At 43.9% G+C, this 208,902-nt stretch overlaps 10 protein-coding genes across 18 annotated transcripts; 4 read left to right on the top strand and 6 right to left on the bottom strand.

Moving 5' to 3' along the window:
• Positions 1-354: 354 nt before the first annotated feature.
• Positions 355-12,218, bottom strand: LOC121062307 (transcription factor jun-D-like). The gene has a single exon (XM_040542149.1). It carries the CDS (start codon positions 12,115-12,117, stop codon positions 11,281-11,283), a length of 837 nt encoding a protein of 278 aa, XP_040398083.1. The 5' UTR covers positions 12,118-12,218; the 3' UTR covers positions 355-11,280.
• Positions 12,219-16,127: 3,909 nt separating this feature from the next.
• Positions 16,128-21,850, top strand: THAP1 (THAP domain containing 1). The gene is made up of 3 exons (XM_040542150.1): positions 16,128-16,293; positions 16,478-16,673; positions 19,768-21,850. Exons 1-3 carry the CDS (start codon positions 16,223-16,225, stop codon positions 20,233-20,235), a joined length of 735 nt encoding a protein of 244 aa, XP_040398084.1. The 5' UTR covers positions 16,128-16,222; the 3' UTR covers positions 20,236-21,850.
• Positions 21,851-27,280: 5,430 nt separating this feature from the next.
• CHRNB3 (cholinergic receptor nicotinic beta 3 subunit) lies at positions 27,281-45,026 on the top strand. 2 transcript variants are annotated; one of them, XM_040542152.1, is made up of 9 exons: positions 27,344-27,435; positions 30,019-30,777; positions 32,661-32,737; positions 34,379-34,496; positions 36,516-36,667; positions 37,220-37,264; positions 41,183-41,292; positions 41,497-42,379; positions 43,448-45,026. In XM_040542152.1, exons 4-9 carry the CDS (start codon positions 34,454-34,456, stop codon positions 43,580-43,582), a joined length of 1,368 nt encoding a protein of 455 aa, XP_040398086.1. In that variant the 5' UTR covers positions 27,344-27,435; positions 30,019-30,777; positions 32,661-32,737; positions 34,379-34,453; the 3' UTR covers positions 43,583-45,026. The 2 variants fall into 2 exon arrangements, with proteins under 2 accessions (XP_040398085.1, XP_040398086.1); XM_040542151.1 differs by lacking the exons at positions 32,661-32,737; positions 34,379-34,496; positions 36,516-36,667; ... (2 more) ...; positions 41,497-42,379; positions 43,448-45,026 and having other exon boundaries at positions 27,281-27,435; positions 30,016-31,693.
• Positions 45,027-47,039: 2,013 nt separating this feature from the next.
• On the bottom strand, positions 47,040-58,604 carry CHRNA6 (cholinergic receptor nicotinic alpha 6 subunit). Its single transcript, XM_040542153.1, has 6 exons — positions 58,321-58,604; positions 56,592-56,731; positions 54,846-54,890; positions 53,040-53,149; positions 51,931-52,918; positions 47,040-48,893 (listed from the first exon to the last, which is right to left on the bottom strand). Exons 1-6 carry the CDS (start codon positions 58,397-58,399, stop codon positions 48,771-48,773), a joined length of 1,485 nt encoding a protein of 494 aa, XP_040398087.1. The 5' UTR covers positions 58,400-58,604; the 3' UTR covers positions 47,040-48,770.
• Positions 58,605-79,594: 20,990 nt separating this feature from the next.
• On the top strand, positions 79,595-129,211 carry IDUA (alpha-L-iduronidase). Of its 6 annotated transcripts, XM_040542157.1 has the most exons (15): positions 79,816-80,090; positions 81,435-81,554; positions 83,405-83,545; positions 117,490-117,572; positions 118,226-118,333; positions 118,984-119,079; positions 119,655-119,857; positions 120,277-120,456; positions 122,035-122,251; positions 122,848-123,063; positions 123,679-123,800; positions 125,026-125,151; positions 125,768-125,844; positions 126,604-126,704; positions 128,829-129,211. In XM_040542157.1, exons 1-15 carry the CDS (start codon positions 79,969-79,971, stop codon positions 128,927-128,929), a joined length of 2,013 nt encoding a protein of 670 aa, XP_040398091.1. In that variant the 5' UTR covers positions 79,816-79,968; the 3' UTR covers positions 128,930-129,211. The 6 variants fall into 6 exon arrangements, with proteins under 6 accessions (XP_040398094.1, XP_040398093.1, XP_040398092.1 ...); XM_040542160.1 differs by lacking the exon at positions 81,435-81,554 and having other exon boundaries at positions 79,595-80,090; XM_040542159.1 differs by lacking the exon at positions 118,226-118,333 and having other exon boundaries at positions 79,806-80,090.
• SLC26A1 (solute carrier family 26 member 1) lies at positions 88,178-128,955 on the bottom strand. 3 transcript variants are annotated; one of them, XM_040542155.1, is made up of 5 exons: positions 128,815-128,955; positions 128,358-128,453; positions 107,034-107,116; positions 93,459-94,106; positions 88,178-92,128 (listed from the first exon to the last, which is right to left on the bottom strand). In XM_040542155.1, the coding sequence occupies exons 4-5, from the start codon at positions 94,074-94,076 to the stop codon at positions 90,608-90,610; spliced, it is 2,139 nt and encodes a 712-aa protein (XP_040398089.1). In that variant the 5' UTR covers positions 94,077-94,106; positions 107,034-107,116; positions 128,358-128,453; positions 128,815-128,955; the 3' UTR covers positions 88,178-90,607. The 3 variants fall into 3 exon arrangements, with proteins under 3 accessions (XP_040398089.1, XP_040398090.1, XP_040398088.1); XM_040542156.1 differs by lacking the exon at positions 107,034-107,116; XM_040542154.1 differs by lacking the exons at positions 128,358-128,453; positions 128,815-128,955 and adding an exon at positions 112,762-114,704.
• Positions 129,212-134,882: 5,671 nt separating the features above from the next.
• On the bottom strand, positions 134,883-139,783 carry LOC121061845 (purpurin). The gene is made up of 5 exons (XM_040541261.1): positions 139,625-139,783; positions 138,020-138,156; positions 136,443-136,555; positions 135,800-136,054; positions 134,883-134,893 (listed from the first exon to the last, which is right to left on the bottom strand). Exons 1-5 carry the CDS (start codon positions 139,739-139,741, stop codon positions 134,883-134,885), a joined length of 633 nt encoding a protein of 210 aa, XP_040397195.1. The 5' UTR covers positions 139,742-139,783.
• A 16,016-nt stretch (positions 139,784-155,799) lies between these two features.
• On the top strand, positions 155,800-179,141 carry PDE6B (phosphodiesterase 6B). The gene is made up of 22 exons (XM_040542163.1): positions 155,800-156,407; positions 158,897-159,049; positions 159,391-159,480; positions 161,818-161,958; positions 162,857-162,931; positions 163,022-163,086; positions 164,546-164,612; positions 164,782-164,829; positions 165,011-165,160; positions 166,129-166,272; positions 166,938-167,003; positions 167,609-167,755; positions 169,092-169,199; positions 170,192-170,301; positions 171,312-171,399; positions 172,004-172,104; positions 173,478-173,585; positions 174,542-174,605; positions 175,365-175,439; positions 176,445-176,528; positions 176,648-176,804; positions 177,516-179,141. The coding sequence occupies exons 1-22, from the start codon at positions 155,997-155,999 to the stop codon at positions 177,572-177,574; spliced, it is 2,511 nt and encodes an 836-aa protein (XP_040398097.1). The 5' UTR covers positions 155,800-155,996; the 3' UTR covers positions 177,575-179,141.
• A 4,000-nt stretch (positions 179,142-183,141) lies between these two features.
• ATP5ME (ATP synthase membrane subunit e) lies at positions 183,142-185,458 on the bottom strand. Its single transcript, XM_040542164.1, has 4 exons — positions 185,301-185,458; positions 185,106-185,160; positions 184,736-184,834; positions 183,142-183,274 (listed from the first exon to the last, which is right to left on the bottom strand). The coding sequence occupies exons 1-4, from the start codon at positions 185,334-185,336 to the stop codon at positions 183,249-183,251; spliced, it is 216 nt and encodes a 71-aa protein (XP_040398098.1). The 5' UTR covers positions 185,337-185,458; the 3' UTR covers positions 183,142-183,248.
• A 2,448-nt stretch (positions 185,459-187,906) lies between these two features.
• TMEM175 (transmembrane protein 175) lies at positions 187,907-202,130 on the bottom strand. The gene is made up of 10 exons (XM_040542166.1): positions 201,838-202,130; positions 201,322-201,360; positions 200,096-200,193; positions 198,136-198,187; positions 196,392-196,427; positions 195,049-195,132; positions 194,231-194,395; positions 192,393-192,471; positions 190,436-190,577; positions 187,907-189,878 (listed from the first exon to the last, which is right to left on the bottom strand). The coding sequence occupies exons 1-10, from the start codon at positions 202,024-202,026 to the stop codon at positions 189,215-189,217; spliced, it is 1,548 nt and encodes a 515-aa protein (XP_040398100.1). The 5' UTR covers positions 202,027-202,130; the 3' UTR covers positions 187,907-189,214.
• Between the last annotated feature and the right edge of the window lie 6,772 nt (positions 202,131-208,902).

Genomic DNA, 208,902 nt, shown 5'->3' on the forward strand with positions numbered 1-208,902 from the left:
GACAGTGCTCTGTTCTCTGGAGGATGGCCTGGGATCTGATGTCACAGCAGTGGGGCCTTCTCTTCTCTGCCTCTCCTCTTTTTAAAAGCTCACTTTTTGAGCTGCGTCTGCACTAGCGTATAGGGAAGTTGTCCTAAAGTGCAGCGTTTTTACCAAAAGAAATCCTTCCTTCCTTGTACTCCAAAATGCTAATACAGTTGAAAGGAGCAGCACATTAAGCATGATAAGAAGATACTACAGGAAAAGCCTAGATGGACCAGCTCTTTGATTTTCCGACAAAGTGAGAATTATGCCTTAAGATGGCTTTTAAATTTCTTGCTGAAATAATGAAAAAAAAATAAACAGCCAAAAATATGAATATAAAGCAACTTTAATTTTCCTCTAGATATTTATATCAAAGAAATAATACTCATGTCCAAGTATTGTACATACAATATCTTCCTTATAAACTCTTTAGTTTAAAACACGTGTACAAAATTGCACATTGCAGTTTGCAAAAAATCATAAATACCTTTTTGCATGTAAACAATTCCAGCACAAGGATAAACGTTATACATTCCAAAATGTCTAAGTCTCTGATCAGAAACAAACAAAAACAAACAAACAAAAATCCCATTGTGATCCCCATAAAGGTTCTAGTGTTACAAATCAACCATTAACAGATTTATAACTGATGTACTACACACAGGAATACATAAATGAGCACAAGGCAAGTCGCCTTTTAGTCATAAGCACTTAAGACAGAGACTTGGAATACAATTCTGCTGCCGTTTATATCCATGGTATCCACCCCACAGTATTTAGTGGTAGCAGGATTGCATTAATTTTTCCAAGATTACCAGTTGCAGTATGCCTTACTTTTAATTCTTAAACAAGTTGGCCACTGCTGAACAGTAGGAATTGGAAAGTTATTGTAAACACAGTTATCACCGTTGTATATTCAGTAAGTTACAGTATTCTCCTAAACACATCACTAAATTAAGAAAATGTTTTACATTTAATCAAGTGCAAGTTGCCAACCAAATATTGTCCACTTTGTCTCAGAAATAAGCATTTTGACTATAGTATTACATAGTTTGTTAAAGTAACATAAAAAAATACAATGGACATAATCCTCAGTTGTAGTATATTATTAAGCCCTGTAGCTTCCGTTTATGTAAAAAAAGTAATCACCACATCAAGAAAAAAAGCTGTCAGAGGTGTCCTTGATAAACCTCTCCTGACCAAATCCAGCCAGTCAGTAGCTACTGAATTTTGTTTCACTACTATTGCCTCGGTCTGCATGCAATATGCTTGCCAGCACACCCATTTGAAGAGTTCCCCAAAATAATCAGTTAAAAAAAAAAAAAAAAAAAAGAGAAAAAAGCAGAAGTATTTCTGAATCCATACAAAGCAGGTTTTTGCATTTATTTTTCATCTATTCAAATACTGTCAATTTTCAGAAGTTCTTCCTGAAGCAGAGATTTTGGAAGGGTTTCTCGGAGGGTTCCTCTGTGCCAGTTAGTTTAATAAGGCAGAATACGAAGGTGCACATAAACCCAACTTGTAAAAACCCAGCAAAGCATGTGGCCAGACAACCACCCACCAACTATCTGCACGTAAGCTGCTGCAAGAGCGGAGGCAAATCTGAACTGCTCTGTCTCCACCTTTCGTTTTGAATAGCTATCCTGGACAAGTGAGTTGCAGTGCCCTGCCCGAGGGCCTCGGAAGAACCAGTTTGGATTTCAGCACTGTAGGAAGTGACAGTTTGCTCACACTTCTCCTTTCGGACAGAAACAGAGCTTGGGGATGCTGGTGGCTAACCAGCAGGGAGGGGCTGCTTCTCCTTTTCAAGAGATCCCCAGCGTCTGTTGATCATGCAAGGGATGACCACGGGGGTTGACTGACCCCAGCAGCTACCCCAGCAGACAATATTGCAAGGCTCAGAGCACTGTGCAGCATTATTTTCTACGTCATGGGCGTTCAGCAAGGACCAGACACCAGAAAACACCGAGAGCTCTCAAACCTGGGTTCCACTGCCCAAGAGACCTCTCATTTTTGGCTGATGGAAGGTCTCTATACAACTGATGAAGCCAAGTGGTCTTAAAAGCATATTTCTCTAAGAATGAGGTATTTCTACTTTCCTAGCCTGCACCTGTCCAGAGCTGCTCCTTTCTTACAGGGATCTGTTTTGAGTGATCCAGGACAAGCCACTACGAGCACCACACTGCGAGGGCACATTCGTGGTCCCCTACACCTCAGACAGATTTTCAGTCTAGGCAGAAATTGCAGAAAGAAGAAACAAGCCTCAGATGAGCGGCTCGAAAAAAAGAGAAACTGCCCTGGAAGAATGACCTACAAGTCCCCATACTGAAAAACAAGGAAGCTGAAGAGCTACCCCACCAGCAAGACTTGTTCAGAAAGAGAGATCCAGCTGGTAAGAACCTGCACGGGCATCTTAAGGGTTACCTTCAGACAGCATAAACTACAGGTAATTTAACAGATGAGCTTGTTTCAAGGACCAGCAGGTCTGCCCCTTGCTTTCGTAGCAGAAAACCTCTGCTACTGCCTTCTCTTAATGTCTCTACCCATCTCTCCTTTTGACCTTAAAAAGCCTGTGGACCCATTCCTAATTAAGATGAGTGGGTGTGGTAAGAAGCAGCGGCCAGATTTCGGTGGGCGAGAGGCCTATGCAGGCTTGCTCATCATTTTCAGTTTGAAAGCCAGGAATTGCACAATACTACATTGCAACACTTATTCCCTTCTCTTTGTCCCCTACTGCAACCAAAGCAAAATTGCACGTGTAAATAAGTGTTTACACTGAGCGCAGTGCCAGCACTGCGCAAGGTGTCTCTGCCATCAATAAACTGTGCATCATCACAAAGCAAAACAATTCTCTAAGGCTTGCTTGTGTTGGGTCTTTTCTTCTGCTTTTTTTTCGGGGGGGACAGAGGACAGAAATTAATGAAGTGTGAATATCTAATTTGTTACATAGAGAGGAATGCTCAAGGGACTCGCAAGAACTTGTTTTGCTACATATTGAGCAACACCACATGGGAAAGCCTTGAAATTAGAGCAAATGCTTGAAGCCAGGGCGTAGCTGCCTCTTGGAACTTGTCCTTCATGAGCCTCATTTTATTAGAGAGCAGACCTTTGCATCATCAGCCAGCATTCAGACCTGGACTTTACTTGATGACATTTCAGTATGGTGGTTACCATGGCTTTAAATAAATAAGGGTAAGTGTGAAATTACCACTCATTGGGCAAAACAGGGAGGGGCACGGTTTCCAGAGAAGACGAGTTTAGAAGACACTTAAGCAGTAATAATAAAACAAAACAAGATAAAAAGCATCCTGAAGAGCAATATTAATTCTCCCCCACTTCAACACACAATAAATATCAACATGAAATAATCTCTCGTAGTTAACTTTTATTCCTTCCTTGGATTCCTTGCTTTTTCCTACTGTTGCAGGTTTCTCCAACTAACATCTCTAAGTATTACCATGGGGAAAGGAATAAAAAATGTACTTGGTATTACATACTATCGGCCTGCCGGGAGCGTGACATCACACTGCATACCACAAACATACCACAGATATACCAGCCTGTGCTGTGATTTCAGTCACAGTGTGCACAGGGCTTTAAAACACCACAGGGAGTTACAATACCATTTCAGTAACCGGCACAAAATGGTCTGAACTGGTAACGTTCTGACATTTGGGCAGCATGTTAGAAAGCCCTGCTCTGCTGAAGGTGTCATCTTGCAGACTCTAAGTAGAGTAGGTGTCTGTGGTGGTTTTACCCACTACAGTGTCCTGGGTACTTAAGGCCTATGTGACATACTATATATAACAAGATGAGTTTAACTCTCTAGAAGTCACTATCTTCCCACTGGTTCCCTACAATGCACCTTTCCATGATGGTTATTGAAAGACAGAATGGTAAAAGCTGCAAAAGAACACGAGTTCAACTGTTGACTCTGTTCACTCAGAGAGGCAAGTTTTCTATCAGTCTCATTTCAAGTTTCCAAGGAAGAAAGAGAGGATATCCTAAACACGCTCTCCTGAGCAGTCCATTAACTTTACTCTATGCCACCATGCTGCTTGTGTCCAGCGCTGCAAGAAAACCTGGTGGTTTATGAAACAGAGGAGAGGAAAAGGGCTGTGAAGCGCAACATGCTATCCTTTGAAAGGCTCAGCATGAGCCACAAGACTATCTGTATAAGCTTTTTTTTTTTTTTTTAAAGGCTGTTCATCCTTAAAAGCCAACCTTCTGTGTCAGGCTGAAGGGCCATGCACCCCTTGAGGTGGCAGGAAGCTTTCTGAAAGGACAGGAAAATGTTACCAAACAGTTCCACAACGCTCAAGCTCCTGGTTATGATTTTTAGAATGATCAGTGCACAGTCTAAGAACAGGGCTGCAAGGAGAAGCCTGACTTTTAACAGTTTTAGTCTTCTCCATTTACGACAGAAGCAATACCACAATCTCACTGAGGGCAAAGGGTGAGTAACTGAACAGTTACAAGGGATGCTTGAAGGTACCTAGCAGAAATGTTTTAAAATTGCTAAATTGTTGTGTTTTTTTTTTTTTTAAAGGAAAAAACTTCAGTCAAAGTTTTTTTTTTTTTTCTGGGAGGGGATGGAGTGTTTGTTATGGATACATCAAGACTCTATGGAGCTTATTTATGTGGCTTACAATTCCACTCTGAACTTGTTTTTAAACCAATAAGTAGCAGTAGAAGTAAGTCTTCTCAGTAGTTCACTAAATATCAGAATCTAGCAGTGCACTGGAGCACAGAGAACTGGTCATATCCGTTGTCTCTGTGTGCTAGCAGGGCTTCGTATTCAACCATCACTCCAAAGCGTTCCTCCAGAAATCATAATTTCTCGAGAAAAGGTATTTAGCCAGCACATAGGCTTCTTGACAGTATTTTGGACCATCTTTCTTACAAGTAGAGAATCCAGAGAAAAGTTCAGTGTACAGCTAGCCACGCTACAGAAGCAGACATTTTGACAGGCACAAAAGCAAATGGCAGGCAGGTAATTATTTAGGGCCAAACCCCTGCAATCATTATTTATAATAACCTTCCCTTCACTTTGCAACAAATCACTACGCATGAACTGCAGTGCTTTAGATCTCAGTATGGCTAAATGTGACTTTAAAGTAGGTGATCTTTGTGCATTAATTTAACCTTGCAGGATTCGACAGTCCCTCCAATTTGACTGGCAATCTGAAAAGTCACCTTGCAATCACACGCATTGCTGTGCCTTAGTTTTCTTCTGGGAGAACTTGGCCCCTGCAATGAAAATGATGGTGCCCCATGGCATACCACAATGAGAACTGGTATTGGAGCTGAGAGGACACCACAGAGAGCGGGACCCCAGCGTAAGAGCTCATGTCTTCCGGAGACACAAGATGCTTTCATGCAGCGCTCTCACATTGGTGACATGCTTTTACAAGACTACTCAAAAGAAATCTGCATTTGGAAACAGCTAGAAGATGGCATTCGGGTAGCCCTAAGTGCAGTGGACCGTGTGAACTTCCAATCAGAGATCCAGTCTGCAATTGCACTGATGAGGAAAGCAAGCCTTCTGGCATGCCATAGCTGAGGAACGGTGCTTCCTGCCTGAAGCAAGCAGTGGGGATCAATGCACGCTGCAAGTCAACAGGGTGGTGTCTTGGAAAGATGCCCTCGCTGTAAATTTTAGATGTAGAGGTGTTTATACTGTTAGCAGCACGCAGACCGCAGCAGGTTCTCCACTGTGCACCCAATTTTTCTGAAACCCACATTTAGGTTGTCACACGTGGCCACTCCATGCAGAAGTCACCTCTGTCCCACCTCTGAGTTACTAACAGCCACCATGAAGAGAGAGGTGTCACAGCATAACCAGCTGCAAGCCATTTCATCAGCAGCCCCAACAGAGAGAGAGACCTTTGAAACAAGCGGGCAGGAGTAACTGAGAATTAACAAGACCTCTCATCTACCAGAATGCACCATAATGGCCTAAATCTTCCTAAATTCAGACTTAACTAATCAACACCTTCTCAATAGAGTTTTGCCATGTGTGGGAAGATTTTGTAAGGTTTATACGAAATGTAAGATTCTGGATTTTTTCACAGGAACATTTCTCCTACTGAACCAGGTAGAGTAAGTCCTGATGCAGCATCGCAGCAAGTAATTATGGCTTTCAAAAGATCAGTAGCCATGTGCAGGATTGTTATGCACAGTGAAACCTTTCTGTTCAAGGCTTTTTCTGCTGATGCAGAAAAGTGTTTAAAAAAGTGGGTCCGTGACAGATGTTACCATCCACCTGTGCTGGAATGCACACAGTCACTGCACAAAACGCTGACCAGATGAAGCGAACAGAGAGGGGCAAAACAGCCAAGGAATTCTCCCAGCGCTCTCCCGGTTACAGTAAAATAGCAAATAAATTACTTGGAAAATGGAAGTGGTTTTGTACAAGTCAAGTATGTACACAGAGATGTCATATTCCACTTTCTGTCCTTGCTAAACATAGAAAGTTAGAGAATCAAGCAAGGAAGGAACAAAAGTTGTTCGGCAGCAGTTACAGCTGCCCAAGAATAAACAAAAAATGTAACTCATTGCTTTTTCTGCTTACAAACCAGGACACCAAAAACACATTGAAGATTGACTTATGTTACAAGCAGATGAATTTCTTCTTGTATATTAATTTTGGATACAGAGAAAGACTCCCTAAGAAGTTGCTGGACTCGGGTTGTTCAGACTCACATTACAGCAACCAGGCCACTATTTTCAGCGCTACGAGCAATTCGGATTGCTATGCCTCCACACTTCAAACGCCACAGAACAACGCTATGCAATAACAGGTATTTATAATTCCACTTCAAACTCCTGCAGATCGCCTGGAGGCTTAACTTTGGGCGACTGATCCTTTCTCAGAAGTCAGATGGACACACTGAGCTGGACAACTACAAGAGAAAAAAACAGGGCATCTCATGACTTGTTTCAGTAATGACACGAACACAAACCAAGATGACAGAGGACCGTTGTATGGCCACTCTTTGTTCTTCAAGAGTGCATGAAATTCAATAGCGATTTATGATGTGCGGTGAAGAGCCCAAATCCCTTGAGATATTTGAGACTACCAGAAGCTCATGAGAAAACTGCCACCACCACGAGACTCAGCCCAGTCAGTAACGGGGATGCGGCACTACCACAGACCCACACTTCTCAGGGCACATGAAGCACTCATCCTCAGGGATTTTGCTTCCCAGGCCTGCCGGGTGGATTCCCCTGAACCGTGGTGGGAGCTGTAACAACCACTCACCAACCACACAGACCTGCCTGGGCAGCTCGAGACACTGATAGACGCCAGGGAGGGAGCAAATCCATCAACTCCTAGTGATGGCTTTGCTTGATGTGGTGGCAGCAGGGCACGTTCCCCACATGGACATAAAGCTGGGGCAGCGCTGGTGGTAGCTCCTCCAAGCCTCTACCCCAGGAAGGGTGAACAACACTTCCCTAACCACAAATACTGCTATTCCCCAAGACAGAAGAGATGCACTAACGATTCAAGGAAACACAAGTCACTTATGAATCAAGCCATTTTGCTGTGGCACCTCGACAGGAAGGCAACTCACATCCAGACCAAGACATCAAGCATCTTCAAAGTCTGCTGACGAGCAGCAAGCCAGATGTGCACAGCAGCAACCTCCCAGCAACCAGAACAGATAAAGGAAGGGACCGCACAGTCCCCAGAGCAGAGGCTCACCTGGGGCAAGGACACAAAGAGGAATGCTCACTTGTCACGGGTTCGTACCTGGAACGCAAAACCAGATCAGAAGGGCGCGAGAGTAGCCTGCACTATGAGAGTCTTCACAGGGACACACACAAGCGTAGCAAAACACGGTATGGTTTTGAAGGATGGAGAAGAATACTAAAAGGAAAAGCACTGAGGCTCCAAATTAACTTGAACTGTTTCTTTTTTTTTTTTTTTTTTTTTTTTTTTTTTACAGTGACTCTCACGCACCCTACGTACCTGCGCTTACTGAAAGTGAGCTACATTGATCCAAACCATATAAAGAGACTGGAAAAATTTTACCCAGTATCACACTTTTAGCATTTCACAGTGATGAAAATTTCAGTCAGAATATCAAAACAAAAGATAAAGGATACAGAGAAGAAAAACGCTGCAATGAACTGAATTAAATAATAATAAAAAAAAAGGTACAAACTAAAGAAGACATAATTAAAGACCTAGGGACACTACGAGGTGACAGTCAGAGTACTGATACATTTTAGAAGACAATAATTGAAGAAGTGAAAACCTGAAGCAACGAAGCCTGACAGCTGCAGAACGCAAGCACTCCTGAGCCTTGCTATATTGGTTTGAACCACTAGGTATTCAGGCTGTCCATTCGCCTGCCTGCTGGGGATCAGTAACCTCTTGCAAAATCAGTAGGAAAAAAAAAAAAAAATTAAGAAAACCCTACTCTCAGATTTTGGTCACATCCCCAGCCTGGCAGAGGGCTGGAGCAGGCAGCCCCAGCAGCAGCCTCCTGTCAGCCACCGGTTTAACAGGGCCGGACTGTCAGCACTTCCATCGCCCAACACGTGCCAGCCAGGGCGTAAAGCAGGCTATTAAAAAAGTTTGCAGGCCGGATCTTTGAGAGGCCGTATGCAGGGCTGCTCATGCTGAAAGCTGAGAGGCAACGCGTGGCACTCGCTGGCTTTGACAGCGACACGCTGGAAAGGGCCAGCTCGTTACTACCTGGGGTCAGGAAGGGGGACGGCAGGGGCTGCTGTGTCTTAGGGCTCACCCACTTCTCCCTGGGCATCGCTAACCTGCTCTGACCAGAAGTGGTACCAAAGAGCGAAGAACAAGCACGGAGTACTGCACAGCCTGCCCCGTGTCCTGCCACAGGGTCTTTACCTAGCCCCGCACTCATCCTCAAACACAAGAACTGAAACTGTGCTGCCCATACATGTCATTTTCATGTATTTTCCAAGATGCTTTAAAAAAAATTATACTCTCTACACGTGCAGTAAAGATAAGCACCTCGCAACAGCGGATTTCCCCAGGTGGCATTGCCTCTCCCACCAGGGAAAGCACATCAAGGGTGGCCAAAAAAAAAAAAAGTCTTTATCAGTTTCTCCAACCTCGCAGCAACTTTGCAGATAGGTCATGTCTGCCACATAGTAAAAACTGCTTTGTACCCGGTCGTTATGCAGCAGGCACTGCCACAGGCTGCATGCTATCCGGCTCAGAATGCCTTTAAGAACTCTTCAAACCCACGCTAAGATCAGAATTATTTTGTCTCTGTTCACCAGCATTTCTAAAGCAGCTCTACCAGCCAGCAGAAGGTACCGTGACACTCGACCATTTAAAACCCCGAAAACAGGCTCTGGTGACGTGATTAAAAGTTACAGAATGATTAATATGGCTTCTACCTGATTTGCATATGCATTAAGAAAAGAAACCTCCTCAGAGCATCTCGGCGCCAACGCCCCGACCTCCACGCACCGCCACGCCGCGTTACAGGTGTGCCCGGGGTGGCAGCGTGCTGGAAGAGCAGGACCACCACGGCTGAACCTTTCGAACAGACAGCGCTCGCGTGTCACTAACGAGAGCAAAAAATAAAAATAGAAAAAAAAAAAAAAAAAAAGACGAGTCCATCCCAGGCTCTCTTCTCGGATTTCCAAGCACGGCGCGCAGCCTTCAGGAGAAGTGACGCGGATGTCCAGCAGCTGCAGAAAGGTGCAACAGAGTCGAGCGATGGCCGGGACACCTGAGGATGCCCGAGCCCCTGTGCTTCCCCACGCGGCCCCCTGCTTTCACCAGCTGGCACAGGCGCGCCTCCCGGCCTCACGTCTTGTCCGAGCTGCAGCAGAGCCTTCTGCACGGCTTGGGAGCGGGAGCGGGCCCTGCTCTGCAGCCGGATCTGCTCAGGAGGAGCTGTGCTCTCACCGGGTGACCTTCACGCTCCGACAGACCGTTCCCACTGCACCATCCACAGGGCTCAGCAGCGCTGCACGGGCGGGGGGATGCTCAAAACACGCGGGAGGGAGCCACAAAAGCAAGGCAGGCAGCAGGACCGAGCGAGGGATCAGCTTTGAAAGAACTTATTGAGGATTATGTCTAATCGACCAGAGTAAAAAAAAAAAAAAAAAAAAAGTTCCTGTGCTGCTCTCTTCGGCTAGTAAAATCTTGACAAAGAAATAAAGCGTGTCAGTTCTTCCCAGCCAGAAATTCACTTCACATTCTAGCACTGGCTCTTTCAGCCTCCAGCGTATTGCAGAAAAAGTTTCTTTAGAACAAAGCAGACCGAGAAGAAATGCATACAGATTTCTACCGAAAAATAAATCTCCTTCTCCGTAGTATTTCTGTGATTTATTCAAACAGAATACAATGGAATTACCGTTCTCATAGCGAATCCACCCCAAATCTGAGCCCTTTTCTGTATAGCACGGGATCGTTACTATACTACGCAAAGAGCAAACACTACTGGAATGTACACAGTGAAAGAAAAAGAGTAAGTAAAGCTCTTCTTGCCAAGGTAACTGTTTTCACTACTAACGTGTTATCTATAAAAATAAGGTCTAGGCAACGTCCAAAAGTGTTCAAGTTTCAATAAATAACTATCAATGCCCCAGATTTGCACTGGCACAAGAAATATGGAGCTAACAGTTTAGAAAAGTATTTTCATACGACTGAGTCGGCAATACATTTCGTCCCGCCTAAGGTTTACAACCAAACCATTCTCCTCCCTCCAGGGTTCGACTTTAGACCTGCAGCCATTCAAGTGCGAGAGCACCCACCCGGTTGTCTTAGCTCTCAATGGCAAATTAAAGCTCTAGAGAAAGACGGTATTAAAAAAAAGAATTATTCATCTATACCGAGAAAATATACATAGCCATGTTGTGTTTTAAATATATATATATCCACGCACATCTTTTCGAAAGGGTACGATTCTGGCTTCTTCTTATTCTTTTTTTTTTCCTTTTTTTTTTTTTTTCGGTTGTTTTGTTTTCTCCAAACTGTGAAAAGCTTATCCATCGCTATACACTTCCTAAGGTAAGGTGTATTAGGAAACATATATATATATATATATATATATATTTTATCCCCACGTGAAAATAAAAGCTCAGTCTTTCTGTAAACAGGAATTACCTTAATTTCCGAAATCTCCACAGACCTCAAGCACTTCACTCAAGCAACACCTGCCCCTGCTCCCCTCGGGGGGCTCCGAAAGGACGCCGGGGAGGGGGGGGGGGCCGGAGCACCCCGGACACCGGGTGTAAGGGGGGGAAGGGGGGCGCTCAGCAGGCGCCGCTGCTCTCCGGGGCGGCGGGCGGCTCGGCGGGCGGCTCCCGGGGCGGCGCGGCGGCGGCCCCGGCGTTGATGTGGCAGCCGGAGGAGAGGTGGCTGCGGACCCGTCCCTGCAGCTGGGTGACCTGTGCGCGCAGCAGGTTGGCGGTGGCGGCCAGCTCGGCGTTCTGCCCCTTGAGCGCCTTCACCTTCTCCTCCAGCCGGGCGATGCGCTCCAGCTTGCGGCGGCGGCACTTGGAGGCGGCGATGCGGTTCCGCAGCCGCTTGCGCTCCGCCTTCAGCCGCTCCTGGCTCTCGGCGTCCAGCGGCGACAGCGACGGCGGCGTCGGGGCGCTGCCGCCGCCCTCGCCGCCCGCCGCCGCCGGCGGCACGTCGGGGACAGTCTGCGGCTCCTCCAGCGACCGCGACGGCGGCAGCCGCCCGCCGCCCAGCCCCGCCGCCCCGAAGGGCAGCCCCGGCGGCGGAGGAGGGGGAGGCGGCGGCGGAGGGGGCGGCGGGGCCGCCGAGGCGGCGGGGTAGGCGCTGCCCGAGGGGCTGAGCGGCCCGGCGGGGTTGAAGCTGCTCAGGTTGGTGTAGACGGCCGGCGGGTCGGCGGCGGCGGCGGGCCCCGGGCGGGCCGGGCAGCACGGCCCCGGCGGGGAGAGCGGCGGCGCGGCCAGGAGCTGGTTCTGCTTGTGCAGGTCGGCCAGGGCCTTGACGAAGCCGTCGGCGAAGCCCTCCTGCTCCTGCGTCACCGGCTGCCGGTACAGGAACGTCCCCGCCGCCGCCGAGCCTCCGCCGGCCCCCGCCGCCGCCGCCGCCGCCGTCCCCGGGCTGCCGGGCCCCATCCCCGCGCCGCCCTGTATGAGCAGCTGCTCCAGGTCGGCGGCCGGCGGCAGCTTCAGCAGCGGCAGCTCCGCCGCAGAGCCCAGCGCGGCCTCCGGGCCGCCGCGGCTCCCCGCAGCCCCGGAGCCGGCCGCCGAGCCCGGAGGCGGCGGCGGGGCGGCGGCGGCGGCGGCGGCGGGAGCGGGCGGCAGCAGGCGCAGGGCCGCGGCGCTGCCTCGGGCGCTACCGGGCGGGCGCAGGGCGAAGGGCCCCGGCAGCGGCGAGGGGGCGGCGGGCGGCAGGTCCCGCTTCTTGCCGGCGCCCAGCAGCAGCTTCGGGCCCCCGGCCGCCGCCGCCGCCGCCGCCGCCGCTGCTGCGGCTTCGGCTCCGGGTCCGGCGGCGGCGGCGAAGCCCGGCAGCGGCACGAAGTCGGGCAGCAGCTCCAGCCCCTCCTCGGGGTAAAACGGCGCCTCCATCTTCACGGCGGCTCGCCCGCTCCGACCGCCGCTCATGCTGCCGGCCGGCCGGGGCGGCGGTCAGCGGGCGCCGCCGTGCCCTGGGCGGCCGGGCCGGGCCGTGCCGGGCCGTGCCGTGCCGGGCCGGGCTCTGCTCGGTGGTGGCGGTGGCGGCGTCCCCCGGTGCCCGCCCTGCGGCGGCGGCGCTGGGGCGCGGCGCGGCTCCGGTGCGGCGCGGGCGGGCCGGGCTGGGCGCTGCGCGGCGCCGCCTGCTCCGCAGGGCCCGGCGGCCTCGGCTCGCAGCGGGGACTGAGCCGCCTCCCGGCGCCGCCGGCCCCACGCCCCGCCCCGGCACCGCCGTCTGCCCGCCCCGCCGCCGGCCAGGGGGTCCCGCCTCCGCTCGGCCCCCCCCGGTGGTGCCGCAGCCGTGCCCCGGGGGGTCCCGCACCGAGGGGGGCGGCGCCCACCGGGAGCGGGCTCGGGGAGCGCTCGGCTGCGGGGAGAGGAGAGGGTTGTCAGAGCGAGAGCTGCTCGTGTGCAGGACGCGGGCGTAATGTCGGTTTTGTTATGGGTAAAGAGGAAAGGAAAAGAAATAAAAAAGAGGAGAGGAGAGGAGAGGAGAGGAGAGGAGAGGAGAGGAGAGGAGAGGAGAGGAGAGGAGAGGAGAGGAGGAAAAGATAAAAGAAGGAAAAAAGAGAAGAGAAGAGAAGAGAAGAGAAGAGAAGAGAAGAGAAGAGAAGAGAAGAGAAGAGAAGAGAAGAAGAGAGAAGAAGGAAGGAAGGAAGGAAAGGAAAGAAAAAGAAAAGGGAAGAAAAGAGAAAAGGAAAGGAAAGGAAAGGAAAGGAAAGGAAAGGAAAGGAAAGGAAAGGAAAGGAAAGGAAAGGAAAGGAAAGGAAAAAGAAAAGAAAAAAGAAAAGAAAAAAAGGAAAGGAAAGAAAAGAAAAGAAGGGAAGAGAAGAGAAAAGAGAAAAGAAAATAAAAAGGAAAAGAGAAAAAAAGGAAAAAAGAAAGAAAAAAGGAAAAGAGAAAAGAAAGAAGAGTAAAAAGGAAAAGAGGAAAGAAAGAGAAAAAACTTTAGAGATGGGTTTTGAAAGATGTTAAACATCTTGTCAACATCACTGAAATGTGCAGGTTCTGCTTTTCGTTTTGGGGGCTGTTTGCTGTCTCCATCTGAGCCAGTTCTCCGCTGCCCCTCCCCAAGCCTCCGAAATTCTTACAGGATGAGGAAAGTGTTTCCCACCCAGTCCATTAGAAATCCCTTCTGCTCGGGATGCTAACGTGATCCTGGCAGAGCTCTTGCTCGTCGTGCTGACGCAGATGTGGGGCTTGCCTACACGCTTGCCAGTTCTCCCCATCCGTGACTTCACCCACTGCTGTGTGACCCCCACAGCCACCTGCCCGCTGCTGTCCCCAGGCCATTGCCCCTGCAGGAGGACACCAGGCGCCTCTCCTCCCTCTCCTCCTGGGCCTCCCAGTGCTGCCACACTTTGCTGTGGCTTCACCACCTGCATGGCCACGTCGTGCCTCTGCTGTGTCAGGGTTTGCTGCAGGACCTGGGGCAGGCAGAGACGCTGATACCAGGCGAGGAAGGACTTTGCCCCAGACACGCCGCTTCGGGGCCGTAAGAGGCAGGAGTCCAAGTGCACCAACGCCTTTGTGGCCTTGGCTCGCCTACCTTGGGGCACCGAGTCTGCAGCCGAGGCCGTCGGTCCCTGCCCAGCTGCACTGCAGCTGCTCCCCTCTGCAGCCCCACCTCCAGGGAAGGCCTTGGACCTACGCTGGGGCTCTGTTTCCCTTCCAGTTTCTGGAACCATCTCCTGCAGGACTTGCAGGGCGGACCTTGCACCCATCCCGTCACCTCGCCCGCCAAGGGCGTGCCGGCTGGCTCCCGCTATCAGCACCCACCTGGCGCAGATGCCACAGGACCATGACGGTGATGCTGGGAACCCTGTGCACCTCGTTGGCCTTCACCTTCCCGGGGAGCGGCCCTGCCATTGCTGCTCCCCCAGGCTGTGCTTGGGTCTCCAGAAAAGGGAGATGGGAGGACCATGGTGAGGAGGAAAGCCACCAGGTAAAAGCCTCTCACCTGGAGAGGAGAAGGATGGTGCATGTGTTTGTGTGCTCCCCTGCCTCATGGTACAGGGGGCCTCATCCTCCTGCCCTGGCTCATGCAGCCTTCCTGCCTCCCCTCGTGGGGACAGTGCTGAGGGGAGGCCAATGGGGGAAAAAACGACCTCCTGGAGGCTGGAGGGCAGAGAAGAAGCTGGAGAGGTCCACCTGGGCTTGAGGCCACCACAAGAGGAATCACAGAATCATTAAGGTTGGAAGAGACCTGCAAGATCATCTGGTCCAACCACCCCCCCTACCACCACCGTCACCCACTAAACCACGTCCCTAAGCACCACGTCCAGCCTTTCCTTGAACACCCCCAGGGACGGTGACTCCACCACCTCCCTGGGCAACCCGTCCCAGCGCCTGACTGCTCTTTCTGAGAAGAAATGTCTCCTCATTCCCAACCTGAACCTCCCCTGGCGCAACTTGAGGCCATTTCCTCCAGTCCTATCACTGGTTATCTGTGAGAAGAGGCTGACCCCCCGCTCCCCACGCCTTCCTTTCAGGGTGCTGTAGAGAGCAATGAGGTCTCTCCTGAGCCTCCTCTTCTCCAGACCAAACGCCCCCAGGTCCCTCAGCCGCTCCGCACAGGATTTGTGCTCCAGGCCCTTCACCAGCTCCGTAGCCCTTCTCAGGCACACAGGTGAGGTGAGACAGGCAGCACCCACTGCGACAGCAATGGGGTGACGGGCTCGTCGGGGTCAGAAGGGAGCCCACACAGCGACGCGAGGCGCAGCGGCTGCTTCAGAAAAACTTAAAATCACTTTTTTTTTAACACAGTGACTTATTTAGATTGGTGTCTGACACTCGGTGGTGTGAGAGACCTGCGGGACAAGCTTCAGTGAATGCAACAGAGCTGCTATGGATGTAATAATATTTATTTTTTTAATTTGTGTATATTTTGTATTTGTGTATACTTTCTACATGTTTTGTACGTTATATATATACATATATTTCTGTATGTTTATACACATATATATCTATATTTTTGCAGCGAGGCAGGCCGCCTGGTGGTGCTTTGCGTGACTTCGAGCAGCCGGGAAGCCCCTGGAGGCCAACCGGACCCCGGACCCGCAGGGGGAGCCTCACGGCCTCGTCCCTATCCCGTCCCGGTGCCTATCCCGGCCCCGGTCCCGGTCCCTATCCCCGTCCCTATCCCGGTCCCTACCCCGCCCCGCCCGGCGCTGCCCAGATGCGGCGGCCGGGCGCCGTGTGAGGGGAAAGCGGGGGGTGGTGCTGAGGGTGGGGAGGGGGGCGGGGCCTCGCCTGGCGCTCGCACGGGCGCAGCCCCCCGATTGGAGGTCCCGCCGGCCAGGCCCCGCCCCGCCGCGGTGCGCCGCCAATGGGCGAGGGCGGCGCGCGGAGCCACCGCGAGAGTTGCGCTGAAGCTGGCGCCGCCATCTTGGAGTCGGGAGAGGCCGAGTCCCGTCGCTGTCCCTCTCGGAGGGTCACCGGCGGGGGGGGGGGGGGGGGCGGGGGCAGGGCGAGGATGGCGGCGCGGCGGTGAATTGTCGGCGGCCGCGAGCCCCTCCTCGCCCCGCGGCGGGGCGGCGGCGGCAGGATGGTGCAGTCCTGTTCCGCCTACCGCTGCCGGAACCGATACGACAAAGAGAAGCCCATCTCCTTCCACAAGTGAGGAGCGCGGGCGGGGCGGGGCGGGGCGGGGCGGGGCGGGGCCTCCTGACGCGCCTGAGGGGAGGGGCGCGGCGCAACGGTCGCCGGCGGCCGTTGGTGGTGGGGGGTGGGGGGGAGCTGTGACAGAAAATGGAGGGGGGAGCCCTGAGAGAGGCTGAGCGCGCCCCTCGCCCGCCCGCAGGTTCCCCCTGACGAGGCCCGACCTGTGCAAGAAGTGGGAGGCGGCCGTGAAGAGGAAGAACTTCAAGCCCACCAAGTACAGCAGCATCTGCTCCGAGCACTTCACGCCCGACTGCTTCAAGAGGGAGTGCAACAACAAGCTGCTGAAGGAGAACGCGGTGCCCACGATATTCTGCTACACCGAGCCCAATGAAAAGGTAAAGCCGAGGCGCTCCGGAACTTTCGCAAAGTGAAGTTGTTCGGCTGTGTTTGTGGTGTGCTGGGAGTCTTACAGAGCCCTCAGTGACACCTGTAAGCTGCGCTTTGCTCTCCGATGCTGGCTGCCGATAACCTTAAAGACTTGATGGACTGTCATTCAGAAATCTAGCTTCCCTCTAAAGGGATCTCCTCTCTGGTTTAAAAGAGTTAAAGCAGTAAGTTATCAGAACAGCAAAACAGCATCTGCACCTGGGATCTGTCTATCCTGACACCAGCTCTGCCTTACATTAACCATTACCTTATTCTTGTAAGGCAGGCTGGACCCTCAACTTCTGTCCCCAAACTTCCAGTGATACTCTCCTGTGAGATGTACTGCTACTGAAGCAGTTGGCTGTAACTGCAAATCAGTTATTAGTTCTTCCTTGCAGACGTACTAACCGCAAGGTGAGAGCTACAAGATTGATTTCTGATTCCTGTAAAGGATACCAAATGGCAGATTTCTTCCCACTGTGCGGTAGAGGAAGGAAAGAATGGACATGATAGGTCTAGGGCTGAAAGACTGTGAAGGGATGAACTGCACAAATAAAAACTGGGACTGTGCTTATTTGATTTTTTGTTGTTGTTGTTGTTGTTGTTGTTGTATGTAACATTGGATTTATTGCAGAAATGAAAAGGGAGCGTATCTGGAAAATGACAAGTGGAAAATAGGCAAGAGAACATAAGCGCAAGGTATATAGACAGACAGACAAGTTCCAGGTACATACAATTGCACTAAAGTTTTGTTGGATTTCTCTTCCCCATAATCTGAATGACATGTTGTCTCTGTCACTTGAAGTTGTTTGCAAAGCTTCTTGCAGTCTGAAAGCTGAAGAATGGGTATACAGGGTAATCTACGAAAATGCCGTCAGTGCACCAGGGTTAATGGTGAGCCGCATTCTCCATTTCGTTATGGTGTCTGGCTCTACAAAAACATGAAAGGATGCCTTTTGATTGCGGAGAACGATTTAGTGCGATTTCTATTTGTTTCACAGCAACTTTCAATGACCTGTCACTTCCCTTCAAGACATTACGTAATATCAGAGAAGGATACTACTAGTGTTAGCTGTTCTTTGGTTGTTGAGTTCACACTGATTTTGAAATACAACTTTTTATCTTTTTCATTATGAAGTTTGAAATACTTCCTATACTTTTTTTTTTTTCTTTGAAGAACCATTTATTGGCTATGAGAATTGATTGTAATTCACTTGTGACATGTCAAGTGATACGAGTGATCAGTTCTTTGCTGTATGTTGTGACCATAATGACATATTTATAAAGATACCATGTACTGTATGAACTGCAGATAAATGCCTTGGTGAATTCAGCTGTCTAGCAACAATGTGATTTTTTTGTTTGTGCTTCCAACAGGGGTGAATTTCTCTCTGCATATTATGTGTTTGGCCTGTAGTTTTCTTAGCAGAGAAGTTTGAGAGTCATTGTCGACAGGGTCAAGCTTCTTAGAATATGCATATGTGAATTAGATAGGCACACTGCTAGCAGCGATTTCTTTTAGTTGAGAAATGAAACTGGTAGTTGGCTGGTTTTGTACTTTAAAGTGATCAGTAATACCTGAGCACTAATGAAACTTCCCTTCAATACCAAATGCAAAACTGCCTTCTCAGTTCCTTTCTGCCATGTACTGTATGTAGTTTGTACCAGAATTATATTTGCTCTGCCTAGCCCCCCTATCAAGTGCTGTTTTTTATATTAAGTCAAGGAACTTAATGATGTGGATCTCACAGTGTGATGAGAGGATGGACAGTCGCTCTAATAATCAACTAATCAACACTGTAAATGCCTTTGGTCTTTGTGCTTTTATTTGTAGTAATATTGTTGGAGATAGGTAGTTACAAAATTGGTTTCGGTGCCTCTTTCACTGAGAACTTCTTAGTGTTTTTTTTTTTTTGACCAGTAATATTCAGGCTGTTCTGTTTGAGCAGTTCTTTTTTAATCATTGTGTGCACAGAAGCATTTCTGAATTAAAATATATTCCTTTGGCGCAGAAAGAATCTGATTTCTCTGCTCTGTCCTCCGTTCAAGCGGTGAGAGGTCTGTTTTGTCATGAACCATGCGAGTGTGCCAAGCCTATCAAGAGCAGCATGATAAAGACTGCAGTTTCCTGTGGGGTTGAGCTCATCTGCTGTTCTGCTGCTGCCAGGAGGGAGAGCTGGGCTTCTCCCTTCTCTGTCCAGTCTGCCAGCCATGCTCCTACTCTCCCTCCTCCTGTATTCCAGCTCGGGTGTAGCCCATACCTCTCATTGCATGGCTCTGACTTTAGTAAAGGACAGAGCTTTCCTGTAGTGATGGTGGGAGAGTGAGTAGCTTTCTGTCATCTTAGCAAATGCCTGTTTTAGCAAAGGGTAAATAGCAGAGCTGTGAGAGCTGCTTTGGTTGAAGAGCTGTTTGTTTTGGCTCATTATGTCTCTTGAAACCAAGCCCACGTGCTGCAGTACCAGAACAGCGATACAGCCTTCTCCAGGTGTTAAGAGGCAGGTCTTGCTGTGTCAACCTTCTCTGCTCTGCCAGCTTATTGACCTCCCTCAGTGAGATAATTCTTATTTTACTTCAACAGAAGGTTATCCGCTTCTGCTCTGTTCCTGTCTAAATTAGCAGGCGAGTTCAAAGTATATTATGGTAAGATGCAGTAGAAAGAAGGAGGGACGAAGGGGAGTGGGATGGCCGTGATGAGTTACCAGGTCAGCTGAGCTCTGTTTCATGGAACTGCATCCTGCATTCTCAGCTAATCCTGGATATGTATTTGAGCTAAGTCTTCAAAAGTGATGGTGATTTGTAGGTTCTCCAGTTTCTGATTTGTTTGAGACATCAAGGACTTGAGTTTCAAAGAGCGTTGGAAACTGTGCTGCTTAAAACGCCTCCAGTTCAGAAGCCATACAAAAACAGGCCTGGAACTGTTGGCCAGTTTTGAAAATGTAGGCCTTGTAGGTTTTTTTATCATTAACTTTAGTCATGGTTGTTGATATTATACTGGAGCAGTAGTAATGGAATTGTGTTGTAAACAATGTTAAGCATGCAAATGTACTTTTTTTTTTTTAGGCTGAAGAATTTCCAGAACAGCCAGAAGATCCACTACCGCCTCCACCACCACCGCCACCTCCGCCGCCACCACCACCGCCACCACCACCAGCAGCTCCTGTGCTACTGCCCTCTCCATCAACTCCTTCTTTCCATTTAGCTCAAATAGATGCCAGATTTGTAGATCCAAGTATTGGATTATTGATGCCTCCTCTCCAGACCCCTAGCAATCTTGCAGTTTTTTGTGATCACAACTATACCGTAGAGGATACAGTTCATCAGCGAAAAAGAATTCAGCAGCTGGAGGAACAAGTTGAAAAACTGCGAAAGAAGCTCAAGACTGCGCAACAGCGATGCCGGCGTCAGGAAAGACAAATTGAAAAACTGAGGGAGATTGTTCAGTTTCAGAAGGAAAAAGACATACTGTCAGGAAAAGGCTATGTGATTCTGCCCAATGACTATTTTGAAGTTGTAGAAGTACCTGCCTAACAGTCATGAACGTCAGCTTTCACTTTGCTAGGCCAAGACATTTAGTTTAAAAACTAAATGCTCTCTAATTCTGTGTGAGACTGTCCAGAATTCTAAACCAGTAAATAAGCTGTCATACAAAGGACACCACATATTTTTCTTCGTTTTCACTTCAGTTCAATATGTTTTTAATATACGGAAAATGCAAGCATCTCAGAATTAGAATGTGCATTTAGTTTATGAAATCTGAATTGCTTTACAAGAGGAAAGGATGCAGGGTTAAAATGCACTTAAAATCTGTACAATTTTTATTTGTTTCTAACAGCGGCTGTCTTATGCTTACACGGGATAGGAACTGAATCTGGCTGAGAGTGAAGTTGAGGTTGTCGTACACTTGGTGCAAAACTTTGTCAAGGCATTTAATATTGGCTTAGGTGATCCCAAGGAAGTAGTTTTCTTTGGTTTCAGAAGGAGTGGAATTAGGCCAGCTAAGAATACCTGCAAGCACTGCCTTGCGTAGAAAAAGATAATTTACATATTTCAGCCTGGGAAACTTCCAACCTCAGCTTGTTATGCCTTCAAAGCACTGCAAAAAGTCTAATTCCTGGATCCCTTTTGGTGAGGTTTGTAAATGAGCCTTTTCTTTTGGAGTAACATATACCAACGTGTGTGTGAGAGAGAAGGGGATATTTCCTTAGTGTAGCTAACTGGAGCTGTAGAGGATTTTGTTCTGAGGGTACTTAAAAGCCCTGCTGAAACACAGTACTGCACTGAACGTGCATATTACCAGATTGCTGGCAGGATCAAGAAGGCAGTATACTGTTTAGGGTGACTGCTTTTCAAAAGTGCCCTAACAATACACAGTCGTCCCCAGCATGCTGGAGTATGCCATCCCATAAGCACTGTCACGGGTGGAATGTTGTCCTCGTCTTTGAAATTTTTGGTCTTAGCTTGCATCTCAAATACGTTTGTAGCTTCATGAAATGAAGAAATTTGTTTTTCCTTGTCTGGGGTGCTGGACTCTTTCTGCTTTAATTACAGCATACTCTAGTTTTCTTTTTCTCCTTCTTTTTCTTTCTTACTTTTTTTTTTCCTTCCCCAAAAGGCATCTGGGCAGATATGGAATTAGACTTCGGGAGTTGCTTGGTGCTAGACTGGTTTTTAATATCTCAAATGCTGCTGCCTCTCCTTCAGCCTTATTAAGAGCCTTTCTAAAAATGAATTTAACATTCGGTGCAGCAGTTTGCACTTACTGTCCAATAATTTGTTTAGTCAACAGACTCATTCAAAATCGGAGAATGACATCATGCTAACGTTATTGTAGCCTTCACAGCTGAAATTCCCTGACATAATAGACATGAGGAGAATGACTTTTCTCCATCCATGTCAAACCTGTGTGTAGTGTGAAATCTAGCTCTGGTGTTAATCAAGCCCTGTTCATGATGGCTTTAAAAACTTCCCTTAATATTCTGTTAGCATGACATTCTGAAATGTTTAGAACCAGTCTTGATACTTCTGACCTCACTCATGCTGTGTATCTACTTTCCCTGGCATTTCATATACTTAAAATGAACAAAAATTGCTGATGCATCCTTTTCTGTACATTTATTATTCCTGATTAAAAATAAAAAGCAAATGGTGTGTTAGATTTTTAACTGCTCTCTCTCCTCTTTTCCCAGGACTTTGCCAAATCTATCTTTACATTTTGTATCTTTTTATAGAGCAGTTTCCTTGTTTAGATGCTGATTGTTTATTTTTATTTTTTTTGGTAGTGTTTCTGAGTCTTTGCTGTTACTTTTTATATTTAAAACCAAAAAAGCACAAATTCAAAAATTGACAAGGAAAAGAAGTTTAAAGAAGTGTTGCTATACAGTTGGCACCTGTGGCCATTTAGTGAATTATTTCCATTTTCTCTGCAAAATGCTGCTTCTGACACAAGGGCAGGGCCAGAAGCAGGGGATGGGGAGAAGTCCTCTCCTCTGGCTGCAATGAGCCATTACCTTGTGGCAACTAATTTTGCAAATGTAAAAGTGACATCTTGCTCTTAACTTTCAGCTTTGCTTCCTTCCACCCCAGCCAAGGATTCCCATCTCCACCAACTTTACACTCTGGCAGCCGTGTCGTGCCCTTTCTGCAAGTGTTTTCTTTTATAACCCTTCAGAAAAGCGACACAGCAAAAGAAGTAGCTAGTAAGGTAAGACTGAGAGACTTTTGTTTTCTCTACAAGGTGCAGTGCTGCTAGGGCTAGGTGTGATGCGGGCTGTCACACAGAGCTATGAAGTGTAAAAACAGCTGGCACTAAAACAACCAATTGACTTTCAGCAGCTGATCTTTCTCTGCCTGTCATTCTGCTGCAATCTCTAATTCAAAGTTCCTTCTTTTTTCTTTTTTTTTCTTAAGTGGGATTTACTATGTTCACACAATCAGCTGTGCGAAGGTACTGTGTCACTTCCTGTTTCTGTTGGCCACAGCTGGTATCTGCATACAGCAGCAGTTTCGTTAGCATCTCAGAGAAGTGCAATTGAGAGTTAAAAAGAAGTGAGAATATAGGATGTCAAAGGCTTTTGTGAGTGGTGTCTGTCCAACTGCAGGTGAAATAGCTAATAATTGTTTAAATGCCTGTGGCTGCATTCTGCTGAAGGCTGTTTTATAAAGGAAACAACCTGAGGAGGTTTGCTGGCAGTTGGCAGAAGTGTCCCATCCTTAAAATCTGGACAGAGAGATCTCTTGAAATGGGCTGCTGTTACGGCAGGCAGAACATCAGTGCTGCTTCTGAAAAGAGAAGTGTCTGCTTCCACGCTGCCCTCCATTTGCCCCAATTTATTTTAGTAGAGTCTATCTGAGCTGTATGTAGCATTTAATTTTTTCCCCCTCTTTAAAGTATGAGATTTCCCTGTCTAATTGGGTTGTTCAGCGGCCTAGAGTAGAACACTGTGGACCCTGTGTTTTAAGGGAGGGGAAAGTAACAGCATGGTTGGGTTACTGCTTGTCATGCTGAGGGAATCCTTCGTTGCTGCCCTTCTTTCTCCTCTACTTCCCATCACTTTTTTGTCTCTGTTGTCACTAGAATGGTCTTAAAAACTTCTGTCTTGCTGAGATTTGATTTGCTTTCAGCCCTATGTAGGGTAAACCTAGGCAGAGTGCCTGATATGAATTTTGAAGTTGTACAGCTGAACAATATACAAACCAAATCCCAGTCTGAATGTAGGAAGGAGGAAAGCCAAGTAGCTCCTTGGGTAAAACTAAAGCTGCAACTCCAGTTTCTAAATCCATTTCAAAGGACTGCTCCTACCTCATGCTTCTTTGGAACAAGGCAGTTACTTGTAGTCGACCTTTTTGGTTCCTTTCCTGAGATCTGTTGTAGGATTTTAGTCTATAGGCTATTCTGCCTCCTGGCAGTTCACACCTTTGGCTGCCTCTGGAAAGATGGAAAGGGGTCTTTTGAGCTACCGTCTGATTTTAACAACTAAAATACAATCTGCCCAAGAATGTTGATGCTTGTGCTGTGTCACAACCGCAAGTTTGGGAATGTTACCCCTGCTGCGTTAAACAGCAGTTTATTTGCCATACCTTAGCCACGATAACAACTGATTGGTAAATGAGAGGCAGCAAAACAGAATAGATACATGATTCAAGAGATACTGTGATAGTAATCACTATTACAGATTTCCTTTTGTGCCTGTTTGATGTTTTCAACAGAAATTGTGTCTTCTTACAGGGATCTCCTTTTGATCTAACTGCAGCATTTTATTGCTCAAATTGGACAGAAAGCCTTGCAGTATTACACACTCCAAAGGAGTTTAAAAGTGTGCAGGGAAAAAACATGTAACAAAATTGGTGTTTGATACACCATGAAACTCTAGAAGCAGCTTACAAAAGAAAGTCATCTTCAATTTTCTGAAGAAGTCAAAGAAAACATTTAAAGTGGATATTCAGAAGGAAATTTTCAAGGACTTCTCCTGTGAATAGACATATTATATTGTCATAATTAAATCTCTCCACACTTCTGCCCCTGTTGATTCATTCAACATTGTGTATCAAGGCTTTTATTGCCTGTAGCCCAAAATTATCTATTATTTCTCTTGTAGCTGCCTCCTCACACTGTACAGGGAGGAAAGACTTGTAAAGCCTGGGCTCATGTTTGGACCTCTGAAAAAGTGATCATCATCTGCATCTTAAATTTTGTCTAGTGGACCAATGGTAAGCCTATTTAAAGGTCTTGCAGTTAGGGTGGAGCTTGAAGAATACCGTGAGGCTAGTCTCTACGGTTTTAATTCAAGATGGGGCTTGAATGGAGTAGGCAAGCTTCTAAATTCCTTTCAGGCTTCACTGTGGCTATTAAAGTTTCAAGGTCTATGACTGTACTGGTAACCTATTGATGAATCAACTCTTCAGTGTTTGAGTCTGAAAGATATGTGCTTTCCTGTTGGGAAAGCTTCAGTCCAGTGGCCTGTGACGAGTAATCCAGAAACAGGAGGTCTTGCCTCCAGCAATGGTTTCTTCTTTCACCTTGGACTCATTTATGGCCCTCCTGTCAGAGACCAATACTCTCTGACCAGGTTCTTCCAGATGTTCCAGACAAGAAGGGTATGAAGTTTAATATCAAGCTTATTTATTTGAAGATATTTGGCATTACACAGGACTTAGACTTAGTCTTAGGACTTAGAATGTTACGGCAATATATTGACATCAAGACACAAGCACAGTATAGCAGTTGTATACAGTGGAATCACAATATAAATGTGATTCCCATTACTGGTTTCTATATGCTCACTATCACAATGCTGGGTGTCCCTAATTTCCGGGAAGAAATATATGTGTGAAAGGTAGCTAAGACCACTTGCCCTCTTCGAAGTGCATATCATAAGTTCTTTAGTTCTTATATGAAGGCTGCTTATGCGATTTGACGACCCAGTGGTACAGTTGTATATCTAAAACAAAGGTTACCATCCAGTTCCCTTTGTGTTGAGATATTTTCATCTTTTCTTATGAAAGTTGGCAGTTATTCTTTACATTCTTCCCTGAGTTCATTGTTCCTATTCATCTGCTCTGAACCTTCTCCCACTGCAGCAGTTTGCTATTCAGTCACCCCTCACCTGCCTCCTCCATCTCTTTTCAGGACTGTCCTCACACGTCTTCTGCAGAAAGAATTTGCTGGCTTTAGGTGCTTTACAGTCTGGACCTGCTCGGAAAGGAAAGAATTTTCAGAGGTGACACTTTTTTTTTTTTGTTAAAGAGGAAGTGACCTTTTTCTGGGCTTGAGAAATCCCAAGATTTCTGCCTGCTTTTCAGGTTTCTGCTAATAACCATAATAACACCTGTCAATGCACAGAAGGAAGCTTCAGGATACCCAATTTGACAGGTCAGTCCAGCTTTTTCTCTCCCTTCCTCCAGGAGTCACTTCCAAATAAAGATGTTTATCTGTGGCGTCATGTCAGAGGTCTGAAAATCAATTTATTTATCAAGAACCTAAAATTCTGCTATCTATACATTTAGTTATCTTCATTTCTTGCTTTTTGAGTCTAGAGGGGAAAATCTATTAGTTTTCTTTGACTGACAAGGGACTGAAATTGCTCAGAATTTGTTTATGTGTTCAGCATGTTGGGAAAATGGGCAGATCCTGCTCTACAGGTACTACGCCAGGGAAATCTCCTGGTCGTGGATAATAGGACACGCTTATCCCACAAAGTGAATGCACGTGTGCACATTTCACCTTGAGGAACTTCAGATATTTGTAAGTAACCTCTTAAAAACACACACACAAACCACAAGTGTAGTATCATTGGAATTATCTTCCTTTGATACTGCCATCAGTTGACAAAATTAGATTTCCTGGTGACACCAAATCAAAACCAGCCTCTGTCAACACCTTTTGCTCTGAGTCACAGGAGAAATCACTGGCTTACACAGGCGGTAGGTGGCAGTGGCCTTGCTTCTTTCTCACAGCACAGTCACCACAAAGCCTTGTGATCATGCTGTCTGCAGAAACCATCATCTGTGTGATATGATTGTAGAAGTAAGAAATCTCTCCCCACTAAAAGATCTCTCTACTAACAGGTCAGAAACATTTTCTCGTTGTGAATGTTACTTTCACCATCTTTTTCTTGTCTGCCTTAGCTTGCGCCCCTGTGGTATTGCTCTCCTGTCCTCCCAAAATAAGATTCATTTGGGTTGTTCAATTAATACTGTTGGAAGTTAAGCAGCCCTCAGCAGCTCAGCACTAGGATATTCTGGATGTGAGACAGTAACCTCTTAGTATGTGCTGGTGACTGTTACTATTGCATACTATAAAATGTACCAGGAAGATGAAAATGCAAAGCACTGCTGCGAACAGCATTGGAAGGAAAAGCATGTCTCAGCTGAAGAATACTTTGGGTTTAGGGATGAGTTTGACCTGAGGAATGAGGAGGCTTAATTGTTGTTGTGATAGATTTTATTCTCCTTCCTTTCAAGCTGAACTAACATACCTGTTTACTTTTACTCTACTTCGGCTTTTGATTCATGTATGTGACTGTTAGATTTGCAAAAAGAAATGCTCATTGAGGACAGGTGGTGCAGTGAGCTCAGGCACACCCCCTGATTCTCAGAGGAGCTGAGACCTTTCTGGGCAACGTGTTCACCACTGGCATAGCTTTCCTCACGCAGAAACCTACAGAGAAAGTCCTGCCTATGCAGCAGTGCTGAAAGCCTGACCAAAGAGTTTGGGGAAAACCTTGCTGAATCCCATGGGGCTGGGATTTCTTCTTTGTTTCATTGAAAATTGTGTCATTGGAAAGCCCAGCATGGTTTTTCGTATCAGTATCACTGGAAAGTCCACCATGGTTTTTCCCGTCAGTATCACTGGAAAGTCCACCATGGCTTTTCTCATCAGCGTCACTGGAAAACCCACCACAGCTCTTCTCATTAGCCCCATGTAGAAGAGGGAGTACCGGGGCAGCACCTTTGTCTGAAATGAGATGCAGCAGCACCTTTCTTCACCACCAAAGTCACGAAGCCATGCATGGCTTCAGCTGTCACCTAGCAGGCATTTGCTCATGATGTCACAAGGAGACAGCGCTGTGGTGAGATCACGGTAAGGTAACACCCGCCTGCACTGTTAGAAGACGGTCACCCTCAGCAAATAAGGTGTCTGACAACATTCACAGCCAGATGGTCATCCCTGCTACCCACAGAGGAATGAAACCCTGAAGTGCCACCCGTAGCAGGCTCCTGCAACCTTAGGTTTGCTCCTTTCCATTCTGTTGGTGGTCTGAAGCCTCTGGAGCTAGTGTGTTGTGGTCTGTGGGTTTGCTGAGGGTCTCAAAGTGTTGGAGACCTCCTGAAGCCTCTCTGCTGGCTGACTGAAAAGTCATCTCAGGCACACTGCACTGAAAGCAAGTGTGAGGAGTCGCCCCAGTGAGGACAAATGTGGGTGATAACGTGCTGTTGGACCGTGGTGACAGCAGACTGGTTTGTGTGGTTAGGCCCTGAGGTGGTTAAAAGGCGTTCTGGGGCCTTTGCAGAGTTCAGGTCGGTGGCTTGTGCTCTGCAAGCCCTCCAAGAGTCACGGTAAGTTGTCTGCTGGCACCTGTTCCTGTCACCCAGGGTCCTAGCCCCACACTTACCGGCCTTCCTTCGGAGAGCTGGCCCTCCTCCTGCATGGCAGGAGCAGCCTACGGAGCACTTTGGCCGTGCCCCCTGCTGAAAATGCACACAAGCATCAGATATGTTATCCAGTAGTGAAAGCTTTTTGGGTCTCGGAACCTCTAATTTTGCTCTTTTAATTCTTTAAACTATTCAATTAACTGATGCAGTTTTCAGATATATCCGTTGGTAATATGTGGCACTAAATAATTACAGAACATCATTCTACTAGCTAGCATTACCTTCACATCTCTTCTGTCAGGATTATACATTACCTAAAATTTGAATTCTGCAAATTACCTGAAAAATGTACTCTGACTTCATCCAGGAATTGTGAAGGTGTCTGACACACCATGCTTTGCTTACAATCACGTTTCACATAAAACATTAACATACTCTCAGGTCAATTGTGTGACTTGGAACAGGTCTGCCTTATATAACAGTCTGTTATGCATATGCGTCCAAGGCCTTTATTTCTTCTATACTCAATACTATTAGGCTTCTGTTATGAAAATTAAAGAAAAGTAAAAATATAAAAGTCAATGAAAATTCGGCTTTTCATCAGTGCCCCTCAGAGGTCTAAGTGGCTTTTGTTTGTACATATTCATGAGCACGACTGGGAAAAATTCTAATATAATGAACAAATGCCTTGCTGTAGACAGTGCTGAGTTTTAAGCACATGGGGACGTCTCCTTTGAACTGGGATTAATGGCTTCGTGTGGTGAATTAGTACAGGTAGGAAACTCTAGATATTACTCTGTAAGAAAACTGGCCTCAGGATCTGCATTTAACATTCTCAGTTAGAAACCTGATAGTGTCTGTGCCTGAACCAGATAAAATGGAGGCCAAAAATATGATGCAGCTGTTCAAAATGGTGGTCATACATATCTTATCTCTTTGGTTCTTACCTGTGAACGTTTCTATCTAATCTTAAGAAATTGTTGGAAAGGATAAATATTATTCTTTATAAATTGACATTAACCCAGATCATATGGAATCAGCATGGCAAGGAAAAAGTCTCACAGCCCAGCTCAAACCATCAGGTAGACTTCAGAACAGCAGTGGGCTGAAGTGAGCCCTGCTATGACGTGATCTGGGGAGGACAGAAGGAAGTCAGAGGGAGGTATTAAAAGCAGAACTTCTCACAAACTCCCCCAACACTGTTTCCCAGGGACAAGCTGACTCTGTGGTCCTGGTTGGGGTAACCACTGTGACAGAGATGAAGCCTTGTCTGCTGTTTGGATGCTACCGGAATAGATTCTCCTCTTTAACCAAGGGTGATTCAAACAGAAATGCATGTGCTTTATAGGAGCCGTCCCCTTTCATCTGGGTGTCCTGACTGCTATGAGGAAATTCCCACTTTCTAAAATTTTTGACTGTAAAGTAACTGGACTTCAAGAAGTAGGAGAACTTTGCTCTTGGTGTGCCATGGCCTACAAAATGTGAGTCCAGGCTGGGTCAACCTAGAGTCCAGACCTTTTCTTCCTGGATGAGAGCTGAAACCATCAGATACCATGCAGAAGATGGGTATCTCAAACATCAGGTGTCTTGCTCACAGGTGGACTAAATGGCCTGGATCCTAACTTAAGTGGACCTGGCCACCATTTGGAGATGGAGTGTTTCTAGGTAGGGCAGGCTTACTTTCCCTTTGCAGCTCTTCAGAAGAGCTTCTTTGAAGCTCTTCTCATGTCAGGGGTCATGAGAAATAGGTTTGCTGCTGATGAGTGGTTGGCATGTGAAGGCTTCTAAAGAGCCCTCAAGGTGAAGGAAATGGTCAGAGCGATCTGAATCAGCCAGAGAATGGTCACCTTTGCACCTAAGCAAGGATGTGACACTTGTTTGCCCTCCCCTCCCCTCCAATCCCTTTTTTGTTGCATTTTCTGTGAAAATAGTAGCTTTAAATATATATATGTATATATATATATATATACATATATAAAGAGAAAATTAAATACTTAATTGAAACTCTGGATGGTAGAACAACCCATTATGTACAAAAATTTGAGTCTGAGGACTATGTTCATGAAAGACAATTTGATAAGGTTATTGTGTGCTTGCAAATGAGATAGAATATATATCTTTTTTTTTGGACATAAATGCAAGTCCTAAAATGTGCTGAAAATGCATGTGATGGAGAACTTGTGAACCGTGGAAATAAGGATCTTTTTGTAATACAAGCAGGTAGCAAGAGGCATGGAGCAAGAGAGGAAAATGCACAACAGCAATCGTATGTCTTTTTATTGAAACATCAAGAAAAAAGCCACAAGCACCAGAACAACATCCAGTAGTGTTATAAAGCAAGAGACCAAAGAATACACACCTCCTAGCAATTCCAGCATTTCTAGACGATACGTTGCAGTTTCATCTTTTAGACAACCAGAGAATTATCGTCTGACTGTATCAAAATACATCTCTAAAGCTAAAGAGAGGAATCTTCATGTGAATCTTGTGTGCATATGTGGATCTACAAAGCAACCATCTCTGTTAACCTAGGAGAAGATCATGACAAGCAAGTGCCCTCAGATGCAGGAAGAAACAGAGCTTGTGGACCTAGCCACCTTCATCGCAGGCAGAACTTTGTAATTTCTGACAAAGTATCTTATTTCAGTGTGGTATCTTCAGGAGAACCTCCCAGTCTGCCAGACCAGACACAGCAAAGCAAAGCATGGCAGCAGCTCCAAAAACAAGCTCAGCAGGCTACCATCATTCAGGCTGCATGGAGAGGCTATCGAGTCCGAAGAGAGCTGGATGAAATGAACAAAGCTGCTGTCAAGATTCAGGCAGCTTACCGAGGCTACCGGACGCGGCAGGAGTTGCCCCTTGGCTTTTATGATTGCTTTGGGGATAAAAAGCCTGTATTAGATCAGACGAAGAAAGAAGAAGAGAGGATGGTGTCTCTCCCTGGAGTGTCTGGAGCCTTGGAGTGCTACACATTCCTTGGTGAGGGCTCCCAGGCATCGGGTATTTCCACGGGACACGAGCGGCCAACAACTCCTTGCAGGGACAGACATGACCCAGGCACTGTTGTTATTCCCAGAGCAGCTGTCCGCAAACCAACGTTTTCTCTCATGCCAAGCAATGTTCTGCTCCTTGGTAATAGTTTACCTACCTGTGAAGTCTTCCCAGCCTTGACATCTGAACAGCAAATCCACGATGCTGCGGATAACATTTGGGCTGCAAGGAGAGGGCCTCAAAGCTCAGAAGAGCTTGATAAAATGGAGAGAGAAGCCGAGAAAATAGCAGAGCGGGGCCAGATCTTAGTTTATAGTTATCAGCTCAGAACAAACCGCTGTGAAAAGTATCAAATTTCAGAGATCCGCAGCATCACCGAAACGCAGAAATTGTCCCCGAAGCCCCAAGATACGGTGCCCTGCCCTGAACGAGGCCTCACTGTACGCTTAGAAGTGAGAAAGGAAAACAAAGCGACTAACGCAGGAGGCGAAGCACCATCTCTTAGAAATGTTGATGTGTATGCAGTGGTGAGGAGCCCGCCAGCCTCCTGGAGGTCCTCGATGTCCCTCCGCGTATCCAGCCCCACCGGGGTGGTGGAAGGCTCTCACCGGGACGCGGGCAGAGGCCGGCTGTGCGGGCTGTACGCCGTCCGCAGGCACGGGGCCTCGCAGCCTTCGCACGTCCACATTCACGTAAACGTGGTGGGACCGGGAAGGGAGGCAGGAGGCAGCTGGCCACGGCAGGAAAGCGCTGAGGAAACCCGGGACTGAAACATCTCTCCTTCCATAAAACCTCATCCTGCACCTGCAGAGCCTGGTGGAGCTGGAGAAGGGGGGTGCAGTGCTGGCAGCCCCCGGCACGGGCTCACATCACACGGGAATTTTCACTGCGAATCCCACTGCCACCCCCGTTTGCCCGAGGAAGCCCACCCCCGGCGGGTGTCCCCTGCCCCGCAGCACGCAGTGGGGCCGGGCGGCAGAGCCCACGACCCCCCCCTAGACCCCCCCGGGACCCCCCGGGACCTGCGCCCGGCTGCTGCGCTGCCGCCTCCTGCCGGGGAGCGGAGCTGCGGCCGCACGGGAAGGAGGCAGGAAAACGCCTGAACGGGAGGGGAACGGGCAGGGAGAGGGGAAAGAAAATATTTTCCCGGGGGGGGAAATAAGGAGGAAAGCGGCGGCGGTGAGGGGGCGCCGCGGGGGAGAAGCGGGGATGCTGCGGTGCGGTGCCCTTGGGGGAAAGGGAGCAGGGAGGAGGAGGAGGAGGAGGAGGGCGAGCAGCAGGGGAGGGCGTCATGAACCCTCGGGTGGTAACCTGCTGTCACAGAGGGATCCCCTGACGCCTGTGGGAGAGCAAAGGCAGGCCCTCAAGGCAGACGGTTCGAGTTTCACCCAGAAATTCGTGCATCGCCTGCGGGGGGCTGCTCCCCACGCTTCGCTGCCCCCTTGGTGAGATGGAGGGTTCACGCACACCTCCCTTCATACGGCGTTGGAGAGGACAGCTTGTGAACAAACAGAAAGCACCCTCACCAAGCAAACATAACAAATTGTTTCCCAACTCTGGTTCCTGGATAATTCTGAGGTCAGGCGGAGAGATCCTCACCTCTTGCCACGATCCGGGTGGAGGCAATAGTAATGCAAGCATACACACCATTTCCCTCCAGGCAGCCTCCACGCAGTGGATAAAAACTTACTCCCATGGTAGCTGGTTGGTTACCTTCATTACCTCCAAGCAGTGGGCTTCTTGGGCACGTTTTTCTCCAGTCTTCAGGACAGCACTAACAGAGCACTGCCCGGGTGCAATCTCTTGCTGTGATTATGATCAGAGGAAGCAAAGGCTGAGGCTTGCAGTTGTGAAACTGTTGTTCAGCACAGATGATGGATGGTGACTGAGGGTGCTGAGCCCCATGCTGGACCAAAAACATGCTGGAAAGCACCGGGCAGCCTGCACAGTAAGTTTCTGAGGGGTAGCTTTGTCATAGAAAAATTTGCACTGGGAAGGATAAAATGTTTTGCACGTTCTCAACTTTATGATGGGTTTTGGTGTGGTCTTCCTGCCCCATTCCAGCCGAATGCCCTCTGTTCCTTTGAAGTCAGCATGAGAAAATGCATCCTTGCGGTGCCTGGTGACTAGATGAACGCACCTCTGCCGTGTGCCTACACCTGGTCTGGATCTCACTACTAGGCTGAGCAGTCTGGTGGCAGTAATAGCAGGGAAAACAAGACATGCTGCTCAAGACAGAGTGTCTCAATAGTGCCTGAGCAGTGCGAAGATGGGAAAGGCAAAGCCACCAAGCTGCCACAGGGTCAGAGGCAAGCCCCTGACATCCCGAGTCAGGTGGTGAGGCACGAGAAGTTACTGGTGGCAGCAACGTGACTTTGAACCACACTGGCGTGACATCTTTTTCACCAGAAAAAGCTGAATAATCTGATAAGGCTACAGCTGCCCATTACCAGTCCTCTGTGAGGACCTCAGTTGAGGCAAATCTGAATCAAATAACTTATGACAGTACCAAAATCTGTGCATGGGTGCTGCTGAAACAGCAGGCTTCCCATAGAAAAAGCAGCAAGCAAAAGTTCATCTAGGTTGCAAATATGCATTAGAGCACGAGGATAATCTCTAAGGATATGAAAACAGCCTCAGTTTTGTTTGTGGCAAACATGTAGGGAAACTGTGCCAGCACAGAGACGGGAAGAATCAAAACAGAAATTTATGTCTGGGCTCAGACTGAAAGAAGTTTGCAACACTCTCCCTTGAACTTGAAAGTGTCAGGGAAAAGGCTCCTCTGTAGACAGAGACGGTGCGGTGACTTTAATTTGGGAAGAAAACCAGAGCTTTTGTGCAGCTGAAGATCCTGATACCCTTGGCAGAGAAGTGATCGGAGGCAGGAGGAGATTTGTGGTGGCTCCTGGAGGAAGCTCAGCCCAAGGTGTCACTGCCTTTGCCACACACATCACATGTGGACACACACTCACATGCCCTTCAGCTGTGCTGGTCAGTGGTCCTGTGAAAGTGTTTCTGTGCTGTCCCCTGTGGTTTTCTCTGCGTGTGTCTGATGAAATGCAATGTTACAAGTAAGCGCTGTTTTCCCACCTATGTCTTACTGCCCCCTCCCCCTAATATCCACTTTTTAAGCTGTAAAACGGCAATTATAATTTGAAAAATTAATAATCTAAGTTAGGTCTTTAGGGAGTTTGTCTCTTTTATCAGACCAACAGATACAGCTGGAGCAAACCGACAATCTTGTGGGCATGTGATCTGTCTTTGGGGCTGATCCATAGCCTGGTTTTTGTTATATTTTTCCCCCAGCTGTAGCTGGCAGCGTAACAAAATGCCTTTCTCTTCCTTAAAAACCTTACCTAGCTTCTACTCCTGGACATCAGGGGCTCTAGCCACCCAAATACTGCTCCGAACACATCAGTCAGAGCTTAGGACCCAGAGACCTTTCAGGCTTACGGGATGTGACAGCTGACTGAAAATCAATGAAGTGTGCTTTATGGAGCGTCATAATGATGCAAGATGAAGCTCAAAAGGTGCCCGCTTGCCTTGCAGGCTCAATTGTCCGCCTTGGGTTTTAACCAGATTGTTTTAGTCCCCGACTAGGATGAGACTGATTTGCCTATGAAAACAAAGGACCATACTTAAAGGAAAAGCCACGGTGGTGCCCATGCTTTGCCTGATGCTCTGTGTGCTGTGTTTGACTCACTCAAGTAAGTGTGATCTTTTTTATTCTTCCAAGATGAAATGCAGATTTTCAAGATTTTTTCTTCCAGCCAGTTAGCTGCTGCTTGCTGCGATGAGGCAGATGCCAGTTTCTCCTGATCCTCCTCTCAGTGCTGCCAGACTAGCAAGAGAGGGTTGTACCAGCTGCTGACTTTGCACTGCAGCCTCGTCTAGTTTGGCAATGGGGTTTTAAGATTTATGGTGTGACAGGGTGGTCACTGGGTAGAAGTTAACCGAAGAACCAAAGCTCAGCTCTCACTGCTGGAGCAGGAATAAGGGGCAGATCTCCATCATCAGGAGTAACACTGAAATGCCCCAGGTGAGCTGATGGAGTCCTAAGTGTCCTGACAGTATTTCTCAGGGGGCTTGCATGTTATTTTGGCAGAGTCCCTATCCAGACCTCCCTGCTCACGCATTTGAGGGGAGTCGCTCCTGGCATGCATGGTGGTGAGAAAGGGGACTTGTGCCACTGGGGAGAGGCATGGTGGCAAATGGTGTTTTTTTTTTTTTTTTTAGTGCTTGTAGCAACCTGCCAGGGAGCTCCAAAACTTTTACCCTCTCTATACTCCGTGTGATAAATTCAGGGATGCATCTGGCCTACAGTCTGTGTCTGTTTTTCCAAAGGCAACACTGCTTGGTTCAGTGTTTGCTCTGTGGCTTTATTTAACTTAATCATCAGACGAAGTATGATCAAAGGAGCTGTTAGGCTATTTTTTACCCTGATAAATCTTCCTTCTCATTAAAAACTTCTGCTTTTAATCCATCACCCTGCAAGTACTGAGGCTGTCTTATAAGAGCACTGATCTTGTTCCTTCTGTCTTCCTTCTCCTTGGTGCTTCTCAGGAGCACTTGCCTCCAGCTGTCCCTCTGGAGGGGCCACAGGACTTGTTCACCTTAGGGCTGCCCCAACTCTGGTGCTTGCTGCTCGCTGTGTTTTGGCCCTTTGGCTGCACCCCTTGCAGGGCTCTCCTGTGCTCCCCCTCAACTGGAAAGGAGCCGAACCCTCTGTGCCTGCAGGATGGCAATGGGAGCACAGGGTCCTTGCTCACAGTGGGACTGGCAGGGCACTGGTGGTGGGAAGTGAGGTGGGAGCAGGGCAGGGACGTGCAAGGTCCCCTGTGGCTAGTGTGGCACAGCAGTGCTGGCACAGGGCTCCAGCACCAGCTCCTTTTTCCCCCGTGGGGACTGTGAAGTGAGGTGAGATCCTGCTCACCTTCGGTGCAGTGTGTGTGCCGGGGAAGAGGTGGAGGTCGTGCTGGGAGAGAAGCATCACATGGAGCAGGGCTGGCATTGGGGAGAGGTGGGGGGGCATCAGCTCTTCACCTTCCACGACACAGGGCAAACTTGAAGGGTCCCAGGCCTTGCTGGTGCAGACCACAGCAGTTTGTGTTTGGTGGTGGGTAGGCCGGGCCCTACGTGTGTCACCCAGCTCCTCCTGCAGCCAGGCCAGCTCCTTTCACTGCTTGCTCCCCTGGTGCTGCTGCCTTCCACCCCCCAGCGGGGCAAACTCGTCTCTTTCAGTAATTTGCTGCTATCCCTTGGCTAACCCCAGAAGGGGTTTGCGCTCATTGCCTCTTATCCTGGCACTGGGCTTGGCTGAAAAGAGCCTGGCTCCAGAGCAAGTGCAAACGAAGCCCCACGGCTCTGAAATGCCCACACTTTATTGCTGCTGTTTCTAGCTGCTAGCCAGGAATATCCCCACAGTGACCAGCTTTCCCCTGTGGCTCCCTGTCTCTGCTATACTGCAGGTATCAGAAAAAAAAACAGGGGTAGCATTAATCAGCCCTTTTACTACTCAAGAGTGAATGAGAGCACCTGATGCTCTTAGCCTGAGGATCTCCTAAGGAATAATAAACAGGACTGGGAAGGTATGCCAACTCATGGGAAAATACCACAGAAAACATCATAAACCTGGTGCAAACTCATCACAGGTCTGTTTGCCCATTGCCCCCTGTCTCTGCTAAGGGCCTGTGTCCTGGCTCCCAGATGTCCCCACTTTCTTCCAGGTGTGTCTGCCTTCAGTTCAGTGGCTGAGAATGAGGACGCGCTCCTCAGGCACCTATTTCAAGGCTATCAGAAATGGGTCCGCCCCGTGCAAAACTCCAACGACACCATCAAAGTCCTCTTTGGGTTAAAGATATCACAGCTCGTGGATGTGGTAAGTGTTGTGGTGGGCTCCCAGTGACTAAGGCCTCCTCGCATCGGATGTTCCTCAAAGGCTGCCCCCAGTGCCTACATTCCCAAGTTAATGAGGTGTAGGATGGGGGTGAGGAAGTGTGGGGTTGGCTGGGCACTGCTCACTCCAGGCAAGGCCTATGCAGGCCAAATCCTATCAGACAGGACCCTGTGGGTGAACCAGACAGCCCCAGGCTGCTGTCCACATCCCCTGCCCTCTCCCCCCTTGGCACAAGGCAGGAAGGCCGGGAGGTGCCAGAAGGGAGCGACGCCCCTCCTGCTGTGGAAGGCTTTCTCTCCTTTTAGGCTTTATTTGGCCGTGCAGGATCACATTTTGGCTCGTGCCTGCCCAAATGCTATTGGGCAGCATGGGGATAGGAGCTGGGACGCCTGCCTGGCTCCTCTCGCTGTCCAAGCCCTGCTGCCTCCCAGCTCTTCAGCACCCTGCTCCATAGGGGGCTGAGACATCATGGGTATAGGACGTTTCCCCTGGCTGCCTTGGTATTGCTGTCCTCTCTACCTTGTGTCATCCTAGGATGAGAAGAATCAGCTGATGACAACCAACGTGTGGCTGAAGCAGGTAAATCAGACCACGTCAGGCCTCCCCACCCTGGCTGCGGGGCTGCACAAGGATGAGGGCCACCCCGGCCTACCACACCATCCACTGCTGTCCATGACAAGTACAGAGCCATATAACCCTGCCTGAAGTTCTCCTCTCCCTTCAGCAAGTGCTTAAAGGGGCACGGAGGCAGGCAGTGAGCCTTGAGGAAATGGGGTACCCTCTTTTAGTAGCCTGCACCCCAGCTGCAGGCTCTAGCCAGCTGTATTTCAGGGAAGAAACATCTCCTGGTACAGCAGTGACTGTCCCCAGGACGCTGCCTGTGCCCTAAGGGACTATCTTGTCTCAGACTTGGATGTCATCTGAGCACTGTGTCTCTTGCCTGAGCTGAGGAAGGTTTAGCATAAGAGAAATAAAAGGCCAGCATGTTAATCACCCTTCTTCCCATACTAAAATCTGTGGGATTTCTGCAAATTAATCACATCTGTCTTGCTTGATTTTGGAAGTAATTTACACAAATGGAGGAAAGGTGCGTGTTAACAGTTAGGTCTCCTTCATTCCTGAAGAACACTGAGTTTGGTTTGGATTACAGGGCACCAGTTTATTGACCTTGTGACAATTATTTTAAGTCTCTCAGACATGTAAGCTCTATAAATGTGTCAGCTGATCCTAGGGAGAGGACATAAAACCCAAGCCTTGCTCAAAGTGATGCTGTGGGAAGCAGTTCCCAGACTGCCAGGCTGATGGAGGAGAAGTGCAACTGAGTTCGTGTCCTCAGTCTGGTACTTGTAGCCCTGCAGAGAGTGAAAGCTTTGTGGCAGTGCAGGACCCCAGATGCTGTACGGACACTACTCACAAAGATGGCATCTCCCTCGACGATGGAGAAGCACAGACTCCTCTTGCTGAGGACAGGAATCCCCCCTCTGCCAGGGAAATTTGCTGCTGATCCAAGTCTAAGTGTTATGTTAGACCACCCACACTGGACACCCTCTTTGTTTGCAACATTGACCCCCTGAGCTAGTCACAGTTTGGAGCCTGTGTCACCACGCATGCCAAGGGAAATCATGTTCTGCTGCAGGTTCCTCCAAACTAGCTGCAGGAGGTAGAAGCATGCCACCATCCACTGCATATCTCTCTGAAGTAGGGAGGTGGGGGAAGAAACCACTTTCTCTGAAACCTCTGCCTTGAACTGTGGATAAAAGAAAAACCTACCTGGGATGCTGCACTGTAGACATGCCAATTGTGTTAACTCTGTGCTGAGATTTTCATAGGGGTTGCTGAGCTGGGCTTTCACTGGGTGCTACCATTTCTAGTACCCCATCAAGGCCCAAATGAAATGCAAAGGGAGCAGGAAATAAGTGAGGCATGGAGACTGGCTTTCACACATGCAGGTGCCCCGCGGATGACAGGCTGAGCACTACATACCTATGGCCTGACCCAGGTGCCCTCTTCTGGGAGTCGTACATTCCTGTAGACTTAGTGTGAAACTGGTTCCACATGCAATCCGGTGCTCGGGACTATTAGAAAGTGCAAAAATAGCAGCTGGGAAGAGATGCCTAAAACTAAGTAGAATTAAAATATTTTTCTCTTTTGGGTTGGGAAAAGTGAAAGAGCACTCAAACAAACTGGAACTTTCTAATGACTCAGAGCTTCTGGTCCTGCAGGAGTAGGGAGGTCAGGGAAGTCTGGTCCTCACCTTAGGTGTGTGAGGTGGAGCGGTCAGTCATCTTCCAGTCGTCTTTCTCTGCATGTTTTTTTTTTTTTTTTTCTAAGCGAGCAAATCTCAGATCCAAGGATTTTCTGCTTTTGTTTTTTCTTTTTTCCTCCTCAAAATCCATCTTCTAAAGATGGTGGAACCTGATGCTCTGCGTCAAGGCAGACACAAAGGTTGCAAAGGAGCTTTTAGTGGTTGCTGGGATGTATCTGAGGTTGGGCAAGCTGTAGAATGTAATAGCAAGAGTCAAGAGTCTGGGTCCAGTGTTTCTGGATCTGTTTGCTGTGGCTAAGTGCCTGAGTGACAGCCCAGGAGCTGGAGTTAGGCAAAACTGGTGGAAGCAGAAGTGGAGGATCTGGAGCAGTTTGGAAGGCAGGGAGAGGAGAGGAAAAAGCCCTTTGCATCTGGTGCTACAGTTCATGTCAGCATAGCCCATGGGGAGATACCCATTTTAAACTGTTCAGCTTCAAAGTCTGCACGCAGTCTGTTTTCTGCTCTAGTAAGGAGACACGCAACCATCTGCCTTGCAGACATGAAAGAGCACTTTAGCTTGGAGACAAATCAATGCAGGGCAGGGGGGGAGGGAGGAGGACTGCAGATGCACAGATAACCCAGGCCAAGGGGCAGCTCCAGTTTGACTCCAGAGGGATGATTGTTTCCAGGTGGCTCACAGGGTGTTTGCTTCTGCCGTGTTAGCACAGGCTGTGAGATAGCTGCCTTGGCTACTGTTGGCTATCCCCTTACACAGCAGGCACATTTCCAGCCTAAGCCCCCTTGCACGTATTGCAGGAGGTGTCCAGTGCACACGTGGCCCAGGCTGCTGGTAACATCTGCTAGATCCTCATCCAAAGGGGAAAATTAATGCTAAAAGTGGTCCCTGCTGCTGAGGGTAAGAGCACTGAAGGTCCTCTCCTCTATTTCCACACCTGAACAGCTCCCACCCCTCCTTCAGCAGCAGGAGGAACTGGGATGGAGGTTGAGCCTGACAGCTGACACCAGCCATTTGGGCAGCTCAGAGGGTGGGTTCATCTCTTCTGGTGCAGGTAGCAGGGCCATTAATCCTGCCATGGTACCACCCTGGGCAACAGCCTCCTTGGCTTGTGCTTTGTGCCAAATTTTAGAAGGGCTCTACCAACCATATACCCATGACCTTGGCCCCATCCCCTCCCTGCTCCTGGAGGAGATAAACACTCACTCTCGCTACACCTAGGTCTCCACTGAGGCTTTGGGTTGCTGCAAAGGGCTGCAATAACATGTGTGCCTGGGTATGGCTGCAAAAGGCACGTGGAGCTGAAGAAGTGGGAGGAGAAAAGTATGGAAGAAGGAGAAGCAGAGAATACTGCTTTTTATTTTGTCCTTAACTCACAGAGAATATTGCCCTGAGAAGGCTGAGGCCCCCACGTCCCTGGGAAGCTCTTAGTGCTGGAGCTTAATGGAAAGTGTTTCATCCTCTGCTGCATGGTATTGACCACAACCTACAGCTCTCACTCCCCCTTGCTGCTGTTCTAGTGAGCAACTGAAAAACCCCATCATGAACAGGCATCAGAGAGCTGATTTTCAGTGGGAATCTCCAGGTTGCTGGAGCCACTTTGCTGGGCTCTTTCCAGCTGAGAAACAAAACAAAACAAAACACGAGTTCAGCATGATGAAAACGATCAGGACTCTCCTTGCTTTTACTTTTTACAGCAAAATAAAACGAATCTCTTCAAGGTTGTAACCAAATGTTTTAAAAGATTGTTGTATTTTTTTCCTGCAACAGCCTGCAGGTTTTTTTTGATGAATGAACAATTATATGGTTGGAAGGGACAATGTAATCTAGTGTAATCTAGCTTATACAGATAGATGTCTTAACATAGACACAGGTATAAAAATCTTACATGTTGACCATATCAACAGCTGCTTTTCTCTCCTTGCAGTACAGAATCACAGTTGTTTTGTTCCCCTGGCCAATACCATGCAATATGCATGGGAAAATCATCAGTGCTCTCCAGGAGTGCCCACCTTGAGGCTGTGTAGAGAGGCAGGTGTTGATAGGGCCCACCTGTGGCTCATGGGGATTAATGTCTCCCAGCCATGCCTATATGGCATCCGTCCTGCAGCTGATCAGCGTTATGCCAAGCTCTGCACATAGTGCTGTACAATACAGCCCCCCTGAGAGAGGTGGTGGGAGGAGGAATGAGGCAGTTGGGTCTGGGTGGGCAGAGGAGTCTTCTGGCTCGTTGCAGGAATGGATTGACCACAAGCTCTCCTGGAATCCAGAGGAATACGGTGGGATCACCGCCATCCGTGTCCCCTCTGAGTCTCTGTGGCTTCCCGACATTGTTTTGTTTGAAAAGTGAGTAGTGTGCTCCTTGCTCCAGGCTTAGGCTAGAGCGTGGACAAGGCTTGTCAGCTACCATGGAGCTTGCATGTGCTGTTATAAAGATGGTTGTCTAGACAGCATGCACATTGGCTTTCCTTGCGTGGAGCCGGGAGAAGGTAGGACTGGGGCAAACGTAGTCCTGAACTTGGTGCTGTTTCTTCCTGTCCACCTCCCCAGTGCTGATGGGCGTTTTGAAGGCTCCCTGATGACCAAAGCCATAGTGAAGTACAATGGAGTGGTGACCTGGACACCACCAGCCAGTTACAAGAGCTCCTGCACAATGGACGTGACCTTCTTCCCCTTCGACAGGCAGAACTGCTCCATGAAGTTTGGGTCCTGGACGTATGACGGCAGCATGGTGGACTTGATTCTAGTGGACGAAAATGTAGACAGGAAAGACTTCTTTGATAATGGGGAATGGGAAATCTTAAATGCCAAAGGTATGAAAGGCAACAGGAAGGATGGGCTGTACTCTTACCCGTTTGTCACTTACTCCTTTGTGCTGAGACGCCTTCCACTCTTTTACACTCTTTTCTTAATAATCCCCTGCCTGGGACTGTCTTTTCTAACTGTCCTGGTGTTTTACCTGCCTTCAGATGAAGGAGAAAAGCTTTCATTGTCTACTTCAGTTCTGGTCTCCCTCACTGTTTTCCTTTTAGTGATTGAGGAAATAATCCCTTCTTCTTCCAAAGTCATCCCTCTGATTGGTGAGTATCTGCTGTTCATCATGATTTTTGTCACCCTCTCCATCATTGTCACCGTCTTTGTTATCAATGTCCACCACCGCTCCTCAGCGACTTACCATCCCATGGCTCCCTGGGTTAAAAGACTCTTCCTCCAGAAGTTGCCTCGACTGCTCTGCATGAAGGGCCATGTAGATCGTTATTCCTTCTCAGACACTGAGGAAAAGGAAACCACCTTGAAATCAAAGCTCCCGGGGAAGCAGAAACACAGGCAAGCAAAAGATGGAGAGAAAATCGTTATTGCCTTTCTGGAGAAGGCAGCCGATTCCATTCGATACATTTCCAGGCATGTTAAAAAGGAGCACTTCATCAGGCAGGTAGGTGAAGGGAGGGCAACGAGGGATCACAGCTCCCTTGACAGCAGTGACTTCCAAGCCCTTTTCTTTTCTGCATGCCTTTCTGTTTGCCTCTTTCTCCTGCATTCATCTGAGATGTGTCCTGGGAGCTTTCCCTGCTGGATAAAAAATGTAGTTTCTGGGAAAATGCATTACTTTGAGGAGAACTGTATGTTGCTATGGGAATCCTTGCTTTTCCCAGACACAAGGCCACAGCAGCCTGTCCTGGAGGGATTCCTGTCTTGGGGGGGGGGAGTGGGTTCTGAAAAATTTGTGCGTAAACATTGCACCTCGTGCAAGCGTAGGACATCCAGGCAATGCACCCAGCAGCATATGAAAAGAGATCAACTTCTGTTAGCACCCTCCTAGCAAAAGCCAGGGCTTTGTTCAAACAGTATTGATGACTTTAGCAGAGAGATTAACAATAAATCAAACATGCAGTATGTGAGCATATCTTGTCCATGACTGAAGTCTTCTCTTTGAGGCTTAAATCGTTAAAAAACCAAACCAAAACAACCCTCCCCTGAGTTGCTTTTATAAATAGCTCTTCCATTATGTGGGGTTGTGCCAGTACTCACAATGCAGAATCTCCCTCCTGAACGCACGCAGCCTGAGCCAGCAGAGCACTTAAGCAAAAAAGCCAATGGGACCACTTGTCCTGGAAGCAACATCTGAACCAAAGTGCTTTGCTAAAGCCAAGTCCTTGCTCTCCAAGGGAAATGCAGTTCTGTTAAAAGAAACCTAATTCATTATAAAGCCATCTTCAAGCTTGAGCCTCTAAGCTTTTATCTATGCACTTAGCTAAAAGCTTCTGCACAGCCTGAAAGAAGTCTGATTATCGTGTGCTTAATACTACAGAAATGCTTTGGTGTTTTGTGTGGCTAGCAGGTATTGGTAATGAAAAGGAGATCCATGTTGGCTTCAGGCTACGGGACACTACAAAGTTCTGGTTTTTAAAGCCAGATTTTTGGAACTGAAATATATGTAGCAGTAACAACAAAGTACCAGGCTCATTGCTGTTTCTGTTTCTTTTCCCTCTCACCTTCACAGGTTGTCCAGGACTGGAAATTCGTAGCTCAAGTCCTAGATCGGATCTTCCTGTGGTTATTTCTGGTGGCGTCAGTGACAGGTTCAGTTCTCATCTTTACCCCTGCGTTACAGATGTGGCTGAACAACACTCTGTAGAAAATGCTCCCACACTAGCATACCAGTACAATGCCATGGGATGGTGGTGCCTTTGGGCTTGGTCTCTGTTTTACAGGATGGGAAGCAACAGCAAGAGAGAGAGAAGGTGATGGTAACAGGCACTGACTGATGCTTTCTATCTTCATGCAGCTGTAATGGTTACAGTCTTGGCTGAGATCGGAGAAGGGCTTGGCGAACAGCTGAATACTAAAGTGAATTGATGTTGCAGAGCTGGGTTCTAAGTATTTTACTAGTAGCTTGGTTATGTTATAATATGAGCCAAGATTATTAGTTAGAATTGAAAATAATGCTTCTGGCACAACTATGCTTTGCAGGCAGATGTTCCAGTTAAAATATGGCTTTATAAAATAAGTTAGAGTATCGTAGGAACACTAGTCAGTACTCAGTTTATCTACATTTCCAAGTTAAAACTGCGAAGTCCCTACGGATTGCCTCCTGTACATGTCGGAAATGGCAATCACAAAGCATGTGTATTAGAAAAATTATAAATACCTTTTAGATGGGATGTTCAAGACCTTAACACTGTGGCCCTACCTTGCTTCAGGATCAGCTCAACCCTGGGAGACTTACAGCTCTTTCCACTTGCTACCAGCCTTTATATCATGCACACTTTGTCTCCCCTCTTGGCCATCAGGAATTTGCAAGGCATTAGCCATGTTTCAGTATCTGCATTTTTTTTCTGGTGCTCTCTAATATTCCAAAAGGCTGAACAAGTAGTGATTTTCCGCATGCTCTGCATTTGGAAGCTATGATTCCTGCACCTTCATATTCACAGGACTGGAAGTGGAAGATCATCAGAAGCATATCTCATAGAGAAAAGTGACCATGCTACTCCATGTGGCAACAGTGATCTTCCTAAATAATTTTGTTGGTGAGGATCTTGTTAATGCATGATCACTCTCGGCAAATGAAGCTTGTGGCTGGTGCAGAAGTGGAGTTTCTCCTGAGAGCTGTGGGGTGGGCTGGGTACCAGAAAGGTGTGTCTTTGGGTGTTGGCTTTTTCATGTTTCTCAGCCAATTCAGAATTTCATTCCTCTCAAGCATTTAGAAGGGATCCTTCTGCATTATTAGAAACGGCTCTCTAAAGTGTAAATAAGACATGACAGAAAATTCACGTGTGAGGCTCTCACCGCTTTCCCTGAGGCAGAGCTGTGCCATCATGGAGTCCTTTAGAAAATCCCTCTCAGAACTTGCAGATGTTTTCAAGGCTAACAAGGGATTTGGAGATCTGTTTCTCAACAATATGAATGTGAGTCTGTGCTAAAGCTTTAGCTAGCCTTGAGACTTTCTCTCTAAGGGTGGAGGTTAGAAGGTGCTAAAAATATGCAAGGATATTCTTGTGCTTGGATTACGTGTGCTCACCAGACCTCTGTGAGCTAAGATCATCCCAATTTGTTTTGTCACTGCAGAAAGCTTTGTTTACCTGTGCAAACATCATTAATAAAGCTGTGTTCAGTAAATGATTCCAGGGGTGAGAATGCTTATATATTGATGCTGAACTTTCTTATTCCTTGTTGTTGTTTTTGTTGCTAGTCTAGTTTTCAGCCCATGTCAGAAAAGCCTTGTCTCAAATCTATTCAAATACAGGATTTTGCACGTTCTTGGAAAGTACTTGTGACTTTCATTTGTGTGTGTGAGTTGAGGAGGAAGCATTCAGAGCTGATTATTACATTGCAGGAACCTGGAACAAACCCATTTAGTTTAGCATATACAGTTAGATGTCTTAATGTAGACACTGGCATAAAAATCTTAAACATTGGCTTTATTACCAGCTGCTCTTCTCTCCTCGCATTGTTCAAGTCACTTTGTTCCCCTGGCCAGTACTGCGAAATACCCGTAGGAAAACTGCCAGGAAACTCTTCTTTCCAGTATTTATAGATGCCTGCCATCAGTTAGTGACAGGTTTTCCCTCTGATTATTGCTGCCAAGGGGCCACCTGTTAGCCATGGCATCCTCTCCTGGGCAAGAGCTTCAGGTGCTCTGTTGGCAGACAGTCCTGTCCTCACCGTGCTACAATTCACTTTCCTACCCGCGGGCAGCACGTGTCTGTACCACACGGCTGTGTCTGATTGCAAGCTGCTTTTTCTGGTAAAGGTCACCAGGGCTCCGGCGCTCGGAGTGGGAGATGTACGAACACTGCACAAGCATGACTTTTGTCCTCAGGTCCTCCTAGCATATCCCTGGGAGTGCTACATTTGTAGTTTCACTGCTCATTATTCCTCATGCTGATTGTTTCTGAGCTTCCCTGAATCTTTTTCGCTCTGGCCCACAGATGCATTCAGCATGTCCCACTAAAAAATACAACCAGGAAGGGCATTTGGGCAGGCATTCCTCTGATGGGTTCCCTCCTTCTGCTCCCTGTGCTCCTGCCTGTGCATGACAACATTTCAAATTTAAAATCTTAAAAGCAAACCCCAACCCTCTGCCTCATCACTGCCTCAAAGTGTGACATCTTGATACGCAGGCACTGGTTTGCAGGGACTCAGCACTGCTTGGCAGGACCAGGTGTGTCATCTGTTCCCCAGGCGACGAATATGTCAAACTCCTCTGGACCTTTTATTGAGGGAGAAGTGGAAGGATTGTCTCCCTTGGGAAAGAACCTGGTGGGCTGACTGAGTTGTCTAACTGCTTCTGGAAACAGTGCTTTCAAAAATAAATTCCCAGAGGTGAGCACTGTCAGGTGTGAGAAATAAAGTGTTCTTGCAGTGGAAAATTCCACTAACCTTGCATATTCAAAAGTGATTGTGAAGGGATAACAGTGGCATACCAGTGGGGAGTATGTTAAGCAGATAAGGAGAAGGTCCCACTGCCCCAAAATAAGGAAGACAGCTAAGAAAAAAACAGGACAAGCAGTGCAAAATCAGTAAAAACAAAAAATCACAGGCCCTCTAGTCATGAGAGAAGAAGAAAAAAAAAAAGGAAAAGAAGAAATTAAAGGTTGGTCAAATAAAATTGTACATATATGGTGTAGTAATAAGCATTGAGTAGTTTGTGAACATGTAGTACTCAGCCGATGAGGAAACGGGAGGAATCAAGTGTGTTAGGTGGACTCCTAACAGGGGATGGGGAGCTGAGCAATTATGTCTTGACCAAAAGGCAGGGATTTCACTAAGATCAGCTTGCTGGCTATGGGGTGTGAGCTGCCATGCCTAAGACATCAATGCAGTTCACCTTCAGCCATCTTATTTTAATTGCCTGTATGGTCATAGGTTGCAACAGGGAATGCTGGAAGGCAGATGTCTTTCCTGTAGGAAAGAAGCTTTCACTCTCAGAATGCAGCTTTCCTCTTCAAATTCCCTTTCTTTCCCCAAAGGTCATTTGGTAGCGTATCTAAACACACTGTACAGAAGTGGGCTTCAAAAAAAAAAATACAAATTCTTCACTAGAGCGTGTTCCAGGAGTGATATTTAATTGACTGGCCAACAAAATGAAGTGTGGTTGTTCATACATCTGTCTGTCAGACACTACATAATTATGCAACATGCAGAGCGTTCACAGAAAAAAAAAATGTTTTTCTTCTAGAAAAGAGTGATTTTACCTATTTCAAATATTGGACCGAGACAGTTATATTCTTGTTATTGCACCGTTACCTCTGCTGTATATTTCACTCCCACTGACTTGGATGGGAATGATGCCTCTTAGAGAAGAATCCTTCTGTGCACAACCAGCAGGAATCAGGGAAGGGACCCGAGGGTAAAGTGTCCACATAATTTAGAAACCACATCAGGTGCACAGCTACACAGTGTTTCAGGATGAAGTGCACTGGGACTGGTACCTGGTTACACAGGAGAAACACCAGCCCCAAAGAAGTGTCCCTGGAGCTGCAGAACAGGTTCACCCACACAAGGCTGACCCTTGAGGAGCTGGCAAAGGGAAATCTGCTGCAGAGCCATTTGGACAAAAGTGCCTACCTTTGCACAGTATTCATGACAACTGGCCTTCTGATACGGTGTGTGTAATCCAAGTTGGTCCTGGGTTTAAAAAACCCAGATCAAACCAATGTTGTTAAGCCATTTCTGTCTGTGATGAGTAGCTACCAGGGGACAAATGCTTCCCTAGAGGGCTTATGTCTGAACCTGAGCAAGCACGAGTTTTCAGAGCAGACCCTGTGGGCTGAGACCACTGTTGGGCTGATGTAGGAAATGTGGCTTGTAAATCCTGCTGGTGCTCACCATGGGCTTTGATATTCAGTACCAGGAAATAAAGATGACTTTGGTCACCTACAAAGGTAAGCAGCAGGCGAACTAGTTTTCAACGGTCTTAGAGTCGTAGATTTCAAATGAGGATGCATTACTTTGTAAACCACAAATACCTCACGTCTTTTCTGTTATTGCATCCAGGTTATTCCTCTGTGTTGGCTCTAGGATGATCTAGGCTGCACACAGTGCAAAATATCAAGCAGGTTTTTCTTCAACTACAAATAGGTGCTTAGGATCTCTCTGACTTCAAGCATAAACCTAAACACGTGTGTTGTAGATCTCAGACCCTCATTTTGCACTTGCATTGCAGAAGATGGGCAGCCCTTATTTTAGATTGTATTCAAAATCCTGGACAGGGATTGATGTGATTGTACTTTTATTTAGATTTTTGTCTGCTCTGTCACAGGAACACAGTGAAGAGCATCTGTGCAGTCAGTATGGCTGTGGTATCTCGTCTAAGTGCCATGCTGGAGATTAGGCATTGTACAAGGGAAGAAATACAGAGGAAACATAAAATAAGTCAGTGCTGAGGAAGAGTTGTGGTCAGGAGAGAACAGCAAAGCCAGGTAGAGTCCTCTTTGGGTAATGCACTCAGAAGTGCCTGAACTGTCCTGATGGCCCCAAGCACTGAGGCCAAGGGAGAAACTCAGTAACTTCAGCCTGCTTCTGTGGTCCTCAGTGCAATTGCTATTGCTGATCTCAATGAGAAAAAGATAGGCAGGCACTCCAAAAATCCCACCCTTTCTGCCTTAGCAAGACCACGTGGTCATCTCCCATGTCCAGCCCTTTTCTCATTCTGCTCTGGGTTGTTGCTTGCACAAAGGACTCTTTGCTTCTCTCCTCCCCATTGGGGCTGGGTGCTGAGAAGGGGCTGAGCAAAAGAGTGATGTAAGTGGAGGGAAATTTTGGGACAGTTCCAAACTGAAAATGAAATAAGATCAAAAGTGGATCACAAGCACTGGATAAAGTTATGTATCTGCTATTAGTGGCTGGATAAAGAGCCCGGCAGTCCCAAACACACAGAGGATTATAAATACCCACAGAAATACTCTGTCTATCACCATTGCTACGTATTTCCAATCATCTTCCACCTGCAATAGGAAAAAAAAAAGGGAAAAAGATAAACATGTAATATAACACACAATTTTGAATTGACATTATTTGGTCGAAATGCCCCTTGTGCTTTTGTACATGGGGAAGGACATACATACAGGCAAGAACATTGTGGTGTTTATAGTTGTTGCAATGTCTTTAGAGGGGTTGATTTGCTATCTGTATTTATCAGTTTTGGCTGAGAACATCAAACACCATCCTAGCCTACTGATTATTTCTAAGTCTTCAGGTCTGTTGGCAAGCTGTGGCTGTGACTGACAATAACAAATATGACCCGGTCACTTGGTGGGTGCAGTGAGGTGATTTCACAGCAGGCTGAATCACCACAGCTGCACATTGCTGGATCCTGCCAAAGGATCCTTTGTGGCCTGATGGCCCACACAAGAGGCAATTTACTGTTCTGGCCTGATTTGCCCCACTCTCACTCCAGTTAGGCTCAACTAAATTGTCAAACTGGACAACTGGACATGTGGACTTCAGCAAAGCAAGCGCCCTGACTGAGCACAGCGGAGTGTCATCTGCTATGCAAGCCAGAGTGAATTTTGTATCTCTCTGAGAGACATACCCTAGAGACACACTTGGTGAAGTTGCTGCCCTTTGAAATGTACCTGTGTGTGAGGACCTCTTCATAAGAAGAACTTTCACTCATACAAAACTAGTGAGTGGTTAAGAGTTCTCTGTTGAGAGGTCTTCCATTCGTTTTCCAAATTTCTTGGTGTTTTCCTCCCAAAGGCTGCTGCTTTACTTTTTGTGAAAGAAAACACAGCAGAAACTCTTGGTGCTGTAAAGGTTGTCACAATTTGAAAAGGGTTTTTGTTTATACAGGACACGTGCACAATAGCACCCATATGGCTTTGTGTTTCTGGGTGAAGCAGAAGCAGCCTGCAGAATCACTTCCTCAGTGCTTACCTGACAACAACCATCCCCCACCCCTCTTTTTTTAACAAAAAGAGGATTTGTCCCATATGAATAATCCTGCTTCTGATCCTTAGTATGCTTTGAAAGGTAAGCTACAGAGCTGCTGACGCACACACCAGACTAAGAATACAATTGCATGTGGCAGAAGAGGTTTGCAAAATGCAAATCAGCATAACTGGCAATGAAAGAATTATCGTGAACTGTACAATCAAAGTGGCATGTTATTTGGACTTCTTCACACAAAGTCTCCTATTATTTGGAATGCATCAAAGAAAACAGCTGAATACAGTGCATGGATATATTTTATGCTGCTGTGGCAGTGAAAACAGGTCTGAAATTTTGGGGTCTCACAAAATATTTGGGGGCGTAGGTAATAAGGAAAGCTCAGTTCGGTCACTGTCTTCCTCTGTGCTGACAGACTCCCGTCTTTTGCTTTGGGCTTATCCCATGAATTCAGTTACCAGGCCTTAACTGTAGCACATTATTCAAAGTTATGTACTTTGTTCTCAGATGAAACCTCTTCTGGACATTTTTCAAGGGGGAAAAAGTTATTTTTTTGGGTTGTATTGAAATTGCATGAATTTGTGCTGATTTCAAACAAGTACTTTGATAGAAAGAATACATCTCAATAATTTTCTCACAAAATGTCAGTGTTGTTTTATAGGACAGAAATAACAGCAGTATTTCATTTTGAAATGGATTATTCCTTCACGTTGCATCTAAAAGCTTCAAAACCACGTGTAAAAATTTAATGACAGATCAAAGGTAAATGTTTCATTAGGTTCAAAACTCTTCTAAAAAACATCTTGAAGTGTCGGGGAATTTTTATTCCTTGTGAGACCTTGGTGTATGTGTGTATGACAGTCTATCTTGGAGCTGCTTTTAGTTGTGTGTTTACACCTGAGGAATAGGCCCTGGATTCTTAAGATCCCAATGTGCATCATTTTCTATGACAGTAATCCCAAACAGGATGAAAGATTTATAACCTCACACAAGCTAATGCATTAGTTCAAATGCCAAATCTATTTTTTTTTAAATCCCCTCTCCATCTCTCTCTTTTTTTTTTTTTTTGGGGGGGTCTGGCTTTATTCATCTGATGCCTGTTTTTATTCAGCTGTCTTCCCCCCAAACCCAACTTTTATTTCAAAATATGATTGCCATGCCATGGCTGGAAATACCATATTACTGAAGCCACAATTAGTCAAATCACAGAAAGAAAGAAAGAGAGAAAGAAAGAGAGAAAGAAAGAAAGAGAGAAAGAAAGAGAGAAAGAAAGAGAGAAAGAAAGAAAGAAAGAAAGAAAGAAAGAAAGAAAGAAAGAAAGAAAGAAAGAAAGAAAGAAAGAAAGAGAGAAAGAAGGAGAGAAAGAACACCAGACTGAAACTAAGTTTTGGCAACAGCATTCTGAAAGCCATATCTCTACCAAATTTACCACTAGCTGTGAACAGGTATTTTCCAGAAAAACAAAACAAAACAAAACTCTGTGCAGCTAGACAAGCCTTGCTCTTCAAAAAGCAGTTCCCAAATGTATTTGTTCCCTTGCTAACACGGAAAAGCACCCTGCTTGTCCAACAGCACCCTTGGTGTTGAGGTGTCACTGCTTACCAGGGCTGCGCAGTTCACGAGCACCGGCAGAAGAGTTGCTTCTGAGGAATTACAGAAGTAGGGCTAGAAGACACTTTGAAGAACCTCATCTGGTCTGTCTCCTGCCCCATGGCAGGATCAACTCTGCCTGAACCATTGGGGATCAAAACTCATTCCTCATGACCCCTACAGCAGTGGCTCTTCTTACCCAGAAAGTTGTCCTCACGTCTAAACTAAAACTGTCTTGCTGCTTGAATTATCCACTAGGGACAGAGGAGGAACAGTTGAAATCATTTTTTTTTTGTTCCATCCCCAGTGGATTATTTGGCTCCTCCCCTTTCTGTAGAAAACTTTGCCCAAGTCACGGGCCCCAGAATTTTCTTCTCTAGACATAACAACTCTGGGACCCTCAATCTGCCCTCCTACATCACAATTTTCTGCCCTTGCTTGCTGTTTTCTTGTGGGATGCTGCAAGTGTGGCCTCGTGCCTGGCTTGGTGACTACCTCCCTTACCTCTTTGGTTTCATTTTGAGACCTCATGTTCTCTGCGATGAACTGAACGCTGCTAATGACGTCCTTCACTTCTGGGGAGTACTCGGTGTGCTCTGCCATCCACTTCAATGACTGATGGCTCAGTCGTCTTCTTTTGGTGGTAGTGAGTTCATCCACTTTATCACAGTGACAGCACTGCTGCTCCTTGCGTAGTTTGGTATCTTTGTGTTTGCTGTGCTTTGATTTGCCCGAGGTATTGGCTGATCCTTTCTTGGTCTTTCTGGAGATGCTTTTTTTCTGCTGTTCCAGAGGCCGCTGCATCAACAAAACTTTGGGGAGCAGGCTAAGAAAGACGGTTTTTACCCATTTGGGCATTGTGTGTGTGGTCGGAGTTCTGTAATGTATATTCAGGACAAACACAGTGATGACAATTGACAGAGTCACAAATATCATAGTGAAGAGCAAATATTCACCTACGAGGGGTATTACTAAAGAGGTGGATGGGATTGTTTCTGTGATCACCAGTAAAAATACAGTCAAAGAAAGCAGCACAGAGATGCAAAGAGTCACCTTCTCACCACAGTCAGATGGCAGGTAAAAAACTAGAACAGTAAGGAAAGAGATGAAGAGACAGGGAATGATCAGGTTTATGGTGTAAAACATTGGCAGCCTTCGAATATAAAAAGAATATGTTATGTCCGTGTAGATCTCTTCACAGCAGTTGTATTTGATGTCATGTTTGTAGCCAGAAGCATCAACTATTTCCCACTCACTATTTTCCCAGAAGTCATTCATATCTACTTTGGAGCCGATGATCAGAAGATCAATTTTGGCTTTGTCATAGGTCCACGAGCCAAATTTCAATGAACAGTTCTGATGATCAAATGGGAAAAAGGTAATATCCATAGGACAGGAGCTTTTAAAAATAGCTGGTGGGGTCCAGGTGATCATTCCATCATAGCGAAGGAGGGCCTTGGTCTTGCCTTCAACTTGAAAATCCCCCACAGCACTAGAAAGACAAATGAAGAAAAGAAAAGAAAATAACCATGAAAGAAAAACAATGTCCTTCACGGATGCTGCAAGATACTACTTTTCAGTGAAAGGGTAAAATGGAAAATTGTTCATCATACTTATTGTACAAGACAATGTCTGGTTTCCAAATTTTATCTGCCGGTACCCGAACAAATTCAATTCCATCGTATTCTTTGGGATCCCATCGCAATTTGTAGTCATTCCAAATCTAAAAGAAGAAAGGAAAAGGATTTTAAAACCTTCTGTTATCAGCAAGTATCTGCCACACAGATCTTCCTCATAAATGACAGGGTATGATAAGGACTGAAAGAGAAGCATGTGTAGAAGAGGACAATGATCTGAAGAGACAGCAAGACCATGAACTGGAGAAACACTGGACATAAGTGAGTGTTGTCTGCTATCTCCTTCTCTGTGAGGAGTTGGGAAATCAATAGCTACCAGCTGCTGGCAATCTGAGATCTCTCCTCTCTCTTGCCACATCCACATGTAGCAATGTTGTTACCTCCCCAGAGCGAACAGGAAACTCAGGCCTTGCCGATGCTCTTACTGGAGTGGACCCTGAAGGCTAAAGGAGACTAGCATCAAAGGGGACCAGCATCTGGGTGAGAAGGGATGTGCATATGCACACTGACAGGTAGTTGTGGACAGTGGACGTTACTGGCTCTAGAGGGTCAGTGAATTACCATAGGGATGCCCAACAGCTCGCCTTCATTGCTGTCTGGCTCCATATCACTGGGCCATGTTCCATGTTCTTGCAGTCTGCACTGAAGGTCTTGATTGTAATTACAGGATCTTTTCCAGAAAGCTTCGTGTGGACCACAACCAGGGGTTGACGGAAGCTGCTTTTGGTGGAAGATGGCTTGTTTCTCTCAGCAATTTAGTTTCTTTAAGGATCTTTGTTTATATCACAGAATCACAGAATCGTCTAGGTTGGAAGAGACCTCCAAGATCGTCTAGTCCAACCTCTGTCCTAACACTAACAAGACCTCCACTAAACCATATCACTAAGGACTACATCTAAACGTCTTTTAAAGACCTCCAGGGATGGCGACTCAACCACTTCCCTGGGCAGCCCATTCCAATGCCTAACAACCCTTTCAGTAAAGACGTTCTTCCTAATATCCAACCTAAACCTCCCCTGGCGCAACTTTAGCCCATTCCCCCTCGTCCTGTCACCAGGCACGTGGGAGAATAGACCAACCCCCACCTGTCTACAGCCTCCTTTAAAGTACCTATAGAGAGCAATGAGGTCTCCCCTGAGCCTCCTCTTCTCCAGGCTGAACAACCCCAGCTCCCTCAGCCGCTCCTCGTAAGACTTGTTCTCCAGACCCCTCACCAGCTTCGTTGCCCTTCTCTGGACTCTCTCGAGCACCTCCATGTCCTTCTTGTAGCGAGGGGCCCAAAGCTGAACACAGTACTCGAGGTACGGCCTCACCAGAGCAGAGTACAGGGGGACAATAGCTGAGTACAGGGCGACAATAATATATAATATATATGAGTACTGAAACCAATGGGAGAAATGGAGGCATGTAACTTTTGCTAAAAAAATGTTTTGGTTGGAGTCTTGAATATGGAGATGACCTAGGATGGCAGAGATTCATGTTTAATAACTCCTTAAAGTTATTAAATCCAGCTAAAATCCAGCTAAATTTCCCAGATGAACCAATAATAATGAAGTTGGAGGAACACAGCAGACATGAAATCTGGGAGATGCAACTTCTTGGGAATACGAATAAAGAAATAACTTTTTCAAATGTGACATTAATTAATGTAACTTCTCCCTATTTTTGCCTCTAAATACTTATTACAAAACAAGTGCTCATTCTGTAGATCTAACTGACAAGATAACACACATTTCATCACATTAATGCAAAGTGCATAAGAAATAAAATGCAATCACTTACGTGTCTAAGCCACAAATTGGTTTCCATAATCTGATTGACTTCATCCTAGAAAGAAATACAGGCATGCACATCTTCACTCATTAATCATTTACAGTATGCCAAGATGGCCACAACTAATTCTGACAAAAATGGAAACAAGAATTCCATATTAACTGATACCAGCTTTTTTCTGTCTGTGGCCTGTGGCTATCGGGAGGATCTTAGGCTACTTCTAGGGGATTTGTGGAAGATAACTAGGCAGAGCTAGGCTGTTTTCAGGGAGATTACATATTGTACACAGACATCTGCAGCTCGACTGAAAATTTTTTAAGGCTTTACTGAAAAATTTTGCCACATGTATGTGTGGCAAACAAAGAGTGTGCCAGGGGCCTGAATACATGGAAGAAAAAAACCTTTAAATTAATCCTGTCAGTGTCAGGGGAGAAAGGGTCTATGTGTTTTGTTGGATTCAGTTTTCAAAATGCTGTGTTTACATGGCACAGTACTGGTCAAAATTCAAGGAAAATGACATTTACAGTGCAGTTTGCATGGAAATGAGCAGATGAACCAAACCTGCACTAAATTAAGCCATTTTTGCACTGAAAACTTGTGCTTACAGTCACCTACTGCTATCGCCAATCAGCAATGAATCGTGAAAGAGCTGCAAGAGGCATAAAAAAAGAAAAAAAAAGAAAAAAAAAAGGATCCAGTTCAAAGAAGTCCTCAGCCTAAAGGTAGTTTGAAAAACTCAGATTACATAAATATATGAATGCAGGGTGGCATTTGCAATGAAAGTATTTGAGTAGTTCTTAATATTTAAACATGCAGGATTAAAACTTGTAAGACATTTACAAACCAAAGGGTGAAGAAAATGCTGAGCATTTTCAGCCCTGAATACAGAAGATTAAGGACCAAAAAAATGATGACACTTGAAAAAAAAAATGGTTTACTTATGATCTTCCATTTATTTATTTTTCTGAAACCTGTCAAGTGACCTGTAGCACTGAAACAAAATAATTGCACCAAGGAATTTCCACAGGTGAGAGCTGCCTCCAGTGCAAGGACTTTCAATGCCTTCATTTATACTCTCAGACACCTTAGCTCTGTTACCCTGGCTGCTTCTCACTGCTTGTCTTGTCACGTCATTATGGACTCAAGAACCCTCAGAATTCAAACTCAGCCTCTGCTCTTGGATGATTTACCCCACAGAGGGGAGCATGGCTGAAACAAGGCCAGGACTTGCTTGCTGTACGGTGCACCCCAGAACACACAACGCTTACACCCAGCTCCATGCTCCAAACCAGTAGGTTGTACATCCCTTATGTTGTTTTGAACCAACCAAACTGAAAAAAAGAAGCATGCAAAAAATAAGATTTTAACTCTCAGGACAGTTCTCACAGGAGAACTGGGCTGCGTGTTACACAGCACGGACACAACCAGGTGTCTCTGGAGTGGGCTGGCTCTGTGCAGAGTGGTCCTGAACATTGGTACTGCTGCTCTAGATGCCAGGGGGTGCTGCCGCGAGCAGAGGGATTTGATGTGGCAAAGAGAACGAGTCTATCTGTACAGTTTGAACAGCTTATCTGAGGAACTGAAGTGACTCGTCTGACAGAACGGCAAATGTCTCATCATGTACACATATGCACAGACGATAACATCAGCTAACAGAGCTGGAGGTGCAACTACTACGATGATGTCTGCTGTTTAGCACTTTGTGTGTTTGGCATCCATGCCCAAATCTCAGCAGCCTGCTGTAGTCAGACTTACCACGTTTGTAAGCTGGGTAATGGCCACTTCGAAATGCACTGTGACAGGATCAGACACATTTTCCACTGGCCTGATGAACTGGTTGTAGTGGGTGAAGAGTTTATGAAATAGGCGTTCCTCTGATTCGCAGGCTGCGGTATCTGGGTTCACAATGATAAAGAATAGGTATTTTAGAGGTAAGGATGAGGAAAAGATATTAAATAACATGCTACTCCATGCTTTATTTCTGGATCTCGTGCCTGCCACTGTGTATCAAGACACAGAAGCTTCCTTCTGCTCTGAAGGAAGTCCAGCTGTTTAGTTCTGTGAGAAGAAAAAGCAGAGATTTTGTAATACGGAACTGTTCTTTGGGAACAAGCAGATTAAAACTGTAATCTCAATCAGTACAGGACAGGCTGGATGGCTTAGCAGGAAGGAGGTGTATGAATTCTTTTACATACACCCCAAATCTGATATAGCTATTTTCGTAATGCTCAAGACAAAAGACTTTAATTGTAAATGGAAAGATTAAATCGTGTGGGTTCTTGTGACACCAGCTCAGAAAACTACTTCTCTTCAGTGATTTTGCTGTTTCAATACACAACTGTAACTTAGCACCTTAAATCCAAAATAGGACACAAGGGCCTGTAACTGCACTGATGTCCTACAGGAAGATGCTTAGACTAAACATGGAGCACTGTTTTCATGCTCAGGCCACTCTTTCCCTCGTTTTGGAAGAGGGCATTTCTGCCTCTAAGGTAATACAAAGCATGCTCAGGTTCAGGGAATTATCGCATTTAAAAGCTGAAATGCTGGTTGTTGATGACTTTCGTTTATAAAAGAAAATTCTAGTAAAACTTCCACAACTTGATGTTTTGCTCCATCCTTTTTGCAACTTCTAGAGAAGGTATATGAACGTCTGCAGAATTTGGTTGTTTGTATATTGTGTATTGTGTCTTTCAAAAAGGAAATTTTACTTTTCTTTTCAGACCTCATCACTATGCAGTGCAATGTGATGAGAAGTACCCTACTGTGGGAAAATGAGTTTTCTAACATAGTATCACAACTAAAGCCACTGAGTCTAAAATCATGTTTCCTTTGAAATTTTCCTACTGGCTTCTTAGCAGATACGAGCTTTAAAATAAAGCACCAGAAACAAACAAGTATTTAGGCCTTTCATTTTTATAATTTGGTAACAGATCCTCGTCCTGTTGATGTTGCTTTAAGACACCTTGTGCCCTGCTGGTGCAAACACTGTAATTCACAAAGGTCTTGGTCATCAGCAGAGGTGAGACTTTCAAAAAAGGTGTAGTGACTTAAAAGCAGAAATCCTGCTAAAACCCAGTGAGACCTGTGCATAGAAATCACCCCAGTACACTCAGCAACAGATCACAATCAACAGTGAATGAAATATATTGAGTTCTTGCTTTTGAGTGTGTGCGTACAGAATATGCAAACATTTAACTTACCTTATTTAAGCAATGACAAAATTTAAGCATCAAGCAAAAATATGAGAACTCATTTTTATTCTTTGCTAGAAACAGTTTCTCCATCAGTTATTAGACTAAAATGAAGAGTTTTACACATGAAAACTAAGATTGCTTTAGTTCTGTTAAAATACTGTTAAAATGTTACAGGTTTCAAGACAGGAATAGCTGGCAGAAGCTTTAAATTGAATTAATTCCAGGGAAACAGAAACAGAGACAGAGACTAGAAAATATTTTAGAGACTAGTATCAAAGACAGCCTACCTTTAATCAAGGATGTGAGCATGAATGCCCACACACCAAAAGCAGGGTAACACCAAGACAGCCACCTCTCAGGATGCATTGCTGGAAGCAGAGCAGACCTTCCTTTTGAGAAAACAAGTCTGGGGAAACCCAGAAACAGACGGCAAGAAGACACAGGAGCCCCTTGGACAGTAAGCACCTGGTGCAAAGATGGATTTCAGTTTTGCATTTGCAGCAGACTCTGCAGTCTGGTAAGCAGAGCAAAGCCTTGCAGAGTTGCTTCCACTATCAGCAGGCGAGGAGAGCTTTTGCTGTGTAGAGAAGGGAGTCAGAGCATCCTATCAGGTGACTTTCACATCTCCAGTCACCCGCACCCTTGCCTCTGGGGGAATGTGTAAGAGTGCAGGAGAGGGAGGGAAGGGAAGACACAGGGCAGCCGTGTCTGTGGAGTGTGTGTGTGTGGGATCCATCTGTCCCTCCATGTGCTGGTTAAAAAACCCTCATCCAAAAGCAGCTGCTTGGACTGTTGTTTGGTGCTCACCTGAATGAGTCCGCTGGAATACACAGAGATGAAACAATTTCACTTTATTGGCTGAGGACCAATTCTGCAGCAGGAGAAGCGGATGAACACCTCTATCAGAAAACATCTGAGCCTTGAAATCAGAAGAGCATCATGTGAGAGAATGACTTGAAAGTATTCTGGGTGAATAAATCTAAGAAAACCAGATTTATTATTGCCTTCTGATAGGAACAACTAAGTGGGCTAAGTTCTTTCCTGACAGACAGGCCAGCTCACAACACCTATTTTCCTATGGTTTTGGGATGTGTGTGTGTGCAGTGATTCCTGTGCCAGCATCTTGAGAGTGTGGAGGCAAAACAGTCGAATCAAGGAAAAACACCAGGTGCTGCCACAGGTATATCAGACAGGCCAGGGTCACTGGGGCAAAGTTAATAAGTTACTCTTATTAATAGAAGTTTAAAAAAAAAAAAAAAAAAAAAAAGTGCAGATCCTGATCCTGTAAAGATTAATGCTTTTTCACTCCTCAGACTCTCAGTATGTATGTTGCAGCAGCAGGAATGCCTGGCGAGTATCTGTAGGCAAAAAGCCTGAGAAACTGAGTGTCCTGCTTATCTGCAGAGGGGTGATGGGCACCACAGTTTTCCTGGTGCCATCCAGCCTCACAGAAAGCAGCTGGTACAGGGATTCTTCTTTATGTAAGCTCAATACAGCATGAACACGTCCGAGTGGCTGGATGAATGCTTTGATCAAAGCAGAAATGCTGCTGATTTCCAGGCAGTTACATTGTTGAAGTGTGGAGGGGAGAGGAAAGGAAAGCCATAAAAGCAAAAAGGATGCCCATCACACTGCAGAACACAGAGGCAGTGCTGAAGCTCAGGATGATAAATGTCCTTACTTGTTATTCAAGTTGTTAAAACATGGTTAGAAAAGAAGAGGTCTGCATGGATGAAATGGACTTAGGAATGAGCTGTCTGAAAAGAGATGATATTTGAAGTGGACAAAGTTGCCCCTGGCAAATTCTGAGAGATGAAAAGGCAGCCGTGGAGGGCTGCTATCATCCCATACCCCAGAGTTTACTGGAGTCGGTGTGGATCCTGCTGCTGACCGAGGGAACCCTGAGCTGAGCCACTCCTCGGCAGGGAGCCAAGGGAACAAAAAAATCACACCATAGCAGTGTTTTGGTGGCTGTGAGCCATCCTGCCCTCTCAAAACCAGCAGCGAACTAAACGTGGTTTTAAGTAAAGGAGAGGCAACAAGGCACAGCTATGAAGCATTTTCAAGCTGAAGGTAGATGTGAATTATTCTTAAAAATGGTTTAAAGATGCAAGTATGTGTTTCAGCATAAAGATTTTTTCCTGAAAATTTCCATCTTTCCAACACTCTCTGAGAAAATAAAATGTGAAAACCATGAAAAGTAATTTGTGTCTGGTTCTCCCAAGTTGCAAAGTTTGTTAGAATGATATCAACAGTGTAGGTCCATAACCTTGCCATTCCCATTATCCAAGGAATCTCACACTTCCTCCTGAATTTATGCTGCCCATCAACACCTGCTAGTGGCTGTACTGCGTCATGGCACATGCACTCCAGCCAAGCCCAGTGCTTGTAGAAGGCTGATGTACAGTAACATAGTTTCACATTCACTGTGAAAACAAACTGACCCCAAATTCAAATATTTTGGCGTTTCCAAAACTTGCTGTTGTTCCAAGAAACTGGCAAGCCAGGGAATTGGGTGTCAGAAGTAAGCACACGTGCAAACATGTGTCTAGGTTAAACTGAAAGCCCTTCAGAGGTGAGGACAATGAGTGTGTTGTCCCTCCAGAGACGAGGCCAGCAGTGGCAGACCAGCTGGCAAGGCGATGCTTGCTGCCATGCTTGAGGAAGAGAGCTGTGCTGGTATGGGGGGACAGGGCTGGGGAAGCAGGCTGCATTAGGAGGCAACACCAATCATCCAGAAAGCAGATGGGAGCACCATGCCTGCCCTGCTGGCTGTGCACTGCTGGAGAGGATCCTGCCTTTTGGGAAGGCTGAAGAGGAAGAAGGAATTCAGACTGCGCTGTGACAGGCCATTGATGAGGCATCCAGATGGAGAGGCCAAAGGGACCTGCTGAGGTATGGCCTCAGGGGCAGAGAAGCCAGCTGGGTGCAGAGAGAAAAGTCAGTGAATCATTGCTGCGAGGGAAGGTACCCCACTGAATCCAACAGGAACTGGCCAAGGAGGCTGTCAACATGCCAGGCTCAAACAGCAAGCACAAATTGATGGGTTTCACTCGTCCTTTGCCCTCCTTGTGTGGAAGAAGAGGTTGAATTAGTCCCTTTGCATGTGCATTTACTCTCCAAGAACACACTGACTGAGAGCAAAATCTCTGTCCTCTTTTCTTCAGGTGAGATGGCTCAGGTGAAGGAGGGAGTGCAGCTTGAAAGGATGCACAAAACCTGACCACTACACAGGTTTCTAGTACGTGGATGCACTTAGCCCTTGGAGACTGATGTTGTAACAATTGCATGACGTTGGCTGCAAAAAAAAACATCAAGACCCACTTGGAGGTTTGCCTCTGTGCCCTGTAATTTTGGCTGAAGGCTCAACCCCTGGTGCTATCGGCAACTTCAGTGACAGACATTGGCTTTTTGAGTCAGTCCAGGGTTTGAATGACGGATTTTTTCCCTCTGGTACCAAGTAATTCACTGCTGGACGTCCATATCTGAATTCTTTGTAGACTTTGAAAATGCAATGGGCTCATCTGCACTTTGGCTGTGACAAACACATTTTTCCAGGGTGGGTCAGCCATGCACTGACCGTCTGCTGAGTTTGGGAATTCACCTCCCAGCCCTGCTGACTGCTTGCCAAATGCCATGATGCAAGTGAGTTTGCACCTAGGGACACGTATTTCCCTCTCCAGCGCTGGTCTAGGATGCACTGCTGGGGGATGAGCCACCTCTCAGTGTTTTCTTGTTCTGGGCAACTCATATGTTTGCTTGTAATTGCTGCTCTGAAATAGCTGTGATGAAGACAGCAGGCATCTCAGCAGCACTGCACCTTATCCCTACTCTGCTACTTACTGCTTTTACAAGATGATATTTGTTAAGGAAGCAATATTGATCCTGGTAAAAATCAGCTCACAGTTCACTCCCATCCAGGTACTTACACACAGCACTGCACTGGACCTGGGACACATACTGCTAATGAAAGTGATGCTAGGGGAAGGAAGCTGTAATGAGATGCTGAAAGTACCGGTCAAATCATACCCTCTTACAGGCAGCTCTGTAGTCAAGCATGGGCAGCTTGTGCATTAGCTGAAGTTAAGGTAGAGAGGGAACTTTGTAAATCTCCCAGACAGGAGATTTCTGGTGGACACTATAACTAAGCACGTGTATGAAGGACAATCTCTACAGACTAGAGTCTGAAGCAGCATTGAAGGCTCTGAGTGTTTCCAGTTAGATAGTTTCCAGTGGTTGTTGGGACTAGTGATCTTTCCTGGTTTCTGCTGCATGGATATCCCAGCTGCTATCACTAAGGCAGAGTTTCATCAACAAATCATTGCTCTCCACCTACTCTCTTCTCCTGACATCATCCAAGAGGTATTTTGTACAGCTTAATTACTCCTGTTCTTTGTTTCTGAACTGCATCTCCCCACCCATGCCTCCTCTCCCCCAATTCAGTAGGCAAATGCTCTCAATTTCCACACCCCTTAGTCCTTTCAGTATTCCCCTCATCCTGCTATCCTTTCTTCTGTCACTCCCTCATGTCAGTCCCCTGTCCTCTAGACCCTTCCTGCCTCCTTGCACCCAATTTATTTTCCTCACTCTGCCCTTCACCTAGCACCTGCCCATGATGGAAACACTCCAATTTACATCAAGCCTACCACTCTTAACTTGCTCCTATTCTCCCAACATTTTTTTTTCTTTTTTTTTTCTTTTACTTTTTTTTTTTTCCTACTCTTTCTTTTAGGCCTTTTCTTTTCTCCATTCAATTTCTTCTCCTCCCTTCTCTACCTACCCATCTTCATGCCCTTTTTCATCATGGAGAAATCACCAGGGGAGCAAGAGGTGATGTGAGAAATAGGGGAGAGAGAGGAGCATGGTAAGTTTCCCCCCTCTTCTCCTGCTCTTTTTGTTCCTGTTACTTGTTCTTACTCTCTTTTTCCTCCTTCTATGTCTGCTACAACCTCTGTCTTTCTAGTCATCCCGTCTTTTCCTCTGTATCCCTGATAGCTGTCATCGCTCTGTCTTTCTCTCTGTACTCCTTCTCTCTTCCTACATTAATGCCTTGTCCTCTGAAGCCTGCTTCACCTGCCATAGCTTAGTGTCTCACCAGTGAGACGCACAGCACAGAGCACAAACATACACCTTCTCCCACAGATGCCTAAGCAGTACCTCTCATGTTGGCACTGAGACATGCATGTACAGACATCCTCACTCTCAGACAGCTCTGAATGTACTACATCGTCCTCTCTCCTGCATATGCATGTACAGAGCCAGCCACTTCCACCCCTGTGAAATCTGGCACGTCTTCTCCATGAACGCTTAACATGGAAATCCAGCTGGGGACGCTAGCCTGCCAAACTCCAAATTCCTTAGAGACTCGGTATAATTTCCTGCAGCTGCACAGAGGCATGACTAGCAGCAGCACTTCTCCATCCCTTTTAAAATTCTTCTGTGGAAGGACAGCCACGGGGAAGTTGAGAAACACAGCTCTTCCCAGGGTGCTGAAGAGCAAAGCATTGTATTGGTGTTTGATCTGACATTTCCCATGCTGTACCTGCCCTCTCTGTATAGAGTACAGCCTCATCAGGGCAGAAGATTGCTATTAATCTGTGTTCATACAGTGCTGAGTGCAGTCAGGATTCCCTGTTTTGTCTGGCTCCTGCATATCACTACAATAAACCAGGCTTATAACGCGTTTTTCAGGAGAATATTATGAATCCAGATTTCATTGCCTCACTGCCGGACATTTAGCTGTGAGAGAAGCACTTCCAGGACACTACCCTTTGTCTAAGCGTTAGTACAGCCCAGCTTGCCAAGTATCACTCTCTGAGCAGTGCATTCACACAGCTGGATCCTTCCCCTCCTGCACTCCGTGCGGCAAAGCCATGTGTAAGCCCAGGGCTGTGGCCTCTGTCCTCCCCTGGGACCTTGTGAGCCAGCAGCGTCTGTTCTCTGATCCATTGGGCACTGTGCAGAGGTGTGGGACATGAACGAGGGTGGAACTCGGGGGCTACTGTGTGCACATGAGGTGCCCCATGCTTTAAGATCATTCATTTTAAGTGATTTAAATGATGGGTGGGAAGAGGCCATGCAGCTCGCATTGGCCAGGTCTTCTACAAACATTGAGCGTGGAATTTCTTCACTGCAGCAGTTTGCTCTGTGATATAGTCCTTTCTTCCTTCTTCTTTTGGGTTAAAGAGATTGAACTGTAATATCTGTCAGCATCTTTCCCACCTGTAAAATCCGATAGCCAGGCAGTTATTACACACTGAACAGAAGAGGGCATTAATGGAGATGCCCACTCCCATGACACTGCCTGTAGAAGTGATGCAGTAACAGAATGTAACACAAAGATACATCTTTTTAAAGCATCACTGATGGCAACATCCTCAAAGGGCCCTCCCCTGTACATAGGGAGTCAAACAGAGTTACTCCTTTTAGCTTCAGTGACCTTTAACTTGGACCAACCCTTCTTGTAATTTGACGGAGATTTATCATAGGCCGATAAAACCTGATCCATTTCAAGGAAACTCAAACCCATACTAATCCTCTCTGTTTGGCTTTTCTAGCATTCCTACAATAAGAAAACATCCTGGGAACGTGTTTCAACATGCAAAATACGTAATTCTACACTTCACTAATATAAATACCTTTATTTTGTGCAAGCATACATTTACGTTAGAAGGACTGGTGGCTTGGATGTTTCTGTACCTTCTTTTGACCTCTTTGTCATAGCTTCTTAACTCCAAAATAGAAATCAAGACATATTTTGAAGCAACTCTGAAGGGATATAATGGAGATAAACCAGTAGACAATAATTTATTTATGGACTTTGTTGTGATAACATCAATAATGTAAAGAGTACACAAGCTTGAGTAGGATCTCTTAGAAGCCACATAATTCTATATTGACATTTGCAGTGTCTCCAGGGATGCTAGTACAGCCAACATCTAACTTCCAAGACATTAACATCTCGTAAGTAAGGGGAAAAAACAAGCGGAAGTGTAAATGGAATCACTGAAAGGGATGCTGTGGAATCACATCCTGAAATGATGGATTGCTGGATTCAGTGAATGTAGGGGGATCCCCCATTCACTCCATACGGGGACAAGTCACGAATACACTCGTATGCTGGCTGAATAATTTCACAGAATCACAGAATGTTAGGGATTGGAAGGGACCTTGAAAGATCATCTAGTCCACTCCCCCTGCCGGAGCAGGAAAAATTTCTCTTTGGCCATGTTCTTAATTCTCTCTGGTCGTGTTCTGGTGGGCTAAGATTTCAAATTTGGCAGGTGTTTTTGCAAGTTCATGGGTGTGTTCCAAAGGAAAAGTTAAAATCTATGGGGAACTTCAGGGGGAAGAACCATTAAACTGGTTAGGATGAAAAAATACTAATAATTGAAAAATGATCACAGGTATCACAAGAGAAGTGGTCTGGCCAGTGAACTGGAGGACTAATGATATATATATATATATATTTTTTTTTTTTGACTTGTGTTTTTTGTCTCTAAACCTCCCACATCCCAACAGCTTTAACCATTCCTCCTGCACTCTTTGAGAATTCCAACAGGTACAAAGCAGCATGTGTAGAAGGAAGACAGGCAGGAGCTATGAGTATTCTGATTAGGCTAATGTATATGTGCTGGCTGGCCATCTGGCTATTTCTAAATGAGTTACGTAAAGATGACATGTCTGCTCCTACTTAGGATTGGGGAAAGTGGAAATCTCATTTGGATTATCTGATTCACGCTAAATTTACAGAAACTTAATAATCTTTAAAATTCATTGCAAATTGGGCTTTGGAGGGGTCAATGAGTAGACAGAAAAGAATGCATGACAAAGTAAATATTCTTTGAATAGGCAGCTGGGATGAAATAAAGTTTTTCCATTCTTGCTTTAAACCATTAGAAAAGGAAAGGAAATACTTTCCTTTACTTTCATCAGAAAGCAAGTAAGTAAAATAAAGTATCTCTCCTCCCCGCCCCCCCCCCCCCCTTTATTTTTCCCCAGCATCTGCAGCAGGAAGAAAACCAAACACTTGGACAAGCTCAAGAGAGAAATGCAGGATAAATCTTTTCAACACACATGTATCTCTTGAATGCCTGCTGCCTACCACATATAGCAGCAAGAACAAATGCTTGACTACATGACAATAAGATCCATATCCACTCATGTCTCATCGACAGATTTCACGTGTGATAGAAACCTAAGAAAGGTATCACATCTAGACCAGGCATCTTGACATTCCTCAGCAACTACTTTTTTTGTCAGAGAACAGAACCTGAAGAGAAGCTAAGTGAGGGAAATGTTTTTGCCAGATCTGACACTTGAATAACACCTTGTATCTTCCTGATGTTGGAGGAAAGCCTTAACGATGCACTGGGTACACTGAAAGTCTAATTAACAGTGTGCTCCTCAGTCAACATCAAAAAAAAAAAAAAGACCTGTAAATTCCTCACGAGGGGAGCGGAGGGGCAGGCGCTGAGCTCTGCTCTCTGGGGACAGCAACAAGACCTGAGGGAACGGCATGGAGCTGGGACAGGGTAGGGTCAGGCTGGGTGTTAGGGAAAGGTTCTGCACCCAGAGGTGGTCGGGCACTGGGACAGGCTGCCCAGGGCAGTGGTCATGGCACCGAGCCTGACAGAGTTCAAGAATCATTCAGACAACGTTCTCAGACATATGGAGTGATTTTTGAGTGGTCCTGTGTGGAGCCAGGTGTTGGACTTGGTGATCCTTGAGGGTCCCTTCCAACTTGGGGTATTCTGTGATTTTATGATTCTATTAAAATCTATGTTAGCAGGAATTCTGCCATTCACCTATCTGATTTCACTGGTAACAACACCTAGCCAACCCCCCTTTAAAAATACCTCTGGCACCTCCGCCTGATATCTGAAACACTCTCACAGGTGCTGAAAATGTTGAAGTACATGGTTTTTCCACTGATCATGAAGAAGCCATAAATTTTGTTTGGAAGCTGTCAGGACTTCAGTCCTTACTCCTTATTCTGGGACACTGAAATAATTTCCAAATATTTCTCCTAAAAGTCTGTCATGTCTAGTCCCCACCATCCCCCAGGGTGTTACGTTGTTTTTATGGACATTGCAGAGGTGTTTGCACTTGTGAAATGGGACTCCTGAAGACAGAGAAGGATATCCTTCTGGAAGCAGGATAGGTGTTGCAGTATTTTGTAAGGGCTTAATGTATTTAAGACGTGCCTTCAAAAATTTTGGTGGGAATTTGCCATATTCAGTGCAAAGGAATTGAAAGCAGCCAAAGAAAAATATAAAAAACTGTTAAACTCCAGTCTTTCATCTTTGTTAAAAGAAGCCAAGTAAACCTGTTCATTTCAGTGTCTGCCACTTTTCAGCATCTGAGCTCTGTGGCTCTTCCAGAAAATATCTTGTTTAGGATTATCCGTGCTGCTTTTTTGGAGTAGATTTGATTCTTTCTGCTTAGGTTTTTTTTTTTTTTTTTTTTTTTTTTTTTTTTCTCTTTCTGCTCCTAAAGACCATAACCTCACTCTGGAATAACAAATGTGGTAATAAAAATGTTTTGTTCTGAAGGAATCTGATATTTCTCTTTCTACCCATTTTCCCAACCTGTCACCAAAAGTTTCTAGAGTTTCTTAAAGCGAGTGGGCAGTAAAGATGCAGTCCTTTAATTGCAAAGGCAGCCAAAGATTTCAGTGTCAAAATGACCAACTTTGCATGAGGTTTGCACAAACGCCCTTAGAGACAGCCCATCTTCAAAGGAGGCAATATGAAAACTGGCATAGGAGAGGTAAGGCATGGGAGGAAAAAATCTCCATGGTGACAGTAACACCTGGAACAGTCAAAGCACTGAACAATCAAGGAAGTTAATAAATATCAAATGGTTAACCATAAAGGGATACTTTCTTCATGATAAGGCATATTCACGACCATAATTTCACTGAAAACGAGTCTGCTCCGAGCGCCATGGAGCTGGTAGTCAGATCGTGTCAACATGATCTAGCAGTGTTGTTTCGAATAGCCCAGAGCTATTTTTCTGAGTCATTTCTACAGTTTGTCAGAAAAATCATGCATATTTTTATGAGATATAATTATTTCCTTTTTGGTTTAGAAAAACAAAACAAACAAACAAACAACAAACAAAAAAAGCAACCAACCACTCAAAATAAGGAAAAGAAATATTCAGCCAAACCTAGACTGTCTGACGAGCCTCTGGGTAAGGTGCAGCATTCTATGGCTGTGGTGACACACCTCAGAAGAGCAAGTAGCCCGGTGACATCTCCCATGAAATCTCATCATGATGCATCTACTTGGTGAAATATTTCAATTTTAGGTTGATTTATATGAAGGGCAGGGAGAGGACTTTGTTTACTCTTAGGAAATGGTACCACCCTTCTGCAAATAGAACCACTTGGCCAAAAACCCAGACTTCAGCTGAAATTATTTTTAATCCACTTCAGTCATTACTTAATTGCTGGCTCTCAAACAAAGTGTACTGAGAAAGACAGCTGTGGGACTGACAGAATTTAAATCAATCACCATCTGCAGCAGGGCAAAGAACAAAGACACTGCAATGTAAGTGATCAGAGCTTCAGTGATCCTGAAACACATTGTGACTTTGGGATGTCTGAGTTGTGTTTTTTTAACCTTTCAAGGCTGTCTTAAGTTTGCATCTGGAGAGAAAGCACTTCAGATCTGCCAAAGAAGATGAGCTGCCCATTCCCATTTTAGTGGATGACAAACTGAGATCTGAATATTCTGGTACTGCAGAAAAAAAATAAAATAAAAAAATCTATCTTCTGTTACGTGAAAAGCAATCCTAACTAATAAAACGGTAACTCTGTAACCAAAAGCACAAATTGGTGAAAAAAAGCCATGTGCCAGGATCTTGCTTTTGGTAGGTTGGTGGACTTGTCCATCTCCCTTATGGGTACCTTTGTGTTTGTAATAGAAGAATGAAGGCCATTGGTAAAGTTGACTTACTTTCTTCTTTATGTAGTAATGCTTTATATTTGTTAAATGACTGTCTGACAGATGCAGAGATTTGTACACTTCATTTATTGCATGGCTTTGTGAACCTTATGAGTTCAGACATTTCTAGGACAGGCAGAGCCATCAATACCTCTGGTGCCTCTGGCCAAAAAGTGTAAGGAGAAAGCCTGATGTCATTATGGTGAAAACAAAACAAAACAAAACAAAACAAAACAAAACATCTTCTCTGTTGTGTTTTGAAGGAGCATTTGGAAGGGAAAAAGGAGAATAACAGCCACCTTTTAATGAACATTGTGATTGAAAGAAGAAGTAAAAAAAATAATTACAAAACTTCTGTTTTAGTAACATGAATGTTGCCATTGACTATTAACCGAGCAAGGCAGTACCTGAAGGGGACAGGCTTTGAATTTTGCGTGTAAACTTGGGATTTGACAGGAGTGTTTGGTGGTCAGTTGCCATGCCACAGCCTTTGCAACATGGTCTTAGGTTTAAGGAGAACTAGGAGATTACTACATTTGTTTCATACAAAAGTAGGTAAATTTCTTAGTGGGAGATTAATTCCATCCAACTCTAGCTATCCAGAAATGAGATATCTAGTTCAAAGCTTTCTCTGTCATCAGTGGAGGAGGATGGGATGCACTAACAAGTACGATGCTCAGACTGATTATGACTAAGGCAGAATTACAGAAATGATGGGATCAATTTTATTCTCTTCAAGGAGAAAACAGTAGGTGACAGAAATGAGGAAAAACATCACAATTACCCGGCAGATCTCTAGAGGATGTGCAGAAGGTCATATGTTAGCTTTCTGTGCCACATGCCTTAAGGCACTGTAATTATAATATCGTTCATATATTGTGTTTGAGCTCATGGATCATCTGTATGAATAACTAATAAAGCAAACATTGTTAGCTGTTAAATACAGGTGGGTTCTGAAGTGCTGCAAATTCTGTATTTGCTTTCTGGCAGAGGATCCGGTAGCACATTACTAAGAGCACCTTAAATCATCCCACATTAACTGCACAGGAAAGAATATAAATACGCAGTCACACTCGAGGCTGACGCATGTGTTGAGCCAGAATATGCAGAGCAGGGCAGGCAGAGTTCAGCTGTCATTCACACGTGATACCAAGGTTGCAGCAGTTTTGAAACAAAAGCGGTGGAGAAGGTAAATATAAATCATCAGGACACCACCCCCTGGGCTTCAGGGGTGAAAATTCAGCAGTGAATTTCTAGGGCCACAAATGCAAAGGTTAAGAGAAAGCATAATGAACAGCCAGAAGTGATCCGATGGGTATCACAGCAGGTTGGTGCCGTGTCAAAAGTCTGCAGCAGCAAGACAAGTGTCAGTGCCTGCCCAACACATTTACATCGTCACTGAGCTGCAGTGTGACAGGGAAGAGCAAAGGGTGAAATTCCCTGAGCAGGCCTATGGGACGCCAGCAGCAATGACAGCTAGCATCTGCTGGAACTAAAATGCTACTAGCTCAGCCAACAGGACCCCCGAGTTTGCAGCTGGCTAGAAGCCTTGAAAGGTCAAAGTTTGAAGGAGGGTAGCAATGGAAAGACAAGACACATATTTTGCGAAGACACCTCATTTTCCTCGGCCACCTGTATGGCAAGAAGAAATTTTTCAAGTATCCAGATTTGTGGTTTTCAAAGTAGTTTCTCTTAAAAGCAGAATTGTTAATTTGGGGAGGGCACTGCATCTTTTCAGGAAAGGACCTTGCAGTCCTGATGGACATCAAGTTGAACATGAGCCAGCAATGTGCCCTTGCCACAGAGAAGGCTAATGGCACCCAGGGATGCATTAGGCAGAGTATTGCCTGCAGGTCAAGGGACATGATCCTTCCTCCCTCCTCAGCACGGGTGAGGCCACACCTGGAGTGGTGTGTCCAGTTCAAGAGAGACATGGAGCTGCTGAGGGAGTCCAGTGAAGGGCCAGGATGATGGAGGGACTGCAGCATCTCTCCTGGGAGGAGCCCGGAGAGAGCTGGGACTGCTCAGCCTGGAGAAGAGGATGCTCAGGGGGACCTTATAAACATATACAAATACCTGAAGAGAGGGTGCAAAGAGGACAGAGCCAGGCTCTTTTCAGTGGTGCTCAGTGCCAGGACAAGAGGCAGTGGGCACACATTGGAGCACGGAGCACAGGAGGTTCCCTCTGAACACAGGCAGCACTTCTGTGCTGTGCGGGTGCTGAGCATGGTCACAGGCTGCCCAGAGAGGCTGTGGAGTCTCCTCCTTGGAGATCTTCAAAATCCACCTGGACATGGTCCTGCTCTGGGTGTCTCTGCTTGAGCAGGAGGCTTGGATGAGACAATATCCAGAGATGCCTTCCAACCTAAATTATACTGTGATCCTGTGAATAATAATAATAACAATAATAAAAGCCAATGTGATGCACATCTTTTGATTTTACTGCCTTGGTAGCACGTACTCACAAAATATTGTGTTGTCACATAAAGGGCTATCAAAGATTACCCAGCTGTACTTTATTTCTATAGTCTGTTTAATCCTTCACGCTTTAATCCAAAAATTTCAACGAGAGTGAAGAAATACTTATTAGTATGGATGAAATTTTTGAAATAGGAGGCAGAGAAGAGGATACAGATTAGAAAGTAGTGCTGCTCCTCTGCATCCTCTTCAGCGAAGATTATCCTTTGTCACCCATTTGATCAGATAGAAGCTGTGAGGAGTAACATGGAAATCTAGGATCAGCAAAAATGTCACACTTGAAGACACCATGTCAAAAAATGGTAATACAGGACGTCACCACTCCAAGGAGACCTCTTTGCAGACAGCAACCTCTGAATGACAAGAAATTGAGAATTGACTTGCCTTGATGCATCTGTGTGTTTGTGTGCGTGCATATCCAGTTTTATTAATCAGGGTGATACACCTGCAAATCCCTGAAGCTGGATGACCTTGCATTCTGTTTTAATACATTGTCTGAACTTCAATTTTTGCCTGTTTTAACATGTATTGCTTTGAGAGTTCTGTTTCTTGAAAATAAGCACTTGGTTAACTTGAGCACATCCATTCCAAGACTGTAAATGGGAAAACTTTGCCTGAGAAGTTTTCCCATGAATTACCTAATCACAAGTGGAACCTACACCTTCACCACTGGACTGATAACCCATGGGCAAGGGTAGCAACAATATTTCAAGCAACAGAACTGGTCCACAAGTCCATCTTGCTTTAGTCTGGATACCACTATGCACGTATACTTTTCAGAACTTGTTTCTCTCATCCAGGAACAGGCTAAGGGTGAATGCAAGTCTGAGGTGCAAATCACAAGCTTTTCTTTCCACACAAGTTCACCCTGTGACTTGGCAGGTTCCTCCTGCCAATACAAAAAGACTCTAGGGAGCCCTGTATAAAGTGGTGGGGCAGCTGGCAAGGGGCTGGTGCCCTGGAACTGGTCATTGTTCTTTAGAAGAAGGATGGGCTTCCTTGGAAAGCTGTATGAAATGCTGGCCAGGGCGTGAGTATCCCATACAAACATTTGGAATGGCGGTGAGATGGAAAAGTTACTGCAAATTGTCACCATTAACTTACTGCCTGATTTGGAGATGGCTGGTGTACAACTGTGACCACAGGTAAATTTGTCAAGATACAAGGTCTGTTATGAACCTCAGCCAGGACATGCTTGAGACTTATTTGCAAGCACTAGAGAGACCTTTGGAGAAAACAGAGAAGAAGCACAGCAGTTTCACAAATAGCTAGTGGTTGTTCTGCACACCAGCTGTGGAAGGGTGAGAGCATTGACTTGTTTCTGTTTTGAAGGCAGTGTGTCTGCAGGGCTACATAATTGTTAAGACTGGTGACATCTTCCATCCTCTCCAGCTCTTGCCCCACCAGATGATGCCCAGACACTCAGAGACTGCAAAAAGGCAGTCTCTCTAAAAGCCTTGTGGGGTATACAGGGCAGTAGAGGTGCTTGTCACCCCCTACTCCATTTCAGAGGAGAAGTGATGGTCAGTGCTAGTACTTGCGGAGGAGAACTAGGAGCTCAGGACATGAAAATACTGATGAGCTGTCTCTAAAGCACAGGTCTTCCTCTAACACACTAGCATTAAGCCTTGCAAAACAAAGCAAAACAAATTAATAAATCATTAAGTAAAGTATTTCCAGTGTCTCTTCTGAACTTTATTCCTTTAGCTTTTAAGTATGACTTAAGGGCCTGTTACTCTGCTTTGTTCTGCAGTTCGCGATTAAAATAGAAGGGCTGTGAAGCTGCAGGGAAGATACTGATGGACGGCTCTGCAAATTGTTCCAGCTGAACCATAAAACTGTCAAAAAAATGATACATGTTAGTTGTGACGGCCCTATGCCTCCCAGAAATAAAGTGGATCCCTAATGGAAGACTTTGGTAAGGAATTAAATATTAATTAGGGCTTATACAAGATGGATATAAAAAAGATTAGAGGTAAACTATTAGGTTTGCTGTGGCAAAAGCTGGATGAAAGCCAGAGCATTCATTTCTTAACTTTGGTTTCTTGGCTGATTACAAGCAATACATACGTACAGCTGAGAAGGTCATACACTGGATGAAAGCTTCTTTACTCCTTGTTTTGAGAGGGGTAGTGGCACAATGCCTTTACTTTAGAAGCACAGTGCTGGGGGAGTACGTACATTCTCAGTTATTGAAATGGTTCCTAACTGGAAGAGATCCTGAAGGGTTGTTTCATGAGCTCATGTGATAGCCACACAACATCTAGTATGGAAATTAAGGCTATACTCAGTGTCAAAGTGGCAGATGGCTTTGTAATGGAGGTGTGGTTTTAATCGAGTACAGTTGGGTTGACTTGTTCTGAGAAAATGAGCCAATGATAGTATTTCAAAGGACGCAGAGAGCAGCCGTTGTGATTTTTTTCTGGAGGACTTCATAATTTTTTATTCTTGTTGCCTTTGCCTCTCTGCAACCTAGGCAAAATGTCAGTTACAATACACGTCCCATGGAGTGAACAAGTGGGAATGTGGAAATCCTGTGTCTTTCAATTTTTGAGGTTGGCCTCCAATTTTAGTCAACACTCTGACTGGCATCTAACTCCAACTTGAAGTTCAAGCCATGAACCGTCATTAGTATTAATGCAACCAGCATCACAGATTTCCAAAAGTTCCTGTCAGACCAAACACAGACAGTACTCGTTATAACTTGCAAAAAAAAAAAAAAATCTGTTGGATTCTGTTTTACAATCATTGTGACCCACTAAGAACAGATATATGAAGAATAATAAATATTCACTCCTGGGCCAGCTGCAAAGCAGAAGCTGACACAAATCTTGTGCAACTGGGAGCAACTGGAAGCCCACCAGAGCTGAAGAAACATGGTCCTCTATCTGCTTTGGATAGCCAAATTTTTGCACATCCAATAGTGTGGGGAATGGAGAAAAATACTCCTTAATGGCCCTGAGCAGCCTCCTCAGAAGCCCCACCTACAAATCCTGCCTATGTGTCCTGGTTTTGGCTGGGACAGAGTTAATTCCTTTCACAGTAGCTGGTACGGTGCTGTGTTCTGGGTTTGTAATGAAAGCAGTGTTGATAACACTCTGGTGTTTTAGCTGTTGCAGAGCAGTGCTTGCACAGAGCCAGGGACTTTTCAGCTTCTTATGCTGCCCTGCCAGGTGAGGAGGTTGGGGGTGCACCAAGAGCTGTAAAGGGACACAGCCAGGACAGCTGGCCCAAACTGACCAAAGGCATCACGGACCTACAGAATGGTTTGGGTTGGAAGGGACCTAAAAGATCACCCAGTTCCAACCCCCTGCCATGAGCAGGGACACCTCCCACCAGACCAGGTTCCCAAAGCCCCATCCAGCCTGGCCTTGAACACCTCCAGGGATGGGGCATCCACAGCTTCTCTGGGCAGCCTGTGCCAGTGCCTCACCACCCATGTGGATGTCCCATACCATATGATGTCATGCTCAGCTGTAAAAGGTGTGGGGAAAGAAGGAAGGGAGAGACATTCAGAGTTACAGTGTTTGTCTTTCCAAGTTACTGGTATGTGTGATGGAGCCCTGTTTTCCTGGAAATGGCAGAAATGGCCTGCTGATGGGAAGCAGTGAGTGGATTCCTTGTTTTACTTTGCTTGCATGCACAGCTTTTGCTCAGCCTGTTAAACTGTCCTTACCTCAGCCCACAAGTTCTTGCAGGTTTACCTTTCCAATTCTCTCCCCCATCCTCTTGGGGTGGATTGAGAGACCGGCTGTGCGGTGCTAGCTGCCTGCGGTGTTAAACCACAACACCAGGGGCCAGGAGCACCACTGCAGGGCCAGGAGACTGGGTCCTTCAATCCCCATACCAGTGATCTTGTAGAAGCGCTGGTCTCAACCACATCTATACCAACATCTAGACACGGACCTTGCTGATCTGGGCCCTGATCTGTGGACTGATTTCCCACCTTGCCCTCAGACCTGCCCTGTCACTGTGAATTTGCCTGATGATAGGGACTCTGGGCTGACCACATCTACTACTTCAGGGTCTGCCCTGCTCCTCGATTCTGGGGTGGTGGACAGGACTGCTCAGGCCCGTGCCAGCCTTGTTTGTCCCGTGAGCTCCCCCTTCCTCAGGGAGCAGCTGGCCCTTTCTGCACACTGACACATTTTACCCTAAATGGTATTCAGAGAGCTAAGCTGAAAAAAATGAGGCAATATTCACCTGAGCACCAAACAATAATTACCATAGCTGAAACAAGCTCAGGCTAAGACTGTCATGTTAATGTAGAACCTTTGGTGTTATACAGGATTACACGCACCAGGTTACACCTGAAGACGAAAATAAATGTACAGTGCTAAACTGCAGCAAGGCAATACCCCCTTGGGTCTTGTTGAACCAAGGTGGGTTAGGGGGCAACATCTGGATGATAAGGTTCATTTTCCTGGACAAAAGACAAAGCGTTTATTGAGCAACCCTGGGTTACACACAGGTCAGTAAAAGCCTAGGTAGAATGCAGGGACACATCAAATCCTGCACTTCAATGTATCCAGCTCTGGGATTCTAGAGCTATGCGCATGGATGCCTCTAGAATTGCAAGCAACCACATAAAACTTGTTACATTTGTTGAATCATGCAGAGCAAGATTCCCAATCACATCTTAGGTGAACTAAGTAATGAGAAGGAAAGCACTTGTGCAGAGCTAGGAAGTATTTTCTTCAGAGTCTGGCAGTTTGCATCTTCTCAAGACTGTGCTGCGTAACTACATACCAGCTATTGAATTCCTCACATTGCAATGGATCTGTAGCTTACTTATAAAGTTCAGAAAGTCAACTGCAAAAGTCATAAAACACTTCCCAAACTTGTCAGAATTGTATTATTAGACCAAAAGTGGAAGTAGGGAAAAAAAAATAATGATGGTTTGGCACCAGGAAAGAAGTAGACACTGAAAAATTGAGAACCTCGGGGAGGTAATGGCACATCCCAGCTTACCCAGAGGGGTAAAACAGCATGTTCTCTCCTCTGTGACTGATCAACCCGTGCAAATCCTTGAGTCAGCTGAGTTCATCTGCCCAAAGACCAGCTGCCACCGTTTAGGAATGAGAAGTGATCTAAAAAGCAAAGGCTGTCTTAAGGTGAATGCCTCACCCTTACTAGTGCTTTATTGTTATGGAAAATATCCACAGATATCTGACCATCATTTTCTCTGGGGGCCAAGAGCAGAACTAACGCTCTGGATGTTTTTTTAGGCTTTAGGTTTCATATTTTGTAGCAAAACATTCTTGTTCCTGCCTTGTGCCATGATTAGATGGCTGTGTCAGAAAGCAATATGGGCTTTTCTAGGGATTTTCTTTTAGGCCAAGTTTAGAATTTTAACAAGTACTGAAGGTACAGGAGACATCTGAACTGAAAAGCCTCACGAACAAATTTTCTGTGCACTGACAGCTTTCCCCTGTGGTGCCCAGATGCCTGCTGACAGAGAAAGCTAATGCAGCAGGAAGAGTCAACTGCTCCCTGTGAAGGAGTCTGATGTGCCTCTGTTCCCAAAACATCTGCAGGGATGCTGCAGGGAGAGCAGCTGGGACCAAATGGTTTTCACAGTAAGGAGTGACTCAGCTCTGGAGTAACAGGCTCTCACATCTCTCATCTGCCCTGTTTGAGACACTGGATGGATGAATTTCTGCTCGCCAGGCAGCTGGCACTCAGGGAATGGTCGGCTTCCACTTACTGGCTGTTCTCTTGCTACTTCCTTCCATTTTCCCACTATTTCCTATACTTGTGTGCCTCCTCAGGCATTGCCTCAGGACAGGAAGTTCCTAGTCTGTGCATGGAGACAGGAGGAGGCTACTGCAAAGCATCCCCACCACCCTTTTGCTGGGAGTGTCAGAAACAGGATATCTCCCAAGTAAAACTCCCCACAGAAAACCTCCTGCTGGGGCCCTCCCACTCTCCTGGCACTTGGATGAGCAAAAAGCCAAAGGCAATAGAGGAGATTCTCTTTGACTAAGGTCTCTATCAGGGCTCTGCCTGATCATCTCCAGAATCATGCCCACTGCAAGCTGGGCATAGGTGTTCGGCCCTGAATCAAACTTATGCTTGGGGAATTGTTTGCTGGAGGTTACCTCTTGTAACCCTGGCATTTGCTCTGCCCCTGGCAGAAGATACCTGGGAGTGTTGTAGACAAGGCCACTGGGAGTGACCAGTGTAGCCTGACATTTGGCCTGCAAATGCCTCCATGGACATGTTGGCTACCCAGGTTTTGAGAAAGCAAACCAATTGGCCCCAGCTGTTCTCTCTGCAGGATCTCTGCAGATGTTTTGAGAACAGAGGCATAGCAAGTTCCATCACAGGGAACAGGTGAATCTTTTTGCTGCAGTTTCTTCCTGCAAAGAATAAGTACAATGAGTTACAAGGGCAGCTGTGGTGAGCAGGAAAGATTTTCTGCTGGGAATTGCAGCTCTGCAGAAAATGAACCTTGGAAAATCTTGTTGATTGCTTTCTCAGGCACAGGAAAAGAAACACAGGGCTAATGCTGAGAAACCCCCAACTCTCTGACTGTCTCTCCTTTGGCAAGAATTTTGTCTTAACTTCTGTGCCCCAGCTATTGCTCTGATGTGGGTTGAGCAGGGAGCATCCCTTGGGGAAGTTGTCCAGAACAAGGGAGACAGACTCCCGGTGAAGTCTTTCCCTTCCCTGAGCTCTGACAGATACTTTCTTCAAATGTCAACACAGCCCTCCAGACTGTTTTCCCTTGCAAGTTCTCTGACAATATCCTCAGCTATCCATTCCATGATAGCCTCATGCTGCTGTCTGCATCCATGGCTCTGTGGTGTTTTGGTACATTTTACACCATGCCCGTTATTGTGTCTGAAGAGGACCAAGATTTCCTGGACAAATGGACATAATTTAGGTTTGACACCTTGTCTTCCAGAGTGGACTTTGACTTTTCAGCCAAACTGAAATGAAACAGCTCTGCTTTGGAAGTCTCTGAGGAAAAGTCAGGATGGCCACCAGGGCTCAAACCTTCCTCATGCCAACAGGGTCAGTCTGTAGAAGGAAACCATGGTGCCCACAGGGATTCTCCCTTGTAAATTTTCAATAAAATTTGCTGGCAGGTCTCTGATTGAGAGCTAAGCTGACAAGCTTTTGGCTCCTCTGCAAGGGGTAGCTTCCATGCCCATTGCAGCTTCAGCAGCTAAGCGCTGGTGGTGCTGGTATGCGTGCCTGCACTGCAATGTGTTCTCCATGCTTAGAGGCACCAAGGTGCAGGGTCACCATTAAATCACCCACAAACCCCAGGATGACATTTGGTAGTCAGCTGTTCATCTCCTCCAGCCTGTCCCACTGGAAGGGAAGCCAGGACAGACAGCCCTTTCCAGGCGGCAAACTGCTTGCAGTCCTCACTCAAGCCCAGGCAGCAGCATTCATCCCAAGGACAGCTGCTGCTCCAGCTCTGGGTGCAGCTGGCAACACAGTGCTGGCTTCCATTGGCCCCCAGCTTGTCTGTTCCCCCTACCACTGCTTGTTTAACACCTTCCTTGGGTCTCCTTAGAAGGCAGAGAGTTTGGAAGAGACAAGTATTCCCCTGCAGATCCCTCAGGGATGTAGTGCTGTTGCCAGAAGTGTTGGCTGCCCTTGTGCACTCTTGCAAGCTCACAGCGAGTCCCAAGATGACTGAAGGTCCCAGGAAACAAATGAAGCTGCAAACACAGGAATCCCAAATCCAACACCCCTGTTGCAATCTGACAAAATCCAACACCTCTACTGGTGATCTGACTGGAATACCCCATCCATCCAATTCAACAGAAGTATCAAACACAGCATGGGAAGATCCCTCAGTATTTTGGGACATGAAAAGGAGGCTCAACTTCTCTCATTTTTCTTCCAGCTCACAAAATCTGATGAAATTCCTGAACAATTTGTGACAGAGATCCTTAGGGAAAAGAGACCCACCTCCATGGCAGACCCTGTCCTGAGGTATGTCACGAGAAATAAGCATTTATAACTTTAATCTAGGCTGCCTATTTAGTGCTTTAAAAGCTCCTCACTGCACCGAGCTCATTGAATACGCTTAGACTGGAAATAAAAATGGATATGGTTTCAATTATGCTAGTTTGTTCGTTTTTCTGAAGTCTAACACACACACGAGGATGTGGTGATAGTGTGAGGGTACGTTTCCCTCCTGTGGCACACAGGCTTAAGCGCAGCCGTAACAACCGCGGGACGCGCAACAACTTGAGGGAAGCGCCTGACAGCCGGCAGAACAACAACAACAACAACAACAAAAAGACAAGTTACGAGGCCTCAAACCCAGCCGTTTCGACCCAAAAGACCCCGGCTCCGCCCGCCGAAGCGGTGACACCACAGCCGGCGCCTCACACGGCCGCCGGGGGCGGGCGCCCAGCGTCGCGTCCGTGCTGCGTTTGTAAAGGGCGCCGGTGCCGGTGCCGGTGTGGGTGGTGGTGGTGTGCCCTCAGCTCGTCACGGCTCGGCTCTGCTCGGCTCGTCCCGGCCCCCCGTGCCGCCATGCGGCTTCTGCCCTGGCTCATCGTGCATCTCGGCGCGGGCTCCGCCGCCTACGTGGTGTCGGTGGATGTCCGGCGAGCCGGGCGGCCCCTGGAGCACTTCTGGCGGAGCACGGGTTTTTGGTAAGCCTGCCCTGGTCCTCTCAGGGCAGGGGGCTGCGCACGACGGCGGGCGACCAAGCAGCGAGGGTGGGAGCCGCTGGCCGGCAGCCCGCCTGAAGGAGAGGGTCCCCGGGATGCGATGGAGGGGCCCGGGCTTCTCCGGGCCTGCTGCTGCGGGGTGAAGGGCTCGGCACCATGCTGGTGGTTGTGGTTTACCCAGAGCGTGGTACACGAGTGGAGCTGGACATGGGGCCAGTTGAAGTAAGTGGGATGTCATCAAATGGGGCTGGTCCACAGCCCCTCTGTCCTGCTCCTTTGTTTGTTTCAGGGCCCCTCCAACACACAAAGTTCTTCCTCCTGCCCCAGAACGGCACACGCAGCGATGTCCTGAGCTTATGCCCCTTCCTTTTCAGTGCTTACACTGTCACAGCTCCTAAATAGGCCCAGACAAAGCTTCATTGCCTGACAGCTGTAAGAGTTTGTTCTCCCTGCAGGGCATTTTCAATGTGGACCATCATCCCGATGTGGTCAGCGAGGCCAGTTCATCAAGGTCAGGGGAATGGGCATGAGTTGTGGACAAATCCCAGCTCCACCACTTCTCCCGATAGTGCTTTACCTCTCAGAGAAAGGCCTGTCTTGCTGAACCAAGTGAGCCTGAGCAGCTCTCAAGAAACGTGAAGGTTTCTAGCAGGCTGAAAAACAAGAGACAGCATATTCCTCAGCTGTGTTGTTGTCTTGGTTTAAGCTAACTATGACCCCCTTCCCTCAGCCATGCAGTGGATTAAATAATAGTTGAAGGATAAAAAGTCACAACAGGGGTGGAATCAGCAACATGTGCTTAGGACAGAAAGGAATTTGTGCGCTTTTTAATGTAGCACATAAAGGAACTCTGAGAAAACTTGAAAAAAATTCCATCGTTTTTTTCATGTTAGTGGAGAAACAGAGCAGGCCTAAAAGCACCTAGAGTGTATTAATTGAAATACATTCTGGTGAAGAGAAACATTTGGGCTTTCTGGGTTTTCTTTTGCTGTTTCACTTTTGTTTTTAATTTCTCCTTGCAAGGTTAGGAAACATTCATGAAAACCTGCCTTAAATAGTATGTTTTTCTCATTTAAACTTCAGTCCAAGAAACACCCATGCTTTTAATTGTATTAAAGAAATTTTGTCAGACTACAAGAGAGAGAAGATGTCACAGAGGATGCTGAGGAGCAGAAGCAGATGCCTTCTGGTCAGCAGCTATTCAATTATAGTGTAGCACATGGTCCAAACATCGTAGTTCTCAGGCTGTAGGATCCCAGCTCCCTTGAAAGGTCCCACTGTGACAGAACTGGGGTCCAGTTGTTAAAGCTTCTTTCTACATCACAGTTTCAGAGAGCTGGTCACATGTGCAGCTGGGGAGCAGCAGACTAAAACCTGGGAGACTGCAAGGCTTGAGATTCTCTTGGATGGGCACTTTGAACTCAGAAGAGGAAAGGACAGATACTGGTACCAGCAGTAACAAAACCCCACTTTTTCCAGCATTCTGTTCTATCTTGTCGTGGTCCTGGGGCTTCTCTCCAGCAGGGTGTGAATTTCAGCACGCTTATTCAGCATGGACACAGTATGTGAGTGCTTTATGTCTTGATTTCTGTCTAGTTTGCCACTGAAACAGTGCATTGGTCCAAGTTTGAATCTTAGCGGAGTCATAAGGCACTGCTTCAAAATCCAGTAGTTAACATTGTCCTTATCCACTGGAACAATCAAAACCACCCAAATGGCTGGTGCACTTTTAGTAAGAGTGAAATCAGTAACTTCTCAGTCTTGTGTGACTTGCAGCAATCCCAAGGAAATATTTTTAAGTGCCTTGTATGCTAGGGAAGTTGCCCAGTGGGGCTCACACATGCTGGCTGATTTGTATGAAGCACTACAAGGGTGCAGTGTATGTCAAGACTTATACTTTCAAATGAGGATGCAGGAATGGGTTGATTAGCAATGTCTTAGCTAGGAGAAAAGATGTGAGAAGTCCTTTTCCAGGTGGGGTCCAGCTTTTCTCCCTTTTGAGCACAGATGGTTGTACAGTAGCAAACTCTTTCACTGGCGTCCTTGCTGGAGTTGGGATGAACATGTAGAGAGGGATGGAGGAGGAGATGGCAGTGTAACTTCCTAGCATGGTTAAAGTCATCATAGAGCTCCAAAGATCTACCAGTATCTACTGCCGGTAACAGCAGCTGAGTGATTACATTTCAGAATCCCTTGCAGACTATATGTTTTGTTCCAGCAGAAAAGAGTAAAGCTTATTGCTGAAGAGCAGAAACTTGAACTTAGAAGACCTGTGTGTTAGCGTGGAAGCAGTAGTAAGTTTGGACCTCTTGTGTGACCCGCCCATCAGAGGAGATATCACAGTATGCAAAGCATAAACTATATTAGTGCATAACTGTATAAGTGAGTAACTATCTGTGAACAATATATTAGAGCACAAGCCATCTCTCCTTGCTATGTGAAGATGTATACAAGTATTTTACCAGACTTTGGGAACAATTATTTTTTTTATCTGTCTTGTAATACAAGCACTTTAACACTCAGAATTTCCATATTCCCAGGAGACTTAACGAGAGTCTGAAAGGATGCCCAAACCAAATGACTTGGGCAGCGTTATAAGTTTCTGAATTGTGGAAGGTGGGGGTAAGATCACTTTCCATCCTGCAGCTATTTCTCTGTGGAGATAAAAGCAGCAGGGATTTGCCCCACTGTTTCTTAATTTTGGTGGAACAGGTAGACAGTGAAGTCTTGTTAACATGGTCATTGCTGACCAGCCCTGAGCAGGTTAAACAGCTTGCAGCATTAAATGTAGAAACAAGCCACGTGTTCCAGAGCTGCCTTGTGCTTAGAGGTGAACTGAGCATTGCTGAAGAATGTAGGGGCTTGGAAAGTATAATTCTGCTTCTAACCAGGTTAGCTTTCATAGAAGAGCAAGGGTTGATGTCAGTGCATGGACTTCATCAGGAAGATCAAGCCCATGTTTGTTTTGCTACAGTCCTGGGCAAACCTAGTCCCCACTCCAGAGCCTAGAAGCCACTGTGCTTTCCTTATCATTGGCTGCTCAGCATCAAGGTGATTTCTGTTCCATTGTACATTAGGCCACCACTGACTGAACTCACTGCCTGAGGAGCAAGGACTGCTTGCAATACTTTGCTTTGAGCATGGCAATGAGATGCACCTGAGTTGTGTTCCACTTTGCCACACCTCAGGTGTAGACCCTTTGCCTCAGATAACCTGAATTTTGCTCTGGATATGTAGTGGAACTGCTAGCTAATGTTGTAATATGTTTCCTCTTCTCTGTCCTTCTTTTCCCAAAGCCCTCCTTTACCTCACAGCCGTGCTGATCTCTTTGACCTGAGCAAAGATCAAGAGCTGAACCTTGCATACATTTCTTCTGTTCCTCATGGCGGCATTGAACAAGTTCGAATTCACTGGTTACTGGAATTGGTTGCTGTCAGGTAAGGAAACAATTAATGTCAAAATTCAATAAAAACAGTTGTGTCTCATTAAGTGCCCAATGAGTGCTCGCACTGGTAGATCTCATAGTGTAACTGCAAGATGGGTATGTTTTTGCTTTCCTGGAAGTCAGATAACGGCCAGTTAAGGGGAATCAATTTGAGGGTATATGAGAAGAAGATAGTAAGAGCTTGTATTGAGAAAGACTTGGTTAACTTTCATCCATTACATCCTAACAACAGTTTAAGGAGCAGATCAAGGCTTCTTTTCATCTGAAGAGTCCTGTGGGTGCACTCTTCAGGCTTTACCAAGACCACCTCAGGTGACATCCTGCAATCATTCCACATCTCCACTGCAGCCGTTCCAAGCCCACAGTGGCTTGATTCTCAGCTGTGCCCTGACCTCCAGGGAGGCCTCAGGCCAGCAGAAGTGTGTCTCATTGACCATTACACACGTTAAGGTTATAGGGCAGCACTTTTTTACTGCATTCATCCTTTCTAAAATCCTGCTTGGCACAGACTTGAAAATAGGACTCTAGAGGAGTCCCCAGTGCTACTTTAAGCAAGGAAGTTTTCTGCTTTGCAGCCAGGACATTTATGCCTAGTATTATAGAGGTAACTCAGCCAGATTTCAGTCAACGGTTACTCCTGCTGTTTTCAGGACACACTAGGTTTATCACTGCCATTCCTTCAGAGTCTGGTGTTAGCACAGTAACACCTTCAGCTACTCAGTACTGAGAGGAAGAACTGGGAGAAGCCAGACTTTGAGAGGTCAGTTTCAGTCTACAGCCTGGCTCTGCATATGTACCTAGAGCTCCCTCTGGCTGTAACTCTGGTTTTAATATTCAGCTCACAGTGTTAACACTCCCTTTACAGGTAGCTGTATCTTTCGGGGAAAGCTGGGAACAGAGCAGAATATGATGATAGACGTAAATTCAGTGCATTCCTTACCAAAGTGCTTCAGGTAGCAATGCTGTTCCAAACAAGACTTTTGTTGAGAAGTGTGTTATTGGCTAACAATTAGCCATTCTATGTACAGTAGGAAGGTGGCTTACATTTCTGTCCTTTTGTCTGGGAGACATGATGCAGCAAAAAAAGTCCCACAAAGATTAAAACAAGCTTGATTTATTGAGATTTCCAAATGAAAGCTGACACTATGTTATTACTACTCCTAGCCTCCTTCCCCTTGGGAATTTCTTTTTATGTCCTCAACCTACCTATGCACTGCATCTAGTGGCAGGTAATAACAACTAAAATATTGTGGCTTTTCATACCAGTTCACTACCCACTTTCTAAAGGATTCGTATACAAAATAGAATTTCTAATTCAAGAGCAGACAAATATGTGGCGGCATTAAGAGGACAATATTGGAATTCCTTGTTTTTCAAGTCCCGTTTAACTTATATCAATACAAAAAAAATGGACGGCTAGATGGATAAGGAATTGATGGATGACTGTGTCCAAAGAGTTATAGTCAATGGCTCAATGACCGGGTGGAAACCTGTAGTAAGTGGTGTCTGTCAAGGGTCCAGGCAAGGACTGATACTGTTTAATACCTTTCTTAATGGCACAGATAGTGGGATTGAGTGCACCTTCATCAAGTGTGCAGATGACATAAAGCTGAGTTGTGCAGTTGATACACTAGAGGGAAAGGATGCCATCCAGATGGATCTTTACAGGCCTGAGAAGTGGGCCTGCGTGGGAACCTCATGAGGTTCAGCAAGGCCTAGTGCAAGGTGCTGCACCTGGGCTGGGGCAATCACCAGTAACCAGACTGGGTGATGAACGGATTGAGAGCAGCCCTGAGGGGGACTTGGGGGCACTGGTGTACAATGAGCTCGACATGAACTATCAGGGTGCACTTGCAGTCCAGAAGTCCAACTGTATACTGGGCTGCATCAAAAGAAGCATGGCCAGCAGTTCAAGGGAGGTGATTGTCCCTCTCTGTTCTGCTCTTGTAAGACCCCACCTGGAGCACTGCAGCTGGGCTCTGGGGCCCCCAGCACAAGAAGGATGTAGCTCTGTTAGAGTGTGTCCAGAGGAGCTCCACAAGGCTGACCTGAGGACTGGAGCACCTCTCCTGTGAAGAAAGGCTGAGAGAGCTGGGGTCATTCAGCCTGGAGAAGAGAAGGCTCCGGGGAGACTTTATAGCAGCTTTCCAGTACCTAACAGGGGCTAACAGAAGGGACTCCTTGTTGGGGATTGTAGTGACAGGACAAGAAGTAATGGTTTTAAACTGAAAGATGGGAGGTTTAGATTAGATACAAAGAAGAGATTCTTCACTCTGAAGGTGGTGAGGCACTGGCACAGGTAGCCCAGAGAAGCTGTGGATGCCCCATCCCTGGAGGTATTCAAGGCCAGGCTGAATGGGGCTTTGGGCAGCCTGATCTAGTGGGAGGTGTCCCTGCCCATGGCAGGGGGGTGAGAATTAGATGATCTTTATGGCTGCTTTCCAACCCGAACTATTCTGTGATAAGGAAGACATTTTTTACAATGAGGGTGGTGAGGCACTGGAACAGGTTGCCCAGAGAACTGTAGTTCACTTGCATTGGAAGTGTTCAAAGTCAAGTTGGAGTACATGGCTCTGAGCAACTTGGTGTAGTGAAAGATGTCCCGGACCGTGGCTGCGTTGTGTTAAATGTTCTTTTAAGGTTCCTTCCAACCCAAACCGCTGTATTTTTCTATGATTCCATGTCCCCAGGGGAGTGGGGGGGGGAGGCGGCGGGGGAAGGTGCCTAGAACAGGATTGATTGGTCTAGGAGGAAATACAGACTGTGGGGAAAAGCAAAACAAAATTAAAAAACAAACAAAACCAACCAACCAAACAAACAAAACCATTCAAAGCAGTAATAGCTCTTAAATTTCAGCCTCAGGCTGTTGTTAAGCTGGCCATATTTATCATGACAATCCATGTCACTATTACATCTCCTGTACCTGGCACAGGAAAATGAGAATTTACCTGTCATAAGTTTGGTGAAACAACAACATGAAGGAAAGCTCAGACTTTGAAAAAAGGGATGTGAGCAGAGCAGTAGTGGGTTTCAGAGTGTGCATTAGGAACAGGAGAGGTTTTCTTCCTAGGTATTAGCTTGTACATAGATTTGGTGGGGAGGAATTCTGTGTTGATGCTTAATTTTGTGCATGTGCAATTCTTTTTCTGAATCATTGACTTCCAGAAGGATGTAGAGAGGTTTTGAGTAAGAAGCCCATAACAGCAAAGCTGTATTACGTTTAGAGGTTGGTGAATAGAGAGGACTTCTTGAAAGATGATGGTAGAGACTTGACCGAAGTACCTTTCTTATAGAAGACAGTGGGCTGGGAGGTACCACCACTGTGGAAGACTACCAGTAATGTGCGTGGCTTTTCTTCCCAGTGGTACTGTAAAAAGGTGCCTTAAATGTTCCTCCCAAAAAGTAGATGTGTCCACTTAGAAGACTTCTACTTTTTCCTTTTTCACTTCTGTAATGATCTTCCTCATTATGCCTTCTAATAATAAATGACTCAATACTGAATGCATCCTTGTATTTTAACCCTTTTCTAGGACACCAGGCCTGCCTCTTATCTTCCACTTTATTGCACATTATCCTGTTATTTTACCACCCATGAAAGGATACCATGAGGCAAGCTGTTTTCAAAGAACTGCTAGTTTTATTTTCCAACCAAAAGCACACATTTGTCTCCAGGTCATGCCACACAGGATTCAGGGTAATGGGGAACCCAAGATTTCTTTCATGGACTGGACAATTCCAAGGTTGTTATTTACCAGTGCCAATAAAAGTAGCTATTTTGATGGCCACATAGTCTGGCCATCCTGCACTAACTAGTCAACAGGAGAGCGTAAGGTAAACACTCCCAACTCTATGCCCAGCTCCATGGGACCCGGACTGTCCCCAAGTTAAGGTCCCTTTTTTATTGTTGTGTAGCAGTACTAAAATTTGTTGGATACATTATGTATGCAAGGCACCACAGTGGACAAAAAATATAGTCAATGTACACAATGGATATAATGTTTTCTAATAGGCATATAACAATTTTATTTCAAAATTAACATTAACCTATTTGGAATTACAAGACTATCCCCAGCTCCTCTCCAAGTCACAGTACATAATTCCTGGTACAATAGGAGAGAAGAGAATCAGCAGTTTTTAACATTTTCAGTCATCATACGCATAATCTTGGTGTAACCTAGTATAGCAAACAGTAACCTACCAGAAAAAGGTAAACTTTTTTAGTCACCTTTTGCATACTCAGAAATAGTTCACAACCTCCCAGTGTCCCTACATCAGAAGGCTGAAAGCTGTTTCCCTGCTGTGTTTGGTGTTGTCCAACACAACTTGATTGTCAGCCAGATCTGCCAATGAAACTGAAACAGACAATGGTTCTTATGGTTTCTCATGGTTGATAGATTCCTTCTAGCAAAAGACTAAAAGCTCATCCCCTCTGTTATGCATAGAATAGTTTCTCTGCAGTCCTTTGGTGTTTTTTTCCTACAATAAGTAGGATGAAAAAGAGACTCTTGACTAAATTTCTCAGTCTGATGGGTAAGAAAGACTGCAAGGGCAGCTTCTATTCGTTTTTCTCCAAAGACTGTTGCAAGGATACACCTTCCTTAGGACTTGCTCTTTTTTTTTTTCCTCTCTTTTAAAATAAGATTAATTTAGAGTTAAAAGTATTTTTTCATTTTTTTCCTTTATGTTCCTAGTTGGTAGCTTGACCGATAAGGATAAAAGGTTTTTGGACTGAAACAATTTAAGCTGACTTCCAGCAGTGGATGCTTTGTCACAACAGCCTAAGAGTGTCTGTATTGATACTAATTGTTTAGCAGTAATTCCTGTGAACCCACTTCTTCATGTGAGGTTCTGGCAAGACATTAGAAGAGATACTCCCTGATCAAAGAATTGTTACAAAGAAAACCAGACACAAAGCAGCGCTTTGTCCTTGGGCTCTGTTCATTTGCTTTTATGACAGAAATAAGCTCATCATACCAAATCAGCACTTTAAAGAATTATGTAATTAGATTGTTTTATGGCAGGAAAACACTGCCAGTGGTCAATCCTGTAATCTCTCGGTAGGCATTTCTGTCAGGTTTTACTGCTGTGGCAGTGCTAACTGTGCAGCTGATATGTTGTTTTGTAATGAGCACATAAGAATGTCAGCATTGAGTCACTTACCTAGTTCTGTGCTATTCTCAATCCCTGTGAAGACATTTTTTATTTTGTCTTTTGGGAATGCATTGCTTTTCCTGTAATGAAATATTTGTTCTCGAGAGCCAGAAAGGCTCTGGGGCACCTGGAAAACCTCAGTTTGAGTGTTCTTTCATTCAGTGACCTGAAAAGTTGAAATAAGCAAGTCACATGATGTGTTGGCTCAGCAATTTTTTTTTTTAAATGACACAGCAGAGAAATGGCTTCAGCATATATAGAACTCATTTCTAGAGTCTGCTAAGTGTACAAGGCACAGCTGTGACAGTTTCCTTCCATGCGTTATTCCATGTGTGAACCAGCCATGACTAAGAAGAGAAAGGTAGGGCACCTGACCTACCTTTTATACAGGTAATTATGATCTTAGATGTAAGAGAGGGTATTCTGCCAATGCCATATGCTAGAATACTAAGTACCAACAGTGATGCAGTCAAAATCTAGGTGTGTGCGTATTTGTAAAGAGAGAGCATGCATATAAAACAAGAAAACTGACTCCGAGGGTGTCATTTGACACAATGCAGAATGAACAGCTGTTAATGCAAATTATTATAAAAAGTAACCCATCTCGGTAAAACACGGGTTATTGGACCTCTAATCAAAGACTAACATGGTAGGGAGAAAAAAAAAAGTCTGTATTATGTACAAACAGTGGTGACATTTTTCTAGCGTATGGGGATACACAGCTTACAAAGCATTGTTCACTTCACTTGTCCCAGGTATGCTACTATAAAACTTCATTAGCATTGCATCAGAGAAGACAAGCTCGACATTTTTGTCTGAGGAATCGCTCCCCTACTTGGCAGATCAGACTTACCTTCCCACCTTACCCTCTTCTGTTTTCTTCTCCTGCCCTTGCACCCATGCAGGCAGTTGTAGTGGGAACATGTCATGTTGTGGCATGGTTGCAGGGTTTATATTCAGTGATCCTTACACGTCCCTGTATTAGAGTTGAATCTACCCAACAGAGGCAACGCATTTTGACAGGATGGTACTACTACTACTACAGTAGCTGTATGATTGTCAGTCAAATCCATTCAGTTTTCTTAATCACATTTATCCTGTTTTACTAGTAACAACAAAATTGTTCATCAGGGTCATGTTTTTTTTTCTGCATTATTAAAGGTATGAAAACTTTTAGTAACTAATTACCACACATCGAAGTTAATAATACAGATGACTCCAGGAGTTTGTTTTGGAGGAGATGGTTTTGAGAGGAATTTGTGGTGAATCGTGGTTTCTTCTCGTGTGGCAGGTTGTGTCATTAAGTCCATGCAATCAAAGCGACGAGGAGAGACATAACACATCCCACAATATTTTATAGATGTTATTTGTATGCAAACAGTAGGAGTTGCATCAGAGCATGTCTGGAATGAGTGAAGAGGCAGGATCTTGCAAGCCACATAAACTGTTATGTGTCCAAGATGATAGATTCATTGCATTTTATTGAAGATGGCTCATCCCTCTTAATAAAACCAGCCATTAACCACTGGGAGAGGCAGCTGGCACTGGGCAGACTTCCCAGCACAACAGTCTCATGGTCCATATGTTTGGTCACACATGATGAGGACACAGGGAGGAAATCAGTCCCAAGGTGCCCTTAAGATTGACTTCACAGCACCTTCACATCACCTGCATTTTGAAGTGAAGGTGCAGATAGTAATCCAATCTGTTCCAGCCTGGTCCTGGACTATATCCCCAATGACTGTTCTATGTAGCATCTAGCAAACCACAGAACTCTTCAGGAAAAAATGATTTGTAGGCCTGTTGCTGTATGCAGACCACAGGATGTTTGATAATTTAATTATTGCAAACTGCCCCTCCCCATCTGTCACTTTTGAAGTGTATCATCAGGGGAAACACAGAATTAAACAGAACAATCTTCCGGAAGCTTTTGGTCTTGTGCAAACTGCACAGCATTGTGTATGCTGTAGAAGAGCATTTCCTGCATACTTCCAAAATCTTTCCCAAAGTAGCCTCCTCTTTTCAGAGAGTCTATCACTGCGGGATTGCAGCAAGCCAGAAGAACAGAAATGTTTAACTCCTTGTAGTCTTTCAGAATTTCCTTTAGAGTATTAACTCCAGTGGTGTCCAAAAATGAGATGGAAGAGCAATCTACAATAAGAGTTTGGAAATCGATTTGCTTAGGAACTAGTTGCAGAGTGGTGTCTCCGCTGCCCAGTCCATTAGCAGTTGTGTGATCTTCCTTTTTCACATGCTGCTTTTCCTTCTTCTCATATTTCTTCCTTCTAGCAGCTTCTAGGTTAGGATCTAAACCAGTCAATCTGTACAGAGACTTTAGGAAATAGTTTCTGTTTGCGTAGTAAAGTGGTGCCTCAAATCTGAATATTTTGACCTTTGGAATGGAGGAGAGATTTTCATATTCTAAGTCATCCTCGTAAAAGCTGGTGTCTTGGATTTGACCAAGCAGGGCTGTCCGTGGCCGCTGTGTGCGAACAATGATGCATATCATGGAGAAAACAATACCAACCAACAGCCCTACTTCTGTGCTGATCAAGGCAGAGGCAGCCATAGTAACAACCCAAACCACTGTGTCCACCTTGTTCGCGTGGTACCGTGCCGGCACATCTCGGAATTTCCTCAGGGCTCCTCGGAGGCTGACAATGATGATACAAGCCAGGACACACTTCTGTAAGGAGTAGAAGAGAGGTGCCAAGAAGAGCAGCACCAGTAAAACCACCATTGCACTGATCACTCCAGAGACTTGAGTCTGGCAGCCTGTAGATGTCTTGACGAGTGTTTTCGCCAGAGCTGCGCTAGTTGCGAAAGAGTGGAAGAAAGAAGGAATGATGTTGCAGAACCCCACAGCGAACATCTCCTGATTGGCTCGGATGGTGTAAGCGTATTTCTTTGCACACATTTCAGAAAGGGATACGGTGAAGACAAAGCTGACTACAGCAAGAGGTAAAGCATCTACAGCAACACGGAGCATTAAGTTGAAACGTGGTACCTTGGGGGCGATAAATCCTGTTGGAATAGCTCCAGAAACACTGGATCCATAAACTTCGTTTAAGTTTCCATAATGTGACACCAGCGTTGCCACAACAATAACTACAAGCTCTGTGGGTAGAGGGAACTTCAGCTTATGCTTATACCGATCTCCCAGTTCTTTAGCAGCGACCAGCACTACAATGCAAATGGCACTTGTGATGACATCACAAATGTTAGCCTGAGAAATGTTCCGGAAAATATTAATCCAAGTAATTACAAGCATTCCGTGCCCTTGGCTACGTGGGATTTTTATTCCAATCAGATACTTCACTTGAGCTGTTAAAATGGTTAGGGAGGCACCAGTTGCAAAGCCGTCTAGTACAGACTCAGACAGGTACATAGATACAAAACCCAGACGAAAGACTCCCATTAGAACCTGGAGAAACACGGGGGGAAAAAAAAGATAAGCTGTAAATGGTACTGCAAACAATTACATACAGATGGGAGAGAAGTAGCTGGAGGGAGATAGCATTTGGCTGTTTGAATCTTAAAACAGGAATTACCCTTCGATGTTTCCAGTCTACTTATAAAATATGATTCCTTTTACTGTTGTGTGTGCAAACCCAGGAGATGAATGAGGAGTTCCCTAACTTCATCATTGGTCTGAAGTAACTCCACTGAAGTGGCTTGTCTGAATTTTATTTCCCATGCAAAAGAGCAGTGGATCCAAAAGTGCTTCTGTTAATATGAATTTTCTTTTTCTCCTAGCTAGCAGAGATTAAAATTACAATTTATAGCTGTTGCTTTATGAACAGGACTAAGACCTCTATTCTAGTGGCATTGTTACATTAAACGGCTTTTGATTTTAACATTGTGAACAGAAAGGAGGGTGAAACACATCTTTGTGTTTCACATGCCTTTGTGACATGCCTGAGATCAGATTTGGCAGAAGAGACCACAGTCTTTCCTAGATCCTGGGATATTGTCCTAACTAGTTGCTTCTCCTTCTCTTGATGGCTTTGGAAAGTATGCCTTGACATGGGCATTTGGTTGCTTTTGTATGTGACCTGAAAGTTACTAGTAAAAAGAAGACAGCTAGCTCTTTCTTAATTCTTATGTATGCAATTAACAGGAAAGTATGTTCTTTGGGCTTCCTTCTGTGTTCTCTTGATATCCTTATGATGGGCAACAGATTGGTGAGTCTCAAAACCATCCAACACAGTCACTGTCTGAAAAGTGGGTTAGTTAGTCTACTTCCTTGCCTACTTTCTGCTTCTGAATTATCTCTGAATAGCACTTTGGTAGAGCACAGCAGCCAGTATTAAAACACTGAGCAGCACATTCTCTACTGGTGTAGAAGTAGCCAAATGGGCCTGCACTTTAATTAAAGTAACCAGGGAAACAGAATTATTTAGAATCAGATAATCATTTCTTCATTGCTGAAGTACACAGGTACCTCAGAACTTCCCTCATGATGAGATCTGTTTTGGATTCCTGGCCAAGAGCCAGTAGAGTGTTAAAACAATGTTATCAGACTTGCAGAAGACTGTTGTTTCACTTGTACTTGCTTTTAGCTACTACAACTGCCTACGTCATGTTTTCTGTGAGTTGGTTACTCATTAGGCTTCCTGGAGAAAACAGTCCAAGATCATTTGAGGGAAATGATGCTGTATCCCTTATTGAAGGAGAGTCAAACCAAAGCCTAGGTCATGCAAAAGAGCTTTAGGACTTTCGTACCTTGCCTCTGGATGTCAGCACCCACTTACCTGATAGACTCCAGCCACAAATGTCAAGGCTGTGGCAATGCCGATAGCATAGCATTCCTTCCCACACTCGGCATTCATCCCCCCCGCGGTAAGGTTGAAGACAGTTGTGTTGGATTGGCTGTCACTCTGCAGGGAGCCGTCACCCAAGACTGGTGGGGCATCATCATTCAAGTCGAACCCAGCCAAGATAAGTTCTCGGTCCACAACTTGTCCTACCATTAAGCTTATCAAGCTGAAAATGCCGACTGAGACATGACGGGATGTGCCCATCAAGAAATAGATGATGTTGGCAAAGAATGATGTGTAAAGACTGTAAATGGGCTTCAGACCTGCCAGTAGTGAGTACGCAATTGCTTGGGGCACTAGAATGATCCCAATCACTAACCCAGACATAACGTCCCCCCAAATGTATTCTTTGCACTGGTACTTGGGAAGCCATCGTAAAACAGGAAGGAAGTCCATGACGAAGTTCTTCAGTTTCCTTGGAGAGCAGGAGCAGCTCTTCCTCAGCTTGGCTAGCACAATCTCTTTCCTACTAGTCTTCACACGAGTCTTTCTTTCCATTAGAAAGCAGGAAGTGCTCTTTTCCATCCTGGTAGCCTCAAGTGGTCTTTCCATTGTCCCAGTGTTTACTTCACGTATCTGTTCCTGCAGTGTGAAAACAATACCCGTTAGGTTGCAACTTGTGAAGTTTTTTGTTTTGTTTTGTTTTTTGCATAATGCATTGTGATGCATAATGATGAAAGTTTGTCACCTTTTAAGGAAGCTTTTAAGGAGGCCTCATCCTGACACAGGGCTACGGTGACCAGGCACATAACACTAAGAAATATGCAAATTGAGTCCTTTCCTGTAAACCCTTAAGTGTGCCTTTGATTGAATCCAATTTGTTTTACTAAGGAAAGGAGGAGTTAAAATAGTTATCTTGTTGTACAACAGCTCTTCCAGATGCTGCATTATAGAGGTTTCTGTCATCAGAGGCAGCACTTGATGGTGTGAAATAAGCATATAGTAAAACGTATAGTAGAGAGGTAGGCTATGGTCTTTCTAATAGCGTATCTGTAGTCATTGATGTGGAATTCATATGTGATATAGTGGTATGCCACTGCAGATGTCCTCAGTGCACAGGAGATGGATTTTGGTAGTAGAACTCATAAAGCAGAGTTTCCTAGGCAGCATTAATCCTTAGTCTTAGGCAAAACATTGTGCACAAACCACTGATGGTTAGAAGTTGTGCCTTACGTTATTAATTGCTATGTAACATAAACGTGTTGAATTGTAGACTGCTTTGATATGCAGCCTCGTTAATTAACAAACATCTCCTTAGAAAGACTGCTTTGGCAACCTATGGACCATGCTGCATAATGAAGTCTGTCACCATCTCAGAAGAGTGCTACGTGTTACTATTTTGAGGTTTTAAAATCATAGTTTTCCTAGCTTTTCTCTCCTGGGAATAACGTATACCAAGTACTTCATTCTGTGGGCTGCAGAACTAATGAAGCATTTTTTCTATGGGTCTCCTGCATTTCATTTTTCTGATAACGTAAAGGATGGGAAAATTTGTCTTACCCAGATGGAGGTGCTTTTGGTATATGTTGCCCTTCTGAACACAACTGTTTTCAGCTAACTCAGACCTCTGCATTTTTGCTTGATTGTCAAATTAAGTTGAAATTACCTTAGTGCTTTCATATGTCATTTGGTGGTAGGATGTGGCTGAGAGGCCAAACAGTGTCACATAGAAATGCCCCACCTAAAGCAGTTTAAAAATACAAAAAGGAGCAGAAAGGTGGAAAATGTCAAAAATGTTATGCCAAGTGGCAAGTCTTGTCTTCTGGTTCACAGTGGAAAGAGAGAAGATTGTCAAAAGTGGATGCCTATATATTAGTACAGGCAGATAAGGAATGGAGAGTATGTGATGCTATGAACAGTATATCTAGGAAGGAAGAACTTCCCAGGCCCAGCTTCTCACATTATAATAAACAGTCAGGATCTCTGCAATACCATGCTAACACCATTGCTAAAGCCCTTGGCCTGTCTGCTATCCCAAAATATTTTCAGTATTTTGACTTACTAATAAAAGACGCAAAGAATCGACTGCAGTTACTTAGTTAAATGAATAGCTTTTCTTATCTTCATGAGCCTGATTGTCAGAGTTAACTAAGCAAATCAGAATGTGAATTAGTGCTGTTTAGGTTTTTCAAAAGCACCTTATTCCAGTACCTAAATTGTGCAAGAATTAGGTATTTTGTCTCATTTTAGCAAAGAAGAGTTCCTGCCCAAAAGCACTTTTGCTTTTTGCAAAATATTTCATCCCCCTAAAAATTTTGCTTTTCTTGTGTCTTTAGAATTCTAGATACAACATCGCTGCTATTGAAAGCTGTCAATTAACATGTCCAGGTACAGAATGGAATTCACCTGTACATCATAATGAAGTGGAATTCCCCTAAGTTCTGCAGAAGTAAAAATGGAAATGCTTTTATTTTTGATAATATAAATCTTATCTTTTTGAGGACTGTAATTAACATATTTTCAGACTTGACCCTTGTTCAGAATCTTTGCTGGCATGGTTATGAAGAGAGTGTGAAAAAAAAAACCATGAAAAAAAACCACCAATATAGACAATAACCTGTAAAGCTGCTACCAGCAAAAGTATAACTGAGGTTTGACAAGTTCTTCTGTGGTGCAAGTTGTATCTCAGTTAAGAGAGCTGGTGGAAAAATTTACTGAATAGCTATGATGACAAAGCTTTTTGATGCCAGGTATGACATTACAATAAAATGTCAAACTTGTATTAACCCAAAAGCTGAAGCTGTTTTTTAACTCCTTCAACATCTAGAGACAGAAGCCATACTCTTCAGTTTCCTGAAACTTGAAGTCACTCACTGGCACATCATTCTTTTGATATATTTTAATGATGTTAACAATTAATATTAAGTTTAGACTGCAGTGACATGAGTCATCTTTCACTGCGTAAACTCCATACTTTTTTTTTGTTGTTCTTAGGAAGAGTATTTAAATATATTCGTGATTGGTAACATTCAACTAAAGTGTAGTGAGAAGCTCAGTGAGCTTATGAGGCCAACTAGGAGTATGATTGATAAACAGGAATACATTGCCAACAGCCTGTAAGCGTGTAATGTATGGGCATGCCTAATAGGAAGTAGCTCATTATAAAGTATTTTCTGTCTCCTTAGGTTATCTATCCTGCTTAAGAACTTTTTTCTAGATTCTAACAGATACCTTCTGTCAGCAAATTGAAACTAATTATTAACTATGTATATGTGGCTACTGCAGAAATCTTCAAAAATGTCCCAAGTTTTATTTCAAATGACATAATGTAATTTCTAAGGCCATCCAGAGTTTAACTTCAGCTTGAAACAGAGTGCTTAGATGTTTCAGGTATATAAATCATAATACAGTAACAGGCAGAAAAGAGATTCTTGTTGGAGATGTGTGGACTGATTGTCCAAACTTTTAATGACCTGCCTAGTAGTGTAAATATATTTTAAAATATTAGTAGATTTCTATCCATCCCAATTACATTAAATGTTTTTTAACTCCCACTGTATACATTTCTTTGTTACAGTTTCTTTCCCTCATAAAGGAAAACTAATTATAATTTTAACGTAAATATTTAGAAAGATTGATGGCTATTTTTACTTGTATTGTCAAACTTACTTTGGACTCTAATGTATTGAGAGTTATGCTAGGCAAGACGTGCCTTGACAGCAAATAGGTTGGATCTAGCCTTTGTTAGAATGCAAAGGTGAGAGAAAAGGGAGAAGTTACAGAACCAAAAAAACCCTTAAGAGCATATGATTAAAGTTTACCAAATACTATATGCTAGAAACTGTAATAAAGACATTCATTTTTTTAAGATGCAAAAAACAAACACTTCCTGTCTTACCTAAATTAGTTCAGAGCACGAGAGGCTTGTACTTGAGGACAGCAAGTCCTATTCAAATGCCACCTACTTCTTTACAGCCAAATGAATTCAGACAGCCAAGAAATAAATGTAGTGGCCTTGTTTTACACAAGCTAGTGGGCAGTTCAATATCCAATGGTTGCTTTTGATAGGCTACATAAAAAAAGATTTCATTGGCTCCTGTACTCTAGGCTTAGATATTTAATTGTACAGATGCTGCCTGCCTTTCTCTAAACTCAAGTAATTTACTTACAAGTAAATTTGTATTAAAAATAATAATAATAATAATAATACATATACACAATCTGTGCAGCTTGATCCTGAGGGTTGATAGTAGTTTTTAATACATAAGATTATTAGAATATGATTTCTCTAGAAAATCTGTTAGGAGATCTTGTGTATGAATGATAATTTTGTAATATGTCTGGGATGTACTGGATAATGTGTATGATATCTGGGCTGCTAGATAATCAGAATGGTAGTTGTCATAAAAGCTAAGAAAAAAGCTATTTTGATAACATATGTATCTTTTCAGCAGTTTTGATGCATTTTAGCCAAAGGTCAAAAACCCTTTCTGATGGAAGAATATGCTTAAGGTAAAACACAGACAAATGTTGACAGGAGGTCCCTTTCTTCATTTTTTTTTTCCTCCTGAAAATAAGGGATTCCTTGTGAATAACCATTTTTTCTTCTAGATACATTTTCCGAATTCTACGACAAATGAACATGCTAGCTGTAAAATACTCAGCTCTACAATGAGATATTATTGGTTTCCATTTTTGGCAGGTACTGTCAATGTTTACAGCTTAATTGATGTTTTAGAACAACATAGTAAATCCACAGCAAATAATGGAGGGGACGTTGTTACCAGCAAAACATTTTTCATCTGTGTAAACCAAGAATTTTTAGACTGTGTTACCTGTAGCTCAGTAATAATTTAGTTGTTTCACCAGAAGGAAATGGCGTTCTACTGTGGCTCCGTGCTATCACCAATACCTTTGTGCAGCCTAGCAAAGACCTGGGAGCTTCCAATGCTCTTGCCACCTCCAAAGACAGGAGAGTGAAGAGCAAATCTGCCTACTCTTGTACACGAGTAGACTCTGTCCTGCTGATTCTGATGCTGATGTGCCATACTGTCCTGCCACAGTGGTAACACACAGGCAATATTCAGGAACCCTGAGGCTGCCATTGAACAGATTTCTCTACTGTTTTGCCAAGCTGACCCATTTTCACCTCTGCCCATGCTCATCGGTATGTAGAAACAGGGATAACACACATTTCCAGCTTCTCCTCATACCTCAGAACTTTACAGAACACAGTATTTGCCTTTTATTCAAGTGAAGGTTTCCCATCACTTACTAAAAGAGCTATTCTTAGTAGGAACACACAGATGAAGCAACATATAGCCCAGAACATGTCTACAATTATATTTGACTTTGATACTGGAACATCCTCAACTGTTTAATACAGGTGAAAGCTACATGCACACACAAATGTGCCATCCGTATCATTACAATGAGAAGTAGTCTGGGTTATTTTTAATTGCATTTTGATGTTTGGAATCTTAAAGGATAAGTTTTTTCAAATTATCCATGAGCATATGAGCAAAAAGCATACTTTTCTTTTTTTTTTTTTTTTCAGTTTGAGCCCTGAACCACTTATTTGATCAGGTTAAATGCAATGACTTGGTTCATCTTGAGAAATAGTGACATAAAGCAAGGAACCGTTCAAGCCAAACAAACTACCAATTTTCCAGCTGGCCGTAGTCCCACCTTTCTTCCTGTGTTTTCACCATACCACAGAACTGACAAAAGCTCTCTCCATGAGAGAAAACATTCATCACAACATGTTCAATGGGAATTCTCTTGGCAGATACCCCAACAGGCAGTCCCTACTGGGACACATGTAACTATTCTTCCTGGCTGAGTTGTTTTCTGCAAAACAGCGCAAGCCAAAGAAAATGTGTCCTGATGCATCCTTTTGTCTCCATCAAAAAATCTGAAGCATTGTATCTGAAAAGCGTAGGAGGGAAAAGTAGGATAAACCTGCCTCTCTATGCTAAGGAGATCTCAGAAATGCTATTTTTGGGACAGAAATCAGACTGTTTATCACAGCTCTGTGCTAGCATCACTCCTTTCTTGCTGTAATAGTGATTGCAAGTGTGAGGTGGCATGGAACCCTTTATACAGTTTGAGCCAAGTGCTTGAAGTTTTTTCAATGTTCAAATTATGAAAAGTCAGCTAAAAAGTAACGTGGGTGGAACAAGGTTTGTATTTATGATCTGAAATTTCATTACATTTTTGTTGCATAAATCACAAAAAAAAATGAGACACCTCAGTTAAACTAAGCATTTGATTTAAAACATCTTGAGGTGTTGAGTTAAACTGTTCATGTTACTTACTTGCCTTTCATATCAGCAACCTTTTCTGCCTGTAAGAAGCCTCTCTTGGTCTCTAATGGCTATGACTACGTTACTGTTCTGCTTTTGGGCATTAACACATTTTTGAAAAAAAAATCCTAATAGCCTCATTTACTGTGCATAGATTCAATATACAGAGGAGTGCTATGCATGCAAACCAGACTTTTTTCAAAGGAAAATACCCAGAAGCTCTTCCCCAGCGCATTCTGACCCTTTACGGTGACACAAAAGCCTAAGCCAGAAATTGGTTCTTTGGACAGATTTGATTAGATGTGGTGAAGACGATTAGTCTTCAGGACTTGAGTAGTCTGAAAAAAAATCCCTTGAACTGCTTATAGTATAATACTACTTTGGTACCTACTGCTTTGATTTATTAATCTTACTGTGCAGAATTACTTGGAAATGTCGATGTGGTGAGTTTTAGAAAGGATCAAGCAACAAAACAGAAAAAGTGAAATGAATGTTTCTCTGTCTTGCATAAGCAATTACGTTTTCAGCTTTAGATCACCAGGAGCCAAATGTACTTGGAAGCAAACTTAAGCAAGGTGCCAGCAACCAAAACCATTTATTTAAGCATTGACCTAGCAAACTTTCAGCCTTTAGACAGAATGTTGGAGTGCTTTTGAGGAAAATCAAGTGAAACTTGATGAGCTCAATTTATTTTGATTGTCTGGGCAAAATAATGTAGCTTCAAAGCGTTTTCCTATTTTTTTTTCAACATTATGATCATCTGAAATCGAAAGAGGAAAAAATATTACAGTTTATTGATCTGTATAAGTCAGGGAAGTCAGAGTATTTGTCTAACAGTGTTAGTCTAACAGTCTAACAGACTAATGCTGCTCATGCTAAGGGGTTATTCTGAGAGTCAATCAGTCTTTTAGAGTTAAGTATTTCTAACTGAAATCTCAACCACAACTTTTACTTCTAGCTGTAAAACTAATCTAATATTTCCAAGGCAAGTTAAGCTCCTTTTCAAATGCATTCATAATTGTCTTTGATTCAATTCATATTTCCCCAAAGGATTCCAGTGTCCCAGTGAGTAAGAAGACTGCCATGGACAGGTAACAGTCCCAGAGGTGATATAGGCAGGCCGAAAGAGAAATCATACATTCAGTCAGCAGCTGTTGTTAAGGCAGACCCATCAGATCGCTGTGGGAATGATCAGACCATGGAAATAAATGATCAGGTAGCTCTCTGGGGACTATTTTTGCTCATATGGTTCCAGAACATGCTGGTCAAAATACAGGCAGGCACTTGAAGGCAAGACTGTTATTTTTTCTGGAGAGTCTTAGGGCATGACCGCCAAAGAAACATTTTCTGTGGGACCAAAGAACATTCCTAAAAATCAGACTTCTTGCTTTGGAAAGGTTGCTGGCCCAAGGTAAAAGTCTGCTTTTTAAAAATGTCTTTCAAGACAGCTCTCCAAGACCTTAGTCATCAGTCGCAATGCTAAACAGGAAACTCTGTTTGCTGCCCTGTGCTTTTGCTGGATGCCTGTTCCATGGCTGTTTAGCGACTTTAAGCTGTTGTAGAAAAAAAATAAATAGGTATATCATTCTCGCGGGTTTTTTTCCCCTGATACTTTCCCTGATATCTTAGGTTTAGTACAAGCAATAAGGACAATACTTATCATCTCTCTCTCTCATATTTAATCACTTTGAAAATGTTCAGTTTTAATAATAACACTGAGAAACAGATAAGCTTCATGTAGTGCTTTATAAGTACAAATAAAAACAAGCCAAATGCCTTATCTTAAACTCTTAGACCACGCTAGTAGGAAAGATTACTTTTGCTCCAGTTGCACACTACATGTTTTAAAAACCTCGGCCCAGTAGCAACCTTATAAGCAAAATTTTTGAAGCACAAAATAATGGCGAAACTTACAAAACAACACCAGTGTGCAAAATAACTGGAAAGAGGCAGTTTGGCACCTTTCAAAGGTGCCACAGGCAAACAGGCAAAGAACAAACAAATCCTGAGTTCAGAGGTGTGGGAGGGGAGGCAAATCTCTTACCTGGATAGCTTTGTGACAGGAATGTTCACCTCTGTTTTTGCATGTTCGAATGAATGAAAGTCGTCAGTCTGGCTTTGCTCTATTTGCATAAATGATAATAATTAACTAGGTATTCTTCAAGGGAGGAATTGGTAGTTAGGGAATCTTAAGCTCGCTGCTTGGTAGTGTATTGTCACTTGTACTTCTCTGAAAACTTGTATATATATGCAGCACTCACTGACTATTTGAGTTTAAATAATACATAAGATTATTAATTAACTAACACTGATCCAAAAATTATGCTGAGTTCAGGCCAGCACATCTCTGACCTTTGAAGCTGTTTCTTGTATGAGATTTGCTCTGCTTTATATATCCTCATATAGCATTAGCTTTAATTTTACATATTCGTGGTGCAAGAATTGAACTGCAGTCTTGCCTAAGATTTGTGCATTTCTTGGGCTGGAATAAGTGCTGCTCTTCTGTTCTTTGCAGGGGACAGGACAGCTGGAGGTCAGAGTTCCATTCCTACATGTCAGCGCTTTCAGATCACAAGATCTCTGCTATTTCTGTGTAAACTAAAGACTGTAAAATGTAGTCAGGTCAATGGGACATAGACTGTCTTTCTGCTCATTCCTTGTAAGGTATATAAATGACCAAGTCCCCCCTCCTACCTTAGCTCTTTGTTGGTAGAGACCATCCAAATGACCAATAATTATGCATCTCCCAACAAAGATGATAATTAATGTTTAATGGTTACTAGGCAGTGTAGCTTAACAGGCTGGGCAAAAGGCCATGACTCACAGGAACTGCATTCAGTTTCTGATCTTGTTCTGGGCCACTGAATTTCCAGAATTCTTATCAGGCAAATTGTCTTGGGCTACAAACTAAAGAACGAGGAGATGTGTATGTTTCACAGCCAAGACAGAACAGGAACATTTGCATGCAGTAAGAATCTGAGATGGGAGGTGCAAGACCTGGAAAAGGTTGTGTTGCCATACAGGCAAAAATGCTTCTTCCTCCCCTGCCAGCAGAGGTACAGGGCACAAACATGTCTACAGAAGGCCCGATTCCAAAAAAAGTATTTTATCCTAGCACAAGAAGTTGTTTCCTGTTCTTTAAGAGTAAAAAGGAAATATTAAAATGAAGGAAATGGGAAGTCACAACTCCAACACGAGAATGGAACAAAAAGAGAAGCATATCTCACCTCTGTGATGTTAAATGTCATGGATTCTGAAAACTACTGGCTGTAACCAAAAAACTCAAACTTCTTTACTGTAGTTGAGACATTCTAAGCCCAACAGCTAAAGAGGTTCGTTTAAGTCTTAATAAAATCCTCTCTTATCCCTTTCCTGCATAAAGTCTCGTCAAGCATTCCTTGGACAAGCAACAATCAATACCTGTCCATTTGCCACTGCCAAGGTATTTTCTAGAGTATAGTGTACATATAAGAGGGAAGCAGTAGTGCACTTAATCTGCGTAATGATTTTTGCACACAGTGAAGGTGGTAAGGCTGCGTGTCTCTTTGACATTGTGCACCATGGACCAGAAAATGGCTTCATTGCTTCTGTTTGTTTCTTTCTAGGTCTGTGGTATTTATTCTTGAAAATAAAGTAAGTTAAAACAAACTCAGTCTTTCAAATCTGTCCTTTCATCCATTTTGCTACCTACTTCTTAGAACCAGGCATCATCTTCAGTAATGAGTTCTTAAGTTGTGCATGCCATAAACTTCAGGACCAACATAAACTTGCCTACTCTGTTTTCCTTTACAACATATCCAATATGATCATTTTTGCAGTCCTGGAAGCTGCTAGATATGTGGGTTGTGTCCCACTTAACATTTTTTTTTTCTTGGAAGAGGGCTCTCTGCAGTTCTATCCAGCAGCACCTTTCCCAGCATCAGGTGCTTACAAGTAATACAGAACGTTCAAGTTATCACTTCATCCCTACTGGAGTCAGTTGTAAGTGTCTAACTTTTCATAGAATCATAGAATGATTTGGGTTGGAAGGGACCTTAAAGATCACCCAGTTCCAATCCTCTGCCATGGGCAGGACACCTCCCACCAGACCAGGTTGCCCAAAGCCCCATCCAGCCTGGCCTTGAACACCTCCAGGGATGGGGCATCCACAGCTTCTCTGGGCAACCTGTGCCACTGCCTCACCACCCTCTGAGGGAAGAATTTCCTCCTAAAATGTAATCTAAATCTACCCACTTTTAGGTTAAGGTCATTTATCCCTTTCCTATCACTGCACACCATGATGAAGAGTCCCTCCCCGACTTTCCTGTAGGACTGACTTACTTTTTTTGCTTATGTACAGATGCCTAATATTAACTGGATTAAGAGCAGTGAAAGGCTAAAAGCAAAATCTACCTGATGGCACACAGAAAAAAAAAAGATGTTATAAAGAGATAAAATATATTTGGCTTTTTTGGCACATTTACTCGAGGAGAGGAGAATGTTTCAGAAAATTCACAGCATTGTTACATGCAATTCATATCTGGTTACCTAATTGTATACTTAAAAGCATAATGAAGTGCTAAATTACTCGTACAGGGAATCTTACAAGTGCTTGTTTATTGGGCTAAAATCAATAACATCAAATTCTCAGAAGTACATAGTGCAAATGAAATAACCTTGTTCTTCTTTTTGCGTGTTTGAAGTTCATAAATTCAGTGAGTTAAAAAATAAAACAAAAACAAAAAACACTTAAGCCTAATTAATATCTGTATGAATTAAAATGCCCTTAGGACTCTAATTAGTATACAATTTACCTTTATACCATGTGGTCGCCTGCTCAGGTGATGTGCCTAAACAGTAATTTCAATCATGTTTTGGAAAGAACAATTTATGGAAATATATTACTAAGTATTCCAATTTGTGATTCTGATTTTAATATGATAGAGTATTATTTATTTTCCCTCATTAGGGTTGGTGCAATCCACAAAGCAAGTCAGTGCTGCTTCAACTTACTGTGGCTTAGTTTTTCTAAAAGCTGAAATATGAGACCAAATGCACCTGGTGGGGCTAAATTGTGCTCTTGGTGGTCTTTGAAGTTGTCTAGTTTGCCATTTAGTCTACTGATTGTTATCAGGACGGTGTTAGGACTGCAGAACTCATTCAGTTCCCTTATATTGGAACTGTTTTCCTCATTTGGATGTCTTGTGCTGCTTAGCCAAACACTTTTTAGTTTTCACAGATTCACAGAATGGCTGAAGTTGGAAGGGACCTCTGGAGGTCACCTGCTCCAACCTCCCTGTGCAAGCAGGGCCACCTAGAGCCTTCTGCCCAGGACCACGTGCAGGCAGCTTTTGAAGATCTCCAGGAAGGAGACTCCACAGCCTCTCTGGGCAACCTGTGCCAGTGCTCAGCCACCCGCACAGCACAGAAGTGTTTCCTGGTGTTCAGAGGGAACCTGCTGTCCTCCAGTGTGTGCCCACTGCCTCTTGTCCTGGCATTGGGCACCACTGAAAAGAGCCTGGCTAAAGTTGTGTCTGTTGACCTTCAGAATGGTTATATATTCCGGACATAGCCCTTTGTTCACCAAATATAATTTAAAACAGCATTTAAACTCACTGAATACTGCAAGGACAGCTGCTAAGAAAAAGAGACTCAGTGTACTCCATGGTCAGTCACGTCACTCCAGAATGCATGAGGAAACTAAACAGTTATGTTCAGAAACTGTACATTAACAGTACTATCACAGGAATGACTCAGCTGAGTTAAGGAAACTGCTTAAATCAGAAAAGCAGAAAGGAATACTTCCCACTGTACTGTGATGGATTAACGTCTGTCGTGGTTTTTGTCTTTTTCCTGTATTTTTTCCAAAACACTGTTTTGAATTTAAAATTGTCATTTTGATAGCAAATCAGGCGTTCAGACTGGTGTTAGGTTGAAATGCTATTTCACTACTTTGAAATAGGAGGCATTTCTCTAAAGAACTTTGATTTGAACACATCCTTGAGCTTTTTAAGTCACAACATAAAATAACTATTTTAGTTTTTCAGAAAATTATACCACATTCAAATGATAATCTAGTAGTGACTGCATTTTGAATACACATACAAATGCAGTTAGCTAAAAAACGAAGTAATTTGTCTGTAAGTCCATAGATGTAATATGAAGTATCGTGAATTATGTTGGTTTTAATGTCTATAGAGAAACAACAGTAGCAGGAGTCAGGATTTACTGGTGGAACTACAAACATTTGTGAAGTGCCTGGATCCACAGATACTGTCTGTGAGCTCACCTGTTGGCCCAACAGCAATCAAAGCAAAGAACATTTAAATGTAGCACTGAAACATCTCGGTGAAGGATAGACTACAGGTCCCCTGAGCGTTCAAGAATAACAGTATTAAGTTTTGTCTTCAGACTATGATCAATGGTAAATACAATAAAATGCCAAGAATGTTCTCCTTGCAGTTCAGGGTTAAAAAATGTAGTATAACATTCAAAATTAGGCCTAGAAATCAGTCAGAGTAGCTGTAGGCATTTGGTAGCAATTTTATATGAAAGATGAGAGCAGTAAAAATAAGCATTTACTGCAAAGTCCTCGTCAGTGCCCTCCAACACTTTCAAAGTTATAATTTTGTTATTCCAGTGCTCTAAAAAAGCAGAATTAGGGAGAAACAGGTGAATGGAACACTAATGTCAAAAACAGGTGGACTCTTTGATGAACATATAATAGGAGTTTAGATCAGAACAACGTGTAGAAAATCCTTCTACACCTCTCTATTAGCTTCCACTCTCCTACTCATATGCAACGTCCATAACCACCAGCATACCAGGATGAGTTTCAGATCTTGCACCAGTGTTAGGAAAACCACCAAGTCTACAGTGTGTCCACCAGAGAGAAAATACAAGGACCAGTGCCTAAACCACATAGAGTTTGTTAAAGAAAAATCACTAACCCTTTCCTCATCTTCCTGCCAGCATCACCTAGGAAAAGCACAAGCATGTTTTTCAGCACTTTTAAAAGCCCTTACATGCTATGCTTAACACTCCTTCTCTAGCTGTGGCAAGTCTTCAGTGCCACTAAAAATTCTGTGTATGTGGGAGTGGAAAGATGTTATTAGTTAGTTTTCTTGATTTTGTTTTTTAATTTTCTGTAGTCCCTGCTGGTGGGAGAAATTCTGAGATCAGGAAAAAATCACTGCAAACTTGTATCTATATAAAAATGAGTAAGACCACCCTTTAGTATGCATTCTTCCTACTACAAACATAGAACCAATTGCATAGCACTTACCGAAGGCACGAAGTAGCTGTGGTAGTTCCACAACAGATTTCTTATCAGCACACAGTAGCACAGTTCCTCAGGAGCACAGCTTTCTACAGGAGTAGATTAGAAATTCTGTCATGATATAGATTGAGTCTGTCCAATTATATTACTCCAGCGGTGTTTACAGTGAGATAACATAAATAAATAGTAGCACTGGAGAAAATCTTTGTCCCGTAGAGTGTAATTACAGGTAGAAGAAGATAAGCTTAAAATCATTAAAGTACAGGGGCCGTTAATCTCTGCCTTCTTACTCATCTCTGCTATTCTGTTTTAATAGAGCCAGTTGCACTGCGTGGAGACTAAATAGAAGTACAGTCATGACTTTAACATTTGCAGGGGTTCAGTATACTTACTTGATGTAAAAAAAAAAATGCACTGATGTGTTAAAGGGAATTAAGGTAACATAGTGTCCCTTATACGTACACAGCGTTGAGCTGTCCATGGTAATTAACGTAGATATGTCCACTGAAAAAGGATTTTCATTAATATACATCATGGAGGGGGCTTGACTAATAAATCTTATGTCCAGGAGGAATTTACATACCTTCAGGTACCCTTAAGCATAAAATGCCTGAGCTTGTCTGTCTAGTAAACAAAACTGTGTTGTTGTTTTTTTTCAGCAGGTTCGCAGAATTGCTATCCTTAGTAATGATTGTCAAGAATCTGCCTTAATGTCTGAAAATTACTTGCGAAGATTTTGTTAGTTCCATTGAAAACAACAAAAAAATTACAGCCTCTCCCAGGATTCAGCTCCTGTAAAGCAATGAAATCTCTCCTATGAAAAAGATGTATTCCAGACTGGAGGCTGTCATTACTGAATTTTAGTGATCAGAGGGCTCACAGTAGTCAGTTAGTACCTTTGTCCCATGGTGTCCTGTTCTTTTGACATTTTTATCCCTAAGCAGGCAGAACTGTGGAACTAAAGCTTGCTTATTCATCAGTTTAAGATGAACTTTACTAGTGATACTTGCAAACCCTTGGGGGAAATTTACTATAGCAAAGATAGTCTCTAAGGAACACTAAAGCTTCTTCAACTGTTCCTTGCATTCATGTGTAATCTTACCTGGATATTCAAAACCTTTTCTGTGTGCAAAGGAAATAGAGCATTTCTTACTGCAACGCGAGCTAAATTTTAATGTTTCATAAGTGCACGAGATAATTTACTTTTATATTGAAAAGGGAGAGATTTTCCATATTAGTGGAAGTTGTTTGGGGTGGGGAAAGAAAGAAGAAAGAAGGGTTGTACATGAACTAAAGAAGACCATGGAGTGGAAGAACTGTTGCTGCCGTGTTTAATCATATGTCACTAGCCTAAATTGTAGTGCCAAAGCCAGGTTCATAATAGAATTATCAGCTCAAGTTTGCAGAGAGTTGTTGGTTTGTATTTCACTGAAAACTGCCTATCCATTCAATTGATTAGTTTTATCTGCTTAATTTTAAAATGTTTTGCTATATTTTGCATTCAAGAGCCAGGAGGTGACACACCTGCCATTTAAAGAGCTACTCTTTCCGTATTGGGTTATAATGCTTATTTGACAGTTCTGAAGTAGTCAGAAACCTCTCATCACAAAAACTCTGAAAAATTAAGAGCAAGACAGTGGATGACATACTCACTGTGCCTTTTCGCCATCATCATTTAATAAGGAAATTAACTCTATCATTTATCGAAGATTCTTTCTAATTTTTGTTTTGCATATAAGTGATATATTCAAATCAGACATACAGACAAGAGCAGAAAAGGATTAACATAGAAAGACACACCTGAAAGCACATCTGTCCTGCGAATAGATCCAGCTGGGCTTAGTCAGACACCACTTTCCATCTGTATTTCAGCTGGACACTAGAAAAGTACATCAGCTGAGAAGGCTAGCTGAGTATCTTCACACCTTCAGTGTGACATCCATGTTTTTGCTTTTCTTTGGCTGTTTGCTAGTTGTCCCATTACAGGTTCCTCCCTACAGATCTCACCAAGTGAAAACAAGTTTTGAGAACCATAGGATGGCAAAAGCTGAAGACCTGGTAAATGCAGCACACTGCATTAGTCCAAAACTTCAGATCCAGTTGCAGCATATGAGTCCAGCCTACGAGCAACCTGAGTGCTTCTCAGATTTACAGAGCAGACTATGCAGAGCATTGTTGAGTTTAGTTCTCATTGCATATTTGGCAGCAGGGAGTGCAACCATTCTAACACCTTGTTGTGCTACCACACAACAGTAAATAAGCCAGGTCCTGTGCAGCAGTTGGATTCACACATCTTTGGACTATGTTTGCACATAAAGCTAACAGGCAAAACAATAGAAGGAGCTCAAACAGAAAATAAAGATGTGAAAATGAGGAAGTAACAGTAACAGTACTGTGTAATTAAACCAGTAAGTCAGATATGTGCCACGGAGACTCCTTACAGTGAAGATGCATTATCACACTGGGTGCTTGAGTTAGAATGCTGGATATGTACAGAGAACAGTCAGCTGCCACTTGGAATGAAAAGTTCAGTGACAGCTTTCCCAGGCAATGCCAAAAGGAGTTACATGCTTGACTCAAACTAGTTTTAGCACTTGGTCATCATTCCTCTTTTTTTTTTGTGCATTTGCGAAGTCGTCCTTTAACATTCACTATGGATTTAATCTCCCTACCCAACTCTCCAAAATTTTGCTTATAGGTGACGTTATTTATAGTGGCATCAGCAATGACAGCACAAAACTACAGTAAACATTTCACTTGTAGTCATGTGTTCTGCAGGAGCAAATCACTTCCACACATCAAAACCGGTCAGAAAGGAGGGTCTGCTCTCACAGCCCGGTTTACAAAGTGGCTGAGCGTACCAATCAAATTGCCTTTAAATTTGTAGTCAAGAATCAGCCAAAAATCAATTCCTGCTACTGGATTCTGCTTACCGTTATTTGATTAATTCCCTTCACAAATGAATGTATGCTCAATGAATCTCAACAAGATCACAATAAGATCTCACGACATACCAAATTATCCATGCCTAGATAATCCGATAGGGTATGTTCACATGTCTGGAGAGGCCAGATACCAAAACACCTTTACCTGTTACCTCCATTTCTACACTTCCGTAGCCTGTTTTTCTTTTTACATCTTAAATTTGTTTTAAAAGGAGGGAGGTGGGGGGTACAGACACAACAGACTAATAATATTTTCCTAGCAAGCTAACTCACCTTGGCACAGGAAGCTGCTGATGCTTTGTCTGCCTCTCTCTCTTCCCCCCTAACCAACACGCACATTGCTGAAGGAAGGACTGAGACTGTGCTCACAAAAGCAGGCTGAGTAAGAAATGGAAAATCATAGGCCACAATTAACAGCGGCTTGAGAGCACTCGTTGTTTGCTTGCACTTCTGTGCATGTGAGATTTAGCCAGATCAGAACAAAAATTTTATGAGTTGCTTTGCAAGGTAAACATCGAATAATGCTGATTTCAAAGAGGAAAGAAATTAATTAAGACGTTCTATAAATGAAATTCAATTTGAATGAATTCAATCAAAAATGAATTTCAATTTTGATTTTATTTAAAAATAAAAAGATGCCGCTGAATGCACAGCTCCTGGCTGGATTGTAGAAGAGATAGTGATTTCCAGTAAATTAGCAAATGTTGTGTTTTGCATGTATGAAGCCAGTTTGTTCCTAAAATACAAAGATTCATACCCGTCCTTCATTTTGTGCATGTATCGTGCTGGTTGGTTGTGTGGATGGATTAACTGTGACAGGCTGTGACATCAGCAAGGGCTGGATGCTGCCTGGCTGTGTAGTTTGGCAATGCATCCTCCCTCCCCTTACTGCTGGGCTGACTCATTCACTCTACCGGGTGAGTGAATTATGCTTAGCACAGGCCCAGTTCTGCCCTCAGAGAGAGGCACAGCATGTGCTGAAGTCTTTGGCATTCTGCCTCTGTGCAGAAGCTGTGCCATAACCAAAGCAGGCAGATTTTCAGTCCCTGTTTACACAAATGATATCACTGAGAAGCAAACGAAAAGAGGTATTAATGCTAACAAATGAAGCTGGAAGTGATAAAATATGCCAGTTCTTTAGCTAGTAATATTATTATTATCTAGTAATATTTGATCTTGCAGCTCTGAAAAATTGTCTAAATGAAGTTTTTTGTTCTGTAAAGCCTGTGAAAAGCGCAGGCTGTGTTTTGCATAGGGACTGCTAGGGACAAAGAAACAGTGTTTGTGAATCTGCAAAAGGTTGAGTGATCATGGTCATTTGGGGATACAAAGACTTCACAGAAGAGTGCCGACTACCATACCTGTAGTGACTGTAAAAAGCTAGAGCAAGTGGAGCAAGAACATGGTAGAAGCAGCTCTGATGTGAATGAGTACCATACTGTCAGCTTCTAGCTGCGTTCAGAAGGGAAGTGTTGTTTATTAATAACCCAGGAGCCTGCTGATTTCGTAGTTATTCATTAATGATCTTGTGCTTAAACCTGAGGTATCAATTTAGTAGTTTTTTTGGTTGATGTTGACGAAACCTGGAGCAATAACTGCTGAGAAAGCAGCCTGTGGAAAGGTGAATGCTAATGAAATACCCTGCCCTTCATATACTCCGAGGTATCATTTCCATACTACTCACAGTCCTGTAGGACCTGGTTCTAAGGTCAGAAGGTTTTAAAGTACTCAGCAGAACAAGAATCTCATGTAGACTGTTGGTGGTTTTGGAGCAAACAAGGTCTTTGTAACAGCCTGAACTTTAAACTGTCTCCATTTCACTCTTCATAGCAGCCAAAAGTCAAGTGAAAAACAGGAAGCAGGATTATTTTGTGCTGTAAGAAGGACTTGGAGGGGAGCAAGCTGCCCTCTTGGAAAAGATAAACTTGCTGACATAGCCTGTCTAGAACTCTTGACCTTCATCTTGAAGATGCTGTGCCCGCAGCTTATGTGACTCACTGTCACTTCACAGACTGCTTTCCTGGCTGAAGAAGTAAGACAGTTACACTTCTGAAGACAGTTCCTTCTGGAGAAGCTGGTAGCAGCAAAAGGTTGAATGACAGAGTTTATCAGTGACTGTGCCTACATCTTTCCAGTGAATATTCCCTAGAATCAGTTCTCCTTTCATCTGCAAAAAGTAAGACTCACCTTTGGATGCTGAACTCCTCTCAAGGTTATAGGGACACTTTGCTCATCATGTACGTTAAGTCTGGTCTGAAGATTCATGCTCTCTTAAAATGTCATGAGGAACATTGAAAAGGCAGTAAGCAGTTCCTTAGGACACTGTTTCTAAGGGTTCTCCTTATACTAGTTACCTAAAACAACAGTTGTTTACACTTGAGAGGTGGCATTTAATTACTGTGCATACATACTCATCAGAACAACCTTGACCGTGTCACCTAGCCAAAGGCCACATCCTGGCACCATGGCCAAGGAAGTGTATGCCTGCATGAACCAGCTTACCAGGCCACATAACGATGGTCTGGCACACAGCTAAGCATCTATCAAATGAATACTGGTATGTAATATGATTGTTATCTCAGGTGACACCACACCAGGATGCCTAGTATGCCTAGTACTTCAGGCTCCACCTTCAGTTATCTCTAAATAAGATGGTAATGCAGAAAGCTTCCCATGGATTTGGGGCTTTTTTAGGTGGCTCCCTCATGGAGTGCATCTTTCTTTTCTGAGGTCAAACAGTACCTTGTGGAAAAATTATGTTTACTGTTAAGCTGTCATTTGCACCTCACCTCTGCCAACGCTTTGTGCCAGTTTTCTGTCCCTGTTTTTTGTCTGCATTCACCATTTGGCCAGCAGTCTTTCCCATGAGGAGCTCCCAGTGAGGATGTAAGCAAGCTCTGCTGCCCTGGGGCTGGCATTAGCCAGCCACCACAGCTAATCTGCTGGAAGAGAGGTTGCATGTAAGCAACAGACATACCTGGCCCTGTTGCTGTTCTCAGACACTGGTAAAAATAAGTCAAGTTACGTTAGGTTCTGACTTGTGTGTTAACTGTGTCCATGAGGAATGCTAAGGGAGGCTACACGAGCTGAGTGAGAACGTCTGGATGAGAAGGGCACTACTCTGATATATAGATACTTCCTGATCACATCAATTCTAGGCTAGACAAAGCTCTGTTCAGCAGAAGACCTCTGTTGATGGTCACCTCACGCTACCTTTGAATTCCTAAACAGGGCTGTGCTCTACTGATGGGGTTCAGCCAGTGTTTCCTTTTCCGGGGAATTTTGTTCACTACGTTGAAGTTTGATAAAGTTACCTTGACGTGTTATCAGAGATTCAATACTTGACTGAAGATTACCTGGAATAGAAACACTCCCTGCCTGTGTTTTTCTTGCTTTCTTCTCTGTAGATAAGATATTTGGTCCAATGTCTGTGTGTGCATTAGTTTTTTAGAGTGTGCTACTATATCCCTGGACGGGATCAGCTCAGGTCAGAAAAGAGGCAGATGCAACCTGCTGAGCACAGGAGGGGAGCCATAGCCACAGGCTAAGGAGCAGAATCCACAGCTGTGCTAGCTGAAGCAGATCTTCATGTGAACTAAGGTGCTGACACCTTAATAATTACCCCCCTTCCTCCAGTATGTGGAAAGGCTGCAGAAAGCTGTTAACAATGGCCTGTAACCTTTGACTCAGCAAAGGATGGCCCACAAAGCAAGCCATCTTTCCAAAAAAGAAAATAGTAAGAGTTTGTGGCAGTAAGCAGGCTCCCTTCCTTACTCATCACTGCTCTTCATGTTCGCAGCACAGCTGTGACATGAGACGCACAAGAGAAGCACATACGAATGGGCCTGGGACCATGACCATGGCACAGGCTGGAAAGAAACTTCACCTGCAGGAGCAGGCTCTGGAGTATAACAGCCTCAGGCCTGGGACTTACAGAGGCATCGCTGCCAGGATGCCAGTAAAAATGCTTAAGTGCATTTCCTTGTTGTGACTGAAGAAAAGGAAAGACTTATCTGGCAGGTCTCCCTGAAAAGCACAGTAGAGGAACTTCTGAAATCCAGGCACAGACAGGGCAGTGATTGCTGCTCCACATCAGAATAGCCAACAGCAAACCGTGAGCAATCCCAGTCTGGCAAGCATTCAGCTGAAATGACGAGTACATAGACTTCTGCTTGTTCATAAATAGAGGAAGAGCTATCTAGAAACCATGACTTAAGAGCAGAGAGATCAGGGAGGAAGCTGGCAAAAAAAGAGTTTGAATATTGGTAAAGGTTTGCAAGTTGAATCAAATGCCTTATTGCAGTTGTTTCTTACAGCCGTGTTGATGAGTTTTGATCTTGTCATCAGTGTCTTGAAATTATATTTACTGTCATGTGTGGTAACAGCCTGACACTTGAGCCAGTATTCCCCATGCAGAATGTCTGTATTTAATACCAGCTTACGAGTTCCCTGCTGTGCCTCACAACTGGCAGTCAGCACTGCCTACAGACACCTCATGACATGCAGCCCTGCAACCCGAATTCTAGTGATCATATATAGGTCATTAAAAAAAACATCCATTTCACATCAGAAAAGTAACGTTATAAAGGGTGAGAACAAGGTCTGTGAAAGTGGCAATCATATCAGGCAAGTAGTCATTTTATGTTCTTGAAGTTGGAGATAAATTGGTTATACAAACAAGAATCTTCAAGAGCCCAGAAAACGTTATTTCATGCAGCTATTCAAACTCTTGGTCTGATGACTGGTGCTATGTCAAAACAGCACCTCTAACGTATTTTTTTCTGACAGAAATTATTTCAGGTATTGAAATAGAAAAAGGTTGTAACTTGCATATCTTGTTAATAGCAGGATATTTACTAATCCATCTGCAAGCAAGAAAATATTCTCATAAAGAGGCAGATCAGCCAAAGGAAGTAAGATGTACCTCTACACCTACACACATAGCACAGCAAATAATGTACTGCCACCTCAGTCATGGCTGGCAATGGCATTCTGTTTTAAATATTTTACTTAGTGGACATAGGAGAAAAAAATGTAGATTTGCTGGGATCTTGAGTGTACTTGCATAGGACAGAAGGCTTTGTTTACGTGTGTATTTTCGCATAGTACTGTGTAGCCCTTAGACTGGAGTCAGAAAGACATTTGTTCCTTTGCTATTATTTGAATGGTGTTATTAAGTTTTTACAAGACAGTAGAGTTAATCATTCTTATGCTCACTGACTGTAAGTGTGCAAGTAAGCAAATATTTCAATAGAACACAGGGTATAACTGGAAATAGTTAATGGATCTGAGGGAGCACAACTACATTTTGCAACGAAATAATTGTCTTTGAACTTTGGAATAAGACTGACAGACCTTTTTTTTTTTTTTTTTTAAACGTCTATGTAAGCCAAAAAATAATAATAATAATAATAAAAAGCTCGTTCCAAACAGCCATTCTTTAGTTCAACAATAACTTCTGAAATGCTCTTATGGGTACTACAGTAAATCTGACATTTTCTTCTTTCACATCTGCATTGTTTGACTTTGGCAGGAGCTGCAAGCCTGTCAGTGGCTGCAGGCATGACAATGTCTGTCATGGTGGAAGAACATACTTTAAAAGAGACAAGCCAGCTTCAGGTCTTTGCTAAGAGTGTGACTGTGCTGGGACTAAGAGTATGTGCATGGTTATGTCACAGATGGGTTTGGTACAGTGGATATAGCTTGGATTACATTTGTTTTGCCTGTTCTATTTTGCTCTCTTAGTCAGAGATGCTGACGGCACTTTCTCCTCTTTACATCGGACAGTTCCCTTCTTTATTCACTAGGCAATTCTGTCAGCCCTTCTTATTTCTCTGAGACCTTCAAGATTACTATTACAGGTTCTCAACTGAAACTTTCCCTTGGCAAGAGAGGACAGAGGAAGAACCCTCAGTCTAAGTGGCTCAGACCCCTTCTTCCCTGTTAAGGGCATGGAAAGAAACGAGTTTGTGAATCTCTACACAGAACCCAGCAGTGATTTAAGAGATCTGTTGACTGTTCTACTCCCACTTTCTACTCTTTGTGCCCAGTATGCCTTGCTAGCTCTGATCAGTTAAAATCCCTGTAACTGATTGTCTCTCCCCCTTCTATCATACCTAGGGCACTCCGTCTGCAGATCATTTGTACAACCCAAGCAGAGGCAGGGTGCCTAGGACAAAGTGGTCAAGGCAGCAGAGGCAGAGCTCAGGCTGCAGTGTACCAGGGTAGGTTTCTCTGGCAAGGATGGAGAAATTAGCTCTGACAGATAATGGCAAGACCCTAAACATCTTCGTTAAGGGTCTTACCAGGGCTGCACTTAGTCTCCAAGGGTGCTTACAAAACCTTTTGCTCAGGGCATTCCGAAGCAGAATTTGGACACCAGCCCAAAGCTGTGGCTTGTGCCAAATGGCAGTAAGTTACCTTAACAGAATACTGTCAACAACAGTTAATTTTGAATTCCTTGTTGATACTTCATACTGCAAGACTTTTCCTGCCCTGATTTCAGTTAAATCAGGCTACACGTTCAGAACTTATGGGAAACTGTACACAACCTACATATCACATTATATTTGTTTTCAGTGGGTGCCATGTGAGAAAAACCTTTCAGGAATTTAAAGTATATCTTCAAATGTATCATAGATCATTGCAAATTGCATTTCTCAGCCCCTGGGTAAAAGAACTCCAGTGTTCCCATGCAGTTGCACACCCCAGTTTTGCACTGCTGAATTTTGCACTCCTGCAAGAATTGCTGACACAAAGGAATGCATCATGGGGCTTTTACTAAGTCTTCGAATTCACAGAATCATAGAATATCCAGAGTTGGGATATTCAGATATGGAAAATTCAGATATTTAAATGTGGCTGACAGAATTCCACTTCTAAATACAAAAGCAAGTTGGAAATACAAATTGTTGCAGCCAGAGATCCAAGAAGTACAGGAGAAATAGTAAGTGAATACTAGCAATAAAGTAAAAATTACAGGCAATTACAGGCAAATTACAACTGTGTATATAAATTCACCATTCTTTGAAAGGCATAGAGCTATTTTCTCAACTCGTTTTAAACCCATGAGAACTTTTAAGGAAAGTCGGTTGTATATTGCAAATAAAAGAGCATTAAGAAAGACTGCATATGAGACGAGGTGGAAACCAGCTGGCCTGTCAGTAGGTAATCAATTCAAAACTGAAAAAAGGAGGATAGCCAAGAACGGTCTCGGTAAATTTTGCTTTGGGAGGAGGATAGAGAACCTAACACACTGTAAAACACTCAAAACCCAACAAGCAACCTCATTATATTACTTCTGTTGCTGCTGCTGGAATAGGGAAACAGTATGTGTTGGACAAGAAAAATGGCTTGCTTATGGTGAACACCCTTTAGAGCAAGAACATGTGCATGCAGTTGCAAGAAACCTAGTTATATGTAAATTTTGAGAGCCAAAAGAAAGCACACATCTGGCTTGTCTGCAAACAAGTGCTACAATATTTACATTGGACCATTTTATCACCTGTATTCTTCAGAGTGATGAATGAGAAACTTCACTACAATTTTACTGCCTTGGATAACCTTATGGATCTCCTGTGGGAAAATAAGTTAATTCCAGGTAAGAGCAGCTCCCTCCCCTCACTGCTAGCCACATCTGTTTGACCATATTGTGCAATCATCAGATAGAACCATTATTAGTGAGCTTTGCCAAAGCTGATTTTGATCAAAATTCATTTTTTACTGCTTGCATTTAACTCATGTTCATGTAAATGTAAACTGTGCAAGAAAAGCATTATTAGGGCACTTAAGACAACACAAATGCTTTTACATTGCTTGCAACAATAGTCTGAGATGTACCAATTGGGAAATGAGATTTCTTGAAGAGGAGAAAGTTTTGTACCCATTAACTTTGTGCCTCAAAGGGGCCAAAGAAGCAGGTCCTCAAAGTATAGCTTCCCCTGTATTTCTGCAGTGTTTGATGTTCACCCTGTGCCTTCAGTTTGTGATTGTAAGTATTATTATTGATTACTATTGTCATCAACAAGTAACAAGAGTGAGCAACCTCAAATCTGAAATATTCCCAGTGGGGACATGTAGAAACAGGAAAGAAAACCCACTAAATGATGCTGCTTGTTATCTCTGTTTCTTCACTAACGAGGTTGCTTCAGATAATGCAATAACCCCTTAGCTAATCAAAAGGGATTATCATTCACAATAAATAAATAAATAAATGAATAAATAAATAAATCTAATCTTTTATGTCTATTTTAGGATTTGAATTGATGGGAAATCCATCAGGATACTTTTTAAATTTTGAAGATAAAGAGCAGGCAGTAAGATGGAGAAATTTAATTACACTTCTGGCCAGGAGATATATAGGTAAGTTTCAAAAAAAAAAAAAAAGGAAACATTCCTATTACTTATTCTGTTGTGATCCTTTCTAACTACCTCAAAAAATTCTGTGGGTTGTGTTCAATTTCATGACACTGGTATTCAGCACAAAACAGGGAAAAACCCATGCCAGAATAGCCAATGGGATTATGGCCCCATGTTTCTGTTCCATGTCCAACAGCCTGAATGAGCAGTGTGTTCTGGGCAGCACATTTGGCCTTCCCCTGGGGTCTGAGTTTTAACTTCTTTATGTTATTGTGGTTGTAAACCACCAGCTCGCATTAGGGCATGATAACCTGAATGCATCCAACGTGACAGCTTCAAATATTTCCAACAAAGCAGAAGCCTTAGCCTGAGTCTCACTTAGGCCGGGTGCCCTACCCACACAGCTGTTATTCACATCACCTTACTGCAGTTTTGTGTTGGTGGTCCTTTCATATTTTTCAAATATTGCTACATCCAAAATGAAGTATCATTTTGAAATCACCAAAATTGCATTTGCCGGATTATTAAAAATAGGTAATTTACACCGTACTGCAGTATAACAGGGTGTATAACCTCATGTGTAGCACATGACTAACTGATAGGATTGTCTGTACATGCACTCAACTCACTGATAAATGAGGCCTCTTACACAGATAGATACGGATTGGAGCATGTTGCTAAATGGAATTTTGAAACTTGGAATGAACCAGACCACCATGACTTTGACAATGTGTCTATGACAGTGGAAGGTAAGCATATTTTGGAGTACTTACTAGTGTAGTAAGGGAAAAGTGTGTGTGTTGGGTGGGAAACAGTGAGGAAGGAGAGATGCTGGCAAAGTAATAAGGTAGATAGGAGAGCTAAGGAGTGTGAAAGGTGTATCTAATCTTTTTTGCTCAGGTCATATTACTTACTACAATAATTACTCTGTTCCCTGCTTGAGCATCAGTGTAATACAGGGCTAGCAGAACAGGAAAAACAGAACAGGAGTTACACTGTTAAGTCCTGTTCATTGGTTATAAAATACTGTAAAATAGTTTACTAGGAGTAACAGGATGGAGGGTGGGATAAGAGGAAAATCATTCACTGATAGATGCATGCTTTGGGAACCTGTCCTCACAAGACCTTTGAAAGAACCTTGTGAATGTAGCAGAGGTTTTCATGTCTTCTCATGTTGTCATTGCCTAGGAAAGAGTAGACTCAGCTTGTGAGGTCCTGCCAGTAAATGCAAAAATAGAAGGAGTTATAATATCTCCCCATAGTTTTAGATCAAGATTCTATTTTGAGTTATTATTGTTGATACATGTATCTGCTTGGACTTCAGGGTTCCTCAACTATTATGATGCCTGCTCAGAAGGATTAAGAGCAGCCAGTCCTCTACTAAAATTTGGAGGGCCTGGAGATTCCTTCCACCCTTTTCCCAAGTCACCCATATGCTGGAGTCTTCTGCGTCATTGCTACAATGGAACCAACTTCTTCACAGGCGAGACTGGCGTAAGGCTGGACTACATCTCTCTTCATAAGAAGGTTGGTCCAAGACTTCAATTTAAAGCTATTTTTAATCAGTTTAGTCCAACTTACGTTTTATTCTGATTTATGACATTGATTCTTAGGTGAGTGTGCAACCTATATCAGGAATCATAACTAGTTACCTATTCTAAAGAAATTTTGAAGAAGATGGTCAGTTGCAAGACTTCAACTCAAAGGCCTATGCCTAATGCCCACGGGGATTCAGCTCCTCTACATCTTTTCCATTTTATGTTTTAGGAGGAGCTCATACAATCAGCGGATACTGTAGTGGATTAGGTGTAAGATTCTAATACTCTGTGGTCCACAGCTCCTCAGGGACTCCAGCAACATATTTTCATAATGTGTTTAGGTCTCCATGTTGTGTCTCTACTACTGTTTGCTCACTTTCACTAAGCAGATATGAAATATTGTTGCAGGGAGGTGGGTGTTCTCTCTACATCTTGGAACAAGAAGTGGAAGCAGTTGAACAAATTCAGAAGTTGTTTCCAAATTTTGCTTCTGTTCCCATATACAATGATGAAGCAGATCCTATGGTTGGATGGTCCATCCCACAGCCGTGGCGAGCTGATGTGACATATGCAGCTATGGTTGTAAAGGTAAAACATTGTCACAGTAGGGTCTTCTGAAGTGTTAACACGGTTGCAAAAGTAGACTTAGAGTCATTTTTTCTGACTACTCAGAATAATAGAGATAAAATAGAGAGCCTAACAGATATAGCTGGTGTTTCCCTGAACAGTTTGTTAACAGTAGCTTTATTTACTTTGTATAAATTTTCTTAATCGGCCCAAAAAAAAAAAAAAACAAACAATAACTAGCCATCCATATGTTGGAGAATGTGTTGGATATTGTATACAATTTCCCAGTTAAATCCACCTGATAAGACTATACCCACACATTCTCTCTCCAAGCTGTCACCTCACTTCTGTGAGATTATTTCCCAGTCTCTTCACGAGTTTATCTTGTCAAGGGACATCAGGTATAATTATGAAGTCCACTGAGATCTAAGCATAAGCCCCTTCTTTGTCTTTGGATAATGATTCTCTACATATGGTCTTATTAATTACTGTTAATACTGATCATGATCAGAAAAGCAGAAGGAGAAGAGAATGCTTAGCTTTCCTGCCCTTGCAGGAACTGTAGTCTGGTCCCAGGGCAAGCTCAGGTCTTGCCCTTACAAAGCAACAGTTCCCACTGCATGCCTGTTTTGTGACCCACTACCTTATACAGCATCCAGAGTCCAAACACTCCTGTGCAAAGCAGTAATTCCCAAACATGGGAGCATGTGTGTCACCCAGGAATGGGATACGTGTTGTCAGCTGTGCCTGTGGACAAAGGCTTCTAGCTCCTTTAGCCTGCATACAGAAGGATTCTTCTCCAGAGCAGTAAGTCACTGGCTGCACTGCAGGGAGTTTTTGAGAGAAAGAGCAGTGCTTATAGTGACATGGTGTTATGAAGGGATAAAAAAGACCTATCCAACAGAAAATTAACACTTCGGTGGATAGGAGCTGGAGCCTGGTGTTGTTAAATGCACTTTCTTCAGAGTCACAATTATGAGACCTTCTCTGTTGTCAGCTTTCTGAAGTAGTGTTTGATTCTGATATCTAGGCACAATCTGGTAAACAGAGAGCTTGGGAACTCCGGCATTTTGCATAACAGCTCAGTAACCAGTGCAATACTGAGAGAGAATGTATTCCTTGTTAGCACTAAAAGGATAAAACTACTCACTGGGGAATGGAATCTGGGACCAATTTATAGACACTAGTCTAATGGGTACAAAGTAACTCCAGATTTGGAGTTTTTACATTTACATTTATTTCAGCTAATAAATACAGTTTACTAATCCAATATTCAAAACAGAGGAATATCATTTGTAGTTCAGTCACCACGGAAACATATTCATAATTTATGCAAACTACTAGTAGTAGTCATTTCAGAGAATTTTTATTGCCTAAACTGTGTGGATACTTCAAATTTTCCAGTGATTAATGTATTATCTAAAAACAGTTTCTTCAAGAGGTGTGAAGAACAGTTTTGTTTTTCACACTTTTCTAAATGACAGAGTGACAGTTCCTTCTAATATGCCATAAAGATTAAAAATAAAAAATAAATAAAGATATCATGTTTTCTTTGGATTTTTTCCTCAATGAAGTTCCATTTTCTCCATGATTTTGCAGGTAATCATCCAGCATCAAAACCTGCTTATTGCCAAAGCCAACAACACCATCAACTATACACTACTGAGTAATGACAATGCCTTCTTGAGCTACTACCCCCATTACTTCACACAGCGGACTCTGACAGCACGTTTCCAGATGAACAATACAAAGCCACCTCATGTCCAGATGGTGCGGAAACCAGTGCTGACTGTCATGGGCTTGCTGGCACTGCTAGGTATGGTAATCACCGAGGAGAGAGCACATCAGTAACTTCATCTACCTAGGAGCTTCATGCATGACAGAGATTAGGTCAGCCATCTCACTCTTGATAAAAGCCAGATTTCTCCTACCCAGCTGTGGTTGTTACAAAAATGAACTCTCATTTCCTCTGAGAAATTAATAGCTCAGGAGAATCTTCCTGACAGTCTGTCATCTCTTTGATTTAATCTACTGCTTTGTTTACAAATTCTGCATGCCAACCACCCTTTTTAGTTGACTGGTACTTCCTCATGTGCCATCACTTCAGGCTGCAAATGACTTTAATAAATGCCTAGAGCTGTAAGACACATGCAGCCTACTAAAGGGAGATCCTAATTCACTGTTACATATGTAGACTTTGTTAGCTGAACTGCTGAGCATAAGACCTGCTGTGGTATGTGCATGCTCTGCAGTAATAAAATCCACCCATAATCCTGACTGTTGCTATACCTGAAAAAAAAAAAAAAGCTAGAACACCACTCAACCTATAGATCCCTATGTTCTGACCTTTTTTGTATCAGAAGTTGGATAGACGAGCAGTTATGTTTACAGAGTTGTCACATTTTTTCAAAGGAGAAAAACAGATCTTCGCAGAAGTAAAGAGCAGTGAAGGCGAAAGCACTGAAAACGACACAGTTGGTGTCCTGGCATCTGTGCACACCCCAAGTGAGCTGCAGCCCTCTGACAGTTGGCAAGCTACTCTACTGATTTATTCAAGTGAAGATAACAAGACTTCATCCAATATCAGCACTGTCACAGTGAATGCCACCCACTTCCCCAAACTTAGAGGTAAGCAAACATCATGTAGGCAGTTCACATAATTGATTATGAAGGCAGAACGTGTGCTGAAAAACTTCTGATGCGTTTATTTTCCTGGCAAGAGTGAGTTTCATTTGCTAACTTTCTCACTCATCTTTTGGGCACTCCCATTTTTTTCTGAGATATGATGGTGCTCTTGTAGGAAAAACTCTTTCCACTTTGCCCCTGTCTTTAACAACAGCTGCAAATGCTACCTTTTCAGAAAGCTATTTATTTTGGCTGGATAATGCCAGGCAACAAATTCCCTTACCAAGATCACTCCAAGGTAGCCAACATGACCACACTATTACACAATTGATGCAGTTGTCCAACAAATACATGCAGCACCTCCGCAAAAAAATAAGTGGGCCTCAATTCTGGATGTGGACGTAATAACTTAAAATTTGAACTTGGAAAATACAGGCTGGGTTGTAGAGCCTCATAAGAATGCTAGCCCTATCCTCATGACTTTCCACTGGAAGCCAGGCTCCGAAGTGCTGAAATTGCTTTTGCGAATGTATATGTCAGCACCTTCTGCTAAATTTATTCTTGTTGGTATTTAAATCCAAATGAAGGGTTTACTTTATTTCATTTGTGTTCCTGAAGAGCCAGTGTATATGACGTATTACCTGGATAACAACCAAACCAATCCCTACCTGAAGTGGAAGGAGGTAGGAAGCCCTGACTTTCCATCCCCAGAGCAGTTCCAGCAAATCAGGGATGCTGAGGTATGACCGTGTATTTCCTTGAAGTGTTGTATGGCTAAAGTGGTTGTTAATTGGTTAATTACAGATAAAGAGACAAGGCATCAGCTCAGGTAGTCAAATTTTTTTCCTTAGTCCACAGTCATGTGCGTCTCTTATGCATTTGAAAATGGACTTGCAGCCATGCAGAGAAGCGTAACTCACAGACAATTGCTAGCTTTGCATTCATGTTATACAAGAGACTAAATGTAGATCACCAGCTTCTCTGCTAGTGGCCCCAAATAGGTCACATGGCCCTGCATATATTACAGGAGGGTCACATTGCCTCAGCAGGTAGTTGAAAAGAAAAACCCTCTGTAACAGAAAACAAACAGCCACCTGAGCTGGAAACTACCCAGTGCTAGTTCAGAAGACACTTGGCCTCTCCTTGTGCCTCTCAGGGGCTCCTGGGGAGGCCTGCAGTTTCCCCTCATCCTCACCAATTCCGATTTCACCCCAGAGGGGACTGAGGAATAAGTTCTCAGGTGTCCCCTCTCACTGAGAAAAGCCATGCCCAGATTACTTACTGTGTATGAGAATATGTGAGTGGCATGTAATTTTAGCTCATTCTCGCATAGCATTCAGACCCATGGGTTAAAACAAAGGAGACCACCTTTACCACCTCAGTGCTCACAGACAGTAATTGCCTTCTGACTTTGGTGTACAGTCGAACTGTGTCATCTCTTCCCAATCACTATAAACCCCTATTGCTAAGGCCTATGGGATCCTACAGGAGCCATCGGGTTTTCCTTTGGCAAGACAGCAGAAAGGCTTTAGATCCTTTTGGCCATCTTGTGAAACCTCATCTGAGTGGCTGTTGTAGCTAGCAATAACTTTCAGTGCACACTGGAGATCTACAGCAAAGAGGTGGCGCAGTTTGTAAAGACCTGAGAGCCTGAAAGGCATGCCTGAGAGGTTAATTAAACCTGCAGACTGCAGCTATAGGGCATTGTGGCCTAGTATTTTGTGGGATGGACATAATATGTGTTTTGCAAAGAGATGGAATACAGCCAAAATAGAAAAGAGTCTGCTAGGTTGAAGAACTTTGATGGTTATAAGCCATGTATCAGCACATATTTACAACTCTACTAGAATTTTTTTATAGCCCCTAAGTAAATACACAATCATTTTACACTGAAGTAACAGTTAGATATTACATTCTGTAATGTTAATGGAAGATTATTCACAAGGCCTGTCTTTGAATCCACAGGACCCAGTGGCAACAGGCCCCTTCACTTTTCCTGAAGGAGGCATCCTGACACTGAAGCAAGACTTCCCCGTTCCCTCAGTCTTTCTCATCCACATCTGTGCAAGACCCAGTTCTGTTCCTGATCAAGTATGTGTGGTGTTCTACCAATAGACTCGCCAAATTAGAAACTGCTTCCTTCTTCAAATCTCATTAAGCATTTGGGCCTATTATTTATTAAAAGTACCACAGTACACTTAGTAAATAAACAGTTCTCTCCTTTGATAAGAAGGCTATCCAAGGCGTAATTCAAGATAAAGCATTCCACAGCAAGTGATAGGAGCCATCACTGAGATAAAAGCAAGTTTACCAATGGTAGGAAAATAATAATGCAGCAATACAGTTTCTGTTTTAAAATTATGTCATGTGCTACCAGGCTTGACAACAGCTCTCCAGTTAATAATTCATAGCTAAAAATGAAGTGAAATCATGCCTGTCCTAGATTAGATATCTGTATCTGGTTGTTCAGTCCCAAGTGATAACCATGCTCATAGTGGTGCACAGAGCCTCTGAAGGTCTTCTGCAAGGTTTAGAGGTTGGAGACTTCTAGTCTACAAAGCCACAGAGCTAGGAATTTTGTTCTTTAAGCCAAGTCTCAATGGAGAGAATCAAAGGAAAAACTTAGTAAGGTAGGATGAGGACAGAACATCTGACCTTACTGATTGGTTTGTACAGCTTTCTTATATGGGCATTTGTCTTTGGACAGGTGACTGGTGTTCGTTTCATCCCTCTCACAAAAGGACAGGTTGTTGTGTTGTGGGACGATGGTTGTGTAAATTCAAAGTAAGTGCCTTTTAAAATACAATGGGTATAACCAACACATGACTCGCTAAGTTGCCACCGGTCCTTCAAAGTGAAACAAGTTTACTAGTTAATGACTACTAGCTCCTTGAGTGATGCTACAGTACATTTGCATGACAAAATGAACTGTAGAACCCCTATGTATTTAAAGAAAGTAATTCTGACTAATTTATTGTCTGAGCAAGAGAATCTGCCTGCTGCTCACCAGCATCCAATGACATTTTTGAGGGACTTTCCTTCAGCACAGCACACAGGAAGATTCATGATAAAAACTGTTGTATTAACAGGTGCTTAGGTAGAATTATCCGTAAGTCTATAGGTTGGAAGAGAAAACCTCCAGTTCCTTGATCCAGCAAGCTATACTGGAATAGAAACTTTCTGTAGATGAACTATCCACAGTGGTCCAATATACATGCAGAGTTCCTCAGGAAGCACTGATACAGCTTCTTTTCAAGTCAGACTTCAGCTTTGATAAACCCTGGTCTGGGAGTAAAAAACGCTTACCAGTTTGTGATGCCACAAGTACCCTATATTGCAAGTCAGGCTGGGTTTTCTTCTGTGGCTTGTTGGAGCTGTGATTCCTCCTAATATAGACAATTCATGCCATCCTGCATTTGATAGCCGTGAGTCAACTGAGTATTTCCTATTTTTGGCCTTTGTTGAAATGTCTCTGAGATTAAGATTTGATAATTCACTGCATTATCAGTTGTGTTTACCAACTCATCTGGTTTTCTTTTCTAGATGTATAAAGACATTTGAAGTGCAGTTCTCACCAGATGGAAAAGCCTACCAGCGGATTAATGCCAAAGACACAATATTCACTCTCTGGGTCTACAGTCCAGGTAAGGCACTACTGAAAACATGGAACTTGCTAGTGACATACGTTCCCATCACAAATAAGAGCATGTCCCTTCCTTTAGGACTACATTCTTAGTGAAATCCTTATTCTTAAGGACGAACATTTATTGAAAAATAGTCATGAGGACATTATTATGAACATTGCTACAAGTAAATGCTTGTCACAGAAACCAAAGTCACCCAGACATGAGCCTGGCAAACTCCCTGGGAGGCAAAGCAGCTCCTTTGTCTCTGTTGTTACTGGTGTAGAGGCATGCAAAAATGAGAAAAAAAAAATTGCTCCACATGATCAGAGCTTGGCATTGTGCTGATCCTGGCATTGTACTCTTGGTTGTTGACTCAAAGCAAGACAATGCTGAGGTTTGGGCTCATTCCCACAGATATTGGCCATGAGTTAGTCTGAGTGTGTGGCAAATACAATTTGTACAGTCCTCTTGGTGTAGGGTGGTAGGAGCAAGCAGCCTTGATAACATTTGCTTAGCACCACGGAGTCTTGAGGTGTTAAACTACCAAAGGACTTGGCAACACACAAGCAAGTGTGAGGTCACATCCACCTTTCTTGCAGGGCTTGACTGTCATACATTTATCATGTTCTGAGCTGCAGCAGCAGAAGCTTGCACTTCTGCTCTCCTCCTGGTCATCTGTCCCTGTTCTTAAACCCATTTATATGGTTTGACAGGCATAAGCTACTGAAGCCCCCAGTTTGTAAGAACAGAAGAGGTCCTTCTGTAGGACAGTTTGTTTTAGCTGCCTGAACACCTAACCAAGGAGAGACTCCTCTCTTTGCTGTTTTCTAGAGCTTTCTTTTTAGACCTGACTAGCTGCCTGAGTTTTAGAGGTTTCACATTAGAGGGAAGTGAAGTTCATCTTTGTCAGCAGGCAAAGCTACTCCTCATGACTGTGGTCATATCTCCTCAAGTACAGCCTAAATGCAATGCAGACATACACAGATAAAAAAGGCTGAAAGAAGGCTGTGATGTTTTCTTTGTCATTTTCTTGTTTGTTTGTTTGTTTGTTTGTTTAACCATAAGTGGTCAAATTCTTAATGTGATTCTGCCGAACAAGAATTACTAATAAGCACTGATCAGAGCTGTGTGAAACACTGACAGACCTTACCTCAAAGTGATACTAGTAAGTTGCAATTCAGAGAAGCTTTTTCCAGAAACACAAGCTCATCTTAGCCTGAGAAAGGCTTTAGCAGTGGGCACATAATAAAATTCAGAGCTCTTGTTGCAACATAAAGGCTGCACAAGTAACCAGAAACTGTAAATCATGGCCAGGGCAAATCTCTGAGATTAGAATTCATTATCATCTAGTGCTGCCCATCTGGGAAACCTACCAGATTTACTTGCTTGTTTCAAAAATTAAAAAGAAGGAGTGCTTGAAAAAGTCCCTCATCTCTGCAACCATTATAGCTAGGTACATATTTCTTACTCATTATTTCTAGCCTTCTTTTTTTCCTTTAAGAAAAGAAAACATAAAATACTAAATCACACATAAAAGTCAAGTAAATAAATTAGAAAAAAACAAACATCTATATCGTTTGTGAAGTTCCAGTATCTGCAAGTGAAGGATGTGTTCTTCGAACTGGATCAAGGATGAAAACCAGGAGATCTGCAGAACAGGAACTCACATACCTTTGGAGTAAGTCGTCCTGCCACCGGAGCAGAGGGTTTTCAGTCAGCCTGCATACTTCTTGTTCTGCTTCTTTGTTGATCCTGTCTGCATATAACCTGTCCCAAAGGCAGAATAATAGGCAGAATTCAGGTGAGTCAGAAAAAAGGAAATTAGTAGAGATGTCCTAGCCTCGTTCCAAAGGAAATGCTGTGAAAGCAATCCTGTAACTACTCACAAATCCTAAGAAGAAGAGAGGAGGAGGTACATGGTGCAAATGGGAAAAAAAATAAAAAAATAAAAGAGCTAGTGTTTGGCCCTGAGGAATTTATAATCATTTTTAGTTAGGCAGGTACAGACACACTTACGTAGGGTGCAGGACTGAATTCACTGCTTCTCCACTCCATTCCACAAACCTACATTTTATAGACACCCTCCAAGCACCACTGGTGTCAGCCTTTCACAGTGACCATTTCTAACCTTTTCATTTGCAGGAAGCTCAGTCTCCGGCTTTTACAAAGTGCGTGCCATTGACTACTGGGGGAAGGCAGGCCTGTCCTCCGTTCCTGTGGAGTATGTTGAAGCTTTCAAGTGACTCTGAAGAGTGGTGCCTGGTTTGTTGACTGAGTGGTGTATGCTCCCTGCAGATGACAACTCCCCAGAAAAGTAAACTCCTCCCAAGCTTAGGAGGGAGTATTGAAAGGACCTGATGAAGCAAGTTGGGAATGCAAGTTGGAAGCAACTGCCCCCGTTAACTCTTCAGAGCTCAAAGTCAGCATTATCAAACAGCCACAACTGACAACCCAGCTTGTACAATTATAGGACTGGGATTTGTTTTTCTAACTAGGAATTATGGAAATAAATTTTTGTTATTCTCTATTTTACACTGAGCTAATGCCCAGGACAACCTAAGATTTACTAAGCCTTAATCTGCTGCAGGAGCTGTATCATCTCTGTGCTGTATGAATGAGGACGGCAGCAAAGGCACAAGGAGGACCTGTCTGAGAGTGAATTGCCTGTTTCAGCTGCCTGGCTGCCTTGACATAACAGAGTGATGGAAGGGCACAAAGCAACTGGACAGCCACATCCAGATCATGAAGTGAAGGGTCTCTTTTTCCCCACCAGTTAATCATAGATGGTCCAGTGGATTATTTCAGAGCACTTCCCCTGTCTTCAGATGTATGAGGTTCTTCACCCTCTCACAGAGGGATTTCCATGCAGCTGTTTTTGCATCTGTGGCTGTTACTTGCATTCCAGAGCTATTCCCATCACACAAACAGAAGGAGACACAAGAAGCTCTGGTCTCCAGACCAGATTGCCTCTTACACTCTGTGCTTTTTTCCAAGTCACCTGCTTGCACTGTGGAGGCCTGTGTGGTTGTACAAGCCTGTCAGCCACTGCCTTTTAATGGTGAAGGCTCTAGCCCTCAAAACCTCTCTTTCTCTCCATTGCTATCACCTAGCCTAGCTTTCTATAGCCCTTCAGGTGACATCTCTCCCCAACATGCTTCCTTTCTGGAGTTTCATGCTTAGACTGTAAGGGAGCTGAGGCTTGGCTTTGGATGGCCAGGAAAGTTAAATTCTAGTTAGTGCCTTTTGTGTTTTCATATTACACCCCAGCACATGCTTGCATTTAACTACTACCAGCTGGGAAACTAATCAAGAGCTGTTTGAATTTCTGTGTTTCTTGAAGCATGTGCACAAGTGTGTCACTGCCTCAGATGAGCTACAGAACACCTCTGGCTGTCCTTGCAAATGCCAAACACTTTATGTAACAGCAAAGTTCCCTGAAATTGCAGGGATGTTTTTTTATTCATCCCGCTTCACAACTGGCGCAGTTTGAACTGTGCCTTTAAAATGCTTGTAGAAGGAAGGATAATGCCAGTGAAAACAGCTGGAGTGTTTTCCATAAGAGGAGCAACTTTGTCACATAAACAAGTCCCCTACTGCTCTCTTTGCTGACATCAGCCACCTAACCAGCATAACAACAAAGCCTGCATATTTGATGAAACATTCAGGTCACAGACAAAAAAAATAAGTTCGCACAGTAGGAGAGAGCTAAACTGCTTTGAATGGCTTCACATTTACAGCACAGAAAAGAAACATATAGAAAAAGTTGGTGTATGTCAGATGAAGCTTCATATCTCCTTACTTTCTAGTTACTTGTTCATGTGCTTATATTGAAAGTTAGCCTTAAAGATGCATCTGGTCTCAGAAATCAGATGAAATATTTCTTGCCTCACTGAAGTTTTACTAAGGAGTGATTGTCACATCCTAATCTGCCAACTCCTTACCTGTAAAGGTTTGTATAGAACAGAAAAAGGACATCAGAGCCTAACTGATAACTTTCCCAGTTTCAGAAAAGAGTTAGTGAGAAATTCCACCTAGATGAAGATAGTAAAATTTTATTTTAAAGTTGTTATAACTACATCTAAGTGATAAATCAGGAAATACAGCCAAATAAATGCAGCAGCTAAGACATACTGTTTTTCCAGTATGAAGAGGAACCACACAGAGAACAACCGTTAGAAATAATCAAGTATTGGTCTGTAAGAGATTTCAGTGCATCTGAAGTAGGGGAGGATACGGAAGCTTGAGAGGACAGTTAACTCTGTTAGGATGTCATATTTGCATAGTCTTCTGCTTCACAATCTTCCCACACTGGTTAGCAGAATGTAGTAGTAGTTTTCAAACCAAGGACCATGCACTACTTACAGAAATTTTATCTGCAAGGGCAGACCTAAGCATATTGTAGATGCAAATAAAAACTAGGCTCTTAGGATGCAGTCCAGCCACTTTGAAAATCTGTCAATAGCTCCCTCTTCTAGGGTTTCTACATTAAGCATCAGCCAAAGGGTGGACGCCACGGTGCTTTTTTCAGGTATTTTGCTGGCAATGGCAAATGTGCATGGAAAATAGAGCTGACCAAAAATGGTGCACTGGCTGTTCAGAAACATGATCTGAATATTCAGCAAGATTTATTTACGTTTTCTTTGCTGCTTTGGTGTGAATTTACTACCTTAAGCAAAGAGCAAGTCTAAAAATCTTCAGCAGAAGAGAGAATTTGGTGTTTCTAAGCTGGAGATTGTTTCCAACCAACAACATATAGAAGTTTTGGGCCTCTCTGGTCTTTTCTGTAACATAAGGCCTACAAAATTTCCTACTTAGTACTTGAAACTTGAGTTTTCTATAACCATCTGTCAACTGATTCTGCCTCAGAGAGCTTTCAACATTGCTTGCTTAATCCTTCAACTCTACCATCTTCTCCTTTACTGGGGCAGCAATCAGCTCCCCCTCACACATTCAGCTTTTAGAAGTGCTGGATGTGCCTAGCAGTAAGTGGAAGTAACACGTGTTTGGTGGTTCTGTACAACCAGAACAAAGGCAAGACTGCAGAGCACTCAGGTGTGTCTCTTGCTGACCAACCAATAAAAGAAACTGTAACTGCAACTGCAAAATTAGATTGTTTGTCTGCTTTTCAACAAGCAAAAGTTTTCGAGATTGTTTTGCAACTCTTTGTTAAAATGAATACAAAGGGAAAACACTTTCGAAGGCATGTTTTATATTGTCTAGTTGTGTATATATTGGATGTGTTACCATGTTTTGTGCTACACAATAAGACCAGATTTAAATCTGTGACATACATCCTGTGAAAACAGCATGTGATCATTGTGTTCTGGAAACTGCTCAGAACTCTTATGTCAACCACTTAATCATGTGAATTAAAGCCTCAGTTCTCAAGGTATAAGAGCCTGACTGGTGCAAGTGCCAGCCCTATATAGAAATGAAGCATGAAGGGAGTGTGACCATAAAAAGTCTCAAGGCTGAAGTAGGACCTTGAATGCATAGATTGCCTCAGTTATCACAGCTTGGGACACTATTCTTTAAGCCCAAAGGAAAACTGGTCTAACACAGCGTGATATCCTAGCATCAGATCTCAGGACTTGCAGTGTCCTTGCTGGGAGGAGGTGCACTGGCATGTGAAGGACAAAATCCTTGCAGTGTCCCTCCTGCTGTTGCACAGTCATAGCCTTTCTGCCAGCACCAAAGGACCTTCTGAGGACAAAACAACAGCCCTTTTCATTCGTAAACAGCCTTTTCTTTTCTCTTGTTAGTAGAAATCTGTGCAGAATGGGAAGTATGACTTGGGACATATACACACGCTTACAACCAGGAATAATAGCCTGGCTCTTATCAGCCAGCTGAAACAGCAGACAGAAGTGCGTCTGCCTCTAGACATATCCTGGATATCATATATGGAATTAAGTGGAATGAGAGAAGTGTGGCTTGGAGCAGAATGCACTCATTGCTACCTACGCCACCTTACCTAGCCTTTAATGATCCCTGCAGTGAATGGAGAGAAATGGATCCGAGCTAGTTAGCTAGCTTTGGTCTGTTTATTAACTCATCAGATCATATGTTGAGGGCCTGCACGTGGTCCTGATGGGAATGTGTTCTCCCAGTTCTTCCAAGGACAAGGCAGGTTCTTGGGGCACATGCAACTCTGTGGTGTATTCTTCTAGAATCACCACTATCCTTCTGCATCTGTGGAGGCACAATCTTGCATGACAGAGGAGGGATTTCACTGCCTAACTTATGGACTGACTATACCTAGCACAGTGAGGATGTGCTTGGTCGTGCATCTGGATCAGGCTTACTATAACCCCCATCTGCCTTGGTCAAACAGCTGCTATAACTGCAGACAATTAAAATCCCACTTCCCTAGGACTGGTAGTATTGGTCTGAATGTCTTGGCCAAAGGTCAGGCTCTTTCATATAGGGGCTGGTGTTGTCTAATCAGCTGTGATACAAGTCCTAAGTTCACAGAACTCCACCCCAATACTTCCTCACAGGAGAGGTGGACAAGTGGTGAACATTCAATCGATTCACCAACCTTGCACTTAGTCCAGCACAAAAGGCTAATACTCTTTCGACACCTGATAGTCTCAATCTGTGTGGTTTTCCTTTTGCATTGTGTGCTGCTCCTCTGCTTCTGTCCTTAGCTTTATGTGGTAGTTCAACATCTTGCTTCCCTTCAAGGTAGCTATTCTATACCAGAAGAGCGTGGAACACCTCTATCCCGTAGTTTCTCTGCTAGCTGAGAGGCTTAGGAGCCCTGCCTGGAAAAAGCAAGCTTGAGAGACCTCCCAGCAACCTGAGGATAATGTATCTGGCCCTGGAGAAGTCTTTAGTTAGTGTTTTATATCCTCCTTCCAACAGATACAGTGGATAGTCTTTGGTTGCTGTAGATAAGATCTTGCATGTTGCAGAAGCTGTTCAATGGTGTGGTGCTCTGAAGCTCTTCACTCAATATAAACCTTGTACCACATACTTTATGAAGGCCTCAAGAGCTGAGGCTGTCCAGCTTTGTATTCCCTGTGTCCTTGTGTTGCTGCCAAGCTGCAGGGTTCAGCATGGTGTTAGGTGTGTTCTGGTCTGGCAGTTTTATTCATAGGAAATATTCAGAGTAAATTTGATTGTACTACGAGTTGTGGAAACTCTTTCAAAAATGCTGACTCAGGTTACCCTTTTTCCACAAGGAGCTCTCTAGATGTTATTCTTTTGGTTCCCTCTATCTATTAAATTCTTAGCCACAAAGCCTGCCAGTGCTACATATTTCAGTTCTATAGCTCTCAGGTACTGGAGACTGGATTAGGAAGGCAGTGGGGAGTAAAATACAGTTTATGCCATTAGAAGCACAAGTAGCTGCTCATTTAAAGCAATGGCCCAGTGTTGCTGAAAGGAACATTTTGTTATACTGCATTCTAGAGTCAGGGTCTAATTAGAAGTGCTCTTAGGGGATTCAGATGTACCATAAAAAACCCTAAGACATTACCAGGCAGAAAGAATCACTTGTCAGTCTCACTTCAGAGGTGATGATCAAGAGGATTTCTTCAGAATCTGGATAGAAATGTTGGAAGAGGTACGGTGTATGTGATGGCCCTGTGGGCACCCACAAGTCCCTCACCTGGGACCTCCACCTAGGTACCCTGTGCCCATGGGCCACAAGCCCACTTCAGCTCAGCTGAGCCCAGGCCCAGGCCCCTTGGGAGCCTCGTTGCTGGTAGCTCTGCCTCTAACCATCCTCCAGTCCTGCTTCTGGCTGGAGCCACATCGCAGGCATGCCTCGGCGCTGCGCCAAGCCCTACCCTGAGCCTCACTGCCCTCATGCACTGGGTGGGCTTCTGAGGTGAACCCCATAGCTGCTGTGTTGCTGTGTGCATGGTACAGGGCAGGGACACTGCCTGGGCTGCACTGGGGCCACCGTTGGCTTCTGGCTCTCCTTCCAGGGGGGCAGTCTCACTCCTCCTGCTCCCCAGCAGCATGCAACAGAAAGCAGTTACACAGACAGGTTTTTAAAAAACATTTATTGACAAATGCCACTTGAAAATTCAGACACCAATACTGTATTGCACAGTTTACGAAATCCCCAATATTTTCATGTGCTTTTCGGAAAAACACACTAGAATTTATTTAATTAGCTGAGTGGCAACTTCAGGACCAAGGGGTCTGGTTTCTGTGCTTAAGGATAGAATCAGAAGAGTGCTTTTAGCAGGCCCCTGCAAAGAAAGAAAAGGAAACTTCAGTCCATGTAAGTAAATTTGCAAAGTGCTGTAAAGTCCTTTTTGTATCAGGTGAAACTAGCTACCACATTGCAAGGGTACTGCTGATTCATAGTAAAAGATTAGGATAAATTGCGTTATTCTGTGCCAGTCATCTCATCTTTTGCCAGTCCCAGATGGCCATGATTTTTTGGCCTGGCTTGGGCTTATCCATGCAAGGCCTTGTGTGTGCAAATGGTGTGGGTGCTAAGCTGCCAACAAGAAGAGACATTCCTGCCTCCAGCATAGCCCTGGAAACTTATCTGCTCACATCAGGAACAGCAGATGAGCTAGAAGATGAGCTTCCACAACTCCAGAAAAAAAGTGTCCTCAAAATAGGCTCTAGGCATGCTTTGTTTGCATGCATGTGGAGCAAGTGCTGACTTCCACCACCTGCAGACACAGTCAGAACTGCTGCTCACAGCCCCTAATCTCCGCTATTCCAACAGCCCAGGACACAAATCGTGGTGGAGCTAAGGAGAGCAAGGGTGCTCCTTCCTGCAGACAGCTTTCCCTCCTTTTTCTGGTGGACAGTGCACACACCTGAAGTAAGATGCTGCTATTTGGGTGGCCGAGCCAAACATGTCCAAGTCCAGAAACACCAGGCTGTTGCACCCCAACCTATCTGCTAGTGAAACAAAGAGCTGATCTTCCTTTGGTAGTGTGCCAGCATCAGCACACAGGATTCCTACAGGAGGGAAACTTAAGGCTGCAGGACAGGCTCTCTCCCTGCCATAGGCTTGGCTTTTAAAGCTATTTTCTTATTAGATATAGATATAAGGTTAAAAGGTTGCCAAATGAATGTAACTTGGCTTGTTACGGTTCTGTTGCATTTACGGCAAATGCAGTCACCTCCCCTACAACCATGCAGCCTTTTCAGCGAGTGTGCGGAGCAGCTCGAGGTACCTGACTGAAGCACAGGCTGGAACTGGCCAGACATGCAGATTTCCTCCTGCTTCTGGCGCACAATGCGCTGGATGGCGGGGGGCAGGCCACGGGGGTTGCGAGAGAAGATCAGGGAGTAGCCATCGTCACAGGAGCCATCCTCCTTTAGGCTGCGGCAGGCGTAGGTGATGGCGTAGTTGTCATAGTCGGTGTCAATCACCCAGTAGTTGTCCCCTGAAACACCAGAGCACATGTGTGTCACCGTGGACAAAACAGACCAAAGGTGGCATGCGCCATCCAGCAGAGAGAGGCCTCACTTCGGCACAGGGCAGGGGCAGCCTCCCCAAGCATCTAGAGCCACCCCCCGCCTCCAGCAGATCTCCACACGGTGTGTCCCACGTCCTTGTGGTTCCCCACCTTGCTTTGTTTGTTTTCACACTTGGTTAATAGTGTTAGCACGACTAGGACTTTTCAGGTTTTCAGTGACAAAAATCCCTTGTTTCTTGCCTGGGTGCACTCTGAGCTCAACTCTTTTTTCCTGCTCATGTGCTGAAAACACACAGATCCAGGCAGCAGTTAGCTACGGGCTAGCCCAGGGAGGAGGCAGGAGGAGTTCACTCACCACCACTGGACAGGTAGCTTGCCAGGCCCTGGTATGTCATGTACATTTTTGCTGGAGTGGTTGGGTCCGGCACGGTGTACTGAGCGGCCATGTCAGCACAGATCACCCAGAACCTGCAAGGAGATCGGGGGGACTGAAGACAAAACTCACCAGTGGGGTGCACCCCACTGGGGACTGGGCAAGCACCAGGCCAAGCTCAGCGCAACAGCCTAGGGCATGTTGTTAATGCAAAGTCACTGTTTGTCATGAAGTACAGCGTGTTTTTGATCCCCATCAGTGCCAGTGCCTTGCTCCCGCCTCCCCTGTCCTCCGCAGTGCCACCGTGTGTCTGGGGCCAGACTCTGACCTTCCTGCAGCCCAGCAGGCTTCCGACCACCTGTTTGAGCACAAGCAGGCAGCCACCAAGCAGGATGATGGACGTTTTTTGACTCCCTGCTGGCAGCAGCTTGCAGAGTGAGCTGATCTGCTTTGGGGCTCCTTTGGGAACCCGGTGGAGGCTCTCTCCTTACCCAATCCTCCTTCTATCAGCACAGGGGTGCCTGTTACATACACAGAAACAAGTGCAGGCTCTCTGCTGTCTAAACCAGTCAAAAGCCTTCACACAGGCTATGAGGACCCTGTACCTTCCTGAAGAGCTGGTCTTCTTTATTTCCTCTAATGAATCTTGTTTGCACTTGCTTGCTTGGAATATCACCCATGCATGGTACGGCGAGTGTTACCTGGGTTTGTGAAGCAATGGGAGGATATTCATTTGCTTTCTAACAAGGGATGTGCTTCCTTTTTGCCCTGCTTTTAAAATAAATATCTGGCAGACTTGAGATCCCACCTGGTCCCTGAAGAGTCCTTTCAGGAATCTTCCCACCCAAATAGCAAATATATGTTTCCCTGTCTCAAATATCCTGGAGTGCTGTGCTCATAAAATAAAACTAAGGTTTGCAGCCACATACTCTCCCCTATTATACATGCAGTCAAGCAGTTTTTGGTAGTTAATGCAGAACAGAAGTAGTGATAGCCTGTTGGAGACTCCAGATTGTCTTTTCCATACCCAGAAAGCTATTTAATCCCTTTGCATGCTATAATCCCTTACAGAAACTATGACTGACAAGCGAAACTCTTAAGCTTCCTTCCATCTGTCTGTTCAGGAATTGCAGAGGTATCCAAGAGTTAACCGAGTGTTTTCCTCCGAAGTCCATCCAAAACTGTGTTGAAAACACTGCAAGAGCTATGCTCGCTCATGCTCATTTCCATCCCCTGAACCTCTCTGTGAAATCAAAGCTGTGGTGCACTCATCTACCTGCAGTATTTGCTAGCTCTTCTTTCAGATGCAATTTACTTACCTAACTGCTCCATATTCAAGATTTGACTTTATAATTGAACTGGCAGTTACGCAGGAGTTTTGTGATGGACCCAGACCAGAACCAGGGTGAGAACCAGCCCAGACTCAAAAGTGTAACCTCAAAAGTACAGACTTGACTGAGCTTTCCTGTTTGACAAAGATAACCTGGTCATGTTGTGCTCTTATCCCCACCTCTCGTACCTCATGACAGCTGCTAGAGATGAAAGTCAAGAAAGCTCACCCAAAAAGCTTCACTCGGCCCTTGGAAGATGCTGTCATTGTGCCATCTTCCTCAACGGTGTATTCAGCAGAGATGTTGTCCTGAAGGAAAAGGCCTTCTGGATCCTTCTTGGCCAGGGCATACCATTTCCCTGCATACTAAAGTGGAAGGTTATTACTATCTGGATTAACCACCATAGCAAGATTAGAAAAAAAAAAAAAAAAAAGCATTTCTGTAAACACTGTGCCCTTCTAACTACCCATTACCTGGCCTATGGATAAAGTCTGAGTTTGGGTAGGTATGTCCCACACAGGTCCTGCTATGCGGTGTGGTAAACCCTTGCCTCTGTGCACCAAGGAATGGATCTAGCAGCTCTGCATTTCAATATCCACTTGTTCTATCACTTGAGACAAGCCTGTCACAGCAACCCAACTCTGAAAGCTTCTCCCACCCTGAAACGCCTGCCGTGAATCAGGCCAGTTCTCTGTTCCCATTCAAACCCTGGCTTTTCTATGGAAGGTGCCAACGATGACACCAAAATGCAGCCACAGAGGCATTAGCATCCTGCCTGAGCCACTTTGGTGGCTGCCAGGGGCCAAAGTTGATCTCTGACAGTTCAAACGGTCTACCCAGTGAAGCAGAAAATGATATGTGCACTATGAAGAGGAAAGGATGTGCTGGGGAGACCAGCAGCTGAGAGGGAATGAAATGAGATTAAGAAAATTCCTAGGGAAAAAAATAAATAAAAAAAGAAAGAACAAAAATAGTTCCCTGAAAATGTAAAACCAATATCTAGTAAAATGAAAAGAATATATAAATAGGTCAGTGACAGGCATGAATGCCATCAAGAGCTAATATTATCAGTAGAAATACTGGGGAAAGCAGAAATTAGCTGTGTTAAGTTTGACTGTCCAGTAAAGGTACCGAAATCTGGCAAGTTACATGCTGAGGTCTGAAACAGCATGTGTAATTCCTAAATACAAGGCCCTCAGAAGAACTTAATTTTTTAAAAACCCTCTCCAGATGTGCTTTTTTCCAGCAACACCAATTTTATGCAGAGCAAAGGCTGCAGCTGGAAGTGTTGCTGGTAGGGGTCCAGCAACACGGGCACTGGCACAGCTGGCACTGGTCCTGTCCTGCACCAGGTTAGCCCATACTTCCTCCTCGGTGATAGGCAAATTAAGTGCTGTGTTTAAAACAAAAGTCCTGTGCACAGGTTATCCAGCCAGCCAAATTTTCAGCTTGCTGCGACTCCCAGGAATGGCCTGCAGTGGACGCAAGTCCCCCAGGGTACCCGTTTGGGCTTTGTCTCTGATAGGGATCTAAACTGTTTCATCTCTGTGACTGCTCAAAACCAAGATCTCCACTGAATTTCAGCTAGCAGAAGATTATGTCTAATAGTGTGACATCCCTGATCTGTGAGGGCAGTTTTACCACAGTGCTCAGGAGGTAAAGCAGTAGCAAGATGAGCAAACTGTAGAAGCGATGTTTGAGACACAGCATGCAAAAAGTTAACTTGGTGAGGAACCCCTTTAGATTAACATAACCCATGACTTCAAAAACCAGTTCATATAGTGAAGTTTCTTTACATATTGTCTATCTACCAGATGAAGTAACCATAATTACCCTTTTTGGATCAAAATTGTCCTTCACAGAGAAAGACTCCACTGCGCAGGTCTGAGCTAGGCTATATTCGATAGTGGAGAGGATCGATGCCAGGAAAACATACTGTGCGTACTTCATTCTGCAAGACAAAAGCAAACATGCGGAGCTTTATTTCATGCAGTAAATGTGGATAGTTAACGCTGTACCTACAGATACATTCTCCTCATTATAAAACTAGTTTTCTTCCACACTGAATAGAGTACTGCTTTCTGTCCCGAGAAGCTTGGTCATTGTGGAGCCTGACTCCAGACAAATTTGAGTTTTGGTGGTAATTACTTTGCAAGAAAATTTTGCTTGACAGTAGTAGCACTGCAGATTATGACATTTTTACATTATAAATCAAGCCAGACACTGGGTAAGGTTGTTAAGAATTGAAAGAAATTTGAAATTTTTTGATTTTTTATATTGACAACAATAATAATGTTTTGATGTGTTCCGGCATAGCATAGCATACCATAGGTTGGAAGGATGCTATTTCATAGCGAGTGCCCACGTCACTGAGAAACTAGCAAAGCTGTGTTCTTTATGATCAGCTCTTGTCACTACATCAGGCTTCTCCTAGCAAAATACATCTTAGTGTTATTTACCCTTGCACTATTTTCCCTACAAACATAACAAATAATACTCAGTTTCTGGAGGCTTGATCTGCCATTGCAGCGCAGCCACCAGATGGCCATGGTTGTATTCACATCCCAGGGTATTCCATTTTCATCCATACCCCAGCATATTTTTTTCCCAGCGTTTGGGAAGAAAGAGCATATACACTCTTGCAGAGTACTTGACCCTGAATACCTGTTCTGATGCAAAAATAAAACACAGTTACCTGAATCTTGCCTTCAACATCCAAGCTGAACTACAACTCAGGAATTCCAAACACCCAAGCAGCTACTCTGTTCCCAGCTTCTGCTACACGAGCTACACTTTCCTACTGCAAGAGATGCTAATCTGGCCCACTTCTGCTGAGGAGAGACGTACCTGTCGGGTAGAGGTGCTGGAGATCCCCGAGACTACTCTGCACCAGTCTTTGGGATGCAGTCAGCAGGAGAGTTTTGTGTCAATTGCCCTCCAGCTGCCTTTAAATAATTAATCTGCAAAGTCACTAATTGGTTATTTTTGCTCGTGTGCCTGAATAAAATGCTTAATCTGGATAATCCATTATGTAAAAACCAACTGTAATCCTCACACTGGTGGGTCTGACTGCTATACTAATACAAACACAGCTTTTACATAATGGAAAAAGCTGCCCAGAAAGCTAATAACTTTGCTGATGTGATTGTACCACACCTTTGTCTCATTGAAATCTTTCTGCTTCTTACACGTGTTGGGAGAATAAGCACAGAGCACTAATCGGAAACTCATGGACCATACATGCCCATCTGCATAGGCATGTGTTCATTTTTAACGGCTTCCATGGGACAGACAGATCATTAGCACTTCCAATATCTGCATCATCAAATGAAGATGATCCCTGCTAGACAGATATTATGCATTATCTGCTGAAAACAGACAAAAACAAACAAAAACACAAGAAGTGCAAAAATAAAGATTTTTGCCTTCATATTCACATCAAAATCTTGGAATGCCCAGTACGTCTATACAGTGAAACATCTTTATACACTTTCTTCCCAACTTGCCAACATTTCCAGTTACATAAATGACATAAATGTCACAGCCCTCTCCTTCCCATGATGCTCTTCCTAGTTGCTTTCCATGGGGGTGCAATAAGGAACAAAAGGAAAAATAAAGTAAAATAAAATAAAACAAAACAAAACAAAACAAAACAAAACAAAATAAAACAAAATAAAACAAAATAAAATAAAATAAAATAAAATAAAATAAAATAAAATAAAATAAAATAAAATAAAATATAAAATAAAATAAAGAAAGAATGCAGAAATGGCTAGGCTAGGAAAAAAAATGTCAGTAAACACTGCCTGCCATTCTTTCAATTTCCCAAACTCATCAAAACATTTCCCCAGCTGCACAGGCTCTCCATGGCTCTTCCAACCCCGGGTCACCTGGATGGAGATTAAAGACTTCAGACACTCACTTAGGAGTTGCCATCACTGGTGGCTACTTCTCCCACTGGGCTGATGGGTGCCACGAAGCCTTGGACATCCTCACTAGGGGTGACTGTATTTGCTATGGACTAAGCCCTGGGAGTTCTGAATCTCCTGGTACTGTTCAGCAGCCTGGACACTGATAGTAAGGGTAAAGCTTTCTGGGTGTGTTGGTCTTGTTGCAGAGATTGCTTGCAGTTGCTTGCCCAGAACCCTTTGGCTGGTGTGTACTAGGAAGGACAGTGCCAGCTTGCTGCCAGGGGAAACTTTGTTTTGGCCTTTGTGCAGCTTCCACTTACATGTTAGATGGAGACAATGATACTTTGCATCTGTAGTGTGGTGGAGTGACTGAGTGTGCCTTGTTTTTCCAAGTGAGCAGAATGAAATCGTCTTTCAGTGTCTGCTTTGCAAGCAGACCCTTCACAAGCACGTCCTACATAAAAAAGCAGAAGTCTGCTTTTTGTTTTTGTTAAAAACAAAAGACTGGATTAAACAAAAATTGGCTTTGGAGCCAATCATAGCCAGTGATGTGGTAGGGAAAGAAAGCAGAGGAGTACTCCATGGCTAGGAGTACACCCTGGCCCTTGGGTGGTGAAGACCTTGTGCAGAAGCACTTGGTGGGACATCACCTTCACATCTCCAAACACCACCACCAGGTCTGTACTTGATCCCTGCCCCAGATATGCACACACAGGGTATTGGCAGCTGCCAATAAAATGTCTGCAGGAGCTACTAAAATACTGTCTGCAGAATTTTCTGTTATTACAGGCAATTGCCCTTCCCACAAAATGGTGACAAAGGTATTGTCTCCTGAAAATGAGATTGGGAGGCTGTGTGGTGAGCTGGGAAGCAGAACACGGTGGTGCTGAAAGTGTTGTGGCCTCAAAGGCATCCTGGACAAGTTCACAGGGGAGTGACCCTCTAGAGACTGGTGGGTACCTAAAACCTGATCCTGGGTGAGGAGCAGGACAGGGCTTTGCTCCTCAGCACTGGTGGGAAGGGGAGAGCTGACGGAGCACTTGGGGGTGGTCAGCTTTATGAGCGATGGTCCCTTCTTCTCCCTTTGGTTGTTTGTGTCTGGGTTTATCCATGGACACCGGGACCTGGAGATGTGGGGAGATGACACGTGCCCAGCTGCTGCAGCAAGGCACGGGGCGCCTCATGACCTGGGCAATGTGGATCTACCTTGTCCTGCCTGGACCCTTGGCCTGTTTTTCTAGAAAGATGCCAAATGGCCGTTTGCCGAACTAATCCTTCAGCTGCAGCTGTCCGCTCGCCATATGTACTGTGCCCTGGGGATCAGCGGGGTACCTGAAGGGATTGCACAGGGCTGGCAGCCTCCAGCACCGAGTGTGAAGGTAACCAGCTCTGTTAATTCAGGAACAGCTCATTACCTGCGGCCTCATGCACATGCCGTGCTGCCCAACTTCAGTTTCCCTGGGACACGCTCCATGTCTTCCCATCTTGCCCACCAGCAGCGCTTGCTACATTTAGGAGTGGAAGGAAGATCAACAGAATGCTTGAAATGCTTGGCCACAAGCATTGTGTGACAGGAGGAGTAAGTTCTTGAACTGCTTTAAGAGGGCTGGGTGCCCACCAGCTTTTCAGAGGAACTTACCCTGAAGCATCTGAGCGCAGAACTGTTCTTTTCCACGCCAAAGTGGTGAGTTGAGAGAGAATGAACTACAGTGTTTTCTGTAAATTAGAAGGGCTTTAAAACACTTATCACTTCATCTGTTTCCAACAAAACAGATTAGTTTATGTCCCTGTGAGACACAGGTGACACTTGAAGCCATGCTTAGGTGACCACTTAATCCCTTGGAGATTATAGACATGCTAATAATAGCTGATCACAGCACAAGATTTTGGTTGGTGACCATAACATCTGTCACTCCATTATTTGCTGTTTGGAGAAAGAAGGAAACAAAATCAAACTAAACTTCATTTTTACAGTATTATGGTAGTTCATGCTGGGCATAGAAAAATAAAAGTAAGAGGGGAAAAGCATCTAAGTATAATCCCAGGCCTGTTAGATCTGATGTAACATGAGAAGGATCTTATAAAAACAGAGGTACACTGGAGGGTCTGGTTATCAGTGAAAGATAGCCAAGAGCCTGTTCCAGGACTGCTCACCAAAACTATCTGTTTTTTTGTTTTATGTAAGAGGTGCTCAGACCAAATAAAACCCGTGTCCAGTCTACAGGACTCAGCCCAAGAGTAGATGGTAGCTCGAAATGCCTGCAGTAAAACTGGAGTGCAGGTGAGATGATTACTGTCATCTTCTGCCCTATCCTATGAAATACAGAAGCAGCAGTTTGGGTTTTCCTATCCTAGCAGCCCCCCTTCTTATACCTTATTATTGGAATAAGCATTGGGTAAACTGCTCTGGGAATTACTGCAATTGCACTGCTGGCTCAGATTTAGCAACATGTGCTAGCTCAGCAGCCGATGGCACATTCTGAGATCTCTAAATAGCCTCCTGCACCAGGCCTTAACTTCCCTGCTGTCCAGCAGGCAATCAAGTTGTGGGCTTGTTTACCAACATGCTGGTGAACAACTATATGCAGGTGCATTTTGAGTTGCCCTTGACAGATACAGTGGTGGTTATTGCACTGTAAGTCGTGAGGATTTCCTGCTGTAGCTTCAGGTCCAGTTCATGCTGTTACAGATTCAGGGCTTCCTTCTTGGGTGTTACACACCTCTTGTCTGCACCCATATCCCCACCCCAGGTCTGCCAAGGCCTGAGAGGGCAGCGATAGTCTGCCCTACTGCCTCACCCAGGCAGGAGGCAGGAGAATCAAGGCTTCCCTGTGCCAGCAGAACACGCGAAGGCCATTGGCTGGGGACTTCTCGGTTTCCGTGACTTCTGCTCAGAAATGCTGATCTTTTCCTACAAAGACAGTGGTGCAATATCAATGACGGGAAAATCACTTGAAGTTTGTCCCTCTGTGATTCAAGGGTAAGGTTCTTGGGTGTGTTGCATCATTAGATAAAAAAGCAGCATAAATCACTGCCTTATGACTCGTAAGGCGCCATTTAAATACCTCACTGCTTTAAATGACATAAACTGAATGGCACCTTTCCCTTCTAGAGTATGATAATGGCATTCTTGCTAAACATATTGACTGGTAGTTTATAGACCAGGGGCTTGTTTGCTGCTGTGCACATGACACAGCCCAGGCAGAGACAGAATCACACATCCCCCCAGCTGGCAAGCAAGAACAGAGGGCACGGAGGAGCCAAGAAGTCCCAGCTCCCCTGCTGCAATGGGTGCTTGGCCCTGGGGCTGTCCTCCTCCGTCCTGCCTGTCCCCTTTGCTCTGCATCCCTGGGCTGCAAGGGATGAAGGGAAGGCATTATGCCCCACCACCATTCCTCCTCGCACACCACTAACCAAAAAGGTGTAACTTGAATTTGAAAGCCACGCAGGGACATTTGCTTTTTCCTTGCAGCTAGCGCAAACTTCTTGTGACCTTAGAGGGGCCATTTCTCTTAGACCTGCTGCCAGCAGGCAGATGAGACCCAAATGCTTGTGTACTTCCTTTCCAAGGCTGCATTGCAGTTAGTATCGTATTCAACATGATCATTGCCTTGTTCTTCTTCTAATTGCACTGCCTTGCTGAAACAGGCCTGGTTGGACTTTTCTCACTTTACTCATGCTTCAAGAGCACAGTCTCAGTGGTGGTTTCATCAGGGACAATGTGGAGGGCTTGGCCTCTGTCAAAAAAGTTACAGCCTCTGTCCCAAGCCCCTCAGCCTTGGCAGCACAGAGTGAATACAGAGGTGGCTAAATCTCTCCTGAAGTGGGATGTGAACATGCAGGGATCTTCTGACCAAAGGAGCAGATCAGTTTTCGTGCCATCACCTGTTTTCTTCACAGCTGTGTGGAAGATGGTGGCAGCTTGATCAATAAAGCTGCTGGATTCCACTTCAAGTCATGACAGTACCCCTCATGGCCTCTTGCTGCTCAGAACCAAGAGACCATCCAAGCCCAGAGCAAAAACTCGATGAAAAAGACACTTTTTGACCATCAGATAAAGTTGATACATATTTTATTATTTTTATTTTATTTAATATTATATTACACCTAGCATTTGCTACTAGACTGTTCACCATAGCATGTCTACATTTACTACTACTGAACTGGGCTATTTGCATATGTTGGCAGATTTATCCATTACAGTTGCAACATCTGTTTAAAGCCACAACATTTTGTATTTTTATGTCACTGCCCCAGCTCCTGGATCATGGAGGGCACCCACTACAGCACTGCACTTTCAGGGTGGATGAGGAGGATGGTATCTGCAAACAGAAGGGGAATTAAGCTGTCTGGGCCTAAAGTCATTGCACTTGAAGACAGTCTTGGGGTATGTTAATGGCCTGATGTTTTTCTTTTCCTGGGGGGAGACAGGAGGAAAGGAGTTGTCTCCTTGATGCAGACAGTGCCTGCCACCTCACTGCACTGTTGGGTGACAGACTGGAGCTTGTTTAATCCCTGGAGTTATTCCCAGGATGCTTCCTGAAGATGAGAGGGACAGAAGGCGTGCGAATGTCCTTGAAGGTACAAAATATGTGTGTAGCATTCTAAGTCTAGTTTCTCTTCTGTTCCTGAATTGAAGAAGCTTAACATCAAAAATTCAGGAATAAATCTATGGGCTCTAACCTACTGTAAAGCACAGTCTAAGGGTAGAACATTAAAATGCTGCAGACAGCAAGTGCTGCCTCCAGATTATTCCAACAGGGTATTTACAGCTCCTTACATGGCATGCATCTGAAGGTGCTTTACAAAAGACATACTGCTGGCACAGAGCTTGAGCAGTTCTGGATAAGACAGGATGTCCATGCCAGCCCTGAAGATGGATTTAAAGGCTAAAACCAGAAGCACAAATTACCAAAGCCACGGGAATCTCTATGTGCATGCGGCCAAAGACCATTAGTCAGGCACCTGGCCTTAGTAAGTATTAAAGGACACAGTTTCCATCTGCAACAGAAGGTGGAAGCAGACTAAGGAGGAAAGGTTTAGGTCAGAGGACTTCTCTGTGCTGCAAGGAAAGGGCAGTTGTGAACATGAGGCTTAGTGAGTCACAGAGCTAGAGAATAAGCCAAAGGCTTTCACATACACCTGCATTTCAGCTTCCTCTCTCTGCTTCCTCTGTGGGAGGAAAGGGTGGCCTACATTATATTGCTTTGTAAAAGGGAAAATAACTGTGGTGGGGTTTTTTGTTCTCTTTTTGTTTTCCTAAGCTATCAAAGATGATTAAGCTAATACCGTTTTTATGGAGGGGTTTCTTTTTTTTTTCTTTTTTTTTTCTTTATTTTTTTTTTTAATTAAGCAGATGATTTTCTTTGAATCTGCAAGAACTGGGATAGGGTAAATCTTTCATGGATAGGAAACTTCAATATTTTCACCTTGGCATGCTTCTTGTCAGCTGGGGGCACTCGAGTAACAAATTGATTTATTTTACAGAGAAGTCTGAAGGTTCCAGTCAACTCTCAGGGTCCCAACATGTTACCAACTCTGGAAACTTGCAACTTGAATGCACTTGACCCAAAGACCATGTTTACATCCACTTCAGACTGAGCAACAAGAAGGACAAACTGGAAATTGCAGTATTGCTTCAAAGAGATGGTTACAAGTGCCCACTCAAAATACTATTATTATCACTGCATCAACCTCTGCTGCAGGAAGCAAACATTAAGCATTCCTCAGCCTGCAGAGAAGCGAACATTAAACATTCCTTGGCTGAAGGAGTAGGGGATGAAGTGAAAGTGAAGCCATTTTCTGTGAGTGCGTGCCAGTGCCCAGCACCATCATATCATACTGGAAAGGCCTGTCCCTGAACTGCTACCATCTTCATTACCTCAGTATGCCATGAGCCTCTTTCTAAATTCACTGGAACATATAATTCTCTGAGCATCTCCCCAGCCTGGTATAGTTGTCCTGGAGCTGTTGTGGTGAGAATTACGTGGCATCACCTGCTGCCATCTGAGCAGCCAAAAGCAAACTCTGAAACACTCCCTGTGGGACCCCTGCAGCCTTGATTTTCCTCTTCCTGACAGCCCTCTCGGCATGCAGCAAGCACCTTCATCCCCCAGATCTCTGCTGGTGACAGGCCTAGGGATTTCTCTGAACAGGTGATGCCAGAAGCAGGGGTAGCCATTTTCTGATAACTTTTACCCATGGCCCTCCTGGCTTTTTAACACTCTTTTTAGTCACTGTACTCTCTGTGCTCTACATATTCCTTCTTTAGTTTCAGTCCTTGGCTGTTTCCCCAGCTTTTGTTGGTTCATTAGCCCATTTTTTTCTTCCTTGTTATGTTGTCATCTTCTTCATTCTTTCTTTACTCTTGAATTTAGAATCACTTCTCCATATCTTCTCTGCTAGACAGTCGTATCTTCTGCCTTTTCTTTCCACTGTGGCCATGCTTTCACCAATCATTTCACTCATCTGAGGTGCTACCCTCTTGTTCTCCAGACAGCTGCAAAAATTGATTTTTTTTCTTAGAATCTCTGTTCTCTTCTTCATGACATTGGTGTTCCTTCTTAAAGTTTCATTTGTTCTAACATTGCATTTTCCCTAATTTCATACCCAGAGTATTTGGGGAAGGTGGCTGCAGAAAAAAGTGCACATAATAGAATTTGCAAAGAGTTTAATGATCTTTTTTGTTCTTCAGCTTCACAGGACATTTGAGCAAGTAAGTAATATATCTTATTTAAGTTTCAGTGATTTGTTCAAAGAGCTTTGGACAAAATTAGTCAATTGAAAGATAATAGACCCATGTAGTCTCATTGAAGAAATTACCATCTCTGATATATTGTAATGATCTTTTTTTAAATTGAGCCATCTTACCTTAAAATTAAGAGAAAGAGAATCTTTGCATGTTTGTGATGGATACGAGGAGGACAAAGACAAGAAGCCATGTCTCCAGGACATATTTGGTGGACTGACTTACTCAAGGCTTGGCCACCAGTATTCTGGCGTAGCAAAGATGCCTTTTCTCAAAGGTCTCTCTCAAAAAATATCATCCAGAGCTGCTAAATCCCAAACTGACTTATGTGATGGAGTGTAAGGGAAGGGCTGCCAGTTTTGAAATCCCAGAACATGACCTGGACTGCTGGTCAGTGCAAGGGCCAGCCTCTTACACAGATCTATTCCCTTTGAGTGAAGTGTCTCCGGCATAACATCCTTCTTAACACTAGGCAATTACCATGGAAAAAAATGAGTAAATACTGCCATTCATTTTAAAACTTCGCAAGATTCTGCACACAGAGAGGTTTCTTTGTCTGATTTTGGCTTACTATTGCTTTTTTAATTTTGTGTTTTCTCTTGTTTTGCCTTGTTTTGGGCAGGGCGTCCCCGGGGCCCAGCAGGCCACGCAGGGCCCCGGGGCGGCAGGGCTGTGCTGCAGTGCCATCTAAAGGTGCCGGGGAGGACCGGGAGGATCCGGGAGGGAGGTTTCTGGGCAGGAGCCCTGAGGTTTTGGTCGCCATCCCCTCGTGGGGCCGGGGAATTGGGTGGCTGTGGGCCGAGGAGCGGGTCCTGGTGCCAGAGGGGCGAGGGGTGAGGGGTGAGGGACGAGGGACGCGGCCGTCACCCTCAGTGGGCTGCGCAAGCCCGAGGCAGGAAGGCTTATTCCTGGACACAAGCAGGTGGCATGAGAATATTACTTGGTAAATCAGATAAGCTGCAATCTTGTTATGCCGACGGATGAGTGAGCCTGAAAGGTTTGAGTGTAGCTGTCAATACAGCATCCTGAAAGGATAACAGCTAATCAAATTAGCCACCCGCAGCTCCCCACCCCGCAGGCTCTTGGTTAGGAGAAAAACACTGTTCCCATGAAGGAGGGGCACAAGCGTCTTCAGACCCATCATCCCCAGCTTTTGCCATCACCCGTTCTTGCTTTATGGGTACTATCAGCTCTGTCTGCTTTGGACACAGTCCCACAAATGTCCCTAACAGCAGTATGCTTCGCATCACGCCCGCTGGATTGCTTTCCTTCACAACTGGAGCTTTCCATCGAGAGTCTGAGATACAAGTTGTTCAACGGGGAGAGATTTTATTCCAAGGGACTCCAGTTCATTTTCCCAGCTACCTGCCAAGCCCTCAGGGCAGCTTAAACGTTTGGGGTTTCTAGTAAAGGACATCCATCAACACCCAACAAGGCGGAGGTCTTATGCCGATGCTGCAATTCAGTTTTAAAGCTATTAAAAATGAATGTGTGCAACCACACGTGCTCAGATATTATTATGCTGTGAGAGCCTAGTGCAAGTTTCCTAAAATAGCAGCCTCATCCTCCTCCAAAATCCTCCATTGTCTGCCTAAGCCCAATCAAACAGCATTATCCAGATGCAAGCTTAGGCTGCATCCACCTCAATTATCATTGGTATGCCAGCCACGGTACCACAGGTTTCCCTGAAGGCCTCGAGAACACATGCAGCCTTTGAACCATGCTTTGAATTCTGAGTACATCAGTCCATCCTCCTCCAAGGGGGTTGCTCTGGCACCCCTTTGCACTGATGATTTAGATTCCCACCTGCCAACCCTACCTGGTTTCATTTACACTGCAGCACTGGCTTGGCTTAACCAATGCTACCTCAGTTTGTCCTCTTCTGTGGCTATAAACTTAAGTACTTTGGGACCTTTGTTCGTTCCCCACTGAAAATCTTATTGCCTTGTTTAGTTTCCAGCCCTGCAGCTGGAGGAAAGAACTTGAATATTCTTTGTTTGGAGCCTGGAGTGTCACTGTTGGATACTGTTTGGTTTTCTTATAAATGTTTCAAAACAAAAACATTTATCTTGCACTGAACAGAATGTTTTGTACTGAGCAAAGTGCAAAAGTTTGCCAGGTTGAGATCCAAAAGAGTGTCAGCTTTGATTCAATAAAAACAGTTTCCCCATTTGCAATTTTTCAGCTCCCAAATCAAAACCCAAAAGTGCATACAATGATTTGTATACCCCTTAAAACAGTCACCAAACCTGGTTATGTCAGCTTATGCATAAAAAATGAAGCATGGAAAACACCATATGATACCAATCTCAAAGGACCTTCTGTTCAGACACAGGGCATCCTGAACACACACTCCAGCTGCATAGATCTGTGCTGAGATATCTTTTGATGCACAGCCTGTTTATTGGGCATTGAAACAATTCAGGAAAGTGGCTATTAGCTCCCAAAGAAACATTCCTTCCACAAAACTGACCTGCTGGGACAAGGAAGGCCCACTGGATTAGGAAAATTGTCAGGCCACAGAGCTACACTTAAGTTCAGACCATCCTCAAAATCCAGGTGATAGGAAGCTTCATTCCTTTGGGATAACAGAATCCAAAATGGACTGTGTGTGATCTTACACAGTCCTTTTCCCTCCCTGTTGGTACGGGATGAAACAAAGCTGGTGTTTTACAAAATGCTGGAAGGGCTGAAGTTGATATTAGGGTGGAGGTCTTGAAAGGCAGGATGATTCTGGCTTTCATCATGAATAACCACAAAAATTACTCCCATCTGGCAGGCTTACACTGCTGCAAGGAAGTTTTTCCTGGTGTCCAAAGAATGGTTTCCTTACTTCTAACTGTCCTAAGAGGCTGTGGAGAGGGAAGGTTGGGCCCTCAGGAAAATGGTATTTCCTCCACCTATAAAAAGTTGTTTGTCCATACCTCTTCCAGCAAGCTGGCGTCATTTTGTGTGCATCACTTGTGGCATGTTTATTTGGAAAAGGATGGCATCTCTCTTTCTAGAGGTATCTAAGAGAAGATGAGAGTCATCTCTTTCAGTGTTTCACTATTCCCACTGTTGTGGAAGCCATTCCAATGCAGATCTGATATCTTCTCCTGTCCTTCATGACCACGAAGAACAGGCTGTTTCCTCTGTCTTGGCAGTAGCCTTTTATACATTTATACATATACTGTTTTGTTTAAAAAAGAGATGACTCAAAAGAGACATGACAAACCTCAATCTTTACTCAGAGGTCACATTTTCCCAGTCTTCCAGGTAACTTATCTATTTTGTACAAGTTGGTAAAATGTGTTACACAAAAGAAGTTTCCTTCTAATAGATGCATATCCCTTTCTGCACATCAGTGTTCACATGTGTTCAGCCTGTGATAAGCTCAGATAGCGGCTCAGTGCCCACCCTGAATTCAGCAGGTGACTGTTCCACATAAGCAGGGCTTTTCATGCACCCTCTGTGGGTTGTAGTCCATACCTGTTTGCAATTTATTTTAAAGATGGTGCTCAATCACATTTACAGACACCTGACCATGGCATATATGCTAATATAATACGCATTTTTCCACCCATCAGTGGAAATACTGAGATGCTTTACAGTAGGACAACCTTTGCAGAGAATCCTACTGAATGAGTTTTTACATTTCATTGCTAGTGAGCTACTAGCAATTGCTCCTCTTCTTCCAAAGAGATTTGTCACTACCTTTAAAGTATTTCATTTAAGCCTTCACCTTAAGAGAGATTATTTTGCATTTCATTTCCTGAAGCAAAGAGCTGTGACACTTGTTACTTTCCTTCTGTCCTTAGACGTCTTACTCTGGCATAGAGGAATTTTATGCTGGTTGGACACAGTTTTCTCTTGACAAAACCACACTGGATACTTCTTATCTCCTCTAGTTATTTACAACAATATATTTTTTCCTGTATTTTCTGAGATGTTATATTTAAAGCATCCTAATGGAAGATTCTCAAACTCTCTTTTTTTTCAGTTTTACTAAAAGAATAACTATGTCTAACTTTTTCTAGCAATACAGAACCTTAGAAGATCCTCCGTAAATTAACAAAAGAACATTGACAGCTCAGAGGTTATTTCATGTAGCTCTTTAAGCACTTCAGACCTTCAGTACTGTCCTTGATATCCCTACTCTTTCCAATATGGTAACTGAAAATGCTCATTGTCCTTCATGTTCCTAATTTCATCTAATTTTGCATCCTGGCCTTTCTGGCTTTCCATTTTTTTACTGATTCATGGTATTTTTATACACATCTCTTAAGATTAACTCTTAGCATATGGTAATATGCTCTTTCTAACAAGATTAACAAAACGTCCAATTTCAAACTCTCAATTCATGGTCTCACTCTCTTAAACTGTCTCCCACCTTCAAGTTCTCTGATAGTTCTTCCCCTTGACTCCAGTCAAAAGAAAACTCCCTCCTGCTCTTTCTGCCACCCTCTGTAACCAGAGAACTACTGTAACATGGAAGACCTTACTGGACAGCCTACGACCTGTTGCGTTCCCTGCAGATGTCAGGCAATTAAAATTTCCCATTGCTACAGGGTCCTGTGCTTGTTGCTTGCAACAAGACTCCATCCTCTTCCATTTTGGAAATCTGGAGCAGCCCCCCACCATGCTAGTGCTGAGATGGTTCTTGTCCCTCCATTGAATGTGGTCATTGAAGGCAACATGTGCACCCCTGGAACATACCACCTAATGCAACAGTCTTCTTGAGAAACAATTATGTTTTAATATCCCGGCTATGTGAACTACTGCAGCAAATCTCTGCCATGCTAGCATAAAGGTGTCTAAGACATTCAACCAGCTGATCCAACAACTTACTGCATCTCCATTAATCCAGGGAACTGAAAGAGGAAATAGGAAAAAAAATGAGATTATAAATAACAAATTTTTAGGTCTTTATTCCAGCATCCACTGTTCTGCCTGTAATCTTCTGAAAGGATTTTTCTCTTAACCACCTTCCCCTACACTTCTGTTTGCACACCTCTGTGGGAAGATGCTAACCTCCTCTTTCAGAGTTGGAGAGGTACTGATCAGCATCTAGCTAATCTGTCCTCGCTGCTGATGGGAGATAAGGTCCTCCCCATCTGCCCTCTTCCTGAGCTCCAGACCCACGTGCATATGCATTTATAATATGACTGCCTCTTCTCCTTCTCTTGTCACCCTCCTTCTAGGCACCCACAGTCACTTTTGGGCTCTTGTGCACTCTTGGCAGTAGTTCCAACATTCATCTGGGCAGGCAGCCTGGACCTTTTCTCCTGGTGCACGTGAGCCTTGGCTATCTTCCAGTAATGTGGAGAATTTAGGATGTTGATTCCCCTTTCTCCCCACAGATGAAGACCCTGACACATTTTTCAATTTTCCTGTAGAGCAGTGGCTTGTGTGGCTTTTGCCTCAAAAGCCTTGGCTGAAGCATTCAGGATTGGTGCCTTACAGCATCTATAAAAATACAGATTAACCTTTACAGCAGCAGATAAACATGCAATAAAGGTAGCCCTAAAAGAGCAGAATTATCTCACTGTTTTTGTTTTTTTGTGAAGGATGTGCTTCATACCACTGCATCTAGACCTTGCATGACTGGGGAAGTTCCCACTGCTAGATGAAACCCAGGGATGCAAGTCCAGCACCCTGCAGCTGTAGAGGTTTTTCAGGCCCACTGCTACTGCTTGGACAAGATGAGCTCAGGGAGATCTGTGGCTGATTGTGGCCTAGCTCAACAAGAACATCTGACTGCAGTGGGCTTAGGAAAGCCTCTCACACAAGTAAGAGTTATGGCATGGCCTGGTCAATGAAGGTGAAAATTCTAGCCCACACTTTAAGGAATTCAGGGATCTATCTGCCTAAGCCTACGCTCTTGAAGGCATCTTGTGTTTTCAACGCAGTTAAATGAATAGATCAGCTCATGTGCCTCTTATCTGGTGGTGCAACACAGCTGTCTGTGGTCAGAATGCAGGAAGCCGAAATCTCAAAAGGCCGGCATGAACTTTCTGTTGTACACGGGAAGCACAGCTTGCATGGAGAGCTGAAGAAGAAAGAAATGCATAGTCAGGCAGACAAATCTCTACCACACCCAGGGGCACAAACTGCAGCCAACTCTTTTCTGGCATTAGACAGCTTTTCCCTTTTGATGTTGGTTGCTAGTCACATCATTAAGCAAACTATTCTGCTAGCAGACGCTCAAGATCCTGGACTGCCTCCTTTGCTAATCTTGACCAAGAGTGTCTGTAGATTATACCTCTGAAGTCTTTGCATGTTATCACTCACTTCAAAGCCTCAGTTCCAGGAGAAAAGCTGTCCAAAAACTTTCTTAGGGGCATCCTGAAGTGCTTTGTCCATGTTCTGTCTACCAAAGCAGTAAAGAGGTGTCCTGTTTACCCATAAGACAGCTGTTATATACATTTCTGTCCACCGTGGTAATGGGCTGCATCTATTCCCGCTAAGACACTTCCTCCTAATCTTGGAGGATTTCTGTATTTCTTCCTTCAAAAGATGGCAGGGAAATACAACTGAGTGCAAGAACTGGCAGAATGCATGGTACAGGTCTCAATGCAGTGGCAGGGTAGGAAAATCAGGAAGACAAACAAGATGGCCTGGGTAGAATTAACCCTGTCAACATCAGCACTGAAATTATGTTAAACCAGAACTGGGTTTTGTATTTTCCAAGGCAGGTAAATTATTCATAGTGGAGAATTTAAGTGCCCCTTCCAAAACAGTGTGTGGAAGGCCATTCGGAGAACTTCTCCCATTTCAACCAATGAGAAGATGTTATCCACTTCCCTCATGAACAGAAGTGCTGTTCATTTCCCATCAAAAAAGCCTCACAGATTTCACATTGAGTCTCCATGGACAACTGGAGTGTGCATGTGTACTTACCTTATCTGCACGGAAATGCCCATTCTTTTTAGTCTCATTAACCACTTCAGCAGAGGAATTTGGAATGGCTAGTAAACATAATTTATAGTTGCCGTACTCTACCAATAACTTCATTAAGCTTTAAAGATTGACACATTTAACATTCGATGAGAGATGTTTCTTAGAGAAGCTGGGAGAGCAGAAATAATAAGATGCTCACCTTGTTAGCCTAGGATTAGGTCCAAGCAGTATATATTTAATTAGACTTTAAAGAGCTTATTTCAATGTTAGGAGATGCAGCTCTTCTCTGTTGCTGCTACCTCAATATAATTGTTTCTGTAAGTTTTCTGCTTATCAAGAGAAAGAATAGTGCTTTAAGATATTGTGAATACTCAGTTTTTGTTTGCATTTAGATTAAGAAGAAGAAAGTTGACCCAAAGCTTTTGTAGAGGTCATCTAATCTGTTTGGTTGAGAAGATCTGTCCTCCCACAGACTCACCTCCGGCAGTATAAAGGAATACCTTCCTGATGACAGTCTCTCTTTGCAGTGCTACCTTATCCCTGGTTGTTCTGGAAGCAACATCTTCTATTATGAAAATTTAGGAACTAGATCAGAGTTAAGACTGCTCCTCACATAGATCGCATCCTTGGACTAGTACCTGTTACAAAATCCTGGACATTCACAATGAGCATTAGTGAAGACGACGTGGAAAAGTTTCTTGATGGAAACCCTGCTTTTGCCAAGCAGTACTTTGAGAAGAAACTGAAAACAGAGTCCTGGGATGACAATGAAAGTGAAATACTTTTTGAGTTGATCCAAGACATGCAAGAAAGCATCAACATGGAGAAAGTTGTTTTCAAGACCTTGAGAAGAATCAGGTCCCTTATTCATGCGGACCGCTGTAGTCTTTTCATGTACAGGCAGAGAAACGGCACACCTGAACTGGCAACAAGGCTTTTCAACATCCAAGAGGGAAGCACGCTGGAGGAATGCCTGGTCTCCCCAGACTGCGAGATAGTCTATCCGTTGGACATAGGCATTGTGGGCTACGTTGCACAAACCAAGAAAACCATGAATATCAAGGATGTCAGCGAGGTAGGTCTGGCATTTATTCATTCACTCTGTAGACAAAATGCTTGCATGCTTACTTGTTCTAAGGGGTCAAGCGATAGCAGGGAATCTTGGTGCTTGATCACACCTCTTGCCTTGTAATTGCTGTATAGTGGAAACCAAAGCACCAGTAGACAGCATGTAAGTTGCTTCCAATTTCACTTATGGAGCAAGGTGAAGCTAAGCACATTCAATTACACTGGACATTAATGCCTGCATACATGTGCTCTGCCACACCGTACCTATTTCATTAAAAATAAATAAATCACTCCTAGTGCAGCAGAGAAGAGAGAGTGAGGTACAGTCAGATCTGCACTGAATGCACCTAGAATTTTCCACACACATTTATCTTCCTTCCATGAGTAACAGTCAGGGAAAAACCCTTTACAATGAGTCCATAAAGGGGTTTCCATCACTCATGACATTTGGAAGTGTTTGTTGTCTGATGCAGTTTGGGCCAAGGACCTCTAGAAGCATTTTTATCAACCAAAGGTGTGGACCTTGGAGCAGGTGAGTTAACTGCGACCTGTGTATGGCTGGTCTTCATCAGAGGCAGTAAGAGGTATACTTGGACTAAAAACCACTCTTTCAGTAGACACTTCACACTGCAATACCAGGAGGGATCCAAGGAATTTTCATGTTTTATTCTTATGCTTTCATGACAGTATTTACCCCTCATACTCATACTTGGAATCATGTAAATCTGAATGGCAGCAATTACAATCCGCTTGTTCTAATCATAGGTATAAAACTAAAATCCATGTGACCCAAATATGGCATTTGGGATTACTCAATCTATTGTTTGCTAGTTACAAAGAGACCATCTGTTTATCCATCCATTTGTTGCTCAGGATGAGCATATGCAAACGCTTCAGCAGTATCTTTGTTGCCCTCCATGGAACATGCTAAGATATTGATTTGGTTTTGCAACCACTCTTTTGCAAAATTTGCATCAGTGTATAACTTGAAATGTTTAAAGCTCACTCTTCAGACATTTCTCCAAGAATAAGGAAGGACTTCAGACTGTCAGCCAAGTGCTGCACTCGAATTCTAGTTCTTTCAGGTGCCTCTATTCTTACATCAATTCTTCTTAAGGAAACACAGTTAAATGCTTGGTCTGCCCTAGTTGGCAGGGAAGGCCAACAGTGGGGGATATATGGGGAGAAGGGGCACTAGGGAGTGATTATTCTTTCAGGTGCAGCCTCCCTAGTGTGGTCTGAGGAGTTAAAGCTCTGGGCTTTTTCTCTTCAAATAAAAGGAATTGTAGCTGACAAGATGTTCAGCAGAACAGGGAGATGATCTTGGGTCAGCAAGGCCATCCCTGCACTCCCTGTCAGCAGGTGAGGAAGAGGATGTCAATAAGGCACTGTGCGGGACGTTGGGCTATGTGCCTTCCCCACATTACACTTTCTGAGCTTCATTTTCTTTTGGCATGAGGGGGACAGTGACATTTGCATAAGCAACTACTGGTTGAGTTCCCTTTATGCTGTTCCTACAGCAAGACCTAGCGCTCTCCTGGTGGTTCGAATGGTGATTCCCTCAAGGACAGGACTCCCTGGGCAGCCAAACTGTGCTGGTGCTATCTGCACCTTGCAACCCCGACCAAGACGCTCCTGGGGCAGGAAGAGAGTGCCAGGAACCATGTGTCGCTGGTGCCAGTTGTGTATCCCTGGGATAACCTGCCTTCCATCCCATGGACAAAGGCCCATCACCATCGCGGTTCATGCTACGGTCACTACCACATTTTTTTTCTCTGGTTTCTAATATCAGCCAAAAACCACCATCACATACAGTGGTGATAGGTCAGTTTCTCATGTCTGCTGCTGCATGAAGGAGAGGTGAAGTAACAGCTAGACACTGTGCATGTAAGACTAAGGATGATGATGCTCACACCAACAGGGGAGGGAATCCCCTGGAAAATATTTTTCAAGAGAACCAATGACTATATAGCTCCATGGAGTCTGCAAACCAGCAGCAGTTTCAGGGGCCAGGGTGAAGCAGAAGAAAATTGAGAGGGGGTATGCGTTCGTCGTGACTGTACTAGAAAGCACTGGTTTAAAAACTGTGGCTATGCAGCACAGCATAGAAACTGCTATATGCACCTCACAGTGTCAATTCAATGTTGGAGGAAAGGATGCAGGAGGTTCAATAAAGGATATAAATCACCTGAGGATGGTTAGTGGAGACTCCTCATGGCAAAGTCCAACACATTAGAGCTCTTGATCAGCAAGATCTTTGCAAAAAGCGAAAAAGTGCGTGTGTTGCACTTACTAATAATCAAAAGCTACAGCCAGTTTCTCTTTGTACTAGCTTTATCACCTGTATGTTGCCCAATTTTCTTATTCATTTATCTTCTTCAATAACTGTTTGAACAAAGCTTTCTCTAGGCAGCTTCTCTAGGCTGTGCTTTGGTTTGGCTTTAAGACTACAGATGTTGTGTTAAGTGCTTAATTTGTAAATTCTCCTTTGAACAGTGTGCCCAGTTCAGTCCATTTGTTGATGAGCTCACCGACTACACTACAAAAAGCATCCTTGCAACACCGATCTTGAACGGCAAAGATCTAGTTGCTGTCATATTGGCTCTTAATAAGCTGAACGGCCCATACTTCACCAGCTCTGATGAAACAGTAAGTGGTCAGTAGTTCAGTTTCTATCAAGCAGTTGTCGCTTTTTCTATATAGCATGGATTCCTCCTCATAACACTAGGGATGTCTGCTTTACTGAAGCACCATGGGTGCAAATTTCCCTACAGGGGACTCACCCTGTAACAGATGAGGCTTATTAAGAGGATGCGTATCTCAGAAATCTTTCAGGGAAATTACTGTGGGATAAGCCTTATCTCACACTGGTGCAAAGCAAAGCATTTATCCAGGGGAATTACCATGACGTTGCTATAGTGCTGTTATGAAATCCAGTATACACGAGGCTGCTACTGCATTTGACTCAATCTCATTGTTTGCCTTTACAGCTTTTCCTGAAGTACCTGAATTTTGCATCCTTAAACTTGAAAATTTATCACTTGAGTTACCTTCACAATTGTGAGACTCGAAGAGGCCAGGTAAGACCAAAAAAGCAGATTGGGCTGTATCTCAAACTCAAACCCAGTTTTTCTGTTTCCAAAAACGAAGCTGATCTGCTTCAGAGATCTGTGCCTGAACAGCAGAAAGAAGAAGGTGTCCACAGATGCTTTCAGATACTGCTCCTTCCTCAGAGTCCCTCATTAGTTTCTCTGCCTGCTGCTCTTGGCCAGACTTCAGGAGCTGAAGCACTGGTACCACCTTCAGCAGGACTGAGCTACAGAGGTTTTTTTGAGTTCAGTCTATGAAATACTCCTGATGCATTTAGCCACTTCATACATCAGCACTAAAAGATCTCCGAAAACAATTAAGAATGCAGTATTTTCTCCATGTCTGATTATTAAAAACAAAACAACAAAACCCAACCAAGCAAACAAACAAAAAACCCACATTTTAGAATATCTTCTTGGTGACAGTAAAATGATTCTCAAATGACTGTTCTCTTTGCCTCCTTTGGTAGAAATTAATATAAATGATGGACTCAGGGTATTTTGAAAGGAACCAATTCAGCCATGATTCTTTTCCATGATTTGCTTTGAGAAAGAACTCGTGAATTTTTTGGGATGGATGTGAATCCGTGCAATCACTTTCTGCAGCAGACAAAGGGTTGTCATTGAGGAGGATGTGCAATTGAGACTACGCTTCATGGCAGTCATTTTCTCATCATCAGTCCATAGGAGGACAAATGTCTGTTTCAGCAAATGGATGCAGAACGAAAGTTTATTTCTGAAGCTTTTTTCAGCACCTACATTTAACAATTCATCATCTCATGTTCTTTGTCTAATTCTTTCAGCGATCCTAAAACTATGAATAATGGTCAGGTGATAGAGCCATCTAACAATGCTGAGTAATTAAAGTAAGGTAGAATTAGCTCAGGTTTATTCCTCTTGTGGGCTTAGCAGTAATGCAGTAGAGGTTGAGTAGAACTGGAGGAGGCAAGGAAGGCGCTAGAAGGCAAAGTGGAAATGGAAGACATGAAAGGTCTAATGCCTCCTGCAGGCTGTTCTGCTCTGGACTTGAACCCAGGAGTAACTAAATACAGATGAAGTACAGACAAGATGTTGAAATGTTTCAACAAAAATGACATTTTTGAAGATAGTCTAGGATTACAATATTGCAAGGTCTCAACCACAAAACCTCAGTCATACTGTAAGTAAAATGGCTTGTGCAAAGACAATTCAGGCTGCTGGTGCATACTCAATAAGAGTCTTATTAGAAGACCACATAACGTTTTGGTAGACTTCTTTTTATTGTTCCATGAACTGGCCTTTCTACAGGTGTTTCTTACAGTCCTTCTCACTGCATTTGTGGGTTTGAGCCTTTTTTGTTGCACACTGTAAAACAGCAAAAATAAGCCATTGCCAATTTTCCACTAACGATTTGCATGACAACAACACTATCCTATCTACGGGTTGCTGAAAGGCTGGTGGCATTTAGCATGTCAGGCTCTGAAGTGTGGTGGAGTTTTCCTATCTCATGGATTGGAAACAGAGACCAATGCAGGTCAGAATTGTGAACAATATCTACTAGTCCCCGGTGAAGCAGTGACGCACGCTTTTCCTGCCTTTGGCCATGTAATAGTGTCTCATGTCCCAAGCACGGGTGCAGACAGCTTCAGGTAACAGCTGTCAGTGCTTTTGAAGTGCTGCCACTGCTGTCTCCTGGGCTTTGGTCTAGTAGAGCCTCGACAGGCATGCAGGCACTAGTTAAGCTAGGCATTTCCATTTCAGTGATGATGACGTTCTCCCTTAGGCCCACAAAGACCCTCCATTTTTTACCAGAAATATCTGCCTAATTCACTGCATAACCTCATTTTTTACAAATGAAATAGTAGTCTATTAGCAACAGCTTTCTTAAGGATACCTCCACACAGCACAGCATGGGGAAGTGGGTCATAGGCTGATGCACACACAAGACAGCTGTGCCAAGGATTAAAGGAAAGTGTTCATTCAGATATTGCCAACCTTCATTCCAGATATTGCAACCTTAGTGTTAGCTATGTTTGGATGCAAGATTTTACTTATTGATAAAAAAGAAGTAAGTAGGGCAGTCTGTTTGTTTGGTACCACTACCGGTGCAAGATTTGACTTTAACATAGTGCTCCATGATGGCATGACCATTCCTCAGAGTGCATGCTTCCTTAGTAATTCCCAGTGAGAATAAGCAACGCTTTTACATTTTGCAGTACGTATTGCTATTGCACTTTTCAGGAAAAGTAGCATTAAAAAAAAAAAAAAGTTTCCTTGTTAATACAAACACATTTAGGAAGTCCAGGTTTCAAGGGGAGGCTATGCTTACATTTGTTTTTTATCCTTCAGGTGCTGTTGTGGTCAGCTAATAAGGTTTTTGAGGAACTGACAGATATTGAGAGGCAATTCCACAAGGCTTTCTACACAGTGAGAGCGTACCTCAACTGTGACAGGTACTCAGTAGGCCTCCTGGACATGACCAAGCAGAAGGTAAGTGTTCACCTATGAGTTGTATGTCTTTCTGCCTTGCTGCTATCCACTGATGGGTGATTTGTAGGGATAACGTTTATTGGGGCAGCCATAGTCCAAGAGAGATTTAAGTCATTTCCTTCTCTGTTTGGCATTTTTAATTCCATTGTACAAATGAAAAGCCTGGGATAAAGAAAAGAGAGGGAGGGGAAAGAGCTTATCACTGGACTGCCTAAGGAGCTAGAGACTGGGAAGACAGAGGAGGGGCAAATATGTATGACCATTGAACAACAATCCTGGTCAAAGCCTGAAGCACATTCACAGCCTTACCAAGTCTGTGGATGCCAGAAATATAGTGAGATGCCTGTGGAGCACTGCAGCACCAAAGCAGCCACCCTCTTATCCATATGCACATTATCATCCAGGCTTTTAGGTGAAATTTGGTTTCATGAAAATGCAAACTTATAAAAAGCTGAGTTACTTCTGCCACTCTGATTTGATCTGATTGCTTGCAAGCTGATTGACAAGCTTTATGTGGGGGTTACACAGAAATATTTTCCTAGGAGCCCTGCTTTACACTATGGTCAGGCTAACTGAGGCTACCATTGACTTTGATCTCCAGCACATTGGCAGAGCCTTTATAGCACTTGGTCTTGTGAAAAGACATATTAAAAGATCATTAGTGTAGTAAAGACTCTTTGGTCAGCTTTATAATGCAGCCTAAGAAAAAGTGTTTTTTGACTTTAGCAAGGTAGCAAGTCAGCCTTGTAGCCACACTCTGGGAAATGAAGAACAGGGCAAATACTGAAACAGCTGCTTGCTCTGTGAGTACAGCTCTCACTGTTCACTGAATGAAGTGGAGTCGTGTGTATAATGCATTTTTCCACCCCTAAATATGCTTCTTTCATTTGAAACATAGGAATTTTTTGATCTGTGGCCAGTCCTGCTGGGAGAAGTTCCTCCCTACTCAGGACCTCGCACTCCGGATGGCAGAGTAAGTGATAATCAGATTTCTTGAAGTCTCTCTTGTCTGGCTGGATTGTCTCACCTCTTATTTTAACAGTGCTTTTCTTTTTACTTGTAGGAAATAGTCTTTTACAAAGTCATTGATTATATATTACATGGAAAAGAAGACATTAAAGTCATCCCGTAAGTGCCCAGCCTACTGTTACTGTTTGTGTGTGCTTGGTTCTGACAGGGTGCAGCTAAAACAAGGGTTATTTCTGATTTAAAGACCTTCCTAAGGAGATATGCAAAGAACCAACTGGAGACTGAGTAAGAAGCCAGATTGTAAGCTGGTGCTTTGTCTCACATTTTGTGGGACAGAGATTTCTTCCAGGGCAGTGGGATCCCGACTTGTTAGTCTCCAAGAATCACTGCAACATACAATTCTTTATGCCCAGGCATTAACTGATTTGACTACCTGCAGTTTTACTATTCTCCATGCCAGGTCAAGTCATAACTCCTCCTTGGTGCCTACCCCATGTCAGTGGCTGAGTCCATGCATCTTGCCCTGGTGTTGAGGCACCTGCTGTCCTAGCCCTGCATGTCATCCCTCTGGTACCCTCCTGACCACTCATGGTCTCTCCTGTTCCCCCGCCTATCCTCCAGCTCCCTGGCTTCTTTCTTCTCTTCTGGTCATTCCACCTCAAGTTTGTCTCTGACCTTTCCTCCTCTCTCGTCCCTACACTGAGACTCCCTCCTTCTGAAAACCACCCTCTCTTCTTGCCACTGAATTTTTTAGAGGAGCCTCAGGCACCATTTCCCCTTGGCTCTGAGAAGACATTCTTCACAAACCACTCTCTCCTCTGGTGGTTTAACTCTCCAAACTAATTCTGTATGACAAGTATTTCTCTCTGTTTTCCCCTCACTTAACAAAAGGTGAGAAGAGAAAAGCAGCTGACTGCACTTGCAGGAGCTGGTGAAAGAGCACCTCACTGATCAAGCTTCCTAGCCCATTATTATGGGCCCAACCAGCTCCTTTCCTCCTCATATACCTCCCTTCCACCTATAGATATACACCTGCTCTTCACCTCTTTAAATTCTTTCTTGCATCCCTCAGCACTCTCATTCTCTATCTTTTCCCACCAGCGTAGGATGTGGTTAAATGTCAAGTGACTGACAAATCTGACATAATGGAAATTTTGCCCAGTTCTGGTCACACCACTTTGCATTGGTGTAAATTGGATATCCACCTTCATGCTTCAAGAAAGGCCCCCATTACTTAGATACAGCAGTGGTCAGTCTGGCAGACTCTTTTAACCAGAAACTTTCTTTTATCTTTCTGTATGCTGTAGCTCTGAAACGTGAACCCCACTACTGAGAACAGTGTTTTTCTTAAGCCAAATATTCTGCAGACTAAGATATTGTATGTGCTAATCTGTACTGAATCCTTGAAGGAAAATATTTACTTGGAAAATATTTACATGAAAAATTTATGCTAGCACACATAGGCAGGTTTGAAAGTAATAGGACTGCTTAGTAACTGAGAATGAAATGTGTATATGTGGATTGTGCAACCAGCTGAAAACATTTAATCTCTGAGATCATCATTGTCCTTCAATAAATTTGTATCCTTAATTCTCTTTTTCATTTTTCTTTCAATCAGAAATCCTACCCCAGATCACTGGGCACTAGTAACTGGACTGCCAACATATGTGGCTGAAAGTGGATTTGTAAGTACATAGTTTGGACTCCATTAATGTTTTCTGAATTGAAGCCTGACCAATACTGCTTTTCATCAGTTCAGATTTTTGTTTGATATTTAAACTTCTCACTGTTAAAATTATACTCTCTCTATATATATTATTTATGCATTTATTTATTTTTTCTTTAATCCCCTAGATTTGCAACATTATGAATGCTGCTGCAGATGAGATGTTTAACTTTCAGGTAATGTGCACACTTCAAATTCTATCAAGTATTCTACTTTTCTTACAGAAATGTAATTTACAGTCAATATTAGGCACACGAAAATGTCATTAGCCATAGGTCATGATGTAAAATGGGATTGCTGCTGTGTTTAGAAAACACATTAAGTACATGGTGTCTTTCTGCTTGCTATTGCTTCAAGGAAGGTCCTCTAGACGAATCAGGATGGACTATCAAAAATGTTCTCTCCATGCCAATAGTCAACAAAAAGGAAGAAATTGTTGGTGTTGTCACATTTTATAACAGAAAAGATGGGAAACCATTTGATGAACAGGACGAGACCCTTATGGAGGTATAGTTCCTTGCTATGGCTAGAAGTAGTTCGTATGGTTGACAGAGATCACTTTTTCGCATTGCAGCCCTGCAAAAAGTCCCCCAGTGTTCTGCAGCTAAGTAAGTTTATTTGTTGCTTATACAGGTATTACACAGTAACCTGAAAGTTTTGAAAGCATCTAAATGAAATGATGGGTGTTTGAAAGTTTTGAAAACTCAGCTGTATTCAGATCATTTTGTTTTGTCATTCTTAGATTGACTGCCTAGCTGTGAGCAGCCATGATGTAGTAACAAGACCATTTTGACCTGTGATCAGATACAGCCGGGCAATTCCCTCCAAAAGTTACACCTGAGTAATCTGTGATAGAAAGTGTGGCCAGCTATTGAATCTACCAACAGCAGCTTTCATCAAAGTCCTTGTGGCTGAGAAATGTTTCTATGCTAGTTTCAGTCCTATAAAAACATCCAGCTCTTGGCATCTATTATCAACTAGAGCATTTCCTGAAATAGACTTTTACTGTCAAACAAAATGACCAAGCAAAAAAATCAGTTGGAATTGGCCACTGAACAGCAAACAAGCTGAGTGCAAACACAGAGTGTGAGTAAATAGATGTGAAAGGTGATGGGACTGTCTTGCTCTCCCTTGATACAGAGGTTCCTGACCTGTTGTCATGGTTATGACACCAGCCTTTCCATAGGCATGGAGTACTATACTGAACGCCTGTAACAACACATAAGTAGCTTTCTGTATGCTGAACATGACAGAGGGTCCTCAAACCTTTGTCATATGGACACGCTTGAGACCTAGTCAGATCCATCAGCTGGGGCGCTGCTGTGCTGAAGAGCAAGAAGTGGTTGGGAGCAGAGGCGTGATTGTGCATTGCTAGACTTGGAGACAGCATGGAGCTTATGTTGTTATAAAAATACATCATGTGGTGTGGAGATGCTTTGGTTAGTTTACTGTTTCTCATTTTTCTTCTCTCCAAGTCCCTGACACAGTTTCTGGGCTGGTCCGTACTCAACACAGATACATATGATAAGATGAACAAGCTGGAGAACCGGAAAGACATTGCCCAGGATATGGTGCTCTACCATGTGAAGTGTGACAAGGATGAAATTCAGGAAATTCTGGTAATGTCTTGCAAAGCGCAGCACACCCATGAGCATACTGGCCTGGCATTTGCATACAGGCCTGGTCAGTGCCAAACAGCAGCTGTGTCTGTGGACACAGGTCTCCCATACCTCAGAAAAGCTTCCAGCCACCGCAGTGTACAGGCTGTGCCCAGGCAGCACTTACTGCACAATGGCAGAACAAGTCTTCGTTTTGGCTTAAGGCCAGTTGTGGTCTGCCTCAGCAGGCTGCGCTGAGTCCTTTCTATTTTCCTCAGAAAAGCCAGCCCTGGAGTTGAGCTCACCACCTCCAGGGTGTGAGCTTCCTTTGCTGTGTGACTGTGAGGTGGGCTGTGGGGGGGTGAAAGAGGAGCTAATTTATGTCCCAAAACCTCTTCGGTACAGAGGATGTGGGGTTACTGAACACAACTGAGACACTGGGAATTTTATAGGGGAATTTTTGCAAGTGGAGGAAAAACCAAGCCAAAATCAATGAAAGGTATGACATTCCTACAAAGAAGAGCATGTTAAAACACCAGAAATAAAAGTGAGGTCTGGAAAGAAAACGTGATCTGCATATGAGAGCTACCTCCCATAGTAGGTTCACCCTAGATTGATCTAAAGCAGCACAGCACAAAGTCCTGTGGAATACAGTAGTCAATGTAACATGTCCATGCTCTTTGCAGCCAACACGAGAAAAGCTGGGGAAGGAGCCAAATGAGTGTGAGGAAGAGGAGCTGGCAAGTATCCTGGTAAGGGCAATGTACTTCTGGAATTGGAAGTGATGCCAAACAAATACTGCCTGGGTGGGGACAGGAAAGAGTTGCCAGTGCTGGCACGCCAGTACATAACAGCAGGGCACCCGGTGAAGGGTGAAGGTGAAGCACACCCCACCCTTCCTGTGCTGTGAGAGTGTGAGGGCATTATGGTCATGTAGCAGAGAATGCCTTCCCAGATCCCAGAAAGTGACTGCTCTGTGACTCTTTATCTCAGGAGGTTCAATGTCCATCTGGGAGCACGTCAGCGGCCTTGACATATCATACATTTTGTTCACTAGGGCAAATAAGGAACCTTAAGACTTCTCCTGTAAGACCTGACAACTTTGGAGTCTCCATCCTAATCAAATCAAAAAGAAGAGTGCTTAACAGAAAGCAAGCAGTATTTCTCACGATTGACCAAAAATGCTTTACCTCTTCCCCCACTAATATGGTTATCATGACAATCTGCATTTAATTCTAAAACGGAAGGTTCCAAGCACAATCAGACTGATAATTTTTTATTTAGAAAAAAACACTTCCAGGTGTTTCTAGATACAGCATAAATGTCACAGCAATAAACCCTTCCACCTCTTTTGCAGAAAGAAGAACTCCCAGGGCCCACCAAGTTCGAAATCTATGAGTTCAGGTTCTCCGATTTCGACTGCACCGAGCTGGAGCTGGTGAAGTGTGGCATTCAGATGTACTACGAGCTTGGCGTGGTGAAGAAGTTCCAGATCCCGCAGGAGGTAGGAGCTGGCAGTGCACAGGGACTCCCACCTTGTCCCGTGCCCACAGGCACGGGTCGGCCAGCAGCTCAGAAATCAGGCAGAGGTCTGGGTTGCTGTGGGCTTGCAGGCAGAGGGACTGGCATCCCGAGTCCACAGGCCCTGCTGAGAGCAAGGAACCCACTCTCAAACCTGTGGTGGCCAATATGGGTTTGGAGCTTGAAGCCAGCTGCTTCTGTTCTGGACTATATGAACTTCTGCTACAGGTATGGGCTTGCTATCAGGTCTATACAGATGAGGACTGCACCATGCAAACACTTTCTTACCCCAGTATAGAAACTTATTCAACCCCAAAGACCCCGATTTGCAAATTCAAGGCTGTTTGCAGCCATCCGTGCCCCTGTCAGGCTCTGAAAATTGGCGTTTAGGCAGTGCTGCGTCTCTCCGAGGGATTTTTCAGAGCCTCACGTGAGGCTTACCTCCATCTAGTGGGTTCTGCGGGTAACTGCGCGCAGATTTTTCAGCCGGACATCCCTCACCCTGGAAAGGCAGGCTGGAAAGTAGGAGGGAAAGGAAGGGCTGGGCATGGGAATTGCTTAGCACAAGCAAATGCAAAAAGCATTCAGTATATCTACTCTGGAATAACTAGCTTCTGATGCAGGTGTGAAAAACAGCTATTCTTTGCTGTTCCTTTGAGCAGCTGAGATTTTAAAAAATGAATAATCATCCATGATTTATTCCCTCGCCAATGAAGAAAAACTCTGTAGCTACAAGAACTTGTCCACATAAAGAAGTTGAATGCAGAAAGAAAGAAAAAACAACACTTTATTATTTAATACCCTATGTTGTAATAGGTGATATAATATATTCCATCTCTCTAGACCTAAAGAGCCATCTCTTTTCAAGCAACATAAGTATTAGTAAGTCAGAATATACGGAAAGGACAAGTCTTACTAATGAAAACATAAAGAAACACAGAAGTTGAATAAATTCACAAACTCTAGGAGGAAATCTTTGTTCCTCCAGCCATTGCTGTTTCTCATTCCCCCCACAGACATCCCAGTGATTTTAATTTTCTTAAGAAAGGAGAAAGATGTAGGAAAGCAGAGAGCTATATTTTGGTCACCTCCACTTTAGTGCACTTTAGTGCACTTTAGACCTTGCAATGACAACATTGCCAGGGAAGCCTGACAACATTACAGTTTCTGATTCCTTCCTGGAGCCATCTCTGAAGAGCAGCTCTGATCTTCATCCATGACTTCCATACGTGGTCTTTATCACAAGAACAACAGCTACCAGCTCCAACCACAAGTCAGCTGGCATGACAAAAACTAACACCCTCTCTCCCAATTCGCAGGTTCTGGTGAGGTTTGTGTACTCTGTCAGCAAAGGCTACCGGAAGATAACGTATCACAACTGGCGCCATGGCTTCAACGTTGCACAGACCATGTTCACGCTCCTAATGGTAAGGTAACACCACCCCAATTAATTCTGCGGCACAGCTTTTTCTGCAGTAGGTCTGATGTTGTGCCCTGGAGACATGCAGGGCTCCCTTTGAATCTTGTTGTAGGATACGTTTGTCACTCCTAGCACATTTCCTACCAAATGAGGCCTCCATTCACCTTAAGTGATGAGTCCATGAATTACCACCCAAGGTGGGGCCATACCCACTGAATGGAGCACTTCACTTACCGTGGGCACAGACAAGTGTGGCATTGAAAAGCCTCCAGGTTACCCCTTCTGCAGGGGAAGAAGGAAACCCTTCTGCAGGAAGGAAGGACTGCAGGACTCCCCTTCTTCCAACAGTTTCTAACAGTAACAGCTGGGCTGACATTAGCTTGGATGAGGACAACCTCACCTCCTCCATATGAAGGCAGGACAGCATGGGTGTAAGTCTTTGGCTAGCATGAGTGTGGCAAGTGCCATTTCTCATGGGCTGTCAGGGTGACAGGAGCCCCATGAAGGAAAACGGCGTTGGACGTGTGCCCCACACCAGCAAAGGCTTGGCCCCGTGTCGCAGTACAGAGGGCATGCCCTGCACGCCTGGTGGCAGAATTACACCTACCACTCCCAGCCCACCCTCTGAGCAGTTCAGCTTTCTGGCCCACTGGCCAGAAGGACACAGAGTGCCTTGTGTCCAGTGAGAGGAGAGGTGTGGCTATCAGGGTGCACGTGTCGTGAGGGCATAAGGCTGCTGGAGCAGTGGGTAGCCAACATAGCATGTGGGCATCGAGCACATACGCATGACACATGTGCGTCCTTGAGTCTGAAATATTTTGTTTCCAGCTGCTTCCCCACGTTAACCTAAGTGTACCATGTATTGTATCTAGCTTCACAAATATTTTCAGTTCTCCTGGACTGTTTCAATGCAGAGATCCCCGGCACAGAGCAGTCACAGCCCAGTACCTTTTCCTGTAAGAGATACTAACAGAGGGCATGCAAATTCTCACCCTCCAGACTGGCAAACTGAAGCGTTACTACACAGACCTAGAAGCCCTTGCAATGGTAACTGCTGCTCTGTGCCACGATATCGACCACAGAGGAACCAACAACCTTTACCAGATGAAGTAAGCATTCTCCTGCCACTTCCAACCATTTCCTGCTGCTTTTGCATAAGTGGGGTCAGGCTGCAATCACAGCAAACTTCAGCACAGCTCTGTTTTACGCAGGTTAAGAACCTTCCTTTGCAAGTAACCTCTCTTTTCACCTTGCTGTGGCACTTGGGCTTACGCCTCAGCCAGTGGGGAAGCCAATATTTTGCAGTGCTCACTGGGGCTTGCTTTACGTCCTAGCAGTCTGGCCTCTGCTGTTTGGTTAAAGCAACACTCTACATTGCTGTTAAAGGGGGGACCAAGTGCAGTGCAGACATTTAGTAGCCTGAGTATCACAGGACACTCAGGATGCTACTGGGAGCATTCTGGACACGCAAAGCCTGCTTTGTACTGGAAGGTGTCTATGCAGAAAGCACCACGCACCAAGCACTGCCCTCGTCTGGAGAAACCTAGCACCTGTGAGGATGTGAGGGCTGCTTTGGGTAGGTAGTTACCAGCTTCACAAAAAGAGCCACATGATTTCACTGACCAGTCAGGCCTCTGTTGCTGGCTTAAGGCAGTGTCAGGTCATAGGTTTATTGAGTGATGGCTGTACTATCTAACTGATTTCTGGAGCCTCGGGAAAACATAAGTGAAGCTGGCTGGTGCTTTGGATATGAGAGTGTCCGGCTCTTTGGCTAGGGAAGTGTCCAAAGGCTGCTGGTGTTCCTGCTGCTTTTACCAGAGGTAAACATATACTTCTTCAGAAGCTTAACAACAAGCTTGCAATACTGACTAATAAAAGTACTGTTATGAGCATTTTAGGTGATATTCACAGGTGGAAGGATATTTTATACAGGGTCCAAATAGCTATAAGCAGAGTCACTGTCTGTTACCAGTTAGACTGAAGTTGTTAGCTATTAAAAATATTACTCTTAAGCCCTTCATAAAATGAGTTGAACTTGTGTGTGTGACAAATTTCAATTGGGACACTTTTTAACTAAGTGCTATACTAACATTTTCGATTTTTCTCTTTACGCAACCAGATCTCAAAATCCATTAGCTAAACTTCATGGATCCTCAATTTTAGAGAGGCATCACTTGGAATTTGGAAAGTTTTTGCTCTCTGAAGAGGTTTGTAATGAACTGTAATGTAAGATCCTGAATAATTTACTTGCCACAAAGTCTTTTAGCAACATACACCATGGCCATCAGCTGCTATGACTCTTGCCCAGAGACTTAGCATAGGATATTTCTCTGGTTTGGGTTTCTGAGGACCTGCAGCCACCTCACTCCCTTCTACCCCCAAGTCATTTCTGCTCACCAGAGACCAAAACCCTTAGGCTTCCTACATGCGTGGCTTGGTTTCTTCAGAAGCCATGTCGTTAGCCCTGTAGGAAAGTGTTAAACACAGGGTTCTCCTCCTGTAGCCCCTCTGATAGGACCAAGGCTGACACACATCCCCATCTAACTTTCAGGCAAATTCCCACTGGGGTGAGCAGACATGGTTTAGGCACAAAGCGTGTATCAAGCTACAGACACAAACCCTGCTCAGTGAGCACAGGGGGGAGTTCACCAACAGATGGTGAACTGGGCTCACAGCCCTTGCACCTTAGGGGGAGCAAGCTGCAACACTTAGAAAATAAATTTTAAAAAGCACATTTCAGAGAGGGAAATGCCCACTAGCTCACAACAACATGGAGCTTGGATTCTGCAGCTTCCCTTGCTTGTTTTTCAGTCACTGAACATATGCCAGAACCTCAACCGGAGACAACATGAGCACATGATTCACCTGATGGACATTGCCATTATAGCAACAGATCTGGCACTGTACTTCAAGTAAGTCGGTCACGTACGCTGTGGGTGAAGGGCAGGAAGCAGCTGGTGCTGTACAAACACAAAACGTGATGCTTTGCTGTGAGAGGCCCTCCGTGTGGCAATCCTCTACACAGATGCTTCCTCCAGAAGGCTTCTTTTAATGCTGATATAAGAGGTGGCGGGAAGAATTCAGATTGTTCAGAAGAATTTTGAGCTTTTATTCATTAGATCATGTATGTGACTTTTAGCCTTCTGTTTCCAACAAGACTGTGCTATATGACCCCCTAACTGAAAAAGAGTTGCTTTTTTTTTTTTTTTTTTTTTTTCACCTAGCACTTCAGCACTAAAAATACTTATTAATGGTCAATGGCATGGCCTGGGCTTCATTAACTTCTCTGTGAAAGCAGCACAACTCAAATACTAAGTGGTCTATTATAGTTGAATATGCAGTTCATAGTCTATTTCACATCCAAAAGTCAGAAATATTCAACACCACAGAGCTGCATGCACTGACTTCCTAGGGCATAAGGCTGTAAGTCAGCAACATATGACATCCTCAGTAGCAAGGAGCTTTCAAAACGTGTTTTCAAATACAGGGCCAAGACCAGAGACTGCTTCTATGTTTTACGCTGAAGAATCATTACACAAAATATAAATAGTCCAAAAAAAGTAGAGTGTGAAGAAGAGCCTAAGACCCAGTCCTCTTACTTTGAAGGCTGGGTGTTTATATGGGAGCAGACACCACTACTTCTCTACCAGATGGGAACAAGCTCATCTTTGCCATCATTGAGTCACAGTCTATAAAGGAAGATTTGATTTAGATCAGATTCCAGGCAAAACAGTATGGACAGAGCACATCGTCAAGTCTCATTATGGATCTGGCCTAATTGTCTTATTTGCTGGCATTAAACCAGATTTTTTTTCATGATTTCACACCTCTCAAAATGTGAGTGTGTTGTATATAAACCACTCCCCAGAATTTGCTACACATATCTAGGTATATAAATAATATTAACAAGGTCAGACAGCGTTTATAGAGACAGGTAGTCCTACAAATACTCCAACATCTGGGCCAGCTCTATGTTTCTGCCATTTCCTTAACATTCAGGCAAAAGCCTTCCTGTGTTGTCAGTAAAGCCAATAACATTTCTCAGCTTGCATAACCTGCAGTAGCACATACTTTCAAACAATGGGCTCAAGTCTCACCACGACACTTACTTTTTCTTTAAGCCATTTGCAATGGTTTCCCTTACATAAAACAAGCAAGTGATGGTGCTTGGTTTTGTTGGGGGCTTCCTTGGGGACCTAACTGCCAGGACAACAACCACTAGAAACCCAGCCATCTGTTTTTAACACAGTTGCTTCTTTTTCTTTCTTTTTTTTTTTCCCCAAAGGAAAAGGACAATGTTCCAGAAGATCGTTGATGAGTCTAAGACATACGATAACATGAATGCCTGGACTGAATACCTGTCTCTGGAGACAACAAAGAAAGAGGTTGTCATGTGAGTAAATTATCTCTTGAGAGATTAATGGTGTGGTTGTGTCCTTCTTCCTGGGCTTACCAGTGGGAACTCCAAAACATGCCTATGCCCACAGTATATCCAGTTTTAAAAAGGATTCTTCTGCTTCAACAGCAATGGTCCCTAGCTAATATACTCCCCTGTTTTCAATTTCTAATGTGAGCTGAGCAGGAAAAAAACAACAAAAAACTCTGGAATTGTGCAGTTACTGCATTCCTGTGCTTCTCTTAGCATGAGAGTAGTACGTGATATTTTATTGTCCACTCAAATCTGATCTTTTGGAGAAGCAAGGAAAACACACAAACAAAAACAAACCAAACAAAAACAAACCAACCAACCAAACAAACAGGGAAGAAAGCTTGAAGTTTTTCTTTCCTGACTGGATGGAAAATCCTGACTGGATGTGGGACATCCCCTCTGGTCATATACCCATTAACGAGATGCAGGATCTCTCAGACCACAACGTATGCCACAAGCGGGAGCAGTCTACAATGGTGGAGCAAAGGGAAACCAATCTGTGATTTGTTCTTCCTAATAGCAACGAGAGTTGCACCATGCTGTTGTTGTAACCAGCAAATGCTCTGCAGTACAAGTTGCACTGGTGATGGAGCTCACCCATAACCTCAACTGTGACCTGCACTGTTATACCTCAATGAGGGACTGAAATGAGTTTCAAGTTCAGCTCAGCAGTGACCAAAGTGATGAACTTCCTAGTGTCAGAAGCAAGCAGTTCCCTAGCACAAATCCATTTGTATCAAGCGAGCAATCCTTAATGTGTGTCCCAGTCCAAGTTTGCTACAGCAACCCATCTCCTGTATCTACCCCATCAGCACAGAGCTGGGACATTACACGGTATTGGGTGGGGCATGAGCATCCTAAGCCTGCAAGAGGCAGGGTGAGGGCTCCAGAGAAGAAACTAATTTCTCTTCTGTTTTTAGGGCCATGATGATGACTGCTTGTGATTTGTCAGCCATCACTAAACCTTGGGAAGTCCAGAGTAAGGTCAGGCGCTTGATATACTGTCAGATTTCTCTAGCTTATACTTGAAAGTAATGCAAATTTCTAAGCTGCCTGAAAACTGAGTCAAAGTTTCCTACTAAAACTACTGAAAAGACTTCAGAATAATGATGGTTTTGATGGATAAATCATTCTTTAAGACTGAAGCTGTGAATTCTGTAGGAATTTGTGTTCACCAAAGGGAAAATAATAATAATAACAAAAAAACAATAATTTAATTTCTTGGGCTATTATTGGGCTAATATTGTCGTGCATGTCACGACTTTTTTTAAATTTATTTTATTTTTTTAAGCAATACCTGCTGGCTGGTCTGTTGTTCAATTTCCTTTAGGACTTCCTTTCTGAACCGTACTTGCTCAGTTGCTAAGTAACAAACATTAAAATTTAAAGAAGGATAAAAAAAAATAAAGTCACCTTCATGTTCAGCATGGGAAAGGGGCAGCTGAGGAAGTCGTAACAGGAAAACACAGCTCTGACTGTGAAGCAAATCCTTGCAGGGGACACATTAGAAACATTTCTTATTAGGTGAACAGAAGACAAGCTCCAATAATAAGTTGGCATTGGGCTGTCACTACACAGGTGCAGACCTGTTGCCACTGCTGCCATTTGCAGCGGAAAGGTTGGGGCTGGATGTGAAGAGATGGAGGGGCTGGAAGTGACATTTGCTTCAGAAAGGAGTCCTAAGTCCTAACTAGAAAGCCAAAATCAGTGCTAACTTTTCTTTTTCTCTCCTTGGCAATGTAGGTAGCTCTCCTGGTAGCAGCTGAGTTCTGGGAGCAAGGGGACTTAGAAATAAGCGTCCTTCAGCAACAGCCCATTGTAAGTATCCCGTGAGAGCCAAACGGCTCAGATCAGACAGTAGGTCTCAGCAGAGACCTTCTGCAAGCAGTGATGCTCTCAGGGTGCTGTGATTCTTCCTAAAACTACCAGGCTGCCCAAAATTCATCAGAAAATTGGCCATTCAGATCGAAAAGACCCTTTGTGACAGGGCCTCTTGTCCAGCTCTCCATTTAGTTAGAATGGGTCCCAGGGGCTGTGAAACAGCAAGGAGTGACTGTTCCACTGGAGGTTTTGCACTGGTCCTGTACAAGAAAAAGGAAAACAAAATACATACAACTTAGAGGAAAGCAGACTTTACACTAAAGACAGAAACTAAAAAGAAAAAAAAAAAAACTTTTTAGAGTCCAGAAATTACTTTTGGTAAAAGGAAATAATATAGAGCAGTGTTTCTAAATTATTTTTTTTCTGCTATAATAATAAATTTTAAAATTTAGCAGTGAAAAAATCAAGAGGTAATCCGTGAGATTGCATCCACCTGCATGTTTTTGATTTTCTTTAATCATAGAAACATAGAATATCCCATGCTGGAAGGGACCCAGTAGATTTAAGTCTTTAGATTTACATAGACTCTAATATAGCCCCTCTACCCACAGATGCGCTAAAAATGATACAATAAATTATATGACCTTATGAGAACATAATTTCGTGTTCAGGTATGTTTTAGAGAATAAGAAAACTCTTCAGCATTTTGTAACACAATCCTTCTCTCGAGTATCTGTTTAAAAGGAGCAAGGAAAATACTCTGTCCCCCTCCCCATGGTGTACACTGAAAGAGTTGTCTAAAATTTCTGCTGAAACAGCATAGGAAATGAGCCACTTGATCCCTCTGAGAAGCAAGATGAGGGTTGTGGTGGACAGCCTTTATGGCCAGCAGAGCAGACCAGCCAGGCTGACACAAAAAGACAGCTTTGGGGGAAAAAAAGAGAGGAATGTTTTTCAATGCAGTGCTGTCATAAATCATGGCATGTTTGTGTCCTCCCACAGCCCATGATGGACAGGAGGAAAGCCGCTGAGCTTCCAAAGCTTCAAGTGGGTTTCATCGACTTTGTGTGCACGTTTGTCTATAAGGTAAGCATGCCCATGCACACCCCGTCCTTCTCAGTAGAGAGGTTCAAGTCCCAGCTTCCAGGTCAGCCGTGGTGCAGCAGCAACAGACTGAATTGTGCTGATGGTTCTGTTTTGGTCAGGAATTCTCACGTTTCCATGAGGAAATTCAGCCTATGCTCGACGGGCTGCTGAACAATAGGAATGAATGGAAGACCCGTGCTGATGAGTATGATGCAAAAATGAAAGCTCTGGAGGAAGAGAAGAAAAAAGAGGAAGAGAAGATGGCTGCACAAAAAGGTCAGAAAAAAAAACCTGATTGTTTCATTCCTAACTCAAAATATGCTTATGCGATACTCTCCTGGATCTGCAGCAAGGTTTGTAGCCACGGCAAAGTCAGATGCCCAGAACAGTTTCCTCAATCCTGACCAACTAGCAAGGTTTAAAAAAGAACTCCAAAATACACCTTGTCTTCAGGCCTGACACCATGACTGGGTGTCAGAAAGGGCATCAGCTCGAAAGCCCAGGGGCTTGTGCCTGAGAAACAAGCGGTATTACATGCAGCACAAGCTCCCATGCAGCTGGGGCTAGCAAGAAGTCCTGGGCAGTGTCCATAGGTCCCTGAAAAGAGCAGGGACACATCCCTTTGTACACAAGGGCTGTCCAGTCCCATAGGTTGTGAAGCAGGAGGAATAAAAAAAAAAACAACTAACACACTCCTAGGTAGCAATTTCAAATCGCGAAAGTAAGTGATCTGGAAAATTTTAGAAGAGTTATTTCCTAACTAAGGAATCATTTTTTAAGTGAGAAAGGTTTCTGTTAACTCTAAAGCAAAGTAGCTTTGCATGTACAGTTACTTTGCATAGCAGATATCTCTAGATATGGGTACGTTAGATATTACACTGATCAGTGGATAACTTACAAATCCCCAAAACTCCTGTGGTGACTGAGAAGAGATTATACGACACTTATGACTGTACTTCTAATTCTTTGTTTCTTTTTATATGGCAGATGGAATAACCTGTAACGGAGGAACAGCTCCAGCTTCAAAAACCTGCAGTATACTTTAGACCTATTTCCAATGCAATATACAACACCCAAAATGAGAATGCCCATGCTTTTAAAAAAAAAAATTATCATGGCTTACAAATACGTTCCTGATTGGACTGTTTTGCTACTTTAATTAGGCTTACGACCAACCAGGGAAGGGCTAGATCTCGTTTGCCTTAATTGCATCTCTTCCTGATGGTGAGGAGCCCGTTCTGTCCTGTCCCTCTCTCCATTTAATGTACCCGATGTTGTCAGATGGCATGTGGCAAGTCAGAGCAATGTTTGGCCCAATAAGCCAGGTTGTATGACTGCAGAAAAAACATTTCTCCAGCACTGAAACATTTCAAACCCCAAAGCTAATAGGGCCTGCTGAATTCATATCCTGCTCTGTACAACCCTACATGATTGATGTTCAGAGTAGACAAATTGAGGAACAGCTGAATTTACCATATCTAAGTCCACATCTTTGCAGATATCAAAAAGAAATCTATATGTAGGGATAACATATGAAAACCTTTGAGCTGTTCTGAAAAGTTGCATTTCCACGTAAATCTGAGGGACCCTCACAGTGACAATAATTCTGCATTCACTTCAGGACTTTAGGTAGGGTGCTGCTCTAAAGCCCGGAGCCGTGCGTGCAAGATCGGGTAGCTGCAGAATCCGGTAGCTGCTATCTTCTCCAGCAGGAGCCATCCACACTGTGTGCTAACCGAGGCTTTGGCCCGTGACACATGATTGTAAGAAGACAGCATTCTGATTACTCATTGCAGCTCCAGTTACGGTTACCCAAGCAACCTGAATCGTGGCATCTGACTTCATTCTGTTTTACCTTGTAATGCCAATGTTATTTAATGCAGTCCTTTTCTGATCGGTCCCAGCCCTCCTTCCTTTTCTCCTTCTGCTCTGAGATGTCTGGCTTTCTCATTCCCCGCCAAACTTCAAAGGACTGATGACTTCCACTCTTTTATTTCAGATAAAAGTTAGTTTTCAAGTTTATTAATGCAGCCATATTAGAACATTCAATTGCACTCTTACAGAGACACCCTTCTGTGCTCCTCCTGCCCTTCCTCCCTCTCTCTCTTTCTCTCTCTTTCTCTCTCTCAGTGCATGGTGTATCAGCCATGTAACAAGAGTTCAATTTGTGGGGATTTTATTCATCTTCTATTACTCCTGCTACCTTCAGTGCTTTTACCCTTCAGTAACTTATTTGCATTAAGGAAGTACTGTAAGTAAAAGGAAAACTATAGCCATAGTGGTATCTGGTGCTCGTTTATCCAGGTCCCAGTGTACTAAGCAAGATATAATCCTCTATTGCTAGGCAGCCGTTACATGAGCAGCAAGTTGTCCTTCAGGAAAATGCAGAAACCCGTCCACTTGCATGAAAGCTAAATATGAAGCTAGTAATTGCTTCACACTGTGTGTCTCAGCTTCATTAGTGACCATGTAGGAAGCTTCCATCGCATAGCAGCACTTCCAGGATACGAAGCCAAACAAGTCATTGCTTTCAGCCAGCGAAACGCCATGAGTTTATCTTAGTGTGGCACGGCAAGAAGTGGGTTTTTAAGATCACCTCCAGCCACTGTACAGTGAAATGCCTGTTGCTGAGAAAAGCTCTCTGTGACTTCAAACATTTTTCTGGAAATAAAGAGCTAACTTCCCGTCCCGTGTGCTGGATGCTGCTGGTGTGGTGGGTGCTGTGGGTGGGTTTCTCGTGCTCAGGGGTGCGGGACCAGCACACGCAGCAGTGGCTGTGCTGGCAGGACCTGGGCTGGGAGGTGAAATTGCTGAGTGGGGAGGGCTGCGTCCCCTCCTGCTGCCCCCCTTCCACTCGTAGCACATTGGACGTCCCATGCAGAGCACACACGGCTCTGCTGCCCAAAGTCATTTCGCTGGACTGTCTCTGCACGTCTGTGCTGGCTCCCCAAGCCTTCTGCCTCCTGGGTGTTGCAGCCTTTCCCTCGGGCATGCCCCACCACCTGCTGTAGGGCTCCACGTTTTCTCAACAGCAGAAAAACGATTGGATTGGGTTCCTCCAACCTGTGTCCCAGCTGGCCCCTGGCTGACAGCCCCTTGTGCTGCTGTGTGAAGCCATGTGCAGCAACCAGCGGCAGCAAGAGAAACGGCAAGCCAAGGCCTTTCCCTCCCCTTTTGCCTTCCCCATCTCCCCTTTCCGATAGGGTGCGGTTTCTGGCTAACTGTTTTCCCAGCAGCTGAATCTCAGGAGGCCGCAGAGACGAGCAGAGGTGGCATCCCTGCAGCAGTCACACGCAGACTCCTGTCCTTCGCCCCTGGTACTGTGGGATGGGAGGGGACGGGCCCCTGCTCCTGCCTGCCTGGTGGCTCCTGCAGGGTGGGTGCTGGTGGCACGAAGAGGGACCGTCACCCACCCTGTGCCCACCCGTATGCACCGCCACAGCGGGCTCAGCAGGCTCCATAACACACAAGGACATGCAGGCTTTTCTGTGTCTTAAATTTCTTTATTTCAAACTACTAAAAATTACTATTAGTAAAGCATGTATATATTACAAGTAGCGATAAATTACCCCAAGTAAAGCGGGTGTATACTTATATTCAATTACTTATATGTATCCCTAAATATATACATTATTTCTAAATGATAGCATTATAGCACTCATTAGATTGCTCCCCGAAGTGGTGCAAATTGATGCTAGACAGATTCTCACTGAGAAGATGGCCCATGTCGCAGAGCCTGGAGCCAGCCAGCCACCCCCAGCTTTGGTCCAGCCCATCCAGGTCTCACACACAGAAGTACATGGTGGGGAGCTCTCAGAGAGAAGCTACATTTTGGATAGAAAGTGAGTCATTTTTGTATCATTAGAGACATAAGGGGATGTAGGATACCACCATCTGGGCAGCCAACAGGTGCTGCTAACTTCTATTTTTTGCCTGGCATACCCAATAGGTGGTGCTGTTTTTTATTTTCTCAGGCCACTTTTGACTTTCTCAGACTGTTCTTTCTGTATTTCCAGCTACAGCAGTCAATAGCTGTTCCCATTTCCTACATTTTCAGGCTATTTTCCACTTCCCAGGTAAGTTTGCTGTAAGAATTAAAGTTGTGTTTTTGCAGTGGAAAATTCCACTAACCTTGCACATTCAAAAGTGATTGCACAGGCGTAACAGCGGGATGTATGTTGAGCAGATGAGGGGACAGTGGAAGGTGTCACTGTCCCAAAATAAGGAGGATGGCTAGGAAAAACAAGACAGGCAGTTGCAGAATGAGCAAGAACAAGAAGCTACGAAATCATGGACCCCTCCAGTTCCAAAAATGAAAGGAGAAATTAAAGGTTGGTCAAATAAAACTGTACATACAGGGCATAGTAATAAGTGTCGGGTAGGATGTGAACTTGTAGTACTCAGACAGTGAGGAAACGGGAGGAATCAAGCATTGGGTAACAGGGAATATAGGGCTATGATACACTTTCTGCTGTGTGCTTCTGCTTGCAGGACGCCTGCCATTGCAATCCCGAATAAAAATGCTACCTCACTGAGATCCTCCCCCGAGCCTGTGTTACTGGCTGCAGATTGTTTCTCACATTCGCCATCGTAGTTTCTTGTTTTCGCGCTTAGTGAGAGTGTCTCGGATGTGCCAGGCTCTCAGGGACGCAGCTGCACTTCGAGGATGCCAGCTGTGCTTCTCATGGCTGCTCCTGGCTCCGAGGCTAGCAGACATCTTCCCACCACATCCAGGTTGCTTTTGGGGCTGCTCCCATCGGCTGCAAGGGCCCAGGAGGGGCACCTGGTGAGCAGAAACCCTTCCCTCCAGTGCAAGGGGAAGGAATGGGTCTCCCTCCCTCCCTGCAGGGCAGCCTGCCCCTCCTTTCTACTCATCCCTGTCCCTCCCTCCTGGTGCCTCACACGTGCTGGGTGTTTGAGGGGAACTTTCCCATATTATGCAGGCAGGGCTGTGGAACCCATTTTTTTGCGGAATGGTAGTCACCACGTAGTCACTTTTCAAAAGGCTAGGACTGCTGTCCTTTCTGGTCAGCAATCCTTCACTAACAGGCGTTTCTCCATCTCGTGGCACTGCCACAACCACACCGCTTGCAATTTGCTTCCCACTCAAGGTGTTAGACAGGCGAGGTAACCAACTGCCCTGTTGAGTGCTGTAATCTAGTCCTGCTTTTGGAATATCTGCCTAGAGCCCGAGGGGGGAGTTTCAACTTTGAACCAGCTCTCAGCTCCAGTGGGAGAGCAGGATGGGACACTGCAAGACGTATTATAATGTTCAGAAGTGCTATTACTAGAGCTGTTTAGTATTGGCTTATTCAAAAAAAATTATCCCAGCATAAAATGTTTTGCAAGAGGTTTGCTTGCCTGGCCCTGCAGCCAGCTTTTGAGGACTCCATTGGCACGGTGGCACTTCCACCTCCACCACATTCCGCCTCAAGGCAGCTCGAGCTGCAGAAATCCCATGTGGTTCCTCCATCACATCCTCTATGCGCAGAGCTCCCACCCGGCTGCACGGTACAGGCTGGGACCTGGCTATGTTGTACTGTGTTTACTCACCAGGACGGACAGGCTCAGCTCTACGGGGGGCTACCAAGCTGACCCCAAAGTGGACAGAAACAGCACTGGCCCAAACATTGCAGTGGAAGACAAGGGATATGAGGATGGAAACTTCTCCCTCTCCTGCACCCTCCGCACTTAACCAGGCATGCGGTAGGAACCTGAGAGGCCACCAAAGTGAAAACACGTGAAGGTTGGGATGGTTAGTGTTCTGGAGAGAAGCAGGCCACCACGGCTGTTCCACAAACCAGGTCCAGTCCCAGCAACCCCCAGCTAAAAGCAATGCTGACCTCCATGGCCAGTCCTTACTGGAACAACGCAAGTATTTCAGCTTAAATACCACTATAATCACATTCTGTTTAAGCACAGAGTTACAGCTGAATCCCCAGTGTTGCATTTTGGTGTTCTTTTCAGTAACCTTTATTTTACGTAATCACTACTTGACTGCTTAAAGCTTAGCATCACAAACATGTCTGAGCACCAGTGCTTTAAAAATAAAAATAAATAAATAAACAAACACCGAGAGTTTTCCAGCAATTCACATCTTAGAGCTCCTGAAAATAAGCCTTTTGAAAGGATGTTGGCTTTTGAGTAGGGAAAACATCCTGTTATCTTGTGAGGTACCTGCAGAGTTCAAACATTTTAAAAACCTATTAATAAGTCAGCACTAATTCCTCAGATTTCCAAAAGGCTCAACAAATTAGTGAAATTTGACAGCAACTGTGCAATACAGGAATTGCACAATTATCCACATTGGTAACAAAACTGAAAAAAGATCACAGCAACACTCCGGCCTATCCAATTAATACAAGTTACAGGCAGCAAGTACAATGCCAGCCTTTTCCACAGGCTCAAACATATTTTAAATTCAATTGATGTCCTGATCACAAACATTCCCTATGTGCAATAGGTGTGGAGACCAGCTGTGATGCCAGAGGAATACAAGGGAGTGTTCTGTCAGCAGCAGCAATGGTCAACTTGTGATCAACGTCTCCTTCGACACTGTGCAAGTACTTCTGTTGCTTTTCAGTGCAAATCAGTCAAAAAATACTAACTGAAGTGTTGTAAGTATTTTATTGATAGAATAACATACAGAGTCCATCAACCACTACACAGTTCAGAGCCTAGCCATGTATTTAGGCGCGAAATTAAGATCCGATCTTATGTTCATTTCAAAATGGAATCTTCACTTGCTAGAAGGGAAGAAAAAACAAAACATAATTAGGACTACTCGTCACTCCCATGCAGTACTGAAATTTGCAAAGCATTAGCAGGATCAAAGGCTGCCCTTAATTATGCCATTTCTTCCTAGCTGGCTTTTGTAATTCACACTTCTGCTTATTCAACAGAAGTGCACTTCTTTTCTCTAGGGTAAAGACACTTTTTGGTCTTACTGGCTGGTAAATGACAGTTTCTGCCACTTCAAATAAGCCAAGAAAGAGTTATCATTATAGATACTGACACTTATCCATTTTTAAAAAACAATCTTCAACTACTGAAAAGAATCAAGTTAAACAATTGCTTTTCGTACTGGAGAACCATGCCAAATTGCTGCTGAGAAAGCAGACAGGCAATTACAGGACATTTAAATAGATTAACCATCCTAAGGACATCATCACAGAATTCAGTAAATTCAGTAGCAATCCTGTGGTACAGCATCTGTCCCCCAAAATGCAAAAAGCTCCAGCTAAACTAGAAAACATTTTAAAAAATAATTTAAATAGTTCAATGAAAGCTACATATTTAAGATGGTAGAGCTGTGCAAAATATCTATGCCTCCATTACAGAATACTATTCAGCAACTTGAGTATTTGATTTTATGTATATGTAGTTTGTTTGTGATTAGTTTTAATGGGCTTTATTCAGCATTAGCCTCATTCAAGACAACACAAATGCCAGTATTACCTAGAGAAAAAGTAACTAAGCATGTAACTACACCAAAAACCGCCAGGGTTATTAACCAGTAATCTCCGAGTCTTTCGCTTTTTCCCTTTATCAGACTTAGGAACACATTCCACACTAATGATATTGGAAAAGCATAGAAGACCCAAGAAATAATGATAAGGAAGAGGGAAAGCATGCTGCAGCAGGAATACTGTATAGTAGAAAGGAATGAGGTATAGAAGCAGCACTAATCCCAGCAGACCACCTTCATCATATTCTTTTCATGAGATGCCACAAATGAAGCTGACCTCTAACACTATGCTAGCAACTGCATTTCAAAGTGAGTTGCAGTCATAAGCAGGTGTGTAAGACATCTGTTTTTGACCATCAGGTGCCTTTGTGAGAGCTGTGTTGCATGGATAAACTGGGACACAGGTTTACTGCATCCAGCTGAAAAGAGGTAGCTGAGTACAGTTAACATGCAACTCCAGTTATTCCTTCCAGAATACGCAACATCTTTCAGCCGTTTGTTTCCTCAGTGGAAATTCAGATCGCTATCTAACCTAGCCTAAGTTCTGCTAGGCTACAACAGTGCTTTGACCTGTTTCTCTACACACACGGACATCCTGAAGAGTTTGGGGAACAACAGCACCAGCCAGCCTTCAGAGCCCTGGCCACCGGTCAGTGGATGCACAGGGCCTGCTGCCCGTGGCTTGGCGTCTCTGACAAACACGGAGCAGCGGCGGGACTCAGGTAATTTGCACAGTTACCTTCTGCAAGCTCTTTTGCGATCCGCTCAAGCTCTTCACGCTTCTTCTTCTCCTCGGCCTCTATTCTCCTCTCCTCCTCAGCGATAGGCTTTAGGTAGTCTGCCGTTAACACAGTTGGTTAAAGACACGGTGCCTAACGCTCGGGGAGGAAAGCTGCGCACCTGCTAGCTCGCTCAAACCGGGATAAAAACACAAAACAACGAGGCGAGGAGAGGCGCAGCCACACAGACCCGCACCGCCCGGCGCTCCATGGGGCCGGGGGGAAATGGCGCCCGGGCGGCGGCCTCAAGGTGCCCTTGCGGGGCGGGAGGGAGGCAGGGAAGCAAGGACGAGCCCGGGGTCGCTGCGGGGCCCCCCGTGCGGCACTCACCGTATCGCTTCTTGCCGTAGATCATCCCCATCAGCAGGGCCGAGTACCGGGTGAACTGCGGGGAGCAAGAGACAAGGGCGCGCCCTTCGCTCAGACCCCGCCGCCCTGCCCGGCACAGCCCGACCCTGCCCGGCCCGGCCCCGCACCGCGCCTCCCCTCGGGGCGAGATGGCGGCAGCAGCCGCCGCGGCCTCACCTTGATGAGGGGCGAGACCTGCACCGGGGGGATCATCCTGGCGGCTCGGCGAGGACAGGGCGGCGGAAGGGAAGCAGGACGGCGGCGGAAGAAGGCGGGCGGTGGAGGGCGGAGGGCGGTGGAAGGAAGGCGGGGAAGCACCGCCCGCCCGCTCCGTCCCATCCCGTCCCGCCCCGGCTCCTCCTCAGGGCGGACGGGGAGGTGGCGGATTCCTCATGGCTTCTCCTTGGGGACAGACATGGCGCCGTCCCCGCCAGGCGTTTCCAAGCCCAGCAGAAGGGCTCTCAGCAGCTCGGGGCTGCCGCCGAGGAGGAGCGGCAGGCTGCCGCACCGCCGGCTGGAAATGGCGCCCGCCGTCACCCACAGGAGAAGAAGAGAAAGGGGAGCACGTTGCACTGTGTAGTTACCTGCAATAAAATCTCAAGTTATAAGAGTTGGAGGAGATCTGTGCATCTCTCACCACTAAAAAAGCGTTTCCCTCTCTGTCCTGTTCGGTAGTAGCAAACAGATGGGGTCAGTTACCAGACACTGTCCTAACCCCACGTTTACCAAACAGAGGTCTGCAAGCCAAATTCCTACAGTGAATTAAAGCTTTGGAAAGGGACTCTTCACTCAGATAGATAATGATAAAACAAGGGGGAATGGTCTTAAACTAAGGATAGCTCTAGATTAGACATTAGCAAGAAATTCTTCACTCAGAGGGTGGTGAGGCACTGGCACAGGCTGCCCAGAGAAGCTGTGGATGCCCCATCCCTGGAGGTGCTCAAGGCCAGGCTGGATGGGGCTTTGGGCAACCTGGTCTGGTGGGAGGTGTCCCTGCCAATGGCAGGGGGGTTGGAGTTGAATGATCTTTAAGGTCCCTTCCAACTCGAGCCATTCTATGATGACAATGCTGCCTGAAAGTTGCTGTTAGCATCTTCTAATGACTTGAATGGATTCATCTTCAACATGAATTCATTAAGGCCAACCTGCCTGAGCAAAATAAACTATCATCATCTTGGAATCACAATTTTATGAATGGAGAGAATGGACTTTTCAAACCCTTCCATGCATTACCATGTTGTCCTATTCAGCTTCAGAGGTAGTTTTTCTTGAGTGGCAGTACCAGTACCACAGGCAACAATTCCAATGCCATTAGAACAAAAGTTTTACTGCAACTTTCATTCTTTCTTCACATTCATATTTTATTTAAGCTATTGTTGGGACAAAGAAGGTAACCAAAATCCTAGACTTAGGAAAAGTGTCACCAGCAGGTGAAGGGAGGCGACTGGTAAGAGCACGTCTAGAGTGTTGTGCTCAGTTGCTGCAACCTCCATACGCGAGAGACAAGGACATTCCAAATCAAGTGCAGCAAAGGGCCATGAAGACAACGGAGACTGGAGCATCTCTCATGCAAGAACAGACAGAGAGCTGGGCCTGTTCAGCCCACAGGAGAAGGCTCAGGAGAAATCTTAACAATGTTTAAGAATATCTGATGGGGAGGAGTAAAGACTGGGCCAGTCCCTTCCTAGTTGTGCCCAGTGACAGAATGAAACGCGATGGGCACAAACTGAAATACAGGAAGTTACTTTAAAATGGAACAACAACAAAACCACCACTTTTTTACTCTAAGCGTATTAAACATTCAAACACGTTGACCAGAAACGTTGTGGAGTCTGTGTGTGTACATACTCAAAGTCTGAATGGACACAGCCCTGAGCAACCTGCTCTAGCCAACCCTAACTTGGCAAGTAGGGTTGGACTAGACAGTCTCTGGCTGTCCCTTTCAACCTCGTCCATTCTGTGATTCTTATAATGATTATTATAATCACTGTAAATGTGTCACTTTAACTTTTCTAGAGGCAAAAAACCTGTGGTCATTAGTAATCCTGTAGAGAATAATTTGTTAAACTTAGATTTGGAAATGTTATTTCTACCTGAGAATATTGTAATTCAAAGCAATGCTTTGTTCCAAAATGCATTTTGTTTCTTCAACTTACAAAAAATGTCAGTGAGAATGATCTTAAACCAACTCTGTTTATATGAAAACTCAGGTCAAGTTTGCCTTCAAATTTAGGTTCTGAGACATTACTAAATTTGGTTTAAATACTACTACCCTGACTACAAGAAAAAAAAGTTCTTTCTGCAGAAGAAATCATTTATTTCCAAGTGGGGAAAAAAAAAAGAGGAAAAATTTAGTCAATACAGTCACTTTTATTTATTCAGTGCAATTCACTGCTCTTCAAAGCATCCCTGTAAATGCTGGAATGAAACTCTGTGGTCAGATTCAGTTGCAGGTCTCGTTTTCTTCAAGTACCAACAAAAAAAGAATAAACCTTTCTTTACATCCTATTAAAAGTTTTGGTGTCTTTCCATGCTGCCTTTACGATCTGACTAACTAAACTACCTATCACAGAGCATGCAGTTGTTTTGTTTTTTTTTTTACATCCAACAAACTTCTCTGAGCTGAACCCCAGAACCTAAACTATTCCAGAGCTCACTCACACATATCTGATAAAAAACTTGATGTTAATATATATACTTACTATGACAAAAGACTGTAAGATAAAAATTTGCAACAAGATGACCGAACTGCGAAAGCAGAAATAAAGGGCTGGAAGCTTTGCTGTTTTTCAAACTGATTGAAATTTATTACAAATACAGATATTCACTGCTTACGTGCTGACTGCATAGTTGAAACAAAAACATAGAACCCAAAGTGCTTTTATTAGTTATTAGAATGAAAGAGCAACACGTAACACATCACAGAATCCTACTGTAAATCATTTATCCTAAACCAGGTATAAAACTCCTTGCATATCTGAAGATACTTTTTCACAAGAATTACACAATACTAAGGATTAGATGTCAGTACAAGGTGCTTCAAACCAAAAGTACAAGTGCTTTCAGACTGATCTGAACTGAAACTAGATATCTGAATTTGTTCTTACTAACCATTGCTCCAAGCATTATCTGCCAGAGCACTTTGGTTTTGTTTTATTGTTTTTTCTTGTTGTTGTTTGTTTTGTGGTGCTTTTTTTTTGAACACCAAAATCCCCCAAATGCTTTTAAACAAAGCATTAAAGATGTTAGGCACTAAGTTCAAGATACAAATGAATGCCTCTGCCAAAAAGAAATGTAAGGACTTCCAAATTTACCTCTAGTCCCACAGCTCTTGAGATTTCTACCCTGGGATATATCAAAACTAGTTCATGTAGTCACACGGATCCTCATTTGTGAAATACATCCTTTTGAAAAAGAACAAGTATGACTGAAGAACTTGTGTTCAGGCAGCCTGGGAGAAGGCATATGGGTCTCGATTGCAACTTCTATCTAAACTTATGCTCAGAGTCATTCAAAAACAGGTAGTTCTCAAAATGCTACCACAAGTTTGTGGCTAACACAGAAGAGGCATCGTAACCATAAAAAAATAAAAATAAAATAAAAAGGGAGACCACCAATCTGTATATACAAATGTCCTACATTGATTCACCATCCAGAAAACCAGGTCTCCATTATGTCTTCCAAACCTCACTCCCTATCTTGTAGCAGCATAACCAGCTTCTACACCTGTGTTTGGTTGCCACAATGACTACCACATGTCTGAAAAAAGACATTTTGCTGGGTATCTGTGTATTTCATCATCAATCATCACTGCAGTTGTACTTCAAGCAGCATTTGTTTCCGAAAGGGTAATTGTCACGGCAGGGGAACATGCTCTCTGTCTCCCCTACATAGCTCCTTCTCCCCCACCTCCTTATTTTTCTCAATTACTGGTTTTGCAGAGTCTCAAGCATGACCAGCTACAGCTAAAGTATGACCCAGTTATGGCAAACACAGGCTTTAATTTAGATCAATACAGATTACACATCAAGACAATGTGAGTTAGAAGAATTGTAATTAATGTTGCAACTTCACATGCACTGCATGGAAATTTAGGACAGTGTATCAGTAGGAGACAAACATGCCTCCTCCTCTTCTAACAATACAACCTTCCGCCTGGAGAGAGACATCACAGACTTTATGAGAGTTAAGGAAATTCTAACAAAAATGCGCAAGGCAAGAAAAGCAAATGGGATTACAATCTGCATAAGATGGAAAATTTCTGTGCTAAATTCACTTAACAAGCATGTTAGAAAGAAGGCCCCTAGGCTTACACAAGGGTAGAGAGCCAGCTTGGCAAACATGAAGGCATGCTCCTTGCCACCATATCTAGCAAAAGGATGCAATGTTTCCCTTTCATGCAGGAGGGCTGTAGTCCATATTGCAAACTGAAATATGCTGGCAAAGAAAGTAATAACACAGCTGACCTGAATGGCTTCTATTTCGTTGTGAGACTTCTCTGCAAATTCACTGGTCAGCTGGTAAGCCAGTGGAAGCCCGCCAATGAATGCCAATGAAAGTATATTAAGCAGTCCCATTAATCGGGTAGCTTTTGTTACGTATAGGAAAAGTGAGTGATGGACAAACCACAGGAGACCAATTGTTACAAATGAGCCAAAGTAGGCAAGATAGTTTGGCCCATATTCACTTAAAGCTTCAAGAAGGCTTCCATGAAACTTCTCTCTCACTTCTCTTGGATCAGGGACATTGTCTTCACTGTGGAGAGAAAACTTACTTTACTTTGCATGTTAGTTTTATAAAAGCACACCTGGAGCAACAATTAAGTATTTTGTTCTAATCTGGGCATGCAGGAAAGAACAGGCATCCACTCTGTAGTTCTCTAATTTGTACCTCAAACGAAGCATTTCAAATAAAAGTTCAAGAATTAAATTAAATCTGAAAGGAAACACAAAAGTAAATTGGCTTTCCTTTAGGTTAATGTAATAAAGCTGCCACAGGGACTAAACAGCTTTTGTTGGTAAAAGCCTTTTATCTGAAAACACATCCAAACATAAAGGAAACTTTGTCCTTCAAGACTCTCCAACCCAATATACATTAAACAGACTAATAATCACTACTTCTGAAATGTGGGAGCTAAAAATATCTTCCGTTTGTGTTCTGTAACTTTCCAGAAAAATCACACTTGAGGTAACCACTGCAGGCTTTAGAAGTAAAGACTATGTTTGGTTAGTTTTATTTCCTCAGATATTACATATAGACATGAATTGGCATTATAGTTAACACAAATTGTCAGAGGCAACACAAAACCTTACCATATATCCAAAATGAGCAGGGTTGCTACAATGGCATAGACTCCATCGCTGAATGCTTCTACCCGTTCCTTACTCAGAGGCTCACTAAGGTAAAAACTAAAGGTTTCTAAGCTATGGTGTTCCTCTTCTTCATTTCTCTGACCTGGAAAACAAACCTGGATGTATACTAATGAAAGACAAAAATCAGACAGTACAAAGCAAGGTAGTTAAAGCATTAAAAAACAAAAACAACAACAAGAATAACAACAAAAAACCTACTGTGATCTCCCTTTTTCTTTCTCCCCACCCCTCAAAATCTTTCCGTAGAAAAAAGGGTGCTGTTCATCCACACGTCACTCATTCCACTTTTTTTCTGCAGCTGTGGCTCTCCCTGAAGTTCATGTTGCTTTCATACAGGACAAGCACATCAGAGACAAAAAAAAAACCTGTCCTTTAAACCTATGGCAGACCATTTCCACCAAATGAATAGGGGCCCAAAGCTCTAATTGAACAAGATATTAGAGATAAACAAATCAGATGCTGTGCCAGAAGGGCACAGGAAGGCTTCTCCAGGAAGCCCTAATAACTGTAGGTCCCCAAAGACACTGTGAAGAACTTATGCTGCATGGGAAGAAAAACCTCACTGCAGAATCAGGGCTGCACTGGCACATGAAATCACCTGCTTTAAAATAAATCCAGCCTTTCGCCAAAAGATGGGGCTCTGGAGCTTTTAAAGAAAACATCAAACTCATCCCTAAAGACTGAGCTTTGAATTGCCCAGCTAGCCAAGCTGCACCACCTCAGGAGTATAGATTTGGTGAAGAAAAATCCTGCAGTTTCCAGAATTAAAGAGAGAAACTCAATTAAAAAACAAGTGTAAACACATCTCAATCAATATAGCAGTAAATTATGTTAGCCATCTGACAGGGTTAGACAAAGACAGCCTTGACCTGGCTGTGAATAGCAGTGTCCCCGTTGCAGCAGGCACAGCAAAATATCTCTGTCCATTTGTTCTCTGGATCTGAGACTCTGGCTTCAGCTGTTTCAAAGCATTTCTACCTGCCTAATCCTGCTCCTGCATGGTAGAGTCAAAAATAAATTACCATTCATAGCAAACAAAGATGGACTTGTCCTGGGCTAAAATGAAGCAGCAGAGGCACAAAGGTGTTACTCTGCTGACTCACCTCTGCAGTGCTTATTCCAAAGACATACATCTGTTTTGTATTTTTCTGGTCAGTTAATATTACTCTCAAAGGGGGACAGTTCCCCTTTTGGCTAAATAGCTTGCATGGTAACACCTCCTCTTTTATTTTGGCACCGGCAACATCTTTCCTCAGTGGAGTCTCAGTAGAGCTGAATTAACACAACTGGCTGTTGGCATGGTTATGCAATGGCTAGTGTTGACAGAAAGGGGGCAGAAGGAACCTCAGCAAGGAGCTTGAGGGAAGGCAGCATGGATTTAGGCTGTCTTTAGCCATGTGCGAACTTAAACATTTAGGCCACAGCAGTTAGATTAGTAAGGCATAACGCACTGAACAGTTACTTACACTAGATGTGTTTCAATTATATACCTGCTTGTTACAGACTCTCAAACGTGCTGTTGATTGCCAGTTTGAGAAAGTGGGACCATACAGCACTGCTGGGAAATGATACAGGTATAGAGCTTGCTTTCTATATGCTTCTTTTTTAGAAGGGAAGAGGGATGGCCTGCAGCCATCACTCAGCAAAAAACCAGAGAGGTTTTGCTTTCAGAAAAAAAACTTTGTAATGTATACCTTACATATATCTATTAGTAAATTAAAGGGAAAGCATGGAGCTATGGAGAAACTGGAAGCAAAGCAATAAAACACCAAATCACTGTATTCCAAGAGTGAAATTGGAAGTAGAATTAAAATTACTTCATTCCATGCTATTTGGATAACATGTTGACAACCTAATAACACATCTGAACATAATCCCTAGAAATGCTCTTACTCACCCAAAATCTTGGTTTTGCACCACGTAATGAATCGAGAGAGATGTGGAAAAACGATTACAAGCCCAAGAAGTACGTAAGACTATGGAGAGAAAAATAAACAGAGTTTAAATTTAGTTATCAAAATGTAAATTTCTTTCTAAGTTTAATATTAAACTATTATTCTCAACCTTTAGGTATAATCACATTGAGGAAAAAAAAAGTCTTGATTTTATGACATGGATATGACTCACCAGAAATCAACATGTACCTCTTGAATATTACATGTGCAGCCTAATGCTTTTTTATCACTAGTTTAGTTTTGATAGCTAGTTTAGTACCAGCTATGAGTACTAAGTTGAAACAGGAATGGGAATAATCCTGCTAACAAATGCAGTAAGGATTTCTCAGGAGGTTGGAGAACCATCACATGTTTCTAGTATTATCTGTCACTTGCCACTCAACCTGAAAAGTCAAGTTTGCCAGCTAAAACTCCTAAGCACCCCTGCATTGTGCTGGCAAGTTATTTGGATAACAATGTAATAACGTGACCAGGAAATGGCTGTAGACAACAAAACTGGCAAACAAACAAACAAAAAAGCACAAAAATACTTTCTTTGGTTGAATCACATTTGTAATTCCAGCAGGCTGCACAAAAAGATGTATTGAAATAAGGTGATGGAGGGTGCAGGCAGGGAAGAGGTATAAAGGTTTCTTAAGCTAAGGCAAAGAAACAGCTGTGAGGGATACTCTCAAGGGCAGAGCTCTTTGCAGATTTTGACCAGTATTCTGTAAAAACTTCATAAAATTGTTTGAATCTCTGCTGGTTCCTTTATGTCTTTGATGAAGGCAGAAGCTCTGTTAAACATCTCTGTGAAGAGTCATTATTACAAAAACACCCCATCTCTCTCAAATTTGAATACATCTATCTCAACAAGTTCCCTAAAAAAAAGAGCATGATTTAAGTGTCTGTGTCCTGAACTTTACACGCTTTTTGAAGTGTGTAAGTGTCTCTGTACTGCTTCTGTCCAAAAGACAGCTCAGTGGGTCATAAGCGGTTCACAGACTGCACAAGTCTAAACACAAGAGCAACCTGGAGATTAATCTGACTCATGTTAATTAAAAAAAATAAAAATACTAGTGAACAAGAGAGGGAGAAGGAAATAACAGGAAAGACTGAGATTAGGAGAATATTTTGTTAAAATTGGTTATTTTCATGCTTGGACTCACAATTGTCCCTTTTATCAATAGTAACCCAATATCTCCCAAATTTTGCGGTTAAAACACTGATTAATTTCCATGGTTATTAATATGTAGATGCAACCTTACCACTTCATAAAGGTGGCCGAGGCTGCTGTAAGAGCAGGCTTTAGTGAAAAACATTTGTTTTGAGATGCAGGTTGGCTAACTGGTCTATTTATTCAATTTGTTCTTACACCTTGTGAGCGCAGCAGTTATATTCACCTATCTTCAGTTGTGCAATGTGATATTTATTTCATGTAACCTTTCACATTATCTCACTGACATATGATAAGGAAGATGCTAAGTTACAGTTTAGAAGACCTGCTTCTGAAGAGTAATTAAGGGAATCATTATGAAAACCAAGCCTAAGCAAGTAAAGCAAATACTGTAGCAGAATATTCTTTGAAAACCTATGCAAAATTCACAGATCAAACTACAGATTGGCCTGTATGAATTGAAAACATCCAACACAAAATAGCAACCATGATTACATCACCATAGAGCCAGCAACTGAGAAAGTCTGCACATTTAACATGGACACCATTATTTTAACACACAGACACAAACACAGATAATACAAACTGCTGTACCCAGGTACTCTGTTAACTGGGAGAACTTACCAAAGGAATAAAGAAAAAGGAAAAGATGGCTGCTAAAAAACATAAAATCGGTCCTCTTAGGATAATCTTCAAGATATGATGTTTATAGAAACTCTGATTTTCAGACACTTGTATCTGTTGATTCAGTAAGTGTGGGTGATAGAATCCATACACTACCATCACAGCCTGCAAGGAAAAGAGCATTAGTGAAGGTAATACACACAAGTACACGCAGCATTTCAGCTATATAACTGCAAAACTATAAATCAACAAATTCCAGAACACATTCAACCTTATTTTTCACTCCCACATGGAGGACCTGTCTTAGAAACTCTGAGATTTCACACTTTTCTGTGTATCAGGATTTTAGTTTCCACTGCAGAGGTTGACATGACCATGGATCTTACATGAAGAAGGCAGGCCTCCACAACAAGGAACAGAAAGTGACAAGGCACTGTTCCAGGCAAAAAACAGTGCCATGCTAAGTACTTAGTCCTGAGTCAGAAAGCCTCTCTCTGTTCACTCAGCCATTACTGTGTGGCTCAATGGGAACTTCAGCAGGAAAGGTCAACTACTATTTCGTCAATGTGTTTTTAAAGAGAGGGAAGAAATTCTGTGGACTTTGAGATCAGCTGATTTAGTTGCATATATCAGTTTCACAGGACAGTGGCAATCATCTCATTAACAGGTGTTTTCTTCTGGCAAGCTTTGAAAAATACTGCTGTACAAAAGAAAAAGACACTTAGCAATTTATATCCACAGTTAATAAACCTTATTTTAGTTCAACCCAATAGAATCTAGCCTCTAAAAGTGAAAATGTAAGGGGATAGCTGTAATACCTGTATAAGGCCAATGACAACAGCACAGACGCTGAACAGGAAAATTCCAAAAGGTACTTCTGGAAAGGAGGCCATTAAGGAAAACTAGAAAAAATGCGACCAGATCAAACATGTAGTTAGGAAGCAATGTAGGAATAACAACAGAGAAAAGGGAGTATTCTTCATTCAATACTGAAACTTTAAAACATAAATAACACTTGGCTTTTTGATATAATTCCACTAAAAGCAGCTTCTAGCCACAAACACATGCAAGCATCCCAACAGAGGGTATCTGGACAGATGGCTTTGCTCATATGCTGATACTGCTAAAATTCAACCCCTCTAATGCTATGTCTTCTTAATAACTACAGGCTGATTTGCAGCTGAGCATGAAGTTTAACATTTTCAGTAGACAAGATGTTCATAACTGAATATTCTTGATATTAGGATACCTTTCTGAATTTAATTTCTCTACCTCCATGGCTGTCTGTTGTATTAATTTCTGCAGCTTCATTAGGTGAGACAAAAAAAGAAAAAAAAAAAAAAGTAGGGTGTAACAGTGTGTGTTAGGGTAACACAGCTAACTTTCCAAAAATTATTTCCACTTGAAGGCAAGGAAGAAGTATGTGCTCTTGCTGACAAAGGCCCTTTTGCTGACCACAACTTTATTCTTTGCAGGTTAATACATAACACAGATATATCTATGGAGAAACAGGTACCTGTCCTATAAATCTGTTCTAAACATACAATAAAAGTCAAGAAACATTTTAAGCAACTGTTTTGTTCTGCTAATTATGGTGGTCAATTCTTGCTGGATCTAAAGGTTATCTGTCCGGAAATTGCATAGAACATCAAATCTGCAGATTTAAAAGGTAGATAATTGTTTGCTAGAATCACCACTGCTGAATGAGCCACAAGTTATACCAAAAACTCTCTGAAGGTTACAAGAGTAAAATATTCTGCTATCTAAAGAGGAGTTTGAAATACAGGTTTAGTTCCCTTAAAAATTCAAAATTCTCATCGGTGAACTTTGATATTCAATTCATCTGCTTCTTTTAAATAAAACCTGGGAAACTATGGCTTTCCGTGATTATAATTTATCTTCCACATTACCCATTTTCTGCCAGGCCTACATATGACATGCAGGAGATGAAGAATTTTCAGAAAATTCTTCAAGATTTTTTTTGATGAATTTTAAGAAACTAAGGATTAATGCACTAATTATAAAATTAACTACTAGAACGGATTCAGGGTTTACACTATAATAATACTCTCCTGGCTTTCTCAATACTTTGGTATAATCTCTCCAAATAAAGAAAAAAAATGTAATATAAACATATGTCACGTTTTAGAAAAGTACTTACAGTGTATGGCAAGAAAGTTATGATCATCATACAAGCCTAAAGAAAAGAAAAAAAGTGTACTGAAACACTCGGTGAACTACAAGCAAGCAAAACCATCATTTAAGATGTAGCCAGAGAACATAACATGAACAGCTCAAATGCAAGTGTTGCATCTTGAAAAAAAAAAAAATATTTCTGAAGTTGCTGAGCTATGACTGAAACATACAGCCAGTTCTGTACACACCTTCAAGGTTTGTTATCCAAACTGTACATACTTATTTTAGAAAATACTACAGTTTTGTTAACAGTACCACAAATAAAAGCTTTTCTTATGGCTCCTAACAGACTTCTCACTTGACTAGCAATGCCAAAAATACCACACATCCTGAGGAGGTGCTTCTGATTTCCCTTGTCAAAACCATTAATTTCTGATCATAAATTTTTCAAATATTAGCTAAGGAAAAACAAACAAACAAACCTAAAGCAAGCAGAAATGATGATCAGAGGGCTGGAGCACCTCTCCTATGAAGAAAGGCTGAGGGAGCTGGGGCTGTCCAGCCTAGAGAAGAGAAGGCTCCGCAGAGACCTCATTGTGGCCTTTCAGTACCTAAAGGGGTCTTATAAAAAGGATGGAGAGGAAATCTACTCAAGTAGATAATGATAGGACAAGGGGCAATGGTCTTAAAACTAAGAGGATAGATTTAGATTAGACATTAGGAAGAAATTCTTCACTATAAGGGTAGTAAGTCTGGCACAGGTTGCCCAGAGAAGCTGAGGATGCCCCATCCCTGGAGGTGTTCAAGGCCAGGTTGGATGGGGCCTTGGCCAACCTGATCTAGTGGGTGGCATCCCTGCCTATAGCAGGGTGCTGGAGTTGGATGATCTTTAAGGTCTCCTCCAATCCAAGCCATTCTATGATTCTATGAAACGCATTGCTTTGAAAGCTAAATTAGAGAAGAATTATATGCCGTAAACAATTCTTCTTACATAAATTCCTGTAGCGTTCTTACAGAATTTAAACTCAGTACTTTTTAGTCACAAAAGTTAAACGAACTGTGTAATTGTGCATTGTTAAGAGAACCGAATTTTAAGCAATATAGTAAAAATACAAAGGTCTAGCTGAAAGCAAAAATACAGTCTCCATTGCAGCACCTCGTTACAAATAACTGTAACCAAGATATCACAAGGTGGCTGATTAAAAAATACACACCCAAATAAATGAAGAATTTTTAACAGATAAGATTTAGTAAAGAGTAAATCTCAAAACACTGCACCAAAGACTGGTCTCTCAGATACAGTTTTTTTAAGATTGTGTTTCAAATAAGCTTCACAATGAATTTCTGGGTAACTTAAACAGAGAAATGGCTGAAAACAAAACTGCAACTCAAACCCACAGCTATGATTTTTGCCACAACAGACACAGAATTTCATTTTCTCAAGTCTGGAGGAAAAAAGCCACACAGACCAGCAAAGTCAAAATCTTTCTGCCTAGGTGCCTCTTCAGTTCCCTCAGATGAACTTCCACCTAACCTGGTGCAGATCTTCTTTTGGTTTACAATGCAAGTGCAACATGTGCAAGTTAAAAGCAAGTTAGTTATCAAACACGTGCTTTGGCAAAGAGGAATTAAAGCTCTCTGTACCTTCTTGGCTTTGAAATTTGGTGGAATTGATTTAAATTAGAAACATTCTGTCATGTGCATGCAGTCTAAAGAAAAAGTGACCTATACTTGGTAGTTAATCACCAAGTATGTTGGGTAAGACTCACCAGATTTAGAAGAGCAAGGACGTCGTCTATAAGTTCTATCACCTGAAACAACCTGTCAAGGCAAGTTAAGATACCATGAACAAGCCAGCTCGCAAAACATGTTACAACATTGCATATAAATTATACATTTGTTGTATTATAGGGGAACCTGATGTCCTTTGCTTCAGAATTTATGCAAGCAGTCCAAGTGCTACCAAACCAAGTGCTACCAAAACATTAACTCAAACATGGAAGTCACTTGTTAGAAAAAAAATTGAAAAGGTAGATATGAACAGTCAAGTTCAGTCACGGAAAAGTTAAGAACCCCATTTCTATTTGAAGGACAAGTGGCATAAGATGTATCAAACTGACTTATTATCTTTATTACTATTTTTTTTTGGCTCTATCCTTCCTCTGCACTTGTAATTGTATCTTTACTGTGAGGTAAATTTAACTGTTGTTAAGAGCCAATTCATGTGTGAAAAAGTAATCAAGATGGCAATTCTGACACATCAAGTAAGACACCAAAATCCTAACAATGCAGAGAACTACAAATGGATATCACACCTTGGAAAATGGAAGATAGCAGGTAATTACAGGTTGCGCCTCTGACAGAATAGGATCAATCCACTTACTTAAAAGAAAAAAAGTGGTAATAGTTGTTAACGTGATAAATCAAAAAAGCTCTGCCACGATTCTTTAAAGCGTCCCATCCTTGGAAGTGTTCAAGGCCAGGCTGGATGGGGCTTTGAGCAACCTGGTCCAGTGGGAAGTGTCCCTGCCCATGGAAGGGGGGAGGAATTAGATGATCTTTAAGGTCCTTTCCAACCCAAACCATTCTATGACCCTATGATTCCAGTATTGTAGAGAGTAAACTGCAGAGTTGCCTTGATTTTTAGCTTAACTGAGAGGATTTTAGCAATACCATAGAGGTAAGATATATCCGTGCCATGTTTCCTTTAAAACTATACTATCTATTCACAGCTTTCTGACATATGCTGACTTAGAAATTAATAATGCTCAATTATACTTTGTTTTCCTTAAGTTTTAAGAGGCTGTCGCTTTACCCAGAAACAAGTACACCAAAGACCAACTGCCACATTTCAGCTCACCTGTTAACACTGCAAGCTGTTCACTAGAGGTAAGTATATCAAGTTCAAAAAACAAAATGTTGCTTTGGGTTATAGCTGTTTGCTGTTTAATTATTGTAAATACTTGGAAGTATTACCAAGAATCTGGGCTGTTAGGAAAAAAAATGACAAATTAGAACTGCCTCCATACAACTGAGCTCTAAAGAAAGCAAAGTAATTTTAGTTTTTAGTGAACTCATTAGAACACAATCCAAACTGGCTTTAAATGAATGTATTTGGAAAGAGGACCAGCTTACCTTGTTCTTAAGAACAGAAACCCTCAGAATACTACAGCAGAAGAAAAAAAATGCTTGCTGCTCTACCCCCACAAAATGCCTGCACATCAATTTCTTTTTGACTACTAAGGTACGGGTAAGTGGCAAAGCAGCAGTGTCCACAGCTCTGAAAAATGCAGCATCTGCAACATCACAACTAGTTCTGCAAGAAGCACTGCTGAGGACTGAAAAAGACAAGTTTTAGGCCAGCAGTCGTATCTGGATTCCTCTATTTGTGCATCACACAACTTAAAATGTCATGCTTTTTCAGCATGCTTTTAAGTTTAATTCCATCAAGAATATTAAGTGAAATGAACGGTAACTCTGAATTTGAAGACATATAATGCTTGTTTTTTTTTGTATCACAGTTTCTATAGTGTAGAAATACATTAAGTCACTGATTAGGATAGCACTTCTTACAGTGCATTTTTATAATTACTATCCAAAAACATCCAGAAATCCAGAAATATATCAGCAACACAGAAATGTATCAGACAGAAGGTGATCTTCTGCCCTTTTAAACAACAGCTTTTCTTTAACTCTGTAGTGGAGTTAAACATTCTTCCTTGTTCATACCTTACATGAGCTGCCCATGCCACTGTGACTATTAAGAAGGTCATCAAGTAGACTGCAATTTTTGTTAGAAGAAGTTGCTGAACGCTTTCACCTAGTTTCTGAAACAAAATAAAAAGTGACACCCAGACAAAAAGGAAAAATAGTTATTTTCTGAAAGTACTAACTTACTTATGAATGGGAATGACATGCAGTAATACAGAGTATTTTTTGAAAATGCTTGCCAGTAATGCAGTTTTCCTCCAACAGTCTTTTTTTTTTACCATCATGCAGACGAACTGTATTAGACACTGATAAGTATGCTGAAATGTGTAGTTAATGGACTATGATATTCCAACACAACTCTTCAATCTGTAAAATCTAGGCTTTCCAAACCTCAGTTCACCCTTTGATTCATTCATGCACTCTCACGTTGCAGTTACTGTGATAATGCATTTCAGAGAAGGGCTGGCTATAAAACATCCCTATTATTTCCTTAACACTGACTTCTGAAGTAAAAGTGTCCTACAGATTTTCATATGATGATTATTCACAATGAGGCAGGGAAGGGCTCAACCACATCAATTCTGCACGTACCACCACAACATCACAATGGATTAAACAGACTAATGCAGTGTATTTTTTGGACCATACCTGAGTTTCCTAAACTAACTGAGGCAAAACATTCAATTTGGAGTCTAGCTCTGTTTTTAAGAGCAGAAAAACAAATTGTGATTAAAAAATCATGAATCTCCTCAAAAGATTAAATTGCATTGCCCAACACTCCTGCTTCTTTCTGATTTAATTTTCTGTAGTCCCTTTTTTTATTTTGATTACAGTTGTGATTAAATTGATCTTAAAGCCAGCATCCAGGTTGCACTACATTAAGTGGCTTCTCTAACTGATGATGTATTACAAACAAGAGATGTTTTCTGGAAGATGCTTTGGTCTGACAGGTAATTCATCTTCACAAAAAAGTAACCGCATAAAATCTATGACATGTATATCAGATACATCTCATTCAGGCTTTATATCGTGACTTCTGTAGATTACACAGATCTTCAGTATTTAAAATTTTTCACCTCGAGTTCAACAGCTCCTCCTCCTAGAGGAAATTTCTGTCAGCTTTAATGTTATTTAGCTTTCTTTTTAAAGTTTGGAACTCATACTGAAGTGGGGTGTTAAATTAGGACGTAACATGCATTTCCAAAGATACCAGAAACAACAAAAAACAGCAACAGAAAAGATACCTGATCGGGATGTATTTTTGTGTGGGCCACAGGCAAAATCTGAAATAAGAAAGCACTATTAGTACACACGCATGTCTTTTCCTATCTCAGAGCTTGAATGAAACCTGAAAGGAACTTTAGATGGCTGCAGATATTCATGGGTCAAGCAGTCCTATCCGAGTTCCTCTACTTGTGTTTCACAAATACAGGAGTAACCCGCAGCTCTGTGAGACGAAATTCTTTTTCTGCCGAACAGAGACGACTCAATTCCTCTCCCCCACCCCCAAGGCGTCCCTTTCCACAGACACCGCCCGCAGGGCTGCTCACCGCACACCCCCACGGGTCCGCAGCTGGTCCCTACAAACCCAGGCAGCGCCGCAGGGCTGGGCTGGGGGAGGAGGGCAGGCAAACACCCGCGGCACCCAGCAGGGCTCGGGGCCGGGAGGCTGCTGCCTGCAGCTCCGCGGCCGGGCAGGGCACGGCAGCAGCCCGGCACCGAGCCCCGACGCCCCGCCGCGTCCCGGGCCCGGGGCTCACCATCACGGTGGCGATGATGGAGAGCAGCGCGTCGCTGTAGGCCAGCAGCCGGTGCGACGTCTGCGTGCTGCTGCCCAGGTCCAGATCCAGGGCCCGGCTGTGCACCGGCACCGGTTCCCCCGACCCGGGGCTTGGGCCGGGGCCGGGGCCGGGGCCGGGTCCCGGCGTGGCGGCCCGCGGAGCCGACATGGGCCCTCCGTGCTCCGCCTCCCGCGGCGCGGCGGCGATGCCCGGCCGCGAACCAGGCCCGAGAGACGCCGGCCCCGCCGGGCAGGCGGAGAGGAGGAGAACGCCCACGGGAGCCGGCGGGGGCGGTAGCTTCCGTCCCTGGCCCTGCCCCGCCGCTCGCCGCGGCCCCGGCGCGGGTTTGTCCCCTTGGTTTGTTCAGCCCAGAGCAGAGCAGGCTGAGGGGAGGCCTCATGGCGGCCTGCGGCTCCCTCACGAGGGGAGCGGAGGGGCAGGCGCTGAGCTCTGCTCTCTGGGGACAGCGACAGGACCCGAGGGAACGGCATGGAGCTGGGACAGGGGAGGGTCAGGCTGGGTGTTAGGGAAAGGTTCTGCACCCAGAGGGTGGTCGGGCACTGGGACAGGCTCCCCAGGGCAGTGGTCACGGCACCGAGCCTGCTGGAGTTCAAGGAGCAATGCTCTCAGACACATGGGTTTATTTTTATGTGGTCCTGTATGGAGCCAGGAGTTGGACTCATAATCCTTGTGGGTCCCTTCCAACCCAGGATATCCTGTAGCTCTGTGATAGGCCTTCCCTGCAGCAGCATGAAGGGGATCTTAAAAATGCACCGCACACATCCGAGGTACCCATGCATTACGCTGAACAAAGCAGAGAGGCAGCGGCTGTGTGCTAGTGCTAGCTGTGTGCTTGGCCTTGTGCAGTGCTTGGCACGGGGAGCCCCGCAGGAGGACGGGCCCCACCTCAGCGTGTCTCCATCTCCAAATGTTGGCAGCCGAGCAGCTTTAGGTCTGGAAACATGCGTGAAATAATGGGTAAGCAGGGGCTGGTAACAGCGCTGCCAGCTGCCATGGCACTCACAGCCACAGGTTGGGAAACTCCTAGCCTGAAAAAACTGAGTATACAAAGCGTGTCCAGGCTAAAAGGTCTCCTCACGGTGCTGAAGTCTGGCTTGCATGCCAGTTCAATGATATTTCTGATGGTCACATATATAAAGTATACACACACGCACAAACATATATACATATATATATACACGTACAATACATACACGTATACACACCTGTGAATTAGTCATATACTAAAGCTCAGGAAGACTAGCACTGTGTGCATACTACTGTGGACTTCTAAAGCTCTTCCCATATCACTTGGAAAAACTCCCCATGTGATCTGTTGACTGAAGAAGGAAATCCTCAAGAATATCCTCTGCAGCGAGATGGATGAACAATTATGGGGACAACTTGTGTTGTCATTTTGAAATAACTAAATAAATATGAATTAAGAATGACTTTCCTTTGGTCTGGGAATGTCAGTAAGAGTATCTTGAATTCTTAAAGCTGATGCCTGGTACAGGTGATTTGAATTGGTGGGCTCAGAGGAAGCAAGTAAATGATGTGTATGGATTATGCCTTATGTTCCAGCAAAGCTCTTTACAGCTAATGTATATACACCAAAAATTACACTTCACAGAGGCTGTAATGTTCAGAATTTCTCAGTTTTGTTTATACATCAGATTTTAAAATCTGTATGTGAATTCCAAAGTAGCTTTTTTCTTTTATTTTTTTCTTAATTACTATTTTAGTTTATTACTGGCCTAACCAGCCTTGTCACTTCAAATCATTTGCTTTATGTACTTTGTTCTCTCCTTTGGAGCTGTGAACTGGAGGCTTTTGGTTTATGTTCATGTTTTTATCTTGTTGGCATTTAGTTCATACCACAACAACAGTCCATCTGGAATACATAGGCTTATAGTTTCAGTGAAGTTGTGCTCTAGCTAATGTGATTCAAACACTGTTGCAAAGTGGTTTTATTGCACAGAACTACTTTCATTGTTAGTCTTTTCTTGTAACTGAAAGGGAATATTCCCGAATTTGTGATAGATTTTAGTCTGGCAGTATCTTAGTTAACATATTATTATTGTTATTATTATTATTATTATTATTATTATTATTATTATTAATAATAATAATAATAATAATAATAATTTCTCCAGTTCCTAGAAAAGCTATTCTCTATATAGTGGATTTCATCTAAGACCTCTCAGAGAAGAAGCCAAGAACTCAAATTGCTTGCCCACACTTCTGGTGTGAAAATGTTCTAGGTTTGGAGAAATTCAAATCTGAGAATACACTGAGAGTGTGGTTTAGTTCATAAACAACTGGCTGTGCTTACTGACTGGAATTAGTTATCCAAGATGGTCTAGACTGAAAAAAACATCAAGACATAAGACTTTGAACTCTTGCAGTAGAAGGTGCTGCTTCCAGTAATCAGTAATTGATTTTCCTCAGTTCCTTTATCAACTGAAGCAAAAAGTACAGAGGCTAGATCAGAAATAAGTTGCTGAACATATACTACATTGGAATGAATTTATAATAGACTTCTTGAATATTTCAGCAGGTATGCTAGAAATGCTGTGGAAATCTCTGAAATTTATAAATAGGAGTTGGAAATTAGACTGTAAGATCTAGGCAATAGTTGCAAGAACTTGTGGAAGTCGCTCAGTTATGCCTCAGGCTCTGCTGGGGTGTTTCTACACCTGGTGGAAGTTTGCTTTTAAATGAATTGGGGTCTGCAGTGAGGTGGATGGATGTTACAGACCTGCCTGGATTCCACAGCTGATCAGCCTGAGACAGTGAAACGTAGTCTTCCAGGAAAGAAGAATGTGAAAAGAGCTGAGAATCTTGTCTGCACTCAGAAGCAAGAAAAGGCCAAAGGAGAGAGCTGCAAAGCTGCAAGGTGTCACCTGGAAAAGGTTAAAGGGTAAAAAAAGGAAAAGGAAAAAAGGGTAGCAGCTAAGCAGCTTTGTAACACGTATGGTGAGACCTGTGAGGAACTGGAACAGGCTAGCAATGGACCTAAGCAAAGAACAGCCTGGGAAATCACCTCAGGAAATTTTTGTGGTGTGCCAGCAACAATCTAGAGAGTAGGTCCTGAGTAAATTTGCCTACTAGGGCAGCATTTGTTCTGCAGAAGTTTCCTAAAGCAGGTATGTAAACTGTGACTGGTACCCCCTGTCCCTAACCCTCTGTAATATGGTTAGCATAACCAACAGTAAGGCAAACAGCCATAATACATAAATCAGCTGGTTTTGTATCACCCCCCACTGCCCTTCTCTGTCCCCCTTCCTGGCACCTGGGTGTGTTGACAGCCATTAGCAGGCAAGCCTCCTGCTGGCGTTGCGATTAAGCCCATCGGTGTTATCAAAGCCTGGGTGCTGGGCCACCAGCATGTGGCGACACCCATCATGGAACAAGGACGCCTAACAGCACTTGAGATATTGCCTCTAAATTCAAGCAGCAGTAAGCCCTTAGTGGGGCTTAGACTGGAACTGCTGCTGGACAGCAAAACCTTTCATCCCCATGTGGCCAGGGACACCCCCACCATCATCTGCTTCCTCTGAGGACTGAGTGACTCATGTTCTTTTAGGTGAAGTCTGAATGTGGAGTATGATTATTGTATTATATGCTGATTATTAAGAATTTGACATATGATTTGCAGAGGATCCAGGTGACTGAAAAGTCTAAGTAACTAAGAATTCTATATAATACGATAGCTATACTAATTTATAGGAATTCTGTGTTAACTGTAAGCTAAGTGCTAGAAGTTTTAAATAGGAATAAGATATGCTGTTGCTAAAGTTTTTATGTAATAATAAGCTATAATTCTAACCAGAACCCTATGGCCATTCTTCATTCTGCCAAGGATCCCCAGAAGAACCTTCCTGTCCCCCATAGGTGCCATTCGTTTCAGGCTGACCTGAATGGTCTGAGCTGCAGTACATGTTGTTGAACTGAACGAAGTGACCAAGACGTAAGAACTACTTGAGCTGTGAGATCTCAGAAAGCTGAATTTCTTTTTATAAGCAAGCTGAACTAAAGTGTTGTATTGATGATGAAAGAAAACAGCAAAACTGTGGCAAAAATAAGTTTGTAAAACAAGAGGGAAGCCTTTGGCCGGAATACCAAAATGGTGTGCCATCTACAAGCAGAATATGTGTGGACTTCAGTTGGGATTGGTACAGTTCTATGGCTCCAACAGTAATTTCTTTTTGAGATTCTGGACTGCAGAGCAATATTGGAAGCGCAGCTGCTGAAGTGATTACATTTGTGAAAGGTCTTCCGGATCATCTCTCCATTTTCCATAACAGCTGTTTGAATCTAGTGACATCAACAGTGTTTTTTACACTTGGTCAAGAAGCATTAGCAAGTGAGGCAAAGGAAAACATGGCTGTTAAAGAAGCAGTTCACATTGTTAGAGAAAATTCACCAGTGATAGATGAATATTGGCTGGGATAGATGCCTTGTAAAATACAACTTCCTCATCACAGGCAACAGAACGGGTTTGTTACAGGAGACGTGATTTAATTTATTGCCAATTACCAAACTCAGTTACTGATTCTGGTATTGAAAAATGACAAACACTTAGACAAAGCACTCCAACTACGAGCTGGACACTTCTCCTCCCTGCTTCCCTGCCTCAGTCACAGAATCACAGAATCTCAGGGGTTGGAAGGGACCTCTGGAGATCACCAAGTCCGCACCCCTCCTAAAGCAGGTTCCCTACAGTAGGTTGAGCAGGGAAACGTCCAGGCAGGTCTTGAATGTCTCTGGAGAAGGAGACTGCACAACCTCTCTGGGCAGCTTGTTCCAGCACTTTGTGACCCTCACTGTAAAGAAGTTCTTACACATGTTTGTGTGGAATTTCCTGTGTTCCAGTTTTTGGCCGTTGCCCCTTGTCCTATTGCTGCACACCATTGCAAAGAGCCTGGCCCCCTCCATTTGCCTCCCACACTTTAGATATTTATAAACATTGATGAGATCACCCCTCAGTCTTCTCCAGGCTGAACAGACTCAGGTCTCTTTGCCTTTCCTTGTATGGGAGATGCTCCAGGCCCTTTAATCATCTTTGTGGCTCTCCTCTGGACTGTCTCCAGAAGATCCCTATCTTTTTTCTAGCGGGGAGCCCAGAACTGGACACAGTACTCCAGGTGAGGCCTGACCAGGGCATAGTAGAGGGGCAGGATAACCTCCCTCAGCCTGCTTGCCATGCTCTTTTTAATGCACCCCAGAATCCCATTGGCCTTCTTGGCCACAAAGGCACACTGCTGGCTCATGGCCAACCTGCTGTCCATCACCCCTAGGTCCTTCTCTACAGAGCTCCTCTCCAGTAGGTCAGCCCCTAACCTGTACTGCTGCATGCGGTTGTTCCTACCCAGGTGCAAGACTCTACACTTGCTCTTGTTGAACCTCATCAGGTTCCTCTCTGCCCAACTGTAGGACTGCCTGTCCTACTCCACAGCTTGGAAATAAGCTCCTCTGCTGCCTGTAGTCCCCTCAGAGGTGTATGTCCTCCTGTGTCTTTTGTGAATCTGCTCTACGTGAGCGTCTATTTGCTCTAGCCCTGTTCAGGCAACTTCTCTTATGCCTCCTTTTTCTTCATCATCCTCCTGTTCTTGCATGTCTCATGGCTTGGCATCTCTGCCCTCTGCCCTGGTTTCTCCTTTGCCCCTGGTCTTTTGGTTGCTCACTTACAAAGGTTAACAAAGGTTAACTATGCTTTGTGTATCTTTTTTTTTTTTTCCTTCAGCATTCATGGATGGAGTTTGAGTGTGCATGGTGTACAATGTAAAGCATGCTGAGGAGCGTGTGTTGTATGAAAACAGCTTGTAAGAGACAAAGTAAAGCACAAAGATTTTAGAATGTAGTGTGATCCGAATTCATGATGGAGGAGACTGAAATTGTTCATGTGAACATTTTTAGGTGCTTTGTACGAAGTGTTTTGCAGAACATACAACTTGAGCTCAGAGTATTGCACAGAAGTGATATACTTCCAAGAACATATATCTCTGTGACTAGTTTATTTTTGTATGGTATTATAATGAACTTTTTGAAAATAAAGAGAGGCAACAAAATAAAATAAGTGAGTTAATGGACTTCAAAGGGCGTTTCTGATAATCATTAACTGTGGTGTAAAGTCTTGATTGTTCTCCTTCACACACACATGAGCAATCGTCTTTCTGAGAACAGGTGCTCTTTAGTGTTATGTGCTGGAAACTTTTGCCCTTAGGATTAATAATGGAAAAAAAAAGGCAAAACCTAAATGGGTGCAGGTGGTCTTTTGCTTCCTCCTCTTCATGTATCACTCTGCCTCAAGCAGAGTGGTGGTTTTCACTACATAATCATTAAATAACGACAGTTATTTCTGGAAAATTAGTACACACTTTCAGGATGGAAATATATAGCAACATAAAATACACAGATGCAGTGGAAACAAGCTTACAATGAGGTAAAGGATGTGGGGAAAAGCATGTGGTTGTTTTTGGCTCATTTGTCTAATGTTTTATATTCATTACTGCTTTTATTACCACATATATCACATAAATGGGAAGATGTGTCCTGAAGTGAAAGACACACTGCTTATCAGTGAAGCCTTTGCAGAATGAACTGACACCCCTTACAAGACATTTATTGGTGGCCTAGTGAGTGATGTCTTTTGTTCATGATGGCCAATAAGGCATTCAATTGTAGCTCTCCACCTGCATCTCAGTACCGCTCTTGTTGCTGTATAACATGCTTAGGTCATGGAGCAAGACTTTTGGAAATGGCGACTGATTTAGTGAAGCTGAGCTGAACATGATGTATTGCAGCAGTGGAGAGCTGCAGTGGGAACAGGGGTTTTTAAGACCAGACACACCTGCTGTTTCCTAAGTAGCTGTGTGACACTGTGTTGTACTTCAGTGTTCCAGTGTGCAATTGCAATGCATTCCAAAAAAATGCTAAAATAAAACAGTGCTTCCAAAGGGGCAGAGCTTGTTTGCTTTGTTTAGATATCTTGAATCCAGCTGTTCCCTAGTGTATCTCTTCATCAAGACAAACAGTGGG

Source organism: Cygnus olor, chromosome Z (assembly GCF_009769625.2).
Source record: "Cygnus olor isolate bCygOlo1 chromosome Z, bCygOlo1.pri.v2, whole genome shotgun sequence".
In the NCBI taxonomy this organism is placed as follows: domain Eukaryota; kingdom Metazoa; phylum Chordata; class Aves; order Anseriformes; family Anatidae; genus Cygnus; species Cygnus olor.

Coding starts and splice junctions, on each gene's coding strand:
- LOC121062307 (XM_040542149.1), bottom strand. CDS start 12,117: ATGGGGCCCGGCAGCCCGGGGACGGCGGCGGCGGCGGCGGCGGGGGCC.
- THAP1 (XM_040542150.1), top strand. CDS start 16,223: ATGGTGCAGTCCTGTTCCGCCTACCGCTGCCGGAACCGATACGACAAA. Junction 16,294..16,477: donor AAGCCCATCTCCTTCCACAA/GTGAGGAGCGCG, acceptor GCCCGCCCGCAG/GTTCCCCCTGACGAGGCCCG. Junction 16,674..19,767: donor ACACCGAGCCCAATGAAAAG/GTAAAGCCGAGG, acceptor TTTTTTTTTTAG/GCTGAAGAATTTCCAGAACA.
- CHRNB3 (XM_040542152.1), top strand. CDS start 34,454: ATGCTTTGCCTGATGCTCTGTGTGCTGTGTTTGACTCACTCAA. Junction 34,497..36,515: donor GCTGTGTTTGACTCACTCAA/GTAAGTGTGATC, acceptor ACTTTCTTCCAG/GTGTGTCTGCCTTCAGTTCA. Junction 41,293..41,496: donor GACATTGTTTTGTTTGAAAA/GTGAGTAGTGTG, acceptor CCACCTCCCCAG/TGCTGATGGGCGTTTTGAAG.
- CHRNA6 (XM_040542153.1), bottom strand. CDS start 58,399: ATGCATCCTGAGAGGTGGCTGTCTTGGTGTTACCCTGCTTTTGGTGTG. Junction 53,150..54,845: donor CCAATTTGTGGCTTAGACAC/GTAAGTGATTGC, acceptor TTCTTCTTTTAG/ATTTGGAATGACTACAAATT. Junction 52,919..53,039: donor GACATTGTCTTGTACAATAA/GTATGATGAACA, acceptor TTGTCTTTCTAG/TGCTGTGGGGGATTTTCAAG.
- IDUA (XM_040542157.1), top strand. CDS start 79,969: ATGCGGCTTCTGCCCTGGCTCATCGTGCATCTCGGCGCGGGCTCCGCC. Junction 80,091..81,434: donor TGGCGGAGCACGGGTTTTTG/GTAAGCCTGCCC, acceptor TCTACATCACAG/TTTCAGAGAGCTGGTCACAT. Junction 119,858..120,276: donor ACATCTCTCTTCATAAGAAG/GTTGGTCCAAGA, acceptor ATATTGTTGCAG/GGAGGTGGGTGTTCTCTCTA.
- SLC26A1 (XM_040542154.1), bottom strand. CDS start 112,810: ATGCAGACAAAAAACAGGGACAGAAAACTGGCACAAAGCGTTGGCAGA. Junction 94,107..107,033: donor ACAGCTACTTCGTGCCTTCG/GTAAGTGCTATG, acceptor TTCACACTGCAG/GAACAGATACGTGAAGTAAA. Junction 92,129..93,458: donor TTGTGGCTGGAGTCTATCAG/GTAAGTGGGTGC, acceptor GTGTTTCTCCAG/GTTCTAATGGGAGTCTTTCG.
- LOC121061845 (XM_040541261.1), bottom strand. CDS start 139,741: ATGAAGTACGCACAGTATGTTTTCCTGGCATCGATCCTCTCCACTATC. Junction 138,157..139,624: donor ACAATTTTGATCCAAAAAGG/GTAATTATGGTT, acceptor CTTCCACTTTAG/TATGCAGGGAAATGGTATGC. Junction 136,055..136,442: donor AAGCTACCTGTCCAGTGGTG/GTGAGTGAACTC, acceptor CTGGTGTTTCAG/GGGACAACTACTGGGTGATT.
- PDE6B (XM_040542163.1), top strand. CDS start 155,997: ATGAGCATTAGTGAAGACGACGTGGAAAAGTTTCTTGATGGAAACCCT. Junction 164,830..165,010: donor ATGAGATGTTTAACTTTCAG/GTAATGTGCACA, acceptor TATTGCTTCAAG/GAAGGTCCTCTAGACGAATC. Junction 174,606..175,364: donor CTTGGGAAGTCCAGAGTAAG/GTCAGGCGCTTG, acceptor TTGGCAATGTAG/GTAGCTCTCCTGGTAGCAGC.
- ATP5ME (XM_040542164.1), bottom strand. CDS start 185,336: ATGATCCCCCCGGTGCAGGTCTCGCCCCTCATCAAG. Junction 185,161..185,300: donor AGGTCTCGCCCCTCATCAAG/GTGAGGCCGCGG, acceptor TGCTCCCCGCAG/TTCACCCGGTACTCGGCCCT. Junction 184,835..185,105: donor CTACGGCAAGAAGCGATACG/GTGAGTGCCGCA, acceptor TGTTAACGGCAG/ACTACCTAAAGCCTATCGCT.
- TMEM175 (XM_040542166.1), bottom strand. CDS start 202,026: ATGTCGGCTCCGCGGGCCGCCACGCCGGGACCCGGCCCCGGCCCCGGC. Junction 196,428..198,135: donor TCCTTGCTCTTCTAAATCTG/GTGAGTCTTACC, acceptor TCTTTTCTTTAG/GCTTGTATGATGATCATAAC. Junction 189,879..190,435: donor CTGCTCATTTTGGATATATG/GTAAGGTTTTGT, acceptor TTCTCTCCACAG/TGAAGACAATGTCCCTGATC.